We start from the raw sequence: 223,720 nt of genomic DNA, 5'->3' as shown, positions 1-223,720 counted from the left end.
CCAACTTCTGGAAACCAGTTATATCAGAAAAAAATAGGAATGATGCCCCATGAGTGCTAGTGAGCACAGCATACAGCCCTTTCACAGAGTCAAAGTTTTTCCTTCCATCAGCTTGAGTGAACACAAGGTTTTTAACATGTTAATAGAAACATACTGAAAAACTCAAAATATTGCAGCAAACACCACAGTTTCTAAAGGATGTCATCAATATGGCATTACAAGAGTACAAAAAAGGAAGAAAATTAAGAAATACAAAGCAAACAACAAAGAAATATGGAAGAAAATTACTGTCGGACAATGAAGCATTTTGTATTACAGGACTGTATTTGTTCCCACTTGCTTCTGAGCAAATCAAGGTCTTCTGTGCTCCTTTGCAGTGGTGCCTACAGAACTGTGATGCATTTGCCAGAAACAGGCTCCTCAGAGCTCTTCAGTGTCTTGGGTGGGAGCACAGCTCAGCAGAAGGCAGAGGGGGAGCAGGGGCCTGACCAGGCATCCTGACTCCAGCAGCCCAAGGCTCTGAGCCATCCCTGGCTAAGCTTCATCTCACACCATAGGCTACAGCAGCCTCTGGAGCAGAACACAGGCAGGCAGAAACACCACGGTTTGTCATTACTGCTAAGGATTATCACACATCTTCCCAAAGCACATGAGGGGCTACCTCTCTCTCTTGGCACTGTGTAGCAGAACTTGCTGGTAAAGCACCGTGAAATGGAGCTGCTCTGAAAACAGAACATTGCACAACAACATTCCACTCCTGTGGTACTGATAGGGTGCCAATTATGTATCATTAATATTGTGTTTGGATAGCAAATCAGGCAGACTCAGCTAAAATAACACAGTTTGTTTTATTAAGTCTTTGAGTAAATACAACTTTTGTATTGTTCATATTCCATGCTTATTGCTTCTCCCTATGGGCCATCATTCTGCTTTTCCTCTACTCTGTAAAAACCAGTTCCATAAGTTTTTCATTAGTTTCACAATGTATATTTCACAACATACAATAGTCACAAATTTGACCTTTCTCCAGCCATTTTCTGCAAAAGGTCTCTCATTCTCTGCAAGATACAACCATTTGTTCATCACTTTCCTTGAAGGCTGAATAAAAGTGACAGAGATCATATGCTATTTACTTCTGAATACACAAAATCTTTCCCCAACTCCTAGAAGCAGTGCCATGGCACACCAGGGATCCAGAAGGACTAGTGGTGCTGTTGTCTGTCAAGGTGCAAATGGAGTCCAAAGTCAGAGCAAGATGAAGATACATGATATTCCAACCAATTTGCAACTGAACAATTAGACATCAATGGGAAAAAAATCTAAGTAAATTTAAATTACAAAGTCATTTACTAGTAACTATTATCAAACCAAGAACTTTCTCATAAATTGCTAAAAAATCAAGAGGCATGGATATCTAATGTCTGTACTGACCATTTACCCCAAACCTGGACTGAGTAACCAGCACAGCTGGCTTTTTGGAGGGGCTACCTGCAGGTCAGTAGGCTGGATCAGCCAACCAGCACAGAAAATATCTTTTGACCATGAAACCAGCCTGCACTGATTTCAGTAAGTAGCATCTACAGACAGCTTAGAAGGTGTGCATTATTCTTGCAGGATTCCAAAAGGGAACAAGGAACACAGTGTAAAGAAATCTAATATCAACCAACTCCAATCACAGAGTTAGCACACTCAATAACCGTGAAGAACTGGTGACTACAAATATTTCAAAAATGGTTTTTAAACAAACATTGGAGAAAGAGTTGGCCTTTGTCTTACAACAGGGTGTTGCTGAACATTTCCCCACCTGGTGATTTGGTAACTGCTGTGGCAAGAGGTGGTTAACTTCTCACTGCCTGGGCACTGCTTTCCAGAGGGAGAGTTTGCTTTAAGGAGTTTAATGATGGAAATGCTGGAGACTGACCACAAAGCACACAGTAAAATCCTTCAGCACAAGCCTAAACTCACAATTGCAAACAAAGTGACCACTCTGGGGAGTGAATGGGACTTGGCAAGAGTAACATTTATAGCTGTGATAAAATTAGACCACAGGCAGACTCTGGATTGTATCAAGAATCTTTTGTTCTGTTTTTTCCACTGAAAAAAATTGAAACATAAGCATTGTGTTAGCTTTGCTCAATCGACTCTCAAATCTCATGATATACAAAAAATTGAAAAAAATCACATTAAATCAAAAGGATTTGAGAGCTATATTGGGGTGTCTCCAACGCAGCCTTGGATGTACTGTTCAAGCAGGAACATGGGCATTCATCCTGCTTAAATATGATTAAAGAACAATAATGGAATCTCCAAAAAAACAGCCAACCCACAAAGCCGGTCAGACTCAATGGAGGTGTATCCGGTAAAGAAAGAGATGAAGAAAATAAATGTCATAATTTTTAGAATACCAAATTCCAGATCATTGTGAATCTGTTCAGAATTAGCATTACACAGGTAAAACGTAAAGTTACTTTAAGACCTGTTTCTTTCTGCATGTTTCTGTCTCAAACACTTCCAAATCTCCAGTTTTTTTCTTTCAAGTTCCTCCATATAATTAATTTTCAAATTCTTTTCCACGTAATTTTTTTAACTTCTCTTTACCACTAACCAGACTTTGATTTCTATTTTTCTTCCATGCATTACAAAAAAGTTATATCATGCCACCTGTAAGGCCGTAAACAACTCATGCATCAAATGCAATTGAAAAGGAATAAAAAAACTTCACTACCTATTAGAATTAAACTTCTGGACAAAATAACCTTTCCTGAGAATATTTTGCATTGTCAGTCAAGTCTTTAGTTCTTAGTCAAAGACCTTAAATATGTGACTCTCTTCAAGTCAAGTTTATGTCAGGTTAGAATCTTTCATCATATTCAGGTGCACTTTGCTACAGGTTTTGTCTGTAATACTGGCAGCAATACTGGCAGAGGGCATGTAATGATTCTTTATTTCACTAATGCCATGTCAGGCATAGAGACTGTCTTCTGGACAGCTGTTCACATGCCTAGAGCACTTACAACAATTCATAAAAAATAGATGTATTTCAAACTCTTCTTAGTGCAACTTGGCAGTTAGGAAATATTTCCAGATCATTTCAGGGATTTCAGATAGACAGATCTAATTCTGAGTTGCTGTTGGAGATTTCAGCATACCCCATGCCCAGATGTTGTGTTTCTAGCTGAGATGATGAAAAGATTCCATTTGAAAATATGATATTTCTGCATTTGGTAATCTGAACCATATTGAAGTAGAATATATGTTTTATACAGAATTTGATTAACATAGTTGTTTCAAGAAGAGTAAATACTCATACATCTTTAAAAATCTTTTCATAAACAAAGAAGAAAATTCTTGTTCCTAACTGCAGGATGAAAAATGAGATAAAAATGATGAAATAAAGTCACAGAAAGGTTATATTTAAAAGCATCTAAAAAGAAGTCAAAAGAAAGTTTGAGCAGCCATTTATGGCAAAGCATAGGGTGTATTGGTAATTATTGCAGAGCAATTTTCTCCTGTAAATACTCACCTGTATGCTACAGGATTTAGGCTTGTTTCCTGACACGCCATCCTGAGGCACATCCTGAGCAGATATAAAAAAATCTTCTATCTAAAGTTTAGTCAAAAGCATGTTGAGTTTGTGTCCTGTGTCACAAAATTTATTCCAGGAGCCTACAGAGTACTGGAAAAGTCTGTTCTTTAAATATGCTTTAATTTTGTTTGACAAACATAATCATCCTGTAGTGATGTGTTGTAACACACAAATGCAACTAATGAAGCAGGAGACTCTTGTCATTAAGAAACATGGAAAAAAGTTCAGCTGAAAAAAAATTCTCAGACAGCAAGTCAAAACTCACAATCAAAGGAAAAATATGACCAAGGAACAGAAAAGGTTAAAATGAACTTAAAATCTAGCAAGAAAATTCAGCATCTCTACCTTCAGGACATGTGTTAAATATATATGAAAATCAAATGCATTTTTTTAATGACTATATTAACTGTATGTGGGGAATTTTTAAGTGTGTTTGTTTGTTTGTTTGTTTTGGAGTGAAACATTTGTAAACAAAAATCCCAGACTCAGCAAAAAGATCCATCTGGATCCCATGCTGCCCAAAGCTGGATGCTCATGGTTGTGTAGGTTTACACAGAACAGAAGACTCTGCCAGACAGCAACAGTATCCCTGAACTGCCCTTCTCAAATTAGACATTTGCTTCCAATCACAGTTGTCAAGCTGTAATAAAGACAGAAAAATAAGAGCTTTTAAACACTGCAGTATTCCCATGTAAGAATGTTCTTTTACCTACAGAACCTTGCCTTCAGATCCTCCTACGTAAGGAGAATGAACCAGGACACCTGGAGATTTCAATGGCCTCTCAGAATAAACAGTTCTATAATTTTTATACCACACAAGTTAATTCCTAAATTTGTGCCTGTATTCCCCAAGTTGTAACACCCCCACATGACATTTGGGACAGATCTGATGGGTCTTTGTGTTATTTAGACTTGATCAAAAGGGAAAAGGCACAAGACCAACAAGATCCATCCATATGCAGCAATGAATGGAGCTCTTCCATGGCCATGAAGAAGTACAAATAAAGGAAATTATCAGTTCAAACTGAGCTACACTTTTTCTTCACATATCTCCTGCAACAAGAAGAACAAGTGTAGCTTGGAGACCTTGACATTCTGTCACGATCTAGGAAGAAAGAAAAAGGCACAAAATTATGTAAAAGGAATTAAAATATTTGGTGCAGGATAGAGAAAAATCATGTTAATATTTCCTCAGAAAGGCACTTGTGGCAGAGGAGAAGTCAGACTACAGTTAATTTGCTTTGTTTCTTACAACTGCAGAAAGATTCAATCTAGTAGACACACATCCTAAAATTTGCAACTCCTCACAGTATCCTTACTACAGCCACCTGAGAAATAAGCAACAATTTCCTCGAACATGGAACAATTGTAAATTAACATATAGTAGCCAAGCACAGCAGTAACACAGTAATAACTATCTCTTTCCCCATCCCAGTTAATGAATTCCTGAGGGCAAGCAAAATAGCATTCAGCTGATGGAGTTCTGAAGGCTGAATATGAATCATCCCCTGCCTCATCAGCATCCTGACTCATCTTCATTGTGCACAAAACAATGTTATTTATTTATTGCCCATCTCTGTAGCACATGGTGCCAGTTTACAATCAGTGCAGACCTCTACAGCACAGGCTCCAGCCCATGGCAGATCGATTTTAGATGTCATTGTTGTTAACATCAGCTTTTTTTTTGCTTGCTTTGTCTTCTCCCTCTGCTGCTGTCACTCTGGCAGTTGCAGTAAGTGGCTGAATTTGTCACTGCTTTCCCATTGTTGAGGATTCTGGATGAAGTCAGTAACGATGCAGAAGTGGGAGCCCAGCCTCATAGATAAGCAGCAGGCAGGAGGGAAAATGGTGTGGGATTTGCTGGCAACACAGCTCCAAATGCTCTCATTGTTATCAGCTACCATTTTTGTATCATCAAAGCTAGTTTCTTTTGTTTCTAGGTGTATCATTCACGTGTACTGTAATGGGAACTGAGCTTTTGAGCATTTCCAATGTGTTTACCTTTCACCAGATAATTGCATTCTGCATTAAATCATTCACATAATTACTACTCATAAGTAGAGAGCTGTTTTTTCTCTATACAAATCCTTTGGCAATGCTCCTCTCCAGTGTAAACAAAGATATCCACAGAGAGAACATTTTACATATTAAAAATTGGGCAGCAAAGCATACCAAGGCTGGATTTCAGGCCTTTTCTACAATTTAGCATCTTTTGTTTCTTTTGGTTTTTTCATATTTCAAATCAGTTGAGATACATACTTCAAGGTAGAGATGTCTTGAATAAATATGCTAAGTATCTGAAAAACAACAACAAAAACCAGGCACCAAAGGACAATAGAAATAATAAAGTCATTTAGGTTGGGAAAGACCTTTAAGATCGCTGAGTCCAGCTATTAACCCAGAACTGCCACGTCCACCACTAAAACATATCCCTAAGTACCAAAGTCTGCAGGAATGGTGGCTAAACCACTTCCTTAGGCAGCCTGTTCCAATGCTTGACAACCCTTCCAGTTAAGAAATTTTTCCTAATATCCAATCTGAAAATCTTCTGTCAGCTTTCAGTAGCTTATATTCTTGGGGTATCTAAATTTTGGAGCGCTCTGCATAAATAGTTCTGATTTGTTTCTAGAACTAGTAAATCCTGTTGAATTTATCAGAAATCTTTAAGTATCGCATTCAAAAGTGTCAACAGTTAGTCACACATATGCACATTAAAAAACTCAATTCACTCCAGACTGGAAGACACTCAAAAAATTTGGATGTAAAGTCATCCACTTCTTAGAAGAGACACTGACAACACCTATGTATGAGGTCACTAGAAATGCTGTATATGCAAGTAATTATTTCCCATATAGAAAATGTAAGAAATTGTACTGACTGTTCTCTGTGATTTTGAAGTCTGGAAGTCAAGCAACTATTTCAAACTGTTGAACCAAACCAAAATGTCAACAATAAAAGAAAGGATCCTGTAAGAGTCACTGTGTGAAATTTTTGCATTTTTGTCTTTTAATTTCCTTTTCTCCTTACTTACTTGCTTTAAAAAGCATGACCTCCATTCTCATGTTTTATTACAAAAATGCTAAGAGCTAGAGGGTTATTCTAGTTATTTCAGTTAAAAGATTTTAAAGGGCATCCGGAAAATCACATTTGGAGAAGCCCTGAAATTCCTGTGGTGAAATGGCAACAATCTGGAAAAGGACTGTATTGGCACATAGCTCCATTAAATCTCTCTGGTCCCCCATGAATACATCATTATTTAATTTCTCCCACGGAGGGAAGTACACAGCTCTAGATGTGGAATTTATTTGTTTTAAGAATGGCTTCTGTCTGCATTTAATTACTTTAGCACACAAAATATCCTGTCACCTGAATAGTGTCACCCTATCTGCTGGTCCTAAACGCAAAACAGGGATGTTTGGAAATAGACATTCCTGTACTAAGCTAGCAGGTAAGGACATGAGAAACAGGATTCTCAGAAACACAGTTAGATTATACAGTATCTTCCATCCTTTTATCAGTGTGTCTCACATGAAGGTAAAACAATACAAAGGGAGCACATCAAATGTATACAACTCCACAAGAGCCTTCTGACTTACAGCCATTCACACAGTGACTTCTCATTTACTTTCAGGCATCAAAGCAAGGGACCCCACTGGGACCCTAATGCAAGAATTTATAGAGCCAATTTCTTTGCAGCCTTTTAGCTATTCCAGTACTTACTGAGATATATCCCCGATACCTACCTGATATTTTGGAACAAACAAAAAACTGACCAGGAAGTTTTCTGACCACAATTCACAGTCACAATACAATTTAAAGGCAATGTTGCAATTAAACTTTAACCTATTCCTTCTCAGCAAGGTGAAGACTCTATTCTCTCCCATTCAAACCATTGGCAAAATTCAGAAAAAACATGACCAATTATATATTATTTACAAGAGTGCAATTTTTTTCTTCTCTTCAATTTTTTTACTATTTTTTACTATCATATTTTGGCAATAATGCACTACCATGCACAGAAAAAGAATGTACAGCAAAGGCAATTTAAATTTGCCTATTGAGTTACTATAGATTCAGAGCTATATCATATCCTATTATATACACAGTAGCAGACAAAAATTGAACCCAGTAATCCTGTGTAGCCTTGAGACACTGAAAAAGGTAATAGACCTCTTGAATCAACAGTTCAAAATCTATTTTTCATTCCGTTTCAAGTTCAGGTTAAGGAAACCTCCTACTGGGGGCATCACAAAGTAAATTTTTTTCCTTCATGAGTAAAGAATTTCCTGTAAATGCACCAAAACTCTAGTAACTCATATATCATATTCCTGAAGTTTGGAGAATTTTTCCTATTGTCATTTGTGAATGTGTTTTCTTTCAGTTGTTTAATTACAATCAGAGGAACCACATTTTGGCAATTTTAATTCCCTGGTTTCTGCAGTAATTTCTTATATTTCATACCAGTGGAGAGGAAAAATATTTTTTTAAAAAAATAGCTGATGTAACATTATGTGACAGAAGTTAATGCAAAGTAAAAGGACAGAATTTCTGTGTGTATAAGTGAACTCAAAGACACAGACAGGGAAGTTAATGTAATGAAACATTATTAAAAATACAGATGGTCCTCAAGAGCTTAAAGAAAGTTGACAGCTCTTACCAATCTGAGGTGAATCTTCAAATGAAACTTTATTGAACAGCTTCTAAATGAAAAAATTCCAAGAACCAGAGAAATAAGGATTTGTGCCAATTTGTGAAGATAAATCAATAATTGGTTTGTTGGCCAAAAAAGGAATTGTCCATCACATGAAACATGCTAAAGTATTTTAATATGAGACAAAAAGGTAAAACAATTGTATTATCTTGCAGAATAATATTTTAATGTTTAAGATTGAGTGAAGATTTTCAGTTTCATTTTCATCCCTTTTTACTTGGTAATAAATATATTCCTATTGTCTGACAAAAACAAATTTAGAATTCCCCTCTTTTAATATTAAAAAGGTGAAAGCATCTACATTTCGAACTGTGAATGGCACTGGATTTTTAATTGCATGTAAATAAATGCAAAAAGGCCTCATGATCTGCATCGTTGAAGAGGGAGTGTGTTTCTGGGACTGTGTGTGTGCAGTAACTGCATGCAGAAATGCTCAGAGCTAAGCAGCTCTAGGGCTGGGTGCTCAATTACCCACTGAAAAAAGGGTGATGTAAATTGGGCTGCACGAGCTGCGTGTGCCAAGAGCTTGGCTCAAAGCACACTCCTGCCCAGGACTGTTTGTCCTGGTACATAATTAGTTTGTTTTATTGCTCCTCATCTAAACACTGTGTCTGCTGCAGAGTTATGCCCTCTACACTCAGTGTTTTCTTATCTGCTGTGCTCTTGTTCCTTATTACCGAGTCCTGAGCACTCTATTCCATCTGCCAGCACTAAATATTATTTGTGTTATGTAGACCATAAAAGCAGGTTCAGTCCCTTCTGCACTCACTGCCTGCATTCACCTCAGGATCGATGGCTCCACTCAGAAGTGAATTGTACTGAATATGTTCCTGCCTTGTGCTATAGCACCTATAAATATATATTTAACTATATATATGCACTAGCTATCTATATATACTTATATCATGTACCTTTCAAGCTATCTGGATGGATATTTCAGTATATAATTTGCGAGTATACCTTATGATAAATTATGTAAGATAAACACTTCTTTTAAAAAGGAATTTAAAGAAACAGTATTCAAAAGCAAAAATATAAACAACTATTTATATTTTAGCCATTAGTGGACAACTAAAAAAAATTAGGCATAAGGTGCTGGAAGTGTTTCATCCATAGAATTTTAGCATTTTATGTAAAATATCGTATTACGGGATTTCACTTTAAATTGTTTAGAAAAATTAAATATCTTTTCATTTTTCAATCACTGAGTATTTTCAAAATTATTATTCTTTGTTTTGTTTTTTGTATGAAAAGGACAACTTTGACATAGAACACGTTGAAAACATGATCAACAGTTTAGCAATGTAAAGGAAAACGTGCTCATGATTTTGTGCTTCTTTATATTTGATACTGTGGATTTGAAATTGCCAAATTGACTGAGAAAAAACCTCAGCAAGCAACACAGTGTTATGTGTACAGAAAAAAAAAACCTAACACAAGGTCACATTTCCACTTGATTTATTCAGGCCATCTTTAAAAGTCACTTGACTTTCAGTTAACAAGTGTAGGCAGTGTATGGTCATTTAATTGCAGAGGAACTAAGCAGATTAGCATTGGTAGTACTTGATTATAAAACCAAGTCATGAAATAGCATTAACCCTTATTAAGCGCTCTCAAAGAAGAAGAGTGGAAAAATAGGGAGTTTAGCAACAAGGCAAATGCTGCCAGAGATAACACAAATTCCAACAGTGCATCATCAGCCTTTTGATTACCAGGACTGTGCAATCTAGGAAGAGTTCTCAGTACTGGAAAGAAACAATAAGTAAAGGTTTATATGCCTATATAACACTGTCCTGCAGCATCTCTTTAGACATCTGCAAATTAAAGCCAAATAGTTGGGAAAAGTTGCCACAAGGATATTTTTGAAGTTTGCCTGAAGCCCATTTCTTAGTAATTGAGGTAAATGAGGCAATTAAGAAAGCAATAAAAAAAGCAATTAATTCATTTAGACAGTGTATCAAAATTAAAATGATTGATTAAAAACCTGAGGTTTCTCTGTGTGTTTTCCAATTTAGTCAGAATAATTTATAATAAAAGGAAATCTACATTATGTTTCCCTGCAGTTGGAGGTTCAAGGAACACTGTGATACTGTTGCCCATCCCATGCTTCATCTTGCATTATTTCAGCTTAAACGCCCTAATGCACTAATAATGAAAAGATGTCTCTAAATTGTAATATGCTTCCAGAAAAATTCCATCCTCAACTCCAGCGAATCACACTTTGAAGGCCAGCTGCCCTGCAGCACCCTCCCCATCCAGTCAGCACATCTGGCTCTTACTCATACTTAGAAGTTATACATTTTAGGGGTTTTTTTTCACTCTGATGATAAAAGTGCTTCAGCACTTAGCAGATGTCCCCCCGACAGAACAGAGTTCTGTTAAAAGAAAGGGACCAAGCTTTGCTTTCTGTGCTAATGCTCTTCCACAGCTGTGTCACAGTGTCCAGGCTGCTCTGGGACCAGTGTGCATCAGTTCTCCCACCAACGGAGTCTGCTGCACCACCCAGCCCTTCCTGAGGGCTGGTTCCCCAAATTCTGCAACACCCTTGTCACAAGTGAGTCCTGCAAACCAGTGCTGACTGCTGCAGTGGCCAGAGAATTAGACAGAGCCAAGCTGGATGTCCCTGAGACACCTGCAAAGAGAAAAGAGTAAATCTACAGCTGAGGATCCAGAGGAGGAGCTGTGGCAGCACCATTCTGTGCCTCCCAGCTCCCAGTACCCTTGGAACCAGTATGGTTCATCTGACAAGATGTCTACAGCATTGTACTGCACTGCTGGCCACTGTAAATCCACAAACTCCCTCAAATCCACAAACCTCCCCCATACGGATCCACTTACAGCCAAACATTTTAATTTGGGCAGACCTTCGGAAGGAATTACATCCAAAGACTATGCAGGATGAACAATTGCAGATTTCTTGGCTATTCACACTATTCTGCATCCAGGAATTCTCTGCAGGAGTAGACAATTTAAACCAGAGTTTCATGAATAAAATTGAACACAAGGAAAGCAAAAACAAAACCACAAGAAGGATAGAAATACTTTACCAGCCAAAAAATGCACGTATCCCAAACTGACTGGTCCTTTTTCTTAGCCTCTGGTGTATCATTAAATGAAAAGGTATCAGTCTTTTTGTGTTTTAAGGAGGTTTGTCACCAGGAGAAGACCGCTTGGATCCAGCTATCACATCCTTGAAGATGTAGCCATAGACATTAATATGTGCTGGCAACTCTTAGACAATACAAGCTCTGCAAGAATAATGAATACATAACCTTGGTACTGGACACATGACAAAACTTGGGTTACCACAACTCTGCTCTTAGTCTGTAAGCCGTGCTAATTAGATGAAACTACTCTGTGTACACAAAGCCTTTTTACTTCACATCACTGTTTTACTGGGTAGACAGTTCAGATTATCTGTGTTTATACTGCCTGAAACAAGAACACTATCCAATATTCCTTCCTTTTTCCCTGTCACAGACCCCAAGTACCCTCCTGGTACTGTTAACATTGCCTCTGCTAACAACCACAAAGGGGACAGTGGAAAATAACCAAGTTGTTTACTGTTGTATCTCAACAAGGACTTGTTGGCTCTGTTTTGCTTGTAAAAAGGAGAATTGCCTGATCCAGACATGGCTTGTCATTATTTTATTTTACACACCAGCTGTGTACGTCAGAAAATCAAAGAGGTTTGAAAACCCCAGCAGGAGCTACCATCTGATCAGAGCAGCTCAGTCCTTCTGGACAATTTCCTTCAAACACTTGGCGTGAACACCACAAAGGATAAGCATTTTATTTGCCCCATTTTGGTCATATTAAGAAGTCTTTTAAGTAACAGATTCAGCTTCCACCTGCAAATGATAGTCTGGAAATGGAACAGGTGTAGTTTTACCACTCCATAATGTCTCTGGGAGAAGGATGATAACAGAGACATTTGCTCTGCACAGCTGTCACCTCCTATTACAGAAGGTCAATGATGGTTGTAACCACGAGGCTGATACATGTCCCATGAAGTCCATTAACAGCTACACAGCATCTTTAGGAAGTGCTGCACTGTTTTCTGGAACTTGCCCCTATGTTCCCGTGTAGTTTCATACCAAATGGAGCTACATAAAAACTGTGGAGTGAATTCAACGACTGAAAACACTGTCCTCAGAGTAACACAAAGTATTATGTACTTCAGCTTTCCAGCAATATCTTTCAGCATTTCTCATTCTGAGTGATAAGGTTGAGTAGTTTAGGGGTTACAGCGATAGTGCTGGGTCATTGGCAGGACTGTATCTAAAAGATCTCTTCCGACCTGATAATTCTATAATTTTATTATTCTCTCCTCACCTTTATGTTTGGTTCTTTTAATTTCTGGACAATTTGCCTGTCTAGTACAAATCAGATTACGTCTAACTATCACAGCCATTTCTCATCTCCAGAAGAAGCACAAATATTTCTTCTAGCCTTTAAAATTTTAGAGAAACATCTTCCTTTGATGCCTGAAAATTCATGTCATATAAGAGTGCCCACCTTTCCCAAACAAAGATGAAGTTTTCACTGAAAAGTCACCCCACAAAACTGCAATTTTCAATACAGTGGGGATCTGAAATAACAAGATAAATACACCAGATTAAACTACAAGTTGCTAAAGAGCTTCAGCAAACTGCACAGTTTGTATCTCCCCACAGCAAACCGTATGTTCAGCATCAGCAGTAGTAGGATGCACTATACAAACTCAGAGTCAGTAACTCAAACAGCCCTTGGGTACTGCTCCTAAGGAACGGGCATCACAGAGCAGCACTTTGCTAAAACCCTGCACAAACTTTATACACAGGATGTTTTCCAACAAAGAATTATTAAGAAAACCTCAAAAATTATCCTAGCTTTCATCAATTGAGAACTTCATTTATATGGCTAATTCATCTTGCATGATGCAATAATAATGGCCACAAATTAAGTCAGAAGCATGTCGAAGATAGAAAAATCAGACTGTATATGAAATACTGAGATAATATATTTATTACTACAGACTGGAAGTCTAGACAGCAGTAAAGATAGATTCAAATAGTACAGCTCTCAAAGAATAACAGTGTGGTCATAAAACCTGTGCAACCAAGGAACAAAGGCCTTTGAATGAGTTACAGAATGTAGCTACCAATAAATTTCACAGGAACAACAAAAAACAACAAGATTTCAAATCACTGTAACCACTAGAAGTAACAAATAAAGAAAAAATAAAGAATCACAACTATATTTTCAACCAAAATTGCCACTTAAATCAGTGGAAACTATATCTAGGGAAAAATTTGAATTACTAGAACAAATTTAGTGGGTTTTTCTGAAAAGCTCGTTGAGAAAGCAAGAAGAAATTAGTTGGCATTTTCAAGGTACTAACGAAATCCTTACATAAAATTGTTTTAAAACTTCAAATTACTGGAGTTTTTTTCCCATCATTGCAGAGTTTGCATAAGGACTTAGGAAAATGAAGGGCATAATGATTCATTAAGGGAAGATGGAAGAATAAAAACAGGCTGCATAAGCCTTTTATTCCCTGTCTAAGAAGTATTTTATAACAAGGATTCACACCTGAATTAAAGGGGTCTTAAGGTAAAGGGCATTCCTGTGAGGCAGATGTTTACAATAATTTTGGCTCTAAAAAAGGGTTGTGAAGTAAACTGAGTATTTCTCTGAAAAGAGTACAGTTATTAACATTGCTTTTGAACCACTCCGACCACAGTTGTTGTAGAATTCCCACTTCAATACAGACAATTGCCCAGCACTATGTGTCTCTTTCTTCTTTATGGCTTGACCTTCCAGAAAATCACTAAGGTCTGCAGTGCAGGGAATTGCTGCTGGTCAAAGCCTAACCCAAACATGAGCTTTAACTTTTATCTTACACATGCCACAATTATTTTGTGTAATTAACCTCTGGACGATATCATAAAAAGAAGAAGATGACACCAGTACATTAATTAGGTACATGAAGTGCAAGTTTCAAGAACAGACACTGCCAAAGTGAATATAAAGACTTCAAAGTCATCCCTAAGTCTACAAGATATAGTTGACTTAAATGCCTGATGGGCAGCACTTGACTCTTGCAGGATCTCAGTGTGATGAAACCATGATTCCTCATCTTCTTCAGGAAGTAATTTTTTTTTTTTAAATGAAGTCTTTTCTACTTTTCCATTAAAAATTCCATGGAAGAAAAAAAAATAAAAAAAAGAAGAAGAAGATGAAGAAAAACCAACTGAAATATTGTTTACAAACTGCCTATCTTCAAGCTATTAAAAGTTGTCCCTTATATGCCTGAGGTTAAATACATACTAAATATTTACAGAATTAGAGAACTGCTGAATAGCTATAAAATTGTTTTAGAACTCAGTGAAAAATGAGCTTTAACAACAAGGTGAAAAAGAACATTCTAGATAATGGCTTGCATTTTTCAAATAAGTGAAGGTATTTCCCATTCTCATTTTATGAGGCAATTATCTGATTTTTGAGCAAGGGTTTGACATTCTAAATCTGCATCATAAAGCCTAACTGTTGTAGCTGAGAATTTGCTTTTATTTCTTTTACATTCACGTGTTTTTTAAGAAGAAAGGATTCTTACTTTAGCAAAAGGACTACAGTATAGAATTTAAAATGTTCAGCTATTAGACCACATTAACAGCAAGTCACCTTTTATATTTTAATTTTTTGTGAAGGTGCAGTTTGATGGATGGAGAATTTTTATCCTGGGACAGCTCAGACGTATCAGTGGAAAGAATTACTGGATTCTTCAAGGGCTTAATAAATAACTTGTGAATTCAGTTTTTAAATGCTGACTATCCAAACCAAGAGTTCCAGCTGAGACAAACTACAGCTTCTCAGCCTAGTGGTGAACATTCAAGATTAAATTTGAATTCCATTATAATAACCTAATATTTAAAATTCATGCTCTGTTAAACAGACACAGCTCACATGTGGAGCCATTTTAATCATGAATGGTTACAAAACAATATACAGAGTACCTAAGGCCATAAGATAATGAAAGATATTTTCACCAATATAAAAAATTAAATATGTGATAGATTTGCATATATATATCCATCACACAAGTTTAGATACAATTAAAATGTATTTCTGTAATCAATTACTAGCAAAAGTAAAACAAACAAACCAGAACACCAAATAAGCAAAAACAAACACCACAACCAAAAAAATCCATCAATAGCCTATCTAGGGAGCTGGTTAAAGCAAATGAGGATATTGCTGCAAGTTAGTCTCCATTCAGCACATCCTGACCTGCAATAGCAGGGTGGGGGAGCATTTCTTATCTGCTTCCCCACAAAGATACCACTGCTTAAACAACCTGAAGAAGAACTTAAAGGCTGGTGAAGGCAAATTTAGGCAAAGTTCGCTACATTTGTGCAGGACCAGGTGAGAAGCTTTCACACAATCCCTTGCCAGTTAATAAGTGCAGTGGTCTCCATCTGGCCCTTTTATACCATGGCAGATGCCTCAAAGTCATTGCTTCTTGTAGTTCCCCTTTACAAACTTACACCAAAATACTGTAACTACAGCAGCTATAATCCATATATTCTATTTTCCCAATGCAAGTCTGCAGTTAAATGTTTAATTCAGATTAACTTTTTCCAGTCCTTGTCCAGTTTAGTTTAGTGCATTCAAACTACAATATTATAGGATCAGATAATACACACAAACTAACCCCAAAATAAGCAAATGAATGAAGAATAATTGAATACATTAATCTAGTAAAAATTTTTAAAAGGACAATTACAAACTTCTCAGAGAGTAACAACATTGAGAACAGCAAAACCAGCAACTGCTTGGAGATATCAACCTATCAACTCTTCCTCAGAACTTGAAATTATAATTGCTCTTGTAAGAAACAGAATTGTTTGGGCATCATTCTCCTCTTATCTCTTTGCAATACCTCATAGAGATTTATTGAAGATGAAGGGATAGGAAGAGTAGGGGAAAAACTAAGGGGAAAGTGGGTAAAATTCAGGAAAGTGGGTAAAATTCAGTATATTCTTAACACAAATAACATAGCTTCAGGCTGAACCGTTCATAGTAGACAACAAGCAGTGAACATGTAAGAAATAATTACAGCAGTAAAAGTAGAATGCAGCATAAAAATAGGCAACTTGTGGTTGTCCACATAATAGCACAGATGTTGAAAAGAAGCTAAATGCTTCAGAAGAGCATTTCTCCTCAACGGAGCTGAATACAAACTTCCAGAATACACAGATCACAGCTGCAGACCTGATCCAGCCAGAAGAAAGAAATTAATCATTGCAGTAAAAACTACCATAATCTCCTTTACGGAGTTCATGAAGTTCCAAAAAGTGGCTTCTGATAATATTTTAAATAATGTTGTTTTTAAAACCTCTGCCTCACTTGTATTAACCATAGGCTTACTTTTTCCTTTCTCAACCACATAGCTGAGACTGTTTCCAGTCTCTCAATTATCTCATAAGCAAACCCCAATTATTGATACTCTCACTAGGAGCTGTAGCTCTGACATCCGGCTGCCCATCCCAGTGCTATGAGGCTCCCACCATTTCACACCCAGACCTGTGACACCCAGGTTGTCCTTCTGGGCTGCAGAGGTGTGGGAAAGCAGGGGATGAATGGATGGATGGATGGATGGATGGATGGATGGATGGATGGATGGATGGATGGATGGATGGATGGATGTGCACAGAGATTGCCCCCTAACACAGGGACAGAGGCAACCAAACAGTCACACACAAACCCAGGAAACAGATGAAAGGATCAAACCAGGTCTAGGCATTGTTCACATGCACTTTCATGGACTTTTCTGGGCCTGAGTTCAAGAAGCATTTGGACAGTGCTCTCAGGCACATGGTGTGATTCCTGGGGTGTCCTGTATAGGGCAAGGAGCTGGACTTGATAATCCTCATGGGTCCATTCCAACTCAGTATATTCTGTGATTCTATGATTCCTAAATCAAACCATCAAGTATATATTAATTTTAAAACGCAGTCGAAAGTAAGCATATACTTCACTGAATTAAGTTCATAATACATAAAACAAGGCTTTGCAATACTGCTCCCCAAGTTATCTGTGAAAGGTCCTTCTACAATCACGAAAAGAATTAGATCCATTAGAAGGGATCCAAAACCAGCAAACTATGAGACTGGCCTCTTGTGTAGGATGAGTTCTGGGAAAGAGCCTTCCGAAAACCTCCCCACACATGGGTTGCATAATAAAATCCATTCAAAGGAAAGGAATTCCTAGCAACTGATGGTATTAAGACTCAGACATTTGGAAAACAGTATAAGGAGAGGCAAATGGATCCACCTCCTTTTAGAACAACCCTATCTCTCCTCCAACATGCTTGCTGACAACAAGGCACAACCAGGAGGGCTGTGTCAGGACTCTGTGCAGGCTGTGACTATGAAAGAACAAGTTGTGTTGAGAAAGCAGAGACTGTCACGCACTGAGGAATAGGAAGCAGCAGGTGAAGGCAGCAGGTGAAGGCAGAGGTGATTGCTGGTCTGAGGAGAACAGCACATGAGGTGCACACTTATTTTACACAGGCTCAGTTCTCTGTCAGACATCAGCTTTGGTAAATTCTCCCAGAAGCTGCCCCAACTCAAATTCCAGGACACATCGGTAATGTCCTGCATTTGATGCAGCCAAGGTCCCTTGGAGCCCTGCCCTGAAGTTACTCCACATGTTATCTATCTAGTTTCGTAACCTGGAGGAGAAACAGCACTACTTTATCCGTGGCTAATCAAATAAACTTGTCCCAGAAATGGTGGTCACCAGAAACAGACCTAGTGGGGAACAGCCAATGCTCCCTGCCTGATCAACAAACCCGTGAAAGGAGGAAATTAAAACATGTAGGTACAACCATCTGCAGGAGGGGACTTATATTCCACCTCAGTCCCATTTTAGGATGACAAGCTCTGTGGGGACTCATCTGTACTCCTTAAAAATCATAAAATAGACATGATGTTCCCCAAGAAGCTTAGCAGGAGCATTCAGTCAGGCTTCTCCCAGATCAAAGCCAGCCTTCCTCCTTTGGCAGACTGAAAATGCTGAACACATTAATGAAGAGTCTTCCCTTCAAGTCAGCACACTGCAGCCCCAGACAGCACGAGCCTTGTCCAGATGTGTGAAAATACATTTGTTGTGTATTTGACACAGCAACATAGTATTTCTGTATCCTAAACGGTGCTTTATAAAAACTCTAGTTTTATACAGTTTTTTTTCAGCAGAGTTTAGATATAAACTGTACTGCAACAGGATAATACGCACACTAATTTGGGACTGGTTTCCGACAGGCCATGAAATTACCAGAAATACTGTAATTCATCTCAAAGAAAGTGAAATCTCAATCACAAAACATGACTTTAAACTGAAAGTCTCTAAGCAAAAATGTTACTGAACCTTAAAGGTTTTGTGGGTGAACATGCACAGTACTTGTAATGCAGGTCAGTTACAGCTTCTTCAAACTAAATCCAGGCTCTCTCAGCACCCCAGCAGTTCCAGTACTTCTTGGACTAGATCAGGATCCAGCAGCTCTGAGCTTTTCAGATTGCTACATGGTGGCTAAGAAAATGCCAAAAACCACCATACGCCTTTTACTTAAGTGAGATCATGTCATGAAGGTCTAGCTGATGTGCTATCTACTCAAAAAGTCAAGAAAAAATGCTAATAGTTAGTAATCATCTGAAACAGTACTTCTTTAGACTAGATCCCAGTTAATTTCTCTAATTGGAGGAGAGAGGGGCTCTCTGATAGGAGAGGATTCATTTGCGTCTCCTTATCCCATTTTGTCAAAGTTGGGTTTTGGCCCGTATATTTAACAAACATTTTGGCTAGGCTGCCCTTCCCCACACAAGTTTAATCTTTTCATACCACTCAGATGCATTTATCACCTAAGATAGCATCTGAGTTTTACAGCAGAATGTTGCAATACCACTGAGGTCACAGCTGATGGAAACCCCTGCTTGCTCATTGAAGGTCTCCTTGCTGGTCTCAGAGTGTAAATCCAGAAATGTATTTTAATTCTACGTTTAAAGAATTTTAAAAATGCAGAGGTTATTCTGATAAAGCTGCCTCTCAAGAATAACTTGTTTACCTTCATTCAGCAGTATATTTTCTTTTCAAAGGAGACATCAAGATTAATGGAAGAGTAAAGTAAAATATAGTTTGGAGGGAGTAGGAGTAGGTTTTACTAGGCTTTTTTCCTAAGATTGAAGGAAAAAAATAGAAAAAAATCTCAACACAGTAAGTTTAGTAATTTACCTTGCACAGCGATACAGAGACCAGCCACCTCTGCTGTTACTTCTGTATTATGTAAAGCTTTGAGTGCTATGAAAACGGAATTTAACAACTGTTCCAGCAGTGCAGTGACAGAAAGCCACTACAAATATTCTTTAATTATTCTGATTTTTAAATTTTGAATTTTACGATGTTGTCTGCTGTCGTTATTAGCCCATCTGAACTGATTTTTTACCCCTTTGTTAGAAATTTATTACAACTCATCCATCTGTCATTGCAAATTGCCCCTGCACTTTTTGAGAATTCTGCAGCATGGCTGCTGTCATTTTCAATACAGAGTTGCATTTTGGTCTGAGCATCTGACATGAATTTACTTTTCATATTTTATTGGGACACTCACAAAGCTTTTATTATACTCACCCAAACATAGCTTGATATCTAAAAAACTGGATTAATCCTTGGGCTAACACACCTTTTAACTGTACACGATAGGAATGATTTGGAAGAATGGGACAAAGCTCCTAAGAGAAGCACAGTATAATCAGACATAAGATAGTATTAAGCTATCCTAACAAATAAACCAAGGTTTTTTCTCCCTTTGAGACAGTCTAACAAGAACTTATTAATGATGATTGCAGTAGCCAAGACTTAGAGCAGCCTACACTGAACTGCAGAGCACTGTCACTCTATACTGGGTTAAACAAGAGCTGGAAATTCAATTAGCTCTTTTTACAGCACCAGTCATGACTCCAAAGGCAAAGGGATGAAGAAGACTAGAAAGCCTCTTGCCTACAGAGGTAAAGAAAAAGGAATAATCCAGCCACGAAGCTGCAGCACTGACTTTACCATAGCCCCGGGTTCTGATGATTCTTCCTGCAGCTCCTCTCCTGCTGGGTAACCCACTGCTTCAGTAATGGGTTTTGACCATGAACACCAGCACACCTTTAAATCTCCACTCTCTTACCCATCTCTGTCCTACAAGGAACTCATTTCCCATGATGTAGACTATGTCCCCGGAGGGTAAGAGGAAAGATTTTCCCTTGTGAATACACTCCCTACAAGTTGTCATCTTGCTGAAAAGTTTAAAGCTAAAAATATGTCACTTTCTTCATTCCCAGACACCCCACATATACAATTTGGTGAAAAAAGCAACAACGTACTACATTTCGCATTTCTGATCTGTTTTTTCTTTAAAAAATTTTGAAGGCACATACTGCAGCTTTCAGGATTGAAGGATGCTGTTAGTAATACCCATGCACAGTATTATACCCAAGTATTTGAGGCTTTATCAGGAAACTACATGATAATTATTTGGCCAAAATGTGGAGTTTTGAAACAGAAGTTGGGTCGTGTTACAAGAAGGAAAGCTGAGTTAGTTACTGCTCCAGAGAGCTCTTAAGTCAGTAGGAGGCTTTAGATCCTTATTCCTATAACACAAAACTGATTTCCCACAAGTTGTACATGGGGACTGTTCTTTGAAATTATAAGAGAGTATTTATACGCTACACTAATATTTTCCAGATTTAGATTTTGATATTCCCAAGTAAAAAAAACAAAACCTAGCTAATTTAGGGGATCCTCAAAGTAAACCCTGGTGCTGTTTATTTTCTCTCATCATATTCTTTTTGGCAATGCTGACTTGAAGCCATAAACAATAGGGCTGTAACCCAGGGAATGCAGCATGCTCTCAACCACAACTGAAAGCAAGAGGAGTGGAGCATGCTGAGCACCTGGCAAGGAAGTCCTTCATTAGCACCACTTGGAAAGTCATACATGAGATCACTCACTCCTGGCTCTTAACAAAGAATATGAGGTGGTCCAGAGCAGAAAATGTACCCAAATCAAACACACATGTTGACATATACCATTACACTGCTGGTTTTAATAAAAAGGGTAGGAGTTTGTTCTTAAAACCATTCTAGAATTGTCCTGTATTTTGGGTATAATTGACTACTTGTATTTGGTTGTATGGATTAGAACCATGATAAAAACCTGTAACTAGGTCTTGTCCTAAAAAACCCACAGTTAATTTGGCACGACTGTCCTTTTAAAGTTAATGGCACTGTTTATGCTCCTATGCAAATAAAAGGAAGAAATAAAGAATCATTTGCAGAATCATTCTTTGCATAAATGAAATTACCGTTTCCTTTTAAAAAAAGAGAAAGATAATTTGAAAGGAAGAAGCAGTTTGAGGTAAACCATAAACAGACGATGTCTAGAATTTCTTCCTCATAATCAGTTTGTAATTGAAAGCTTTACAAACAGGACAGGCTGCCTATATTCTGAAGAAACTGCCATCTTCTCTGTAGTGCATGGCATATATTATCTTTCATATTACCATATAATTCAAGATTATAAATCTGGCAAAGGGCAATGGCCATCTTTTGTGAATGCAGCCAAATCCTCCTGCTGAGAAACATTCTCTTATATCATCACACTCTGCACCAGCATCAGCAGATCCAACCTCACACCTAAGCTTTTATCAGCTCTTCTCAGTAATGTTGACCAGTGTCCATTTTGTTGGTAATACTAGGAAAAAGCAGTATAAATGCATATAGGACCATTTTTTTAAATATAATGGCATTTAAGTCAGTTCAGCAAACAATCATTTCAAAATATAAAATGGAGCAATCTTAACAAGCAGCCCACTCCTGTAAAACTTTTGGTCTACAAAAGTTTAGGACATCACTGAAAAATGCCATGTTAAAGATCCCAGTAGAGGTTCCACACTCTCATTCAAAAAGATGGGGGGGGGGGGGGTTGTGTTTAATTTGGGGTTTTTTTGAAAGAAAATTACCATCAAATGTAACATATTCCAATTCCAGACAGGAACACTATTGTCACAGTATAGTTGAATCCAGTCTGGGAAGTTACTTTTCATAAAAATACTTTAAACTTTATTTACCGTTGCCTTACTCACTAACTCAGTTGACATCTATTGCATCAACTGCTGCAAAAGCAAGAATAAAGCAGACTCTCATCATATTGGAAATTTCTATACTGTTTCGTCAATTTGCTATGAAGAGCTAGTCACAGACTTACCTAAGTGTCAGCTAAATACTGAACATCCTAGAAAGAGCTGACAAAACAGACTTAATTCTGAAGACTATGTAAGAATGATGAAAAAGGAGAGAATAGTGCATACCAAATCTTATGTCATCTTACGTCAATAAAAGCAGTTACTAGATCTATAAACTGATCTTACTGTAGGAGCAAGGACACACTGTATTCACTTGGTCTCTTCCACAGAAAGAGCACGTAGGAAACAGAGTAAATAACTGGTTTATAAGAATCCTTGACATTACACTGAAGTTAAAAAAAAAAAAAAAAAAAAAAAAAAAAAAGTGGAAGAGATGAGAATAGTAGAGAAGTTTTGTGTGTCAGTTATGGTGCTGGACAGCATGACTCATCCCAGGACCTTCCAGGCTATCTACCGAGCAGTCCACTAACCACTGCTAATTTTCTTCTTGAAAATCACTTATTTTCTTGTATAAAACAGGGAGGCAATTGTTCTTCACACTGGAAAGTATAACACACACACATACACACACCACTTGGCTCTGTTAGTGTTTGACTTTACTTGGCCCACACAGTCTGACACTACTGTCACAGTAGAGTTCTACCAACCCCACACAAGGAGCTCCCCAGGCTGTTTCCACCCTTGCACTCGCAGCGTTCCCCTCTCAGTCATCGCATGGGGCCTTTTCCGGCCCGAGAAGGGAGAATTCCTACAAATGAGATCACCTCACACAGCCACAGAGCCATGCCAGGACTCCTCCACTGTTATGACATCTTGGCTAGGAGGGATGTTGACATTTCAGAATTGTGGGCACTCAACTCAACTGGCCAGATGTTTCATGGTTCCTTCTGGATGAGCTCCCCAGTCAAAGCTAGACAGCCAGAAAGAAGAAACTTTTTCTTTCTTTTGTTCTTCCTTTTTTCCTTTTAATAAGTAACAAGTCTTTTAACTGTGTATCCCTTTTCCTAACTGGCTTTCTAATTTTGAAGGTAACTGATTATAGTGCATATAAACTGTGGGTGAAAGCATCCCAACTATTTTAACCAACTTGGTCCTCATATTCCTGCTTTGGAAGTCTTAGTCAACGTCTTACTGATTATCTGACTTCCACCCTTCTTGTGCCCAGAAAGAGGTTTCAGCCATTTCCTCCTGCATGCTTTTCTTCTATTTAGTTCTTTTATTTATTTTGATTCAGCTGTTCTCCCATCCTGCAATAAACTGTTCTGAAACACTGGTGGCCTGGATGGGAAAGGTATGGAAGGAGCAGTGTTATTATTGCAGTGCAGTGCTCACCTTGGCAAGCCTTTTGCAACCCCAGTGTCCCTGTAGCTGCAGGGTTTGTGCTTCCCTGAGCCCTAATGTTTTGAGCCAGTTGCTCACCCGTCACAGGATGTGTTCATCCAACTGTGTGCTGGACATTTAGTCCAGAAAGACCCTGTGAGAGACAGTATTGAAAGCTTTACTTAAAAATGGACACATAGCAATTCATCCAGCTGAGAATTCACACTGTTAGTTTGTTAATTTGCATTCAATCTTCAGAACATGTGTTTTTAACATGAATAGCAGAAGTTAGCTGAGAGCACTGGAAGGAAATCAGCAGTGTAGATAAGAAAGAGAACAACACAGACACAAGCATTTTATGCTGGACATTACTGTAATTCAGCTTTCCTTTACTTCAGTTAGCTTTACTGGAAGGAACCCTGGACTTCATTCTGGTTAAACATCTGTTTTATCATAATTCTCTCCTTGTTAGGTGACAACAGGAGGTGAGCTACACACAGAGGTTGAAAATTCTCAAAAGTTAAGAAATGCCAGATTCAAGGTTGCCTAATACAGCTTCTGTATTGTGATACATGCTGTAACTATGCAATTGCTTTTTTTTCCCCCCCAGACCTCATGCACATCACAGCATGGATAGTTCTTCTGTCAGAATTTCTTCAATGTTATTTTTATACATATTTTTTCCTCATGACTCAATTACAATGCCTTCAAATATTTCATGAATTAACCTTTCGTGGACTCTAAAAAGAGATGTCATTTTAAAAAGACTGACACTGTTAAACAAGAGACAGAGCTGCAAACAATTCCGCTCATTCAAATAAATAAGAACTTAAGCAAGTAAAGTAGGCAACACAGAATCAAAAAACGAAAATATTTATTAAACAACAAAAGTGAAAACTTCAGAGTATTTGGGGATTTTTAAAAATTAAAAACGATGCTGTTACTTAAGGTGTTTTATTCTAGCACTTTTCTGGAAGAGAAATAATGTTATCTTGCCTTTAAAAGAGATATATAAGAGCTGCCTTCCCAGTGCAATTTAGTGCTCAGAAGTAACGTCAATAATTCTGTCTCTGACCTGCTCCTGAGCTCTGCTTCCTCTGCATTTTGGGAGATAAGAGACAAGTCTGAAGCATCAGGCAGGTTTTATAAGTGTTTTTCATGCAGCCCAAATGGCCCTGTGATAGAACAGAAATCACATTGCCTTTGAGTGGGGATTTTGAATTGTCTTTCTTTTTACCAGAGTTCAGCATAGCCATATCTTGAACAAGGTTTTGTACCTTCAACATGTAAATCACAGTTGCCTTTCAAAAGAAAGCCCAACTAGGCAGAAAGAGAGTCAATATTAGCATTTGTTGATCCAATGTTTCCAGCTGAGAACAGCCCAGCTGGTCAAACACCACAGAAAGTTGAGCCAGGATGAGTGAGGATGAAGTAGCAAGATATTTGTCTCCTGAAAATGCACATTAGACCCTGTCTCCATCCATCATTTTGAGATCCATCTTGCTTTCCACTTAAGAAAAGCTTAGCAGAAGCAATTAAATACTATTACATTGAGCATTTATGGCAAAAAAATAACCCTTCAGAAAGTTATGCCACCTGCCAAGCTCTGATCATTTTACTGGTCATGGAGGATGAAGCAATGAAAGAAGCTTGTGTTCTCTGGAAGGTAAACAAGAAATTTGCCATTCACAGTAGATGCCCCAAAGGTAAATATATCTGCAGTTTTGCTTTCAGTTCTAAAACCTTTATGTCTTATCAATAAATCAATGGAAAAGAATAAAACAAGAAAATGTAACTGGGAAAATAACTTGGCCGCATAGAATACAGCAATTTGTCCGTATGCTCTTATTCTGTAGGAATAAATCAGAGGCAGTTCTGCCATTGCAGTCCTACATGCACGGGAAAAAATGAGAAATCTTCTTGTAGTGAGTCAGCTCATCCACTGTGTCCCTTTCTTTGCATCTCAGGCAAGGAAAGTATATTTGTACATCTGACTAAATAGGAAGATCTGATTTATTGACTTCATTGCTACCTGAATATACAGCACCATTAGAGGAGAAAACTAGGAAATTATTAATAGAAGAGCTATGACAAGACCAAGGGAGTTTCAGCAATATAAACAGGGCCATTTTCTTTAGACTAACAAATTTTGTGCTGTATGTAAAAGATGTGACACTATGGTTCAGTATCATGGCCAAACTGGAATCATTATGCCTGTGAATCACCCCTTTCAGAACATAATTCCTGCTTACCTTGAAATGGAAAGAATGGAAAATCTAAACAAATAAAGGCATGTGGCTTCTTGGTGTTTTCTCCATAACATGTAATGCATTGGTAATCAAAGGCATGACAAATTATAGGAACACAGAACTTAACCCTGAGCCAAATTTCAAACAGGTGTGGAGGGCACAGTCTGCCAGCTGTAACCACTTAGGAGAACAAATGCTCCTAACAAAAGGCCTCCAAAATCACAACTTGATGCAATATTAACAATTCTACCAATTTATTTTGCATGTTGTGGAGTTCTACATGGATTGCAAATACATAGGCAGAAGATGCGGAAGTTACTCTGAGCAGATTAGAGTATCTGCTTACCTTGTACCAGGTAAAAATACCCAAAAACTGCAACAACAACAGCAGGATTCATAAGAAATGAGGTAGCAGGAAAGAAATAGCTTTATTGGAGGAGAAATAAAGAGAACTCCCTCTAGGTGTGAAATGCCTGGCACCAATGTCTCCTGCATGCTGACATGTGTCTAGTTCAGAAAGTTTAGGAAAATGCAAATGAGTGAGAATCATTAGTATTAATTATTAGTTCCTAAAGCAACATGGAATAATGCTGACTTTTCAGAATTGCGCTAAACTCATCCTATAGTATCAAATCAAATGTATTTCAAGTAATTATATATATTTTAGACCTTAATTAGCCCATTCTAAATGACATTTATCCAATTAAACTGTCCTTAACATTTATTTAGCATAACCCTCTCTTTTCCAAATTTGCCATGGTGTCCACTGTTTTGAGGAAGTTTCCTTAGTATCCATTTGAGCTCTGCAATAGCTTTATTTTAGTATCCACCTAGTCTCTATATTCCAACAGAGAAACCAAGCAGAGAGGAGCACAAATGCATTAAGGAAGGGTGAAATACAGTGTACATTTGCATTCTGTCAGATAACCCACAGCAGCAACCTGTTCTTTCCCTATGACTGCAGTCAGGAAGAGCTCACAGACCAGCAATTAACTTTATTCATGAATCAGCTGTATGAAGCCTCATCTATATTGCCTCAAATCAAAATCACAACAGTCCCACTGCTGTAGATTTTTACAATTCGAAAATAAAACTAGTGATTGCCTTTTTCATTATTGCTTCACGCTGGCTCAAGATACATGAGCAACATCAAACACATTAGCAGCTCTTAGTCTGATTAACTAACTCAAGGCAACAAAACCAAAGGAGTTATGGCCACCATTCCTTCTAGGACAAAAGCCAGAATTGATATTGTTTGGGTCTGCTAGAGAAATAATCCTTTCATATGATGTAAGTGCACAAACCAACCACTGAACAATTTCTTTTGCACCATAGAAGGATAGACTGGATCGTTAAAATCTCCAGTGTGACCCCTGGAATAAGTTGTGCTAATAGACTTATGTATTCATCTTGTTTGAATTGGAGCATTTCCTTCCAAAAAGCATCCAGCTCAAATTTTAGAATGTCCAATAACTGGAAATTTATTACAATCTTTATTAAATCATTCCACTGGCAACTCACTCACACTGTTTAAGATGTGCCTGCTTGGAATCTAAACTGCCTAGTCTTGAATTTAATTGTGCGGTTCCCATTTTACCTCTTTCAGCCAGACAGGAGCGCTCCTGTTATCGAATCTATGCTTCACATATGGGCAAGCTGCTCCTTTATCTTCTCTTCAATAAACTTCACTGAATCCTGCTGCAGAAAAAGGTTTCCAAATCTCAGAGTTCCTCTCTTACACCTTCCTGACTAAAAAACTTCCAAATCTGAATGTGATATTCTGGTACCATTGTACTGTGGGTAATTACAACTTGAACAATTTCCTACTCCTTTGTTCAGACAGGAAAAGAATCACCTTGATAATGTTGCACCGGGAGCTCTGTCACCCCCAGAGTCATTTTCTGAGACACTGCTTCCCAAAACAGCCTTTCCCTCATAGAAAAACACTTCCCTGTGTAGTTTCCAGGAGCATGGTTGTAGCTCCTGCCATACTAAACACCAACTGTTTGGTGACACCAGGAGCAAAGAACCATTTTGTGGCTGTGAAGCAGCAGCTGAGCAGCCCCACACACATCACCCCACACACGTCACCCCACACACATCACCCACACACGTCACCCCACACATCACCCCACACACATCACCCCACACACATCACCCCACACACATCACCCACACACGTCACCCCACACATCACCCCACACACATCACCCCACACACGTCACCCCACACACATCACCCACACACGTCACCCCACACATCACCCCACACACATCACCCCACACACGTCACCCCACACACGTCACCCCACACACATCACCCCACGCACATCACCCCACACACGTCACCCCACACACGTCACCCCACGCACGTCACCCCACGCACATCACCCCACACACGTCACCCCACACACGTCACCCCACACACGTCACCCCACGCACGTCACCCCACGCACATCACCCCACACATCACCCCACACGTCACCCACACACATCACCCCACACATCACCCCACACACGTCACCCCACACACGTCACCCCACACACGTCACCCCACACACATCACCCCACGCACATCACCCCACACACATCACCCCACACACATCACCCCACACACGTCACCCCACACATCACCCACACACGTCACCCCACACACGTCACCCCACACACGTCACCCCATGGCTGGGAGCACACCTACACTGGGCTGGGGAGAAGCTGCTCAGGGAGGCCAGGCAAGGACACCACCATGTCAGCAGATACTCACATGGCTGCAGGAAACACCATTCCCGGTCCCTCCCTCATGCTTTGGTGTAACCCCAGCACAAGGGGAAGTTCAGAGGGCTCTCATGAGCATACAATTGTAATTCAAACAGCATTTAATACCAGTCTGGGATCTTATACAATGTTCTAAGCAGAATTGATCGTCCTCACTTTGTTGTTCTGACACAAGGTGATTTGGAATCTGCTGTGAAGTGTCTGCTAAAGATAGAGCCAATAGAAATAGGTAACTCAAGCATGAGCTCAGCAAGATTTTCCTCACAATTACAATCTTAAAAATCTAGTAGTTAACGAAAATGCATTTCTGATAGTATGGGAAAAATCATGGGGAGTGAGAAGAATTTGAAAAGAAAATGCAGCATCTGCAGTAGAGACTGGTTGGCTTTTTAGTTAATTACTTACTAAATCTCAATTTATTTCAGTTTCAAATGTATTCTGATTAATCCGTTAGCACATAGTCCTGATATATTTATGAAATAGCCAATTTCCAATTCTTCCATTCAATTAATGGCCAGTATATTTGTCATTATAGGCAAAGCTGCACTGCATGTTAATGTATTTATATGTAGTTTGATGTATTAACAATTTTTTCAAAAAATAAGAGGAAAAAAGATTGAAAATAGTAAAACAAGATTGCCTTTAAACATTTAGGAAGGATATATAAAGTGGATATAAAATAAGCTTAAGAAGTAATTGGAAATTTCTGCAGAATAAAAATGTCTGGAACGTGAAGAGACTCTCAGTCTTCTCTATAGTTTAAATTAGCTTTTATATATATTCATTGTTTTATAAATATCCACAACATGATTTTAAGACCTGACAAACACTGAGACCTAAGTCACTCTTCATGAGTTATGGAAGTCATCCTGTGGAAAAGAAATACACACTAATAATTTTAATGGTCTTTAAATTCTGTAAGTATTGCTCTTGAGAGAAAATATTTAAAATGTTTTCAAATATTTTAAATCCTTAGTCTTTCAAATAATGTCCAGCTTTCGCATATATAGTCTTGGGCTAAAAAATAACAGGGATATGCATATTTGTGAGTATTCCTTCTGAGGACAAAACAGGGGGTGATATCTATAGTAAACAGAACAGCTTGGCCTTGAAGTGATCACATAAAAATGGACACATCAGGACATACATCCTCCCACAAAAGAGCCTCCAGCTTGCCAGGAGCTGTGCAATTGCTGAGCAGCCCTGCACCAGCATGCTGCTCTCCAGCTCTCCCAGGACACATCCCTCCATGGCAGAGCACATTTGCCCCTCCTGTTTTCCTCAGTGCCAGGAGGAATAGAGGGGAACATTCAAGACAAGCATCAGTCACTATTTCCTAGTGTAATATCACAGGCGCCACACAAAAAGGTATAAACCCCATTGTGCCTGAGAAAGGTGTTGACTAATGACTGCAAACAGAGGGGATCCGAACTTAAGATAAACTGTTGTTTAACTGTAACACCAGAATTAAGACCTTCCTCTAAGGATCACTTTGCTGTTTTCCTCCCTTTCCCTGTCCTTTCATTTACACTTGGATTGTGTGGGGTATATGTGCCCAGGCAGAAAGGGACCTGGGGGTTCTGGTGACAGCAGCTGGACATGAGCCAGCAGTGTGGCCAGGTGGCCAAGAAGGCCAAAGGCACCTGGCCTGGATCAGGAATGGTGTGGCCAGCAGAAGGGAGGTCATTCTTCCCCTGTACTGGGCACTGGTGAGGCCACACCTCGAGTGTTGTGTCCAGCTCTGGGTGTCTCAGTTCAGGATGGACACTGAGTGCTGTGTCCAGCTCTGGGTGTCTCAGTTCAGGATGGACACTGAGTGCTGTGTCCAGCTCTGGGTGTCTCAGTTTAGGAAGGACACTGAGTGCTGTGTCCAGCTCTGGGCCCTCAGTTTAGGAAGGACGTTGAGACCTTTGAGTGCATCCAGAGGAGTCAACGAGGCTGGTGAGAGGCTTGGAACACAAACCCTTTGAGGAACGACTGAGGGAGCTGGGGTTGTTTAGCCTGGAGAAAAGGAGACTCAGAGGTGACCTTATACATCACTCTCTGCAACTTCCTGAAAGGTGACTGTAGCCAGGTTGGGGGTTGGTCTCTTTCTCCAGGCAGCAAGGGACAGAACAAGAGGACACAGCCTTAAGCTGCACCAAGGGAAATACAGGTTGGGTATTAGGAAAACGTTTTTTACAGGAAGAGTGATAAAGTACTGAAATAAAGTACTCCTCTGCCCAGGGAGGTGGTGGAGTCACCATCCCTGGGTGTGTTTAATAAGAGATTGAATGTAGCACTCAGCACCGTACTCTAATTGAGGTGTTAGGGCATGGGTTGGACCCGATAATCTTAAAGGTCTCGTCCAACCCAGTGATTCTGTGATCTTATTTTACTAACACACAGCCAAGAACAAAGGTGTAGTATAACCACCACAGACATAGGTGAAAAACATTCCATTCACATGTTCTGTTACCAGGAGCTGTAATTATACTTCTGGGATACAGGAGTTGAATTACATGGACACATAAATGTAAGGCACCAAAACAGCAGAAGCCCTATTCCCTTTAAATCATGAGACTTACATCAGTTTACGGGGGAAGATCAAACTGGGGAAGATTTCTCTCATAATAAAAAGAGCTCCTTGAAAGTTCATGTTTAGGTCAAGAAATGGCACTCCTTGTTTCAGGTATTTATTCAGCTTAAGAATATTCATCCATTGGAGCACTTTACCTGGCAACATAATAAACTCTGCATCGCCTGAAGCCCTTTATATTCCTATCCACACACTTCAGAGGTATGCTCAGACAGAAATTATGGGATTGATGTGGAAATTACCAGACCAGTACGAAGGTGTTATGCAAGAGGTTAAAACTGCCCAGCTTTCAAAAGTGACTGAAAGTCATGACATTGTTCTGACTGCACCTTTATTGCAATGAAGTGATTTGCTGTTCTCTGGCTGAAGGAGTGCCATACTCCCTGTATAACAGAATATCTTCAGCTGTCAAACTGAATAAAATGGGTTAAGAAAAGGTTCCATTTGGACAAGTCAGATTTTTCAGCTTAAAGGAAAACTCCAAAATGTATTAGACCAGGTTCCTCAAAGGAATAAATCTAGCTTACCCATAAATATCTCAACTATTATCGTTTCAGACAGGGGCCACTCTACCACTTAAGCATGTTTCAGATATCTTTCCAAATAGGTATTGCCTCTTAAGAATACAGGGAATTTCACTGACTGTACACAGTAGTTACCTGCATGCATTTTTAATATGCTGCTGCCATAACATTTATAATCCATTTAAAATCCATTTATAATCCATTAATAATCTATTTTGCTTTCATGATTCTAGAAATATGTTAATAATTTGGCAGTAAAAATTCATGGTTTATCTGCATAGAGTAAAAGTTGCTTTGCCCCTGATTCCTCCTGCTTGCCTCTGTGAGATTGTTAGTGCACTATTCACTCCCTCACTGCCTCAGCTGCCTGTGTAGAGTAATGAGTGTATAACAAGATTTCCTACAGAACAAGACCTTATAATGTAACCTTATGCTTTCAGGCCACATGACAGCCAAAACCACATCATTTGGAACTCTCATTATGAATAAAAATGAAAAAAGTACTCCAAAAGATCTGGTCAGACTAACCTAGTTGAGAAGACTTAAGACTACTTTTTTTTTCAGAAAAACAGATGTCATTGGCTTCTCAGTCTCATAAGCCATGCTGAAAATAGATTCAGGCATAGAGGTAAAAAATTTTATTCTTCTGGGGATGAATTCCCAAAGAATAAGTAAATCCACAGAGGAACTACAAGCAGGACTGATCTCAAGTAAAAGCAAGAAAGTGCAAATGAGGAAACTGTGAAAAACACTGATGTTTCTTGCACTGAGCCTAGAGCTCAGAGGAAACCTTCACACAGGGACATACCTTATTTTAGCCATTTTTGTAGTTTTTCACACAGGCTTGTTGAAGAAAGAAGAAACGCCTTTTTTTTTAAACTTTTTTATTTCCTTTTAATAATACTTTTTTATTCCTTTGCTCTGCCTGGAAGCAAGACAGACATTCCACTGCAAATAAAAGGACATAAAAAATAAAAAAGAGAGGTGAGATCTCAGATCAAGGTTAAAATAAATTAGGCCCAGTGATGTCAGTGGAGAGACCAGCCAAGTGATAACTGCAGATCAGATCTAATGAGCACAGATTTTTTTTCCTGCAGGGTATGAGTTACTCTGTGAGTCAAAGGAATATTTTTAAGTGACAAATAAAATGCCACAGAGGAATTAATTGTTGCATTGTTAACTACTGATTAGTCATACATATCACAATATGTGTCTGAGTGATGTCATCTTTTAAACTCCCATCCCACATGAACATAATGGGGAGATAATTGCAAGAAGCTGGTTGGAATTAATCCAAGGGAAGGAACAGGAGGCAGAAATTGCTGAAAAGCTTGTTTTAATCTAGACAAGAGAAGTGTCATTCCACATTTTCCAGGAGAAATCCATCCCTGCTTCTCCATGGATTCTGACAAAGCAGAGCTCATGTCTTTGTCCCGACATGCTCATAAGCAAATATAAAACCTTTTTACTTGTAAATCCTACTGAGAGTTGATCATACACATGACTTTGTCAATACTTAGCTAGTCCTTGCCTAGATGAGATGCTTTTCAGGACAGATGCTTGGGAATAGATTGATGTACTTCCTCAGACAGTGAAAATCTGATATGAAAATCCAGGTTTATTAACTGCAGTCAATAAAGAATCCTTTTTCCAGACAAAGGAAATACATTTCTGTTCATAAATTGAAGCATGTAAATAGAAATATTTTTTCTCCTTACTTAACCCTTTCATCAATCACGACCTCCTTACAAATCATTTACGGTGATGGGTAGAAAATAAACTTCTTAAATTTATGAAATCTGCACTGTCTGTCCACTTAAATGCATCACAGGGTTTGTTTTCTATTTACACAGTGACAGTATCAGGTATAAATAATTTGGCTTTTAAGGCTTTTAAACCAGTAGCCCTGGATTCTAAAGAACTTTCTGTGATGATTTTGAAAGTAATGTTCTGAGAACTGTTTATGTAGAAAAGTGTCCCTTGCAACAATTCAACACTCCAAAATTTCTTTTATCCACCTCTGTTTCTGTGTAAATTAGCAAACACCAATTTGGTAAAGGGGAAAGCCCAGGAACTTTGGGCATGAGATCATGGGAGATAAGAGTGGCACTGGGAAAAAAGATGGCAATCCTGCAAGTTCACAGTCCAACAGGTTCAAGGTTATTCATTATTTTATTCTGGTGTTCTTACTAACAGAAGATTAAAATCCTTCTGCAGTGAAACAATTCAATAAAAGGAGTTCAGTGCTGTGAGTGAAATGACTGAATTATGCACGTAACACTTATTTCATACTAATCTGAGTGAGTTTATTACCTGTTGGGCTTTATTACTGGCTCTGGATTAAGGGAATGAAGACTTAGAAAACTTCCTAAACTCCTACTTGTTCTAGAACTGAAGTAAATAATAGGGCAGGATGGTAATTATAAGGTGGAGGGGGGAGAATGTTAATCAGTCAACTTCTATGCTCCAAAGTCAAGGTGACTTTTGCCATTGCATTTGTTATGGTGGAAATATTAGCAGATACCAGTCTATTACTCACATAGAAGGAAAAATATCTGTAAAAAGAGTGTGGTAAGGGCATTCTTTCAGACTCATAGGCAGAGGCATGAGGCCCCAAATAAAAGATACAGCTGGAAAGAATAGAAGAATGAGCTGGAGTGCAAAGTCTGACAAAAGCTGAGCTGGGTGGAAAAGTTCATTCAAGACTCCTTTCTTTTTCAGTGTTGTTTGGCAAAGCTAACAGGCACAGAGGAGAAGAATGAAAGCTGTAAACAAATGAAACTGTCAAAGGCATCATTCTGACATGGAGCAAAGATGAGGAAAATAAACCATGCTGGAGAAAGCAGTTTGGAAACAATGAGGGGGCAAATGCCCTCAGCTCTCAAACCATCAGAATAAACCAGGATTTTACACACTTCACTCACGCCATCAAAATTTCTTTTACATATAATTTTGCAAAGCTGTAAATACACATTTAGGACCTACTGCAAACATTAACCATGATCCTACTAAACCAGGCACTGACTACAGATTTGTTCATCAAGTTATAAAGCCTGACTTTTATGCATTGAAAATTGTCGTCATTAAGAAGTGTTGCAAAGAGCTGATTATCCCACATTCCACTTGCAAGTAATAAAGCAGCATGACTGCAATTCCACTCTCATATTTCCAAATGCCATTTAAAAAAAAAAAAAAAAGCATAATAACAATTTGCCACAAATCTTGAAAAATATTCTTTTCCCTATAAATACTACTGAGACAGGCTATTTTCTTGCATATGTATTAATGCATTTAATTGAAAACCCAAGGCAGCTGTTACACTGCTATTCATTTTATTATAATCATAAAAATAATGGATGTTCAACACAGAGCTGAATACAGATTAATGCCAAAGCTATTTACTAATCCTTTTTCCCCTGATCATTCAAGAGCCTAACCACAAATTTGAAAGGCCAGAAATACAGGAGGAGAGCATATTGTGGTGAGTTTAGCAGGATACAAATTGCAGGCATTTTTTTTATTTACTAGGGACTAGAAATCTAGACAATGGAGAAAATACTGCCCCAAGAAACAGTCTGCAGCATAACCCACAGACACCATTTTGTCTGCACCCTTTCTTCATGCAAGCATAGCTAGAAGATAAACAGAACTTAGCTCTGCCTCCTCCTATGTCCTGGGCAATTCAGTGCCTATACCTAATTCTAGATAAAGACTAGAACTCCTCTCACCTGTTCCTGGGGATAGGATGAAACCTTGGCAGCTCCCTCCCCACATTCAAAAGGTGTAGTGATAGTTTTAAACACAGTTCAAAGATAGAAAAATTAGTGTAGCATACCAAATTCACACAAAAACCAGGATCCATCTTTTAACACCAAAGGAAAAGTCCGGTTGTTGTTGATGGAAATGAATCTTCTTGACTTCCAGCAGCAGCAGCAAAAAGCTCAGCATTCCAGAGACATCTCCTCCCCTGACACAGCTTTTAGCACACAGAAGAAAAGCCACATCCCTCTGCACCTTTGGAGCAGCAACAACCAAAACCACCTACCCTGATGGGAGACCTCAGGAGGGCTTTGGCATTGCAGTTCAGTCAGAAAGGCAAGTTTCTTTATTGCAGTTTTAAAGAATTCTCTAAATCCTACCTGCCTTTTCCAAATCTGTCCACATTTAAATTCAAACTGTGACAGTTCAAAACACCTAGCAATTAAACACAGAAAAAACAATTCTTGAGACCAAAAGGAATGTACTGTGGTCTAGCAACCATTTCATACAGCCTCTCTTCATAAAGGTTAAAGTTTTGCCCTAAAATCAGCCTGGTTTTTGCCCCCATCCCCTTCCTTTGTATTGTTCCATTTGTGTTAGAAATCCTCCTTAGTGTTTCCATACTGAAGGCAGCTTGTGGGCATACCTGTGTTCTTGGCAGTGCAGCTGGTTAGCTTGAAGAACTCCTCTCTCCAAGACTTTTTCCACCCTAACAAACTTTTTCAGCTGTACCAAAGAACATTTGATATTTAAAGATTTGCATGATCATCTTATTAGGCCTTTTTTCCAAATCAGTCCAATGTTTAAACAACAGCACGGAGTTCTACCAGACAAGAAATGTTAAAGCTATATTCACTTATCTTTGATATTGAAAGGTATTAGCTTATTCTTTACCAAAGGAGAAAGTAGTTATAGCATATTTATCAAGAGCTTCACCTCAATTCACAATGCTCCTATTCCTGGAAAGAGGTCATACCTGTATAACTCTCTAACATTTATTCTGATCACAGTTGATCCCTTTCCTTTCCGGTTTGCTTTATAGGTAATGAAAACATATCAACCGTGAAACAAAACACAATTTCAGTTTGTTGACATAGAAAGGACAAGGTTAACCTCCACTTTTGTAGTCCTACAGTTAGGACTTTTTCACTACCAAATTTGTACATGCTGATGGCAAACATCCATTGGGCATTTCAGGTACTGTTACCAACAGGGCTGAGATTTACATCATTCTGTTGATTAGTTTCTGCATTTGATAATTCAAAAATTAGCTTACTTAGAGATGCTTCAAAAAAGGTTTACTGGTTTCAAAACTTAGGCTCAGTAAGTAAAATTATCTGTTAAAGCACTCATTGGAAACAAAATCGACATTGTAAAAATAAGAATGTTTGGAAAGTATGTGTGAAGGGCTTTAAAAGCGATTCCACTACTGTGATATGAATGCCTGAAGACTGTGACTTGCAATGGATTTACCATGCTTGCTTTCCCATTTCAAGCCAGAGAAGGTTTATATATAAAAAGTACAAATTTGTGCCTTTACTGGAAGAGCTGTCAAGTGAAAGGATTACACAAATCGTTGTCAGGTCATCTGTGTTACAGGCACAACTTGTAACTCTAAGCCTGTCATTAAAAGTTTTTTCCACTAAACTAAGAGGTCTCCTCCCTGACTGGTCACCATTATTTCCCTGTTAAAAGCACAAAGAAAATATTTGGGAAAACTTAATAAAATAATCTTTTCAGTAAGCAGAAACTTGTATTATTAGATATTGTTTCTCCAATTCGAGCTCATCGGAAGTTCAAATACCTTATTTCTTTCATATACTCAATCAATGCAGTTTATGCAAAAAAACCACCAAATTACAATAAAATACTTTATTATTAATCCCAAAATAAAACAGGAAAAAAGCAAGTCAACATAAAGCAAATTTAGTAATGAAATTCTTAAATATTAGAGTGAATCTGATTTTAAATGTGAAAAGTTCTACATGAAAAGTTCTGACATGCAGTGGGTTAGAAAACAGAATGGAGAAACACAGAAAAGCTTGGGGGACTTTTGTTCATAACCTTTAAGTTTGGACAAGCCTATCTTGCTCCAAGGAGAAAAAAATCACAGTTAATATCCAAGATAAAACAGGCAGGCTTACAAAACTCATTAGGCAATAAGTTCTATACTACATTCATGAGCCCACATTCCTATCAAACATTAGCAGAGCAAGAGAGTTCCTTGGCAAACATGCAAAGAACCACAGCAGCAGTTCTGCTGACCAGAACCACTGTGGCCAAGGCCCCAACATCCACACCAACCCTCTGACAGGGATTTCCACTCAACTGCCTCTGGTCTGACCTGCCAGACACCTCTTCATTTCAAATAAAAGCAGATGGTTCTTTCTCCCTGATTTTTCCCCTCTCTCAAATACTATAGTAAAATTAGTTTATGACAACTTGAAAATCTGCATTAGTTCCCAAGGGACTAGGAGAAGTCCACAAGATAATGATTCAGGAACAAACCAACAGCTACATTTTTCTGAAGGAGCTCAGACATCGCAGTAGAGGTTTAGGTAAGGAGTGCCATTAGAGAAAACTGAAAAAGCTGTTCACAACCTCTCTGTTTACAAGCAACAGAAGAGGAGATATAAAGACAATATCAATATATATTAGGAGATTGCTTCTGTTCAATCTACAGACTGTTGTATTTAGACACTGTGTTCTATTTAATGACAGCACATGTTTCAATGGGGAAAAAAAAAAGATATTTTCTGTACAGTCATGCAATCTCAATCCATTTTAGTTGTCAGTGCCTGAATCTCACACATTAAACATACCTTTTCTGAGGAAGAAGTCTGTACTGCAGGCTGCATACTTTTTACTCAAAGTTGTTTAGATGCATAACAACGTCTAAATGCAAAATGCCTTACAAACGTATTGAGTGAGAGAATTGGAAAGGAAAACAATAACGTATATATATTTCAGATTAGGCTCTTTTTGCTAGAGTTGCATTCTGAAATTTATGGCAAAGATGCCTTTTTTTTCAAAAGGGGAAAGAGTCAATGCCCTGATTTCTAATTGTTCTGAAATATCTTCTGGAAAAAAAAAAAAAAAGAAAAAAGAAAAAAAGGAAAATTAAAAAGTGCAATATATCATCTTACTACAATACTCAGACTTTGGAAGAGACATTCTGAGAGCTCTTTTTGTCAAAAACAACATTGAGTTTGAAAAGTAGCACAAGTTCTCATTAAAAAGCAGGAAGAAAAAATCTAACAAAATATTACATATTAAATTAATTTTACAAAATATTACAAATTAACATTTAAATTGCAGTATAAAATTCACAAAAAAATAAGATTTTTGAAGCTTTATAATACATTTATCTCAAAGAAAAGAGAAATTAGACAAATTGTGATGAAAATAATATTCAGAAATGAGTATATGCATTATTCAAATCTGAATAGCAGATGAGATTTTCCTAAATAGACTAATTATATTAATAGCTCTTTGAATATCAGCTGTATGAATAGGGTTGCATAAAATCAGGTTTAACTGAAGCATAATTAGGCATATTAAAGGTGTCACAAAAGATGTATCTGTAATTTGCAAAATTTGTTCCTTTAAAAGTGTAAAATATTCATCCCTCATCATATTTTTAATATTATGAGCTCAGAACTTTATGAACACCAGATTTCATTAAATCCCCTTGTTGCGCCTAAAGACTACCTGAAGACTCTGCAAAGATAGAAAAGCACAGTGGTGTGTTTTCCATTGTCTGGAACACAGCAGTAAGTCTGGAAGCAAAGGCACGAATTGCACCTGTCTGCCAGCTCTCTGCTGGCTCTGCACCAAACTATAAAAGTAAAGAATCAGTTACTTTTAGAGCAGTATTTGGGCTGAGTTACTGTTCTGTGCCATTCCACCTCAGAGTTTGAGTGGACTATTCACCAACATTCACCTCCACATGCAACACACACTCACAAGGTGGTTCCAGTCCCACTCTGATCAGCACTTAAATAGAACTGATGTCTAAGAATTAGTATGTCTAACTAATCTGGGAGATTTTTATAGTGACATTTAAAGACATTTCCACTGTTCAAAGCATCTAAAGGCATTAGTGTCATTATTGCTTAGGTTTTAAAGGCTGTATTTTATTAGCAAAACAGCATTAATTTACCACACAAATCATTCCAAAGTATTTGTCATGCTTTATAAGGCAGTGTGGTTTTCAGGTGGCAATTTATTTGTGCATGGCTGGAAAATGCCAACAATCTAGCAAATTAGGTAGTGGTACCTGTCTTTTGTGCTGGAAATAGTGAATGCTTTGAGAACACAGAAAAAGTAAGATATATTGACATGCATCAGTGCAGTAAATGCTAGTAAAATTGCAATCACTATTTAAATCTTAAGCCTGATATAAACTACACAAAATAGGCCACCGTGACAAGCTCTCTGCAGAATTAGAGTTTCATAGATTATTTTTCTCTTACAATTTTATCAGTGTAATGAGACAAATTATCCTCTGAGTATAAATCACTAGAACAAGATTAATTTCTCGAAATAAAATGAATGGCAAAACCACAAGGGGTTATCTGCCACAGACAACATTTTGTGCATTATCCATTGTACTTTTTCTCTTTTTTTTTAAGGAATTCTTAATTTTAATATATTTCATAACCAGTGGCATGTTGGTAACTAACACTTGTGTACATGAACACTTCCACCAAATTTGACATTTGAGTTTTATGATTTGAAGCCAACAAGGAATTCTTGGCATTTCCTTTTTCCTTTTCACCTAGAAGTTTTAAGACCAAATTATACGTCCCACAACACTCTAACCCCTCATTACCATGAGTAAATCAGCTAAAGTAACCCTTTAGCTAAAGACAGGGAGGGTGCTCAACTGCAGCAGCAGATTATGAGCTCAGACTTGCAATTATTGAAAAAGAAGAAATGCTCAAACTCCTTTTGCAAAGTAATACATCCTGGAGGGCCCAAATGAGCAATGGGATGTATAAAATTTTAACACCTCCTTACAGTTTCTTTAATTTTATTTCCAAGTTTTACAGAAATTTGCTGAAGTGGAGTTTAGAATCCTTCCTCAATAACCTAGTAAAAAGATCAAGAACCTGTTCTCTCAATGATACTTCAAAGTGTCATGTTTTTTAAAAAAAAATCACTGACACAGAACATGTAAAATTATTGGCATAATCTTTATTTTAAAGAGATTTTTAATTAAGTGAAAGATATTTTATTCAGGTGATGTAGCAATTATTATTTTATATTCTTCTGCAAATATAAAAATACTAAAAAGCTATGTCAGCTTCCCATGTCAGTACCCACATTCTTGCTCAATTTCATTTGCAATAATCTCAGATTTATTAGTAAAAATATTAGTAGTTAAAATAAACATTTATGTACAATATAATTGGAAATCCTGACATCTAAGATTAGTTTAACATATTTTTAAGGGTCAAGGCATGCATTGTCATCCAAATTACAATTCTTTTGTGACTTTACAATATCTTTTGGGTTTGAACACATTTGATATCTCTCTTGTGTTGCCATGCTGAAAAAATCCACAGACAAGAAGGGAACTCAATGGGATCTCAAGCAATCATTTAGCTTATGGAAAGCTCAATTAAGTAGTTAGTGATACACTGTAGTCTCCAGTGCTAAATCACAGATATTATTCAAATGCATTAACATTAATAAAAATTAACATTTATTTCTTCCTTTACAGTTCCTATTGCAATAATATGGCATCTGAATAAAGCAGCAGCTTCCTGGTTTAAGCATTTCTACTCTACTTACCTCAGTAATAACTCAGACAGAGCATAAGATGACTCAAATGCAAGCAAGTCCTTCTCATCCAAAGATCTTAGTTTTCAAGTTTCAGAGGATTTTTTTCCCCTGAATTTGAGTTCTAAAGAAACAGGGTAGCTTCTTGCCAGCTTTGCCTACGGTAAAAACTATGTCCAGGCCAAACTGTAAGAAAACCTGAGGCTTTAAGTTAATACATAGGGACAGCAGAAAACCAGGGAACTGCAGCACGAAGCTAGGTAGTTTCTCAACAACTTTATAAACCTCTCTAAAGAGATAAAATAATCCAAACTCCTTGTTGCATGTTTTTTTCAGAATATTGGTATCAAAGTGTATGTACAATAAAAATTATCTAATTTTCATAAAATTTATGTATAAATATATCACCTTGACACTCTCCTCACAGTAATTTCTATATGTAAATTAAATGTTTTAAATTGCAGCCGTAAAAAGTTTGGGTTTACCTTTGTTTCTTTTAGGAACCTTCCTCTGCAGAAAGATCAGTGGTCTCAGGTCAGAATAGTTGTGCAAAGGACCCTGAATTCACATCAATAAAACTACTAAAATTCTGATGTACTTGCAAATCATTTTGTATTTTCAAACAGGGATTGATACACTGCACAGTTCTCATTCCAGTCGTCCTTGCTTAGCATCACCTATTGCTCCCCATACATCAAATACAAACTCATCTGGAAATGCAAAGTCTCCAAGAGTTTCATCCAATGCCACTGCAAATTCATCTGGGTTTTTCTTGTCTCTTCCAGCTTCCACAATTGTTGCAGCTAAAGAGCAACAAAACAAAATTATCATGAAAGTGACAGCTAATACATAGGGCCAAGATTGTTTTGGGATGTCTATTTTCAACACCTGGTAAGGTCAGCCTAGGGAGATGCAAAGTCTACCAGATGAATTTAAGATTCAACAAGAATGATGTACTTAAAGTTTGTGCTTATGCTTCTAGAAAGTGAAAAAGTTATTTCTGAAAATCTCAGCCAGAGTCAAATTGTGCAGATGCAAAAGAAAGGCTTTGCTGCTGTGCACAAGAAACTGGAGCCATCAAACATTAAGAACATCTTGGTATCCAGGCAAATGAAAGCAGAGAAGTGATACAATGGAGTTGAACTGTGATATCTTGTATACCAATACTGTCCAGCATTTTCTCTTATTTACCACAAAAGCATCAGAATTTATTAAGTGTCAGAGCTCACTTTTGAAATGCCTACACTGGGGCTGCTGCTTAGGACTGACTCCTTGGTTGCTGTGCTCATCCCTCACCTTTTGCCACTGCAGTTTCTCAGACTCTAGGAAAACTTAGAAGTCTATCCCAAACAACACTGGATGCTGGCAACCCATGGCTATTAGAGCAATGAAAACTGCGAGGGCTTAAATCTTTTGACCATGACACCTGCACCTCCATGAAGGGTGAAAAGAGTCAGCATAGAAGTTTCTCCTGGTGAAGGTGGGCCCAGAGTACCACTGACAGCAAACTACCACAGTTTGAGGGATGCAGAATGCTCTGTCAGACACACTCAGCACAAACAGCACTGCTGAACACACTATTTTCTGACCTGTATCCCTGCTCCACAGCCTCTCTTCACAGGAAAATGATGGTACAGTACAACAGATGAAACATCAAAGTCTGCTTCATTCGGGGATTACTTTACACACTTGCCTTAAACTGCAAGGTGTCCTCCACCTTTTGTTAAACATCAAATAACCACCACTTTCTTCATGAGCATTTCAAATTCAGGTGTCAAAGTGTAGGATTTGATAGCTTCTAGCCTTTTCTTAGAGGAATGTCCAAATGCAAAACACATCATATAGCGCCTGAGAAAGGGAAGGAAGTTTTGAAGCCACAGAAAAACTTTTTCACTGGGGCAGTCTGCCATCTACCACATACACTGTATTGAATCAACATGGCAAAATCTTTCTGATAAAAATAAACTTTCCTTGCACTGAAGTTTTACTGAATTTATTTAATTTTACTTTGTTGATCTAAAACTCAGCTCAAATTTATTGACAGTTATAAACTTCTGGCAAACAGTATTTGCTGTTGTGCAAACATGTAACAAGCTGTAAGCAAGCTGGAGCCATATTCCACATTGTAAATGTCAACAACAGTAATTCTGAGGAAACTTGATGTTTTGGTTTTAACTGTGTTCAGATGTGAGGCTCCAAACACAATCAGTGTGTCAAACTACACAAAGCTGTCCCAGGAAAATTTATGTAAATCTCGACAAATAAACTGCTGTGACGGAGACAGTTCAAAAAGTGTACCCCAGCTTCCCAGGCACCATTAGTGGTTCTTAAGGACCCTCAAGACCCTGACAGAAGAAACCCTATCCCCTTTGCACTGATTCTCTCTGGGTCCCCTGTGAAGTTCCTGGGACTCTGATTCAGACAAGTCTGGATGGAAAATGACCATTAAATAGGGGACTCTTGCTCCTGATAAGTGGAACACAAGGATTTGTTCTATCAACACCACTCTATATTCCCCGACAATGTGGCACAAGAAGGTACTGACAGGGAAGCAAGCCTGGTGATAATAACATGAAGGGTATAATTGAAATTTCACAGATTTCTGGATATGAACTCACTTTTTATAGACACTGGGAGAAGGGTGGAGAGAAAAGAGCTGTGCAAAGTGATGTGAGAGCAAACACGTCAAGATGTGTTACATCAGATATTTGCAAAAAGCTGCCATCGAAAGAGTATTGACAAGTAGTAGACAAGTGTTTAAGCAAGGTGGGAGTGAAGAATTTAGCAATTTTTAAGATAAACTGGCTAAGAGATACATTAGAACCATATGACACAGACAGCTGCAATAGAACAAGGCATTATATCACAGTCCAGCTGCCCCAGCTGAAGCTTCAGAATTGCCCATAATAAACTATCATTAACAGAAAGTGTAGCTACAAACACAACTTTCTTTAAAGACTGACCTTCCCAAATAATTAAATAGAACCTAAAAACTGGTTTATTATAAATTTACGAAACTTAACAACAAACTCCAGTAAAAACTTCGGAGATCAACTTTCAACCCAGTCGTGCAAGAATCAGAACATCAGAACACCGTGCTAAAGCAGGCTCAAAAATAAAATAAAATAAAATAAAATAAAATAAAATAAAATAAAATAAAATAAAATAAAATAAAATAAAATAAAATAAAATAAAATAAAATAAAATAAAATAAAATAAAATAAAATTCACGTGTATGGAGTAAGCCTAGCCAGCACTGCAGGGCACATTTAACGCAGTATATTGACTAAAGCACACTGGCACTGCCAGATCCAGCCGATGCGATGCTCCGGGCTCGGAGAGCCCCCGGGAGCGGGCTGCTGCTGACCCCCAGCGCCCGCCGGCTGCAGTACCGCGCACCCCGCGGCACCAGCGGGCTCTGCCCAGCCGCCAAGCCCGGCCTGCCTCACTGCCTTCCTGCAGAAAGCCGGCCAGCTCCTCTGCCACCCCCAGGACACGTTCCTGTGTCCCCAGGCACAGGCTGCCACAGCCGCGGGACGGCGTTCCCAGGGCGGCACAGCGCTGCGGAACGTTCGCACAGTGACATTTGCGCTGCGGAATTCCCAGGGCAAACCAAAGCCCACTGACTGCCAAGGCACTCGGCAGATACTTGCCAGCTTGAAGGAAACTTTGCTGGTTCTCAGAGGGTGACAGCTTCGTGCCAAATTGTCTCCGCTCCCCTCCCTTTTCCCCACTGCTTCTTGTAAGAGCTGCACAATATGTGATTACAGGAATTTTGTTCCGATAGAATATTTTTCCACAGTCAAAAGGGCCTCAATTGTTTTCAGATTTTCCTTTTTTTTCATTTCACTTCAGGCAATGTTAAATATCTGATAAATTTTTACATAAAACGTGAAAAGTTCAGCAATCTTAAAAGTGGTGAAAGGAATTAGAAGTCTTGTCAACTTTAACGGAGAAATTAGTATCAGGCTTCCCAGAATATGAAGAAAGTAATTATGTTGGCTTTTCAAATCTAGTTCCAGTAAAACAACTTCAAAGATCTTTCACAAAATCCTTATTTTCACTTTTAATAGACACATGGGGCACAAGCCATGAAAGCTACTTTCTGCCTGCCATTCTTATTATCTACCTTACATAATGGTTTTGCTAACTATCTCCTACACTGTAACTTCAGAAAAAAAACTTTGTTCAGAAGTCCTGACAGAAGCCTTAATATTTATTTAGCTGTAGTGCTATTAGAAGCCTTGTTTTCAACAAAAGGTAACAAATATTATTGCTCTGTCCTGTCACTCTAAAGCAGAAAATGAAACATACTATTGCAGTTTCCAGCACTTAACATTACTTGGTTTAAGTTTCATGTAGAACATTGTCAGATCTGATAAGCAAGAATTATTAGGAATATTTCTTCTTGTTCCTTTTTCTTAAGTACTAATTCTTCTTGAAGTTTTTTGTTTAACTGGACTTGCTGCCCTTCCCTTTATCAAAAAACTTCTGTTATTCTTTCAGAGTAAATGAACAGCCATAAACAATAAACCCCAGCGTGCATGCAATAAATCCATTGGGAAAGGAAGTCTGGTGATAGAAGGAGAAGAAAACATATTTGGGGAGAATATCACTTCAGTTAAAGCATTTAGAGATAAAAACATCTATTGAATATCGATGGGTTGGATTTGCAAGGCAAGAGAAAAAGCTTGGGTAACAAAAAAGTTTAAACCTGTTATAGGATATATATCTTTTATAAGATATTTTGACTAGATGGTAAGTTTGAAAAATTAAGTCAAAAATGGAGAAGTAGCTTTTAATTTTTTAAACAAAGATGGAATATGCAAGGATATTTCAGCCTAATCTCACTGATGGAAGGTTATAAAACAGACTTATCTAGTGTGTGATCACACAGCACGTACAGGACAAACAGGGGATCTGGCTCAGCCAGCATGGGTTTAGAGAAGGCAACCCAAACCTGACCAACCTGATCTCCTTTTATGACCAGGTGACCCACCCACAGGATGAGGGAAAGGCTGTGGATGTGTCTCCCTGGACTTCAGTAAAACCTTTGATACTGTTCCCCACACCTTTTTCCCAGAGAAGCTGCCAGCCCATGACCGGACATGGGGATGTTCAGGTTGGACATCAGGAAAAACTTCTTCCCTGAAAGGGTGGTTAAGGATGGCAATGGGCTGCACAGGGAAGTGGTGGAGTCACCAGAGCTGGAAGTATTCAGAAATGACTGGGTGTGACACTTCGTCTGTGTTTAGTTGACATGGTGGTGTTTGGTCAAAGGGTGGATTCATTGATAATGGAGGTCTTTTCCAACCCTCATGATTCTGTGATATGTCATGTCTGATAATATTATAGAGCAATAGAAAGGAAATAATCACCCAAAAGTAGAAAAATAGGACAACGGGGAACAAAATATTGGTGGATAAAGCCAAAACATGCTGAAAAAAAAATTTGGACAGGAAGCCCTTTTGCCATCATTTAGAATTGGTAGTGTTCTGGGGCTAGATCCAGGCTTCCTCCCACCCAGAATTTTTAGGATTAAATACAGTTCATAACAATTCAAGTCTTACTGATTTAAAAAAAAAAAAAAAAAAAAGCCAATATTTTTCACTAACACAATTTCCTGAGTCTCTCCTATTAATCAACTGCTCAAATTCCTTTACCAGAGAGCACTCATAGAATTTAAAATAACCCGAATTATCTCTCAGCTGTGTGCTTATGTTTTAGAGTAAGCTGAAGTCAAGGCTTTGCCCAATTTCTAATGTGCCCATAAAATGGCTGAGGAATACATTTCCAGAGCCAGCTGTCCCTTCTCTGGATTAAGTCCAGTTTTCAGTACAAAGGAATAAGTAAAAAGGTAAAAATGCATCCAAAAGCAGGTATGTAAATCTTTAGATTTCTGAAAATAGGTCTCTGAAAATAAAGTATTTAGAGCTCTGAAAATAAAAATCAAAAAACCGCCAGAAAAAGGTGCATGCATTTTCTTTAACAATTTCCAAGTATTTTGGTCCAGCCTAGGGATTTGTGTGTAGATTTAGTCAGCCATTCTTGAAACTGTCAAGATACTTAACCATGCAAAAATTAAAGGCTTTATCTCACCTTTAATTCTGTCTGTAATTTAACATTAGTTTTTCTTTCCTTTCTTTCTAACTTAGAACTGGGGCACTGTTTCAGAATTCAATCATTCCATGGAAGTGTCATTTTAATGGAGATGAAAGAGCAACATTAACTGACATCCAAAGATTCTGACAAACAGAAGTGCATGGAAGTGAGCAATGATTGAGATCTTAATCACTTGTCAGCTGCACATTGTGATGACTTGCATTTTCTACTAATCTGGCTTGAGTAATGAGTGAAATTTTGAACTAAGTGGTGATTGGCATTCTCTGAATGAATCTTTTCCTCATATTTCATTTTCATGGGTGACTGATCACATCCAGTATGTGAAAAACTGACATGTGTTAATTGAACAGATTCGTGACAGGTGATTAGCTCTCCTTTCCTACAGAATCCTAGAGCTGTTTAATTGTTTTAAAATGGTAAAGTTGGGGGGTTTGAGTCATCACCATTGGCTGTTGACTCTCAGATTTGAACTTCAGGATATGGCTTCAAAGATGCAAACTAAAGCTACCTGAACCCTATAGTCTGATATCTGACAGCTTCTCTTGGTTTCACTATCTTTGGGGGAGGAAAAGAAGAGGTGAGGGACAAAACAACCACCCAGGAAGAAAAGAAGGAAAGGAAGAAAAGAGCCTCTCTATGAACAAAGACCTCTTCATTCTTTGAGTGTTCTTTAAAGGCATTTTTTTAAGTTTCCAAACTACATACTGAAAGATTAAGGGCATTAAATCTTTTTTGGGGAGGGAAAAAACTCAAGGAATTCATGGGAAAACTCTACCAGGTGCTTGGCTATTAACTCAACCATATGTGCTGAACTTCTCAGTCTACTGTGCAAGAGCCCTCCTGTTTACAGTATTGAGAGCCAAAAATACAGGGAACACCAGTTCCCACAGGACTGTTCCCATGGACACCAAACGCCGACCACCTATAGCTGCTTATTCCTGTAGGGCAAGGAGCCTGGGGACCTTGGAAATAACCTGCAAGGACAGGAGCTTCCAGAATCCCAGCCTGAGCCAGGACTGTAACAGCTGCAGGACAAAAACAGCTCCCAGAGGGACAGCTGGCAGGAGACTCGGGGCTTTGAAGCCTGAGCCAGAGATGGACTGAGGCGAGGAGGTTGCAGGAGTGAGATGGGACATGGAATCGTCCCCAACCTAAACATGGCTCAGCACCACACAGGCCTCCCAGCAGCACCACATAGTTGAGTTGCTGGGAACAGAAATCTTGAGAATTTCTAATTTCCTGGGAATAGAAAAGCTTAGATAGAACCTACAAAACAGAACTCAAGTTTTGGCCACCTCTGCCCTCTCTCCTACGCTAAGAAGCCCACTTCTACCTTAGACTGAAGGACAAATGCTGTTTTACCTACATTTTTTCCTGCGAGGAAACTAGTAGAATCTGCCAAACAGATGCTCGCTGGTAGGAGCAGCCCACAAAGACCTTTCGGCTATTCAGATAACCACCTTTTGTTTTCATTCCTGTGTGCTCACTGCTGCCCCTCCAGCCCTGATGCCTCATCCTCTGGAGCTTCATGCCAGACCTACTTTCTCTTCTGCTTTGCCTTTTCCACTTTTCTCTCATGAAAGCTTTCTTTTCAGGACCACTTTCCATTTAGCTTATTCTTCCCTTTCTCTTGGCTGATTCTTTTAAGATATTACCATAATAATAAATACCTTCCCCTCTGTCTCAGTACCAGCAGCTCCACAAGATCCTGGGAGGACTACACCAGCCACAGCAGGCTACAACGCTAGACTGCAGCTTCTTCCCACACAAATAGAAATTCCTATTTAGTCGTTGTCAGAATAACAAAGAAAAGCAACAGTTGCAAGGACAAGTTTGGTGCATCTTTAAGGAACTTCCGATGCTGGGTTAAGTAGTTTCATTCATTACAAATCAACGATTCTTGTAAGTAGTAAATATTCTGTAAGTTTTTTCATGTTCATCAGAACACAGGTTTCAGAGATTTTGATAAATTTGTGTAATTATTCTGTCAGTTCCCTTGCTAAATAGTTGCTTGTTCACTGATGAAGATCTCAGGTTCAAAACTTAGTAATCAACTTTGATGTGTCTATGCCAAGGGGCAAAAAAGCAAATAAACGTACTTATTCTTAAGAATCCTTAACTCTGTCACACACAAGATCCACTGGAGAATATAAGCCAGAAAGAAAACAGTGGTGACAGTTATAGCAAACAACTAAAAAATTCATGCAACAGTGTATAGGTAATGTGCAGAAAGAATAGAGGATTGATTGAGCAATTACATCATAAGGATTGAAGTGGGAGGGAGATTCTTTTACCAGACAAACACATTTATAGAAATATAGGCAAATTTTTGAGACTGCAGGCTGGACAAATTTTCTTCCACTTACATTCAAAGACTAAAGTACTCAATAAATTTTAGACACCAGAAAATGAGAAATTATTTAATCTTGTAGTAATGTATCTGCTAAAAACTCACCTAATTCACTATCTCTTATGCCCATGTATGTTTCAAGAAGCTCATCCACTTTTTTAATCGCTTTTTCTTCAACTTCAGTTGGCTTTGTTGGAATAAAGAGAGAGAAGAGCAAAAGTATGATTATACCCATGCAGATTTCAAAATAACCAGCAATGTGCCAGTGATTATCCTTACTCCCACCTTGACTTACAAAATCCATAGATAAAACACACTTTTTCTCTCTCTTTCCCTCTTCTCACAAACACAAGCTTTCTTCCTAATATCAAGCCACACAGCACACACATTCAAACTGAACAGGGGCCTTATATCTCCTGACAATCCAGGACGATTCATCTAATCCTCATCAGCTTTAGAGGAGCCCAGAATAAACATTTATTCACGAAACTTAATCCTGGTTTTGCACAAATTCATGTCAATGTATCTAATTAGCCCCTCCTAACAACAACCCTTTCACCAACCCCGTACACTTCAGTGTCAGAAATGGAACAAATTCTTCACAACCACCCCATCTCTTTTTTCCTCCCTTCCCTCTTTTCAGCACTTTTTGGTCTAATCTACCTCAAATTCATCTGTGTAATCCATCACATCTATAGGTTCTCTGCTGCCAGGTTCTTCAGCCCCATCCTATCTCTGCTAGTCATCAACTTCAGCAGTTCTCTTTAGTCCCACAAGCTTTAACATCCACACTTTTCCTTTCCATCAGAAGCCAAGTGATTAAACTACTGAAGGGCATATAGCACACCATACCACTTCCTCCACAGTAGCAGGGCCTTTGCTTCTTAGGCGAAGAGTTTCTCTCCCTTTGGAGATTTTAGCCTCTGACAGAGTTTTGCCCTTGGACCTTGGTTCCAGCTTTTCTAAAGATAAAAAAAAAAAAAAAAAAAAAAAAAAAAAAAAAAAAATCCAAGAAAAATAAAATGCCAAACAAAACTACGTATACAGTACAACAGAATATGAGCTGTTTTGGTTATTACAGTATCTTCACATTTTATTCTAATCGAGATCTAAAATCTATTTATAAAATAACTATTCTAAGTACAGCTTTGCTGATAATTTCTTGTGCTAAAATTCTAATACCTGCTCAACTCCACTAAGGCTAGGACTTCCATTGACCAGTATATGTAAGCAGGCCCAAGGCATTCATTTCATGTATGCACCTTGTGGAATTTTATTTCCCTGTTTTACAGAAAAGTATTTATACCTTCATGTTAGATAGCGGCTGAAGTCACCAGCCAACTGCTGATTCATTCTGGTCTTTACAGACAGAGCACATCTCTACAGACAGAGCATATCGCAGGTTTAGCATTGCCACATTTCTATCTTTCACTGCTGCAATGGTGCAAACATTCCTGCTAAACAGGTGATGATGAGCCACATTGAGCTGAGCTAACAATTTGCTTATCAGCACTCACAGAGGTGAAGTGGCCATAAGCAGGAGGTTTTCCACTGGTTTCACCAAAATTACTTCCCAGCTGATAAATCTCTACGAAGAGTATCTGGTTTACACAAAAAAAGTCTCCTTTACCTGAATTCAGCCTTTCCTGTTTAATCCTTTATAAGAGCACCCAAGTTAGTAAATGGAATATAGAATCATTTAAGATTTGGGTTCCTTGTTCCAGGATGCAATTATACATTCAAGAGTGGCAAGGCTTTAATTTACTTACTGACATGGGAGTTTCCAATAAATCTGGAAAGTGCTAGAAGAGAGGAGACAATTTTGCAGAACTGCTTTTAATTGTCCTGTTTTCTCTAACAGATTATTCCTCCTCTTAAAAGCAGGCCTTTCTAATAAGCTCTTCTTGAAGGCAATACTTTAACATATTGTATTAATTTTGTTCAGACAGATTTCAAGTCATCATTCTTGCATAAGTAGTCACAAGTCTAGATTATTATGCTGAATAAGCCTTGAAAAGTAAATTTTATTACCTTTCATGATAGAAATTGGTATGTCATGGTCTCTTTTATATATATATATATATATACACTTAGGATCAACACTTTTTCTTAATCCTTTCATTGCTTCAAGGACAGCTTAAAATATCCTTAAGATTGTCATCATTTCTGCTAGACTTGTTTCAAAAAGTCGTTCCTGATAAAAAATCCCATATTTTTCAAATTCTGTCACCATTATCACCTTAAAACTCATGATTTGACATAACCTTTATTTGCAGTATTTCAGACCAAAACACTGGCTATCACAGGAACTATTTTTTCATGTTCATATAATTAAAATGCAGAGTTTGTGTTATGCTGCCTTTACTTTGTTTTTATTCGATTTTCACAATTCGCAGAGGGGCAGGTTGTGACTGGCACAAATCTTTAATTCTGTGCTCCAAGCCTTGCCTAGAGAAGCTAAGACAGCCTGTGTGTACATGGTAGAAGGATGTCCAACCAGGAAATTATACTTATTTCACATTCTGCTGAGAGGAAGAAAAATTAAAATCATCTCACACAGAGGCTTGTCTCTTATTTCTGTATCCTCACCAAATTCTGTTGAAATTAACAGGAATTCAGCACCTACTTGCCAAGCAGGATCTGCATCTTGTCTGTCATCTCCTCTGGGGCTATTCTTGTGCTTAAGCTGTAGCTTAAGCATTATCTTTGTGCCTGAAGCCTAACTGTACCTAAAGCTAAAGGCAGGACTTTTTTACCTACTGAGCACTGCAATTTGCAAGTTCATTTCAGTAGGGTAAAAAATAAGGTGCATCTTCCAAAACTCTGTCCACAAAGCTCTGGTTGCCTCTTAAATCAATGTCAGAAAAAAGATATTGCTGTGAAATTAGTGCATTTCCTCCTCCACATCACAAGCAGACAAAAAGATATCTTAGTCACCTGACTAAAGCAAATACTATTAAATTATGGCTGAAGTCATCAATCAAATGCTGATCTACCCTGCTCTTTACAAACAGACTGTGTAACACTTCTAGCAATGAACACAAACTATAGCCCCATATTAAAAAAGGGTATTGCTGCATTACTAATTGTGATAGACCACATATGCAATTCTTTGGCATAATGTATAACATACACATCTAGTTAACAGCACTACCAACTTATATACAAACACATTAGAGACCAACTCATAACTCTCATTCTGAGAAGCACGAAAAGCAGAAAGAAATCTCTGCATTTCTCTCATTTTCAATTTCTGCTGCTATTCTGACACCAAGTGTCAAGACTGGTGTATGACAGTAGCTGTAAACTACTAACACATTACAAAAAATTTTGAAAAATAAACATTTAAAATTTTTGCTGCTGTAGTGAAGACAGTGATGTTGAATTGACTGCATGACTGCACTGCAGGCATGCAGAAGGCCTTATACAAATTTATGATTTAGCACTATTTTGAAGTTTTTATTACAGGAAAATGCTACATGGTTTGGGGAGGGGATCCAAAAAATTGAGATACTAAAAATTGTAACTCAAGTCTCTATTTTGACTGCCTGAGCAAACCTTCTTGTTTCTTTGTTTGTTTTCTACATTGATAGAATTCATTTATTCAAGATTTAGCAGCAGGTATGCATTCATCCTATTTAAGCAGCATGCACGTGGCAAATAGAGACACAGCTTTGCAATTCTGCATTCTTCCAATTCTGAGTACACCTGCTGCATGAGTGGAGATCCACAAAAAGGCTCGGGAGGGGGAGAGGGAGAACAGGCAGGAAAGGAGGTTGGGAAACCCCAGATAGTGTTTGCTGCAGACTCCTTCTGCCTTAGAGCACAGACCCCAGTAAAGGGTACAGAAACAGGAAAGCCTGACATACAGAACAACAGGGATTATGAATCAATGGAGGAACAAATGAGTTTTGAGGATCAGGACGTCATTGAAGTGATTCATGCTTTAAAACTCTACCTATGAAACAATTCCTGTACTTATTTTGCAACATCACGCAGTGGCAAAAGACACTGAGACTAAGGCTCAGGCTGAGGTAACCCACACCAGGATGACTGCTGGAGAGAGCAAGACGGAAAAAAAATCCTTTCATAAATCTTCCACTTCAAAGAAAAAACTAAATGTACTTTCTTGCAGTCATTACCTTACCTTAGGTGGACACCTGGCTGCATTCTGAAAAACTCACAATGTAATACAATGTTGGGATTTCACTATCAAGGTGTTTTACTGAACAAGGTGAACAGTCAGGTCACTCACCAAATGCTTTCAAAGGCTCTACCAACTCCAGCTTAAACTTCTGGCCTTTCTCCAGATCTTTAAGCATTTTGGCAACTTCATAATGCCGACACTCTGATACATTTTTTCCATTTATGGTCTCTATGTGATCGCCCACGCAGACGGTTTTGGTTTGGTCCATAAGGCTGCCTTCTTTGATTCGCTATTTTTTAAAACAAAAACACCACCAGAATTAGAAACATCTCTTCAAAAGGTGGTAGTTTTTAAGAGGTGACACCAACGAGTTTCAAGAATGCCAGTTAACAATATCAATACCACTGAGCTTATTATTACAGAAGTGTGTTTTGTCTATAAGATTATCATAAAACACATTTTGAAAAGCATTACTTTTCAAACAAAGTATTTTAATAAGCATTGAATATACACTCAGAGGAAAAAAAGAATGCAACCACACTTTAGAAATAAAGGGTTCTGAATAAGCTAGTAATTTTTGTGCTTTAAAACTGATCACAGACATCTCAGTAATGTAAATTATTATTCAAGTTTTTGGAGGGTTTCTATTTAATAGCTTAACAAGCACAGGAACAGAATTTTTCTCTTCTCAAGTATGGTCCAGGGATTTAGTAAAAAATTACATACTGTAAAGGACCAATCTTAATAAGACCCATCCCCAATGGTGAAAATGCTATTTTCCTCATCAAGCTATACAGCTGTATATTAAAGGATATCCTCTGAAATAATAAAGAATAAGAAAATCTTCTAACTGCCATCTCATGGAAAACACAAATAGTCTAAAGGGCCTAACAGAAGTTACAGCTTTTATGAAGTGTAATTTAAAAAGTATGGAGAAAAACTTTGAAATATATCTATGATTTATCACACTTTAAATTTCAGTGATCCTGTTTATTGTTGTTACATGCTGTCGTATTCGTTCATCATGTGCATACCTCACATAAGCCATTATTACATGGCTATTGAGTAGAGAAGCTATGACACAGTAAAATATCTTACATTTCGCAGATACAAATGTCACTCTAACGTGGAATAACAATCTCTTCAACAAAGCCTGACGTGGTTCAGGCTAACTTTGTGTGAGATACCAGTGAGACAAGGCAGATAAACACATTGTCACCTCCCACTGGAACAGCCAGCCTGGCTGTGCAACCCTCCCAGGAGCTGCTCCCAGCCCCTGCACATGTCTGAGCCCACACATGAGCCTCCATGGGAGAGTCAGTGGGAAGTGTGAGTGCTCACTCTCCTATGCTGCACTGCACGGATTTTAAGCTTCAGGCTGTGTTTAACTCTTTCTAGCACCAAACAGAAGCCTCGTGGTGAATATGGACGTGGGTATCACACACCAGGAGCCAAATGCGTTTGTGTTACCAGGACTCCAAACCTGTCCCACCCTGCTTCAATTAATGTTTAGTCTATTTAGGTTGAATATTCATTTAGCTTTTGTTCTGCACTTGGATCCCAACACTAAAATTGTTTAAATAATATTCACTGGCTGTTATTTGTGTCACTTTTTATTGTCACTCCAAGTCAACTGACTGAGACAGTTGAGCTACATTGTCACAGTAATTAAGACGCAATTGCCTGTATTTCAAGTGCTCCACAGTCCATTGAGAAGCTACAAGGATCTATATTTCCTATGCAATGCCTACTCCATTTGATAATGTCTCCTTGTACACCACTCAGTCATACTTCAAGTTCTACTGTTGTTCTTTGAATGCTAATTTGACTCCATAATACTTTTTCCCACCTGCCCATGTACCCCAAAACCAAATTTGTGAAAGTAGAATGACACCAGGTTTTGTTCTTGGTAAGGCAAAACAAGATTAAATTTCACAGGAAAAAACCTGTGCAGTTCAGTGTCAGGTTTAAAATTGGTCGGGTTACCACATCAAACCTAGAAACCTCCCTGTTATTCAAAATGCAGTAAAATAACTACAACCCACAACAATCTTCAGCAACCCACCAACCAGTAAATTTAGTCTTAATTTTAATTAAGGATGGGGCATAGTTACAAATTTTCAAGGAAAATGTATTTTTATAAGCAAAAACAATTCTATGAAACTTTAGAGACAGTCTCTGCTCAGTCATTTACCTAGACAATGAAGTTTAAAAAAAAAATGAAGCTTTTACTTTTGTACATGTGTTTTCTATGCTGGATAAAAAATGATCCATTAGCTAAATCTGCATCAACAGCAAACAAAGTAAGCTCCTAGAAACTCCTTAAAATTGATGCATTCCCATGAAGACTGCACCATTTTCATTACAAGGCTTACTATTAGACCAATACCACGAAAAATATGTATGTGCTCAGAGGAGTTTTACACAATTTACTGGAAATTACAGCTTGTCTGGCTAATGTTGTGAGGGTTTTCCAGTGTGCTCCAATTGTGCAGCAGTCTGTGTGAGGGCTGTTCTCTCTGCCTGTTACCAAGCAAGCACAAAGGGAGTGTCACTGCACAGGGCTGCACTCGTGAACACCGCTCACTGGAGTGCTGCTTTCAATGCTTTCTTTTAAAATGCCACATAAGCAGCAGCAGAACTGAATGTTATGGGCTGTATAGATGCCATCACTAGAAATTCACAGTTGTCTATAAACATAAAAGTTAGGCTATGATTTTGCCAAAATGCTTAGTGAAGCCTTCAATGCATCTTGAGCTTCACAAACATGATCTCAGTCACATTTTTCCACAACAAAGACAAGCAAACAGATTTCTAAATCGTGTCTTGTTTTATAGCCATGGTAGCTAAGGAATGAACAGAAACAACCTCTCCATACAAGCAGCTCTAGTTACAATGAGAACAGTGACTGGGGCAGCAGTAATCAAAGATAATTGCTAATGCCTCACTAATAATGGGTAATTGGAATATATTAGATCAAAGAATCTCAAAAAGGCAGAAAATGTGATTAAGGTTCCTAGTACCTAGTCTAGCAAGAAGGGCAGCATCATTTCCTCAGCCTCTACTTGTCCCAAAACATACTGCCTCTAGGTCATACAGAAGAGGAAAAGGAAAGCAATTATGATTAATATATTGTGTATGTTACTGCCCATACTTGCTACTCAAGTTCATTGTGGTAAATTGTGTTGATGCATATCCTTGTAATTCACCCTATCTAAGGCAACAATACTGGAAAGCTGAAAAAACACTATACTTGTACCTACTCTTGTACAGCACAAAGACTCCTGCCCGGAGAACAGCCAAAGACTGAAAGAACATGATCTCATTATCACGAGTGACAGAAGTTCTATAAGCATCTAATAAATGACATCAGAAAATCAGTTTAAAACAGGAGGGGGCAGATGCAAGCAGTATCTAACACCTACCACCTCAGGGTAGCTCAGGAGATACAATGGACTCATTGTAAAGCTGATACACAGTACAGAAGCAATGAACAAATGAACTGATTTTGAATGACATGCAGTACAGATTAGCTGAACTAATTTTGAATTATGTACCTAAAGAAAAGCAACTTTATTCTTTACTTACCATATATATGATAATAAAAGATTTTATAGTTCTAAAGGATCGTTAAACCAATAATTAACCTATTAAAGTAACAGGAGCTTCTACAGAACAACGTATTTCACTGGTAATTAAGTTTACCTTTATGAAGGCACAGCCAGTTCCATTGTCTGTAATGGTAAGCCCCAGCATATCATCAGTTTTAAGAACTTCCACTTCTTTTCGCTGTCCTTTCACATGGGCAAAGATGAAATCTTCAAGGCCAATCTGTGCACCTAAGAGCTTGTCCATGTCAACCTTATGAGTGTTCAAAGTGCAAAACATGATCTGTGCAGAAGGAAAGCAAACACATTAACAGTGTATTAGGTTTGGTGAGCTTGAGAGGAAGCTAAAACGGGAGCACGCTTCAGGCCCCTGTGACAGGTCCATAGCTAAAATGATCCCACTTCTTCTGTACCAGGAGAAGGAATAGTCTCCATCCACACACAACAGAAAGCATCAGTAGCTCAAACTGCAGGTAAGAGCTGGCAAGGAACATAGGAAAGAGACCTACCTGTGTGGGCAGCCTCTCATGGCCTGTCTCAGCACACCAGCCCTGAGAGGCAGCTTGAGCTGGGTACCATTTGCACCAGAGGTCAGAGTAAGCAAACTCAAGAGCCATTACCATCTTTTGCTTCATCATTCACCCACCTCAAATTCCATCTGACTCAAAGACCACTGGGGACTACTTTAAAACGTGATTGGTTGAAAGCAGTTTAATGGGGAACAAAAAAGCAGAGCCTATCAAAACAAGAGTCATGAGAGACCATGAAATGCTTTGTATTGCTCCATGTGTTCCCTCATTAGCTCAGAGCACACTGTCTCCAATGGAAGAGACAACACTTAGTTCCTACCCATCCCCAGCATGAGTTGGGGTCATCTGTGTTCCAGTAAAAGCAAGGCTTAACAAAAAAGTCAAATTGCTTCTTTAGAAATCAGCTTTTCTGAGGGATTTCCCTTCAGAACTGGATATTAGGCAGTCCTTTTTCTCCCTACACTTATGCCAGTTCTCCAGCAGGAAGGTTTCTTGTCCTGGGCGTAGGCAGGGCGAGAGTAATCCATCTGTGCTGCTTGGGAACAGAGATGCCTTTGCCCACCATGGAGCTGCACGAAGGAATTTGGCCAAGCCCAACATGCCCTGTCACAGCTACAGTAATGACACGTGCCCGAGCCTTTCCAAGCTGCAGCAGCAGAGGAGTGAGGGCCAAGGGAAGCACACAGCTTCCTCCTGGGCAGCACTGGAGAGCACAGGGCAGCAGCCAAACCACAGAAACTGTGCTCCAAGAGAAACTTGGAGAATCCCTAAAATCTATTTCACTGAGGCAAAGACACAGGTTTTCCACACCAGAACACTACACATGCCTTTTCCTTCATTCTGGCATCACTGGATGAAAGTAGAAAAATTGAAATGAAAGTCACCAACCTGTTTAAATTCACTCCAGGTCAAATGAAGAGTGGATACTTTTACTAATATATTTCACAGAGAGCATTCAAATTTCTGCAGCTTTCTAGAACTTAGATTCTGTAACTATGGAGGTTTTTAATCTTAAAAGACTGAAAGTTAATAGTTTGTTTTCTTGATGGAGGTCTTGTTTAGTTGTTGCTTTTAAAATCAAAAATAAGCCTTCCCCCACCCCAAACAGCCTAACTTCAATAGCTACTTGCTTATCTCATCTAATCCATCAAACATCCACTGCAATTTAACACCTTATTTAACAATGAAAGTCGTAACAGCACACCCTTAACAACATTAGTTTTATTTGCTCAGGTAATGCAAAGGTTTTCAGTCAAACAATACTCTAGATATAACAACATCTAGAGAAATTAATCTGGTTTTAAGTAGAAAATGGAATCATAATCTCTAATGACAAGCTTTTTTAAAACCAAAAAATTAAAACAGATACCATGTTCACACACACATTTTCAGCTCTCTCAAGCTACATAATTTTGCCAGTTTAAAACCGACTCGGTTCATTGTTCCTGCGATGAATAACAAACATTGTCTTTACATTTTAGACATTAGCATCCTTCATCTGACCTTGTCAAACAGACAATCTAGTAAATACTGTCACACCTTTGAATAGATAAAATTGGCAACAGAGCAGAAATGTGATATTTAGAAACTTGATCCAGAGTTTCTCTTTATAGATCTTCATCTGGATGGCATTCCTACTACAGCCTATAAGTCTGCAGAATTTTTTGTGAGTCAGTTCTGTGCTAACTACAAGGCTGAGAGAGCATCAGCCAGTCAAAAATAAAACTTAAATCATTCTTCATCCTATTTAGTGAACAACTGCTTTTTCTCAGAACAGATATATGCAAAGAGTAATATACTAAAGAAGTATCTACCCAGAAAGATTTACCACTACACCATCTACCAGTTATAGCACAGCTTTATTTGTACCCAAGTGAGACCTATCGATTCCAAAATGGTATTTTTTTTTCCACAGATTTTTACATAAGTTTAATATTGGTACCTAATGACAGATTATATACTTGAATATTTAAACAACAGTTCCCACTCACTCAAACTTTTGCATATTTTTAATAGTAATTTTCTTATCAAAAAATGAAGCAAGAAAAAATTTCAAGGTGGAATTCTCATTGTTAAGTCTATTCTGTCCTTACCCTAAACCTTCATAGGCATTTGGTCTTTAACTCAGCATACCAGTGCTGTGAATATTTCATGCCAACTTTAGCAAGATATTATAAATCAGAACTGTTACATCAGTCACAAAGTATCTAGGATACCTCCTTCACCGAGACATATCTTCTGCAGCACTCAGAACAAGGAAATTCCATGTCACTGGACACTAGGGGCTTATGAACAACTTGATAAAATAGATTTGTCTATAAGACTACTAACATTGTTCCCTGCATCCATATGTTCAACTGGAAGAGACCACATTAGCCAATAAAACCAGGGCTGTACTGTGTGTTACATAAAGAAATTGTATTAGCTAAGAAAGAGGTGTTACACATGATGTGTTATATAAAGTATATATGCAGTACCATATTGCATGTTCTATACATTAATTATACTCTCATCTTCCATATTGAGCTGACACCTTGAGGAGAACTCAATAATAAATTGAATCATTACATTACACACTCAGAGGCTGTTGAAAATGTATTGGAAATCTCAAATAACTTTACAGAGATCATTATCACTTTCTGTTTAAGAGGTAGGGAACTGGGAATTTTAATTCCAAGCAAGATGTAACACCCACTGACATATTTCCCTATATATGTAGATGTCATTGTATCAAATCACCAACGCATTTTCTAGGTATCTTACTCATTTTATCTTCCCCAAGGAAAATCTGGGAGCCTTGACCAGCTTCAGCAACAGGAAGAGTAACCAGCTCCTCGAAGTTCTAGTGGGCTTTTGGTACTGTCAGGTATTCAACCTGGTCAAGACATTCAAAGTCTTATAATACAAGCATTCACTGTTTTGCTGTTTGTTTTGGGATTTGGTAGGGTTTTGGGTTGGGTGTTTGGTTTTTTTTTTGGGGGGGGGGGGGGGGAGGGTTGGGGGTTTTTTGTACACAAGTGTACAAAAAGAAGTGTAAGTTCTTCCATCCAATTATTTCCACATTAATATTTCAAATACATTCAATTAAAGTATTTGAAAGATTCAGCAAGCATCACATGTAATATGGGTGTGACATTTAAGCACTGCTTAGAGAAACAGCAAGCAAACAATTCTTGCCAAAGGGTTGGGAGGAGGTGTTTTGTAGGGAGTGTTAAGTTTGCTCATTTAAAGTATTCAATCTGTAGGCGTGATTGTGAGCAATTTGTTTCAATAGATAAGCAGAACAATAAAACTTTCAACATTTGGTGATGAGAATTTCACAAACTGACTCTTTTCTCTAAAAAACAATTCAGATTTTTTATTATTAAAATGACAGTTTTGTTTAGAAACACAAGTTTCAACAGTGGCTAATTTGTCAGTAGCCTTTCATAAAAGTTTAAATTGAAGAGGTTTAAATCAAATACTTGTATGAAAGTTTAATGTGGCACAGCCTCACCGTATACTTGACTGTTTAGCATGAGGAGGCAAGGCCTGTGGAACAACAGCCCACAAACAAGCTCAGCAGGTTAACTCTTGTTACTGGAAGAGGGAGCTGCATTTCTGCCCTTACTGCTGCCAGAAAGGTCTCTCTTTTCCTGAATTTCTCTTGTGATGCAAAATTCCTTCCACTGGGAAAGAAACCCCAACTTCCAAGGGCTCTGGACAGACACAGCCACTGAGTATTAAGTTTAGCTCACCAGTCCCACCACATTTCACCTTCCAAAGCAAACAAAATAATCAAAAGTGCAAATTGCAAGTAGACAAGCCGGAAGTTCCTACAGCTTCTATGGGTTACCATTCCCTTCTCATCTGATCAAGAAATAGCCCTGCTACAGCTGGACTTTAATATCCACGTTCTCAGTGCCTGATTAGCTACTCTGAATACTTTAAAGCCCTACCATGTGCTCTCACAGGAGCACACCACCACCAAATGCTCTAACAGACCCACATTGTCCTTCAATCAGTGCTCGTTTAGTTATCATACAGGCTGCACTCAGCACTTTCACCCTTACCGGGAACACAGCATTCCCTGCCACATTCCCAGTAGTCATAGTGGAGTAGTCATCCTAAAAGGCCAAAGCTACACATAAACACTTTTTCCAATTACTTTTCCCACTTCAACCTCCATAGAAAAAAAATAGGGGGAGATATTTCTATTATTTATGCAAATAGAAACATACACGTAACTGTGCGTGGGTTGTGCTGTTAGTTAAGAGCTGCATCTATTTATTATTTTTAGCTCTGTGCTTTCTTGTTGAAAGCCTGTTGAAGTAATGAAGTTCAAGTCAAGAACAACGTGATCTACCTCAAACAACACTCATAATAATTATGCTGGAAATGATACAACTTCTACAGTATTTTATTCAGCTTTAGTCAGCGGTTTGCTCTCCTTTGCCCAGCCAGGGGGAGGGGAATCGAAGTTTCTCTTTACAAGACTCTTCACCAGGATTTAAAATTAAAAATTTTAACACCACAGATTGGGAGTAGCCAGAAGATACACAAGAGATAAACGAACACTGACGACCATTTCACCCAAACATCCCCCCTGGCAAGGCTAGAGACACCTGGTCTGGGAAAAGACTGCCAAGAGAACTGAAGAATAAGGACCAAATTAGCATCTACGGTGAAGGGATCAATAACCAACAGGAGATCGAGTACTGAGAATTGCGTAATTTAAGATCAAAGAACAAGAATTTCTTTGGATTTTGTCTGTATAAATGTGTGAAAAGTTCTGGTAAGGAATTATGTATGATGGATTGATTTTCACTGCACAACCTGGGCTTGTGTGGATGAAATGATTTCTATTGCACATCCTGGCCAGAATAAAGTAATGCATTAACTCTCTAACATAAAAAAAAAAACGTTGGAGAGTTTTTGTTTTTCCCACAGTTTTGGTGACAATGACACAGGCAATCCTACCATATTCACTCTTCTTCCCTGTGGAAAGAACAGTCAAGTTGGAAAGAGAAAAGAAGAAATGCTGGACTTGGTAAAAGTCAGAGAGGTAGGCAGAAACAGAGGCTTCTGCCTACCCCTCAGCTCAGAAGGGGTAACAGATATAAATTCTCCTAAGAAGATGGAAGAATAAAATATCTACAAGAAAGGATGAGTACAGGAAACACCTCAGAAAGCTCCTGTTATGTCTCACTCCTTCACAGATACCTAGCAAACATCCCCTTTGAAGCCAAACACATCTTGTCCTGTCCTCATCTTACCCTACTCATGATCCAGGTCTGCACAGAAGTTTCTGTCAGTGTCTGTCCAATAAATATTGTGTTCTATATAAACTTCTCTCAGTCACTGTTGGCAGTCAATCACGGAACCTGGAAAGGACTCTCCAGCAGAAGCTAAACACAGCTGGTTCTGGGAGATGTGATCCAAAGAGGCAAAGAGGTGCTGTAACCATGTGGAGTCAAAAGGAGAAGTGACAGATGACAAGTATAGCTCATTCAGAATCGTATTAAGACACTTAGGCAGGAATTTATCCAAGAATCCATATTCTTGCCTACCCTGCAGTAAACTCACACATCATGTTAAATGTATTCACTGTGCAAAAGCTTTCTGAATGCTCTCTACACCACAAGAGCTCTCCCCCTTCACTCCCCCCGCTATTTTCCAGTTCAGCCACTCCGGGGTAGAGATCTCTGTGATAGGACTTGTTTCCAAAGGCAGTCGGGTATCACACTGCCCACAGGCTTCAGCAGAGCTGGGTCACTGAAACTTTCCTAGACAGGTAACACAAATAAATTCTAATAAATTCCCATTTCTTGGCTGTTCACTGATCTATCTTGAATATCTAAAATTCTGTAGCATGACTCTCTGGCCTCAATTCTTCACTCTGTTCTGCCACCTTTACTCCAGGAAATATTTTTGTTCACTATTTTCACTTCATGCAACTTTCTTAAAGCCAACTACATTTCTAGAGCAAAAGATTTTAAGTCCAGTGCCTCCAGCAATAATTCTCCACTCATTTTTAGCAATAAGCCACATTAAAAAAATTAAAGGAATGGAACATTAGGGAGAAAAAGAAAATAAGAAAATTCTCTAGTCTGGCACAAGGCTGGCAATATATGCCCATGATATGTGGTGCTTCCTCTAAAACCTCTGAGGGTGTCAGATTATACATCTAGCAGGAGAAACAGGAGCACACCATTCATACAAAATTCAATTTCTCTGTGAAAGCTGTTCTTTCTCAAGTCAGTGGAGCCAAAAGTTCACCGGTGAAAAGAAGAAAACAAAAATAGAAGACAATCTGTTAATTATGAGAACTTGAGAACAAAAGGTATAACTGAGATGGAACAGAACAAAGGGGGAACAGCAGCTCAGGATGAAAAGAAAACAAAGGAGCAGAAGGTCAGAAAGCAGCTGGGAAGGTCTGCATTGCCTCTTAATTACTTAATGCAACAGTGACCGGTTAAACTGTATTCACTGCTACTTTCCCCTCACAATTTACTGTTTGAAACGCTATGTCAGGCCACAGCAAACTCTCAGAACAAAGCCTGTCGTAGTAGTAGTCTTCACAACATTCAAAAAAGTCATCTAGAAAGAAAATAAGCAAAGCTGTACAGCCACACGTAGGCATAATGAAATGTTAGCCTTCTGTTTCAACTTGCCACTCAGAGGTTAAGGTTCACAGAACCACATAGGAAGAACTCGATATCGCCACTACCTTTTAACTAAGAGAAAACAATGCATTTAAAAAACACAAATGAATCCTTATCCAAACAAATGTTTAGAACATAGCTCAGGAAAAAAAAAAAAAAGATCAAAAAGGCAGCAGAGCTTTAAAAAGAACCCTGTCACAGACGTAAATAACTCCATTTGAACAGTGAGCCTTTAAAAAATAATTACCTGATAAAGCAGAAAACTTTCCAAACATCACTTTCAGCTAAAAATTTAAAAAGTAGTACGATTCAGGGCATTTATACTACACTCCCTCCTCTTCAATGCCTTCATTCTGGATACTTAGCCTCATAAATCCCTCGTCCCTTTTAAAACTGGCATGAAACAGTGCCTAAGAGCCGTGTCAAACAGCAGCTGGCAACAGGTCAACCGAGACCCCGGAGTGCTGGGCAAGAGGACCATTGTGCTAACCACGAAAGAGTCAAATGCAGTTACACTTATGTCTTTCCCCGTACGGTACCGCTCATGCGGAATAGCAAAAGGAGTTTTTTTTCTCTCGCAAGAAGTGTAAAGCAGGCATGTCCACACAAGCCGTGACAGGATGCCCAGGGGCAGCGCGGCCGGGAAGAGCCCCGGCGCCCTTTGGCGCCTCCGGAGGCCCGGCGGGACTGCCGGCCCTACCTGGGCGGGGTGGATGCCGAAGGCCGCTCCGATGCGGGCGTACAGCTCGCGGGCGCTGCCGAAGCCCTCCACGCGGCCCGTGGGGCTGCCGTGCGCCAGCTGCGTGTGGAACTGCAGCCGCGACGCGCCGGCCGACGGCGCCGGGACCGCCGCGGGGGCCGCGGCCGCCGCCTCGCTCTCCACCAGTTTGAAGGTCTCCTTGGACTTGTCCTTCTTCTTGTTCCTCAGCCCCAGCGGCATCTTCCGCGCCGGCCCCGGGCTCCTGCGGCCGCCGCCGCCCGCGCTGGACTCTGCCCCCGGCGCGGCGCCGCCCCGGCCCCGCGGCCATCGCGGCCGCCAGGTGCGGCCCGGCCCCGCCCCGCACGGCCCGGCGCACCGAGCCGCACCGCGCCCCCACCGACAATGGACTGCTGGGCGGCGGACCGGAGTCAAACGTTCTTAGCGGAGCTAATCTGAGTATATGAAATTACGTACAGATTTTAAACTCCTTATGCTGCAAAAAAGCGTAAGGTATAAAAGCTCCAAGGCGAATTCGACTTCAGCTTTTCCGACATAGCATGTAGTAGATTTAAATGAATACTCAAAAATGGCTTTTATCCAGTTCCAGTAGGAGACAATTAGATTCAATATTGTTACTAATTTTGTAGGAATTCCCACCGATAAAAACCCCAACAAAACTGCACAATAAACTTGCCCCCACACTTTAATAGTTGACTGTCCAGTTCAGTTTGAAACCACAAAACTGAAGGTTTCTCTGAACTTGCAGAACTGTGTCTACTTCTTCTCCATAACTGGAATGCAATTCAGACAGCATGTTGGTATTCATTGGATGACATTGCAGTGAGACAAAATGAGATATTAACAGCACCGAACTATTCACGCTCATCTTGATATTTAGGGGGTTTTGCTGATTTTCAATTTTAAATAAGCACCTTCTTTTAGAAGAATCCTTTTCCCATTTATTGAAATGTATTATAAAGGAATTGGTGACAAGTATTTGTCTTGTCCCTACTCACTCCTTTTCTTGTGAAAAAAAAATTTGAATCTTAAACCCCACTAAATATTGTTTATTAATAATTTAGTAAATGAAATTTACTAAATGAACACAGTCAAATTTCTGCACATACAGAGGTTGTGCAGATTTAATTAAGAAAGAATTCAGAGACATTAGCAGTCCTAACTTAGGTATCTGGTGCAAAACTTTCTTCAGTGATCGTGTGCTCCCATGTGTCAAATGGAGGTGGATGCAGAAAAGCAGCTGAAGTCGGTACTAAAACTATGCTGATCTTATCTACAGCTTGGAGCAAAATAGCACCAGCTTTTAACTATGGAAAGAAAAAAATGATGAGGCCAATGGAGCTGATCAAATAAACTGAGGACACAAACAGTATGGAGCATGTAAATGCCATCATTAGTTATATGATGAAACAAGTGAAATGAAACTTTTTTTGTGACATTTAAATTGGAGAAAGATGACACAGTACATGTGCCTAATTATTTTCAAAACCCAAACCTAGAAAGGCATCTGTGTGAAATTGCCATAGCAGTCCCCTGCTTTGGAAGGAAAGGTAAAGAAGTGTTCAACACACAGTTTCATCTCTGTTGCTGAAAAGGTACATTACCATGGACTTTTTTTCCCCTTATCTACAAGTACTATTTATTAATATTGCTTAGATCATGGATTAGCAGTTTTAATTACTGAGAATTAATGAGCATAACATAATGCTGACTGGGTAGTTTGTAGAGCTGTTAATGAGTCAGTCTACTTAGAACCTCAATGAAAAGAAGGCTGTAATGGACAGAAGACACTTTCTTCAACTACAACCAATCCTGTTTTCAGACTGCCTTGGGGATATGCACCTGCTAAGGAACTATTTAATGTACAGTAAAACTAGAAAAATCAATCCAACTGAGCCAACTCATGACACTAAGGATGCAAAACTTACTTCAAATAAACTTTTTGAAGGAAGTTGACAACCTAAATAAAACTGCTATTAGCCTTGGGTTTAGAAAGACAAATAAACCATGTACTTAAAAAAAAATGGATTTGATACTTTTATCCCAGGTATATTGCACACTACAGGCTACTCCATTCTTCAGCTTCTCACAAATACTTGATGCAAGAATCGTGGCATGCAACAGCCATAAAGTGTGCGGAGAATGTATGTAGAACAAAGTCACATTGCTGCATATGAAATGTCACTATCAGTGCTTCACTACACTGGAGTGTTGATGGGGCATCTATCCTTATTCAGGGAAATACTGTATGGTATTTCAGGTGCTGGTTGGGTGGCATTAGGGGTTTTTGTTCACAGCAGGTGAACGTGGCAGTCTGTCCTTGATAAAGCAATCAGGCATGACAAACAAGATTGTTGTACAGCTCCTCCCTTGGGTAAGCCAGTAATTCCAGTACAGCAAGCACAGGGCACTTACACCTTCCACGCCCAAGGGGATCAACAATACATCTCTATTTTCACTGTTTAAATAATAGAGCAATTAATTGGAGAAGCCTGAAGGAAACAAATCATGCCATCCAACAGTCTACTGCTGAGCAATCTGACAAATGAACAATCTGACCAAAAAATGGAGTAGTAAGAAAACTGCCAGCTAATAGGTGCTGCACATGAGGTCTGTGAAAACTGTGTAAAATAAGTGATGTGAATGAAGATTTGGGTTTTCTCACATGAAGAAAATGGAGTCTCGGCTAACTTATTACAATAGCAGAAAGCTGTGGAGCAAGCAGAGTACCACTGTATGGCAGGAAAGAGAAAGGGTTGAAATGTACCTAGACCTACACTTCCAACAGCTCGAGGTTATTCGAAGGATTGATGGTGGTGAGATTACAAAAGGATCTTTTGAAGCAGATGTCTTCAGACTTGCTGGATGAATTCCAAAATAACTAAATGACTTTTACTTTCTATGGCACCTAAGCAACCTTTAAGAGATCAAAAACCCATCCCAATTCATGAATGACCATTTTATTTTCATGTATTTCAGTAGTTACAAATATAGTAGTTGACCGAGTATTTGCTTCCTTCTCCCAGGTAGCTTTATTAAATAATCAAGTGGGTTTTAAAACATAGCTTTTAAGCATATTTTTGATTAGAAAAATATTTTTTGTGAATCCTGGATTAGATAGATATTAATGCTTCCTTTCATATTTTGACGTAATTCTACACACCGGTTTCTGAAACATACTTTGTTACCTCTCCATAAGAAAAGAAATACCAGCATTTATTTCATACCAGTCTTATAAGTTTTATATTTTGAGCTTGAAAACAGTTGGAAAAGTTAAGTTTGCTATACACATATATATATATATACACTTCTAAATACACAAGATACTGCAATTCATCAATTTAACACTACTCCTCTTACCTGAAGATGGTTACAAAAAATAGTCCTAGTTGCTGTAACTTTTTTTTTACAAGTTGGATATGGTTACAAGATCCTGGATTACAAAATGCTTGATTCCATTAGCTTTTAAAATGACAAACAGGTATTTTAGGTTGATATGCTTTAAAGTCATGTAGCTTGTAGCATTTGCCATCATAACAAAATAATAACAGAAAGTTAAAAAACCAACTTTACACTTTTTACTTAAAAACCACGTAAGAAATGCAATACGGAACAAACTGAAATGGAAATTTTTTTCAACAAACAATATATAGTATTAACAATATGCAGAAGCACTAAGCAGCAATTTTTTTTCTTTGTGATACTGCTCCAGCAATTGTTTACTTCCTGCTGATGTAGGACTAAAACTAACTGATACTGCATGAAGAGATCTGCAGTTGAAAAATTGACTTGAACAATACCTCACAGAAATTCTATTCTTTTAAGTAAAAGAAACTGGATTTTTCTTACACTCATTAAAAAATTATTGTAAATTTAAGCCCAACTTCCGTACGATTTACTTTCCTGCAGAGTCACATTTATAACACTGCTATTTCTTAGGCTACCTAACAGAGCAGGTAACCTTTAAATTTCCACAGGCAAAAGGCTGACAGCAAATCTTGAAATATTTTATGAAAAACAACAAAAGAAATCCCAAACCCCAAACCCTTTGAAAGTGTTGTTAAAGCACTGTACTATGGTTTTAAACTCAAGTAATAAAGCATGCCCACAAGGCATTTCTTTCACCAATACCATGCTGCAACCAAGGGAACCAGCCCTATTACTGTATTACAAAACTAGACTATTACAGAGGGCTCTCCATCTCTATGCACCTTTTAACTCTAAAGACAACTAACTCATACTTGAATTTAAAAAAAGGTAATTCAATTCAAGCATATGAAAATTTCTGGGCAACCCCTATCCCACACTGACTCTAAGCATACTTTGCTTTAGATGGGACCTAGCTCTTCCTTCCTTCTCATGGGTGTAAAGTTTGGCCTTTGAAAAGAATGAATACTTGAGATCAGCACCTTTAAATACCTGCCCTAGCCAAAGGCTTTTACAGGGTTCTTTGTGCATCTTTCCAATCCAGCAAGAAACTTCTTGACATCATGTAGTCCAACACCCCTGCTCACACATGGTCAGCTGGAGCAGGTTGCCCTGCACAAAGTTCAGTCAGACTATGAATATCCAGGGATAGCAACTCCTCAAGCTCTCTAGGAAACCTCTTCCAGTGTCTGACCATCCTCTCAGTAAAAAGGTGTTTCCTTGTGTTCAGATGGAATCCCTAACTAACTTCTGTCCATTGAGTCCTGTCACTGAAAGCTACTGAGAAGAGTCTGCCTTCTCCACCTTCACTCCCTCCTGCCAGGCGCCAGATCTCCCCCAAGTCTTTTCTTCCCCGTGCCAACAAGTTCCAGCTCTCTCAGCCTCTCATACACAGTCCTGTGCTAGAGTTCCTCCACTAAGTTTATCTCCTTCAGATGGATCCCCATCAGTGCTGAGAGTAACGAGGAAGGATCATCTCCCCTCACCTGCTAGGATAGCTTTGGCCTCTGTTGCCACAAGGCTGCATTGCCAGCTCACAATCAGTTTACTGACAGCTTGCTCCTCAGTTACTCCATAAAGGAGCAAAACTTCACATTCCCCCTTACTGAACTTCATGAGAATCCTCTGTCCAGTTCTTCAGCTTGTTGAGGCCCCTTTGAAATGCAGTACATCAGCTGGTGGCACCAGCTACTCCTCCCAGTTTATGATTTGTAATCTTCATCCCATAATTCAGGTCACTGATGATCCTGACCAGCATTGGCCCTAGTACGGAGCCACAGGGGTATACCACTATTGACTTGCCTCCAACTGGACTTTGTGCCACTGACTAAACCCCCTGTGCCCCCTCATTCAGCCAGCTTTTAATCCATCTCACTTCCCTCTTAGCTAACCTGTACTTCATCAGTATGTCTACCGATGTAAAAAAATAAACAACACAGACTGTTCTCCCGACATCCTCACAACTCACTGTAGATGGCAGTAAGATTGGCCAACCAAGGTTTCCCTGCTGTACATCTGTGTTGACTATCCTGACCACCTTTTAGAAATGCCTTTCAGGAAGACTCTTTTCCATCATATTACCAAGGGCTTAGGTGAAGCTGATTAGCATGTAGATTCCCAAATGTTCTTGGTTTTCTTGAGGAGTGGTATTTCCTCTTTTCCAGTCTACCAGAACATCTCTCAATCTCTCTGGCCATTCAAAGATAAACAAGAGTGGCCCTGCAATGGCATTAGCCAGGTCCCTCAACACTTGGGGGTGTCAGGCAATCTATCAGGCTCACAGATTTACAGGTAAAATGCACCCTAACCCACTCCTCCACCATCAAGGTTCTGGATTTCCTCTCTAGCCTCAGAGGCCTGGAATTCCTGCATGCTTATTTTACTGGCAGTGACTGATGCAAAGGCAGCAAAGTATCTCAGCTTTCTCCATCTCCACTGGACAGCAGGCTCACCCTTTGCTGTTCATGTCCTTGAAGAATCCCTTCTTGCTGTTCTGCCTGAAGGCTGAGGAACTACCCCACAGCAAATGGCTACCCTGGCTCGGCTCCTTAGGCCATGTGCCCTTTGCCTTCAGTGCAGTCCTGAAACTTCCAGGGGCAATAAAGAGAAGGTTTTCATTACACAGAGGGGCTGCTCAAGAGTCCAAGCTGATTTTTCTGGCCTATGCTTTGTGCAGTGGAAGGCAACATACTGAAATGATCTCTCTCATGGTTTGCTCTTTAAAGTATTTATACCTTTGTGTATTTCTACTACGATCTCAAACTTCTGTATAAATGTGTAGTGTTATAGACATGGTGAAGGATATAAGAAATAATGTACTTGGAGGCTCAAGTACTTTATCAGAAATATGCATTGACTTTGTAAAAAAGTTACTGCAATTATACTAAGCAAAATAATGACTAAACTTTGCTGATTAGGAAGATGTAAAATAAAATGAGTGGTTTTCCCTGTAATTTTTACTGCAGAATTCACCTGTATGACTTCTACTCAAACCCTTTTCTTCTCATGCAGCATTACAGTATTTTCCCCCCACCCATCCCACAAAACAAAAAAAAACAAAGATTCCACTAGGTGTTACAGATTGCACTTTTAAAGCACAGACTCGCCAGTCCTCTGCATTTCCAGTGTCCTATTTTAATCTGTTGACATACACAGTCTTCTGTTTTATGAAACTGGAAGATTTCGCCTAAGTACTTCTTTTGATGCTGGAGAAATGTTATCTGGGAAAATTACTTCAAACTCTATAATTAAGTCTCCACGCTGGTCAGGATTTTTGGGAAATGGCAAACCATATCCTATAATTCTTCTTCTCATCCCAGGCTTTACCACTTCATTGACTGTCATGGGTATGGTTCTTCCTTCTATCGTTGGCACATTGAAAGAGCTGCCACACAAAGCCTAAAGAAAGATCGTAATATGAGAAAAAGAAATTGGTCAGAACTTTTTTATGCCCGGAAATGAATCTGGATTATTTAAAATCACTAGAATTCTAAATAGCATTTCTCCTGTGCATTTCTGAGGTGTCAAAATTTAAATACAGTGTTCCTCTCTTAAAAAGGGAAAATTTCAATTTGTCATTGAATTTATGAATGTTACACAATGGCTGCTGGAGGGTAATTAAGCTTGTATGGCCTTTAAAGGCTTTACTAAATAGTAGGAGCTGAGCAGAGTGAACTCTTCACTCATATCACTCTATAGACATCAGTCTTCTAAATTTCCATAAAAAAATTTAGAATCCTATTTCACTTTTTGTTTGTTTACATTGCACAGAACCTTTTTTCTAACATATTATCAACCTCTATTATATTGAATTTCAGAACAACATTTAAGTGTCTATAAGCAAAGGCATTTCAAATTTCACAGCTGTCTTATGTGAATATTTGTGGTGCCTCAAGAAATCTGAACAGTAATTTTGTTGCACCGAAATTAGAATGTTACAGACCTTCTGATTTAGCCAACAGTTTATTTTCATTACTAGGATCTCTGAGAATATGATTTTGATTCCTGCAACTTCACCTGATTCAGCACACTTAGTCTACCCTGATAATTTACATAACAATGCAATGTGTCTAATCAGGCTTTTAATAGTGAAGGAACTGTATTACCCACATTAACAATAAATATTGTCTTATCTCCCTCCCTCACTACTTTAGATGCTTCCTCTCACTACACACTTACTATAGAACCACTTAAGATAGCTTAATTTACACACAGCTTATAATGAGAGCAAGTCTATTTCTCCACCTGATACTAATTAAGAAGAAAAAATACATTACACACACTCAGCTATATCTTTCAAATGATGATTATGTTGAGGCTTCAGACTCTTCAGAACTCCAGAAAGTTGTCTTTCTGACTTTTCCTTCAGAAAGCCAATATGGATTGACTTGGAGTTGAATTTTAAAAAGCTATACCATTTTTGTTGTTATATTTAGCTCCTCTTACACCTGTTCACAATTATTTATCTTCATGAAATCAATCTCTATGTAGTTTGAAATCACACTGCAGTAACTTATGAGCTAAAAAGGGAGACTTTGTTGGCAATGAATATACTTAAGACATTTCTAGTTTGTCCTATAGAAGTAGCAATCGTATCACAGCAGCAAGGAGCATACTACACAGGATGTATTTCTTCGTTTGCATTTGTCACTTCAGCCAAACGCATCATTAGCTAGAAGGTTTACGTATGACTTAACCTTTATTCTTACCATTCCACCCTTATCTTCCTCTATAGTAAACAGCTTGAAATAATACTCCATTTTTATCAAAACAGCTATTGTTTCCACTATAAATAACTGTGCTCTTCAGCCACACATAAAAGTGAAACTATTTAAAAGAATCGCCCAACCTCCAAATCCTTAAATTTCACAGCTTTAACCATCATATCATATCGTAATAATGTCAAACATTTAGAGCTCTATCACAAGAGAAACTTACCTCCCTTAAGCTGATCTTAACAGGATAGACAATATTTGATCCATCTCTCTTGAAATGAGAGTGAGGTTTATCTTTAATGATAAAAACAATATCAGCTGGAATTGTGTTGGGTGTTTCATCGCCTTCTTTCGGAAAAGTGATCTTGGTGCCTTCTTTCCATCCTCTCTTAATCTCAATAGTAAGAATTTTGTCCTCTGTTCGGACACTTCTGCCATCTGGGTTCAGCCTTTTACGTGAAATCCTCATTCTTTTTGTGCAGCCATGGTAGATCTCTTCCAGTGACACTTTAAGTTCATGGATTACAGGGGGATCTTGTTTACGACGTAATTGGCTGCCAACTGTATTCCTTTCCCTTGGAAAACCATTCATACTGAAACTAGTGAAGGATCCAAAGGGATCACCATCCACCTCCATGTCTTCAGTGTCTCTGCCACCAGGCATCCTCCTCCCAAAGAAGATCTCAAAAGGATTTGTGCCACCAAAGAAAGCTGCAAATGTAGCATGTGGGTCGCCATGGAAGGAGTACCGGAAGGTACCACCCTGGCCATCGGATCCTCCAGCTCCTCCTTTTAGACCTGAAGAGGAAAAATTAACCAAGTTAAAAAACAAATTGGGTATTAGTACAAGTTCCTGCTGTACAGTTGTAATGATATCAGGACTGATGAGTCAGAAAGATATTTGCAGTAGAGTGAAAGGTCTGCTTTTCAAGGAGGATTCACCTTGAGAATATGAAGTGCTACCTAGCAATTAAATCGCCTGAACAGCAACAAAATTTCTGAAGTTATAGAAGGACTTACTTCAGAAGAACGGGTATTCTGACAGCACCAATTTTATTTCATGTGATTGAAACCAGTTATTTTAATGAATTAGCATTTTAAGAGCAGAAGACAGGTTTGCTTGAGTTGATCTCTTCTTGCTCTGCAAAGTGCTTTTGGAATTGCACCCTTCTACAGAGTCACTTCTGGGGAAAATTACTCACTATCATATCCAACATATTCTAGCCTCCATAGCTCAGCTGTAACTCTGTTAATTAGTTTTACCCATTTTCCTGCAATTTGTTTTGAGTAAAAGGTAACATGCCAACAGTCAAGCATATATATGCTTCGTTAATATTCAATTTAGATTCCCAAAATTATCACAGCTTGTGTTCCTGTGATATAAAACAGGTACAAATCCTGTACACTCTTCAGTGCAGCCACAAATAAATAAATAAATGCATCATGGAACTTGCTAAGATCCATTTGGGTAAAAAAACACTTGTGCACACTACCAATGTCTCTCTGCAAAAAATCAGAAGGCTCTCAATAGCTTTGTTCTATCTTTCACATAGAGAGATTTAAATCAAATTTGTTCCTGCCAAGAATTCTCACTGAAAATTCTCCTGTACTTCCTTTGCTCCCATTCCAAACCAAGCTAAAAATATTTTTTTCAATGCATCTTTCTCAATATGTGACCAAGTATTTCCTCACAACAGTGCTCTTCTGCACTAACCATTTCAAGGTACTTTCTCAAACCACTGAAGACTGAAATTCTTAAGCGACTTTTGTCCAAAGTTACAATGCTCGTTTTTTTAACTTGTTTTTTTTTCAGTCTTAGACCAACTCAAAACTACAGCTGCTATCATACTTTTATAACCATAGAAAAATGAAGACTTACATTATGAGGGAGGCATTTTTTTTTAATTTGAATTCAATCATATAAATTTGAAAGAGGGGTTTGTTGTGGTTTTATAGCTCAGTGCTCTCATAAATAACCTTGATGTTGGGTACCAACACTAAACAAATACGACATCAGAATGCTTTCCCCATTTCAGTATCAGACCAGAGCAAAAGTACTTAGCAAACTATAGTACATCTTTCTGTGACACTACTGTTAATGTCAAACATGCAGATCAGGGGATTCAATCTGTGACAGCAGGAGGACATCTCCTGGAATAGCTAGCCAGAAGTTACTGAAGGTATATCCAGCTCCTGGCTGTAAAAACACTCCAGGAAAAAAGAAGTTTCCTTCTTCCTACAAACCCCAACTGTCTTCATTTCCCTTACAACAACTAATTACACTCTTAGAAGAGCTTGCTTAGAAAGCAACTGGGGCATCAGGAGGTATTCCCACATACAATATTCTAAAATATCATACTTTATATCTTTGCCCAAAATACTACTACTTAAGTGTCCTGCTTTCTAATTGTAAAAAACACGGCCCCGAGCAAACAGCAGTGAGCAGGCCTACTTGTCACAACGGAAGTTATTTTAAATGGAATTCCTGATACCAAACACATTTATGGCAAGGGACCTTAATGACTTCCTCTGTTGCTCAATCATAAGACTGAAAATCATGTCGGTCAAAAATGAAGAAAAAAAAATAATCCTCTCCAGGTAACCATTTTAGGATAAATGTGACATTTCTGAGGGCTCATTTTCTTGGCATGTTATCACTGTTTACAATTAAAGCTAAAAAATTGTTCTGGTATTTCATGACATCAGCCAAATTCTTTCCTCTCCAGGCAGGAAGCCAAGGACAACTACAGGCTGGACACCTGGGCTTCTGCTCAGGGCTGCTTTGCCTAGACCAAGCAGATTGCCCTTAAGCAAAAATTAAAGAAAAGAATACATGCCTTTTGAACCACATCTCAAAAACTGCTCTAGCAAGGGAAGGGAGCAATAAGAGACCACAGAAAGCTATAAACGGGTGATAGAAACTTTTTCTGTTCAGTAACTTTTTGCCTGTCAGATATTTGGGTTTTTTTAAAAAACCCGTTAAATTAAGAAATTAAAACTACCAGTATTAAAGCCTAGCAATGCATTTTATGTTTAAAATCTCACGAGCTGAACAAACATATTGCCTAAAGATGAACGTATACCATGTCTTCATGTGTTTATTTTGCTTCATTCAATATAATGAAAGCAACCAATCAAAGTATAAAAGAGACATACATACCTTCCTCCCCAAACTGATCATAAATGTCTCTCTTTTTGGGATCACTCAGCACTTCGTAAGCTTCTGCAACCTCTTTGAATTTTTCTTCTGCATGAGGAGATTTGTTCTTATCTGGATGCCATTTCAGTGCTTGTTTTCTGTAAGCCTTTTTGATATCCTCATCAGAAGCCCCTTTTTCAATTCCCAGGATAGAATAGTAATCTTTCCCCATCCTGAGCGCTGGAGAAATTCAGATTTTCCTTGCTGTAAAGAAAGCAGCGTCCAGTGTCTTAGCAAGGTGGAGATGCTAGAGAAGGAAAAATAAAAATCAAACTCTGAGTTGAAACAAACAGAGCTGCTAGAAAACAACAAACTCTAGGCTACATTAAAGGCGGCGCAGCCGGCTGCTCCGTATTTCACCGCCTGCCCCGTAGGCGATTTATAAACGCTGACTGGCCGGCCCGGCGCGGCCCCGACACGGCCCCCCCGCAGCACGGCTCTGCGCTCTTTCTAGAACGCCGAGCCCGTGACGTCACTTCCCGGCCCGCGCGGCCCCGGCTGCCGCGCCTGCGCACGGCGCGCGCTCCGCTCCGGCGACACGAGTTAAAGGTTACAGCGGAGGCACCGGCGCCTCTACCGACAGCACAGCCCGGCCCCTCGGAACGCCCGGCCGCCCCAGGAGACGGTCATGCTGAAGCCCATCCGGAGTAATTATAGCATTTTACTTCACCGTTTCTATAGAGACAGCTGTACATAACTCTTTTCCAAATATATCAACACGGAGCCGTAACCCTTTCCAGCAAAGGCTACGAAGAAGTTTACAACCGAATCAACGAGAAAGCTTCAGAAAGCAAAATTTTCTTTAAAAATAAAATTAAGCCAGCCTCAACCACAGCTGACCATAGCCATGTACTATTAAGCAGTAAGAATGAATCTGAGCAAAAAAATACCACTTTGTTTACCACAACTCAAGCCACCAAATTAAAGCAGATCAAAATGTAAATCCTGTCTCGGCTGCCTTCTATGGAATAGGAAATACCAAGATTATTATACAAGTATGGCAATATACCAAACAAATAGCTTTCATCTGATGAGATGATAATAAAAGAAAAATATTTGGTTTTTACACATTTGTTTTAAAATACATAAAACAAGTTCTACTACTGAAGTATTTCTCATGCTCCATAGAGAAAATGCTATGAAGTTTTAGCCTTCAGGATTTCTTTCTTACCTCTGTGAAGAGCTATAGGTCAAGAAATCAGCTACATTTATCAGCAGGGCAATGAAATAGATTACAGATTAACACAACTGAAAAATTAACACTGCCTGGAACAAAGTGTTAAAATACAACACTTTTGGTCATATCTAGACATTGTCTGTATGAAGACATTTCTAGGCTGAATTATGAAGTTACTATTGTGGAGATAATTAAGCTCAGCTGCCTTCCTTCTAACAATAAAACCCACTAATCCTCTGACTCAGGGAGCATTATATTTGAAGCCGTTTTCTAGAACCTGCTCAAACTTGCAAGAGATTGATTAGAAGTGACAGAAAATGTTTTCTGAACCAGAAAGTACTAGAAAAAGATTTGGGATTTCACTTTCTTAACACTTGCGTCATCCTCCTAATCCTCACACCCTTATCTTTTCCCATGTCTGCAAAAGAACTTACTAGATTCCTTCCAGTGTACACACGATTTGTCTAATTATTTATCTGGGGTTCTTTAGATTTTCCTTAGAATACGTGTGAAAAGGTAAATAGAGAATCAAGTCAAAATTCCACCAGAGTATTTTAGAAAGCAAGAACTTTGAGCATATATGAAGTTATGATTTCAAATGTAAAAGAGGCCAAAGGGTATCGAAAGAAGGAACTGGCTCCCTTTGCCCACCAAATCTCTCAGGACTCACTTTCATTTTTGGCACAGTGGGAGTCACAGCGTTACAGAATCAATTACCTTTACAGCTGAAGGAAGAAGTTATTGCTGAGCTCCATCTGGAATAAAGCAACTCTCACTAAATCACTCTTTTCTTTTTACCTTTCTTTTAAAAGTGCTCTTTCAGTTAATTTAAAATTAGTACTTTAGATAAATTCTTTGAAACCCACATCCTAAATTCAACATTGTCTCCACTACAAATATTGTATTAAGCACTATGCCTCCTTTTTAAGTATCACAGAAATACTCAAGCAGTGCAATTAACAAGGCTTAGGAGATTCTAAGCACAAACATGCCCCCCATTTTGTAACAACATAATAATTAATTTCAATAGTTTCATTAACAGCCACAATAATCAGAATTTCTCCTTAAATAAAAAGTGTCTTCACCTTAATTTTAAAAACTTACAGAAGAAATTCTGGTAAAAAGGAAGTTACACTGTGACTTTTTACCCAATATCACAGTGACTAAGTCTTCAGGCATCCTTTCTCTCCCTACAGAGGCGGACATGCAATTCTGGCCTGAGTGCCAAGTTATACCATAATGATGTAAGTTATTCTCTAAAAATTAAACTGCTTAAGATTCCGAGTGGGATGTACAGCAATGACTACATTACTTCTACTTCCTGACCTATATGAAATCTTCATGTTAGAATGAATTTATACTCCAGAATCTTTTATTTCTTAACAGTCAATTCCAGAAAGCACATCCCTTCTTCTCCATGTTGAGACCTTCCTTTCATCATACAATCAGAGATCTTTAGAAAATACACACAGGCCACAGCTCCTCTCACATGCTTATTGAACTCTTTAAACAGTTTCTAATAGACAGACATACTCTCTTAAAAACAGTGAAAACTTTCAATATTATTATTAAAAGACTAGTGTGCATAAAATGAACATCTAATAATTATGCTAATAATGATCTAGGTACATCCAATCATACCAGCACTTTTTCAGACAGTGAAATCCATCTGATAAGTGTGGTAAGCTTTTACATCCTCCACTTTGTCGTATTAGAGCAGCTAGATTTTTAGAACTCCAAATATCTGATATTTGCAGTTCTTCGCTGTTTCTTTCTTTCTGTTATTTTATCCTATATTCATCTCCAAAATTATTATCTAAAGAAAAGAAAGGAAAATCCTTCATGTACTCTCTTCAAGGACTTCTGGCCCTGCAGTGCCTTCAAATAAGCATAAATCAACAGAAAACAAAACAACCTTAAAAAGCCACAAGTAAATATTTAATTATACTGCTATAGTCCTATCTTCCCTGTTACCATATACACTTAGAAAAACATTCTTCTAGACTATGGAAAGATTTCGCTTCCCATATGCTTGAGTATCTTTTGTTTAAATGCCTGAGTAATCATCCCCTAAGAAACCAGATAAGGTCATTTCCTACTGTGTAACGTATTAATTCCTTTATGGGATGATTTTGTTCTTCTGTGAGCACTCTTCTTGTTAAATAAACAATTTTGTTTTTCACCTTCTCCAAGGAAAATCCTTTCAAACCTGTGAAAGCCTGTGGGGGACAGGCAACTCTCCAGAAGATACACTCTTCTGAGATGTTTCCTCCTACATTTGCCTCAAACCGAGACAAGTTTCTGCATTTCTACCTCGACGACTTCCCCTTTATAGAACCTGGAAACATCACAGGGCCTTCTGTCAGTGTGCCCATTTCCCAGAATCCTTGCATTTTAGTCGCCTCCTATTTCAGAGACTGACACTGAGTCCAAGTCCCACAGGTACCTGCAGTGTTTGCACACCTGCTCAGGCCACACTGGGATGTGGGCTCACCTTCTACGCAGACTTTCACCTTCACTAAGAAAGAAGGGTGGTTCTGGGATGGGGCTTGCTCAGGCAGCACTAAGAGCACCCAGCCCCGGAGACACTACACAGCCACGGCTGTCCCCAGCTGTGACAAGCCAGCAGTGGTGAGTCCTGCAACTCACTCAAGCCTCCCAGAAACAAGTCACTAAACTGCAGAGCTACAAAATTGATACAGCCATGATCTAAGACTTGATTAAGCATGCTCCTGAAAGAAAGCCAAGGAACTTCTCAGACATAGGATTCCAGTAATATACTCAGCCAAGAAGCCACCTCAAAACCAGAACAGATAAAACCCCCTCCTCATCCCTGAACTTTCCTCACTCTACTACATTAATTCTCTGTTGTATCACATTATGACTCAACTAACCCTCTCCATCATCAGGTCTTTGTTTATACAGTCTTCAAATCCAACAGCTACATTCCATTTCAGGCATACCCAGAAGAAAGTTATCATCATTCCAGTACCAAGTGGTATCTATGAAGCTCTTGGTTATAGTCAACCCTATAAAACAACTTTCCACCAAACGAGGCAGTCTCAGACATGCCTTTCTGTTCTTATAAGCTACTCCAGGGTAATGTCATGGCACTCCTATTCTGCACTCAGAAAGTTAACAGCCTGTATTTGTCCAGGGCTTCTTTACATCACTGATTTTTGTTAGAGTATTAAATAAATAAATAAAAGAAACCCACAACAACCACCACCCCAAAAAAATTCAGTTCAAGATTTTCAGTGTTGATGGGGGGGGGGGGGGAAATAATACATCTACAAATGTACCAAATTACTAAAATGTCAAATAGACTACTAAATAATTTCGTTGTCAGGAAAACCGAATAAAATTTTGAAAACATACAAAACTTGCCTCATATAAGCAATCTCTTACCTAGAGGATTTTCTGTGTTCTTTGATCAAAACCTATGACGTTCACTTTTAACATTAGACTTACTTTTTTCATCTAAAAATGTGTCTGAAATACATACTAGGAAGCTGAAAACTGTTCCTTCAACAGTTCCACTTCAGAGACAATCTGACTACTGCATTGCACTCGAGCTAGTATTTCAGCAAAAGAACTGTTGCTTTAAAATGTCTTTTCCATTATCCTCTCAGAACAACCAGAGTTCCACTCCCATACATATGGCCAAGAGCTATCTATCCGTCTTGTTTGGCAGAAAGCGAGGGCAGGCTCACACCACTTCCAGCTCTTCCAACAGTTGCGCTGACAATGTCAGCTTTGAATCAGCTGCTTTCTTTAAAGAAACCTTCACAACAACAACGAAAATAAATTATGGAAATACTCATAATAATAACACACTGAACTCAAATTATAGATTAATCATGAATTAGCACCAGTATGTTATTTTAAGGAAAAGCTTCTAGGCAGAACAGTGTCAATATTCGCTGAAGTTGAATAAAAATGCTCATTATTTCCTTTAAATTAAGCCACACTTCTCACTTATTAAACCACAGAAACAAAACTGAGAAAGACAGGACTAGATCACAGAACAAATTAAAGAGCAAACAAAACCACAAAGGCAAATTGCAGACAGATCACAACTATAAATACACATGTGCACATAAATGTCAAGGCAGAGGAGCCAAATCCCTCCCCAGGAAAAGCTTTCACAATTAAGTATCATAATATTTGTAAACCCACATTAATGAATGGAATAAAATTATATTCATCTACAATGGTTTGAAAAAAACCCACACCCATATACAATAAAAAAATTTCCTGTAACATCATCCATTGTTTTGTCAGGGAAAAAAAAAAGACAACTCTTCTCCTCACCATCTTTAACTGGATGTAGCTGTTGCCTGAGCTATGTTTGTACTTTATATTCACTTTATACTGTGAATAAGACCTGGTACATGCCAGCCCCATTCATGAATTCTATTATTAAATAGAGTTTCACCACAGAACTATTCAGTAGCTGGTCTCATACATAGAAATAAATTTCGGAGTTAACAACAGAGGCAACAATTAGTCGATTTTTAAAAAATATATCTAATAGAAAATGCAAAGTGATACCTGCAGAGCATAACAGTTCTTTTTAACTGACAGTCTTAAAAGAAAAGCTTCATTTAGTCATGCACTTCATATCCCAGTATGCACCAAATTTATCCAATTTTTACTTCAGTTCTCTGTGGAAACTGCTATGGTGACAGAAGTAAAAAGTTAATGGTACATAAGGATTCTGGGGCTGATTTTACATCTAAATGAATAATCATAAAAGCAAAGCAAAATGCCACATAACTAACAATTAAGTTTACTATACAGAAGTTATACCAGTCCTAGCATCAACAAAAATATTTACTGGAAATATGTCTTTTAAACCAGTGTCTACACTACTGGAACATACATGAAATTCCATCAATAGGCCAAAGGACATATTTTTAAGGTCTTTTGTGGAAAAGCTTACTTTAAATATACATTCCACAATTTACATCTCTAGTGCAAAATCTCAAAGCAGAGATATGCTGTTACCACTTTTGAATCTCAAAAATGAATTTTTATGCATATGATTCACATAGTCTTTAATTTTATTTGGAAAAGACTACATGACAAGATGGCTGTTAGCAATTTTTTAATTACTTTTAAATTTTTAATTAGTTTTCTTCAGGAAATTATTATTTACATTACACACTGATCAGAACATAGCAAACTTACATCTCATACCTGATTCCTGTCTACTAAGTCACAATCTCTACTACATCTAGTAAACAAAAATATTATTGGAATAATCCTCCACATTTCAACTGTTCACAGCTCAGAACGAATGAACAACTATTCGAAAGTAGGCAGAGTTCTTGGGACTCAGTGATAATGCACTGATTGATGAAAACACAGCTAACTCCCTCTCCGGAGTGCAATTTACCACTTTAGCAAGTACCAGACTTAGAAACAAAAAGGAAACATCCAAAGTAAGGCCACACAAAGCAACACGATGTATTTCCATCTACAGGTTAACACTTCCCTCTTCTGAAAGAATACACATTCCACAGGTGCTTTTCAATTCCTTACTTAGATTCTGCGTCCTTTTCAATTCCTACCCATGTACTTCTTTAAAGGGATTCTTAAATCAATTTGAGTGTTCAGAAAAATGCCAATCATGCAAAACATTTAACTGGTTCTCTCACATTACTGATTATGCCTGTTTAACACACTAATAAGAACTTCAAGTGGTTAAGAATGCTGTCACACATATTTTTGTAAATATCAGTATGGAAAAGTGCAGTGTCTATGTAAAGAAAAATATCTCCTGTTATTACCAAAATGTGCCCTCACATTCATAGCAAAGCCTAAGTTCTATTTCCTCCAAGAAAATATTTGATTTTAACCAGTTCTGCACAATTCCCTACTTAGGTTATCAGTCCGGGGCAAAGAAAGCAGAAAAATGGCCACCAAACTTTTCTTTCAGTTTTACATATAAAAAGCCCGGATTTTTGTCCTAATTACCTGCTGCTCTGATGGTTATCATTCAGGAATTTATCCAAGCCTCAAGGAATTCTCTCCTGAAATAGCCCATATGCAAATGAAGAGTTAGACTTAATCACATATTTATCACACTGTACTACTCAGGCTTCTGACTCACGTCACCAACCTTCTCTGTCAGTTATATAACAATTAAAGATATTTAAAATTATAAACAGCTTAATGCTTTGTGTACATTCTGTTTCCCTCCAAGACTCCAGCTGCTCCTAATTTGATTGTAAAAAGTCTTCCAGCCCTTCTGTTAACTGTTTTAAGCAAACATACTGCTACAATCTAAGTCTTTCAGATTCTCAAGTGCCAACACACTGAATGTTATCAAAACCATCACAAAGGACTAATTTACTGGATCTACATATACTCTATACATAGCTACGGGCTCCCATGTTACACTGTTTTCTCAGCATGAAGACTGAACCATATATTAATAAAATACATGTTGTTTATAAAAGGTCAAAAAAGTACTGGTTAATTCTGATCAGTGTCAAAAAGAATACGAGACTGCTTGGTAGCCAGACAAAAAACAAAAAAAGGCAAATTAAGTATTAGGAGACACTAGGACACAAAACCTCCAGAAAACATTACTCTAGTATCATGTGAACACCACAGTACCAGCAGTACATCCACACTCAGCTATTCTGCCTGATTCACCTCCCCCAAACTATGTGTATTATTTAAAATAATAAATGTTCAGAGAACCATAACAATAATAAAAAAATGCAAATATTTCCACAGGAGAAACAAATGAGAAAGATTGAATTCTTCAGCTTTCAAAAAACACTGTAGTCACAAAGGTGTGCAAGGTCAAAAAATGATGGAGAAAGCAGGAAGTGAAACGTTTATGGTCTATGTCCATTGCCAGAGCCAAAGTGTAATCAGAAAAAGCCAGCTTAAACAATAAAATGAAGAAGTTCTATAAGTGATAGAATTCCCTGCCAAAGGACACGGAAACTTAATAACGGTGTCAGTGGGGCACTGAAAAAATTCTATGTAAGAGATGCACTGCAAATTTCTTAACAAAGAAACCAGAGCAGGAATGTTGGACAATTAAAAAAACACCGAAAAAAATGAGTAGACCTCTACTTGTTTGTCCTGCAGATGTGTTTATCAAACAAATCTTAGAAAATAAACTGTGAATATTAAGTATATCTGAGTGAAATAGAGAGGTGGTGTTTACAATAAATACACTTTTTTAAAACAGGCATTTAGTTACACTTGTGAAGATGTTTCAAGGATTCCTGTTTTCAGTAAAAGTGAGGCTTAATTTGACATTCACAGTCAATGGATGCAGCCCCACTCCTGCAGCACGTAAGGGCAGAAATACCTCTAAAAATGTAAGGCTAGAACGGGCAGCTCACTCTGCAGTCCAGCATTCCCCAGCCCACAGCCAGCTGGCACAAACCACAGTAACATTTGCTCTGGGCTGGCTGAGACTGGACACAAGGCCCAGCTCTCTCACAGTCCAAGAGCTGGGACTGGCTCCCTCCCAGCTCTTCCACCAATGACCCTGGGGCAGGAGCACTGCTGTGATCTAACACTACTGCTATGTACTGATTAACAGGAAAGGGACAATGGAAAACTCAGCACAAGTTTCCACAATAAGCCTTGCTGACTTTCTTTCAAGAAACTGGAATTGAAGGTGTTTCAAAGGCATTAATTTCAATACCCTACATAAAGGCAGTTATCACAATTCTGCCCCCCCCCCCCCGGTAAACATTAGGAGAAGCAGTATGTTTTATTTAGTATCTACTTCTATGGCTGTAGTACAGTACAGCTTCTCCTTTAGCCTTTCATCTGTAGAAAAAGGAGAGTATCTACCACCTGTAACAATTTATTGCTGTTTACTTTAACCACAGTAGCAATTCCTTCATTCATAAGGAAGTAACCCAATGGGGTTTCTTCCACCAAGCAATAGGATCAATAAGCTGCTGTCTTAGCAAAGATACAGCAATACAGAATCAGGATCAGAATACAGTATCTTTGTTCTGTAGAATAAAGATACTCCTCACAGATTAGCTCTTGCAAAAAGTCTCTGGGATGCTGGCACAGACACAACTCATATGTGACCTAATGTGAACCAGAAGTCTGTCTTCCCAATGGTTCTCAGCCTACCATCAGGTATTTAGATATGTTCTATAAAAAAAAAAAAAACAAAAAAAAAACCAAAAAAACACCAACCAACCAAACACTGCCCCAACGTACTGCCAGTTTGGAACATTAATTAGTGGAACATAACACATTATAGAAATATTTTCCTAACAGTGAGTATACAGGTTTAGACAGAAGGCTGACAGACTCATCTGGAATTTTAGCACCACTTCAGTCATGTTCCATAAGTATGAAACAGACAGAAGTCATGTCTGCAAGTTATTTTTCCTTCTTCCAAAACCATTAGATTTTTCCAACCTAATTAAAAAGCTATCAATGAGATGTAACTGAACAAACATGACAGCAATCATCATTACAGGTCAGACACAAGAGGAGGAGGGTGAAGGATAGCTGGAAGAAGCTTGCACAATCCCTGGGCAAACTCCGCTTGTGTTTCCTTGGGGTTTTTCCCCCCTTTTACAACGATCCAAGTTACCAGTTTCCAGTAGAAAATGAACTATTTTTTCAGCCTCGATGAAGAGATGTACTGCAAACACAATAAATCCAGAAAAGCGACTTAGCTACACTAAGTATTGTTTTAATTGCTGTTACACTCATGCAAGATCAAGGTTATTAATGCACTACCAAATAAGGAGCTGCCCACATTTTTGCTGTGGACATGTGATCCCACTGTTCTTACATAAGCAAAAGGAGGTGGTCACACGAGATGCTTTTTCCAGAGTGTGCTCGTCAAAATCCCACCCAGCTGCTCTGATTCATGCAGCCAGTTTTACATGCAAGGCTGAAAACACACACAGTGAACTGTGGTACAAAGACGGGAATTTAAAAAGGAGATGTCAGCACAATGCTGTTTAACGTGAAAGAACAGATGTCAGTAAGAAAATACTTCACCTACAGGAGACAAACAGCCCTAGTTACACTTACTACGATCAGCTGGAACAGAAGTCAAAATAGTTGCTCACTAGTCTCTGCAATGTTTCAATTACATCCCATACCTAAGTTATGTTTCATTGTAGGTTTCTCCCTTCTTCATCAGCCTGGAAATTTTTTTGAAGATAAAAGCAGGAGTTTTAAAGATCTACTGTACCCTTAGTATCTTAAATTACTTTATTCCTCTAGATTAAATAGTGCACAGCTGGCTAAGAGGTAAGGAAAGTACAACATGGCAAGATAAACAACTCAGCAGAAAAATATCTATTCTATGTGTTCTGAAGTGAGAGCAAATTTCAGTACCTATTTAACTAAGAAACTATCAGAATTCTACAGGTCCATGAAAATTTTCCCTCACCCATAACACAAGTTCAAACTTTGCATGGGAGGAAGACCTACAGAGACACATCACTGTAAAAAAAGTCGCATGTTTTCTTCTTACCTTTTCCCCACTCTTCTAAAAAACTTCAATACAAAAACCAGAGATCAATCAGAGTACAGCTGCACGTAAATACTCATGGAAATGATAAAGTTTTATGAAAATATTACACAGAACCAGTTCACTCACAAGGCATAATCCTAACATGACAACCTGAAAGAAGGAAGTAAATGATCTCCTTTCTATATTTTCTACAGAAAATACCAATCCATACTGAATACATTTACAGGTGTGGGGTTTTTTGTTTGTTTCTTTGAGCTAAACTTAAAAAATCTCCTGTTCTTTTGCACTTTCCATCAAGTCAAATGACGACATCTGCTGATCTTTTGAGTGGTATTTGAAATTAAGCCCAGAACATTCATACTTTCTAAGCCTACGTCGCATGGCTATTCATTTGTTAAAAGAAAAATATCCTCATACATTCACAAACTTCACTGCAAACATTTATTTTTCACAAAATATGCATGTGTGGCTTACAACAAAGTTCAAGAGGATTTTTATGTTAGATAAGCTTGTTACAATCAAGGGTTTACAGACTGAAGGAATTAGGCATTTAAAGCCTCTAACCCATCTCTTCCATTTTTCTTTACTCAGACTCAGAAAAGATTTACCTTGCTATGTTTGGGATATTTTTCTGAATTTACACTAAGATACATGCACGATTTGTTGAAAAATACCATGCTCTGAACCACAAATTAAGAAATACAACTGTTAGCTCAATAAGCAGTATCAGAAAAAATACTGCTAGAGATCAGGCCTGGGTAATAGGGAAGTACACCAATTCCATGACAGCAAGCAAACTTTTCCCACTTCAAGACAGGAATTCTGAATATTAATTATGCCTTAAAAAAAGTATTTACTCACTAATTAACAGGACTTGAATGCACATTTTTCAGTGCATTACTGGCAGAGGGATATATTAGAACACTTCCATCCTCTACAGCTACTACTGCATCAATCATTTGTTCCCTTTTCACAGTCTCCCAGTTCCCATCTCCGCCTTTCTTAATCCCCATTCATACGCAACCTCCACTCCCAGCTCCACTGCCCAACTTATTTCAAGCACTTCACTCTTCTCCCCCATAAGGGAAGAATTTTGCTGATGCTCACAGCGAATTCTCTGTGCTCTCAACGCTTTTCCTCCCATGACATGGCCACAAAACCACTCAACCCCCTGGAACAAGTCAGTGCCTGAGCGCTGATGACATGACCACGCTGACTAATCTTATCCAGCTGCCTTTGGCACCACATTCCTTCAGCAGTGATCCACAGTCTCTCTGCACACTGCAGCTGTATCTAGGGAAGAATTGAGTGTTCTCTGACTTATCCGCCTATATCTGACACACCCAGTGCAACGGTGGCTTAATGCAATTTGATAGCCTCCTGTAAGGTAGTCAGAATTTTAAATCAAACGAGATTCATAAGAGTAAAACATGCAATGAAGACCTCTAAAGGTTCTACATTTATACAGCCTCTCTATAAGGTTTTAATACACTAAAACTTTTCTAAGAAAGGCAGCATGACTAAACGTAAGCCAAAACCACCAGATATGGCTTATTTTTTTCAAACTCGCTATGTAAAAGCTATCCAAATACTATCCAAATTGTGGATCTGAAAACTGTAATCACTACTTCACTGCACATGTAGTAAATACGAAAACTAATGACAGATAAACAGTTGTTTGGCTAGAGCACATGCTCAATCTTCTCTCAGCAGTAATTTAAGGGAGTTTTCTGCTGATAATGTTGCAGATCCTGGACACACTTTCCCAGTGCAGAAGTAGCAGCTGACAGGATCAATTGATCTACATCTCTTAAAGTGCTGAAATCATCAGACACCAACTGCAGCAATGACTTGCAGAAAGCATGGCAAGCACATGTGGAGCATCGCAGTGGTTATCCTCCTCTCACTGAGAACATAAGCACTTCTCCTATGCAGGTGTTCAGCGTACTGAAGGCAGAGCTAAACAAAACGTGCTACCCAGAGGGATGCAGAGGCAACTCGATAGGAAATATAATTCTTTACTTATTGATCTGTAAGTGAGTGGTCTCCTTACTCCTAGCAGAGAACCAATTCTTTCAGGACTGCCTTACCATTTGGTCTGGTCACTACAGAGCAAAGCTTCAGCAAATTGTAAAAGCGAAAAAAACCCCTGATCAACCCAGCAGAACTCAATGCCTTTGGTTATGCAGAGGACTTGTGTCAGTTCCACACTTCTACAGTACCTGAACTAATATAGAAATACCCTGAGGACCTTTTGATGAAAATAAGGATTCTTTCACACACAGAATTTGATTACTTTTTTCTTCAGAACCATCCGTTACTTATATCTGTGACATCCTACACAAATAAAAGGTTTTCTGACTTGTCAAATATTTACACTAGCTGTTTCTCAGTAAATACATCTAATAGAATTTTAGCCTGATGATTACTGCAAACAACAACCATTATGGCCTGAGAACCATGGGAGATGTCATAATCTAGTAAATTCAGTTAAGGGAGACGTCTTCCTCTAATCTCTGAAAGAAACAGTGAAGAGACCTTTTGAAAATCCATGTTCTTGTATTTCTTGTATTGCCAAATATCTGTTTATTGTGCGAGGTAAGAGGTTTATTTCCCTACTGTCCATCCTTCTTTAGTAAGACTAAGTTACAGTACTAAGTGAACCTTATTTTACACAAGATCAAAGCTCTCCTGGCCTGGCAGCCCAGCATAAACAACTACTTACATCAAGCACATTTCATTTCCTAGAAGGCAGACTTGATTGAGAAAACAGGCAGCACAGGTCACTGTGCAGGTGAGAAAGCAGGACACCCTGGTGAACACTGACTGCTGTGACATGCCAGCAACAGACCTGAACGAATACTGCAGTTACCACTGTAAGGGGTTAGAACCTCACCCCCCCCCTCCATTAACAGATTAAACAGAATGAATTAATCTAAGAGGGACCATTTTCTTAACAGAAATATCACTTAATAAAGGGAAATGAAGATAGAGTGTGTAAGAGCTGTGGTTTTCTAGCAGATAGGTTTTCTCCTCTTTGGTTTGCTAAATCTCATGTTCTGACTGTAAAGCCTACAGTGACTTCAAGAACTGTGAGGATTGAGGAATAATAGATATACTAAATATCACCCTCAGCTTTCAAATAAAGCATCAGCTCAAAGAGTAGCAAAAAGCTGATAAAAAGCTCTGAAAATTAACAATTACCTATCATCAGTTATTTATGAATTCAACTAGAACACTTAGACCATACCAGACGAGTGTTTTTACTAGCCCGAGGCATTATGACTGCTTAAAAAATCATCAGCATTACACGGCTACTGGCTACTCTCACTTAGCAAAGAAACACCAGCACATTTTGTAACTGTAGAACGCAAAGCACACCGATGCTCCCCTTTATCCAGTGAGGGGAGAGCTGTAAAACACATAGCCAGTGGCCAGGAGTGGTTTCGAAGTGTCACACTCAACTACTATTGCTCAACTGAAATTATACAAGTAAGTACCTGCTACAGTCAAACTATTAGTAGCTAAGAGAATGAAAAAATATTGTTTAGCAATAGCAGCAAAGAGACAAGCATAATAAGAATTCCCACTCTCTAAGTGTAATTTTACTTCTTTCCCCATCTCCTCCAGACAACAGAGCTACATAAGCTAATTCTTATGTACAGGCTTTTTCACCAAAAGCAACACAGCGGCAAGTTTCACCTGGCTGTAAATAGACTGTCATCTGCCTAGAAGCACATAGGTATTTTTAACTTTGTGGAATATATATATGCACTTATAACCCTTGTTAACTACACTACCTCAAGAGCGTTAAGGGAGCTAAAAATCTAGCACTTTTTAGCTTCATTTCATGAAGTTACCTGCACTGGAGAATGAAGGATAATCTGAGCTCAGCAACACGGTGACTTAGTCTATTAAAATTATCCCACTTAAAATCGCCTTAAGGCAGCACAGAACTACATGGCAGCACTGAAGGACAGGGAAGGGAAACCAGAGGTATTTTCTTATGCGAATCCAAGAGTCCCTCTACACAGCCCCAAACCACACCAAGGCCAAACCAACAGTTTGTCACGTAAAAGCTCTGACAACAAAGAAACACACTCACTTAAGCCTGGAAGAGACTCCCCACGCTTCAGTTTAAAAGCACATGCGTTTAAAAAAAAAGGTACCACATTTATGTAAACCAGGAGCCCATGAAGAATTCAATGCATATAAATACCCTTTAAAAATTGTGAAGCATCTCCTCAGAACGGTACAGAACACCCTCGTACAGCAATTCCCCTCCAGCCTTACCCAAACTCTACCGCTACGATTCCTAAGTAAATATTCTACGACCTTATCCTGACGTGAAGCCTTCACAACACCGTCATCCACATTCAGCATGACAGTTCATCCCCACCAGGTTATAGGACCTTAAAAGGGCCCAGATTAAAGCATTACACACTCCAGTTTTTCACTAAAGCTTGTGCTTGCGCAGCCAAGAAAAAAAAACCCTAGCTGTAAAAATCGTACATTAGCAACGAACATTTTCAGCTAACAAATGAACAACCATGGACACCGCAGGATAAATCAAGCGAAGCTCCGTAAAAGGAGAGAGGCGATCCCGTTTCGCGGGGTGTGGAACCCAAAAATCCGTTCGAAACGAGCGGCCGCGCCCGCAGGATCGCAGCGGGCCGCGAGCAGCGGCGGGACGGGCCGGCCCTGCGCCTCGGCCCAACGGCTCCGCCGCTCCGCCGGCTCGGCACCGGCCGGCGAGCCGCCCCTCGCCGCTCCCGCTGCCGGCCGGGCCGCCCCGCCGGGCGCCAAGGCGGCTCCCGCAGGAACGGCGCTCGCATTTTTGTCTGTGACAGCGCCCGGCGGCAGCGCACCGCGAGAGCCTCTCCCCAGGGCACTGTCGCGCTCAGGCGGAAAGAAAGCCCGGCCCGCCCCGCCTTAGCTCAGGGCAGCTGCGCTGCCACCGCCACCGCCCGCTCCTTAGCCCGCCCGAGCGCCAGCCGGGAAGGCAGAGCACCCCCAAAGCGCAGTCTAGCGCGCGGAGACAGCGCTGCCGCAGCCCCGGGCCCGTCCCCGCGCCTCCCACACTCACCGAGCGACGCTGCCGCCTCAGTCCCGGCACGACCGCGCTCCCGGCAGCCCCCGCAGCGCACCCACCGCTCCCACGCGCGCACCCGCGACACCAAACCAAATGACGCGAGAAGTGCGCGCTACCTCCCCCCGCGCGCTGGCCCCCCCCTTCAATCCACGTGACTCTCCCGGCCCTATCAACAGCGTCTCCAAGCGCTCGCGCCTCCCGTGGAAACATCGCGATCTCACCGGCCCCCTGCAGGGCGGCCCCGGAGACCCCGCGGGGCCGGCTGGGCGGGGCCGGGAGAAACGCCGCGAGGCTTCTCCGCCGTTCTCCGGCTCCCGCAATGAAATCCCGCCCGAGATCTCGCGAGGTTTCGGCGCGCACCCCCCCGAGCACGATGCCGCGCAGGAATGTGAAAGGCGCGCGCCCGCCGCCATTTTCTCTCTTTCTTGGCAGACAGCGGCAGCGGCCGGAGCGGCACCGGGGCGGCCATGGCGGACTATTCCACGGTGCCCCCTCCTGCCGCGGGCGCGCCTGGGGGAGGCGGTGGCGGGGCTGGAGGAGTGAACGATGCCTTTAAAGACGCGCTGCAAAGGGCTAGGCAGGTGTGTGTGTGTGACTCCATGGAATCAATGGGGTCCCGGGGCCTGGAGGCCGCGGTCTCCGAGCTGCGGGAACAGTGAGGGCGCTGCGCACTCGGCTGCGGGGAGCGGGGGCTCCTCCGCCAGCGCGTGTGTGCTGGGGGGAGCTTTGTCCCTTCCCCACGCCCCCTTTGCGCCACCTGCCCGCCCTGGGCCGCGAGGTGTTTCTGGCCCTGCTCCGCCATCGCCCGCGAACAGCGCCGGGATCGTCCCGCGGGGATTTTGGTGAGAGGAGCGGCCCCGCGGGGTCCCTCCCCGATGGCGGGGAGGCGAAATCTCGGCGGGCGAGTAGCGGCGCGTTCTCGGGCCGGGCCCGGCGGAGGGACGGGAGGGTGGCGGCTCCGCGGCGCGGGCCGTGTTGTGGCGCCCGCGGCGCCCGCAGCCCGCTCGGACCGGTTGGGCAGCGCCGCGGCCTGCGGAGCGAGGGCGGCCCCGGCGGAAGCTCGTTATCCCGCAGTTTTATTTGTAGCTTCTGCACCACGGGCGATGTTTTTATCGCTTCTCGGGCGAAATGTTCGCCTAGTCTGTTAATAAGCGGTCGCGGTTTTGGCAGTATTTGAAGACCCAGTGTAGTCGAGTTTGGAAATTGTTTGGTGAGGCCCTACCGTGAGCTACCACAGTGTTTAGTGAGGAACGCGTAGAGAAAGAGAATCCCCGTTTAAGGAAAAAGGTTTTGGTGTTTAAAGGCCGAGTTCTCTTTATGTTTGTTTTCCTTAAGTGAGGAAAATTTAGGAGACTGCTGTTGAAGGATGGGCACAAGTCTTTAAAAGAGAACCTTTACTAACGAGACTGGATTGAGCTTTTATTTAATTATTTGGGGTCGTTTTAATGCGCACTGTTTAAATCCCTGAAATCTTTTAGAAGACGTGGAATAAATATGGGCCGAACTAATTATTTTTTTTCCTTGGCTCACATCTGCCTTTTGTTTAGATTGCGGCGAAAATTGGAGGAGATGCTGGCACAGCAATGAATTCAAACGACTACGGTTATGGAGGGCAGAAAAGACCTCTGGAGGATGGAGGTACGCATTCATTCCTGCTGCATTTATTTTTATGAAGTACGGCCGCTGTGCCAGAAAGATTGCAGGTGATGGGTTTGTTTGTGGATTTGGGTTTTTTTCATTGCAGAGCATTAAAGCATTTTGTTTGCCTCACACATCATGATAAATTTTTTCGCCTTCAGTTTAGTGGGAAAATTTTAAATCGTTGTGCTCTAACCTGAAGTGAATGTAAGCCTATTTTACAGTATTTTAAATGTGGTTTAAGTGCTGCAAATAGAAAAATGTATGCTGGGGAAAGGGACAGAAGTACTCTGGTTGCAAAATGCCTGTGCAGGTGTCATTGGAGTCTCTTGTGGTTGTGTGGGATTGGTTACAACCTGTAAATCATAATTAGAGCAGAAAGTGCTCCTGAAGCTAGATTGTTTCATTAACTGTTTTACAGTACTGTTTCAAATAAAAGTGTTAATGCATTTCATTTTAAAAGCATAGAACTTTAAAAAAAACACGGGAAAGTAAATTTTCTACCTCGAAGACACTTTTGTGTAGTATAGTAGTTCAGCCTACAGCGTGTGTGAACCCTGATAAGATCATACTGAAATCTTCTTACTTATTGCAGCTTTTTGGATTTGCTTTACACTGCAGTAAAGTTTTCTCCTAAAATGTGTGTGTGTCGTCTTCTGTCTCTTACGGAGCATCCACTTTGAACTTAACAGGGTTTGATATACAAACAAAATTCCAGCTAAATCATAAGAAGAAATCTTTGAGCTTGCTGAAATGTTCTCATAGGTCTCGCAAAACAGAATTGCCTTTTTTTTTTTCCTTTAAGAGGATTGAAACTCAGTCTACAGAATGTAACTAAGGCTTTATATCAGGAGTTCTTGTGTCCTACAATAAAGTTTTTTTTTTCTATTAAAGGTGAGGTTTTTAATATTCAAAAATGAGCTAATGATGCTTCAGATGATATATGTAATGTATTCTTTTTATTTTATGTGTAGATGGCTCTTGGACAAGTCCGAGCAGTACAACACACTGGGAGGGAATGCCCTCTCCTTTTAAAGGCAGGAATTTTTATTTATTACCTGTGTTTAGTATGTAAACATGACATAAACTAGTGGATCTTTCTGGACTGACACAAATATTTCTTGGAGTATGTGGCTGAGTTTTTGCTGCACATAAATTATGGTGGCTCATATAGCCTTTATTTTGGGGTGGGAAGAAAGCATCTGAAGTATTATCTTTTCAGATATAGGTTTGCGATGCCTTTTATTTCTCTACCGTACAGAAAGGATTCAGACAGTAGTGATGTAGTTACTTTGATTCTGCTTTTTTTTCTTTTTTTTTTTCTTTTTTTTTTTTTCAAGTTTTATGCTATGAAATGCTTGATATTTGGATAGAGATTTCATATCAACATTCAGATTGAGGTTGCATTGCCGTGTGATACTGTTGTATTTTCAGATGTTTGGTCTAGATTCGTGGTCATTGTCAGAATTATCGTTTTAAGTTATTGTTGATTTTTGTACGGATTTGATTTTTTTCTTTTACTATAGAAGCATCATTAGCTTGAGCAGCCAACAAGGCTCCACTTTGTTCCTTATCTTAGTTGAGTTTCAGTGACTGGGTATCTGTGAGCTATCTACGTACAGTGCATTCTGCAAGCTGCCTTTTGTTAAACTGAATAGATACATGGAAAAACCTAACATCTTTTCAGCTATGCTAACCAAGTGCTGAGTGTTCGTGAAATTCTTTCTTTTATTCAGATGATCAACTCCCTGAAATTGGAGGAGAAAAAAGAAAGAAAGAAAGAAAAAAAAGGGGGGGCTAAAATACACTGGAAATTTACAATTCACATTAAAGGTTTAAACACTTCCTGAATTTCTTGGCAAAAAAAATTTAAAAAATCTTAATTTTGCAGATCAACCAGATGCTAAGAAAGTTGCTCCCCAGAATGACTGTAAGTAATTTTTATTTTGTTGCCAAAAAAAACCCTAAACAAGTGTAACATTGTCAGAACAAGGGTTTGAAAGTGTTCTGGTAGGTGACACTTGAATAAGTAAGATCCAAAAAATGGCTGGGGTTTTATGTGTTACTTTGTTGAAGCGGTGGAGTGGGAGTCGGCTTGGTAAAACTGACTGTGGTGGTGGCAACAATTGAGAGTCTTTATTGTTTTCAAACCTTTTGATAACACTTCTTAAAAATGAACTTGGGCAAAGGTTTGATACAGCTGAGTTTTGCTATCAAAGGAGAAGCTTAGTTGTAAGCTGTACCACTTGTTTGAATTTAATTTTAACGATGTTTGTTTTTAGCTTTTGGAAATCAGCTACCACCGATGCATCAGCAGCAAAGGTAAGAGTTACACTACATCTTACGTAGGATTTTTATTGAAATCAAGCAGTTTCAAGCAGTTTTTCTGAAAAAGTGGTATCAACACATGAAACATTTATTATGTCTTTGTGTGATCTGTTGAAATTTAGCTTTAGCAAGTCCCAAGTCAGGCACAGAAAATGTACCTACACTGCTCTTTTCTTTGTTTCTTTTTTTCTTTCTCCACAGCCTAGGCTGTGGATTGAACTTAATAAAAGGAAAATATGTTGGCTAGCTTTTACTACTTCAGCATAGGTAGCATAGCTAGAAGTTGGAAGCAGATCTGAAGAGAAAGGGGCTGATGCCACCTTGTAAACAAAAAGCAAAGCTAAATGACCTGAAAACAAATAAAATAATTCTGACTTCATGCAGAGTATTACTCAATTACATTTGTTACAACTTCATTGTTTTCTCTGCTCACTTCTTACCTAAACAACCAGATCCAACTATTATTCTTATGCTTTGACAGTTCTGAGATACCAAAATTTCCAGCATCCTTTGATGGATATACAGATGAAACTTTGAATGCTACAGTAGCCTTCTCTGTACTGTGCATCTGCTAATTAAGAGAGTGAAGGAAAACTTTTGACTGATTTGTATGACACTTAAACCTTTTGTCCTTTCTGTGTGTTGTCAGCTTAGTTAGAACTGTGCTTGCATAATGAGTTTTAAAGTTAATGGGAGGCAATGGTGGGGCAGTAGCTTGCTTTAGGGAGCATTTATATAAATGTGATGCTGGTTTGTCTCTGGATGATCATGTCTTTTGTTTAACATTGGCTGTAGGTCTGTGATGACAGAGGAGTACAAAGTTCCAGATGGGATGGTTGGATTCAGTAAGTAGTGTGGGTGTGCTCTTGTAGTACAGTGGGGGATGCTAGTAGATGCTGGTAATACAAATAATCATTCTGTATTTTCTTTCTCCAAGTAATTGGCAGAGGTGGAGAGCAGATCTCACGCATACAGCAAGAGTCTGGCTGTAAAATACAGATTGCACCTGGTAACTATTGCCGGGGGTTTAACTTGTTTATCTGGGGGGAATTGGGGGCTGGTTGGTAGGAAGTCCAGAAGATTGTTCATTGCTTCTCATTGCCTGGACCTTTACTTAAAATATAGGTTAATTTTTTTCATGCTAATTATGACTATGATGGGCTAAAGAAATGCATAATAGGATGCACTGATTATTCTACTTCATTCAATATGAAATTCCAGAAGTTTGTATATTATGATTAATTTTGTAGTCTCTTTCTAACTTAACACTACTGATAAGTTGTTTTTTTCGTGATTGCAGATAGTGGAGGCCTGCCTGAAAGATCATGTATGCTAACTGGAACACCAGAGTCTGTTCAGTAAGTATTTTTAACTGATGTCAGGACTGTAATCGTGATTTTTCTCTGATGGCAGCTGACCTGACACGTGGTGAATATAGACTTGCTTTTGTCCAGCGTTGTGGTAGCGGTTAGAGGTAAAAATGTCCTTACTTTGCATGCTGAATCAAGCAGCAGCTTTTGTTCTGAATTAAACTTTTGATTAGTGTAACTATACTCAGGAACCTTGAGGAGGTAACTTCATTACATATGTTTGGTGAAGGGACCACCTTTTGTATTCCACTATTGGGATGGTTTTATTATTTTCCAGTTAGTGTCTTAAATTACTTTTGCAGATTGATTGACATTGCATCATATTTCTTTGTGATAATAACCATGATTCTTTTGCAGGAACTTTTCAAATTTAAAGTATTGCCAAGCAGAACAGATGTGGGCAAGTGATACTTGCAGAAGTATTATAAATCTGTGTTTTCTTTCACAGGTCAGCAAAAAGATTACTTGATCAGATAGTTGAAAAGGGAAGACCTGCACCTGGGTTTCATCATGGTGATGGACCTGGAAATGCTGTCCAAGAAATTATGATTCCAGCAAGTAAAGCAGGATTAGTTATTGGGAAAGGTGGAGAGACAATTAAACAATTACAGGTATATATGTATTTTCTTTTAGATATGATAGTACTGAATGTGGATAGGAGTGAGTATTGACCTCCCTTTTGTCAAATAGGAGCGGGCAGGTGTCAAAATGGTCATGATTCAAGATGGTCCACAGAACACTGGTGCAGACAAACCCCTTAGGATAACTGGAGACCCTTATAAGGTTCAGGTAAGGAGTGCCTCACAGTTCAGAGCATTTTCAAATCCTTTCTGGTGTTGCAGTGCCTGAAAGAACTTTCATTCTTCTTTTAGCAAGCCAAGGAAATGGTGCTGGAGTTAATTCGTGATCAAGGTGGCTTTAGAGAGGTGCGCAACGAATATGGGTCAAGAATAGGAGGAAATGAAGGGATAGACGTAAGCATGGTTGAAAAACTTGTTCACTGTATTTTGAGATGTTAACTTTAAAATGTTAAGCTGTGTAATACCACTGAAAGCTTTTAACCAGATTTCAAAAGTAGTGGCATGTAAGTATTACGTGATCATTGATGAATTCATGACACTAAAAGATGTGCAGCATTCACTTTCCATTACCAGCAGTTATGAACAGTTTCTGTTCAATTTCTGTAGTTTATCAAATAAACAAGTAAATTATATGGCCATATGTGTCATGTTACAACCTTATCGAAACTGAACTTCGGCCTTTACAGTACTTAAATGAGTCCAGCTGTTAATGCAAGTCACAAGCTAGAAACTGTTCATCAGGGGAGAGGCTTAAAGCTTCATCTGCTAGAATCTGCATTTTAGACACTCTATAAATTCTTGTTTTCTTCATTTTTTACTTTGAAAAGCATAAAATTCACTTTAATTGCTACCACTCTGAGACCTTTTAAAACATAGGATAACTTCCTTTTTTAAGGTTTAGTCCAGTATGTGCTGAGCTTGTGACTTGATATTAAAAAATTTATCCTTGAAAGAGCCTGAAGTGTCATTGGTCTTGCCCTAGTTTACAATTCTTATTCTAACCCTTTCATTGTTTGGATTTTTCGGGGATATTTGTGTGATCAACATCTTGTTTGGTTGGTTTATTTTAGGTTCCAATACCACGATTTGCTGTAGGTATTGTGATTGGAAGAAATGGAGAGATGATTAAAAAGATCCAGAATGATGCTGGTGTTAGGATCCAGTTTAAGCCGGGTTTGTAACACTGTCATAAGTTTCTGTGACTTAAATGTAAATTTACTGAATTGCGTATACTGAAATAGTTCATTTTCATTCCAGATGATGGAACAACTCCAGATAGAATAGCCCAGATCACAGGGCCTCCTGACAGATGTCAGCATGCTGCAGAAATTATTACAGATCTCCTTCGGAGTGTTCAGGTTGGGTAACATTGTTCAGTGTTTAAACCTCCTGCCCACCTTTTGGAAAGGCCCAAAGTTTTCAAAAAGTGCGTGTAACTAAAGAAAATAATTTAGGTGTGTCATTTGAATCTACTTCACAGTTTGGTCTGGAATGCAAATGTTTACTTTTACAGTTACAGTTTTGCAAGTGACCATACTGATTCAAAGTTACGGCATTTCTTAATGTGGCTGATTTTAGAGCTGCTGCTTCTATTTAGTAGTAGTAGTTAATATGCTCTTACTTTTGGTTGTAACCAGTGTTTAAAAGCTTACTGGTAAATGAGCCCCACTGCTGTATTTACAGAAGGCAGACAAAAATCACATCTTTGTGTGTGTGGAATTTTCTTCTTGCTTCTATATCCTTTCCTCCTTCATCTTTAATGTGCAGAATTGTACAGAACATTTTTTAGAAAGTAATTTAGGTCTTCTCTAGAACTACTGCTTTAGCTACCAAAATTGTCTGAACAGTGAATAATTTATTTTTTTTAATGATAATTTCATGTAACTGGTTTGCAATATTTGTTTGCTATAATTTTATAGAAATTGTTCATTTGTTGCTGCTTCTTTTTAGGCTGGTAACCCTGGTGGACCAGGACCTGGTGGTCGAGGAAGGGGTAGAGGCCAAGGCAACTGGAACATGGGACCTCCTGGAGGATTACAGGAGTTCAATTTTATTGTCCCTACTGGCAAAACTGGATTAATCATTGGAAAAGGCAATATACCTTATATATGTACATCTGTATGTTACTTTAAAAACCACTCAGCTTTTCTGTGTGGACAAATGCCATGGTCCACAGACTTGTGTGATGAGCATGAGGCTAGTAAATGCCAAGGTTGTATGTTCAGTTCCTGTATGGGCCTTTCACTTAAGAGTTGGACTCCATGATCTTTGTGGGTCCTTCCAACTCAGAATATTTTGTGACTCTTGTGATTTTTATTTTTTTTAATTGCCAAATTTCCCCTGTTTTGAAGAGTTTGTATGTTCTAATGGTACATTTAACTTTCCTGGATCCTGTAAGAGGAGGAGCCAGTTGAGGGAATTCAGCTTTCTGGCTTTGGTGCACTGCAAGAAGTTGTGGACTTAACTACCTTGTCAGCCTCTATGGCTTTTGTCCTTTGGGCTTCCTTGCACCTTTTTGGGGAGGTTGGGTTTTAAGTTTATATTTACTGATAACCATGTGTGTCTGTTGTTACTAATGTCTAATATTAAATGTTTACATAAATGAAAAATACAGATTGTAGGAATTCTTTGCTGCTGTTTCTGGCTTTGTAGTCTTTAAAAATTTCTTTTACTAGCTTATTGCTGTTAAAGCTCTACTACACTGAAGAGATGTTACTTGAAATGCTAGAACGTCCTTGATTGTCTCATAAGAATAGGTGCCTTTTCATGTCTTTTCAGCTTCCATTGTGTTGACTTTCTGTGATGTGAATCAGTATTTTTTGCTTTGATGCACGTCGTAAAAACTCTGTATTGCATTGTAGGTGGTGAAACTATTAAAAGTATAAGCCAACAGTCTGGTGCTAGAATAGAACTTCAAAGAAATCCTCCACCTAATGCAGATCCAAACATGAAGATGTTTACCATCCGTGGAACACCCCAGCAAATAGATTATGCACGACAACTTATAGAGGAAAAGATTGGAGTGAGTGGATAACTGCTTTTTTTGTTTACTATTAAAACTAAACAGAGCCAAAAGCAAGTCTCCTTTATGGAGATTTCTCTTGCCTTTCACTTCCCAGAATAATTTAATTAGATAATAAATTGATAATAATGGTAATTGGATTTAAAGTAATATAACAAAATCTTGAAATGAAAGCAGTTGATCTGATCTCTTCAACATCATGTGGTGTGTTCTTGAAAATGCCAATTTTGTGTATATGAAAAATTTGCTAAGTTCAAAGATGTCAGTGATATTGTGTGTTTTGTTTTTCAGTCTTAGCATGTTTGGATAAAGTTCTAATCCAAGTTACACCTTCAGTTTCACTGCAGTTTTGTTGCATGTGTGTGCATGTAATCAAATTTACTAAGGCTTTTTGTGCCTGATCTTACAAGCAGGTTTAGTTAGTCAGATTTAGATGTATTGGTTTATTTTGAAACTGATAGTCTTGTTAGAATGTGGGGAGTTTAGTGCAACTTGTGGAAAGATTCATGGGTTTTTTGTAAAATCCTTCACTTCCTCAGGGAGGAACTGAAATAAGTGCAGTTTTTAGTTGCTATGACTGCCACAGCTTGGCCTAATCAAACTTTGAGTAGCCTGTTTTCTGCAGGTAACTGTTTTAAAACCATTCAAACCTTTTAGACATTCTTTGAGTGTTCAGATAAATGCTTTTAAAATGCTGAAAAATGAGGAACCTCAAAGTGTATTTTCACCTCTCTTCTACCTTTGTTACAGGGTCCAGTGAATCCATTGGGTCCGCCTGTTCCTCATGGTCCCCATGGCGTTGTTCCCGGCCCACATGGACCTCCTGGACCACCAGGTCCTGGTGCTCCCATGGGACCATATAATCCAGCTCCTTATAACCCAGGCCCTCCTGGTCCTGCACCTCAGTGAGTATTGCTTCAGCTGACTTCCTTCTGTGTGGGGTGACCCTGGAATAGCCTTTCACTCTGTGTGTATGACCTGATCTCTTACAGTGGTCCTCCAGCTCCATATGCTCCACAGGGATGGGGAAATGCTTATCCACACTGGCAGCCACCAAACCCACCAGACCCAGGTAAGGAATGCACACCTGTATTGTAGTGTTGGTATACTTCAAGTGCATCCATTCTGTCCTTACAAATATATGCATTGTACAGTTCACTTGTGTTGCCTTCATAAAGCTGGAAAGCTCCTGTTTTTCTGGCTTTTTTTACTGATTGTCAGTGTACTTACGTTTTGCACTTTCCATGTGTGGCTTGTGAAATGTTGAAATTTAATTGTTACTGTTGGAGTATGCTTTTTTACAAATGTTATTAAAACTGCATCACTCTGATACTTTTTGCAAGTCTTGGTTCACTGATTTTGTGCAATTCAGTTTTCTTAAAATTGATATTTTTGCGTAAAGTTCTTTAATAAGGATGTCCTTCTCTAATAGTAAATGACTTTGTATCTTATTTTGAACAGTCTTAAATGATTTGTCTTTTAGCAGTTAATGCTGTGATGTTTCTAGGTTTTGTTCTATTACAATTACTTTTAGGAGTCTGATACACCAATGTATTTTGTTGAGTCTATTTTGAGGGCTAAAACCTTGGTGAATGGCTGTTAATACAGTAAAACTAGTTAGGGGTTGTATTTTGAGCTTTTGCTGATAATAGTCTTGTATTTTCTTCTGAAACCCATCTTTGTAGAATCCGTTTCTTCTGTTTCTGTTTATTATTGTCGAGGCTGGGAATTCTTACTTAATTCACAACTTCCAAAGTTGTAGTATCCTGCTTTTCTTTAAGTTTACATCCTTTGGTTGGACTAGAGGATATGGGGAAATGGAACATCAGCCACAGAAGGCATGGTAAGGCTAGATGCTTGAGTCTATTGTACCTCATTTGTTTGAGGTAGTTTCCTCAGAACTTGAACCAAAAGATCTCAATTTAATTTTTATTACAAATGACAGATACTTTCTGATAGCCACCATTCTTGACATAGGTTCCATTAGTGGAGAGGGGACCTCTGTGTATGTATCACGTTGTCTGTGCAAAGAGCTGTTGCTGGTTTTAGTTCCCAAACTTCGGCACAAGGTAGCTCTACATGTATTCATTCAGTTCAATATTTAAAATGCCTGTTGATATCATTTAAAAGTAGAATGGTTCAAAGTGACTTAGTCTCAGCATAGCAAAAGTGTTAAATGCAAAACCACTGCTAAAATGCTACGGCCTTTCCTACACTATCTTTTTTTGTTTATGTGAAGTTATTTAGCTACATAAAGGCTGTGTAAGAAAAAATGGCAAATACTCCCTTGATGTCATCTTGATGATTCTGTAACTGTTTTTTTGATAAATACTTCTCTTAAAAATCTAATGAAGTTCTCATATGTGCAGTTGAAGTTGGTGTTTCTTTTGACTAGCATTTATTTGGATGAATTTTCTACAGTTCTCACTAAGTTACTCGTTCCGGTAACAAATGGGTTATTTTAGTATTTTTTTCAGAAGTGCTTTCTTCAGAACCGTGCTTGCCCTTGTCATATGAAAGTGGAGCTAGTTACTGCAGTCAGATTTCTTTGGAAATTTAATGAAACCAGCTCTGTGTACTTCTACTCTAGAGAAGTAGCTAAGGAGAAGGAGGGGAGGGAATTGAGCAATGGCTTGGTTGATATTTGCAGGTAACCTTAAAATATAGGATGTGTTAGTTTAAATCCACTGTTGTTGATGGAAGTGGTATGATTTAAAACAGAAAGTGGTGTGTTAACGTTTTTTTCTGTGTGTATTTGAAGTGCTTACTTCTGACTTTGGTCACAGGATTTCATTTAGCATGAATTTGTTGTTCTGGGTTTCTTCTTGAATGCCTTTTTCAGGGGATTTCTTCATCTTCCATTACTCACTGCCTTACCTGTTTTGTGTTTAGGGAGGACTGTATTTCTGTTCCCGTGTATAGTTACTCTAGTTGTGTCCGTGTTCTTTTGTGAAGTTCTCTCCTCACTTGGCTGCATTTCTTTGCAGATACTTTTATTCCTTAAGCCTGCAAATCCTGTTTACAAATACATGCTGGTTGTGTAAAACATATTATGTTCTCTAATAGTAGATTTTCAGATATTGTGGATTGCCAGTCTGGTAATGTAAACGATCTGTGATTCAGCAAGAATAAGCCATTCTTAAAGGCTAAATGTGAGAAACAGAGAAATAAAACCCTAGGAAGCAGCATCATTGGCCTACCTATATGTAGATAAAAATAAGGAACCATGGAGGTAGATGCAGAAGAACCAACTGTTTCTATTATTTTTTATACTAAAAAGCTGTAAGTAAACAGTGATGCTTAATAGCCATGTATGGGGATTCAGGTTCTTAAAATGCTGAATGTTTCTCTATTGCACTGTTACCTTAAAGTTGTAACTGCCAAGCATTGCAAATACCTAGTAAGTCTTGTATTCTTCTGTTTCAGAAATATGTATTTGGCATGCCTCCTCCACCGGTGCCAGTGAGGTTCTAACAAAAGTAAAACCACTGAAATTGTTTGGTGCTAGAATGATTCATTGCTGCTACCATTTATTAACATGACTGTTTAAATAAACTTGAGATACTTGTTTCTGTTTATCACATGTAAAATTAATAAGTGGCATTGTAGTAGTAAAGGTTCTAAAATTATTTTATCTCACTAGCTCTATGAAAGTTGACATTGTACAGTACATTGGTCTGAAACCTGATCAAAAGTTTATGCTAGAAAGAAAAAATACTTAAAATATGTACATGGATATTTTGTTTAGATGAATTTTTCCTTGAAGGAAAATAAGAATGCCTAGGACAGGATTAATTGAGGATAGCATTCTGTTCATAGTAGTACTATCATAAATGCATATATTCTCTTTTCATAGGTAAGCCAGGAACAGATCCCAATTCAGCAGCGTGGGCAGCTTATTATGCTCACTATTATCAGCAGCAAGCACAGCCACCACCTGCAGCCCCTCCTGGTGGACCAGCTACAACCCAAACTAATGGACAAGGTAGAGTTAAATGGACACATTTCTCATTGCTGGAGTTGTAAATACCCCATTATTTTTTATTGTTGTTCTCATATATGTCAGGTAAATTTATTTTAAGGAGCTGATTTTCTCTGAAAACTATTGCTTATAGGCTTTAATACTGTTTTCTTAATTTCAGCAGTAACAAGGGTAATGTATTTGTCTTGGAATATACTCCAAAGAGAATTTTGCTGTAATGTGGGCTGACTTAATGACTACATAGAGCAATCATAAATAAAAATGTAATGAGCTAAGCTGTGGATTGTCATTTGCTTAAATGGTTGCATCACTTCCAGTGGGTTTTGGACAATTACTGTTGGGATATTTAGTTGTGTTATTTTAATTTTTGTCCCTGGCTGAGGCTTACCACTTGAATTTGGGTATTCTGTATTGCTAGTGGTATACACTTCCTGAATATTAAAAGCATGTCCTTTTTACTAGTAGTTTCTGATTGTAGTAGCTTGTACCACAAAGGTTTATAGTGTCAGATTTGAGTCATGTCATGAAGGACTGTTACTGAAAATTTCAGTTGATTATTTGGAGTATGTGTGAAGCAAACCCCAGTAATTCTGGTTTAACTATTTTTAATGTAATTCAGGAGATCAGCCAAATCCAGCACCAGCAGGGCAGGTTGACTATACCAAGGCCTGGGAGGAGTACTACAAAAAAATGGGTAAGTGTGCAGGGGTTTTTCTGGTTTTTTTTCTGTTCCACATTCATAGTGGAATCTTTTAGGAGATGTATATATTTTGCTGGATGAGATGGGGGTTTTTACCACAAAAAATTGAAATGCACAGTCCTGTGTCTTCTGAACCAAATACTGCTGAGAAACAGACTTCAGTTTTGTTTTGTGTTTAGGCATTTCATGGTACTCAGCTTTACAAAAATACTTGAAAATAATGAGATGTCTTTGATCATTACGAAACAACATCTTTTACACGTTTCAGTCTGAGTATTTTAAAGTACATTTCCTAAGTTTTAAAGTTAACTTGGATCTGCTTTATGAAGCTGTTGTTTCTTGTTTGGTAGTTGTTTCCCAATCCTCTTCAGATTACATACAATTTTTTTTCTTGTGCTTTGCTTTCTGTGTTCCAGGTTACTGAAGCATCATAATTAGCTTTAATTTTTACTGTGCCCTTTTTTAAATAGCAGTTGCTTTGCAGCACTATGGAGTTGTGTTTAAACTGCAAGCTACATGTTTTTAATAGCTTTTTTTATAAAAGTGAAATGCACATTCTGGTTAATTTGATTATTTAATGTTTCGTGTATAAGGAAGGAGTTGGGTTTTACGTACTGGCAGAAGGTGTCATGACCTTTTAACTTGTGGTCATGTTGTGTCCATGGTGTCCTGCCATGGATACTGTGGGTGACGGAGGGCTGGATACTGAGCAGCACTGGGTTTAGGAATGCCAGGGCTTTCCCAGATATCTCTGACTAGACCCACAGTCTGGTTTGGGATGTAGCTTTGTTTGCGTGGCAGGGTTTGGTGGGTGTTCTGCCATCTTCCAGCTGCACTCAGTTTTCTCATGGAATATTAAAAGCTTTCAGATTAAAGGTTAATAATATGCTTAATTCCTCTTATCAGCCTTCCACTGTATTGATAATTATTTTCCAAAACATAACTGTTCCTTATTTTGGCACAGTATAAGTGAAACAGAAAATATATAATGAGTATTTAGTTGAACTGTGTATCAGACTAAGAAAATTACAATTCCCAAACATGCAAATTTCTAATGTAATAGGCCTTCTTTGCATTTTTCTTCCTCCTGGTTCACTCAGCTATTTCTTTTCAGTTTACAGTCTTTGTTAGTTTGGCTCACATTCTGAAATGCAAACTTGTGAGTGGCTTTCATTTTTTCAAAAATGCTGTAATTCGTTGGCAGGTGCTCTGCTGTCTTTCTAATTTGCTGTCTTGGAAAGCAGAGTCTGGGTTGCACTAGTGTTGCACTTGCTCAGATTAAATAATAGATAGTTATAAGGTGTTGGGATAGAGTTTATGGGAGCAATTCCAAAGAGGAGTGTGAGCCAAAAAATACATGGGAAGGTAAAAATAGTTGCTCTTAAAATTCAAAATGTAAAAAATGCCAAGACAGTCAAATAAGAGGAAAAACAAAAGGGTGGTTCTCATCATAATTCCTTTTTGAGCTCTTTACCTGAAGGAGAGTTCTTGATGGCTGGACCTACAGAGCTTGACAGCTTGACTATAAATCATAAGAACTGTTTGCTGCAGAATCTTGAAGTGGTAGATACCATTTCTCTTTAAAGCCACTTAGAAAACAGGAATTCAACTGGAGTTGATGTAATGCTAAATGGTGCTGGTTTTCCCCACCTCATTAACAATGTTAAGTAGTAGAAGACCTGATGGACAGGAAGGCTGTCCAACAGGAAGTTCTTGTGGTCTCCAGGTTTTCCAGTGCCACTTGTGCTTCCTGTAGTACTGTAATCTTCTGTCCCCACTGACTTGTGCCAAAGGATGGGAATTACAAGTCACTTGTTGTTTGACAACTCAGATTTTTCACAACACAAAAGATTTCACCAAACACAGGGAGAGCTGAACTGAAACTCAGCTGCTGAAGAAAACTTCTGATAGTCCTTGTGGCAACCTAAACAAGTTGCCTGTGATACTGCAATTGGTGTTTTGGATTTTCTCATACTTAGTCAAGTATGAGTGATCCGAAAATGCTAAAACACTCCAGAATATTCCCATACAAACAATAATAGAGTGTCTTTTTACTGGTGTGATATGACACTGTTAATCACAAAGAACACTTCACTGTAGTTTTCACTGAACAGCGACTTTAATATTAGACCGTTTTCTGGCTCAGAAATACAGTGACAAAGTTGTCCATCTCCTTTTTCAGACCCTTGTTTCAGGGGCTACTGCTTTGAGTAGCAAATACTCCAGCAAGTCTTTTATGGATAACAGTTCCCTCTAAACATGAACTCTTGGAATTTGTAAATTTATCATATCAAGTCATTCCCATATATTGTGGGCTTGACATACAGTTAAAGGATTCCATAATAAAATAGAAGTGGTATTTCTTAAAAGATCCCTTAGCATTGTAGTGGGAAAGGAGAAATAAAACAGTTGGCTCTTACTAGAATCACCCTTGATAATGTTGAAATGTAAAATCTGCTGGTGTTTCCTTTCTCAGCCCTCCTTAAAGTGGGAGGGGTTATGTGTTTTTCATATTTCCTTTGTGTGGAGCTGATCAGGATAATCCATAAGTGTTCCTGTTGAATTTGGATATTAATGAGCAGGTGCTGCTTAGAGGAGCTTCTACACAGAAGGGAAACCTTGACTAAACTGCTGATTTCCATGTGTAGGTTCAGAACTAGTCATAGTACTTAGTAGGGAAATGGGGCACCCAAAATACCCATCAGGACAGAAGTCCAGTTTGATGTCTTTGAGTAAAGGTTAAATTTCTCTTCATTTGATTCATTATTTGAATTTCAGTGCTGCCTTGACGTAGTTGGCTGAATGTCCAAAGATTCTTGGGTCATAGTGCACAAAAAGATCTCTTATCTTTGACATTCAGTTGTGCTGACAGCAATTTGTGAGTACAGTGATTATCTCAAAATAATGTTGAACATGGAAAGTGTATCCTGGGATCATTTGTAACCATATGAAAGGTAGTTTTTGTCAAAATAATTGATTAGAAGTGTAAAGTGTAAGTGGCGGTATGTTACAAGTTGTAAAACATGATAACAGCTCTAAAGGTTTTTCTGGAAATTCCTTTCCTATATAAACCAAAATAAATAATAGACTTTCAGAGCTTATCTACAGTGTAAGTGGAAAAAATAAGTTGTAAAGAGAGTTGGAAAATGGAACATTGTATTTTGGTGGTTTTCAGGATAGTTCTTTGCCAAATATTCACAGTCCTTGCTCACACTTCATGTTTTTGAGAGGATTAGAAGACTACACATGTAGGAGTAGTGTGAATGGAGGATGCAGGCTTGCATTTTGCTTGGATTTATTTCCTTTAGGGTGATTAGGTGTGGTGGTTTGGTTTTGTTTGGTATATGGGGCTTTTTCCTAATATCTTAGAAAAAGCTTGCAGCGGTAGTGTTTTTTTGGTAGTATCCTGACTATAGAACTTTTTATTTGAAAAATAAAACTCCTCTCAGAAACTGTAAAGATCAGTGGCACTAAGAGGGGTGTATTTGGTGTTTCTGAAGCTGGGGGAAAGGAAGTAAAGGTGTCTGTGACAGAACAGCACAACTGAAAGGTTGGCTGTAATTTTCTTTGATTGTTTTGCTTGTTTTTTTAATATACTAAGGAGTCCCTGTATATCAGTCTGTCAGTGTTTGGGATTCTGTTGAAAGGAGCACTAATTCTAAGCTGTCTGGGAGGATGTATTTTACATTCTTGTTTCTAGAGGATTGGAACTTCCACAGTGCGTGGAAGCAAATTTCAAGACTGTAACCTATGGTGGAGTAAATGTTTACAAAAATTATTGCACTTTTTTAAGAACTGTAACCTGCAATAGCCTTGTAATTAAATGAAGGATGCCAGAATTGGGGAAGTGTATGAATTGGAATTTGCTGAGCTAATAACTGCAGTCTGTAAAACAAAATTAGTCTAGGTGGAAAGTTTCGCCTCTTGGTGTGTATTTAAATGCTATTGTTGTTTAGGTCAGCAGGCTTTAAACATGGTTCATGATTGTGAATCAAGAGGCAGAAAAAACTCTCCCTAAATGTTGATTTACATGAATCATTATATTAAAATAATAGGATGAGTGTAGGCTGAAAAAAAGCAGCCAGAAGTTAATTCAAAAGCCTTGAAGGAATATTGCCAGGTGATGCTGGAGGCTGAGATCTTGAAATGTACTCATTTCTACTGCAACAAAAAAGCTGTGTAACTAATTTTACTGCAGGTCAAGCTGTTCCTGCCCCAGCCGGGGCTCCTCCGGGCGGCCAGCCAGATTACAGCGCGGCGTGGGCTGAGTACTACAGGCAGCAGGCAGCGTACTATGCTCAGACTAGTCCACAGGGAATGCCACAGCATCCTCCAGCACCACAGGTACAGTCCTAACGTGGTTTTTGGCTGGCTTCCGTCTCAGTGGTTGTAGATATTTTTTTGCATGTCTCCTGCTTTGTTCCTTTGGGGTATGCATCTTTTTTTCTAGCAAAATAGCTATCAGAATAATTACTAGATGACTTTGTTTACCTGATAACTTGAGTTCTGTATCTATCCATATGTTTGGTGATTTTTATTTTTTTTTTAAAGAAGAAAAACTTTCTCCTCCCAGGGTTTTGAAAACCATGCAAGAAGCCACCACCATTTACATTAACCAATTTTTCTTTCTTAAAGGCTTCACTCCTGAGTTAGAGCGATTTAAAGGATTTTCTTTAACTTTTTGTGTATCTCTTATGTATCTCTTCTGCACAGGGCCAATAATAAGAAGTGGACAATACAGTATTTGCTTCATTGTGTGGGGGAAAAAACCTTTGTTAAATGTATGGATGCAGACGCCTTGATGAAGATCTTAATTTTGGTTTAAAAAATAGTGTTTTTTGGAAATGTACAAAATATCTATCACTACTGATAGGAGGTAATATTTCTGTGTAGAAATGAAAAAAATGGTTTGTTTTTAGTATTAGTGTAGATGTACACATTCCAGCAAATGTATTTGCAATTATGTGGTCAATGCTTTGTGATATAAATGTACTTTTTCAATGTATACTTTATCACTTTTAAAATGCCTGTTTTGTGCTTTACAATAAATAATATGAAACCTCCTGTGTCGGTAAGTTGGATATGTGGGTATATGCAGAATTAATTATAGGATTGATTTGCAACGCAGAATCAAGGTACCTGTACACAAATGAGTTGGGCTTTTTCCCCCCCCCCATAAACCATGTTGAGTTTAAAAATTTGTCATTAGTGTGTTTTTCCCCTCTTGCAGAATAGCTGTAGATGGAGGATCTCTTTCATTCATTGTATTTTGCTGCCTAGCACCAGTAATCTTGATACCTTAATTTTCTTTCTACTTGGTTAAAACTGCATGTGGTTAAGAAGATGATCTTTTGGCATACTTCCATTGCATTAACAGTGAAATTTCCTTTTATACATGACCACTGTTTCAGATCTGTGCAGCTGCTATAACAGATAACTTTTGTTTTTAATTGAATACTTCAAAACTGTTCCTGCATAACTATTCTATGGATTTTTTCAGACTAGTTATAAAACTTATTTTAAATGTGCTTAAGACTTCAGTTTAAAATAGTCCACTTCAAAATTCAGTATAGAAAAGTCAATGTGGTAATGCATAGTAGTTACAAAAATTGCATCTGTCTTTAAAACGCTGTTTTGTTTGAGTGGTGGGAGTGGTTGAGAACTTCCTGCAGAGCAGATAACTTCTCTTTTTGTAAATATTCAAGTATTTGAATCAACTGATTATTTTTTTATATATACTTGAAACTTCTTATTGCTCTAATGCTCATACTAAAAAGCTGATTCTCTTGAAATCCTGTGTTTGCTCTTTGCATATTTATTGGCTCTTTGCATATATTAGACTACATGCACTACAGTCTGTCTTGCCATTGTCTGTTGAAGTGCAGGTTTGATCCAGCCAGTATAGAACTAGCTCTATAGGGGTGAGGAGGACTGTGCTGTGTATCATCCTTGATTGTTCCTTCAAGGAGCATTGCACTGTAAGTACATCAGAATGACAAATTGATGAACTGCAACAGTATCTTTTTGTCAATGTTCCACATAATGCAAATGCTGTACTTGTGTGATATTATGTTGGAATACAGTGCTGGTATCTTAGGAAATCTTAAATGCTTCTTAATTCAGAAACATAGGTTTGCTTATATATATATATATACCTACACATAATCTGAGTTTTGTGGGTAAGTATTCCTGAAACGTCTAGCAATAGCTAAAGAAAGTCATGTTTCTGTTTATCTGAGTAAGAGTTTTTTTATTAGTACTCCTGAGACAGCTGTCATTCAGTGTTTTTAAAGTATGCATATCATAACATTGAAGTCTTTGGAACCACTTGTTAGACAGAGTTGTCTTTGTCTCCAGATAGTTTGCAGATGTGTAGTGATGTAGGTATGTTTTAAATAATTCTGTAACTGTTAATTGCTTTAATTTTTGGAACACCATGTTGTTGCTTCGAGAATAAATTTTTTTAGGGTGGCTGCACAGAGAACTTTAAGTTAAGGCTTGAAAACTGAAGTAGTTTTTTCAGGTAATCAGCAATGTATGTATTGTGCTGTAGAAATAGCAGTTATTTTTATCCCTTTTAAAATTAGGAATTATGCTGGTAGTGTGAAGAAGGCTAGGACAGTATTTGCTATCTTTAGTGTAGGGTATTAAGTTTAATAGTTCAGGTATTTTGCATGGTATCTTGTAGATAACCTTACAGAATGGTGCATTTATTATGTACTAAACTGAGCAAAATTAAATTCACTGGATTCTTTATCATTCACAAAATGGAGGCTGTTGATTTTGATTCATTTAAGGTATAAAATCTTTATTAATTGCAAACAGTGCAATTATTTATACTTCACAGTGCCTTCCCAGACCTTCCACCTTAGGTTCTGCTGCAAAAAAGCAACAGGTAAGCACAACCTAAGGAAGTATATAAATTGATATATTTCAGTACATTAATGTTGTCCCTGTGAGATCTTTGTGGTTGTGTATTGAAAAGCAATCTGCTGCTTCCCCAAATGCATTGTTACTCACGGTTCCATTTGAGTGGAAAATCTTAAGTTTTTTAAGCAACTGTTTATATTTCTAGGTCAATATGTATTTTTTCTTTTTTTTTTTTCCTTTTTTTTTTCTGTTTTTTTTTTTTTAGAAAAGATTATTAGGTTGCAGTAATTGAACTTGATCAGAATAAGTAATTTTTCTTATCTTACCTCAGATAGATAATTGTTGCAATTAAAGAATCAAAACCTTTAAAATATGCAGGAATTGCTTTGGTTAGAAATGTCAACAGCCTTCACAAATGTTTTTTTTTAATAATAGGGCACTATTCCCACTTAATCCATAAGACCTAAATGTAAAGAATGACTTCTTGTTGTTATCACTGAACTTGATAACTTGTCTTACAGTTACAGTGTGTTAGTGGAATCTTTAGATAACTTAGTTTGCTTATTCATACTTGACATTGTAGGAAAAGAGATTTTGGAGTTTGAGATGAGTATGTTGTAACTGAAAAAGCATGAGCACCAGTTAAATCTTAACAGCACAGCAAATAGTATTTTATCGCTATAGCAGTCAGTGTATTCTGTTTCTTGATACTTTTAACTGAATTGCTGAATATTTTGATAGTATGAAATGTTAAATGTCTTACAGATGGTCTGGTACAGGTTTTTGTTCTGAGCTTTTGTTGTTGGTTTTTTTTAGCTTAACATAAAGCAGCATCTCTGGGTTTTTTGTTCATTATTTTGTTTCTGAAATGTGCTGCTCATCTTTCAAAAGTCCTGCTTATTTGTACATCAAAGAAAAATATTCAAAAATACTGCCTTCATTTTCACACACAGTGCTGAAGATGCTGCAAGCACCAAATCATAGCTCATAGAATCAGGTCCTGAGATAGTTACTACCAGTAAAGAGGAATCCTTTGAGTGTATGCCATTGGTGAGCCGATGAGCATGGACCATAGAAGGGCTCCATGTAGAAGGTAAAATTGGCAAAAGCATAACAGAATTGAAATGTATCCCATACATAATGATATAGGGTATAATTTTTGTTTTGATCACTTTTCATTCTTTAAAGTATTCTTTGTTTGACCATAACTGTTCCATGATCTGTTAAGTTTTTAAACTGTGATTTAATAATATAAACCATCTATTTTACTTTATAGTCTTCTAAACAGTCAAGCTAATTTTTGAACTGAATTAATAGTTGTGCTTCAGTTTCTCAAGCCGCTTAGTGTTTCATCTGTAGCTTAACATGTAACTTCATTTTTGACGTGAGAAGAGGGTAGGTGTGTACCATTTGGATTTTGATACTGTGGATTTAGTGTGGGGGTGAGTTATTTGTTCACTTCCTTTTTACATGGTACTTTCTCCTTCAACTGTTACTCGTAAGGTATCTTGAACAGTCTTTCAGTTATTAATTTAGCCTGTGGGAGGAGAAAGAGAAGAAAAAGCCAGTGTGTTGGGATGTTGCTAGTGTGTGGAAGGTGAGATGTTCTTGTGTATAGCCTTTGAGGTGTATTGGCTTCCAGCTCTCTCACTGCAGGGCTTACAGGTGTGGGGGTTTGTGTGGAGCATGGTGCTTCTTTTTCATCTGTCTCCAAACTCAGAGTTCCTGGGACAACAGTAGATTATTGGAGTTATCCCACTAGCCAAAAAGATAACTGGACTTGCTTAGAAATGCAGTGAACTTGTCCAAAAGGTGTCTTGAAATGTTTCTTGCTTACCCCACCCTCACTGCTTAGTGTCCCACAATAAATGTGAAGAGTAAGAAAAGTTTTAGAAGGAAGCATAATGTTCCAAGCAGGAAAAGCATTTTCGTATCACTTTCTGCAGCCTACACTTTATTAGGACATGGAACAGAATACCAGGTGGATACTCTTTATCCTTTAGTGTAATAAGGCATCTGTTTCACTTGTCCAGGCAGACAGGATCATGATTCACTCGCACAGCCTATCTTGAAGTATTTCATCTTTCTGCTGGTGGTATTTTTTTGGATGGTAGAAACTGTTTCTCCCTTGTTCTTTTCCAAAGTAATTCTTAAATTTTCCATTGCATGCCAAAAGCTTTTCCATTTTGCTTTTTTTCTGGAAGTGGGGGGAGGAAGGGAGGACTGGGCTTTTCAGAAAGCATACAATTGACAGGATTCCCTCTTCCCTAGTAATAGCTTATGAAACTCTTGTGTATGCACAAATATTTCTCTTGCGTGCATGTGAAATGCCTTTTCGTCCTGAGAAAAGTGTTCTCTGCAGAAACTACCCGTGTGTATACAGAAGATTGGCTTTAAAAGGCAACTGTGATGGGAACAGTGTCTTAGGGAGATGCAGCTTGGACTTGAGGTAAATTGAATGCTTTACAAAAATGTGGTTTTGAGCTTGCATTGACATTGTATGTAATATGGGTACACATTAACTGTATAATGGTTTTTGTATGGTTTTTCTCAATAAATGTAAACTGATGAATAATAATAGCCATGTTTTTGTCTTTTTTATGCTCCTGTATCTGCCTTTGTTTGAAGCAGCAGCTTCAGAGCAAAGATACCTGTAGCAACAAATACTTCTGTGAATGAACATCACCCACAAAAAATGAAGTAAAATGTTTATGTGGTTATTAGGATAAATACTAATTCAAAACACCATGCAGCAGATTCAGGAAAATTCCTTTTTGAAATCACCACATAAATTTAATTTCCTGCAGCTTACGTTGCCTTTATGTCAAGGCCTATACATGAGTTCTTTGAAATGTGACTTTATTTTTAAAGTTACTCCTCTGGAAGCTTAATCTGAATGGTTCAGATGGATGTTAGCAGGAGTGACAGGAACGTTGATGTCAGGTCTTGGAGAAAAACAGTACAGTAGCCTTAAGAAAACGATGGTTAGAGATATGGCAATAAACTTATTACATTAAGATTGAGGAATTAGGTACTTTATGAAAGTAATTCTTCTTAAAGCTTGTTTTTTACCAGCTTTAAATATGAGCCAATCATAGATGTAACTGTTTGTTTCTGTGTCTTTTAATCAGTGAAAAAAGTCACAAGCTTTACAAGCGTCAGTACTTTGAAGACTACTACAACCTAAAGGAGATTGTTTTTGAGGTTATCAGCTACATAGTTTGATCAGAGCAGAACCTTTTCAAGGCAAGCCCGTTTTAAAACAAAAGTTATGCTCCTTGAACCAATGCTGAGCAGTTACATCGTCTTTTATTCTTTAAAAGTAGTACACTTGGGTTTTTGAAAATCATCAGTAAGTACTTTTTTTGCCAGTTCAGTGCCCCTGGGATAAAGTAGAACAGCTTAAAATATTCAGTGCTCATGCAAGATACACCAGCAGATTTACACTAGTACACAAGTTTCCAGATCATGTATTCAGCTTTATTCTGTTACTCAAGAGTTGGTCTTCAGATGCTGGAGCACTGTGATAATTCAGCTTTTTCCTTCAGTTGATCTTTCATACACTGATTTTTTTTTTTTTATTCTTAGCCTTTGATACTAGTTTCTGCATTGAGTAGGAAACTCTCACAATTTGAAGGGTATTTTCTTATCTGATGCAGGAATGACTAATGCACATCCTTGCTTTCTTTAGTTGGCCCCATCAGAGAAAGAGATGATGCAGTAAGAAAGTTGAGGGGAAGAAAGATTCCAGCTAAAGTAGAGCATTAGTAGTCATCAGCTAGAAAACAGAAAAAGGGTTAAGAGAGACAGGAAGTTAGATTTTCATAAGAGGAGAGATGCAAGAAGACTGTGATTTAAGCAAATTAAAATGCTAGCTCTTACTTTCAATGGTGAGAATACAGGTGCTAGCAGCTGAGCCTCTGTTGTTGACTGCTTTACACATATATTCCCCTTCATCTTCTGGGAAGGTTTCTGGCAAGTAAAGGCAGTAGGTTTCTCCTCTTTCAATATATTGATAGTCCTCAGAGTCCTGCAACATTTCCCCTTCAAACCACCATGTAACTTCAGGTTTTGGTTCTCCGGTAATTTTTACTGTAAATCTCACTGGCTCGCCGTCAACAACTGATGTGTTTTTCAGTGACTTCTTGAACCAGGGAGCTCCAGATCGAGCTTGATCCTCATCTTCACAAGTAGAACCATTAATAATGCTTCCTTCTTCTTCCTCTTCCTCTTCCCTCTTCTGTATTAAAAGAAGTTGATTTGAAGCATTTAAAGTGGCAATAGCACTATGACTACTAGTGATACATGCTCGATTACAAGTTACTGTGTTTCTGAGAAGGGGAAATTGCAGATCTGACCTCAGTACACAACAATGCACCCAATCTAGATATGCCACAGGCAGTAAAATGCATTTTAATGAGGCTGAAATGTTGGTGTAAAATACAGGCATGAATGTCAATTCCATTTTCAGACTATTCACGGGATGTCATTAACTGTCTCATACTCTTTTGCAAGTGTTCAGGCCAGGTTGGATGGAGCTTTAAGCAGCCTGATCTAATGGGACATGTCCCTGCCTACATCAGGGGAGTCAGAACTAGATGATATTTGGTTTGTGTTGAAGGCACCTTATTCTTTGATTCCATGGAGAGTATGTGCAAACAGCAAAAGCAATTTTATATTGCAGCAATTCCTAGCACCTGCTAGAAGTAGTAAAACATTCCTTTTGTATCTGGTGGTGTTTAGTGGTAATTAGAAACTATGTTACATGACACTTATGACTGGAGAATATTATTTTGCAATTTGTACCTTCTGTAATGCTGCATCAATTTCTTTTTGTTCAAACTGCATGCGCAGTAATTTCTGTTCCTCAATCCTCCTCTGCTCCTCCTCTTCTCTGGCTCTTGCCATTTGCTCAAAACGAGCCTTCATGTTTACTTTGTGAGTAAATGGAGCTTCAGATTTCTTGGCTGGTGTCACATCTACGTCATCATCCTTGGGAAATTAAAAATAGGGCTTAATGATTATTTATTGCCTTATACATACAGTAAATAAGCATGATAGTAAAACTAGTTTCGTGTTCCCAGAGGGTTTTCTTCAGAGGTTTGTTAGAGTGTAGTGTAAGTCTTGTATATAGTTCATCCCAGGGATATGACAAGATTCTTGCAAAAGTAATTTCAAAAATGATAGGTTAAAAATATTCCTAAAGTTTTATTCATATAGAAGTTGAGCATTTCTTGGCCATTGTAAATCCTCAGTGACTGGAGTTTTATGCCGTGATGTTAGTGTGGTTTTAAACCCTAGTTTAGGGTTCAACACCTAAAAAAGTTGACCTTATGAAAACAATGAATGTCAATCATTAAATTAAAAGCTCACAAATAGGACAGGCTTTGAGATGATGCTGAAGTGGCTCCTGTGAAGAAGAGCCAGAATGAGGCTCAGATCAGGCCTTAGTACTGTTAAAATTTTACATTTCATCACATTGGCTTCTATAGATAAGTAGGCACCCTCTTCTGCTCTAGCCTGAGGAGTGAGTATGCCTGACAGAGACTTGATCTTCAAATGATACTGTTTGGATTTGGTAACTGAATTTTTTATTCCATTCATGTAGTGGAGAATGAATTAAGAGTTCAAAAGGAGAGGCAGTTCAAGCGATGATTGCTAGGTAATTCTCAGATACGGATGTTTTAAGCCCTCAGACTGGCAGGTTTCAGGTTAAAATGCTGAATCATAGAGCTTTGAGTAGAAAAGCAGAACTCTGCTTGACCAAATCACTGATCATAAACTGGTGCTGTTTCTTTAAGGGTGTGATATCCTTAAGTGTCCAAACGAAGGAATAGGAAAGAACAGAAAACATAATTTTGAAAACTGCAAAATTTGATGAAAGCAGCAGCCTTGTCTACTCCTGGATGATTAGTGTGGTGGTTAAGTAGATCATTAACATACACAGAATGCAACTTACCTCTTGAAATTTTTCAGCTTCCCTTTCTCTGATTTCTTCATCCAGTGCTCTTCTCTTTGCTCGCTCTTCTTCAATCTTCTTCTGTATTTCTTCTTGAGATAACTGTCCTATTTTCTCAAACTTGCTTTTTAAGTTCTTTGCCTGAATAGAACCGCTTCTTTTTAGCTTTATCAGTTCTTCATACTCCTTGCTTAACTCAAAAGTTTCAGACTCTTCCTCCAGCTGTTCAGAAATTACAGAATGTGTAAGATGGAAAAATGCCCTCATTATTTTTACTACCCATTCTCCCTCCAGGTGGTATAATTCAATACATCACATTTTGTTAATTATTTGAAATCCATACAGAGATCTTTCCATGTAATTTTTTTTCCCTTGCTATCTCATGAAGAATGTATTTGTATCGTATCTCAGCTAGATACAGATTTTAAAATATCTTGCTTGAATATGCCATTTGTTCAAGGGTTGATATCAATAAACTGTCCTTCATGGACTCAGGAAACTAGACACAGACCAATACAAAAAACCTACTTATCCAGAGTCCAAAATTCACCTCTTACTTGCTTGGAATATGAGATGAAGTAATCCTCTAAAATACAGCTGTTTTATTAAAATACTGCCTTTTATTTTTTAATTTGGTAAAAAGTAAATGGTATTTCAGGATGTCATGGCTGGAAAAGAAAGGGCAGTTGTGGATCCTGTAGGCAAACCACATCTGAAGCTGTAATTACTGGTATTTTTCTCTTTCCTTTTATGACCTCTGGCTGATTGTAAAGATGTACATGCATTTTAGCTGGATGTCCCTGTCTCTCCCTGCTTCCACAGGATTAGTTGAGAACATCGCAAGCTAGAGCCTTTACTACTTGCTCAAGCTTTGCAACAAAAATAATAAAATCATAAGTTAATTCCCTGATATTCAAAAGGGAATAATAAAGAATTGCCACCCACAGCCAAAGTGAAGTGTGAAGTTCGTGAATGTGGTGTTTTAAACATTTGGGATGTAAAGCAGATTTTGTGTGCCATTTTTAAAATCAATTGTGACAGTCTTCAAACCCTTGATACACCAACTAGAAGTTAGCCCACTGTATTTTTTCATTAGGGAGAACAGTATTTTGTAGTTACTGTCTAAAATCTATATAAATTGAGGTCGAAAAATAAACACCTCTCTCTTTTTCCCCTGACAACCTGACTGTGAGTGTCGTTCATATCCTCTAGTGACAGCATTTCTCTGATGAAAAGCAAGAATTTTGCCTTTTCCTTCTTCTGTTTTTGTATTGTCTTTTGGGGACTAGATGTTTCTATTCTCCCAATATCATAAATAATTTATAATCATTTCAGTAATAGTCCAGAATTTTCAGAAATTACTGCAAGACCAAATTACAAATTTGTAACTGTACTTACTTCTAGGGTGGCAAGAGATAAACACATATTCCTGGTAAATCAGTGATAAAAATGTCACTATATACAGTGTTTTAAAAATAGGGGTTTCTATTTTTCTTTCACATAACATTGAATGTAATAACTTAAAATTTCTTTCAAAGGAATTTTTGTTTTCAGTCTTAAACTTTGAGATTTTAGTAATGAAGTGATATATTTTATTTAGAGCATGCTTAACATATAGTTTGATGTACAAACCTGTCCCATTTCTTGTCTCAGCTGTTGAAATTCTTGCCTTTCCATTTCCAACTTTTGCCTGCGCTCTTCTTCTGTGCGCCTCTTTTCTTCCTCCATTTTTTGTCTCAGCAACTCCTCAAAATTAATTTCCAGTTTACCAGGTACAAGAGATTCTTGAGAAAAGGTTTTAAACAGTTCTGGTGATTCATCATCCAGCACCTGCTGGAAATTCAGATCATTAATTATATCTGTGAGGAAATCACGACATTGTTCAGATGCTTCTGGTACATAAAGATGAGCAACTACTTTGTCACATCTGCCCCAGCACAGAAAGGTGCACTGTGCCAGTGTGGGTATTCCTCTAATGGTGTGGTTTGAGGATTTGTATTTGACTTTAGTTACAGCACTAAATTTTTAAAACTAAGATTAGGTGTTTTTCTAAAATGCAGTATTTTCCCTCTGCAGGGGAGGATGCCCTCTAAATTCACCTTTAGGACCTGAAGCAGTTCATTCTTGTTTACTTCAGACAAAGTGTTTGTGTTTAAATGTCATTGCTCTTAATGCTGAAGTACATTTAACTGTAATCTTTTTCTTAATCTGAATTATGTTCTAAAGCATTAGTATTCCCAGTAAGGATAACTGAACAGAATATTCAGAAGCAGCTCTTCTTTGTGCACTAATTGTTTATGCTAAGTTATGTGGCCAGTTTATTGGTTTATACACCCACCAGCAAGGGTTTCCTCCTTTCCCTGTCCTTGTCTGGCTTCAGAGCAGGTTTAGGCTTGGCTAGCATTAGAAGCAGCTGGCCAATCTTTTAGAATAATTTGTAAGATAGTAGGGCCTGGGAAAGGCAGTTTTCATTACTTCCAAAGTGGGAAGTGCAAAAACTAATATTCTATCAGACTGAATGTGTTGAAGTACTAGAATACGAGGCTGAACACTACAAAAGCAGCCAGTAGTGACAGTGAGTTATGCAGCAATTTTAATGTAAGTTTGTCACAAAACTTACATAAATATATGTTTGTGCATGTGACTATATAAATTCAAAACTCACTAACAGAGATTGTCTCAACAGGAATGTTCTGTAGGTAAAGTTGTTCTGTCTTTTTAAAGAGACAGAAAATAGACATTTCTATCCATAAGAGCATTTGGCACTTCTATTTATTGCTGCTTACTGCCATTGTAACCCATACCTTGCTCTGCTCTTGGTGTCATCTTGGTTCATACCACCCTCTTGACCTACTTTGCGCACAACTCTTTCAGTAGCTTTTTAGCCCAATCCCACTCAAATTCTGCTGTTCACTACAGATTTTACTCATTCCTCTAAGCTTACAATTAGACTTCAGCACCACCATTTCTTCCATTCTTCATTTGTTTTGTGTAATATGAGCATATTTGTTGAAACTGTTTTACAGAGAAGTGAAGTCAAAACCCAAAGCTGTGAACTCTTACCTACAGTGAAAACGATGCCCCACAGCTTTTAGAGGCTACCCATAACTAAATTAGCAAAGAAACATTAATGTCTCATGCTGATGATGCATTAGTTCATAAGCTCATTGTTTCGAGATACCCAACCTAAGTGACCACGAGAAGTATCAGTTCAGAATTTGCCCACTAGAGTTGAAAGCTTTGCAGTGAGCAAGCACTGGCAGCTGTCTCTGTATTTCTGACTATCTACGTTACGAAAAGACAGAGAGCCACTTTCGCCCTGGTTAAAAATCCCCAAGATTTAGCTGAATTGTGTGGTGTACCAAACCCCTGGGTTTAGTTCGGTAAATATTTTAGCCATTTTTTGTGAAATTAGGCCATACTTCTTTTTCTGCAAAGTGGAAATGGTTGGTAGTGAGAAACATTCCTGTAACAATCATGGTTTGCAGCACAATCAAAAAATACTCAGGGGGCAAACAGGGAAAGGTTTCTTTTATTTGTGCTAACACAGTTTGTTTTTGTAGTCTACTAGAAAAATATGGAGGGGGTGAGAGATAACTGCTTCAGTGTAGAAGTGATCACATACTGAAATTTGAAATAGATCCAAAAAGAGGTGATGTTTCTGTTTTCCAGCTATAATACTACCATGTTTCTCTGTGTGCATAGTTCCAAAACTAAATTAGAATGAATGAACATTAAAAAGTTCCTGGAATAACAGTTTAATGTTCATTTTCACTGCTTTTGAAAGAGAGGACTATTATATTTTTAAACATTTTAGGACATATCTTCATTGCTGCTACATTTTGTAGCCATGGGAAATAAACAAAGCAGAGGGTTGTGTTCTGTTACAAGTAGTAGAAAATGTAGTGTTCATATTCAAGATGCTACTTAACAGAAAACTTTCAAGTACATAAATGCTGAAGATAGATTTCAGTATTTTTTTTAATTACAGATTTTTAATTACTTTCACTGTCTGCAGGTAGAGCAGTCACAGGCTCTGTGTTGCATCTGATGGATTAAACCCTGTTTGTCAGTGTCAGTTTCTTGCCTGGACACTCGAATTTAGGTTCTTGGTTCACTGAGGCCAAAACCAGAGTTTTCAAGAAAGCAGGAAATAACAGAAGCAGCAGATAGTTTCACTGCTTCCTTTAGTTCTCTACTGCCTTTTCATAAAAACTCTAGTGGCAGAAGTCTCCAGTAGCATTTTTTGTTGGTTTGAGGGTACTTTTAAGTGGCTTTAGGTTCTGTTTCCTTTCCTTGGAGATACTATTTTTCAGTACAGTATCAAATATAAATTCGTATTTATTGTAGCTTTCCTAGGTAGTCTTTCAGCACAGTTCTGGTCTCTGGCCCAGTTTCCAGGCAGAGGGAGCCCTACCAGCAGTATCAGTACTCATACAAAGTTCTTACTGCTCTCCCAGGCATTGCTTTGAGTGATTAGGAAAATGTTATTGGGCATGCAGTGGTCTTTCCCAATCCAGCCACACAGTAGGAATATGCTACCAAATGCCTGGGTTATTCCACACTTCTAGACTGGCAGGTCCTGCCTTTCCTTTTGAAAAAAAACACTACTTCATGCTAGTTTATATTTGTTTAATTTTGTGTACATTTCCTGATATCCACCAATTAAGTAACTGGCTTATACCCAAAAGCCTGCTGAATCTTGAAGTGGTTGGAATACGTATGAAGACCACAGTTAAAAGCTCTGTGGCCACTTTTTTCCTTTTCTTTTTTTTTTTTTAAATCTCTATATGTGTGTGTATATCTACATATATATGTAATAGTTGTCAACCTCTGAAATCAAGCATTTTTCTCTGTGCTTTTAGATAGTGTATGTCAGTCCTAAGCCCCTGAAAATTTGTCTCCAGTATAATCCTAATTCAAATTTTAGAAGTCCTTGCATATGACAGAAATCTGTCATATGAGAGATATCATATGACATATAATCTCATATGTCATATGAGAGATACCTTCAAGAGAAGATAGTACTACAAAGTGTTCTCCTGGTAAACACCACAAGTGATCTTTTGTTTTTCTCTGAACAAGTACTAAAAACATCAAGTAGTTGAGTTCAGCCTTTTAATTTTTCCTCCCTAAAAAACTGGATGATTCATACTTGCAGTGAGCATTTTTCTACTATGCCATTAATTGTGTTTTAGTAGTAAAAGATGATTGGCGGACACCCTGTAAAGGTAGGGGAATAAACTTGGAGCTCTAAAAGAAACTGCTCTTCCCAAAAAGCTCAAAACAACAAGCCCTCCTTGGGTGGAAATACTTTGCTACCCAAGTATGTTGCATCTAGTGTAATAATATCCACTGCATACAATACCTGGTTTTGACTAAATTATCTGAAGTCCTCTCTAGGCTGGCTGTGAGGAGGGATTGTTCTTTGATGATTTCTGGTAAATGAACTTGACTAGTTTACCCCATTACCTTCTTAGGGTGAACTAATAACGAAGCAGCTGAAGCCTGTGTTCCTAACTTTAAATAAAGATTTTTTCCCAGAGTTTGTTTCCAAATTGAGATTTAGGTAAAAATTAAATTCTATGCTAAACAAAAATACCATACCATGTTCTTCCTAGCTTCAGCAAATGCTCTTTTCTCCTCTTCTATGCGTCGTCGTGCATCCTCTTCTGCTTTCCTCTTTTCCTCTTCTCTCCTCTGTCTTTCTATCTCCTCAAAGCTGAGTCTGAGTTTACCAGGGCGGAATTCTTTAACAGCATTTTCAGATTCTTCATCACCACCTTCATTTATCTTAAGAGAACAGGGAGAGGAAAATGTTGAAAGCACTTACTGAACAAAAAAATATTCTTTATAGTAAATAAATACTCTGTTCCTTTCTGATCTTTTATAAATACTGTTTTCTCCTTGGGAAAAAAATGCATCAAGAGTTAGGTTCCTGTGAGAAACATTTTAATGTTTGTTTTAGCCAGGGGAGCGAGCAAAGAAATTTTCAGTATCCTACATGTAGCTTTTATAATTTTTAAAGATCTGTTGAGTGTGTAATTCAAATAACAGTGTGTTATCAGGATGAGGCTGAACAGTTAAGTACATACTTTATGGTCTCATAGTTGGATCATTTACTGTAAATCACTCTCTATTCTCTTCATTTGCATCATTTTCATAGATGTTTATGCCATCAAATCTTTTTGTTTGTAGGGAAATCACTTTCATCAGTGCACCAGTTAAAGAAATGCTGTACAGTCTTAGAGCAAAACTGAATCAATTAGCATTTTGCTGTTATTCTAGACTGAGATTTTTGTTTCTTTTCTTTTTAGACATTTAATCATCACTGAAGAAAAGGAATTGAGATATTCTGATCTCTTCGCTATAGCTTCTCTCCAGTGAACACTTACCTGCAAAGAGAAGCCTGTGGTTTGCAAACTGCAATCAAGAACCCCTTTCAGAGAACATCCCAGAATACTTTATCTGTTAATGGAGGAAGTGGACTGGGAGCTGTCAGAGTACTGATAATTCAGATCTCTATACTGTGAGCAGCCCTGGACTGGTATGTGGGGTAGTCCATTAAGGGAATTAGAGAAATGTTTTATTTGAAATTTGGGGGGGAATTAAAGAACTGAAGGAAATTAACTGCTGAATTCTTAAGAAAAACGTCTACTTCAAATTTTGACAACCACTGGTCAGCAGGTACAGCTTTGTGTTAGAAAGTGTCTTTTGATGTGGAGAATTCGTAAATTGTTTCATACTACTTGATAAATAAATGCATAAGCATAAGGAAAAGAGATGTGAACTAATCTTCAGCTAGAACACCTAAGTGACTTCATGAAGTTCACTCTCCTTCAGTTTCTTCACTCTTCTCCTTCACTAGAATCCCTTGCCCAACTCCAAACAAAAAAGAAAAATGTGCACTATTGACATAATGACAAGGTTATTGGTGTGAAACTACAGTGATTTATTGGAGGTGGAGATGAAGAAGTAAAGTACAATTTGGGTAGCTGCCTAAACCTAGAACTCTCTCAATATGGACCAGTTGGGAATTTGTGTGTTTCAGCTTTCTAGGAGTTCTATGTTGTTGGTTTTGTTTAAGTTTTTTTCTATAGAATATAAATGTCTTGAATGTTTATGAAATATAATCAAAATAGTGATCTAGAACTGTTTTTCCAAGACTGTTCATGCATAATTATACTCTGTTAAAGCTAGCAAGTTCCTATAAATAATATTTTCCAAGGTTTTTTTTCCAAGATTAAAATCTCATTTCTTGTTAATCTTGTTTGTATGTGAATTTTGTATATGAATTAAGAAACTCATAATGATTATGACTGTTCAGGGGAAAAGTATTCAAATACAGAGCTTTAAAAATGCTATTGGAGCATGGAAAAATAAGGAAATACAGAACTGAACTATCTGGTTTTCTTAGGTTAATATTAAGTGTATGATTCCTTCAGTATGATCAAAGAACAACTATAGTGAGGTCTGTTTATAGCTAATCTAACTATAGCTTAGTAAGTGACTTATGATAAAGAACACATATGGAGGCAGTTTTCCAAGTTACATAAAACAGGATCTGTGAGCCGCATTTCTGACAATTTGGGAGACTTAATCTGGTAATTTATAGTATGTTGTTGTTTATGTCAGTACATACAAAAGAGCTGATCTGCCTTTTTTTTTCCTTTCATAAGAAGAGTTTTAATTGATGTATATTTCCATCACATTTACAAATAAATATGGGAATAAGAAATAGCATTCTGTTACTACAGAATGTTTGCATTAAAAGCTGGTTACTGAGCCATCTGCAGCACTACTTCAGAAGAAAACAGACAGCCACTCATCTTCTTGAAGGATTACAGCTTAAGGTACTACAAAGTGTAGACAGAAAATCTACTAAGTTGCTGGCAAAATCGGAAGACATGTATTTCTTCAGTTTGCTAAAAGAATGTCTAAAGCATTATGCCAGTGTGGTTACTGAGCTAGAGCAAAAGTCAAATATGCCTTTCAAAAACTCATTTCCAGACTTGTAACAGCTTGAAATAAAGGAATAAGAAAGAAGAAGAATCACATACAGGAAAGAATGTAAAAGCAGTGTGCAAACTGTGTACCACATGAACCAAGCATGTGTGATGCTGTTTTACACTACAATGACACAGACTCTGAGATTGAGAAGGCTGAAAATGACTCTTCTATTTTTGGGATATGTCTCCTTTTTATACTATTTTACACAGACCAGTTTGATTGGTGAAACAAAGGCAAATCTCTTCTATCACATTGATCAGACTAGAGGGACATCAAGAAGTCCCTCCTAGGAAAAGGAATGAATAACATAGTTACAGTTACAAAAACATTTTTCCCGTTTACAGAAAATTGCAGGGGAAAAAAAATTCAGAAAACCAAAACACCTCAGGCAGGGAACCAGGACTACACATGTACTGACCATTCTCTGCCTGGCCTCCTCAAAGGCGCGTTTCTCCTCTTCCAAACGCTGCCGGGCTTCTTTCTCTGCCTGCCGCCTTTGGTTCTCCTGCCTTTGTCTTTCCAGTTCTTCAAATGTCACTTTCAGCTTACCAGGAGACAGAGGCTCTTGAGTTTCACTGTCTTCATTTTCACCCTGGGTGAGAAAAATGAAACAGTTGTATCTTAAACCAGTAAGTATCTATTATATAGGTATTTTTGGATGACTGGTTTACCTTGACAAATGAAAGGCACTTGGGTTTCTTAAGGAATTGGTTTTGTTCCTCATATTTTAGCTTCATTTCTTCATCTGTTGTCTCTCTTTCTTCTGCACTCTCTTTTCCTGTGTTCTCAGAGATTATTTTCATCTTCCCAGGTGTTCTGGTGCTTTTTACAGGCACTACTGTAACTAGTAGTGAATCATCCCCTTCCTGTCCAAAAAGATATTTATTTATATTCTCATGAAACTTGACTTCTAGATAGACTCATTTCTCAAAGAACCTGCTGTTTTGACCCGTGTGCATCAAAGTTTCCAAAATATTTACTTGTATTGAATATCACCCGCAAGAATAAATCCACTTGCCTATGGCAGTCACTAGTTTTCTTCTAATATCTGAAGAGTATCAAGACTGACTTATATTTTAAATATAATGGCTGGCAAACTCCCTAATTTCTTTATAGATTTTCATTAACTGTTAGCCATAAGAACTCAAGGTTTGGGAAAGAACAGGTGTAATTTTGAATACACAGCAATTATAACCACACTCTACTTCCAGTTTTACATTTATTATGTAAATGATAAGAAACTTCAGCTGGAATAAGCCAATAGCTCAACACAGAAAGATGTCATTTGTAATTTCTAACATGTAATTTGTCAGGTACAGTAATTGTTTTTTGAAGGATGGTGCTGCTTCAACTCTATTTTTACAACTTGTAGTTGCCAAAATATAATTTATCTATATTTCCCCCCCTATCAAATAAGTTAAAACTGATGAATTTGCAGGTTTAGTTTTTTCTTTCCAAAACTGTAGTAGGAGTGTGATTTTCTTCTGTTAGTGAAAGACAATTGGACCTTTGGGCCCAACTTTTTGAAATAAAACATTTATTTGCATGACTTACAATAAAACCCCATATGGTATATTAGTAAAAAAAAAAAAAAAAGTTAACTGAGTGAGGTGTTCAAACATCTGTATATTGTCAAAATCCCCCTTTAATTTCAAGTTTAAGGCAAAGAGCTTTTTAAGATAATTCTTTGCAAAGCCAGAGGACTTGAAAGAATCATTCCAAATATATGTAAAATAATTCTGCTGGCTTTGAATATTTACATTTTACATGTTTTTAACCACAAAGTATTTACAGTCCAGGCTCTGTTTCAGGCTTCAATATATTGATTTCAAGTACAGGGATAGTTCCATATGCGTTAAAAACTCGTTAGCTCCTTGGTTGAACTTTAATTAGGTATTTGTGTGCTGTTTTCTAAGTTTTCCCAACCCAAATTACAATAATAAAACAAAGTGAATAAAAATGTAGGTGAACATTTCTTTAAAAAAATCTGATTACCTCAGCTGCTGATTCAGTTCCCGTATTGTTAAAGTCATCAATCTATTAAATGAGAATTTCATATGATTATATTAATTTGGCTCTTTGCCTTAGAGTTGTAAACACAGAACTGGAAATTCTTTTTGTATCAGTGATACGTATGTAGCACATAAAGTCAGCGAGATTATAATGACTGAAGCTCTGTTGGAATACTTCAGATAGGTCAGCTTGTCAAGGAAGAGGCAACAAGACATAAAACATCCCACACGGACTCCTGCTAAAGCATTCTCAACACATTGCTGAACCAAGAACAGTACTTCAGATGTCCAATCTTCATTTAAACATTGCAGAATTGTGTAAAAGAACGTTTTGAAAAAATATAAAGCAAAGTCATTGATTATTTCTGATTCAAGTGACATTGTCTTCCCTTCAACTCCTGAAAAAAGCCTCATGCTGTGCTTGCTTCCTATGGTGTGCGTGTGTTACAACTTAAAATTAACACACTTTTTAAAAATTGTACATGTCTGTACTTCTGTCTTGCAGGGTAGATTAAATTTATGGTAGATACAATGTCAGTTAAAAGTACAGTTTTAACAATGTCAGAAGTTCTTCTAGAAAAGACAATCCAAAAACTGACTTCTCCCATGGCACTACTTTTCATTCCTTAAAACATATTCAAACCTAAATTAAGCACTACTATCATCTGGTAAATATAAATTTGCATATGTTTTTAGTCTTATCATTGAAATGTTTACTCTCACTGCAGCATTTTCAGCACTGAAGAAAATTTGCAAAAGGAATTAAGTTTGATATCCCTTCACAAAATTCTACAAAAGATAGAATTTGCTTTATTGGCATCAACAAAAGTTTTTATATTTTATATTTTTTTTTATTTTATATACACACACACACACACATATATATATGCAATGATGATTCACAAAATGGCAAAGGAATAAAACATGACCTGGATTTTCATGATTTATTATTTTTACTGCTTTAGTGTTGTCTCATTTTTGCCTGCCAGTGGCATTTTCTTACTACTTCTTGCTTGTCTTAGTTAATGTATCACTGAACTCTAATTACCAACTTACAGGCAAAGGTTATCTGAAGGAAAAGTTGATAAAATACAAGAAACATTTTTAAATTAATTTAGTAAACTCATATGTGTATGACACCAAAATTTGTGCCTGGCTCCTGCCAGTTTTATGCCTGCTCAGTCTCATCTGCAACTCTACTTTAGAGCTTACAAGAAAATCGTTACTGTAAAGAAATGAAGATTTTCTGAACATGATATCTCACTTCCACCCCACTGAGCATCTCCCATGTAAAACTCTACTATGAGAAAAAGATCAAATCTTTCTGATCAATACAAAACATTCTTCATGTTTGTTGCTGACAATGACATCCTGCCTGTTGTGGTCAGAGGAACGTACCTCCTGTGCCTTTTTTGCCAACTCTCTTTGTATTTTTCTTTTCTCAATCATATCTTGTTCAATTCTGCGCTTTCTTTCTTCTTCCATTCTTTTTTTTTCTTCTTCTTGCCTTTGCTTCTCCATCTCTGCAAACTTGCCTTTAACAGTTCCTATGGACATGAAATGCACAGCTCAGCAGTTCCATCTGACACTTACCCAGTGAATTCTGGGGCCCTTTAAGTCAGGCCTCTCTTACCTATGAGCTTTGGGACATAACCCTTTTCTATTTTAGATACTTTGGTGTCATCGTCTTCATCAGATCCAAGCAGCTCTTTCATCTAGTTGATGAAACACAGAAAGTAAACTGTCTTTATAACTTAAATGAAATACCATTATTATTGTCTTTAAATAATGTGAATAGATTTTCAGATATATTAAATATTAATATAACACAAAATATTAGTGAAGAAAATAACCTCCTGCTTTCTCCTGTTCCATTCTCTCTCTCTAACATATTGTTCTTTTCTTCTTTGCTTTTCATCTCTAGATCTCCTTTGATTTCTTTCTTCCCTTGCTTTCTGCATAGCTTCAAATTTATCCTTTACATCACCCTTGTGAAGCTTGGGCACATAGGACTTTTGGACGGGTTTAGATGAAGAAAGCAGAATCTTGGTGAAGATATAGAAGAAATGAAGATAAGAAAAAGAAAGGTGAAACAGATAGACAGAAATATTCTGATAGATTGGATTAGAAAGAATGCAAGAACATAAAGCAGAAGTGCAATTAAGATTATGAACTTTGTGCCACGAGCCAGCATCATTGTATTTGTTCATAAATGGTCATAAGTATTAAAATATCCGAAACAACATTCAGCATTATATTAAACTATTAAATTAGATACAGATTTATATTGTTGCTTTCAGTCTTAGGCAGTCACCAAAGAGACTCTCTGCCCCTAATATTTAAGAGATATAAAAACATAGATGCATAATACAATATGTATGGGAGTTTTTCTGCAACACTTCAACTGCCATCTATAGTTTTTAAATAAACAGTAGTATTTCTCAATTTAAAATTTCCAATACTTTATATGCTTCTTTTTTTAATATCTAGAGGGAACCAGGAGCCCAGTGATTTTATGTTACCAAGTGCAAAGATCAAAGGATTATCAGGGCTCTGATACTGATGCAGCACATGGACACTTCTTTACTAGTGATTACTCTGTGTGTGTCCAAACACCAAAGGCTCCCACTTCCAGTACTGTGAAGTTTTCCTTTTTACAGTGATGACAACCGAAGTGTTCTCAATGAAGTAATACTGAGAAAACTGGCTGAAAACATGCCATGTTTCATATTTTTCCACCTTAACCAGAAGTTTTTGTTCCTGCTACTCAGTAAGTCTATAGCAGATGTAAATGTTGCCCAGAATTTTGCCACCAACATTTAAACCTTCTTCCTATTCTGTTGCATTTATTTTGCCCTCCTCCCCCATGTTTTTCACATAAAACATAATTCATAGATTCCATCAAATCTTAAGCTACTTAACAAGACCTCTTTCATTGTCTAAAACTAATGGCAATACCAGCAGATTTCCAGTATAAATATTACAAATATTTGTAATTATTACTTTTGCAAGCATCAGTTGTAAATTATTATATTGCTTTGATTACTTTAAAATTGGTACATACCTCGGTTTTCTGTGCAATGTCATTCATGGTGACTGTATTGTGCTCTGCACCTGGTATGTTTAAGATGGCTTTCAGTTTCTATCTGAAAGAAACAGTTGTAGTTACATTCCTTTCTTTTCCTTTTAAATGATGCTTTAACCATCTTCCTGTAAATAAGTTTGCATAGGCTGAAATTGATGTATCACAATTTCACTTGGTCCTCTGGGGCTTTTGAAGACATGAATAGGTCCTAAGTATGCCACAGTAATTAAAAGAACAAGCTTATGATTCACTATTCATGCTCATAACCCCTCTATATAGTCCTAGATATTGGGTTCCAATTTCCATTTTTTAAAAAAACAAACAGCTTGGAGCCAAACCCTGGGTGCCCGGGATGATTGTTGCCAAAGTGGCAGCACAAGGAACGTCCCGCAGCTGAGGGCGGCTGCCGGCGCCTCCCCGAGCGCTGCTTTGCCTTCCTGCGGCGGCGGGCCGGGCCGGGGAGCCCCTGCGAGTCACAGCCCCGGCCCTCCACCCTGCACACGGGGACACGGTAATGCTGCCCCTTCTCCCAGGGCTGTTCTCCAGGGAAAAGTGGTGCTAAAAACGATGACATGGAATAGGTAAGCCACATACGGATAAAGCATTTATGTGATTTAGGGGAGTTCTGGAAATTGCATGACATTTTTTAGATGAAAATTGTTAGAAGTTTTAAAGTGCACTGTATTTACTAGGAAACTAACAGAAAGGCACTTTCTCTTCTTTTTTTTTTCTTTTCTTTTAAGCTTCAGGTCTATCAGAGCCTGTGGGAGGAAGGAAATAATGATGTGACTCCAGTGCTACTGCTGTCTGTATTGTATTGATCCTCTGAGTCCCAAGAAAGCCTAAAAAGTCAGTGTGCCAAACATGGTGCAAATAAGGGACTTAAAGACTTTAAGCAAAAATGCTGGAAAAGCAGCTTACCGCTGGAAGGGACTTCTGACTTGTGGTTTAGAGGAACTGAAATCAGAGATTTTCATTATATGGAAAGTTAAGCTCTTTTTTTTCAAATTCTCTGATTCTTAATTGCAAACAGATTATAAACACAGAAATATTTGCATAGTTTTAAAAAAAATTAAGAGTTGTTTTCATGTAAACTCTTCAAAATACAACATCACCAGTGCTCACCAGCACTGTTGTAGCTACACAGATGGAATGGGATTCTCAGAGATCTTGGGATGTTTTTCCCAGTGAAGAATGAAATGAGCAATTAACTACCAACGCTTGCCCTGATTTACAAATTCTAAACTCTTCCAATTCAAAACTCTTCAATACAGATCTTCTGGAGAGCAATTTAGTGTTCCTTTTCAACAATTTAGTATGGAAAGTCACACCACCCCCACCTCACTCCTTCATTTGTAGCCTGATAGGAATCCAAGGCATTTCAGTTTCTCACTTTGTTCATTACATGAACGTGTAATCACTAAGTGGCAGTTCCTATTGAGATTGTTTCAGGTCAGCCATAGCATGTTAGAATTGTGTGGAGTTTAGCAAGGCAGATAATTGCATTCTGTAGCCTCAGGGTCCCTATAGCCTTTACCATCCATTTGTACACTGTGCACATCTCTGTAAGCTTTAGCTGACTTCTGTGCATGTCAGTAAAATCCCCACTGTGATCAGTATAACCTTAAAACTGTTTCAAATCTTTTAACTTCCTTATTTCTATAAGCAGGTCTTAGGGAAGTTCTCTGTTCTCTTCTTTTGCTACTCTGCTCTTTTAATGGCTCCTTCTCCTCTTGGGGCTGGCAACCTTTAGCCTTGTACTTAACATACAGCAGCTGACTCAAAGGTTTACTGCAGGAACCCATCAGAAAACAAAGGAATGACATGAATTGGTGCAATCCTTGCACTGGAGTAACCTGGGACACAGAGACCTTTTACCCTTGGCATGGGGCTGGAGCAGAGAAGACCCAAAGATAATCTGTCACAAGAAATTCCATTTCATCTCAACACTTCAAGGTAAGGGTACCACTAATCTTGACCACAGCAATGTACCCCATGGATGGGCTTCATCTTAAAGTCATTTGGAAACTATTCCAAACTCTGGTTTATTATGTGCTGTTAACTGTAAGAAGAAGATGATGTTCATGAGTAAAGACTTTGTCTGGAACCTTTCTGATAGCTCCAATCACCTAAACCCCATGACAGTGGGATAACAAATCTGAAATTTTCCTTAGAAGTGCAAATGTTGGAAGAAATTTTCTTCCAAATTCCTGCTATCTGAACTTCTGAACTTCCAAAATAGTGCCAGTCCAACAGGTTGTGGGCCTTCAAGATGGCAGATATGTTTCTGCCATTTGGAATGCTGCCATATCTGCTATTACTTTAGGCTACTTTCCAGTTCATTGGCATCACTAATATGTTTGAAGGTTAGCCAGCTGGCTCTAAGGCATTTTGCCTCTGCAAGTCATCCTACCTCCGCCTCTGATGTTAAAAGATAGTGATATAAAGCACCAGCACACTGCTAAACATGATACCACCCATGTTTGCGTTTCCATCCCTCTCCATGGCCATCAAACCTTGAGCAGGACCAGCAGCTGGACCATGCCTTGGGCACTCCTCAGGGCAGATGAGTAATTTCCAACAGAGACAAAATCAAAATATTTAAGAAAAAAAGCAGCACTCCTTGAGTTTTGGGTTGGATCTGTAAGGCAGTGACCACGGCTTCAGGAACAACCACCATGGACTGAAGCTCCTTTGTGTCTGCCTCACCATCAGGAGAGGTCAATGAATTGGCGCTGAGAAACCCTGACACCCTCAAGTCAAGGAAGAACAGTGCCTTCCTCATCGGCCAATTGTTTTGCAGAAGTATCTGCAGTAATAGATTTTCCAACCCAAGAAACCTTGACCTACTAATTCCCTTTTGAGATGAACTAGTTATATTAAATTGTGCATTTATATGTATGCACTCTTGTTTGGTATTTTCCCAGAGTTATCTAATAAAAGCAAGTCTTATTTTTTGAGGCAACACAAGCCTGCCTGTTTAGTTGCTTACTTCAGAAACTTTTTCTCCTATTACAAAGCTGTCCAATCCTAATATTCAGTCTCATCTTTTATTTCCCAAGATCAACATCCCTCAGCAGAAGCTGTAAGAGTTTCTCATTGAAGCTTTCCACTCGAAAAAAAACCCAGATGATAATTCTGAACATAACCATGATCAAAAAACAAGTTCTGCTTGTTACCCTTTGATGACCCAGTCTCATCACTCCAGCATTCACCTGAAAATAGTGAGATTTTTTTTTCTCTCCACATTTTATCTTTCCTACAGTTAAATGACATATCTTTGATAAAGTTACTTTGATAAAGTTACCCTGGTGTTACGAGTTTTATACTGCAGGATCCCTTAGAAAGGTCCACTCATCAAGAAAAATTTCACCTGCATCCAGTGATCAATGGTCCTACCTCTGGAATTGCAAGAAAGAGAAAATTACGTGTAACTTGACTGGCTTTAATGTAGAGAGGGATCTCTATGTTCAAGTGAAAATTTAATACAAAGCCAATCATGCATAGGAAAGCAGGCAACAGATTAGAAATGTTCTGTAAAAAACAAATTAGTATTTTCAAACATCCTATCATTTACTGTAAATGGACAAGCAATCACCTCTGATGTGCCTTGATCTGTTATGATCATAGCACTTCTTCAACTTTTCATGCAGCCACCCTAAAACCTTATTTTGGGGAAAAAAAGTCAAAAAAGAAAAAACCATTAAGGGGACACAGAAAGTTTGATGGTTCACAAGTCCCAAAATCTGTCTCCTTAAATATAATTAATTCCCATTCCAGAAAGCAGGTCAGAGTCCCCAGCTGATAAAAAAAAGGTTGTGCAGCTTTAACCAGATTAAAAAAATAAAAAAACTTCCCATAAATAATAAGACTCACTTTCTTTAAAAGAATTCTTGTTTTTCAGGGGCATGATAAACATCCTCACATGAGACACAAAAGATACCAGCATTTCCCTGAACTGAACACCACTCTTTACAATAGGAGCATGAAGTCAGGACTTTAAAAAAAGGTCCAGTTCCTCAGTGATTTCTCCTTTAAGAGGCCCCCTGCTCTCCTGATGGGTACTGTGAGTTATAAATAAGCCCTTCATGGCACGGTCTAAGTTACGTTTGCCATCTGTCTCCTCTTTGTGATCTACTTGCAGGGAAAACTCCATTATATAAGAAAACCAAACTGTGAGAGTTGGAAACTCACTGCTTGCAGCCAAAGCACTGAGAAGAGGCAAACACAGTCTGCAGCACTGAAATATTTAACAAAATATTAAACAGAACTGGACAGAGGAGAGGAAATGGTCATAATTTATAGCCTCCCTGTAACTGGTCTGGAATGACACTACCAGTTGTTGTAACAAATTATAGATACTGAAGTAGATACTAAAATTATCATACGTAAAATCCTGAGCTGGCATCAACCATCAGTTCCACTGAAGCCAGTGAGTTATGACAATTAATACCAGCTGTGTAAACTTTACATTTTGTATAAATACAAAATGCAAGACTACCTCCACTCACTAATTTTTCCTTCATTATGCCTTTATAATTAAAGAGCAGAATGCTTACCAACAAGAGACCCAGATAGTTTTTCATACAAAATCTTTTCCTCAATCTTTGAATTTATCACACTTCAACATTAACTGAGAGTTTTATTTTGTTGTAGAATACTCCTTGCAGATAGGGTTATTTATAGAAACATACGTAGTATAAAGGATGCCTGTGTTTTATACAGCTATAAACACTCCTAAAGCAACAGTGCCATTCAGCCCAACAATTAAAAATACGTTATTACCCTCCTCAATTAAAAAAAATGTTATCACCCTTCTCTGTTGATTCCTCACTCTCTTCTACTATTATGGGGTATACAAGCTCCAGAGCAAACATAATGGGGTTCAGAGACTGCTCTGGTAACACGAAGTCCTGCTGGGATCTTCTGGCCCATGATTTCATGTTCCATGGTATCTGCTGATCCTAATGGAAGTGGCAGTAAACTGTGAACTGAGGTCCCCAAGAGAAATATCCACGGAATATTTTGCCCCATGCCACAGTTCCTCCAGTCCCCGCTGTGTCACTGCAGCTGAGGATGAGACGCGCTCTGCTGACTTCACTGACAGGACTACAGAGACCAAGGCAATGCAAAAACTGGCCACGAGGCGCTATTGGAACTTGGATCTTCCCCACAGACAGGACACAGCCTTTCTGCCTCTTCTCAGAAATGCTCTTGGCCAACTCAGACTGAAGCTGGGGTGGTTACCCACAGTGGTCATGGCCTGAGCTCTACCACAAAGGAGAGAGCTCCAGGGTTTCCCGCAGACACGCTGCTGCTTCCCCTTGAGCAGCCCTACCCTGCTGGTGGTGCTGATGCCTGTAAAAGCTGGATCGTGTTTGCCACCTTCACCTGAGCAGGTACAGCTGCCTTCAGTGCACAGCAAGGGGTCACTTCCATTGCCTCCTGCACAGCTCTCCCAATGCCTCCCCTTCCCCACAGCCCAGTTTGAGCACGGCACTGGTCCTCCCTAAAGGAATTTCAAAACTGGATAACCACATAAATGCTTCTCTGACTTCTTTCACTGAGAAAACAACTCATCTAATACATTCCAAATGCAGTCAGAGCAAGTATTCCTTCCTAATGTCTTAAGCCATTTAATGCCTTAAACCCAGCTCTTGTATTTCACCAGACAGTGCTTTCTACATATACCAGTCACATTCTCGTACTTCTGCGTGCTCCTTAATTGACACACTTGGCCCCCCTATAAGAGTAACTAGAACTCATAATTTCATTTCATTGGACAATTTTCTAGGAGATTTAATGTCTCTTAAGACCTGAGATCTAAGATTAAATGTACTATGTTTTCTACCATACCATTAATCATTTGATGATTAATTCTTGAAATCCTGACATGCTTCATTAAACATGCTTTTTTCGATATCAGTTGGCCTAAAAGAAGCCCTTATTTACTTAAAACAATAACTAACTTGCAAGCTGTCATAGAAACCAAATACTCTCTTCCAAGCCACTCTGTTTTACAGCCATCACTTCAGAGTGCAGGAGAACCAATGGACGGCGCATTCAGTACGCGCTCGCTGCTGAAGACCACAGCAACAAAACTGAACTCCGCGCGTAGAGACACACGGTGTCCGAAAATCGGGGATTTACAACAAACTTCTATAAAGCGCACATCACCCACCGGGGGTCCCTGACGGCAGGGCGGGACGGCCCTCCCGGGCTCGGCGTCCCCCGGGCCGCCTCAGCGGGGCCGGGCGGGCAGAGCCCCGCGCACGGCGGCGACTTCGGTTAAACGGCCGGCCCCGCGGGCCCGCTCCCGCCGCCTGCGGGCTGCGCCCGGCCCGGCCGCCCGCGGAGCGGAGCGGGGCGGCTCCCGGCAGCCAGAGGAGACGGCGCTCCCGCCGCGGCTCCGGCCGAGGGGCGCCGCGGGCAGCGGGGCCGGCTGCGGAGAGGGGAGCGGGGCCGAGCCGCGCTGTGCCCCGCGGCGGCGGAGCCGCTCTTACCTGTGCGCTGCCCGCGCTGCGGCTCGGGGCGCTCCGGCGGCGGGCGGGCTGCGCTGCCGAGCGCCCCTTGGCTGCGGCCGCCGCTCCGCCGCTGCAACTTTCCATAAAAGTCGCGACGCGCGCCCGACGCCCGCATTCCAGGCGCGCCCCGCGCCGCGGCAGCTGGCCCGGCCCGGCCCGGCTCGGCCCCGGCGCTGCGGCTCGGCGCGCCGTGCCCGGCCCCTCGCTGGCCGAGCGGGGGGCGCAGCCAGCCAGCCCCCCTCCCCGCGGGCAGCAGCCCGGCCAACAGGCTAATTTTGGGCTGGAAGCAGCACCGAGTTATAAATAACCGGGGCGGCGAGGCCGCCGCTCTGCTGCGCGCCCCTGGCCGCGCCGGCCCTGCCGCAGGGCAGCGGGCGAGCGGCGGGCGGGGGCTCGTCGGTCCGGGCAGGCGGGAAGCGCCGGGACCCACCGCCCGCAGCCTCCGCCCGCCTTCGTCCTGCCCGCGATGGTCCCGAGCACCGCGGCTTTTCCCGGCCCGGTACCGGCGGGTCAGCCCCACTCACCGCCGCCGCAGCCCCGGCGCGCCGCTCGCCCCCGGCCCCGCACGCAGGGAGCGCTCCGCTGCGCTGGCTCTGCCGGCCCGCGGGGTTTTATACCTACGGCGGTCCGGGTCGGTTAATGGCACATGGAGAGCGATCAACTAATAATAGTAATGTGACAGTTCGCTGATGGAGCGGGGAGGAATCTCACTAGTGCCAGACTGCGAAAGGCAGAGCGCGGCGGCTCAAAAGCAGCAGCGCCTGTCGCAGGGAACTTCACAAAGCAGAGGCAGAAACGTGATTTTATTACATCTGAACACATTCCCTTTCCTGCTTAAAGATTACTTTTTTCTACATGTTCAGTTGCAGGGTTTCCAGTGCAGGACTTTCTTCTTCCTATCTCTCTTGTATTGTGTCTGCCGGACTGGAGCCTAACTTTCATCTGGGTTATCACTATTGGGACAATAACCACATGACCTCAGGCTGTGCAGATCTGAACACGGGCCATCAAAGCTAAAACACAGAAGGCGTTTGTCTTCTGAAGGACAGAGCAGGCACCTTCCCCCAGTGCCACCCTCGGGGCGGCCCTACTGAAGCGCAGGAGCGGCGTCGGGGCTTCCGACGGCCAGGGACCCACCCGCTGGCAGCAGATGAACACATTCAACACATAAAACAAATCTGGGCACATCAAAGCACGGATATATGGCACTTCTACAGCGGCAGAGGTTAGACTCTTTATGTCCTGTATTTCATTATTTATATTACTTCATAAAGGAGGTCTTAATCCACAACTGGAGCACAGTACAGCAGTTTGGCTTGGAAATAAGCCTGAAAAAAATGGTCTCCTAAAACCAAGTAGAGAAACAACAGCTTGGCATAGAGCTGTATGCAATGAAACTGGACAGCCCAAAAGCTGTTCCCATTCAGTATTTTTTCATTTATATTGTAAATTTTGTTCTTGCTGATTTCAGGCAACAAATTCCAATTTCAGGATGACTAACTGATATCAAAATTCTTCCCATATTAAATAATTTTGCATTAGATTTCAAGAACTGTGCAAATTCAAGTTTCAGATACAGTTACATGAGCAACAGTTGTTTTCACTGAAATATTTTATTTTATATACACAGCTGCAGTTCATGTAGGCAATAGAAAGGTCACAAATACTCTTACTGACACTTGATTTGACACATTTACTTTGATAGAAACCAAACACTACAAAAAGGAAGAATAATAATCATTAAGGACACATTTAAAGTAAAATTATTATTACAACTAAATTACAAATGATATAAATATTTGTTTCTTCATAATCCCTAAGCAGTCAGCATTTCTAATCTTAGGAGTACCACTACAGCAGAAGAGGATGGCTTTTAAATTTAGTTTCTTCTTATTAGCATGGAAAGTATCATTCAAAATGATCTAAATTTAAACACTATAAACTAAATTCTGAGTCCAATTATGAATTAACTAGAGTAGAACTGCATCATACTATGACTGCTGTGGTGCAGCCCTGGCACTTGTGTTTGCAGAGATGGTGCACTTCTGAAATCCTGAAGCCACACGGCCAGTTATCAACGAATGTTCTGTCAGCTGAAGGTGCAGGTTGTGAGAGAATCAACTGCAGTTCTGTGCTGCAGGGAGAGATATCTCCCACTTCGAACTGCAGCCCTCTCTGCAGCTACTTACATCCTCAGAATAGAGGAATGCTTCTTAGAAAAAGATCGGAAAAGACTCAGAGGAGATCAAAAGCTTCCCACCTGTACCTGCACATTTCCCTGTCTAGTCCCTTCTTTCTCAGTTTTACTGTTTCTCAATCAAGTGTTTGTTGGTGGCATCTTTTAACAACCAGATCCTGTATTTCTTATTTTGGATGGGAAATACATCAGTTCAATTTCTAGTCCAACTCTGTGGACTTTTGAGAGCCCTGTGAATGTATGGAAGTGCTCCTCTTTTAAAGGGACACAAATGCTGAAGTCTGTTATTATGAAATTCTTCCCCATTTTCTAAATAGTTTGGTGTTTGATTAGACCTTTCCTATTCCTCTGTTTAAAACAATCTTTTCATTTTTGACAGAAGACCAAGTTTCCAGGTTTAACTTTTTTCCAAGTGTCTGGAAACATTTATAATGTCATATGCAACTCTGTTTCTTCAAGAGCTTTTTGTAAATAATATGAAAATCTCGATATACCTTTAATTCTGTGAAGAAGTGCATTTCTGTTTCCCTGTGATGTATGCTATGGTATAATTGTCTTTATACCATTTTATCAGACCAGACAAATCACAGCAGACACTTTCCTCTGTTAGCTACAGGTCATACATTTGCTGTAGAATATGCAGAACACTTATTCTGTTCCTTCCATTTCCAGCTATTCCTATCGATTCTGAACCCAACAAGACACCTTTATTGTTCCATATAATTTCTTTCATAACTTGCAAAAAGCTGCCAAACTACACATGGCTTAAACGTACTCATCTGCTCAAAAGTTAAGTGAGGTGGGTGAAAAACTTCACATGCCTGTATTGAAGACACATTGCAGAGAAAAAAAAATACAGCACAGAGGATGGTGCCAAGCTCAGCAAGTTAAATGGTGGAAATAGGCCAAGAACAGCATTTGGAATTTCTGTTTTATTACATATAGAGTACACTCTTTTTTGTGAAATAAACTATAATCAGTTGGCATTTCACACAAGTAATATGACACATTTTTATTGTTTTTTGTACTTATTAAATGAGTACAACAAAGGAGCAAAATGCTGGCTTCAGTAAAATCCATGAATTAGACTGGACCTGCTTTTGAGCATCCTTTTGGGTTGCATTTGACATGAAAATGGAAATGTTTCTAGTCAAAGTTTGTTTTGATATCCTATATTTTAACAAGTGCTTCTCAAGTATCTAAATACTTGCAATCACTCTGTAATTACTCTGTATTTCTTGACATGGGATAGATTCTTGTGGGCTGGCTTTGTGTGGCAAAGGCATGAAATTGCAGTTTTAGAGCCTAAACTAACTGTGAAGCATTGCTTCAGTTGACAGAAATTCAAATATTACAGCTCATTATTTATCACCTCTGAACAAGAAAATCCATTGCTGTAGGGTGCCTCTTGCCTTCTGAAGGTGCTCTGCTCCTATCTGAAGTTCAGGGATCCATGGCCTGAGCCACAGTTTTACACTGCACAGAGATGGCCACAATTGCTTAAATCTCCTCTTAACCAGATACCTGACTTCACACAAGGAAGGAAGGAAGACACAAATTATTAAATTATAAAACACTTGCTTCAATTCTGTTTCATGATTAATAAATCTTATCATACATACTTATTTAAAAATATATTTTGAAATGCTACATATGAACTGAGAATAATATTGGTTCATTTACCACCACATCGAGTAGTAATGGTTTTTGAACAAAGAAGTTTTAAATCAATCGGTGAAGCTAGCATAGCTTTTCAAATATAAATAAGTATTTTAAAACACCTTAGTGATGTTTAGATATTTTAAACCAAAATAAAGTAAAAATTGCATACTGGCAGTCATTCCTGCCCAAATGGTGCTTGCATTTCCTGCACTGCTCCATTACACTGTAGTACAAAATGGCTGCAAACACCCACACAAATGGAATTCTGAGGCAGGGGCACCATGTTCGGTTCTGTGCATGTGATTACTTTATTGCACGTGTCACATGAATCAGAGACTGCAGATACCCCAGCCAAAACACCTTCTAGATGTAGACACCTAATGATTTCGAGACTCTGCAACGAACATTTTGTACTATAAGCTTTTAAAGGAAACAACTCCATCAGCTTCACTTACGAATTATTTGTGCAAAAGTACAGTATTTCATAAATAAACTTTACCTGAATATTACAGAAAAAAGCTTTGGGATACATGAAATATAAACACAGCGACAGTCGAGCTGCAAAATTAATTTAGGTATATACAGTAAAACACTCCCCAGTTCTTTTCACAGATGTACATTTAACCTCCCTGAGTCCTTTTCCATACTTAGCAACATGATGCATTCCCAGATGCTTGCTCAGCCACAGCCACAGGAGCTTCAGCACTAGAGAAAAAGGGTGGAAAAGATCATATCTCTGTGCACTCCCTGCCATTTGCAGGGATGTGAAGCTCACTGCACTTTTGCCTCCAGGAGCCCAGTGGCCACGAGAGGCCCATGGGCACTGACACAGGCCCCCACGTGTCTCAGGGAGTCTGCCCCCAGGTAGGCCAGCAGCAGCTCTGTGTGCCGGATCAGCAGCTGAGTGAGGTCCTCAGCCAGGCTCTCCATGGTCGAGTACCTCACCTTCTCAAAGTCAAAAATGTCCTTGAGGAAGAAAAGCACTTGATCCTAGTGGGGGAAAAAAAAAAAAGGAAAAACTTGTTTTCAGTTACAAGGCGGCAAAAAAGGTATGCCCTGCTAACAGCTCTTTAACATGTTCCCTAAAAGCATCCAATTATGTATTATTTTGGTGCTGAGACAGAAGTGTGCTAAAACAGCCTTTGCAAAACAGTTCCAGGCTTAAAACATTCCTATGAAAGTACTTATTTTTCATGGTTTCTTACTGTTAGCCTAAATCTTAAGAAAATGCAAATGCACTAATTACTAATGTAATGTACAAATGCACTAAATTTATTAATAAATAAGATCTTAATTTATCTTAACCAGAGAGATTTTTTTTTTTAAATTTATAAAAGCGGTAATTAAAAAGAAGTCACAAACCTTGAAGAAGCAGCATAGGTCATACAGGGAATTTCTAGGGCCCAAAAAGCCCCAGGCCAAAACAGGGCTGATATGTTCACATATAGCATAGAAATGTGCAAAAAATCCATCAGGCACCTAGTAATGTAAAAATCGTTGACAAAAAATTCCACATTAAATTTAGTGTACAGCTCTATTATTCAGCATTAAGTCTTCATAAAAGCCTAACACCTTCCTCCTTGGTCTAATAAAATCCTCCAAAGGTAAGGAGCTGTGGCACAAACTTCTACTGAGTCCCTGCACAGAGAGGTGAGGCTGCAGAAGGGGCTGAGGGGAGGCTGCAGCAGAATTCCTGGTGCTGGGGAGGAACGTGGTGCTCCAGGCAGGTAATGGGCAGGATGATGTGATTTGGCTGTGGGGTCATGCAGGGAGATGGGGCTGAGCATCCCAGCACAAGGAGGTGAGACACAAGAATCATGACCTTGGTGTGCAGGAGTCTGAGATCAGCCTGTGGGGCAGGAAGCCAGAGAAGTGACTGACACCACCACTGACTGGACCCTAACTAGGTTTAGGAAAATCTTTCAGTTAAGGCTTTTTGCTAAATACAGGTATTAGTGCCCCAGGAGGTAAACTTCTGCAACTGGCAAACCTCTTATCTAAATTAACAAGTCTACAGAACTAAGGGCTGATCACTCATTTGTTTTGCCAAAGCTACAAAAAGAACTTCAAATTCTTAGGAGATGATCAATACCTTTGTTCCATATAATCTGAAGGGCAACTTACCTTCATTTGCTGTCTTTTTTGCTTCAGTACTGACCAACAACTTGAAGCCACAGCCTAATTGCCAAAAGAAAAAATAAAGCAAGACCCAAATAATTTTCCATCTCAAAGAATGGAATCATCTGCAGAATACTGTATTTCTATATTCTGTATTTCAGGGACACGTATTTTCTTCAGTTTCAATCTTGTGATAATACAAAGTTTAAAGCCATAAAACAGCAGCTGATATAAATACCAAATTTATATGTAGTTTATGCTTGCTATTTCAGATCCATCTTTACAACATTTTCTTTAGTTAAATTCAAATGTAATTTGGCATCGTTGACTGATCCTTTTACAGACAGCACAGTTAGCAACACTCACTGGGTTTAAGTGAGGAGCAGTTTTATATATTAAAGCTCAGACATCAGTAACTATTTTAGATATTAAGTGGCATGTGAACACATTGAAATGTACTTTTTCATTTTAGCAAAAACATTCTTGCAATAGCTTCAGATTCAGCTATGCAGCTTTGTCCAAATATGGACCTGTGAAATACAATATACCAATATCAGTCTTGGGCTTTTTCCCCTATCCTCTAACTATCCTCATCTGACTCCCCTCAGTACTGCAAAGAGAGTTTAATAGAGACAAAGCACAATGTTATCATATAACTACAACAATATATACATGTTATCTTAATTCTTTTCCTCTAGAGGGAATATTTCAATTCAAAAACAAAAATAAAAGGACAACTTGCAGTTTAAGATAAAAATGGATGAAATGACAATAGCTGCTGTACCAGCTGACCACGGCAGTAGCTTGTGTCTCTAACAGAGGGATGAGATCCATTTGGCAAATAAACAGGCATGTATGAAAAATCATTAATTGTTATCAACAGCTGAATACCTGTGTTGTATTAATTTACTTATGTTTCCTTGCAACTTTTATTCCTTATTGCTAAATCTTTGGTCTATGAACCAAAACCTGGACCTGATGTCTAAGATGTAGCTAACAGAAACTTCCCTTCTAAAATTCTACTTCCTCAGGAAAAGGAAGGACAAGTTAAAGTACTTTCTCCAACACATTCAGTCAGTCTCTGTTTTGGGCCCAGATTTGTAATTTTTAAATTCCTATTATGAAAAACCTGATAATACAATCCTGTTAAATTCTTTTGAGGAAGATCTCAGGCACATACTCAGTACATTGCAATGCACTCCAGATCAGTTGGTATGATAATTATACATGAATACTTACTGTTTCTTTAAAAGAGGAATTTAACCAGCGGTTATTTACTACATTCTGTATAGATATGGGTGGATTTTCTAAATCTTCAAATGAGTCCATTAATATGAAGTCCAGAACAACATCATAAAAATTCAGATTTTTCACCTATATTAAATGAGAACATGATCTAAGTAACCTAGTTTCTCTTTCAGCAGTGGAATTCAGCATGCACCATATTGTAATGCTGTATTAACATGCAGATTTTCAATTGTTTTTAATGAATATTAAAAATACTGTGTCAGTAAAGGAGAAGTTAAAAAGAATGTGTGGTTTCTGGTACTAAACTGGTGAATGCCATTTCTCTAAATCAGCAATGTAAACAATAAAGAGTTGCCTTTCCCACAATTCTGAACTGTAAAAATTTATTTTTAGATCCTATGGCTTTAGTAAGGGTAAAAGCACTTTTCAGAAAAGCAACTCACTCCTCTAGCAGCAAGTTCCATTTCAGTATTATCCCAGTGATCTGTTTGTTCCAAAAAGTATATCATTTCATCAAAGACATCTTCAAATTTCTTTGGATTCTGTAAAGTAGAAGCAATGAGTATCAAGCAAATGTAAAAAGAGATATGGTTGATTTTCTCTGGACAGTGACTTCAGGTAGAAGTTACATAAACAACAAAACATTGGTAAAAAAAGGCTTTTACCTTTCGTGCTTTCACAATTAAAGCAGACAAAATTTTTCTTCCACTTTCAGCAAGAAATATTCTGTTTGCTGTTTCTGAAAGAATTATCTAGAAAAGGGTTCAGAAAATATAGACAGGTTCATTCACAGGTTATACCAAGTGACCTTAAACATTTCAATCAATTTTCATATAATTATCACCTCTAGTATAGTTAGCAAGTCCCTAATAAGCCTTGGGTACAAAGGTTCCAAAGCAAATCATAAAATCTGGACTCCTCTGCAAATACATCTCATTTTAGAATGATAAAAATGTAAAAGCAACAAGAAAATATTTAAATACAGATTACATTACAAAAATGCTTGCACAAAGATTGACAGTCAGCTTCAATGCCATGCACTTTAGTTTAGGCTTAACAAGACAGACAAATCACTCCTTACTGTTTACCTGAAAAGCCTGTCGAATACAATGAAGCTTAGCAAGGAAGTCACTGTCTCCAAGACATTCAAACATTTCAGTCCTATGCAAAATAGAAAAGTTTCCAAAGACCATTAAAAAAGGAGCACAAGAATATCCATGTAAATCTAATTGGTAGAAAAAATATCTAGTACAAGTAACTTCTAAAAGGTGAGTTCTAAATTAATATCAAACTTTAATTTTTGCTTTTCCTGGAAATAATTAAATGGACATAAATCAATACCTTAACACCCGTGAATAAATTTTGCCTTCTTCTGCTAAGTGCATGGCTTCTTCATACAAGGGACAGTGGCAAAGGGAATCCAGACCATATGTGCTACGAACCTCTCTGTGCTCTGAAAGCTGAAAAAAAGTTTTTTGCAAGTTCATTAAAGAGCTAGCTGACATCATTTTTTTAAAGATAAAACAAATCAAAGAAGTTTTCCTGATGTTCTACTGAAAGATGCATCCTTTTCTGCATTTCCTTAAAACCAAGGGGTAACAATCAACAAGTGAACGGAACAGATACACCAGATCATAAGACTTAGCTTTGTAACTCTTAAAATCTGAAAGCTACAGCTTCAAGTTTCAAAACTTGAATTTTTTAATTTATTTTTAATTAATAAAATAAAGGGAGCTTATTTTTGTGTTTAATTTGCCTAGTTAAGTTTATGAATTGTCTAGTTAAATAAATCTAATGTGACTCAAAGCTGTTAAAATGATTGCCAGGACACAACGTACAGAATGATTGCACCATATAATTCTTTAGGAAGCTGGAAATAGTAACACCCTCCCACTCCTGTTTTAGTTTCACTGGTAAGTAAGTCTGATAGTTACCAAAGCATATTGTATAAACCATGAGCATTCAGTGTTTCATACTACAGACTCCCTGAAAGATTTTCATTATTGGCAGTTTTAATTCTATGGTTAACACAGAAATAAATACAAACTTGAAGACATTTTTAAAGAAAGAAAAAACCAATACCAGATCCATAAATCAAAGTACATAAATAATACAGAGAACTCCTGTTTACAGGGTATCATATTTAATCCACAAAACAATGTCTAGCTACAATTTCACTACAAAGATTACATTTTATCATTACTGATGAAAAAATTCTCATGTTTACACATAATTCAGATTAGTTAATGACCAGAAAATTAATTCTAGTGGGGTTTTTTTTTTGTTGTTTTTCTGTTGGTTTGGGTTGGGTTTTTTGGGGTTTTTTTTCTCCCAGTATCCTGCATGGGGCAAACAAACCTGTGTTTCTAGGCTATTAAAACTGAGCATAGCTACCAACAGTGCTGGCAGTTGGCAACCAGCAGTGCTGGTAGTTGGAAGAAACACAGAGGCTTGTGGTGATGGACTGGACTTTCCAGCCCCTAAGTATCTGCTACTTCCTCAGGGTCAGGAAGGTACATGGAGAAGGAAATGAAAATGCAGACAAAGAAGAGATAAAAGATGATCTATAGCAGCACAAAATCTCATTTTGTAAGACTTTACTTGTATCCATTCAAGACTCAAGAACGACCACCACAAGGACATTTATGATGAGCTGTAGTGGACATCTAAGTTCACTGCATTAAAATAACATATACATCTTCAAAACTCCAAAGCTTGTAGTTCAAACTTGTGTCTAATTAGGCCTGCTGTGCTGCAGAGCAACCTCTGAAGATTACATGGATATTGTTCAGATGTTAATCAGTTTTCTTTGGACAGTTCAGCTTTAGGGCTGTATATGCATAAGGAGATGCTGAAATCATGTCTCTAAAGCATCAAACCTTTGCCACTTGCAATCGTTTTTAGGTCTGGGATGCCCTGACTGCTTTGGTTTAAGGAATCGGCTCAGTACTCTTATTTGCCACCCACAAGTTGTTTCTCAATAAATAGAAAAAATTCTCAGCTGTGCATCAAGACCTTGTTGACTACCAAAATAACCACCTACATGAATGTACCAAAATAAACAATAAACCTTTTACGAATTCTTACTTGCTACCCCTAATAGAGAGGTCACTTTACTGGCACATTCAGCATTCCTTACATTCTGAGAAATTTTGTTTACCCTATATTAAAAAAGCTGATGATGATCACTTTAAAATATAAAGACACTCAGAGAAAAGGTTTCCTTAAAAAAAGTAAGTAGCTGCAGGATGAAAGTGAAACATGCTTGGGGAGTTAGAAGATGTGATGGTGAGTAGTAACTAAAAAGTTTGAGATGGCATTTTAATAAATTCAAATGATGAAGTGGTGTGTTCCACCTACGGTCTGAAAGAAAACAGGAAGGCTGTTACTGATAAAAAGCAGCAAAGGCTTTATTCACAAGAGTAAGAAGTCCCCCAAGCTTTGGATTAGGTTAACATTTTAACAAGGAAAGCAAAGTTTCTTTCATAATTGACCTCCAGATTCAGTACTAGTTAAAACATAAAAATAAGACATGATAAATGCATGTGCACTGACAAGGAAGAAGCAGCAACAAAGCTCACTGTCAGGGAGAGCAGGGAAGAGGTTCTGTTAGGAAGATGGAAAAGAAGCCAGGAGAGAGGGCAGAGGCCTTTATCTGGCACACTCACTGCTGCACTGTTGCCAAAGGTAGCAGCTATTTTGATCACAGTAGATGGGAAAGCAAGACTAAGAAAAGCATACTAACCCTCATCAACATAAGCTGATGGCAGCCAGGCTCAAATGGGGAAGAAAGTACCATTATTTATCCAATAGTAGTATTAATAACTTAATTAGGGCAGCCATGTTTCGCATTCCTTCTGCAGCGCTTCTAGAGCCTAAGTGTGTTTAAGAATAGAAGCCTGTCTGGTCTTGGGGATGGCAACTGTGTCTAAATTGTCCTTATAAAGATTCAGGCCTGTGTATTGTAGGTGTCCAGACAGGCACAACTCTGAATGAGAAGTCATCAAATGAGTGATCCTCAGCACCCTCTTGACCACCAGCCATAGCCAAGATGAAGTTTTGGCACACCCTCCTGCTATCCTGTAGAGCTCATCAAAAGGGCACGTGATGCAAACCCTGCCAAACTGTCCCAGTTTTGTACAGCTCTTTCCTATATTTTGTTCTAATATAACACAGCATGACATTCTTGTTGCCTCCTAAACAGTATCCCTATCAGTTTCCATTCAAGCATCTGTCTGTGTCTTGTTTTATGAATGTTCTCTCTCCTGCGGGCAGGGAGCTAAATTTGACCTGACTGTGTGTCAGCACTGAAACATGAACACAGTTTCCAGTCTCCAAAATCAGAGTCACACAGAATACTTAGTCCTGTCCCTTGGGACAGGATGCAGTGTAGAAGGAAGCCAAGGCACTGTCAACACACAGCTTGCAGCATGATGAGGCCACAAAAAATGGTGCCACGTTCTAATTTCCTGGCAGGTGAAATTATTAATTCCAGTAGGGCATAATCACAGAGCAGTATAAACACACACATGAATTTCAGATCTAAAAACTTTGCTGAACATTTCTATCAGGACATGGAGTTTAGGACAGTTACTAATATTGTAACTGCAATCAGGGAGCTTATGATGAAAGAACTGCCTCATTTGGCCTGCAGGTGAGACAAATCTGAAGCTGGAAAAGCCTTGGACCACTTAGCCTAAATTAAAACATTTCACTGTTCCCTAGTGCAATTAAAAAAAAATTAAAAAGGAGATAAGCAAGAGGAAGAGCTACTTGACATCATCATATTTAGAATAAAAGAATCTGGTGTGTCAATTCTAATCGTGTTAAATCAAAGCAATTACTGTTCTCTACTAATAGCTGAATACACTGGGAAGTCCTTACTGCTCCTTCTCATTGCCACAATGTGAAGCATTTCCCTGCCACCCTCCTCAGATGGACAAAGTATTAAATCAAGGTAACAGTGTTTTTGTAGGAGAACAGCAATTCATAGCTTTCTTCACTACAGAGTTCACTGACTCTGCAGTTTGAGCCTAGTGCCTCCTATTTAACCCAGAACATTAATGGTGTTCTGACTTGAACACTGAACTGCAAATTTTCCACATTCTATTAATCTTCAGGACTTCCGTCACCTAAGAATTTCACTAGATTCTTCAATAAAATCTGAGAAAAGAGAGTTTGTTCTATTGGCAAAGGCTAGAACAGCTGGAAAGGAAAATAAAATCTTCATAACTTTGTCCTGGAAGAACAAGTTGACAGAAGTGGCTTTGAGGTATCAAAATGTGGAGAGTATTTTCAGGATGCTTAAAGACAATTACATGTCCAATTTTGATTCCAATGTTTTTTAGTAGATACTGGGACAATAGAGCTTCAGGAGAGGATGATGATTCTGCTGAGGTGATACATCCTGGGGTTTTCTCTTTGGTTGATGGGTTGGTTTTGCCTTTTTTTTAAGCTAAGCAGCACAAATGAGCATAAAGGGTAGTTCCTATCTTCACATACTTGCAAAATCATTATGAAAGCTCATGGGGAAAAAACTCCACCAAACCAGGTATAAAGTGTACAAACTATAATGGTTTACAGCTCCTCTCATGAGCTGGTAGAGTTGAAGCAAGCTTGAATTGTGGTCTTGTCCAAATTATAGCCAAGGGTAACCAGTCTCTATGGATACAATCCTTGTTAGGAATGGATGCTAGGCACTACTACCTAATGCGAGTTACTAAATCAAAGAAATCACAATTAATTGTGAACTACTAAATCAAGGTAATTGTGGTATGTAAAAACAAACCCTATAATAGACAGTCAAAACAATTGCAAAGAATGTGTGTGTGCAATTCTTTTTGCAACTGACTTCAGCAGCTCAGCTGTAGTGTGTGTATGAGAGGAATATCTATCCCAAAATGGATCTATTGAGGCCAACTGTGTCTCCTGTTTTTTTGGAGAAGAGTGCTATTCAAGATCACTTCAGCTCCCCAGAGACTACAGAAAGAGATATTCCTCAATCAAGTAAGTGTGTCAATGCTCATGAGCCTCTTTCAAATCCAAGGGAGCTGTAGCAGACTTCAGCTAACAGGCTGTTAGCCAGACATTATTATCTATCCTTTGTGCTCTCATCCCAGAGGATGAGAGCAAGCTAGATGAAGCACATTAGGTTGTCAAGGAAGCTTTCCCAGCGTGGCAGTCAGGAGGCTCCCTGGCAGTGCCACTGCACCTCCAGGGGCTGTCCCTGTCGGCCCCAGGGAGCTGTGGGGTCCCCACTCACACCCACACAGCCACACAAGCTCCATCCACCTGCCAGGCACAGGGCTCCCAGGACAGCCCCAGAGCTCTGCGTCCTGCTAAGTCATCGAATCATGGTGCAACAATAGAGTAACACCTCAAACTGCTGCCTTCAGATTGTGCATGGAACATGTTAAAACAGGTAGCTGTCAATTTCTTATAATTTCCCCTCAAAAAAACCCCTCCAGGTCTAAACAGTACAGAGCCTTCTCCATACATCTTTATAGTATGGTAAAGCAATAGGAAAAAAAAGGAACTACTACAGCTTCAACTGACTGCTTCTTCACTCATAAAAATGTGATCTATTTTTCAAAACCAACTTCTATTTAGGAGGAGTTTGGGATGCAATATGCCAGTACACAAAAAAACCCCTCCAAAACAACTGGTTCCAATGAAGCCTGGAAAAGCTCTTTTTTTCCCCATAAGAGAAAAATATTTCTTCTTACAATGATTAGCAAAAAATCAGGATTCTTCTGTTCATTGTTCAAACAGAGCAATCAATCTTTAAAAAAGCAATCTTTAAGAGTCTTACCTCAGCTGTGGAAACAAAGGAGTCCGTGGATGCAATGCTTAAAGTATCTCGAAGACAGAAATCATCCACATTATCCTTTACAGTAATGTCTGTATTTTTATCTTGAAAATTAAAAAAAAAAGAGTTTATTAGACTATCAGAAAACTCCATGTAAGTCTTTAAAATGTGTTTCATGTTTACTTAAACACAATATTTCATTTGGAAGGCACAACATTATACTACTGTAAGAGAAAATTCTTTTATGACCCACTAACATATATAAAGATGACTGGCTTTCTGCCTTTAAAGTGGATTTTCAAATACCATCCACAATGAGCTGGAAGAAAAAAAAAAAGACTTGGTCAAGGTTTTTGCCTTTCTTTTATAGACTTCTGATGATCTCTCCATCTTATGGTATTACTTTGCTATATTGATCTAGACTCTCAGTTAAGTGTTATGTAACAAACTGCTCAATGTCCTAGACACCACTTTTGTTTTTCTAAATAAAAGTCCATTTATAAAAAAAAAACCACCACATTTTAGTTTCACTTGGATTTAACTTTCTACTCCTCATGCCTTTTTTCACTTGCTGGTTCTTCCAGAGAACAAGTGAAGCCTTTAATCTTCACTGCATCCTCTTTGCTCAAAAAGCTTCTCCATTGCAATAATACACCCTCAAGTATTTCCTACTGTACAAGAATACTTAAAGCCTTTAAAACAACTGCTATTTTTTCTCAAAATCATCTGAAATACAGTTTCTTCTCAATTCTGCTTTACTTTATTCTCAGATTTCAATTGTTGCACTTCTTGGATGGTTTCATTTTCACCGTATAGAAGCACTTTCACAGAAGGATTAAATTCATAAGTCAGTAAGTCAGACTTTGGCTCGATGTGACCCATCCTATGTTCCCAGTAGAGCAGATGCATTTATTTGGGGTTATTTTACCTTCAGACATTACACATGTGTTCCTAAAAGTCTGTTTTATCTCTAAGAGTCAGCAGCAACCAGCTACCCAATGTCATCCAGACCTGTTGCTAGGGCAATACTTCATTAAAAACACCATTACATAGTGGAGTGGCCAGATGCCAATTTACTGGGATGGTTTACTCATCACTTGAAATGCTACAAAGCCACATTACTGAACCATTACTTTGGTGGTTGTTATGGTTTTATTAGTTACGGACTTGGAATGACAGCTCAAAAACTGCACAGAACAAATATCTGTCTTTGGGAATATTCACTGAGGGAAAGAATTATTCAAAGTTTGGACAAAGATTTTCCTATGAGTTAGGCAAATTGCAATCACAACTTCACTACTATTTGCATGAAGCCTGATTTTTTCAGCTCATTCTTACTAGTTCTTTCTTTTGACCTCTTAAAACCAAGAGGAAAAGTACTGCAGCTTCCAAGTTGGTCGAGAAACAATCACATCTGAAATCTGAAATGCTGGAACAAAAAACCAAAGTGCGGTTTGTAAAGCACTAGCTTGAGGTCTCCTTAGAGTAGATGGGTAACATGATGTTTTTTCTTATTTCTAACTCATGATTTGCATTAATTCTCGTCTAGTATTACATTAGATGATTTTCTAATATCACTTTTTCACAAAAAAAGTTGCTGAAATTGCAGTAATACTGTTAAACCCAGGGCAGTATAGGCATCTATAGCCTGGCTGCAGATTTTTTTTGTTCTCCTTTTTTCAAAGTCTCCTTTTGCCTAAGTTGCTTTTACTGTTATATGTGAGTTTATAGCTCAATAACAAGAACATGTCCCCAGACTGATTCTAAATTATTGAACTCTGGGTTATATGATTGATTACATATAAATGGGAATAATGCTATTTAATTAAAATTTATTCCACATACATCAAAAAACATTGGTGCAAATGAAGGAATTACAGCCTAGAACAACATGGAATCAGGGGTTCTTCCACAGATTTGGCATTCTGTTATAGACTACATGAAGCTCCAGAGTTAATAAAATTTTGACTTAATCTATCTTCGTTGAAAATTTCATGCTTCCAAGTTTTCTAATATGGCTTAAAACTATCACCAAGCCAGTATGTTTTCAACATGTTAATCAGTTGAATATGGAATATCTGTATTTTCACTCAAAATTCTCACTGCTACAGAAAAAGACATCAAATTTGCATGTTATGAGGAAGAAAAAGATTAAAAATAAGGTTGGTAATGCTGAGTGAAATAATACCTTTGACAAGTGGTATGTGCACACAAAGCACAACCCCCCTAAAGAAAACGAAACAGCCTTGTCAGCTATTTCTGACTTTCAGGCCACCACCACCCTAAGACCCTAAAACATCCTGAGCCAAGCAGGTGCTTATCAATACCCACGCTGTGAAGAGAGCACGCTATTATGAAAATTCACCATGGAATTTCACTAGGGTGAAAATTAAGTTACAGCTGGAGCACATACCATGCAAGTACCAGCAGAACATTCTTAGACACAAGAACATGAAAAAAAGAGACAGTGGCAGAAAGAGACTCCTGGAATGAACAGCTGCAAGAGAAACCCACCCACCAGTGCCTGCAACTGCTCACACACTCATCCCTAGTTCTTATGGATTCTAATAACTTCAGGAAGGGAATACTAGCAAGAGCTTCAAATATACTTTGCTTATTTGAGGAGCCAAGGAGTTATTTTGGGTTCACTTGTATTTGTAAAGAGGATGAAGTAGAGTTTCAGATGTTACCATCACGGCTCTTGATTGTAGTGCCGTAAAATGTACATGTGGTCCTTAAATTAGATTAAGGTATTGAAAAAATGGAACAATATGGAGGACTGCTAAAGCTTGTGAAATTACTCCTAGCTTTATAAGATTTTGCAAACAACTTTATCTATTTAAAACTAAACAAGTTTTTTTTTAAAAAAGACCAGAACCAAGCTATTTTCACATCTATTTACAAAGTACTAATCTTGAAAAAGTATTTGTTGTTGTACCAGTAGGTTTTAATGGTAAGACAGGACAAAGCTAACCTCCTAAACTCTCAGAGCAAAATCTGACCTTCATGACAGCACAGGAATTAACTTTTTAGTATTCAACTGGGAAGCATTCACCTTCATATAATGTTTTAAAACTGAAAACTGTTTCCATGTTATCTTCCTGCCAATCCTGAACGAAACATGCCAGGAGTTCGCAAGTAAGTTTGGCACTTAGCTGACACATTTAAAAAAGGAAAGCACTTACCCACTAGTAAAGAACTCACTGGGAGTTACAGATTTTAGTTCCAAGTACCACCATTAAAGTCATGGCTCCCTATTCTCCTCAGCCCTCCCACTTCAGTGGAAAATCTCTGCAGTTAATACATCACAAGCAGCAAAGCAGGATGAGAAAGGAGAAACTTTATAGACTCTGAGGAGGAAAAAACCTTGCAAAGGAATCCACTTATGAAAAGTCATGGTACCCTCAGAGCAGCAGGGGCCCAGTGTTCTGCCAGCCCACGTCGTGTGCTCAGACCCCTTCGATGTGTGGCTTCCTGCCCAGTGAAAGGAATTACAACAATCCAGTTCAGACAGCACAGCAGAATGAATCAACACAGTTCAGTTCCATGAGAGTGTGCCAGTCTTCTAGCTAGTCACAAGTGGCACAGTGGTTTGTCACCCCTTGCTGAAACACCCAAAAGCAGCTTTATTTACATTTATAAATAGTCGTAATTCTGAGAGTGCTGATCATCTCTTCTACCAAGTAGCTGATAAAGTACTACAGGAAGTCTTCTTACAGGAGGCACCCACAAAGCAGTGAATTTTACGTCATTTTGTATTTATAAAAAGAAAACAATCCCAGCTTTCAGGTGGCCCCTTTTGATGACTGGGTGATACAGCCACCAAAGTTAAAAAAGCAAGCCAAGAATGGAGCAGGGTACCCACACAGACCACTGTGGATTTCCTATTGCATTATGTGTTTACATTCTCCAGTAACATAAGTATCTGGGGTAGCTGGGGGCACCTCATATAACTGCATAAAACCAAAGCTGTTACTGACTTCAGCATGAAAATGCATTTCAGGTCAGGATATTTTAAAAATATCTACCCAAATCTTGTACTCTACCAGTACATCAGCATGTATCACAAGTTCAACATGTCTCATGGTTCTTTGTTATGACTGCTCTGATGCAAACTCAAGTGACAGATTTCTTTAGAAAACAAAGCAACAGTCCTCCCACACCCACCAAACCCACAGAAGATACTCCAGCCTGGCTCTCAGTGGGTGCTCACACCTCCAGCAGGGCCCTCTTCTAACTCAGAGCTTCTGCTCATTAGTGTGAGACCAGGAACTCAGCAACCAAAGCTGTCTAGTGGGGAAGAACTGGGGAAAATGGGGCACAGGACAGCATCAGATAATCAGTGTTTGCAATTTCACCTTCCTCCTAGTGCTCACAGACATTTGTCAGGGTAAGCTTTGGCTGAGCTTACTGCTGAGCCTTCAAATTACATCCTTAACAGAAACCTCAGTAGTCTTCAGGCAGGGAATAATCTTCTGCTTACATGTGAATAGAGAGCTGAATCTCACTTCCTCAGAAAAAGCTGACTCAACAGAGCTTTTATAATTGTTTCCAAGCACAACTATAATGTTCAGGGTTCTGAGTGAAAGCCCTCTACTTAAAATACACTCATACAGGTATAAAAAGGTCAGTTTTCCAAGACACTGGATTCTCACCTAATCATCACATCATCCTCCAAAACCCAAGATGTTCTAGCCACTGTGTTCTGTATTACTTTGGTGCTATTCTTAAGACATAAGTAGTACAGATGATTAAAAGCTGAATTAAAAGCTTGTGTATAGATGACAGTAATATATGCTTCATAAGTACAGAATGCTTATAAAAATCTAATAGTACAATCCATTCAGTTTACACACATAAGCAATAAAATCCACCTGAAAACTGTGATGTATTGTTTTGCAATATTTGTCATCTGGAAAAAAATGCAATTTGCCTAAAATATTCTCATAATCTTCAAGAGATTTTCCAAATACTTTGGAATTTCTGTGATGTTGGTAATAACTTGGCTATTTTCAGACATTCAAGAGGCTGACTTATCCATAAAGTTACATTACCTGCAGAACACCACGTTTAATGGTATATAAAACAAAACAACATGGTTACTGCTCTTATATCCTATTGCTGTCAACTTGCAAAGGTGAATAAACAGGACAAAAAAGTAATCATTTTAGTCTCTCCATGTAAAAATCAAGTGTACCTGAGAAAGGAAAGTTCAATTCATTTCCTGTAATCCATGTACACTGGTACATCAAATTACAGAACAATATTAAGAAATATTATATCAATTTGATATTGTGGAATGATAATAAATTAAATTATTCTTTCAAGATTTAAATCTGCTAAAGAATTCTTCCATAAATTTGATAAGAGAGTTGGAATATTTTCTGATAGTTGCAATTTTTTTAAGCAAAGAAATTACCAAAGACTAAAAAATCATTTTATTTTAGAGAATATAACCTGTGAAAGCTGTGTCCGAATCACTGTAGCAGGATTTACTGTAAACCCACAATTTCAAAATAGAAAGACCTCACCAAGAGAATGTCTATGATCTCAAGGAAGAGGTAAACACACATGCTGCTATATTGCCGAAATCTGAATTTTATGAAAACAAAACCGCATCTGATATGTATTTTATACCCTGAATTAACACATCATGTGCGCTGACAGCTGAGAAGTCAGCTTAGTAAACACAAAATAGATGCATGCGTGTGTTTGTCTATCTGTTTTACCTCTCTGACTCTCTGCTTTGCAGACATACGATCCTGAAAGAGATTTGAGACACGTATCTTTGTAAACTACATGTGACTAGGAGGTCTCTCCCTATCACACAGCCCTTCACTGCATTGAAAATGTAAACACTGATACATAACTGCACTTTATACGGTTCTACACTTATACAGGGTTACAGTTTTTCACAGCTTCTTTACCTTGAACCTAAGTAACAGTGGATCTTCCCTGATTTTAAAGTTTAAATCCCTATCCTTTATAGAAAATGTTTCCTGAGCACTTTTCTGTCTTTAAGTCAAATAGTTCAGGTAACCGTTTCTGTGCTTGCATTTGATTTGAGAGAGAAGATCTGGCAATGAAGCAAAGTTTGCTCATTGTCTAATCTGGACAGAGTCTGTTTGGATGGATGTGCAGCACAAAGCTGTCACTCCTCTTCATGGGGGTACTTCATTCTCCTGGAGTTAAGATGGCATCACATCTCTGTTGTCCACAGCAAAGACCACTTTGAATTTCAATGCTGTTTATTTCAAAGCTGAGACTTTGAAACACCAGGCTTTAAAACACAGCCCTGTGGAGCCTGCAGACACCTCGGCCACCAGGCTTAAACATCACTGCCTTTTCTCAGTTCTTCCGAGAAAAGAAGAACATCTCAAAACCAAGTGCAACCTACTGCTATTTCTGCACAGCCACCTTCTAGTGACAATGGAATGGTCTGTTCAACCCCATTCAGTGTGACAGTACATTAACTCTTGTGGATGCAGAACAGACTCAGGATGTGTATTTAGAGAAGAAGGAAGTAAAAGGTTAACTTTCAGGCTTCCACATCTAGAAATTAGTACATTCAGTACCTTTCCTATGCCAGAGGCCTCCATAAGCAGGTTAAGCAGAAAAATCTTCAAAAGTAAGTGAATTTCTCCCTTTGGTCTCAGTTCTTCCACACCTGTGAGTCAGTGGGTACTTAAATGCAGGATGTTTATACCAGTGCATTACTATAGCAGTGCATCTCTTCCTTCTTTCCAAGGCAATTCATTGCCTCCTTCTTGGCTTTCCCACCATGCATTTCTTCAAAGAGCAGATATTACCACATTTAGTGATGAAACGGGACAATAATAACCAGCAACTGTTGCTCAGCTCCTGAAACTTGTGTTTCTAATTGTTTCTTCAAATTATTTTTTTTTCAAATCAACATTTTAACATGTTATATGAAACCCAAAAGAGCAAACATTTTAGTATTCAGGCATAAAAACTACTTTGCTGGACACAGCATAAGACTATGAGGTCATCCAAGACGATCTCATCAAACTAAGATTTCTGGTAAGGTTTTTCTTTAGCCCGTACATCATGCCATAGGGATGTTGACATTTCAAAGCAAGAAAGACAGCCTGACAAAAGGAACCCACAAATTCATTTGTTCTTCTATTAAAAGAAACATATGCTGTCCAGCAGTTGATAATTTCACTTACATTTATGAAGACAGCATCAGAAAAATCTGATACCTTCTCATCCCTGAATTATCCGACAAAGACAGAACCAGGTGTACAACTGGTGATCCTCAGCGAAATAAACATCAGAAGATGCAGACATACATGTGTGTTTTGGGCTCACACTTGGACTGTATTCAGAATGGAGCACATTTGACACACACAGGCTCTAAGAACAGCCAATAATCTCCATCTTCCCTTCAGTTTCAGGGCAGAACTGTTTCACAGAACGCTGCAGACTCCAGTGACACTGCTCAGGAATGTGACTGGCTTCTGCAAACCCAGCTGCACACAGATAGGGTTTAAGAACTTAAATTACTAAGACCTATGCTTAACTTTAGTAATAAGACTTAAAGAATATCTTAAGTGCTCCACTGACAGGGGCCTACTTGCATTCCACTTGTCCTAGCAATTGGAAATAATGAGATAAGAATCCTTATTGTACTCTATGAAGCGTTCTTCTGAATCTTTAGTTTACTAAATAAGACCAATTATCAAACTTAATCTAAAAAAACAAATTAATAACACTATGAGGTTGCTAAATGCATTAGCAACAACATATTAATACTTGAATCATAATGCAAGTAATGATTAGAGTGACCTGACCATTGGCAATCACCTAAGTTATGTACATTCTTTATTATTCAAGCCTTGCTTCTTTTTACCCCTGACTGGTTTACCACAGATAACTAAGATATTGGCTAGATGGCAACTTTAACTACATCTGTTTGAGCAGCTGCTAATCAGAGCCAAGCCATGTGGAAATATGCATACATTTACCTTTAAATACTCACAGCCTTTCTCCATGTAGAACAAGGGCAGCTTTAAATAGCAGGAGAGAGAATAAAGCCTGGTGTGATCGACATGTGCTCTTGAATCAGTTACACCACAGCACTTTGTACAAACTGGATTATTAGGTAAGGTGGGACATGTGCACAGTCCAGACATCTCACAGAGAATTAGAGACAGTAATTTATTTTAAAAAAAGCCCTTAGTTTGAACCATCAAAAGGGAAATCAAACACATCTCAAACTTTTCCTAAAAGTCTTAGCAATTAACTGCACGAATACACGCATTAGAGAAAAATGACACACAAATAATAAATTTTACTCCCTCCATTGTTCTTGTTCACTTTTGCTATAACTTTCCACAAAAATAAATTTACTCCCACATTTAGCTTCAACTTTGAGACATTTCAAGCTGAAACATAAGTTTAGAAAATTGTAAGACATTAAAAGGCAATTCCAGTTATAGGGTAAACAATTAAAAAAACAGACCCCAAACTAAATGCTTTGCCTTAGTGAAAATAAATAAAATAACAAATAAATTTTGCAGAGCTGTAGTGATGGAGCATGGTTAGTGCTAGATAACAAGTCCTGTTAACAGCAATTCTTGAAGACTGTGCTGTATGGATATACCACAGCCTTTTATGCCAGCTTGACAGGTCAGAGTCTTCCATTTAAAGAGCAGCAAGACTTATACATAGTAGACACATTCTTTAAGAAAATCTTAGCTTTTGGGTATGTGCACATGCATACAATCTTTTAATTTCATTTTGAGTCCTTGAAAATAAATTGCAGACAGAAGTGTATCTATTTTAGTTCTAACTACTGACTTAATAAAACTATAATGCAGAGAACTGTATTTGCTGATTTTACGATTCTGTCAATATTCCACTTTGATATTGTGCTCCAAAGGAATTGGAAAGCTCAAAGTATTGTTTCTGCACTTCCAAGGCTAAGCTACCAAGCCAAGAAAGTTGATTACCTTGGAAGCCTTTTCAAATTCTGAACTACCACTGCCTTTATCTCCCCCAGCCTATTCTGGTTCAACTTTTCTCATTTTTCCCAAAAATGTCTCAGACAAGCCTCTCTTAAAAGTAGACTGCAATGCAAGAAGAGACTGTTTTCAGAGAAGTTCCAAAAGAGGAATTGCCCATATGGACCAAAACATGCTCTTGATCAGAAGCTTATATAACCTCACACTGCCAGTACTCCAGCCAGAAAAATAAACACTTATCCCACCCTCACTCATTGCCATCTATCTGATTTTTCCCACCTCTAGAACATTTATACTCACAATATATACAAACTAATAGATGTTAAGTGCATGTACACCTTCTTTAGTAAGAAAAGGAATCTGCCAACTATAACTTGTTAAGAACGTATCACAAAAACATTAAAGAGGAGAAATTAAGAAAACCCAACTTCCTGCATTTGGGAGCCTTTTTCCACTTACATATAACTTTTCAAAATGCAGGCAAGCAGTTATTAATTCAAGCCCCAACGCATGGAGAAAATGATGACTTTTCTTAACTCAAAAAGAAAGTAAATATGTACTTTTTAATTAGGGTGGTTCTTTTTTTTAAATTGAGAAAGAGACAATTGCAGCTGCCCACATATTGTGAAGAACGAGCAGAATTAGTTGAGATGCATTTTGTTAGGAGGCCTGAGCAGGGATTGCAAAGGAACAGCTAACTGAATAAAATCCGCGAAATAAAATCATGTTGGTAGATTGTGGCTTCACTATAAGCAGCTTTTAGAGCTAAAAGGAGGACCACTGTATTTAATTTGAAGAGAAGTTCCCCAAGGAGAGAGACTTCTTAAGAGAGGAATAATCTGGTCAGAAAAATGAGCAAAGGTGATTTTTACAAACAACAGTTAAGTCCATGTCAGACAAGAAAGTTTTAAATGGACAAGGCAAGACAAAACATGGCAGGAGTCAAGAAGTGAGAGAGACAAGGGCTTAGACAGGAGTTTTGGTGTGGACAGAAACAAGACAGGGCTCGGGGATGCCATTTAAGGGAAAGCAATGAGGTGTATAAATAGCCTACACTGTTGGATCTAATGGCAAAGTTGTTGGGCAAACAGTAACAAGAGTCCTCAAAAACCAGAACAGACTCTTTCTCCTCTTATTGGAAGTGCTTTTGGAAAAACCTCCAAGCTAAGTGACCGTATTAAGTGACCTTGACTTTTCCAGGACTGGGTCAGTGAACAGTAAAATAGATATTCTCGAGCCTCTGTTGAAAAGATTTCAGCTTCTAGGATTAACAGAAAAATACACTCCATGTTCGCAAATAGCAACAAAAAGATACATATTATGAATACCACTATTTTTCAGCAGCAGTAACTTCACTGCATGTCTATGAAAAGCTACTTTGCATTTTTAGTAGAGCATTGTCAAAACTAAGAGTATCAGGGAGAAAGCCAAGCATTATAATCTTTTCATAGACAAAACATCTGCAGAAATATTTTTGCTTCAGTATTAGATTGAACTTCAACTATCAGTCTCTCTCTAGTCAAGCATTGCACTGAGGTGCTTTCTGATAAAGAATTTTATGGACAGCAATTTAAAAAGGAACTGCTATAAATATTGGACAAATGCCTTTAAAAGGAAGATTTAAATACTACTGATTAGGGAAGACATACAATCCAATTCAAACATCTGCACTTTGAGCATCTCTTGGGCATCAGAAATAAGGAGTTGCAGCAGTAACTTGGAATATGAGACACCTCATGTTTTACCAGTTACTGAACTTCAACAAATTCCAACAGCTAAAAATTATGTTCAAAATATGCATATTTTTTTTAAAAAATTGGATTGGAATAACTTCTCTGGGCTTTTTCTCAGACTTAGAAATATTGTTTTCTTTCCTTTTCCCCCATTTGTTGGGATTAATACATTTTCACACTTAGAGAAAAAGCTGTTGTTTTCTTTTGTTTCAATTTCAAACCTGTTTGAGCCACTAGTAAAATGTTTAGGCCTTCTCCAAGAAACTAAGAAATTATTTAATGTAAATTTTTCTTGAAGGAACAAAGCAATACAAAATTTTCAAGCCAACATAAAAAGTTAGACAACTCTTTAAGTTATGTTATAGTATGTACTACTAGAGTTCACCTAAGTGAAGTATTACAAACTGCTCCTCATTGGAGACTAGGAATTACAACTAGAAACATTTGTTGTACATAGGCAAATAAAATACACTCAAACAAATTTTTTTTCCAATAATATTTCAGAGGCAGGAAGAAATTACAGGCTGTAGATATTAATCCATGGAGAGGAAGACATTACAGAAGTCTATCTTAATAAATTATATAAAAATGAAGTTTCAACAGCTTCACTGATTATGCAAAGATTTTTGTGTTTTAAGAGGTGCTGAAGAAAAGGTTTCTAATATGTAAATCAGTTCTCCAAACGGTTTTGTCACTAGGTTAAAGGCTGTGCTTATTCTTTCCAAAATGCCAGACATATCTTTGAGTGTGACAAGAAAATTAAAAAAAGAAACAGACAAACCTTTCAACAAAATCATCCAACAGCACAGACTTTTGTGAGAGATTTTACTGCCGTAGCTCAAACATATCATTTGTTTTAAACTGTAGAACTGATGCACAATAAAAAGTAAATATTTTAAAAATTAAAATGTATGAACATTACAACATTTTAATATTGTCCAAAAGTTTTGAGGCCAGTGTACACAATTCTCCATCAATCTGAATGCCAGTATTCCTTTCTACAGTAGAAATTAAAATAATAATACGAAGTATTAGGAATTTAGCACTGACAAGGAACCCTACAATTTGAGAATTTTCCCCTCTGACCTGCAATTCTGCTTGTAAGTAAAGCTATTGTTTGTCTCCCAACTCTTTGCATTCCTCCCAAGTTAACTCGACTAACATTTCAGTCTGCTAGAAAAGATCTAAATAGGAAAAAAAAATACAGAGAACTTTCTTCAAGGACAGACTACTGAATGTACTGGAAGCTTTTAACCCTCTACACACCTTTACATTCATCACTCAGAAATACCAGGATGGATATTTTAATTCAGTTTTGTGCCAACTGCCTCTTTTCTGATGGAGGGCAGCCTTATGCCTGCCTCAGGAAAGCCTGTTTGTAGGCTTCCCATGCTGGTTCACAGCACTAAGAGGCACAGCACAAAAACAGCCACAGTTTAGCCCTACATATTTTTTTTGTTTTCATGTCCAGAAGTACTTTTTCTACAGAAATCCTGTTTTAGCTTACTGATTTATATGATAATACTGAAAGTCCAGTGGAGAATGCAACAACAGCGAACACACTGGCATTCCATTATTTCATCTATTTAAAATGCAAGTCTTTTCCAGGGTGGTATTAATCATTTATAACTCAACAATAGCTTAGCGAGTTGAAAATTATTATTTGCAATTATTTTTATTATTATTACTCTTAACAGTATACTACTCACAGGGAAAAAACATATTTATTTATACCTCTGTCTTCTGCACTGCTGAAAGCTGAATATTTAGAAATATCAGAAGTAGCTGTCCTGGCAGGCAGAAGAGAGGCACTTCAGACCCAGCACATGAGGAAAGACATGGGAAAGACACGAGGAAAGTGGCCGCAGTGGCAAGCTCTTGTATTCCAACAGGCCCCCAGGTAACTCATTCCTGACTCTCCCACGTGACACATTGCCACAGCCTCCTCCAGAAGGCTGCTGCTTGGTAAATGGTTTATCACGCACAACCAACTTCAAATACTAAGTGGGTTCACAAAGTGAAAAGCAAGCCTGTGGTATGATTGATTAATGGGAGCACTAAGATCTAAATTTGATGTGCTAGAGGGAAATGTTGATCTGGGAAGAGTAACATTTAAAGGTTTTGGGAAGGAGCAGCATCTGTAAACAGTAGATAAATAGGAGGAGAGAGGTTTCAGGAGCTCCGTAAGTTTGATCAAAGAATTTCCAGAGAAAGCTGAAATTGAGAAATTGCTAGAGATTTTTACCTTTTTAAGTTTCCTTCTGAACAAATCTGGAGTTCCTTATAAACCAAATTATAAACAACTTACATTCTTATAAATAAGAAAGAAGTGCCTGTCAGGATTTATGTAGCATTTGATAGCATCTGTCCAACTGTCAGAGCCTCAACTCCAGCTGCAGCTGATCACAAGCACCTCAGGTAGAGAAAACAGAAGAAAAATCCACAAACCACAGCTATCCTTCCTAAGTATCAGAGAAAAAAAACAGAGCTAAACATTTTCTGATTATTGTTGTGGGTAAACAGTTGAACCCCTGAAGCATGAGAGCTGGTTATAAGCATTTTTAATGAGCTGCAAGTGTCATCACAGAATGGTTTGGGTTGGAAGGGACATTAAAGACCATCTAGTTCCAACCCCTGCAACCATTAGATCAAGTGGCTCAAAGCCCTGTCCAACCTGACATTGAGCACTTCCATGGATGGGGCAACTAAAAATATGTTAAGGACAAAAGCTTTTTCTTATTCACTCCAAGGCCCACAGAAGACAAAAAAATAGTATTAAGGGAAATACTTAAATGCCAGAAAGACCACACTGACCATTTAACCCCAGGTTTGGATCCTCCTCTCGAGGAATGAAAACATCCCTCAAAACAGCACTAAAAAAATAATTTTGCCTCTGAAGTATGTTGAAGGTAGCTTACTTCAGAACTTCACTTCTTTCATTTGAACAACTAGAAATTCGATCTAGTTATGACTCTGACAACAAGTCTACAAGCACCCAGCACCACATACCTTTTCCATGTGTAAGCAGCTATTCAGAATAAGTCAGTCACCTCTCAGTATTTTCTTCAATAAGCAGCTGACATGCCCAGTGTGAACCACAGATTAGCTTGTTTTTTCACAACATGGAAAATTTCTATGGTTCGTTTTGAGCTGCCTAGAATCTCTAATCTTCTGAAATATGACCAACAGAACCAAACAAAGTATTCTAAAACCACACCATCCCAAGACTGCATCTCTGCCTCTATGCTGGTGCTGTCCTTTGCACACAGACAAAGGTTAGAAACGTTTTTTTCCCTGCAGCCATGTTCCAAGAGCTTACACTGATTACAATGTGTAACTTTCCTACAGTGTTTCTTCATGATTTTTCTTTTAAAATCTCTCACTTATATGTACAATCCATACCTGCCAGGATTGAATGTAGTTTGTTGGATTGAAACAATTTAAAGAAATTATTCACATCTTTATTACTAACCTTTGCTTTTTATCATTTCAGTGTTTTAAATGCCCTAAATTAGAAAGTTTTTATCAATTTCCAGCACTACAAATGATTTGATAATCAACTATCTAGTTGATAAAACTACAGCACTTGACCAAATATCTTCCCAAAAGGTAAATTTTTCCCTTAAGAGTAGATGAAAATACAAATAAATATTCATGTCAGTGAGCTAATTACCACCTAATTTATGCTATACCAATTCTCCAAACTGCAGATCTCTCAAAAACCTATAGTCCAAGAAAACCTACCTACTATGAAACTGTATCAACTGGCACTAATTAAATATGTTATTATTTAGTCTGTGGTAACAGACCAGCAAATTAGCAACTCTGTTTCACAGGCATGAGGTGCTGGAGATTGTTCCAAATGATTGTGAAATTGCAAATTTATCTCAAAATCTTAACAAACAAAACAAACAACTTCCATTCCCATTTTCCAAGATTTTAGTGAATAGTAAATGGTAGGTTAGGATGCTTTTTTATGTAATTTCTTTAAGAAGTTTTATGTATAAATCATCCAGGAAAACCTCTCAGCTGCCTCTTCTGCCACAAATAACATTCATTCCTACATAGCACAGGACCCTTCATTTCTGTTTCTGTTCAGAACTGTAGTTTGTATTTTGCATTAGGGTATTATTCTTATTCTTAGTAGTGCAAAGAAGACTGTACTATCTTTATTTCTTTTGACCACTGGGATTTCATAATTTTCTTGGACTTCCTTATTCTTGTGACTCCTGAACCCTTCCATTCCTGTTGTTAATATATCAAATATTGAACAAAAATCTTCCAAGTGTCACAAGTGCTTCAAAGAAGATGATGTGCTTCTGAGTTTTTTATTAAAATTTTCTGAAAAAGTTATGCATGCTTTAATATCCTTGCTGTTGAAGTCAAAAATTCAAGGAAGATAATGATGAAAAGCCCCAAATCCTGAACACAGAAAACAGTACTTACTAAACCAGTTCATTACTTCTTTCCTCACTCACCTGGGCCAGTACAAAAAAAATTAAATAATAAAGTAATAAAGTAACTCAAGAGATCACAAATTATTTCTATAAAGAACATTTGAAAGGAATCAAATTCTCAGAACACTCTTGGTAGACAAGAATTCAGTCATTGCATCTGAAAACTGCAATATTAATTGTAAATACTCCCAGGGTAACCCAGCAAAACAATAACTAAACACATCAAGCATTCACATGAAGTCCTTTGAGTACCATTTCATTAATTTGGCCAGAAGACAGAAATCACGAACAAACTTCTCATTATAATGGATATACAATGCAACTTGACTGATGGTTTCAGACACCAAAACGAAACGTTCCAATGCTTTTTTGCTTTAAGGGTGACATTTACATGTGTGTGCAGCTGAGTCAGAAAGGCAGCTCTGAGCCCAGTCTCATTCCCCCATTGTCAAGGCCGTGCTCGGTGGATGCAGGACGAGGAGGGCCAGGAGAGGACAGCACAGCACTGCCACCTCGTGCCAGGCACACGGAGCCCGGCACACGGCTCCTGACGGACCGAGCCCACAACGGGCTCTGCCTTTCAACTCCACTGCCATTTCAGAACAGATGCTTCATCTTAAACTAAGAAAGGGTACTACAGCATCCATCTTTAAGATCCAATTCTTTCCATAAAAATAATCAGACTATCTGTACTTAATCAGCATGTCAGGAAGAAACTACTCATTATATTTGCCATTGTAACAGCTTAGTCACTCAAAACTGAGATAAATTGCACTCACCAGAGATAAGACCTTTGCTAATGGCTATCTGCTTCAGATTAAGCCTTTCTAGTTTAATTTTCCTTTTTGGTAAAAAGATTATGACAAAGCATACGAAGCTTCATAGTTCAGAAGATACATAAAACCTCTGAACACCCATGCTATAAAAAGGGTCATATAATCTTGCTGTGTAAATGTTTAAATACTGACAAGTTACAAAGAAAACGATTTTCTTTGAATTCATTGCTATCTAAAATACAACCACTTCATCAAACACAATAATGTAAAGAATGGGATTTTTTGTTGTTGATTTACTGATAAATATAATTTTGCTCAGTGGATATTTCAGTCCTCCCTCCAAGAGCCATCATTACAAGCAAAAAGGATGTAAATTCTCAGTACTCACCAATATCATTAGCTAGAGCAGCAGGATCAGAGACCCCAAGGGTGGCTTCAAACTCTTCCTGAAGACGATAAGCTCTTTGAAGAAGAGATTCAAGCTTATGAATGAATTCAGCACTAATGATATCCTACAAGAAGACAGAATTAGAAGATTTTCTATTTGCTTTCAGCCTGTATGATTCCTTTGTAAAATCCAAGGATATTAAGCCTTCATGGAGCAAACTGTGCCACATTAATTTCCTACAAACCACACAGGGACACTATGAGATGAAATCTTCAACATCCACAATATATATACTTTACAGAACACACACATATTTTATAGTAATGAAAAAAATCTAAATTTAAAAATATTTTAAATTATCTGTGATGTTTGCTGTGCTAGAAATAGAGAAAGTAACACTATCTGTCTATTTCAAAATATGTTTAGCATTTAGTTTATAAGAAAGGAGGAAAACAAATAAAGTTTAAGCACATTGTGAATATGCACAATTGGATAATTTTTGCCTGAGACATTTGTCTTTGGCAAGCAGATACCCTCTCACGTAATCATAAAAGAAAGAGAGGACCCAAGGGATGATGTGCAGGAAAGTTGTCTGCTTGATAGCTCAATAATACTGTCCAGAAACAAACACTGATGCATCAGCAATTGCCAAAAGATAAATAATGTAAGTTCCCTTCCCAAGCCCTCCTGTAAATAACCAACCAAAAAAGTCAGAAGGAATGAACTCAGATCTCTTATCTCCTTTAAATACAATACCACTAAATTGGAAATTGAATCAATTGTCGAGTTCGGTAATTGAATTTTAAAAGATTTAGGTAATAACACAGAACAAATCAAGGCCAGCATCAGTAGATTACAGACTAGATGTACTCACTTCTACGCTTTCTTCTGCAATTGCATCTCCTGCTCCCAGCTTAATGGAACCACAGATTGCTTCATCTTCAACCTGCCTGTTACGAAAAGTTAGAGCCTGCTCCCAGCGCCTCAGTGCCTCTTCAAACAACTCCATGCCTAGGGCAGAGCAGGAACAGCTTCAGCTACACCCACATTTAGAGACATGGGAAAATATAGCTAAAATAAGCATAATTATCACAGAGATGTAAGTTGAAACATCACTTCCCAGCCTACACCAGCATATTCCCAGTACATATTTACCTTCTTTTTGTGAATAGAAACGTGATAATTTTCCCCATGTGTCAGGGTTTGATTTTAAGGACTACTACTGCAAATAGTGGAAGAAAAAGTGATCAGGAAAACTAACTTTAGATCAAGTATGATTTAATTATTTTATGGAAATGTTCTCAGACACTTGCCAACAAGACAGTGAGAAAGAACACAATAATATTTTGTGTCACTTCACCATAAACCCAAGAAATTATTTACATTCACTGTAAGCAGATGCTGAATATTCTTATGATGACTTACCCATCAAATATAAATTTTCAGGTGTAGTCACTGGAATATTGACAAGCTTAATGTCATCTTCATCTGCTTTATCCCAGGAATTAGAATTGGCACAAGCACAACTGTGACAAGAGGCAGCACTCTGAACCTTAAAAAACAAAGTGTTGTTATAGAGAGTATCCTTAGAACCACATTCCTGCCAGAGTACAACACATCTAAACCATCTGCCTAGAAATTGCTTTTACTCTGTGGGAAGGACAGTGGTTTCTCAGCATCTCTAGCTGCCTGTGCACTTTGTCCAGGAAACTTCCTTCAGCTCAGTGAAGCCTTTAGATGCATATTCAACACAAGTTAACAGACATTCAAGAGCCTTAAAATATTATTACTTACCGAGGTCAGGCTTTGAACTGACCCAGAGTATTTACTGAAAAGTCCTCCATTTGCATAGATACAGGACTGAGATCCTTTTTCCTTGGCAGAACTCAGAGAAAGAGTCAGGTTTTGTCGACTACTGGAACAACTAGAACCTAAGACATATGAATATTTTAAAGCTCTTGCAAACTCAAAATATTGCTTCTTTTGCAAATCTATCAAGAATTGCATTTACTCTTTTCAATAAAACCCAAATTAGAAGCAAACAAAAATTATTTTATTTACAGTTCTACTTCAGAAACTACACATTAGAATACACGATCTGTAACCATAACTATGCATTTTAGCTTAATTATTTGCCTATTCTATAAAAAATCAGATCTGAATTTCTCCTTGTTAATACACTATTGATAAAGAGTTTTAACGATGGTTCACAACTAAAACTTCACCTTTGACAAGAAGGCAAACTTCTTTATAAGATACTGTAATTTTGTTTCTAATTTGACAAAAGCAAAATACAAAGTCTAATAATTCAAAGTCACTCAGGTGTTCCATCCTATGGAGATGATTAGAGGGATGAAGCACCTCTCCTATGAGGAAAGGCTAAAAGCTGAGGTTGTTCAGCCTGGAGAAGGCTCCAGGGAGGTTTTACTGCAGCCTTTCAGTACTTGAAGGGGGCCTATAATAAAGATGGGAACAGACTTTTCAGCAGGGTCGGAATAGCAATAGGCTAAGGGGTTATGGTTTTAAAACTAAAAGAGGGCTGATTCACATTAGATAACAAGGAAGGAAGTGTTTACAATGAGGGTGCTAAAACACTGGAATGCACTGCCCGGAGACAGCATGGCTGCCCCATCCCCAGAAACATTCAAGGCCAGGTTGGATGGGGCCATGATTAACCTGGTCTAGTGGAGACATCCCTACTCAATGCAGGGGTTGGACTGGATGAACTTTAAAGTTCTCTTCCAACCCAAACTATTCCATGATCAAAGGAAAATAGTTTGGATAACTACTGCAGTTATGTATACCCATCCTCTCACACAACTTTTCCTCTCCAAGAAAACAACAAAAAAACCCAACTTGGGGGTTCCATGACTTACCTTTTTCTGAAGCAGCTGCTTTGGTACACTCTAATACAAGATGAGCTGGTTCCCATGGTGGCACTTTCTTGTTTTTCTTTCCACGTCTTCTTTTAAAGTGATGGGCCAGAAAAATCACAGATATTGCACTCACTGCTGTTACTGTGAAAAGTTTCTTTAACCCCGGGGAAAGCTTTATCTGAAAACAAAAATGTGTGATTTAATTGCAAATATATATACTGAGAGACAGACTGCAGCACCAAGAACTGTAAGGTATATTGCAAATCCACAGACTATGGAGATCTAAGCAAATGACTTTCAAACAAAGGTTCCAGTGTCTTTAATTTCTTCTTAATGCCAGGATAATACAGGGTTTAAATTAAATTTCTAACAGCAAAAAAATTCTGAGAAGGAACTTGCTTTCTGCAAGTACACTACTTCCTGCACTGTGAAAGAGTGGAAGATCTTAATGCACACATTCATGTGGTGTTCCAATTTGAGTAGAATATGTATTTAAATACATTTCTCTAAATTAACAGTTTTGAAAAAAAAAATTACATTTTACTTTGGATCCAGATCAGTCATATGTCTATAGGGGTTGAAATTAGTAAATAAGAACCACACACACAAACAACTTGGATCAAAAGTCATTAACAAAACTTGTAACATACAAAGTAACAAGATACACAAAGAAAAAAGTGCCAATTAACTGGAAAGGACAGTTCACAGTCACAAAATCTTTTGGAAACTTATGCTGCTTGAGGAACAGACTGCTGGGAGAAAGCAGATCCACAGCTCTTGGGCCTCACATGGTGTTTGTGTAACGTGATTCCTCATACCAGGGAGAGCACAGAGCACCACTGCACTCTGGCACTCCTGGTTGCTGTGCACTTGTAAATACTATCACTGCAATCTGAAGAAACACTGAAAGCTTCTCTCTGCACTGAGTTTACAGTCAACAAGTCAAGCACCTTGGACCTACCTGCCCTTCCTAGTACCATGCCTTGACTGAGGTCTACAACTACCACTGCACTCCACGAGGAAAACGAAACAGCACCAACACAAAACTGACAAAAGACTACTGTATTTCACAGAAAAGAGTTAACAATCAAACACCTGAGATTAAAACCTCTAAGATCACAAAATTAAACATTAAAATGAATGCTTCAAAGAACCACAAATGGATTTCTTTACATTTGCATGTGCCTACAAACATGATCATAAATTGATCAACAGTGAAATGAAAACCTCTTAAAAGAGGAAAGTTAATAGTTGCACATAAGGGAGTTGCATGTGGTATTTAAAAAGGACATAAGTCTGCTGCACCATGAAAAAGAAAACAGTGATCTTGCAGCAAGAGTTTTGAAGTATTTAATATATAGAAAAATGTGGAAATGAGTATATGTAGCTAAGACTGAGAATATCTCATCCTGGTTTTAGATGCAGTAAAAGGAAAGTACTTACAGGGAACAGTAAAATATTACATAGCTTTTGCCTGTAAGTGTCTAGTTCAATAAAAATAAAATACAGTCATATTAAAGACCTTGTTTTAAAAGCAAAACTCAAAACTATTATTCAAAATTTAATGACAGTTATGTTTAGCTTGTAAAAATCTACAAGAAAAAAAGAAAATTTGAGAATTTTGGTATTTTGAGAATCACTGCATTGTTACAAAACAGAGATACACAGACACTGCAGGTGAAGAAGGTGTAGGATGATGTGCTAAGCGTTTATCAGCAGGAAAAGACAAAAAGACACACTTATTTTAGTTCAGAGTCATAAACAAACTAAACCCCAAGGTATTCTGTACAAATTTAATTCACACTCATAAAAGCAGGTACAACACTGCAACAAACTTCTAAAAAGTATAACAAAAGTAACAATATTTAGATAATGTATTTATTACCTGGTTAAGAGAATAATACCAAGAAAGGGGAAGATGAAACACCCGTAAAGCTACTGTCTTCAGAGAAAAACGTGTCTCAGTAACAGCTTCTTCTGACATGGCTCCTTCTCTCCCATACCTCATTAAGTGAAACTGTCTTGAAAGCAATCACAGATGGTCTCTGGAATACCCTGTCAAATGAAGGATACATACTAAGCTATGCAACAAAAGCCCAGGACAATTTTCTTCTAGAAGCTCGAATCTCTTCTATCACAGGTATACGACTTGTTTGATTGATGTTTTTGAGTAGAGGCAAGACTTAATGTGGAGACAGCAAATTTGCTGGTTCAGCTTAGGCCCTATTTGTCGAAGTGCTGTGTGCAGACGTGCAGATGTACAACCAGGACCAGGGAGGGCTCGGTCTGCTTTCATCAGCCGCTCCCTTACTACAGCCTCTAAATCACGCCCGGCAACAACCCTGCCTCTGAAACCACGACTGCTGGGAGAACATATTTGCCAGCTGAAAGAGTTAAAATATTTGAGAGCAGCCAGAAAAAGTTTATCTCATTCAGCGCTTGGTTCATTTTGCAGACACACCACGAGAAACAACCACTATAGCCTGACGTAATCTCTCCCATACAGGCGCACCTCTCACTCGCTCCCTGACGCTGAACGCAAGGCGAAGCCTCCGAATCGCGACTCCGAGGGCGCAACCGCGGCACGGCGTGAGGCGATGGAGGCCGTGGGGCAGAAACCACCTCGGCCCGGCCCGGCCGAGCCCTCCCCAGCGCGGGCAGCCCCGGCATCGCGGGCGGGCAGCGGACAGAACCCCGAGCCCCGCAGCCCCCTCCCCGCAGCCGCCCGGCTCAAAGCGGGCGCGTCTCTCCCCGGGCCCGGGCCGGGTCGCTACAGCTGCCGCACTCAGTTACCTGCCCGCCGAGCACCGGGGTCGCGGGCAGCTCCCTCCGCTCCCACCCCGGCGCCGCCCGCAGACCGGCGGGATCCGCTTCCGGCACAGGGAGAAGCGGCGCTGTCGGTCGGGAGGAGCCGCTACCACGTGAGGGAGATCCGCGGCGTCAGGACTCCACGCCCGCCATCTTTGCTCCGGGCAGCTCCCGCCGCGGGCGGCCGGGCGGGGGCGGGGCGCGCGCCTGGCGCCGCCATCTTTGTGCGGGGCAGCGCTCAGAGGAGCGGCCGAGGCGCCCGGCGCCGCCATCTTTGTGCGGGGCAGCGCTCACAGGAGCGGCCGAGGCGCCCGGCGCCGCCATCTTTGTGCGGGGCGCGTCCCGCGGCGGCGTCGCGGTAGCCGCGCCCGTCCGCGCGTGTGCGGGGCGGCACCGGCCGAGCCGCGGCCCGGGCGCGCCCAGCTCCGCCACGGCAGCCCCGCCGCAGCACCGCTGTCTCCGCAGGCAAGGGCGAGATGCGGGGCTGATCGCGGCCCGGCTGAGCTCCGGGATCCGTGCGGGGCGCACCCTCCCGGCTGCCCCGGTAAGAGAGGAAGGGCCCGCCTGGGCAGCTGCGGAGGGCTCGGTCTGGCGGGGGGTGGGAGCGCGGCGGGCCGTGTGTCTGGCTGGTCTCGCAGCCCAAGGCGTGTCGGTGCGGCGATGGTGGCCGTCCCGGGAGCCGTCCCGGGGGCCGCAGGGCTGGGCGGGGGCCGGAGGTCGGCGCTGCCCGGTGCGGGGCCCTGAGGGGCGGACCGCCCTCCCGGCGGCTGGAAGCGGCCCAGAGCTTCGCGGGTCCGCTGGAGTTGCGGCTGTGCGGCTGCGGTGCCGTGGATACCGCGCACTCCCGAAAGCCGGCAATTTCCCCATAGATGGAATGGCCATGTTCGCTCCCCGAGTTGTCCGTGCGCCTTGATCATTGGGTTTGAGGGGTGGAACAGCCTGGGGGGAAAGTCCGGGGTATCACCCAGTGGAAAATCGCTGTAGGCTTCTCCTGCGCTTAGGCAAAGCCCGAGTTAGGAAAATCCTCTTATAAATATAGAGGTTAGCTAATGGGTTTCATAGTTAGGATTTAGCGTGGTGGAAGAAAAATACGAAAGAGTGGCCTGTATGCCCTGAAAGCCAATATAAAATGAAAACTGCCTAACCCTGTAAGAGGATATACGCTCAACTCTAGAATTTTTTTAAATGTCTTTTCTCTGTGGGAACAGTACGTAAGGGCAGGAAAAAAAATGTAATGGAAGTGACTTATCAGTTTGTGTGTCGCTTGAGTGGGTAGCTCCTGGTGCCTGAGGAGAAAGACCAGGCGCCTTCGACCGGGTTACTGAGCGTATTTATGACTTTTAGTGGGAAATTACCAGGGTTTATGCTAAGTAGATAGATTAATCTCTCTACTAGAGCTGGGATTGTTGGTGTTATTTTTTCAAGAAATGGGATGCACTTGTTTATTGTTGATAGATTTAAAAAAGATAAAAATACGGTGCGATGGGAGATAAAATTCAAAATTACCGACTGCTTGACACAATATAAAGGAACCTAGGTCAAGAAATAGGAAAGATGCACCTTAATTTCACACACTAAGAGGACTAATTTTAAGCTTGGTAGAAAAATCATTCATGTACAAAAAAAGTAATTGAAGGAGTTTCTGTAAAGTTTGTTAAAAAATGACACAATTATTAGAAAAGTGATTTAAAATATGTATCTTATCAATCTGAATATGCCTAAGGCTATCACTTCAGTGGGCTTTTATAGCTTCGAGTGAATGCTGGTGGGTTTTTTTCTGGAGCGTGAAGAATACTAATATGGTAAGTAATTACTGAACTTCCCGACCTCCTTAGTTTTGTAAGTAATTAAGTGATCAGGTACAAAGTTGCACTCTTTGTCACACTTGCTTTGTTGCTGTAAAATATAAATAAATGTTAAATGAAATTGTTCCAGTGCATCACTGATAAAATAACTGAATGCAGCTGAGAAGCCTGAACTTACAGATTACTGGTTTGAGATGCTGTTATTCAGAGCTGTACTGACAAAATAATAAAAGCCTGTAATGAAGACATAATTGATGTCTTCAGAATAATCCTTTTATTCTTAAAATCTTCCAGCAGCATTCCCATACTGTACTCTATAAAATGATCTGTTAAAATGGCTCCATATTTAGAATATCAGTGGAATACATAATACATATAATTGTTTATTTCAATATCTGTTGAAATGTTCACTACTGTAACTAGGCAGATGAAATCATTAATCCAAAGAGTTCTGACAGAATTTAAAATCTGTTTTGTTTCTTTAGGAAATATTGGGCTCCTTACATGACCCAAAGATCATTTTTGAGATCAGTTGAATTCTCTTAGTGTTTGATGGGAGTTTTCTGTGAGTGTGATAGGTTTTCCATGGTAGGCACCACACAAATCTGTGATGCTGTGGAATTCTACTGAATAATAAATAGGTTGCTGGTCATGATGCTTTGGATTATGGTCCACATTTCTCTGATGGCTTTATTTTTTTTTTTCCTTAGTGAATGAAAAGACTAGTTAGGGACACAAAAAAACCCTCCAAGACTGGATGGACTTCAAGAGAATTTTTTCTTTGAAGTATGACTGTGCATGCTCAAAGCAAAATTGTGTTGATAAATCCTACTTTGGAGCATTAATTGGTTCATTAATGGGATGGGGTAGTATGAAGCATTGAGATAGGTGAACTGAAACCTCTAAGAGGAAACAATGGAGAGAGCTGGCAATAGACTCAAGAGAAATTCTCTTCCAGATCTGTGGGAAGCATGTGATGAGAACCTTAATGCCTGAGTGAGATCGTGAGCAGTTGGTGTGGAAACAGGCTGAGAGAGTTGGGGCTGTTTAGCCAGAAGAAAAGAAGAGAGACCTTACACAACCTCCAGTGCCTAAAGAGAATTGGAGCAGGACTTTTCACAAGGGCCTGTAGTGATAGAATAAGGGGAATGACTGAATTCAGAGGGCAGGTTTAGGTTAGATATAAGGAAGAAATTCTTTACTGTGAGGGTGGTGAGACACTGGAACAGGTTGTTCAGAGAAGCTGCGGATGTCCCATCCCTGGAAGTGTCTGAAGCCAGCCTGGAAAGGGCCCTGAGCAATCTGATCTAGTGAGTGGCATCCCTGCCCTTGGTAGAGGCTTTGGAACCAGATGATCTCTGAGGTTTCTTCCAACCCAAATGATTCTATGATTGTGTGATCTCACTGGGATCATGAAATGGAGATACACTCCAGCTTTGGAACAGGAGTATAAAATGGAATGTAAAAGAAACTACAAAAGTAGGCTTGTTGGATTATTTTGGGTATTTTTTCAAGTAGTGAAAATGCAGAAAAACAATTCTTGGAAGAGGCCAATGCAGTGCAGAAGCTGGTATAAAAGCAGATGTGATAATGAGCTGCAGGGGAGGAAAAGCAATCTCTTCATATAGAGTAGGAAGTGGTGAAATGGAGGAAGGTCAAGTGAGCGAGGGAGGGGCTGCTCTGGGCTTGCTGGGACTTAGGTGAAGGATGAGTCATGGTTTGGAAATAATTTTACAGTTTTAGGCTTCAACATAAAATTTTACGAAATGTGTTTCTGCAGCTATGTATATTAAGCTACCAAGGTTATGGCAGTAGAGTGAGTTATCACAGTGCTTGGATTTGTGCAGTTCTTTGTATGAAAAGTTAAATACATTAAATACAAATCTGGCAGCATGAGGTAAAGTCTCCATTCATTGCCTTGTATTACTTGGAATACTGCATTCAGAAAGCTTCTGCCATAAAAAAAATTAAACCTTAAGCTTTACTAATCCATTATATCAGTCTTTCTAAAGCATTTGTATTAAATCATCTCACTGTATTTAATGTTCTCAGGACTTTATTTGAAACTCACTTGTCCTTTTTTAACATTTGCAAACTGTAGAAGATGTAACATGCATTCATGTTGCCATTTCTGTTCTGAAGGGGAATGTTACAATTCAGAGAGGAATTGCTAATATGATGGAAGTTGAGGAGTTTTGGCTTGAAAATCTGTTGCCTTATTTGAAGTGTCTTTCAGTAACAGTGCATATAGATTACAGTCAGTCACTGAACTGAGGAAATACTTCTCCAGCTGGAGCTTATGTTTTAGAATAATGCATTTTAAATGTTGTGCCACTGGAAGAGAATTCAGATCTCATCTAGAAAAAAATCCTAAACTATTAATTTACTGTAACATTTTCAGTCTTGTGAGATATTCAGTCTGAAATATTTTATTGAACAACTGTTAACATGACATTAAAAAAGATTCACTCATATCTGAGACTCTATATACAATTATATATTTAAGTAATTGTTTATATATAAAGAAAATTTAAGTGTATATATACATATGCGCATGTAATACAATATGAGGTATCACCTATTATTCCATTACAAGTAATATTATTTGTATAACAATGTTTATAATAAAAAAACAGACTAATTATACACACTCATATAGAAAAATTATCAAAGGGAGCTGAAATGGCTCTTGATTCAAAGGGATCTTATTCCAAGGCAGTGGAAGGAAAAAGTAAGTCAGACATGATAAGCTGAAAGTTTACCAGGGAGTGTGTCTGAGATAGCCATTAGGCAAGGTTTGTTTTCCCCCACTCTGTCAAAACTGTAGGGTGCTTAATATTGAAATGAGTGCTTGGTCCTGTAAGTGGAAGGAGCAAACCTAAACTTAAAGGCAAAGAGGGAAGAGGTGTTGATAACAGTGCCAAAGGCTGCAAACAGATCAAGGACGGTATATCACTGAGCTGAAGTTTAATTGCAAGTCTTGATAAAGGAGCACTACATTGGACAGATAATAATTGGGGGAAAAAAGTGAATTTTTTCTTGGCCTTTAGAGAAATTGAGTCATCAATAGTAATTGCTTAAGTGACAAAACCAGTTATTGGATAGTCCCTGTCTGAATTAGTCAATTGGAGTATTTATATAGAGAGAACATTACAGAGTGGGTTTTTTTTTTAATTTTTCTCCTGTTGCTTTCTATTCAACTATTGAAATAATAGTGACAAAGTGATTGTACGTAGCATTCTTTATTTCTGATAAGTTTCTGTGTCTGCACTAGAGACCTTGAATGGGCAAAGGGAACAAGATAAAAGTGTTGCAGAGTGTTTAGTGCTATGTGTGAGTCACAAGTTTCAGTCTCCTTTTGATATATAATATGTCTGAATCTAGAGTGTGTCTTTGTAAATAAATAAAACCAAGATAAAGTTTCTTTCTCCTTTGATAAACAAGTCTTGTATTCCTGCAGTTCAGCCTTCACAGCTTCAGCCATGTTTCAAAGATCCTTTTCCAGAACATAGAGGCAAGGCCGTGGTTAGTTTTAGGTAGGCTTCAGAACTAATGTTTATATCATTTGGGTGCCATGGTGGAGTCCAGAAAGTTAAATAATTAACCCAAGTCAGCTCTGCTCCATTCAGAATTCTTTCAGGTTATGACATAGAAGTCATTGGATTTCATTTTAGAATGAAATCAGCAGGTTTAGTTTTGGGCTATTGGAGTCTCTTAATAAAATTATTTATTACTATCTTAGTTTTAGGAGGCACATTGTTTTAAAAGTTATGCATATGTTGCCTATTCGATAGCTAGTATTGCTGTTCATTCTAAGGAAGTGGGTTTTACTCATTCTTTCTTCTGTTCACAGGTGATTCCCTGGTGTTGAACATTCCAGCTACAGGATCTCAGAAAATTCAGCTTCAGCAATGTCGTCACCCAGCAGCAATTGCCCACACTTGGAATCAGTTGGTGAGATAACAAAGGAGGAATTGATACAGAAATCTCATGTGAGTTGTAGCAATTCACTTTCTTCCTATCACTGATAACTGGTCAGGTTTATTTAGGTACATGTTTTAGTGTATTATTAGTTAGAAGGTGCATTTAAGTGTCAAGCATGGGTAAAACCTCCTCTACTGGAATAGTAAGGTTTAAATAAAGTATGAGGAGAACTGTGGACTTGATGAAGCTGAAAAACTATTTTTCAGCATTTAAAGAGCCCTTTTGCCACAAGTGATGTTTTACTGGAATCATTAGTTAGGAGAGTTAGTGGAGCACCCAGCTGAACTTCATTTTCATTACCATTGAAGCATTTAGTTGTTTGGACTATCAGTGTAGTATAGTACAAGTGACTTCAAGTAGAAAGTGTAACAAAGGTATTTATGCTGGAGTTTGCTTGGGTAAAAGTTCTCTGGTTTTGATAGAGAAGCCACAGTTTGAGAAACCTCCCCTCTTGAACTCTTGGTTTCAAGCTAATATCAATAAAGGGAGGAAAAAAAAGATCTTGTAGCTCGTTTAAGTAACTGGGAGGTGATTAAAATTGAAACCTTTTCTGTCCATGGTGCTTAATTTCTATAACAGTTAATTTGTTGCTGAGGAGTACAGCATTTTTGTACTGTTGCATCTTGTTTGTCTAAACCCTTTACAGGTGGTGTCTACAGGAAGGAATATGAATTTATTAGAAGTTTCGTCACTGTCATTTCTTTTTATGTTAAATTTATAAGAAAGACCAGTTATGGGGATTACTATAATTATTTGTTATGGTACATATTTATGCCTTATTTAGAAAAGCAATTTTTGGTTAAGATAAAAACTCAGAGATAAATCTGAGATTTTAGTGGAAAAATACGCTGATCGTGAGATTATGGGAAGCAAAAACTAGGTTGGTTATCAACATATCTCGTTTTTAAAGTTAGCTTTAAAGTCTTAAAGGTATTCATCTGATACTAAGCTTTACAGTATTTTTCCTCATTTTTGTCTTGAAGTTGTGGTTTACTGGTGAAAGTGAGTGAAATAAAGCTTGTTTTTGTGTTGAACTTTAATAGGGCACTTGTCAGGACTGTAAAGTCAGAGGACCCAACCTTTGGGCATGCTTAGAGGTAAGTTGTTCTGTTCTTCCACAGTAGAGTAATTTTCTAGTATAGATAAACTTGGTAGTATTTTTTTTTTTAGAAACATTTTTAATTAAGTTCTTTGAATTATTTTAACTTACCATTCAAAAGCAAAATTTCTTCTGCAATTCTTTATTTTTAAAATTATTTGACTTCTAATGGGTACATACTTTTTGTAATTTAAGAATATTATGCTAAAAATGAGTTTGTTTCTTTTTAAATAAGAAGGAAGGTAGCATATTAGTGTTTTTACTTGAGTTATAACACTTTTTAGCTCTTAAGTTTTGAAGGATTTTTTAGTATTTTCCCTGGGTCTGTAGATCTAAAAAATAATATATTAATCCTGAATTAATTAAATTACTTCATATAAGCCTTTCTTAGCATTTGTAGTCATAACATCTAGCAGTTAATACAGACATTTTACAGTATAATGCATGCTCTAACTTTTATTCTTAAGCAAAACAAAGAAAAACTCCTTATTTTGGAACTTGCGGGAGCTTGTATTAACTTTCCTCTTATTTTGTAAATATTTCATGCAGTCTTAATCCTGGGTCTAGCTCTGTCATAAATATGCTTTTGCCTGACTCTTCTTGCTGTCTACAAAAACCTGGAATTTTCACTATATTTAAAGAAAGTACAAATACGTTGCTTCTGATTAAACTATGATCCCAGCTGGAAAGCATGTAGTTAACTTAGTTTTTAAGATGTCTTGTGAGTGCTTTGCACTTACAACTATTTCCAGAGATTGAAGTTTTGCCCTGTAGGCTTGACTTCATTTCATGGCAATTTTTCTTTAAGTACTGTCAGAAGGATCTCTGGGCTAATGCCCCCCTTTAGGTGTACAGATAAGTGTTTTTTAAAATCCCCTTCAGTTGTGTCCTTTTTGGTGGATGGTGGTTACAGGACATCAGATTATTTTGCTCCTTCTGTCAGTAATAGAGATGAAGAGGGAAAGAAACAGAGTTTAATGTCTTTTGTTAGATGGCCTGAAGTTTTAATTATGTATGAGAAAACCTCTTGGGAGTGGGGAAGAGGTGTTCAGGGATGCATCAACCTGGCAGGTGGGAAAATGCTGTCAAGCTTAAAACATGGTTTTTATTTCTCATACAGAGCTGTTAGAGTGTTCCTGAAAAACTAAATTTTACACCAATATTTCCATAGGAGAGTCTTGTAGTTGCAGTAGGACACTTAATGTCATGCTGTGATGCTTCTCCTCTTGGATGAATTGGCATCTTGTCTTCACCTTTTTCAGTAGAAAAACCTGGTGAGATCCCAGCATGTAAATGATCTCTAACTTACCAAATATCTATGATCATTTAATACAGAAAATTGGCCATGCTTAGCTACTATTTGACTGTGTAAATTAACCTGCTTAGAGAGTTATACAGATAACCTGCTGTACCCTCCTGTGTGATTGGCCTGACTCATGCAAATGAGGAATTAGCAAAAATTGCTTGAAGATCAGCAGCTGCAAGATTCCACACTCAACTCAGCCAAATATATTTTGCAATGAGCATGATTGAAGTTGACAATTATTTTGCATGTTATAACCAGAATGTGGCAAGTTCTTAGCCATATAGTGCTGGAAGCTTATGTAAAGGTGAAGAAGCTAATTAGTTGTGAAGTAACGCTCTGATGAATAGGCACTGCAGATAGGGGCATGCAGGGATTTTTGTGTAAACATGTCTGAGGCTGTTGCCATTCAGTATTTCACCACTCAGGCTCTGGATTAACTTTGCATTTTTCTGTTACAATCTTTACTAAATAAAGAATTTTAAAAAATACGTGTTGTCAGTAATATGAATAAATACATTAAAGTGGCAAAAAATTATATTCTAAACATTGCCATCAGTGTGAGAGGTTGAGTTAAATCTTGCTTAGATGATAGGTGATATTTATTTTATTGCTTACTGTGCATGTCTCTTGGTTTGTGCAAGTTTGAAATTTGAGTGAATTTTAAAGAGACTGGCAGTATATTCCTATTCTGTAAACCTTTTTGAGACCACTTTTTAATTCTGTATACTGTATACTACTTGTCTTTTAATTCTGTATACTTCTGTGTCACTTGCCCAACAGAACAGATGTACGTATGTTGGCTGTGGTGAATCCCATGTTGATCACAGTACCACCCATTCCCAGGTATGTGTATTTGCTGGTAACACAGTTCCTTGAAGCAGTGGAGTTAGAGAACTTTTACCTCAATGAGGTCAATAACCTATGTTAGCTGACAGTGTGGAGGTTTGATTTGCTCTAATTGTTTTTCATGTTATAGAAGCAGGTCTTGCTAATGTAGGAGTATGTGAATTTACATGCAATTCATATAAAGAAGATGGTGCAAATGATAAAAAGAAAATAATTACTGATGATTTTCAAGATGCACAGATGAAAGACTTACTGAGTACCTCAGCTTATGTGTAGTACTTTAATACTTCAGTCTAAATTTCTGGGACTGTGGCTGCCTGATGGGTAAGAGGAGGAAAGTTGCGTTATTAGGCAGCTGAAGAGGTGCAAGATAGGGAGTATAAATTACTAGAGACAGGTGCTTTGTTTTTGCTATATGCTCCTTGTTTCAGATGAAGGAGCTGGAGACTTGAGCTGAGCATATGCTTTCCTGCTGTGTCCTGGTCTTGGATCCAGCTTGGTGGGACCAGTGGAGTGTGTGCCCTCTGTTCCCCAGCATGCCAAGTTCTGCCGGGGCTGGGCAGCTTCTGTGCATTGGTTTGGGTCTTAAACTCACTGTGTGTTCTGGGCACACATGTGTGCAAGGGGAACACTTGCCAAAATAAAGCAAATAAGAGGTGGCAGTTTTATTAGCATGTCATTTCTGAGTTGCTGATCTTGAGACTAATGAAATTCTTGCCATCAGTTTACCAGTAAATGCATCTAAAGTTCCACACTGAACGATTTTTGATCCCTAAAATGACTAAAAAGCCCTGGTTAATATTACAACGAAAGAATAGTTTATACAGAGGTTTTACAAGACGTATGTGTTATGTGTTATGACTACATTTTACCACCACTCCTGATTTTTTTTTTTTTTTATTTCAAGGTAGGACCTTGAGAGGAGTGAGTATTTATACAAATCAATAGTGCATTAATAGAAATCTGTATAAATATTTTCACAGGGTTTTTATCAGGTGTTAAAGCTGAATCACAGTTCTAAAGCCTTTACAGTAGACTCAGAAATGAGGTATTTCTAGAGTAGTTGGGGACCAGGTGGTCCCTGAATTTCTTGCCTACACTTTTATACCTCTTGGCTTCTTACAGTAGTTTATTCCTGCTTTGCATGCTGCCTTAGCAATGTTATGTACTTGACAGGTAGGAGAAAGCACACAAGCATTCTCTGTTAGTAACCATCCTTGTGTTGATTTTCATATTACTTAATTTTAATTTGAGGATAGTATGCACTTTTCTGGGTTCTACTTTAATAAAAATATCAATAAACTTATTAAAATGAGAGAAGTGAGGTTGGCAAGAATCAACTTCTGCTTCCTACAGTTTATATCAGCAAGGCTCCCTGTACTGCAGATAATCATGTTCATTGCATCCACTCCAAGAAAATCATTAGGCTATTGCTCCAAAGTCTTGTAATTTTGTATGGATCTGAAGCTGCAAAATTGAGGAGATTTTTGTACTTAAAACTGCTTGACTTATTTATGTAAATCTGAGATTTTCAGTAAGGAGAGGGCTACCTAATGAGATTTTAGCCCACTTATATTTAAAACACTGTTCTTGTTCAAGGTTTTGTTAAATGAAGGGAGGAGGAACTTGGGCATCCTGCAGCAGTTGTAGTATTTCCTAATTTCTAGCAAATCCCTTATTGTCTATAAACCTGTCTGATACTGACATGTGAGGAAGAAATACAGAAAGGATTAGTGAATATATTTCACTAATAGGAAGGTTGTGTGCCCAATCTTACAATAAGGAAGGGTAAAAAAATACTAATGTTTGAACAATAAAAATATTCTTCATCTGTCAAGTTTATATTGCTCCAGAGTGTGAAGCTGTCAGCAAAAGAACTATTTGAATCTAGAATTTTTGCTTTAATATGAGCTCTCACTGTAACGGAACTAAAAATTTTATCTGAGTCTTCAGATTGCTGCAAATAGCCTGAATTTCTTGCCGCAAACCAGTAGAAATAAACATTGTAGAGGAAGCTCCAATTGTAGCCAATGGGAGATTGTGTGCAAGATTCTTTGAAAACTGGTTCATTGTGAATTGTAGCACTTCTAACAAGAATAAGAAACTTTCTTCCTATTTTTTTAATTACAGAAGGGCATGTCAGATATGACAGTGTCTTAGATTCTGGTTGCATCTTGTTGCTAATTTGAGTGATTTGTATTAAAATGAATGCTTGTGCTAGAATTTCAGTAACTGAATTGCTCTTTTCTAGTATTCTAACATACATGTTTCATTGTTGAAAAACCTAGATTTTGAATATATATATATATATTCTAGCTTGCTTGTAGCAGTATTTAGTTATGCTCAATTTCTGAATCCCAGTTGTGGTTTTTGTTCTGTTTTAGGAGACAAAGCACTGTCTAACTGTGAACCTCACTACTCTCCGTGTCTGGTGTTACGCCTGTAGCAAGGAAGTGTTCCTGGACAGAAAATTGGGATCTCATTCTCCACTACCGAGTACAAGATTGTCTCACCAAGCACAAGGGAACAGTGTGCAGGTATTTTTTAACCCAGTGCAACAAAGGCACCTGTAAACATTGTGTTTTCTCTTAAGTGAAAGTCTGACTTTTTCTCCTTTCTTGTGGCTGAGCTTTCTATTAATTCCTCTTTGTTTTCATATGGGGTTTTTTTGGCTTTATGGGCATCAGTAGTGTTCACACTCATCTTTTTTTTCTTAGATCTAAGCATTGTGTTGGAGAAAGTTACACTGCAATTTCTTAAATACAATTGTTTGGAATAATGCTTGTAGCTGAAAGAGTGTTATTTCTTTATTGCATGGGAATGTAGTTACATAAACATGACAGGTAACTCAGTTAAAACAGTTACAAGTAGAAGTTCAGTATTTATAAATGTGTTCTGCTTGGGACATAGAGCAGTAGAAGAGAGACCGTCATGCAGAGGTTGAACAGAAAGATGGGCAGTTTTTCAGTCTATGTAATAAAGAAGTATAACTACTTCAAAGTTTAGTATTTAACATTAATGTACTCTGACCATTTTCTCATAAACTGCCAGCAGCTCAACTGGAATATCAGCATTGAAATTTTTTTAAAAAATCTGTTGTCTAAAATTTCTTGTCACTTGATATAAAGATGAGTTCAGACTTCTGAATTTCTGTTCTAGTATATTTAACCTTCTTTAGTCTTCCAGGGAAACAGGTATAATGTACAGAAAAATCAGTGGAACTTACAAATTCTATAAAGCATTTTTGTTCAGGGTTTTTATTTATGTGCTCAAAGAAAGAGCCTGTCATCAATAAATGCCTGCCTATCGACTAGTTTGTTTCTCTATTTGTACATTTTCTTCAAGAGTTTAATTTGTCTTCATTAACTGTAGTGAGCCATCTGGTGGCACAACAGAAATACCTACCCTGGCTCAGGTGATGATTCCTGCCTTAGCCCTTCTGTGCTGGCGCCTTTGTTATCCAGGGGAAAGAAATGCCATCCCTGGCTTTGTTTTGGTTCTTCAGCTGTCCTTATAAAAATCATGCAGTGATCTGAAAACAAAAACATGAGGGTTCTTAGTAAACTTTCTCAGAGTACCTGTGAAATCTGGTGTTCTCACTTCCTGTGCAGTGAGATTTCAGATTTGTTGGTAAAATTACACGTATGCTTCATTAAGTGGAAAAGTGATGAATTAAAGTAAAATTTTTTTCTCCTTTTAAGGATTTTAAAATACCCAGTAATCCCACACTGAAGATTCCATTAGCAGCTGTATTTGATGACTTAGATATAGAAGTGGAAGAAGATGAATTGAAGACCAGAGGTAATAAAAGCAAAACCCCTTGCATTATTGCATGAGTGTGTTTTCAAGTCTGTTTTCCAGCTTTGTTCTAATTCTCTTCTAAGTGGAACCGTTTTCTTTTCTGCTCCAACTCAGATGTTTATTTTTAATTTCACCTTTCTTGCAGCAATCTGTCTTACATTCGGAGTAGAAGTTGTTGCCTGAGTTTATCTCTTGCCAAAGCATGTTGGAGTAATGTTCAGTGCAGTTGATATTGTAACTGCTCTGGTTCAAGTAGGCTTTTTAAAACTCTGTTCTGCTGGTTTTGCCTGCCCTAAAAGACTCATGATTTAAATACTTTCCTGCATCTTGAATAATACTTTTTCTGAGCCCGTAGTATTCTTCTGTGGGGTTTTGATTGTTTGTTTTCTCCTTGACATAATTGATTTCATGCACTACCAAACGTTTTTCATATCAAAGATTACCCCACTGTAGTACTAAATCTAGTGTAAAGATGAAAGTAGAGTGAAGATGAAATCCCAAACAGTGTAGCTTTAATCATTCATTTCATAAGAGAACATAATAATTACTATTTCTTAAAAGCCTCTAATTATTATTGATCATTCTAAAACCTATTTGTGTACTTGATGGTAAAGAAAATATTTCCAAGTTGAATTTTTTCAGAAAAATATGCCCAGCAGATTGTTGAGCTGTTGTTTTTGAGATATCATTTCATATGTCAAGGCAGTTTGTTTTCCATCAGTGATGAGAGAAAAGTTATATTAATTCATGCATGTGCCAGTTTTGGCTAGGCAGGAGTTAGTTATATTCAGAGTAGCTGCTATGGGCCTGTGATTTTGGATCTGTGCTGAAAACACAGGTTGATAATGTAGAGACGTTTCAGTTATTGCTGAGCAGCGTTTACACACAGTCAACCTTTTCTGGTTTTCACACCACCCACCAGGGAGTGGGTTGGGGTGCACAAGAAGGTGAGAGGGGACACAGCTGGGACAGCTGACCCAAGTGATCACTGGGGTAATCCATAACAAGTGGCACCCTGGGAGAGGTAGAAGGAAAATCGTGACTTTCAGAGTTAGGGTGTTTGTCTTCCCAAGTAAGGATTTTTCATGGTGCTTTCCTGGAGATGGCAGAGCACCTCCCTGTCTGGGGGAAGTGGTGAATGAATGTTTTGCTTTGCTTGTGCAAACAGCTTTTACTTCACCTGTTAAATTGTCTTAGTCTCAACCCATGAGTTTTCTCGCTGTTATAATTCCTCCCCCTGATCCCACCATTAAAGAGGGAGTGAGTGAGCAGCTCTGAGGGGTTGAGTTGCTGGCTGGAGTTAAACCACAGCAATGGGTCTCATTTCTCCTGCACTCATCTGCTGGCAGCTTTCCCTCTCCTAAGTCTGCTGGCATTGATCAGAAAACCTGCCTTGTCCCTTCTGTTGTCTGGCACAGTCTCACAGGATGTGACACTACCCCACTAATTTACCATCTGCCCTTACATCATTACACCATGTGTTCTATTCTTGGTTAGTTTCTCCAACCAGTGCATGTATTTGTATATTTTTATCTCTTCCTGTATTATTAATATTTTGGGGCTGGTAGCTTACATTGCAATAATATACTGTTAGGATTGCATTACAGTTCCCGGTAATGATGGATGTGACTATGTTAAAACACTTAATCAAACTGAAAGGAAGAAATTTCTTTACCCTTTATTTAACTTTGCTTTTGAAATTTCTTTTGCATTTTCTTGATGAGGCAAACATTAGACTATACCTTCACAAGAAATGAAGTCTGTTTGAAAACTTTCCTTGCAATAGTACAGGCTGGAAAAACAAAGTGAGAGTATCTTCCTGAAATACATGCTGCCTCTGAAAAAACTGAAATAAAATCAAAATTATCTAACTTTTCTTGCTTTCCAATTTCAGTAAGAGTGATTGTTCTTTTGTAGCAGAATTTGGAATGCATGTTCAGATACAGGAAGCAGGACTGTATTTCCATTCAGACAGATAGAAGGACATTTTAAAATCTAATTTTGAAGTCCTGTGTATCAGCAGTTGGTAACTGAAGTAACCTGAGTGGTCTTCAGATGCAGAAAGATTTTATTAGTCACTTTTATTTTTCTGCCATAGACCAAAACTACCAGGATAATTCGTATACTTCAGGAATTGCATAGTCATCAGCACTGATTGCTGAATGTTTGTCAAGTTTTTTAAATTTTTGGGGTTTACTGATTCCTTGCTTAGAAATCTTACTGTTCCCTCATACAAAATCAATTTTATTTTGAAGTATTACTTTGTTAATGTAATACTTTAGTAGCCATGAATAGCATAATTAATTCATAGTTATGGAAATAATATATGTCAATTGTAACTTTCATGTGTGGAAAAAGTGACTATCTGCAAGGAAAGTAAACAATGTGGATTAGGAAATAAACTATGTGGTAAAGTCTAAATTGAGCAATTTGTTAATAGAAATAAAGGTATGTCATTTGAATAGAAAAAGACTAATTGCAGGACTAGCCTGGGATAATCACATGCTGAGTAGGTTTTAGATATTGAGTGTAATCTGATTTAGTGTGAATTTGGGACGAAGAATGAGGGTTTTGGTAATGTGATTAGTTACAAATGCAGCATAGCAACAGTTTAACTGAATGGGTAAGTCATTAAGCTGAAGTAAAACTTCAGTGTTGATAAAGATGTTTTAAATTAAAATCTGCAGGTGCCATAAACCATAAAAAGTTAGTAAGATGAAATAAAATCCACTTGTCTGAAGCATTTTTTAGTCAATCGAGATCAAAACAACTAATTACTAATTCCAGTTAGATTGGTGTTCTTTTAGGTGTCCTATGTTTCCATTAGTTGCAATTCTGCATTATAATTGGCATCCCAAGTGTTCCATGAGTATTTTGATTGCTGTGTATTTTTAAGGAATTATTGGATTAACAGATTTGTATTTATTCTGTTTTTCAGGCCTAACAGGGTTGAAAAATATTGGAAACACTTGTTACATGAATGCAGCTTTACAAGCTCTTTCCAACTGGTAAGGAAAATGATAATGCAATTTTATATTTGCTTATGCATACATTTTTTTCCAGGTGGACTTAAGGGGTTTGGGGAGATGCACTACCATGGAAGAGGACATATATTTGTTGAATCTCAGTCTTGTGTACTGCAATTTATTTTGGTATATGGGCCACTCAGTTTTTCCCCTGTTTCATTCTAATGCTTCCTAAATAAAAATACATGCAGTTTTAGAAATTAGAAGAAAATCCAAAAAAAGCTACTGGATTTGTGGATTAGCCTTTGTATATTTTTCCTTTGCTACAGAAGAAAGCAAAGGAAATGCATAAGAATAAACCCTAATTTAAAAAAAAGATACTTGGATCAGAATTCAGTTGTTACAAAAAATGTATCTGGAGCATTCTGTGCTAAGTCATGGTAGGAATGATGGAATGCAAAGTCCCAAGTCATCTGTGGGAGTTCTAGACAAGTTTATGAAGGAGAAATGTACAGAAGTGGAAGAGACAGACCCTGTGTCCCAGCTGGGAAGCTGCCTGCAGCAGGAGTGGCAGGGCAGGGGCAGGTCCTGAGCAGGTGTCACACAGGGTTACTGTGAGCCACAGGCCAAGGGCCTCGCTGAGGCTCTCTGATGACAGAGAGCAGAACTGAGGCAGAGCTCTCTAGAAGATAAAGAATTTGACAAGGCACCATGAGGAGAATATTCTGTTGTGAAATGCCAGATTTTGGAAGTATGCTGGGATGTCTCCTTTCTTGGACAGAAATTGGTCCAACATGTCTGAGGGTTGTGACTTCAGAAAGGAGGTTGAAAGGAGAGGAGAGAGGATGAGAGTTGGCAACACTGCATGAAATAGTAATTTAAGTGTAAATTATTTGCCTACACACATCTTGTGGCACTGTTGGATTCTAGAGAAAAGATTTGTTCGGGATGCTGTTTATGGACTAGGCTGGTGATGATTGTTGCTGGAGTGGTACATGTGTACTTCTATGACAGCTTGTAGGAATTGCCTTGGATTTGAATCCCATTAGACAATTCTGGTGCTTTGAGAAATGTCAGAGCATGTTTGAGGGGCAGCATGGCTGTACTGCTGAAGTTGTCCTACCAAGAAATGTTTGGTCACAACTTTTAAGAACATATGAAGTAGAATTGTTCAGTTATAGAACAGCATTATTCTTATGTTATAATCCTGTATGGATTTGTAGGGTTTTTTCTTGTATTTTAACAACCTGAAAAAAATTACTGTTTTCTTCTTTTCATTCAGCCCACCTTTGACACACTTTTTTCTTGACTGTGGAGGCTTGGCCCGAACTGATAAGAAACCTGCAATTTGTAAAAGTTACCTCAAGCTGATGACAGAACTCTGGCACAAAAGCAGGTATTAAATCATTTTGGTGATGAAAGTATGATAAATAGATTCCAGAATCATGAGAGGTACATTAATCTGTCCTACGTTTCTTATTTTTATTTCATGTGCTACAGAATTCCTCTTCCAAAAAAAAAAATTAGGAAGGAAAGACTGACTTGCAGGACTCAGGAACTCCTTATAACCTGTTCCTTTTTATATATACCAAAGATAGGACAAGAAATAAATTAGGTGGCAAGCATTAAGCTCTTAAAAATGTTTATATTTGCCAGAAATAGGCCTAAAATGTTCAACTGCTTTATCCTCTGTGTCCTTCATTCCGTATCAATGTTTTATCAGTTTCTCTTATTTCCTTATATGGAATATGTGTAACATCTAGCTAAGAAAATACTTCAAAATATAAATACAAAGGTAAAGAAACTGTAATTCTGCATAATGCCAAGAGTATCTCTGATTTGTCATCTGATTGTCTGACAAGAAATGTGCCATAAAAGGCCTGATACAGTCACTGTTTCAGTTGGGTGACAGGTTCTTAAACATCGTGTAGTTAATAATTCAGTGCCAATATTACATTTTGTTAAGATTAGTATTATTGGTGTTCAGTTAGAGGAAATGGTATGATCTCAGTAAACATTAAAAAAATCTATTTAAATGCTTTCTTTTTCGGTGTTTATGTATTTAAAACTTTTTTTTAGGCCTGGATCTGTTGTTCCTACTGGTTTGTTTCAAGGAATTAAGACTGTTAATCCAATGTTTCGAGGCTACTCTCAGCAGGTAAAACTTTCTGATGTCTTTTCAATCTGCCTAAGCCATAAAGTTATCTCGTAGAAATCTAAAGCTTAAGATACCTTACTTCCTATATTTGTTTAAAGCAAATATAACATAAACTTTAGTTAATATGACTTAAATGTAGATCATCTGAAATGGAATAATGAGGACTTAAGTCATGATTTAGATTTATTTATATCAAATTCTCAAAAGGTCTTCAATTTAGAAAAACTCCTTTTCTTTCAGGAAAATTTAAGTAGTAATATCTGAACTACTCATTTGTGTGAGATAATGCTGCTAATGTTTCAGCAGTCCCAGAAAACAAAATAAAGATGTTTAAAAAAAAAAAAAGAATACAACAGATTTTTAATGTATTTGCCTACCAATTGTGTTTTTTAAAAACTACACAGTATGCAGTTTCCATTTAGTATCTTGGAAAAAAGCCTCCCCACCATTTGGGTCTTATGGGAATCAGAGGCCAGCATCTTGATCAACAGGCAGGGATTATTATATAGCAAGGGCATTCTTCAGTTGCTGCTTCATAAAATATCTTGGTGCATTCATACAGTGTGGAGCACTTCATTAAAAGCTTTAGGACTAGGTGAAAAATTTAAACCTTGTAATTAGAAAAGCTTACTAGTATCTTCTGGGAATCGGCATTTATTAAAAGGAATTTTGCTGTTTCCATTATGTGTTGTATTTGTGGAGTGAAGGATTAGGACTCGTTTTAATGTTCAATTGCTGCATGTAGCTGTAAGGTCAGTGTTTAAATACTAATCTTAATGTTCTGGAATCTGCTCAGGAATTTCTAAAGCACCACCTAGATTTCTGAAAAGGCAGAAAGTCAGCCTTGATAACCAAAAAGAAACTGTATGGAAACTTGACACTTGCAGCTTTGTACACTGATGAAAACATCTTTTCCATGCAGAGCAACACTTAACTTGAACTTTTTTACATTAGGCCTGGATCACAGTTCAGTTGTATCTTCAGCAGTTTCATGGCAACAATTAAAACACAGCGGGGCTTTCATAACCAACACTCTCCTAGTGCCCACCCTTAGAAGTTGGGCAGCCACGTCCAATCTTCAGGGCAAAAATTACATTGATCAATGAAGAATGTTTATCTCTTAATCTGCATCTTGATGTTTTTGGTAATTTTGTTTTTTTGTGAAAGGATTGCCAGCCAGTAGGCATACTGGGGGTTTTTTCATTACTCAAATCCAAACTCAGTTCTGTAAGTTGCAATTTTTAATAAAAGAAATGTTTTGTAGTCAGCAGTTTTGAGCTTAATAAGTAATTGCAATGACGGATGGGAGTGTTGACCACCAAAAATTACTATTATGAACAACAAGAATACAAAAAAGGTAAAAAGAAGAAAATAAAAGCTGTAGTAGCTGCCAACAAGAGGCTTTTGTTTTCTCGCATGCCTGCTTTATTGGATACTTTCTATTGCCAAGGACCAGGCAGCTGTGCTGATTGATGGGATTTGGTGGCTTTTAGGATGTTTCCAAACACATATTAGACTTCTAGTAGTACTTTACAGCTCTTTGTGGGAACACATTTGGGAAATCTTGTTGAGGCTTTAGAAGAATTGTAGTATTACTGGTGGTGTGGTGCATTAGAAAGACAGGCTGAGTAACATCATAGTACTTTTTTATAAAGTACTTCATACCCAGTGAAAGCAAGGTTCTGGTTGATTTTCTGGATAAGGTTTATAAGAACTGTCTCTAGAACATTTGTTTACAAGCAGAGCTGGGGTCTGACCACTTGTACTGGTATTGTTTGAGTTAAATTTATTGTTCCAATTAGCTGGGCAGCAGTTTTGCAGGTGTTGTTAAAGTAATTTATTTTGGGAATCGGAGTGTTTTGGAGGAAACTTGCATGATAAGATTACCTGTGATATGCAAGAAATGTGTGCAGGAAACTTACATGTTCTGGAAAGGAAAGGTATTTTGAACATTAGACCTGGGACAGAGGAACTTCCTTTTTTCTTCTTTAACAGCCAGCTTTCTTTCAGTTATATGTGTCTTTTCTGATATTAATATCTTTCAGATAAAATCGAGTAATATGGTAAAACTTGTTTTAAATTCTAGGATGCACAAGAATTTTTGCGTTGTCTAATGGATTTGCTTCATGAGGAACTTAAAGAACCAGTTATAGAACTGGAAGATGCCCAGCCTATGAGTGTTGAAGAGAGTATGGAAGAAGACAAGAGCCAGTCAGACTTAAGCTTTCAGCCCTGTGAATCCTGTGGTAACTGTGATAAAACAGAAAATGACACAATTTTCAAACCTGTCTTAGAGGATCCTGCAGAAACAACCATGTTAATTCAGGATGATGATAACAACTCAGTCACATCCAAAGACTGGCAGAAAGAAAAAATGTCAAGCAACAAACTTAAACGAACAAGTTCTATGGAAGACTTGGAAAAAGACACAAACACTGCTTCAGAGACCACTGAATTTTTAAATAACCAAGGAACTGTCAAAGTGCAGATACACAGCAGATTCTCAGGTAAAGCGCAACTGAAATAGTCAAACTCTTAGCCAGAATATCTGTGGGAGTGGAAATGAGTTGTAGAATACAGTAGAGGTATAGGTCAAATACAGCAGGTGATTTTACTTGTAAAAAAATGTCCCTACTTAGTTAATTTTTTCAGTTTAGGTGTTCTGAATTCAATTTTAATTCCCTTGACAAACTAACTATTTGTACTGGGTAAGGTTTCAGATAACCAGAAGGATGAGGTTGGTTTTTTTGTTCTTAATTTAAAAGGAACTGAAGTGGTGCTACATTCCTAAATGTCCAGTGGACTGACAGTGTGGTTAAATAAGTTGCATGACCATTGTGTCTGTTCATTCTGAAGTAATTTTTTTCACAGAATTTGTGCAAATCTCAATTGCAGAATACATCAATGATGTTCACATGAATGACATATCTGTGGCCCAAACACCATCATCAGTTGAAGGGATGAACACACGCTTATCAAACAGCCCTCCAAAATCATTCCCATCGTGCTCTTCACTGGCACAAGTCCACAAAAAAGGTAGAGGCCGTTTCTTTTGTCCTTCCTGGTATGAAATTACTCTGTATTACAATTTTCATTGTGTGTCTTGTGTTGTTCCTAAAGGGGTTTTAGCCCCGTTTCTGGTAGGGAGAGGGAATGTTACGTAAGCTGGTCATGGAAGATTATTCCCTGTATTTCTGTAATCTTCTGATTCTTTTGAAGCATGAATGGTATTTGCCTCTATTTTGGGAAGACACAGTAATATTTTTAGACAGTTTTATCAATTGCAGTGGTTTGGATAGAAGAGAAAGGTATAAGAAGTTAGTACCTCTAAAGGTAATGCTCTCCAGAGAACAAACTCATTTAGTTCTTCGGCAGAAATTCAGTAAATCACCGTTTTAAATCAGCTAAGGTTTAAGGAGCTTTGTATAATTGTACTGTAGATAGACCTGTAAATGCTGACTGCTTTAGGGCTGTTAATGTCCCTGCAGTGCAGAGTATTTCTTTTAGCACTGCAGCACGATGCATTTATGAGCATCAGGAATATTTAGACTTTCCCTGCCTTTACATATAAGACAATGCTGCTTTAGGGCACGAGAAACGAAATATATTTTTTTTTCCCCTGGTTTATTTTGCAATAGACTACTTGAGGCAAAGCTTGTCTTTCAGAACATGCTTTTAAGGCATTGCACCAAACCAAAAACTAATAAAACTTTAATATTGGGATCCTGCTTAATTCAATAGCCTATCCAGATAACTTCTGAACATTCATGTTATCTTTTTAATGCTTTAGCGCTGGTATTGCATGACAGTGATTTAATGGACTTAAATCATTGACCTCCTTGGTTCATTTGTTCAGCAGCTTTGACACTGCATCTGTACTACTGTCTCCAGTTTTGGCTTCACCATTACAGGAGGGTTTTAGACAACCTGAAGTTGAGTCTGTCAGAAGAGGTACTCGGTCACTGGTGCTTGTCATGCCCAAGGACAGGTTGAGAGAAGTGGGTTTTTTAGTAAGCTGCTCTTAGGCTGGACTCCAGTCCTGCTTTAGTCCGCTTTAATCCTCTGTCATCAGTGTTGATACAGTAACCTCATGCATGAGCTCTTCAGCCCAGCATGGTTTAAACTTCCCAGGAAGATCTGATCAAATTAAGTGTCAAATAGAATGTTCCTTTTTATACCTCGGAGGACTCCTGCCAAGATAAATCCATCATGTAGCAATAGGCTGTAGATTTCAAGACTGGCAGTTTGAATTTTACTTACGGAGACAGACATTTCTGGTGGTTGTCCCCAGCTGCTTGAGGAACCCACATGAATTGCCTGTAATTACTGGCAGTAATGTGATCTCTTAATTCCTCAGAAATATTTAGTAAATAGAAAACAGGGCTTGGCTCATAATTTAACTCTGAACCTATGAGACTTCTAATTATATTACACAAAGCTGAAGTGTAATCAGAATCCACTGTACTTTGCCTTACTGCAGCATTTTATTTTTGTCATTTTGTAGTTTCAACGGTGTCGTCACCAAAAAGGAAGAAGCGCAAGAAGTACAGGAGTGTTATCTCTGATATATTTGATGGGACTATAATAAGTTCAGTCCAGTGCTTGACTTGTGATCGGGTAAGAAGAGAAAGTTCTGGCTATTAATGTGTTCTTTTCTTACTGCTTTATTAATACAGTAATTCTCTGGTAACTTTATATACTTTTGTGGCAGATTCCCTCAGAAGGTTGGGGCTACTTGTTTTCACACTTGTTCTCTCAAATTGTAATAGTGGCTACTATCAGCACTTTGTGTTTAGAATAGCTTGTGTTCATTGAGCTGAATATTTACTCAGAGCTGAAAAGAGTTTTGAGAATTGGCTTACAGCAAGGATGTAGAAAGAAGCTTGCTCTTCAACTTCATTTACGTCTTAATAGTTTAAGGTCCTAATTTAGGTCTTAATTTAAAAATTAGTTTTTAATAATATTCTGAAATTTCCTAATAGACACACGCTACTGTCCTGAGTTCTCAGGTACCTAATGTTTTTTAAAAAAAGATAAGACAGTGATCTAATACAGTGTTGTAACTGTCTTAGCAGATAGATTGAGACTTACAGAATTATGGTCTTTCAAAATAAATCCAAGTAAAGACACTAACTTCTGCAATGGTCTGAATAATGAACTGCTTTCTGAAGTTGTCCTCTACTGCAAGAGGAGATGCAACATAGGAAGGAAGAGTTGATTTTTTTTTCTGTACTATTTGCTCAGAGAATTACTTGGAACAGCACACATGGTCATTAAAAAAAAAAAAAGTCAGTTACCTAAATATATCTAGTGGACTGCTTTAGTCTAAAAGCACTAGTATCAAATACTGAATATCCAGATCTTTACACTGGGGTCAGCTTTCTCAACATAAGGCTTAAACCTAACCCTAGTGTACTTGCATGCCTTTAATACTTCTCTTGATTTAGATCTAAGTATACAGGGACCTCAGGGTAATCAGAACAAGTTCAAAAAACAAGCAAGAATTTCTAAAATGTGTTGGATGTTTGACTCTGTGACTGTGTGATCACTAAATGAAGCACAGGAGCAAGAAAATGCACAGATGAGTCTCCCTTGCAGCAAGGCCAGTTACATCAGGTCAAGATAATGTCAGAGTAAAATAGTGTGGAAACAATGACTGCAGCTTTCTCAAACTATTTTATGTAACACAGCCTCAAGCAAAAATCACAGTGCTTTGTATGACTGATATGAAGGCAAATAATAATGGCCTAAAAAATGTTTCAGTGATAACAATGTGCAGGTTCATTCTAAAATGTTGGGTTTTGGTTCCTCTTTTTTACAATATGAGTTCTTATTAAAGTACCTTTTAATAATTAATTTCCTACCTAGTGGAATTTTCAGTTTTGCACTGACTTGTTGCTTACTAGTGGACTTCATAGAATTCAGTTTAATTACCATTTCTCTTCAACCTTAACTCCATTGTGTTTCATTTGTTTTCTCCCTTAGCTGTCTGTAACCCTGGAGACCTTTCAGGATCTGTCCTTGCCTATTCCAGGTAAGGAAGATCTTGCCAAACTCCATTCTGCAAGTCATCAGACATCTCTAGTCAAGGCAGGGTCATGTGGAGAAGCATATGCCCCCCAGGGATGGATAGCCTTTTTTATGGAATACTTCAAAAGGTAAATAATATTTATCTTGTTTGATTTAATTATCTATTTTGACATTCTAGTTTCTGCTCTTCTGGCAGAACATTTGTTGGTTTTCTTTCTTTTCTGTCAATGATGTTTCAGGTTTGTTGTCTCATGTGTTCCTAGCTGGTTTTGGGGTCCAGTTGTAACCTTACAAGATTGTCTTGCTGCCTTTTTCGCCAGAGATGAGCTCAAGGGTAAGAGGTTAATTACCTGAACATGTTTCTTCTGTGCTGTTTTTCCTCCTGTCACAATGAGATGATTGATACCTTCTTAGCTTAATGCAGTTAAGCAGAGGCCACCTGTTAAGGTGTTATACAGTCAATTCTTGTTCTTTTGGGATCATTCATTTCAGAAAGGTAAGCTTCTCATTCAGCTGAGTATTTGAGATAAATGCCTGTGAAAGCTGCTTTTAAATGTCAAGTCAGTCTGAATTTGGTTTAGTGAAATTGTATCAACTGAAGGCTCATAAAAAATTCAAACCCACTGTATTAATATTCATTCTCATAACCTCAATTTGGACATAGTAAATTATTTCCCTTTTAAATTATATAGTATCGTCTCTTCAGATTATACTGCCTTGCTTCACAGTTGAAGGCATAAAACCTAAGAACCTTTCCTGTAGTTGCTTTGTCAACACTATTATGACTGTTAAATATTGAATGCAACCTAAAGATAAATTCCCTTGAAACTTCTTTCTATCAAATGTACACACTTAAAGGATAACTGTTCAGATTTAGAGAATAATGGCTGGTTTTTGTCTCCCTGATGTTTGCAGGTGATAACATGTACAGCTGTGGAAGGTGTAAAAAGTAAGCAGGCTTTTACCTTTGTTTTACTTCGTCTTAGTTTGGGTTTTTTCTGCTTCCTTTAGTCAAGAGACATTTATTTCTGTTGGGTATGTCCCAATACTGTTCATCTTTTGATATGACCCTGTTTTCTATCAGAAATTCAGTGTTCCCATGGTGCAGGGGTCAGGAAGCACGGACTTACTTTACCACATGTGCTTAGTTCTTTCTCATGCCCTTGCTATTTAGATGTAAGCTGGTTTTGTTTGACAGAATAAAAGCTCTTAGCCCTCTCTAATACTAGCACCTTTCCCCTGATATGCAGTAAGTCACTGAGGTGTGTTAAATAAACAAACTATGGCTTTAAATACTAAAGAACCAAGAAACAGCAGTGGTCTGAAAACTGCTTAAAGCCTTTTATGGTACAGGAGTGTTATTTCTTCTTGTATATGCTGTAGATAATTTCTTAGAAATAAACTTTATTTCATTTCTTTTTTAGTTTTTTTGCTGGATTATCAGCTTTCATGAAGCTACAAGTTCTTTCCTCTGTGTTAAGAGAAACCAGTTAGCTAGTTGGGAATTGATTGTATTTGATGTTTTGAGGTTTTCATCAGTACAGATTGTCTTGTCCTATGAACCATCATTGTTTGTATCATTTTGGCTACTCCACATCTAGTCTACATTCCAGAAATATTTTGGGTTTACTAATGCAATGTTCAGCTTAGGCTTTTGCTGATCTAGCACAATAAAGTAAAATCTTTTCAGAATTAATTATTGGTTATTCTGGTCTGGTTTTTCCCTTGCCTAGGTTAAGAAATGGAGTGAAATTCTGCAAAGTGCAAAAATTTCCTGAGGTACTGTTACAATATGTACTTTAAAGCACTTTTTCTGCATAATTAGAGATGTGGTAAGACTAATGAGTTGCATGGATTAAGTTGTGCTTATAATGCTGTGTGATGAAAGTCTGCCTTCATATTGGTGTTTGTTTAAGAATGTGAGCAACATGGTTGTTCACTCTGTAAGAAAATGAATCTTGTACATGACAAGTACAGAAACGGAATTTTCCTATGTTATTACTGTTGGTCTGCAGGCAGTAACAACATTCCTATTCTATGTTATTATATATACACTACTGTTTGTATTGTAGGCCATAGAATTAAACAGCACGGTCAGACTGGAAAGCTTTTCTATGAGTAACATTAGTCATTTACATGTAAAAAGTAATCCAGTCTTACACTTCAAAGCATGAGTTGAGATCTTTAGTAATCAGGAAGAAAATTAATGTCCCTCATTACAAGATCGTGCAATATGTGCATTGAGAAAGAGAAAAGGTACATTTTTTAGTGCTGCATCAATGTTAGTAGCCACAGCTGATTAAAACACTTGTGAATATGCTTCAGGTCATAGGGAAAACTATTCTTTTTGGGATTGTAAAAGGAAAAGATGGCATACACAGTTTAGGTATTTAATATCACATAGCATGTGTAGTTCTTGACTGAATCTGTCCATCCTTCTTATAGATTCTGTGCATTCATCTCAAAAGATTTAGACATGAACTCATGTTTTCCACAAAAATTGGGACCCACGTGTCCTTTCCCTTGGAAGGCCTTGACCTTCAGCCTTTCCTTGCGAAGGACAGTCCAGCTCAAATCGTGACTTATGATCTCCTGTCTGTCATCTGCCACCATGGAACTGCCAGCAGTGAGTATGAGCTGGATTGTTTGATCTTTGCAGTTGGTACACCAGCACTCTTCTCTAAGGATGATAACTATATACTGAAGGGTAGATAGATAAACAATGGTAATTACAATGTGAAAGAGGAATGCTGTGATTTTTGTCTTTACCCAGAAGATTTAAGGCTTGCTTTGACAGAGTTGACACATCTGTAAAATTATATGGAATACCTAAAAATAATTGAAGATGGAAAAAAGTAAAGAGGTCCAAGAATATTAAGAGAACTATTGAACAACATAAATGTGGAAATAATGTTGCCAGCAGATGACCAGTTAGTTGATCAGCTGCTCTATACAACTGTTCATGTCAATGCTTTATATGCCTTAATTTTTGGAAACTGTTTACAAAGCACCACAAAGATGTCAGTCATTTTTTAAAGATCTGTTCTCTTGGATGATCAGTGCCATTTAACCCCAAAACAGGTGGTAACTGCTATTTGTGAATAATGATGAGTAGCTGAACAAACATCTTATTGCTATGTGTCGGAGTCATTTCTACCTAGATATTTCAGTATTTGGAAAATAGGAGAAATAAACATTTTAAGCCAGAAACTTCATAGATTTTTATAGAAGTTGCCCCCTCATACTTCTCAAACTTAAAGTATACATTGTTTGAAATTTTTCTCCTTTTTGTCTTAGTGCTTGCTCCTTGGTGCTTCACATAATCAGTTTAGCAGATATTTGATTATTTACTTACCAGCAGTTAAATATATTTAAAAATAGTAATAATTTAAAATGTATTATGAATAGTTTTGAAGCACAGTTAGTTCTGGTTGTGATATCATGTAGCTGTTTTATATCTCTGCTACTTTCTGTTATAAAGCATACAAAGATTTGAAAAGAGTTTGTTGTAGGAGCTGATGAATGTAAGTTGTTCAGACAATCTTACTCTGAATGTTGTGTTTCAGGACTGTATTAAACAGCATGCTGCTTGAAGAGTTGCAGGAATGTGCTGAAAGTAATGTTCAAGTCACCACTAGTTAATAGAAATTCAGAGGAAAAGCTGATGTTGAATTTGACAGAAGTTAATTTCAAAGTTGTATCTACTAATGATTCTGTTTCTCCCATTTAAGGCTTGAGGGGGGGGTTTAGGACTTTCTTCCTTTTCATGTGTTTCAGAGTAAAATGGGCAGCTCTAGACACTCCTTGATAACTCTTGCTTCCTGCACTCTAGGTGGACATTACATAGCTTATTGTCGCAACAATTTAAATAATTTGTGGTATGAATTTGATGACCAGAGTGTCACTGAAGTATCAGAATCCACAGTGCAAAATGCAGAAGCTTATGTTCTTTTCTACAGGTAAGAAATTAGAAGTACAGTCATACCCCTCTAAGTCATGTATGTAAATAACTTTTTAAGCAGTTGGGCAGCTTTCAGGATTAGCTGCCCCAAGAGAATTTTAACAGAAGAATTTGACCAACAAGAAAAGCCTATGCTGGAGAAAAACTTAGTCCTTCAGTTATGTCCTTAACGCTTGCTCTGTCAGAGCTGAAGTGTTTATATTAAAATGAGAATGAAATCTGCATAGTAAGAGAACTTAAAGCAGCAGTTAAGAACAAGCCTCCTTATTTTCAAATAGAGGAAGGGAATTCTGGACATGTGGAGATTTTGCACACAGAAGGTTTTTAACTGTTAGAGCTCTGACTGGGATTGTCCAAAGTCTTTATCAGATAAGTTGCAGGATTACAGCTGTTTGACTGTTGTAATTTAATCCATTATATTATCCATTTTATTATACATTTAATTTAATGCTATTCATACACTATTCTCTTCCTGAGAATTGAAATGGAAGGTGAGAGAAGTCATGTTGTTATCATCTTCAGTCTAGGGAATTCTGTGCTTGAGGTAATAAAAGCAACTCAGTGTTCAGATTTGAAATTTCTGGTACTAAGATAAAATTTCTGCTAAAAGTTGGCTGCAAAATACATTGTGTCAGATTTGCATAAAAAATGAGATGTGTTCTGTTAATGTTTTAACTTTGATTCAGAGCACTCCCATGTGCCATTGTTCAAGCTGAGCCCATGGGTCTCAGTAGGCCATTTAAAAGGAATTTGGAAGTCATGCTGTATTGCCAAGAAAGAACACTATGTTTGATTGTGGGTTAACATATTCAAATAAATAATAGAAGAATAGTATTAATAAAATATGGCTTTAAAAAAAGATATATCCACAAAAGACAGCTACTGGCTTGGAGAAGGGAGATTCTATTCCATCTAAAATGGGAGAGCAGAGTTACTTCCAGTTCGCAGTGAGAAAAGTAAGAGGATACAGGAAAAGTAGTGGAGTTACCTGATCTGATTACTGTGTTACCGTACTTGTGAAGGTAAACTAGGAGCACCTGGCCAAGGAGTGCAGCTTGCAAAGCTTCATCTCAAGCTCTGCAGAGAGGAACTGGGCAGGTGGGCACAGCCCTTGGTGCTGCGCCACCTCTGCAGCACAGTTGGCTTCTATCTTGCAGCCCAACTGTTTGCTTTCTTAGGCTGTGTAAACTGGGAAGTACAGACAAGGCCCAGGTAATTTACTTGAAGGCAGAGCTTTCTTTTCACAAAGTAAGTTATCTGCACTGTACACAGGGACCTGTGTTTGTTTAATGATTTCTATTTCTGTAATAGAAAGAGCAGTGAAGAAGCACAGAGAGAGAGACGGAGGATATCAGGGCTACTGAATATGATGGAACCAAGTCTCCTGCAGTTCTATGTTTCCAGGCAGTGGTTAAATAAATTCAAGACATTTGCAGAGCCAGGACCAATTTCAAACAATGACTTTCTCTGTATGCATGGAGGTGAGACTTTAACTGTGAATCATTTAAAAATAATTTGTCAACTTCTCGCTATAACAGTGGTGTATACTTTTTTTAATTAAAGCAGTTTGACTATTTGAAATTAATATTATGACTTCTTTGGTAAATTATAACTTCTAAGTAAATTCTTTCTCATTTTAGTAGCTGACTAATTAGAAATAATACTGTGTGAAGTTACCCTTTTTTTCTTTTCTCTGCACATTTGAATTTGTTTATAAATTTTCTTGATTCTCAAAGAGGAGCAGTTTCTCTTACCTGCTTGCTTCTTAAATGTGTATATTCACATTTGAAAAAATCCTGCCACTGTATCATTATCCTTAATACTTTCATCTGCAAATTAAAATGTTTTTCTCAGCTTGAGGCTATAAGCAGTGAGAGGTTTGAAAGCTTCTTTGGAAGAAATTGATCTGATGCAGAGTATCCAGTGCATAGCAGTGTGAAAATCAAGCAGTAATTCTGTGTATTTTGTATAGGAGCATAAAAATTTAACTTGTGCTATATGCTAAAAAACATAAGAGCATTACAATAAGCAAAACACATTTGGAGAAATACCCATATTTCAGTGCTACCATTCCAAGAAATCATTACTATGCAGTATCTATTTTCTAATAGGAAATACAATTGCATTAGATTGGAAGATGGAGGTGCTGCCCCTGTTGCTGAGCCAAAATGTTAACCCAGGATGATTGTGTCCCTGTAGCCATCTGCAGGGTACCTGTGAGCCCTCTGGCTTTCCCTCTGCAGGGCTGCAGTGGATGGCTGCTGATATGAGTGCCCAACTACTCGATTTTCCTTGTTCCCAAGAATTCCTGCATAGTCCTCTGTTGTTTAACATGTGCTTCAGCTCAACACTGGTAATTCTGCCAGCCCCTCCATTTCTGCCTTCCTCAAAATTTCTCTGCTTTCAAGTATTCATGTTGTTTGAATTAATTCCAAAAGGTCTGCGGGAAATAAGTGAATTTTGAATTGACAGTTTGTTAGTGTTAATGAGCATAATCAAGATATTTAATCATCCTGACATTCTAACTGTATACCTTAAGAAGCTTTTTGAAATCGTGTAAAATGGATTCTAGCCCTTTAGTTTTAGCTATTCATATAGTTAGTTTGCTTCTGCTTTTTATGAGCCTTTCAGCCTCACAGAAGACTAAAATCAGAGTGGTGTCTCTAAACAGTGATAGATTGTACCTATGTAAAACTTAGTCCATAAAATTTCTCTGAATTTTTTGAAAGATTTCTATATTTTTTTTTTATTTATGGACTTCTAACATAGTCTCCTCCCCTCCTTAAAATCCCCAAGTGGTTGTTTTTTTTTTATATATTGTTTGGGGGTTTTATTTGTTTTTATTCCTCCTGCAGGTGTTCCTCCACACAAAGCTAACTTCATAGAGGACCTCGTTGTAATGCTACCTCAAAATATATGGGATAATCTGTATAGCAGGTAAGTTTTGAACTGTAATTGGAAAAAAATCCAGTGACACAGTTTGCGAGCCAAACAGCAACATCAGACTTCAGAATTAGTGGCTCAGGAAAAAGACAGCCCTCTGGGCACACAGCTGACTGAAGAGACTGCAAACAGCCAATTTATATCATTTTCTTGTGCAAAGTAAAAGACTGCATGGACTAGTTTGTTATTGGGGTAGTACTTCAATATTAAACCAATAAACATGTATGGTATGTATGAAATAACACAAAGTAGGTCAGCAAAAGTATGCTTTGCAGAGGTTTTTTGAAAGAGCTCTCTGTATCAGCTTCCTGTTCTCTTGTTGGCTGGAGACAGCTTTTCTTTTATGTTGGCTTTGAATCCATAGCCTCAGCTGCCAGTACTGCTTCAAAATAACTTAAATCTGAGTGTTCTGTGTTACTGCCCCACACTTTAATGTCAGTCAGGTTTGAGTGCTTGCTTACAAAGGAGGAATTCTTACAAGCTATGCCTTATTCTAAAGTAACAAAAAGCTGCAGCAGAGCTTTGCTGATGGCTTTCAACATTCTGTATTGCATTTGCATTAAATATTTTTAGCTGTTAATTTCCTGCCACCTTAACAACACAACTGAGGGTTTGGGAAGTTTTTACTGATGTTTTAAAGTTTTGGTGCACACAAGTAAAAAATAAACACAATGCTATTTCCAGTTGATTTCTCTTTTCCTATATGTACTGGATTTTTCTTCCATTATCCATTTTCTGTATGCAAAAATATCCTTCTCAGGAGCAGTGCCTCTGCAGATTTCCATGGATAGTTTCACACAAGGAAAATATGAGGAAATGGTCAAGAATAACCTATTAAGAAAAAAACCCAATAAATTAGTTTAGAGGCTGGGGTCAGGGAGGTAGCAAAGCTGATGAAGAGTTTGCAGTGGGATGGAGAAACATGTTTAAGACAGAACTGGCTGGAATTTCTATAGGCTGTATCTTAAAGGCCTTTGGTAGAATCACACCTGGTGTATATATAACAACACTCACTGACATGTTCTAACCATAGTAACTCCTTCTGAAGTCAGTGATGCAGCTGAGTTTGAGATGGTTTGTACCAGCATGAGGCAGTCAGAACTTGCAAGATGGTCTTAGGATGGAGAACAGAGTATTACTAGGAAAATAACCTATGGCTTTTTGGGATCACTGTGACTGGCATGTGTCAGCCTTCAGTTCATACTGACATTTGCCCCATCTACAGGTGCATGATCTTTTTACATGATATCTTCCAGAAGGATGATTGTTTGGGTTTTTTTACTTTTACTGCAGATACGGAGGAGGACCAGCTGTTAACCATCTGTATGTTTGTCACACCTGCCAAATAGAGTCTGAAAGAATTGAAAAAAGAAGGAAAAATGAATTGGAAATGTTTATACGGGTAAAAAAGAAAACATCCATTCTGCTGCTGGCCAACCCCTGACATTCATTACTAGACCCAAGGGATTGCTAGAATTGCACAAGAGATTCCTATAACAAATGGACTTCATTAAATACCTCTATCCCTACATACCAACCCATCTCTCCTAATGGTAGCAGTGAAATCCCAGATAACTGCTTATATAAAAATGTACTTAAGAGAAAATTTTGAATATGTTCCTTGAATTATTTTTTATAGTGTGGAAACAGCCATCTGAGCAGCTGTTCTTTATACACTGCCAGTGGCCTGTTCTATGCAGTCTGATAAGGATTAAGTGCAATAATACTGTGCCAAGAAAAATTTAATGATAATCATTAGTTCTAGTTTTTAAAAAAAGTCATTAGATCCATAAACAAATGTACGTAATTCAGTGTGAAGTAAATATGTTATGTAGTTAATGTTACAATGGATCTGTAAAATTTATATCAAGGAGCTACTACTGTATTTTCCCAGGGTTAGAGAATTATGTGCTTGAGTCTGAAGGTAAATAACTAGTGGCAATGATTTTGAAGTTCTTAAACCAAAAATGTGTTATGAATTTTTCAATGAAAATAAATGCAGAAACATTGGAGTCCCATTCCTGCTATCTCAACTCATGAAAGGAAGAAAAATAGAACTGACTCTGTTATTTTAGTTCTGTTTGTCCTTTAATCACACTTCAGAGATTTTCCATGGTTCCATGGATTTTCCATGTCAAAAGAACCATCTTTTCCATGGTTCTTTTGACATTTTTAGGAATTTTCATTACTCTGGATTACCATTGGTTAGTAATTATTATTAATGACATTGAGTCAACCCCATTTGCTTTAGCAGTCAGTATCTTTCCAGTAAAAGCAGTGATTATATGTGCATTGTTGTGCAAGTATTGTTACTGGTTAGCACACAGAAAATTCTATTGTCCTCTATAAAGATGGCTTTAGGGAATGATTGTAACACTTACTCTATATGAAACCTTAAGTTGTGTTGATGCTTCAGGTTTATGACTTCAAATGGGAAGTGTAGCTGTATTATTACAGAGCTAAAAAGATAATGGTTTAAAGGTTTTAAGTGACTTTTTGCTTGTTTCTTCATAATGTTGTAAAAAGATCTGTAAATTGTGAGAAATCCCAATATATTAGTTCACTGTGCCTTGCTTGGAATTTTACTGCCATCTGCTCAAAGTACTTGAGGAAAAACAAACACAGATGAAGATACAGTTCATCACACGAAGAACTTTCCATAAAAGTATGGGAAAAAAATTCAAAACACTACTTTGTTTTATTTTACAAAAATAAGGTCTCTGCATTTTTTGCTACTTAAAAGTTCAGCCTTCACAGTAATTATCTATTAGTGTTTGATGAGTAAGCACCTGTGCTTAAGAAAAACTTGTTGCTGTTTTCAGGAAATACAAATAATTTTTTAACTAAATAGTAAATCAGCTTTTAATATGAAGGTTACCACTCCATCTGAATCTCATCTTAGGTATTCACCAGGTATTCATTGGATTTATGGTCAGCAGTTCCTGAAAATGTTCTGTTACAGTGTAATGTTATGGTGTTAATAATAAGTGGTTCAAAGAATTCAGTAGTTTAAAGGAATAAAAGGGCAGAAAAACACAGATTTTTTTTTCCTTGTAGCTTAATAGAGCATTCCAAGAAGAAGAATCTCCATCAACATTTTACTGCATCAGCATGCACTGGTTCAGAGAATGGGAAGGATTTGTAAAGGGTAAAGACAGTGGTAAGTTGTGCCCCATCTCAAAATATAGGTAGTCTTTTGTTGTATTGTTTGTTTCTGCCGTGGTAGAAGACTGTAGGAAGAACAGATAGCAAAGACAATGAAAGCTTTTAAACATCTAAGACACAGGTTTTATAAGTTACAAATACATCCAGGATACAGAACATAGCAAAATAATTCACAGCAATGGGATAATGGGATAGTGTTGGAAAGAATGTTGCTTGTTTGCAGATGTTTGCTGTCAGCAGCAGGACAGTTGGATCTAAGCACAAGGGGGAATGGTTTTTGTTGATAGATGAGAGATGATGCTGCAGCTTCTGGAGGAAAGGTGACCTCGTCAAATCTAAACTCAGATAGCTCAGTAACAGCTGTACTGATGTCAATTTGCCTGACTTCAGATGCCTCTAAAGTTTTAAAATGGAAACTGATAAAATGTCCTACAGTCTTGTCAGGGTCTGCTCTAGGACAACTTTGAGGGTAAGAATTAGTATTAACTTGTGTTTTATGTAGCTTGAAGAGTTAACTGTAATCATGAATGCTTTGGAAAACTTGCTCCTAATTAAAAATGTGATTAGCTTTTAACAACTTGGAATGTACTGTAAAGCAGTACAAAAACAAGCAGTAAACAAATGAGCTGTTTTTCCTTCTCTTTGGAAATAGAACCTTCAACCTGCTGTTTGTTTTCAGCTCCCCCAGTTTTAATAATTTTTCTGTTGCACTAGATCCTCCTGGCCCCATTGATAATGCTAAGATTGCAGTAACGAAATGTGGCAATGCTGTGCTAAAACAAGGTAGGTGTCAATACTGCTGGTGCTTTTTTACCCCATATGCATTTGCTGAAGTTTGGAAAATTTATGATTTTTTAAATTTTATTTATTGTTAACATAAAATGAATGGCAGTTTCTAATGAATCTGTGTTGTGCCCATTTTTGGCGAATCATTTTATTCTTAAAATGAAGAATTAGTATCTGTAGTAGACTAATCCAAGAGCAGTTGAGAGTGTAGGAGGTGCAGAGTAACTTGACAATGGTGAAAGTGTGCTTTGACTTTGTATCAGTTTGTTTGATGGGGGTTTTCTTAACAAAATTGGGAGACTGTTATGTATCTGTATTTAGTTATTAGAATCTTGAAACCTAATTTGAATCGAAAAGCATCTGCTCACAGAGGGAGAAAACCACTGTAAATAAAATCTGTTCCTCATTTTTCTGCAAGTCATTTGATACTGTACATTGCACATTAGGGAAGTTTTTGTAAAGATAAAGATTTCTTTATTATTCTTCAGAGTTAAATGCTGGATACCATTTATTTGGAATTCATAGGTACAGAGGAAAACAGTCTTGTATTACTTGCTTTATGAAGTCTTTAGACTTTCTAGGAAGCTTTAAATCCATTGCAGCTCAGCCTAAAAGAAGATCAACATTTATTTAAGTGGAGCTTTTCCCAATTTTGCTTAATGTCTTAGCGTACACTGGATGTACCCATAAACTTACCATAAACCTCACCAATTGTAGAATGCAAAGAGTTTATTTTAAAAACAACGGGTTTTGGCACTCCTGAGTTTTTTAGTGCATTTTAATTATTTAATTGCTGATGGTAGAATTCAAGTACAAGGTATAAAGCCTGTTAAAATAAAAAAATCACTTTATAAGCCATAATTGATAGCAAATTAGCCAGTTGTTGGTTTCCTTTGAGCTACATTGGTACAAATTAGAACTTGGGTAGAAATAAGGTGGATAGGATGTGAAAAATCTGTCTTGTGAGTTTTAAGAGGTGGGAACACCACTAAATAGTGTCCAGTACTACATATTTCTGATCCAGTGGTCCTGATTCCAGTGCCTGAGTTCACTGTGCCTGTTCAGTTGAACCTGACTGGCTGCAGTCTGGATGAAGGAGTGAAGATCTATCTACTCCTGTGCCTGCAGAGATGGAGTTGTTTCTTGAGACCCTAAATGTAAAAGAGTAAAACTGAGGCATAACATCATTAGTACTGGCATGGGACCTGTGTGATGACTTCCAGATGAAGCTTTGCATAGTTGAGTTACTGTAGGTAAACAAAAGTGCAGCTCTTTGTACCTTTCCCTTTTAGAAACTCTTAATAGGTAAAGTATAACAGTAGGCACCACTGCAGCAGGTGATGAGGACAGAAAAGTACAGGAGACAGGGGGAGAAGTCCCCTGCTTACAGTGCTGATTTCCTTTTTTTAAAGTGTGAGGGTGCTGAAACAAGGTTTAACAAGACAAATTAATAAAGCCTAGTAAGGATATCAGGGGAAACTTGTTGTCAGACTGGGTTTTGATTTGCTAAAAAAAGAGGAGGCTTATTCTGGTAGATCAGAAATTGTGACCTCTCTGTGTGAGGAAACCACTTGGTATCAGACAGGATCCTTGCACTGAAACCTAGAGGGGAGATGTGCTGATGCATCTTGTCTTTGCCACTGTCAAAAGTTACGGAAAATCAGAAATGCTTGTTGGATGCTGACAGGAGACAGACCTCTAGCCAGAGCAGTGGATAAACAAAGACTTTAAAGAGGGAACGAAGTGAAGGCTGACCCATCAATGCTACAGGAGCATTGTTGGAGCTGTTATTATCCTAATAATAGTCCTTTCTCTCTGGGAGTTTCACTATGCTTCTCATACTTCTGTTCTTTACTATCCATATTAATTTCTTTGATGAAACAAGAATCTGAAGTCCTTGAACTTTACTGTGTAATTGATGTGATTGCATGTCTTTATAATAATATGAATCTCTGTTTTCTGAGTACCTAAGAACTACTGACTGTCATCTTGATTGGTAGATACTAAATAAGACGTTTATCATAGAATTTTCATGTTTTCTCTAAGTACTGTGTAATTTAGAGCAGGTAATTGTAAGAATCAAGAAATATGAAACTAACACAAAATAGGTAATTGGGTTTGGCAGCTGGTGCCAGGTAAAGCAAAAATGAAGGTTATGGTGTTAAATTTGGATCTGAATTCTTACAGTTTAAAATTTTAATCTGGATTTTTTTTCCTTTTTGTGTCTGTTTTGGACTTAAATCATTAAAGAATCATTCTAAATAAAATTTAAATTAAATTTAATTTAAATTTAAAATTTTTTCAGGTGCAGATTCTGGACAAATATCAGAAGAAACATGGAATTTTCTTCAGTCAATCTATGGTGGAGGTCCAGAAATTATACTCAGACCACCTGTTCCTCCAGTAGAGCCTGATATATTGCAAACAGAAGAGAAGATTGAATTAGAAACTCATGGTCTGTAGCTACTGAGAAAAAGATGAACTTGTAAGGAATCCAGCTTCCTTACAAAATGCCCAAAACACATTCCTAAAAGTTTTATTCTCTTATGTCTGTTGGAGGCACAGCTCACTGGGCATTACATTAACTACAGAATAGTAAGTTGAAATATGTATTGCAATTTGTTTCAATAGCAGCTGTTTCTCTGTTTTGGAAGGCATGTGGTTTGTACATTTTGGAATGTTTGGTCAATGGGAAAAATGTCATTTCTGAATTTTTTGCTAAAAGTCAAAATCCTATTATATCCTTAGACTTGAAAAGCAGGGACAAATTTTAGAGATGTTCAGTAACCCTTCTGATTCCTGATTGGGCTCTGATATCTACAAACTTTTGCCTGTCTTAATTGTACAGTCTTGACAAGCCTAGGTATGTGAGGAGTATATTTTAAATGGACTGTAATGAAAGATAAAGCTAAAGGATTTTCATTTCCTAAATGCTCAGGAAAAAAATTCTCTTACTTTGCACTGTAAGTGTATGAAATGGGTAGTATATAACATCCAAATACTTATTGTATTTGAGTGGCTCAAACATTAGGGTAGACTGAACAATGTTTTAGTCAGCAAATGTCATAACTTATTACTACTAAATTTTACATCTTATTATAGTCTTCTGTAACTCTATAAACTTGGCTAGTGTCTCTAATAGTATATGTGGCAAAAAGATTTAGTCTTCTCTAGGGTAACATTTGAGAGCATGAAGTGTGAAATGTAAAATTATTATGGACATGAGTGATATAAATTTCAGAAAATTAAATTGTCTGGTCTCTTGAATTACGTTCATAAGCATTTATATTTGAAGGATTTTATTGTATTGTTAAAAATTTTCATTGGCATGATGACCTTTAATGTCAGAAGCTGGATGAAATGTATATATTGCAAAGCTTTATTGAATGATTCATATTGGAATGCAGAATGACACTTGCTCGTGTTTTTGCCTGATATTGTTACCAAATAAGCAGCATTATTCAAGACTAGATCAATAAAAAACCCCAGAATTAACTGTGGAATAGGCGGGGGGAGCTTTCCTACATGTTTTTCATTTATTTTATAAATACAAAAAACTTCTGAAGTAATGCTGATGTAAAGCTGCTCTCACATCCATACAATTATATTTTTGACTGTTTTCACTTAAGACAATGATGTTGACAGTTCTAGCTCTAAAGTAAGAAAATGCTGACATAACATTCCTCTGAATAACTTTATATGTAGTTTAAAAACATATTGGTTTGTAGGACTTCATGCTGTTCTAGTTTAAAAGCCACATATAACAGCCCTAGAGAAAATGTAAAACCATAAATATTCATAAATGTGATTTTATGTTAGTAGATAAAACAACTTGAAGCTAATATCATATTACCTCTGTAATGCATCAAGTGCTTACTACTGACTTGTCTGACTGATTCAGGTAAAGTTAACTTGCTTATGAACAGTCATTAGGAACTCACTGATGTTGGCCTGTGAACTACTGTCTGATTGAAAGTCTATTTAAAGTCCTTTTTATCTTTTTTGCTAAGGTTTTCTAGTTTTCTTTGATTTAAGGTTCTTTAACATACTAAAGCTAGAGAAAAATGGAGAATTTTCCCTACATTACATTCTAAATTGGAAATTTAGGAAATATTTCTTTGTTCCTGTTAAAGCACAGTACAGTGATCAAGTTTATGAATTTATTCAATGTTTTCATTAATAGTCGGGGTGGTAGAACAGCCTGGCCGTGTAAAATTTGCAAGGGAAAAATGGATTGAGTGTTCGGGACATCAGCTTGTCAGGGAATGAAGTAGTTCTGTGCTGAGTATCCTGGGTATTACCGCAGATCAGACTAAGAGTTAAAACCCAGTGATACCAAAACAAAACCTGTTCTGGGTAGTAGTAACAAAAGCATCAGATGTGAGGCACAGGAGGTAATTATTCTGCTCTACTTGGTGCTGTGCTTGTTGTAAGATATCATCTGTACTCTTCCCAATTTTGAATGCTATATGATGATAAATACAAATTGAAGTTATTTTGGGGAAAAGCAAAAAGACTCATTGTTGGAAAGAAGTCGTTTTCTCCCTAAAAAGAATGCTGAAAATGCAAGACTTCCAATGTGTAAATAATTGCTGGATAATACTGAACAATTTTTTTATGAGATAAGCAAAGATATTTGCTTCCGCTTTAGCAGTGGGGACTTGTGCTGGGTTTAGGAAGCTTATTTCAGAAATCTTGAAGTCTTCTAGTCAATCTTTTCTGCTGTGTGTCTGGGAATCCATAGTCAAACACAATCTGTGATGCACACAGATGAGTAAGGAGACACTTTATGGCAGCAGAGTTTGTGAAGTGCTTTTGTCACTGTGGAAAAAGGCATTTTCACACTGGAATTCTTTGTCATACTTAGAAAAAAAACAAACCCCTGAGTTTGCAGAGATAAACAGATGTGTTTTAAGACCGTTTCAAATAGATGACTGTCTTGTTTCTAGCCCTTTGAGAGCTCTGCAAGGGATATTATGTCACAGAAATGGAAGTAATCTTTTAAAGGAAGGCAGTGTGGGAAAGCTCCAGATGGATGGTTTGTGTATGCTGGAGGGAAGGCAATAATTCAGAGAATAGGTAAAGGAGAGGCCTTTACTGGGAAAAGCTGTCATGATTCGTAGCAAAGAAAGAATGCATCTTAGGAAGGGCCTGTGGAAATTATTTTTTTTCCATAAGCCTTTCACCAGACTATTTGGATTCTTTGTTCATTTGTTTCCAGTTGAGGAAACACAGCAGTGTGTTTGGGGGCCAGAGAAACTGTCACTTCAAGAAGGGAAAAATCCAGTGGGCTCCTTGTTGTAGGCCTGGGAATCTAGATATGAGCTGTTACAAGCCTGCAGTTCAGTCTGATAACTTTAATACTCTCTTCTGGGGAAAACTGTATGGTGGGTGTCAGGGACTTCACAGCTCGAAGCTTGATTTCTCCAAATTTCGGAAGGTTTTTTGGAAGCAATGTAACTAATTGTTCATCTGAACACCCAACATCGAGAAGACTGCTTCAGCTATTGTGTAACATAGCTGAACAGTATAATTGGAGGGAAAAAGAATAGCAGAAGAACTGCTGAATTACTCAGTAGTAAAATAAGGCAGTTGTGTATGTGTTTCAAAGGTGAGAGCTAAATAGTCTGTGAGAGCTAAAATTCAGTGATTTAAACTGAGGACTCCAGAAAGCTGTTTCTGCAAGTATCATCCAAGTAGGTCCTGTGTACAGGGATACATATGTACTTATGTATATTAATATAATTATATTAGATTTATGCATACATATTTATATACATACACTTGTATCTTATACATGTATATAGAAATGCACATAATCTACTTGTCCAGTATCTTAATTGAACTATGGCTAGAGGCACTGCAATAATTATTTTGGGGTTCATGCTGGAGTAGTGACTTCAAGTAGCTACATTTGATAAAGGTTGTTTTTTTAAATAGGGAAATGACACTCAGATTACTGTTGTAATGGGTGTTAGTCTTCCCATCAGTAATGGCCTGTTGCAAGATAAAAACACATAAATTGTTAAAAATGTGTTTGGCTATATTATGATGTGGATGAAGAGGTTTTCATTTGTGAAGCAAAAGTTCAATATGCCCACAGTTCAGTACTCCTGAACTTTTCTTACGAAATCTAATGTGAGTTGATGTGCTATGCTAATGTATTATTCAAGAATTCAGCTTCTCAGATTCAAAACTTACATAGTGACTGGGTTTTTCCAACACTATATAACCTACTTCTCCTAAAAGCAGAAGGCAAGGTGGCATTTATTTGTAATGATACTGCTAACATTTAACTTTTTTTTTTTTTGAGTATCCCATTATTTATAATGTAAGTTCATTTGGAAAAGCAAGCCTGGGATTTGTAAATTCTACTGAAAAACTTAGATATTATCTGCTTAAGTGCTTTCTTCATATTTGCCATACAACTGTTTTATACTGAACTAAGAAAATTCTGTTTCGTTTAATCCTTTTGAGTTCCCTGTATACATCTGGCTTAGTGCAGCCTAAGCAGTTTTCTCACTGAAAACCTTTCAGTCTTCATTTTGCCCAGGAAATGAGTAAAACAACTAGGCTTTCTCATTCTTCCTAACAGATGGCTTTTCTGGCTTCCCTCTGTACTTAAGCCATCCAGAGCTGACAGTTAATAGCAGGAAGCAAAATAAGACTTCTGGGTTTCTGAAGTGTTATGAGGAAAGACAAATCACTTTCAGTGTTAATTCAGAGAAATTAATCCAGTTACAAACAAATGTGGTTTCTATTAGCCTTCAAAAGCTTAGAAGATTAGAAAATAGCCTTGTTCAGTAAAATTTTAAAGTGCTATTGTCACTAACAATGAAAAGTGTAACTTGTTTTCTTGAATATGTTTGATTATATATTTATATATATCTGTTCAAAATAGATTACTTGTCTTCGGTTAAACGTTAGGCTAGCTTTAAGCTGTTCAACAAGGTGACAAGTCTGCTTCTCCATAGAAACCAGTGAACACTGGCCACACAGATAAAATATGCTTATAATACATCTAATGTTACATGTTTACTTACACTCAGAGTCATGGTTTTCACAGAAAGCTGAAATTATTTATTCTATTTCAAAACTTTTCTCTCTTTTAAATGTGTGTCAGCTCAGACATGCAGCTAGAAAAAGAAGGTAAAGAAGGTCCATTTATGAGAAACACATTACTGAAGTGTCCAGTAGGGTATCTGTGCCTGGACTGATAGTGGTACAACATGCAAAGTGACTTGATGGCAAGTTTCCACATAGGTTGTGCATGGGTGAGTGTAGGCTTTAAAAAAATGCAGTAGGAACTTGGTTACAAATAGAATGTTTATAAGATGAATAAGCAAGTAAATTAATTTTCTGAGTTGTTCAACACTGAATTGATTAACTAAAACTTCAAGTTCTGATTGTTGAATGGACATGAATGGACACAACTGACACTTGACTTGCTGATTTATGTGCAAGTATATATAAAATGAACCATCACTAAAAATGTAAAGCTGGCATAATAGAAATACACTGGATTTTTATGCAGCTTTGATATTCTTTTATGTAGTGCTAGTGAATCTTACAGCACTTTGCTTCCTATTCATTGGGAGCATGAGAGGTACAAAAATAAAGCAGTCATCATCCACAAAATATTTTCATAATACAAATCAAGTTGAGAAGATTTAATTTCCAGATATGTTCCTCCTTCCTCACTTGGAACTCACAAACAATTCATTATGCATTAAAAATTTTTACTAAGATCTGTTTTTGGAAAAACTTAGCATATGAGAAAGTAAATCTAAAAGTACTTTGTTGAGACGAATAAAGAGGGCAGAAGAGAGGAGGCATTTGATTCATAGGCGTAGGAAAAAGCTGAGAATAAAGTATCAGCTGCCAAAAGAGAAAAATAGCAATTTTTGTTTTATATCTCACAGGACACTTCCAAGAGCTTTTCATGTTCATTGTTCATTAATAGTTTTGCTCAGAAATGAATATTTTTCTAGGTGACTATTTATTTTCTGTCTGGTGTGTTTAATGTTAAATATGCTAAACATGTTAAACATTATAAAACAAGATGTCCTGGTTACCATGGGGATACACTGCTTTTCCCCCACCACCACTTCCCCTGGGTGTCTGTTAAAATGCCAAACCCAAATGAACATGCAGCGCTTGCTCACTGTGTGAATGCATGTTTGTTTCCACCACTGCACACACTGTCTCTTTAGCACCAGAAGTAAGGTTACTCTGAGATTTCCAGTTACAACAAAAGAAATGCACTCATGCATGCCAAAGTGCTAATGAACTGGCAGCTATTAATTCACTTAGACAGTATTTTCAATTAAGTGTTTCATGTAGTACCAAGGTTTACAATTTAACTGTAGAAGCCAGAAATAAAACATGTTTTAGCTGTGAACTCTCTGAGTGACCTGTCTTCTGAATAATTTTTAGTAAGGGAAATATGCTCTCTTTTACCTCATTTGCTTGTAGTATAATTAATTTGCTGTCCAACCAAGCAGGGTAGTGGAGATAATCTGTCTTTTGAACTTGATCAGTAGGAATCTGAGCTTCATATGCAACCTTACCTTTGCACACTCAAGTGCAGAGACGGCTCTTCCTGGGCTCTTTCTGTAGATGTTGAAAAAGATACAGGTAATAGAGGCAGTTTCTAGGCTTCTGCTCTGCTTTTAAGTTAAATCTGAAAAGTGTCTACTATCATTCTGGATTTGAGCCCTGAACAGGAATCTGTTCTTAAACTGTCAGTGATGCTGGTGTTCACTCCTATGTGATGGCAATTTGTCTGAAATTCTATTTAAATCTTTCATGTCCTGTATGAGAGGGCTCTAATCATAACCCAGGCTTGTTCTTGAAAAGCTTTTCTTTTGGGGAAAAAAAGGTGCCTAAAGGCTAGGCAGAAGTGTGCCAGGTATTTTTATTTATTTATTTTATTTAGACGCCTACATCTTAGTTGAAAACTGCTAATTTATGGTTTTCTGGTTTGCACTGAACATTCTACATGCTGTTCAGCTTTGAGTAACAATAGAGCCCTTTATTGTGGCGACCTGAGGGAATATGTAAGGTAGTCGAAACAGTAACAGGCATATTCTGTGACCTGATGCATCTTCATGTAGGTTATACATAATTCAAAATATTAATGCAGAGCCACTAATACCCAAGAGCGCTCCAAACGTGGAACAAAGGGATGTTTCTCAAGGAGAGAGGAAAGATAAAAAGGATTGTTAGGACAGTTGTTGATAACATCTGTAAGGGCTAAAACTCCCTGAAGAAGGTGATTCACTCAAAGTCTGTGCTGATGGGAACATTCCGGGAAGGCAAATGGAGGTGATGTGGGCTTCAGGGTTTTAGTAGCCTTAGGCAAAACCATGTGCCCATACGGGTCCAGCTCACCCTCTTATCCTCTCTAGTCAAAACTTCCCCAATTCACATCAGTGAAATGTCCCAGAACCTGGAATTCTCTGGATTGTTGTTTTCTTGAAGCCTGAGTCAAATTTCCTATGCTAGAATAATAACACACTCGAAGAAACTGCAATAAAGCAAAATCTAAAAAATGCAGTTTGTTGAAATAGGGTAGCATTATTTCCATTTTGAAATACAAAGATCCATTTTTGAGTAGTAAAAACTAAGGAGAATAATACATTCTGAAAAACAAATATCTTCCTTTTGGTGTGCAGCTTTTATGTTTAATAAGTTCCACTGTGGAATGTTTTTTTAATAATGTACTACAATCTACCTATCATTTAATATCGATCTGACTTTGAAGCCTCTGCTGAAATTAGAAAAAGCCATTTAGATAGGAATACCTCGTATGTGAAGAGTGTTTATACATGGTACTGAATATGGTAAATTAATGAATTTATTAAAAATAAATATCAGATTACCTCACTGCAGTTTCTTAGACCAATTTGGATTAGATTGTCTCTACTTAAAATAGACTTTAATTATTGCAGAAAATGCAAATAATAACTTCGAAAATTCATTTAACTTTTGTGATTGGTAACTTGCTTTTTCAACATGGAATATGACTAATTTCAGTAACTAAGGTCAAATCTGCGATAATCTGTGTGGGTTGTAAGACTCCTGAATGGTCTAATGTACTTTCCCTTTATCAGTTCTCTTTAATGAAGAGCTAAAACTTATTTCCCCCTACCCTGTTCCTACAAAAAAGAAAAAAAAAAAGGTATAAACCCCCGGCATTCTAAACTTCTGGCAGAAGTGGGTTTATTTTAGTAGATATTAGACCAGAAAGCTACATATAATTGTGTGAAATTTACAATTATCACATTTTTTTAATTATTTGTGTAGTGATATCTTAATACAATTTTGACATGCCATCTTCCATCCAACTATAAAGTCTTTGTCCGAGTGGTATTTGAAGTAGTAAAAATATTACTAAAAGCATGCATTTTGTTGTTATGGCACTAAATTGGTAATATTGTTAAATTCAATGAAAATTGTGCCAAAAAGCGAGAACAGTCTTGTGTAAACTGGCTACTGAAACCGCACCTAAATGCATCAGTAGAGTATGTCTTCAGGCAGAATAGTTCTTAAAGGTTAGACACAAGACAGAATTGTTTCTCTGAAGGATTTTGCTTCAGGTAAAACCCGTGAAAACATTTCACTGAGGGCAATTTAGCCTTTCTCATATTTATCCTTTATATATGGTAGCATTAATGGGAAAAAAATCAGAATGTAGGGGTCTTTAGGGAACAGAGCAGGCAGAACTGAGCAAAACAGGGGACCTATAACCATAATGAAGTGATTGTATAAGAATGTATAATGTATCCAAGCAGAAAATGGTTTTAACACTGTTAATTTTTTTTGTTTCCTTTTGTCTCAACAAAAGCTATCCTTTTATATCTTTATCTCTGTAAGTATCTACAAGAATGCAAATACTTTTTCTTCTGTTTCTTCAAATTGCCTACAGACAAAATTATTGAGGTGGGAAAGTGATTAATGCAGAGGTATCTAACTTGTGCTGAGCCAACTCTCATCTAGTGCAGGATGGTTTATTAGGTTTGGGCCATGGAAGTTGACCCAACAGAACCTAATCTGAATTTAGGAAAATTCTCACTGTCCAAGGCTTAACTGCACATCCACCTGAGTGATTCCGGACACACAGCCTGTCCAAGGTTTCCCTTGAGTCACATCAAATAAGTGTCTGGAGCTGAATTCACCTGTAATCTCCCTTGTCCTGCATGCCCTCTTGAAGAGCCATTGTAGATCCAGAGCTGTAGCCATGGATATAAGCCCCATTTAACCAGAGCTGGGGCATGAACCAGTAATAGCTTGTTAATGCTGTTTGGAGGGCATGGTGGAAAGAGAGCAGAGCAGCTGTCAGAACTAACCTAGATGTCCTTGGGATCAGCTTCTCAGTTGTGCTGAGTTCTAATGAATGAGCTTTGTTAATCTTTTGTCAGGAAAAAAAATCACATATTATTTGCTCTAATAACAGGAGAAGCAATTAAGCAATTTCATGGATTTTTAGATGGGTGGGAACAGGGATGTTGCAGGAGCTATGTCACAGCTTCATCAAAGTTGGAACATGTAGTGTTGGCAGTTCTTCATGCACAAACATGAGCTGAGCCATCCCACAAACATGGAGAGATTTCTGCTCTTGTGGAAAATGCTGCTTTGGGAGGGGCTGATCTAATTTTTCACTTATCCCATTGTAACTTGCTAAAAAGTTGTCATTTAACACCATTATTCCCTGATCAGAATAGGGCGTGATTCTGATGTGGTTTGGATTTTTTTTCCCACTACCAACACTGATGAAGCCCGAGAATTTCTTATTGCCTTATAAAGCAGTAATATGTAAGGATGCCCATAATAAATACAACTACCAGTTACTGGTATGAGACAGGTGCTGTAGCACAGAGGAAGCTGCAGCCACAAGAACGAGAGATGTGAGATAGTTTGGGTAGAGTATATGAGGAACAAGGGACACCAACTGAAAGTGAAAATGTGTTGGAGAAAGCAGTATAGTTGCTATGAGGCACTTGGAAATTATTTCAAAGCTGTTGTACGATACTGCAAGGAAGGGCTGCGGGATAGTACAAGTGGGTGAAAAAGATTCTGAACTGTGGGGATATGAGAGTAGATGCAGAGCCTCAGGCAGCTTCAAACAAAGCAGGTTTCTCCAGGTTTTAATGTAAATTCTCTTGGGTGGAGGTGTTAGTGACCGTGATCTCAGGCATTGCTACACATGGGCTGCTTTCTCTTCTTTGCATATTGTTAATTCTCCTCTGGAAGGTTAACAGAGCCAGACTACATAGTAGGTTCACAATGGCTGGAGTAAATCCAGGGAAAAGCAGGGAGCATGCAGAGGTGGGGCAAGAGCCTCAGGAGTATCCCATTCATTAGCAGGAACCATGACCTCAGATATCACACCATTAACAGTTGCTCTTTAACCTTCCATCACTAGGCATCACTCCTTCTTAGGCAAGATGGCAGAACCTAGTATTTAAATCCTGCTCTGTAAATTCCAGGCAAATCCTGGTGTAGGGTGTGGTTACAGTATAGTCAGACTGGTTTAATCCTATTGCCAAAAAGTTACTGCTGCTAAAGGAGGATTGCCTTGTTCCTCGCCTCTACTGGCAGCACTCCCTCCCCCATCTCGCATGCTGGCTCTCGTCAGCCCCATGGTGAGCCAATGCAATTTAATTTCTAGATGAAAACGAACACACCAGAAACAGGAACAGCTTCTTGGTGGTTTAGGAAATCCAGCTGGTTTGCTGTGTGTGTAGATGAGCAGACGCGTGGACAGTAGGAAAGACTGTGGGGCAGGCATGGGGGAAGTGCTGCCTCCTGTGCCAGCAGCCCCTGGATTCAGTCACTCAACTGATTCTGTTGCTCAACTGCATCTTTGCAGCGCCATGGGAATCTAAAAAAAACCCCACCATCAAAACACTCAATCGATTTTGCTCAGAAGCAGCTGAGCAGAACCCTCAGTTCTCCTGTGAAAGCACTAAGGCTTGTCTGCAATGCAATAATATCCTCAGCCATTGCAGCTGTTCAGCTAAGTGAGCATATTTCTAAATGGATTGCAAGGCACAGCGCTTTAGTGCACACAGGTGCTCCTGCAGTAATGAGAACACGGCTTGGGCACACACAGAACAGGGCTGCAGGAGAGCAGTGGCAAAGAATCAAGAGAAAATTTCCCTCTCTCTCTCTCTCTTGTGGGATTTCTGTTGTTTTGAATTTGATCACAGAAGACTTCCAAGTCAGCAAGATGTAGGGAAAAGTGAGAACTGCTTGGGAGAGTAGAAAAGCTGCTGAGGTTTTTCTGCAGACTTTGCAGAACGAATGTCTGTATGACTAGACTTGCAATTTGGGTAATGAGGGTTTTATTAAATGTGCTTTCTTTACAAGAGTATCGATCACTTGAATTATGGTACAGTCATTAACTACTTTCAAAAGGAACTGAAAATATTCTTCAATACTTAACTGTTACAGAGAAATGTTTTACCTAAGGATTTTCCAGCAATCTGGACATGTTAATTGTTATTAAGAAAAAGGTGTTTTGAATTCCCTTAGTATTTAACAGAAAACGTGAGTCTCTGTATTTCTTGTCTACACAAAACACTTCCAAATGCATTATAACTGTGGTGTTTCAGAAAAAAAAAAAAGAGAGAAGTTTAGGGATAGTCAGAGAGAGACAGTAATTCTGTTGTCTCTGTAGGAGTAGAGGTAAATTATATATTAGAGCAGGCTGCGGGCGGTAGGTAGTAGTAACTCTCGGTGATTGCACACGGGTGAGCTGAGAACCATACAGCACCACAGTAAGAAATTTGAAAGCTCAATCAGTTAATTTTTAGTCGTAATCCAGAGGGATGGAGCACCCCACGGAGCCTGTTCTCGCGACACCCCTTGAGCTAAACTGGGAGACGGCGCTGGAAATTGCTCAGGAGCCTCGAACCGAACAGCCCCGCTTTTGGGGTCACGAAACTGGCAAGTGGGGACAGGAGCCCCTCCAGCCAGCACGG

At 38.2% G+C, this 223,720-nt stretch overlaps 6 protein-coding genes across 28 annotated transcripts; 2 read left to right on the top strand and 4 right to left on the bottom strand.

The window, feature by feature from the left end:
* Positions 1-40,976: 40,976 nt before the first annotated feature.
* Positions 40,977-65,958, bottom strand: GIPC2 (GIPC PDZ domain containing family member 2). The gene is made up of 6 exons (XM_066325080.1): positions 65,621-65,958; positions 57,844-58,029; positions 54,247-54,427; positions 50,844-50,953; positions 50,097-50,178; positions 40,977-42,321 (listed from the first exon to the last, which is right to left on the bottom strand). The coding sequence occupies exons 1-6, from the start codon at positions 65,858-65,860 to the stop codon at positions 42,167-42,169; spliced, it is 954 nt and encodes a 317-aa protein (XP_066181177.1). The 5' UTR covers positions 65,861-65,958; the 3' UTR covers positions 40,977-42,166.
* Positions 65,959-68,582: 2,624 nt separating this feature from the next.
* Positions 68,583-92,873, bottom strand: DNAJB4 (DnaJ heat shock protein family (Hsp40) member B4). 3 transcript variants are annotated; one of them, XM_066325108.1, is made up of 4 exons: positions 92,738-92,873; positions 76,940-77,225; positions 74,003-74,577; positions 68,583-72,463 (listed from the first exon to the last, which is right to left on the bottom strand). In XM_066325108.1, exons 2-4 carry the CDS (start codon positions 77,148-77,150, stop codon positions 72,230-72,232), a joined length of 1,020 nt encoding a protein of 339 aa, XP_066181205.1. In that variant the 5' UTR covers positions 77,151-77,225; positions 92,738-92,873; the 3' UTR covers positions 68,583-72,229. The 3 variants fall into 3 exon arrangements, with proteins under 3 accessions (XP_066181205.1, XP_066181207.1, XP_066181206.1); XM_066325110.1 differs by having other exon boundaries at positions 76,940-77,182; positions 92,738-92,848; XM_066325109.1 differs by lacking the exon at positions 92,738-92,873 and adding an exon at positions 78,150-78,171.
* A 148-nt stretch (positions 92,874-93,021) lies between these two features.
* On the top strand, positions 93,022-126,458 carry FUBP1 (far upstream element binding protein 1). Of its 7 annotated transcripts, XR_010744233.1 has the most exons (22): positions 93,022-93,324; positions 94,291-94,381; positions 96,273-96,311; positions 96,664-96,703; positions 97,505-97,554; positions 97,647-97,718; positions 98,010-98,067; positions 98,528-98,690; positions 98,770-98,868; positions 98,952-99,053; positions 99,731-99,833; positions 99,918-100,018; positions 100,611-100,752; positions 101,522-101,682; positions 102,433-102,587; positions 102,675-102,754; positions 105,539-105,667; positions 106,284-106,358; positions 110,563-110,708; positions 112,250-112,342; positions 113,212-113,259; positions 114,188-115,812. XR_010744233.1 is itself a non-coding variant. In XM_066325104.1 (21 exons), exons 1-21 carry the CDS (start codon positions 93,211-93,213, stop codon positions 125,526-125,528), a joined length of 1,938 nt encoding a protein of 645 aa, XP_066181201.1. In that variant the 5' UTR covers positions 93,022-93,210; the 3' UTR covers positions 125,529-126,458. The 7 variants fall into 7 exon arrangements, 5 of the variants coding, with proteins under 5 accessions (XP_066181201.1, XP_066181197.1, XP_066181198.1 ...); XR_010744232.1 differs by lacking the exon at positions 112,250-112,342 and adding an exon at positions 125,511-126,458 and having other exon boundaries at positions 113,212-114,327; XM_066325104.1 differs by lacking the exons at positions 112,250-112,342; positions 114,188-115,812 and adding an exon at positions 125,511-126,458 and having other exon boundaries at positions 98,952-99,005.
* On the bottom strand, positions 116,525-138,898 carry NEXN (nexilin F-actin binding protein). 9 transcript variants are annotated; one of them, XM_066325091.1, is made up of 14 exons: positions 138,804-138,898; positions 132,280-132,357; positions 131,069-131,260; positions 130,849-130,930; positions 130,614-130,762; positions 129,199-129,240; positions 127,875-128,069; positions 127,622-127,795; positions 124,801-124,986; positions 120,826-121,026; positions 119,194-119,415; positions 118,041-118,226; positions 117,117-117,474; positions 116,525-117,012 (listed from the first exon to the last, which is right to left on the bottom strand). In XM_066325091.1, the coding sequence occupies exons 2-14, from the start codon at positions 132,304-132,306 to the stop codon at positions 116,999-117,001; spliced, it is 2,028 nt and encodes a 675-aa protein (XP_066181188.1). In that variant the 5' UTR covers positions 132,307-132,357; positions 138,804-138,898; the 3' UTR covers positions 116,525-116,998. The 9 variants fall into 9 exon arrangements, with proteins under 9 accessions (XP_066181188.1, XP_066181189.1, XP_066181193.1 ...); XM_066325092.1 differs by having other exon boundaries at positions 120,826-121,023; XM_066325096.1 differs by having other exon boundaries at positions 132,280-132,361; positions 138,804-138,888.
* Positions 138,899-140,418: 1,520 nt separating this feature from the next.
* MIGA1 (mitoguardin 1) lies at positions 140,419-175,004 on the bottom strand. Of its 2 annotated transcripts, none has more exons than XM_066325106.1 (16): positions 174,868-175,004; positions 173,960-174,129; positions 172,075-172,252; positions 170,993-171,129; positions 170,624-170,750; positions 170,073-170,209; positions 169,199-169,322; positions 152,861-152,961; positions 147,391-147,509; positions 147,138-147,210; positions 146,715-146,801; positions 146,493-146,591; positions 146,041-146,175; positions 144,808-144,861; positions 144,046-144,162; positions 140,419-143,673 (listed from the first exon to the last, which is right to left on the bottom strand). In XM_066325106.1, exons 2-16 carry the CDS (start codon positions 174,080-174,082, stop codon positions 143,455-143,457), a joined length of 1,830 nt encoding a protein of 609 aa, XP_066181203.1. In that variant the 5' UTR covers positions 174,083-174,129; positions 174,868-175,004; the 3' UTR covers positions 140,419-143,454. The 2 variants fall into 2 exon arrangements, with proteins under 2 accessions (XP_066181203.1, XP_066181204.1); XM_066325107.1 differs by lacking the exon at positions 174,868-175,004 and adding an exon at positions 174,587-174,782.
* A 333-nt stretch (positions 175,005-175,337) lies between these two features.
* On the top strand, positions 175,338-213,235 carry USP33 (ubiquitin specific peptidase 33). 6 transcript variants are annotated; one of them, XM_066325090.1, is made up of 24 exons: positions 175,338-175,426; positions 180,541-180,679; positions 181,715-181,768; positions 183,857-183,919; positions 186,307-186,459; positions 187,624-187,723; positions 190,662-190,731; positions 191,972-192,085; positions 192,769-192,847; positions 194,934-195,354; positions 195,743-195,883; positions 197,352-197,464; positions 198,833-199,005; positions 199,141-199,211; positions 199,793-199,826; positions 200,611-200,656; positions 201,323-201,503; positions 202,710-202,836; positions 204,150-204,319; positions 205,694-205,775; positions 207,075-207,183; positions 208,839-208,941; positions 209,661-209,729; positions 212,038-213,235. In XM_066325090.1, exons 2-24 carry the CDS (start codon positions 180,599-180,601, stop codon positions 212,193-212,195), a joined length of 2,712 nt encoding a protein of 903 aa, XP_066181187.1. In that variant the 5' UTR covers positions 175,338-175,426; positions 180,541-180,598; the 3' UTR covers positions 212,196-213,235. The 6 variants fall into 6 exon arrangements, with proteins under 6 accessions (XP_066181187.1, XP_066181184.1, XP_066181183.1 ...); XM_066325087.1 differs by having other exon boundaries at positions 199,117-199,211; XM_066325086.1 differs by having other exon boundaries at positions 199,108-199,211.
* The last annotated feature ends 10,485 nt before the right edge of the window (positions 213,236-223,720 follow it).

The sequence above is a fragment of the Sylvia atricapilla genome, chromosome 9 (assembly GCF_009819655.1).
Source record: "Sylvia atricapilla isolate bSylAtr1 chromosome 9, bSylAtr1.pri, whole genome shotgun sequence".
In the NCBI taxonomy this organism is placed as follows: Eukaryota; Metazoa; Chordata; class Aves; order Passeriformes; family Sylviidae; genus Sylvia; species Sylvia atricapilla.
This window is presented reverse-complemented; position numbering and strand designations above follow the sequence as displayed.

What these genes read in the sequence shown, in the direction of transcription:
- GIPC2 (XM_066325080.1), bottom strand. Translation starts at nt 65,860, where the DNA reads ATGCCGCTGGGGCTGAGGAACAAGAAGAAGGACAAGTCCAAGGAGACC. An exon ending in TCGGCATCCACCCCGCCCAG is followed by an intron (nt 58,030 to 65,620) that starts GTAGGGCCGGCA and finishes CCTTCTGCACAG; the next exon opens with ATCATGTTTTGCACTTTGAA. An exon ending in AGAGCCTTTGAAAGCATTTG is followed by an intron (nt 50,954 to 54,246) that starts GTGAGTGACCTG and finishes TTTTATCTTTAG; the next exon opens with AAAAGCTGGAACCAAGGTCC.
- DNAJB4 (XM_066325108.1), bottom strand. Translation starts at nt 77,150, where the DNA reads ATGGGGAAAGATTACTATTCTATCCTGGGAATTGAAAAAGGGGCTTCT. An exon ending in TGATCAGTTTGGGGAGGAAG is followed by an intron (nt 74,578 to 76,939) that starts GTATGTATGTCT and finishes TTTCCTCTTCAG; the next exon opens with GTCTAAAAGGAGGAGCTGGA. An exon ending in TTAAGATCAGCTTAAGGGAG is followed by an intron (nt 72,464 to 74,002) that starts GTAAGTTTCTCT and finishes ATCTTTCTTTAG; the next exon opens with GCTTTGTGTGGCAGCTCTTT.
- FUBP1 (XM_066325100.1), top strand. Translation starts at nt 93,211, where the DNA reads ATGGCGGACTATTCCACGGTGCCCCCTCCTGCCGCGGGCGCGCCTGGG. An exon ending in CGCTGCAAAGGGCTAGGCAG is followed by an intron (nt 93,325 to 94,290) that starts GTGTGTGTGTGT and finishes CCTTTTGTTTAG; the next exon opens with ATTGCGGCGAAAATTGGAGG. An exon ending in TAGGATCCAGTTTAAGCCGG is followed by an intron (nt 99,834 to 99,917) that starts GTTTGTAACACT and finishes TTTTCATTCCAG; the next exon opens with ATGATGGAACAACTCCAGAT.
- NEXN (XM_066325091.1), bottom strand. Translation starts at nt 132,306, where the DNA reads ATGAATGACATTGCACAGAAAACCGAG. An exon ending in TGGCAAAAAAGGCACAGGAG is followed by an intron (nt 129,241 to 130,613) that starts GTACGTTCCTCT and finishes CTCATTTAATAG; the next exon opens with ATTGATGACTTTAACAATAC. An exon ending in TGAGACAAGAAATGGGACAG is followed by an intron (nt 119,416 to 120,825) that starts GTTTGTACATCA and finishes ATTTCTGAACAG; the next exon opens with CTGGAGGAAGAGTCTGAAAC.
- MIGA1 (XM_066325106.1), bottom strand. Translation starts at nt 174,082, where the DNA reads ATGAGGTATGGGAGAGAAGGAGCCATGTCAGAAGAAGCTGTTACTGAG. An exon ending in GGTATTATTCTCTTAACCAG is followed by an intron (nt 172,253 to 173,959) that starts GTAATAAATACA and finishes TTTTGTTTTCAG; the next exon opens with ATAAAGCTTTCCCCGGGGTT. An exon ending in TGGAACTTGCTGCTAGAGGA is followed by an intron (nt 146,176 to 146,492) that starts GTGAGTTGCTTT and finishes CATTTAATATAG; the next exon opens with GTGAAAAATCTGAATTTTTA.
- USP33 (XM_066325084.1), top strand. Translation starts at nt 180,599, where the DNA reads ATGTCGTCACCCAGCAGCAATTGCCCACACTTGGAATCAGTTGGTGAG. An exon ending in ACCTTTGGGCATGCTTAGAG is followed by an intron (nt 181,769 to 183,856) that starts GTAAGTTGTTCT and finishes CTTGCCCAACAG; the next exon opens with AACAGATGTACGTATGTTGG. An exon ending in TGGGATAATCTGTATAGCAG is followed by an intron (nt 205,776 to 207,074) that starts GTAAGTTTTGAA and finishes CTTTTACTGCAG; the next exon opens with ATACGGAGGAGGACCAGCTG.